This window comes from Drosophila sulfurigaster, chromosome 2R (assembly GCF_023558435.1).
Source record: "Drosophila sulfurigaster albostrigata strain 15112-1811.04 chromosome 2R, ASM2355843v2, whole genome shotgun sequence".
NCBI lineage: Eukaryota > Metazoa > Arthropoda > Insecta > Diptera > Drosophilidae > Drosophila > Drosophila sulfurigaster.
The window spans coordinates 31,312,967-31,545,151 of NC_084882.1; the positions used below are offsets into that span (position 1 = coordinate 31,312,967).

Genomic DNA, 232,185 nt, shown 5'->3' on the forward strand with positions numbered 1-232,185 from the left:
ATTGTGTAAAGTATGAGTATATAAAATTTTTATTTGGAAAGTGTTATTTATAGCACAATAGTTGTTCAACAGGGCGTATACGTTATGTTCGACATAGACTACATAAAATATTTATATAATTTTTCACGTCGTATCTACAGGTCGCATAATACCTTGGTTTTATGCACATATCTTATTTTTACTACAACGCCACGTTGGCATAATATAAATACGCTTAGCCAGTGTGCTAAGCCTTTAGTAGCTTTAGTCCAGGTTGAGGCTCAGGAATCGTGCTTTATTATTGTCTATGTGTGTGTGAGACGAAGAGTCGGAGTGTTTTTTATTAGTTGAAGGGGCTGGCTGTGCAAAACCCTTTTCAAAAAATGAAACTAATAAAAATCCATGTTAATGTTGCATGAATATCAAATAAATTGAGGCAGCCAACACGTAGTAGCTACTTCTGTCGCTGCCGCTGCCATCGATATATATTTGCTGCTGCTATTGCGAGTATTTATTGATTGAACATAAAATTGGGCAATTTCACATGGACGTAACAAATTTTGTAAGCCCAAAAATGGCAACCGGGGAGCCATTTTCAGGAAGGCAGCCAAAAGTTACATGTCAAGACCTTTAAAGTCGTGTTTGCTTTGAATAATTTATATATTAGAGTTTTGCTGTTTGGTGTGACAAATGAATACACTCAGCTGGCTGGTTAAGGATCTCTTTAAGTAGCTCTAGCTGCCTGTCGCTGGCAAGTTTATCGATTGCGAGTAACAACAGAAGCAGCGGCAGCAGCGTGAAATCAATGCAAGTGGCAAGTGGCAGCTGCGGTTTTGAAACATTGTTTACCACTGCTGCTGCTGCTGCTGCACTCAGTCTCTCAGTCTGGCATCGTTATCTCTTTCTCTCGTTCTGGTTGTCGTTGGCGGGGGAGCATAAACAATGTGAAGGCAACGTCGCTAAATGCGGTCTGGAAATGGCGGCGACAAGGATGAATTGGCTGACTGCGATGATGATGGCGCTTGTGGAATGGATCTCTGCTGCCAGCTTCCGCCTTTGCTGTCTGTCTCTGTCTCTGTCTCTCTCTGTTTCTGTCATACACAGTAAGTAGTGTTTGGGTTGGGTAAAGTTGATGCTCTGCGTGGGTGCGGATTTTTAGCGTGAATCAATCAAATCACATGACTGCCTGACTGACTAACAGCCAGTGATTTGATTGATGAACTGCGCATCGAGACAGCATGGAACATGAGTGCCACCCAAACTCAAACTCATACCCAATCCAATCTCCGACCCCAACTAACCACAAGCGCTATGACACGCATTATACAAACAACAATGTCGACTGCCTCCATTGAGTGTGACGCTTGTGGCTTCCATAAAATTAACTTCTTGAAGCGAAAGCTGCTTTTCTCATTTATTGATTACAGCATTATGTGCTAAAGGATGTGCCATTAGATGCCTCATGCCACATGCCTCATGCCTCATGACATGGCATTATCAGCTCTAATGATTATTTTATTAAGTGTAAAACACACACACACTAAAATATATAAAAAGGGGCCAGACATCATCGCATTTGTAATAAAATGAAATGAGTTTTTATTTTCAATTTTCAAGTGTTGCACAAATGAATTTATTTGCATATATATATTTTCTTGGCGAGGGTGAGGGTGAGGAAGAGAAAAAGCCATTTTCATAGTTTCCTCGTTTCGCATTTTGTGTGCTGCAATAAAATATTTTATTACTTTTTAAGTGTATTTGCTGCTCTCGTAAAGTTTTGTTTTATATTTTTCTTTAACCTTCTCCCGCTCTCTAGTCTTCTTTCTTTTGCAAGCTGCCGCATCGTAATGTCACATATGACTGAATGACTGACTGAATGACTGAGGGAATGTCTGAGCGACCTCCTTCTGCATTGGCATGCAAATTTTGTGACGACTCCGACTTCGACTCAACTCAACTCAACTCAACTCGACTTGGTTCAAGCCAACTTAGTGAAAGTATGCAATGTCAGCAGCGGGTGCTTGCAGTAGAGAAAGAAGGGGAAGAAGGTGGAGAAGAAGGAGGAGGAGGGGAAGCAACATTGCTGGCTGCCTTTGCCAATGTCTTAGAAAATTGTCTTGCTGGCATGTGGCTTCAGCTGCAAGAATTGTCAATGAGCTGCATTATTACTTCGCACATGTGCTGCATGTGACTTCTGCTGTAATTAGAAATACTTTATTATTATTATCTAATGGTTGTGTGTGTGTGGCATTCATTGCGTATACTCGTTGTGGTTTCATTAACTTATAAGCCACATTATATAATATGCAAACGATTAATTTGTGGTTTGACACTAAGATGAAATACCATAATTTATTGTGATCTAATTTAATGCTGCTTGTGGTTAAGGAAGAGCTAAGGATTTGAAATTTAAGCAAATAATTTAGATTATCAAGATTGGATTGTCTTTGCAAAGAAAACAAAAAATGTATGTTAACAATGATATAAATTTATTTCATTTATAGTTTTAAGACGTTTATAAAAAAATATATATTTACTCATACTCGTAAAATAGCTTTAAATGGAGTAAATATATATAAAAAAATTCCATTTTATACATCTACAAATATTGATGAATATTTAGGTAAATCTTAGCAATTTTATTTTTGTTTCTTAATAATTTTGTTTGCCAGGAAAAGGGCAATGTTAAAAAGATTTTTAATATTTAATGATTTCCGTAATATTTATTTAATTTTCAACATAATTCGCTATTAAAAAAGAGGACAAATCCTTACTGAAATATTGTAAACTCTTGAATTTGGTTGAAATTTAACTGAGAAAAAAAGAACTCAATGACTTTCTGCTAGCGAAATTACTAATTATAATAAGAATTTCATTGGATTTTTACCAGAATCAACTATGCAAAGAGTTGTATAGTTCACAAAAATAAATTTAAATAAATCATTGCGAATTAGAGTCACTTTAAAAACAAAAACAATGCTTTTGCCTAATGCAAATGTGATGTAAAAATCGCAAAAAACCATTTGACAAGCTTGCAATATGAGAATCACATATAAATATAAATGATTCATATTCATATTCATAAAATGAATATGCCTAACGCGGTTGTCAGGTGTAGCGCATGAGCATGTTATGCGAAATTCAGCGCTTTGGCTTTGGCCTCAGCCCATGTAACTTGACTGCATTGCTGGCGTGTGGCGTTTCTTCTTTTCGTTTTCGGTTTTTTTTTCTTTTTTTTGTAGCCCACATATTCAACATCTTTTTTATGTAAATGTGCGAAAATTTCGTCGCACACACACGGGGCACGTATGTGTGTATGATGTGTATGTGCACACACATCTAAAGGATATAAAATGAAATTGTACTTTGTGGCATGAGCACGACGACAACAACAAAGAGACGCAAAAAACTGAAACGAAAGTAAAAAGTGCCACCAAAAAAAAAAAAAAAAAAGTGAAAAGTGAAGGAAGGGAGAGAGAAATGTCTTATTTTCAACGTTGCCAGTTGGCGACCATGGAAACGCGATGCGACGCTGCTGTTGCTGCTGCTGCTGCGGCTCATCATCATCATCAGCAGCGGCAGCAGCAGGAGCAGTCGACGTCCTCGTGCTGTCTGTGTGTCCTTCGTCTATGTCGTTTCCATTTCATCATTGTCATAACTTTGTGTCACAATTTTTGTTGCCACTGCCGCTGCCTCTGATGGTGCTCTCAGATGTGCACACATGATACGACCATAAGGAATTATTATGCAATTTCGGCTGGGCCAATTTCGCATGTGCAATCTAATATGTGAGCTGTACTAGAAAATTGTTATCAATAGTCCTGCGGCAAATTTTCAATTATTGGCCAAAACTTTAAGTCATAAATTAAACACAGAATTTTTGTATTTTGTATATTTTGTTTGCATATTTTTAGTTTTGTCTAAAAAATGTCAACAATTTGCCGTTAAGCTGCTGACAAACATTTCACTTCAAAAACTGCAACAGCAGCAACAACTGTGACTGACAGCGACAACAACAACAACAACAGCAACAGCAACAACAACAACATCGACGACAGCAGATGTTGCACACCACTTTGGGGCATATTTACACTTCACTTTGCCACTGTAAAATATTTCACAAATGTAACAACAGCAAACACAAAACGCAACAAAAAGAAAAAAAAAATGGTAAAAACAACACTTTGAAAAGGCGAAAAATCTCATGTTGTGTATACGACGTGGCTCAACATTGTTTTCCTGTCGACATTTTTGGCAATTTATTATGTCATTTAATGCTAAGTGTTTTCTCACAAATATGCCATGGCAAACACAAACACACACACACACACACACACACACACCAGCACATACACTCGATGCTTTAGGTTTGCTTGCAAATAGCTGACTCCAATTTGTTGGCACCTTGGCAGCAGCTGTGGCATATCAAGTGCCAATGTGTTGCATGCCTTCTAGGCTAGATTTCTCTGCCGGATTGAGCAAACATTGTATCACACATATGTACGTACTTACTTACATACATACATATATGTTTGTGCATGTATTAGTAAGCTCTACACAACCTTTGAGCTTAGGTGTTAGAGCACATGCTCAGATGACAATTAATCATGGAGGGGAATACATAGAAATTGTATTAGAAAAAAATAAGAGTCATCTTACCGCAAATTTAATTTTACACAAATTCAGTTCTATATTTAGCGGTGCTGGAAAATTGGCTGAATAACTGCAACGCACAATGAACACAAAGAAAAAAACGAAAAGAAAAGTTTTAGGTAACTTTTTATTGCACGTCTTGAATTAAAAAACTACTAAGGAAGCTACAGTTGAGTGGGTTCGACTACGCGCTATCCGTTTTCAATACTCGCAAAAGTAAAAAGACTGCAATACAGTAAATACACAAAATTTATTATATTGAAAAAATACAAAAAAATATACAGAAATGTATAATTATAAAATGTAGCTCTTTCTTTTTAATAAATAAAACTAAAACAATGCGGTATTATTATTTAAATATACCAAATTATTATACCGAATTGTAGAATTATAAGTTATAGCTTTAAAATTAAAGTATACCAAATTAATATACCGAAAAAATACTGAAATTCATTATAAATTAATCATGGATAATAGTACCGGTTAATAAAAGTTAAGCAGTGCAGTTTTAACATTTAGTTATACCAAATTAATATACCAAAAAAGTACTGAAATATACCGAATTGTATAAATTGTATAAATTATAAATATATCTTTTGTAGTACTTGTTAATGAAAGTAAAACATTGTGGTTTTAGCATTAAAATATTCCAAATTAATATACCGAAAAAATACTAAAATATGCTACATTGTATAATTAAAAGTTATTGCCATATATTATATAGTCTCTGAGATCTACTTGTTTATACGAACAGTCAGACGGACATATTGGCATAACTATATAACCTTAAGGGGTCAGAACAGACTCCTTCTGCCTGTTACATACATTTCCTTTCGGCACAAAGACAGCATACCCTTCTACCCTAAGGGATGCGAGTATAAAAAGCGAAACTGTGCGAAAAGCGCATGAGAAAATAAATGTTAACAAGAAGCAGCAGCAGCCTGAAGCAGTGATCAGGAAACCAGCTTGAAGTCGACTTCATTGTGGCGCTAACAACAAAGAGGCTGAGCCTTAGAGAAAATCTACTAAAGTTAACTTAGCAGCGAACTTGATTTTGACCGCCTGCTGTGTGTGTGTGTGTGTGGATTTCTGTTAAGCATGCTAAGTAATTTTTTTAGTGCATTTTCATTTGGCAGCCAATAAAGCAAAGTTGGCAATGTGCATAAAATGCGCCAAACAGTCATTGACATTGGAATTGAAGTTGAAGTTTTGTTTCTGTTCTGTCTGTTCCACCTACGCCAACTGTTGCCAGCCAGCAGCCACTCGGTTGCTCTGTTATTTCTGGCCATTTTAGCGCTGCCCTCTGACCATGTCACTGTCATTGGCCCAAGTTTTTGTCGCATAAAGTTTAGCTGCAACATTTGCTTTCGCATTGTTTTGCAGCATTTCTTGTCGACGAGGGAGAGAGAAGGGATGTGGGGCGGGGGAACGTTCGCTGCTCTGGCGAAATTAAAGTGCATTGTGTGCTAAAAGTTTTTGTGCCGGCAAAACCGGAACAATGAAAAGTTCATGAAAATTTTTGCTTCAAAGCATAAACAATAAACATAAAAGTTTTGACCATTAAAAACGCGCAGTGGCTAAGTGCCCATTGGTCTGTTTGATATATAAGCAGTGAAGAGTGGGTGGAGGGGTGGGGGAGCGGGAAGCGGGGTGCGGCGAGCGGATTGGACGTAGCAAAAGTGTCATTTGTTTGTCGGTCTCCAGTTGCTGCTGCTCTTCAAGTTTTTGCTTCATTTTAATGACAAAAATCAGCGTGAATTTGATGTTTGGGCACGAAGTTTTTGGACTCTCTTGAATTTAACGCAAGGAAATCATTAAAGAAGTTTTTTATGGTGACGAATAAAGCTACCCCATGGAAGGATCAAGCACAGCGGAAGGATATTTTACTTTAATAGGCAGAAATAGAGTAGGGGCAATATGTTGAGGAAAATTAGTTAGATTAAACTTGCCCTTAGAAAGGTTTTAATTTAAAAAGTTGAAGCCTCTTTAAGGTGTAGTGAAACACTTTAAATATTTTGTATTTATGTGCTTACGAAGGTTCTGAAATATTTTGCTGCCTAAAGATTAAATTTTATTATTTCAGATATAATAATCATTTGAAATGTATTTATTTAAAAGGAATTGTGAATTGCTTTAGGTATTTTTAAGCTGCTTATTTCTTATGCATCATTTTTTAACTATGTTCCTTAGATACAAGTGCTGCATTTGAAAATTAAAATTCTTTTTTAAAGAAAAGTGAAAAATTTTAAATAATTTATGTATGTATATTTTTAATTCTGTTTCTCTAATTAGTTTAAATTTGTACGCTAATTTTTGACAATCTTTAGTCTATGTTTATGAATGAAAAATATGTATTTCTGCTGCCCTTTAAAATTCATGATGAGCTGTTAAAAACTATCTCCATCTCTGCCACAAATTTCTAAATTATGTTTACGTGTAGTTTAAAGTATTTGCTGAATAGAAACCATGCAACTTTTTGTATCCAAAAAACAATTTCCGGCACTCGTGTTTAATTAGAACTTTTAATACGTTCGTAGTTTGCGCTCGATTCATTTGCTTTGCATCCCCAAATCGTGTTGTGCAGTGTATACATGTTCCTATTGCCAAAAAAAACCGCAAACACATTCAAAATTAAATTCACTTAGAATAAACAATAATAAATAAAACATCCGGAAAACAACGGAAGCTGCTGTGAACGCACAATGCTTTCTAACGCAGGCGCATAACTCTTATAAAGAGAATGAGAGAGTGAGAGAGAGAGAGAGAGAGAGAGAGAAGTTAAGAGAAATGTTGTGCTGAGATTTATACCAGTATTTGGTGTGTTTACATTGCATATACACAACGAGCGTGCAAATTAATGACGGACAACGTCGAGTCGCCTACCTCAATGCAGCAGCCAAACGCATCAAGCATCCGACCCGTTGGCCGAGTCGAGGCAGTAAACCACAGAAGCAGCGAAGCGTAAGGGGGCCACAGCAAACAGCTGATAATAGTCTGGCAACTTGTGGGGTGGTTGGACTTGTGGAGACTCGAGACCCGAGACTCTCGACGAACAAAGCTGGCAATGTCATGTGAAATTTTATGCATGGCATTCAGTAAAATTCAGTTGGAAAATTCTTCAGAGATTTTGCTGCGAGAAGTTTTCATGTTGCGTGCATTTAAATTTCAAATAACAATTTGAGCAAAACGCTGCATTATTCAAAAGCGAAATAACCGAACGGACCAAGAGAGAGCATCTTAAAAACTTTTTTCCTGGTTTACTTTTTTTGGCCATTTTATATGACCAGGCTGAAAACACACACAGAGTCAGGGGAAGGGGGAAAGTTTTGTACAACAGACGCAAAGCATTTGTAACGTGCCAGGCGAAAAATTATTTATTTCAGCTCGTATGTCACGACATGGAGTTGAGCGGAGTGCGGATAGCGGGGAGAGTTGGTCCATAAAACTTTGGGCCATTTTTCAAATTTGTCGCGGTCGAGCCCACACACCCAAAAAGTGGGCGTGGCTGTGGTCGCATTTCAAGTTGATAATATCACAGTTAGTGTGAACCACATGCGGATTTTACAAGTGCTCCGCCAAGTTAATGCGTTATGACCTGACCTGGCGAGCCATTCGCCGTCCCCTCTCCTTCTTCTCCTTCTCTCCTCCCACAAACTCCAAACTTTTATGGAACAACCAATGGCAACCACGGACAGCCAAAGCTTCATCGCCATCGCCATCGTCGTCGTCGTCGTTCTCGTTTGGGGGGCATGTTAAAAAAATGATTAATGATTATGATTTTTTTTTCCTTCGTTTTTGGCTGCGTGTGTTGCGACCTGGTCTCAGGACAGCTTTCAGGCAATATCTGCAGAAATATGCGCTTGAAAATATGTTAACGCTTTTTAAATCATCTTGTGCGTGGCGCCGCGTTTTGTTTGTTCTTTATTGTTGTTGTTGTCGTTGTTGTTGAATGTTTCAGTGGCTTTAAATTAAAATGCAGGATGAGGGCATTTTTGTGGCCATCATAAATAATAGAGTGCGGGCAACACAGCACAAAAAAATAATATAAGGAAGTGGCAAAGAAAGCAAAGAATATGAAAACAATAAAATAATTAAGTTCTACTATATGGCCACAAGTATTCAATTGAGTTGGAACTGCATTAAAACAGCGTCAGAGAAAAAACAGAAGCAGACTTTTTTAGCATTTGTTGTTGAAGCTGAGCAGAGCTATCTTTTGCTCAGCTTGGCAGGCGGATAGAAAATATTTAAAAAGAATTCAGATAAATAACACAGAAGAGTAATAGGAGGCGTTGTAACACTAGAAGATGCCCTGCAAAGTTTCGGAATAATTTCTTTGCTTTTGTTTTAGTTTTATGATAAACAAATCAATACTCAATTTGTTTTTGTGCAGTATGCTCAAACTTTCTTTTTGATTTTGCTAACTCATGAGTATTTGGACTTAAACTTGGATATGTTTTCAATGGTATTACATTTATAATAATACAATTGAAATGTCATTGCTTAAGAAGTGCTAATAAAGCTTCATTTTATTCTCCAAATATTTCTGTTAATATTATGCTTATGTTTTTTATATTTTGTTCAAATTTTCCATTAATTTTTGTATTTTGTATTAAAGTTTTCAACAAGTTTTCATGTCAACATGAGCTGTATATTTTTCTTTATAGTATAATTAAATTGTAAACATTTTTGAATACATTTCTCTGTTTTCGATTTTATTTGGTGTGGAGTCGATTTTTAAAGAATTTTTGTCCAATTATTTTTTAATATTCTTTTTCTTTGAATACTTGTTTTGTCTAGCTTTTATAAACAGAATTAAAACAAACAAACAATTTCAATTTTATTAAAATACTTTATGATTAAATAAAAAGATAGTTAATCGTATAAAATCGGAATACTAACCTAACCCCATCCTAAATTAGTTTACATAGAACTTTTACAGGGTACAATAAGATGCACTTTGAAGAGTTGTATGCAGCTTACGGACAACTGGCAAATAACAAGGCAGTACTTGGCCGTTTTCTACTTGGCTAAATCGCATTAAAGCATAACGTTTTTCCCAATGCCTTGTGCCTGGTGCCTTGTGTTCTGTTCTGTTGTGTTGTGTTGCCTCTGCGATAGCTTGGCTTTTGTTGCCTTTGGCTGCACTTAAGCTTTCGCTAGAGATATCAACAAACAGTACTTACCAAATCTACAGACTACAGACAACATTGCCAAAAGGGCTAGACACGTTTTATGCTGGCAACCAGGCAACCAGACAGCGTAGAGAATGAGTTAGGAGGTGGAGCCAAAGAGTGAGCTTATAAATTGCATATCGAATTTAGTAATTTTTGCTTGTGTGTGAGAATAACGTGCGTTTGCCCAAGGCAACAGCAACAGCAACAGCACAGCAGTAGTTGGTGAGTCAGGTTTCTATATAGTATTTCTGCTGCTTTGGACTGCCGCTAATCATGCAATCGCCTCTGCTGCATTATTATTCCCTGGGAACTGGAGTTGGGTGCCACAACTCGCTGACAGGTTCTGTGCGCTTCCCTAGACCATAACTTGTGCTGCTGCTGCACATTTTTCATTTTCATTTTCGTTTTCATTTAATATTTATGATTTATTTATGTGCGGATGTTTGTTGGCTGTTCTCATATCGTACCAGAATTTATGCTTTCCGTTTTGGCTTAAGCTACACTCGGCACACTTTGTTCTCAGGGGAGGCAGAGAGTAGTTGGGGAGTTGGGGAGAGTTGTCTAATCTAGGTAGAGAGAGAACAATTTCATGCACTGCTTAACACACAGTAGCCAAAGTCCGTTTTGGCCAACGGCCCAGGCTTATTATGCAAATGTCTGGCTCAGAGAACTTGACCACAATATCGCATTGTTGTCTACTCTAGACTCGACTCGACTCGACTCGACTCGACTCGAGTCTATTCTCTACGTACGGCCCGTAATAACAATTTGTAAGCTCGGCACCGATAAAAAGGTAAACAGCATGAATTAAGCAGATACTAGACGTTGGGTCTGGCCAAGGCTATAAAGTCAATTGTCTCTGTAAAGTGTATAGCAGAGGATTTAAATAGACTAGCTAAAATAATTTATGGCATTACCGACTTTTTTTGATATCTGCAATTTTTGTGCTTATTTATGCAATGTTCTTTTTTTTCTATATATTATGTTTTTTTTTTGTTACTTTTGCCATTTTCCATTTTGCCTGCGTCTGACAGCAATTGCAACTTTTTCAATTAGCCCAAACAGAGAGTGCGGCATTAGCCTTATCATAAGCTTTGTGGCCAGGCTAATTGCCTGAGGTCCTGGCACAGGTAACAAACTTTTTGCACGTGCTGCCTGACAGCTCAAAGCCCAAGGCTAACACTTTGGCCAGAACTTTGGTTGCCTTCTCATAATCGATATTTACGATATTTATTTATTGTGGCCATTAAAATAAATATGTGAAACGCTACAGTTCTTTACGTTACACTTTGCCTTGGGGACAAACACTTCGAGCTGAGACAGACATGAAAAACAAATATAAATAAAACATGTGGGTTATGTGGCTGCAAATTACTCAACAGCCAAAAAGGCTGTCAGAGACATGAAGAGAAAGTGTGTGGCACACTGAACTGTAATAGAAAAGTAAAGCTCATATTATATTTATATTTGTCATGACTGGAGGCTGCCTTGGCTTTGGTTTAAGGTTTAGGTTCAGGTTTTTTTTTGCTCGCGGCTAACCGCTGATCGATGTCAACTGCTGCTTGGACAACGAGACATTAACAAAATTGTGAGAAACACAACGGAAATATATATTTTCTCTGTCTCTAGAACAGAAACAAGGACAAAAAAAAATTCATAGTAAGCATTGTGCACGATTCGTAAGCACAACAAAAATTCCAATAAATTCAATGCGACACAACAGACACTTGGGAGGACTTTAGGGCATGTCACAGCAATAGCAACAGCAACAACAACAACAACAGCAACAGCAGCAGCCGCCCAACAACAGACAACAGACAGCAGACAGAAGAATACAGAGAGACAAAATGTTGAAGGGGGCGGAGATGAAATGTTTCGGTTAGTCTCGTTTCGCTTTTGTTGCTGTTTGTCTCTGTCGTTGTCGCTGGGAATGTGTGTGTGTGTGTGTGTGTGTGGGGCAAAGTTCAAACCTTTGACATTTGTTCGACGGCATGCATTACTCATACGCAGCGTGGTGGTCGGCGGGAGTAAAGGGCGCCTGCAAATATGAAGCCAAGTTTATGGCAAATAGCTGCACATACAGCTTTAGCAAAAAGTTTTCCAATATACTTGCACACTGCACTTGTTTGGCGTTTGCTTATAAATTTAATGAAAATCTCAGCTAATAGTTTTGCCAGCACATAAATAAAGTTGTTGCCGCCGTCTTCAAGCGTATAGTAGTACTTTTAAAATATGTTATGCCTTCTACACTCTCTCTCTCTCTCTTTCTTTTTCGTGTATGTCACAATTTATATGCAAAACTTATCAACGCTGCAATGTCTCCAAAGCGTCGTTGCCATGCATGTGTCTGAGCAGCAAAAAAAAATGTCGTAAGAGAAAATTCAATGTGCTGTTAATTCCCAGCACCATGACAAGAGACCCCAACACCAGCTCCAACTTCTGACTTAAAAATAGTAGATCACATTATTTACCGCCGCTCTGAACATGTGGCGACAGAACAAGTCACTGATGACGTATGTTGGAAAGTGTGGATTCCAAAAGATCTCATCGCTGAGGTGTTAAAGGTATGTCATACTTGTCCATTCGCCGCGCTTAATGGAATCACCAAAACTTTTGTCAGAAATTGTGATATCTGCAAAGTCACAAAGCATTCAAACTATCAACTATACTGGTTGCATCTAGTCTGGCCCAGTGAATCACATATACACATAGATACTCAGACTCATTGCCAGGAGCAGCATCAGACAGTGAATCCTCCACTGAACGGACACGCATGGTTTGACCTTGAGATTTATCTTTCTTTAGCTCGCTCGATTCTCAAGCTGTTTTGATTTTGTTAGAAGCGTATTATAAATTATTGTCGAAATTAGTCAGCTATATTGTAGACAACCGATATGAATATATTCCCCTAAATTTCAACATTCAATTTGTTTATGTGTTTATTTCAATTATTTACCATTTGCAACATATTATTTCAAAATTAATTGCTACATTTGTTGTTACTCAAAATTCAATTACACTCAAAGAAGAGACAGTCATGGAAAGAATTTCTATGAGCAATCTCAGCGAAGCTATGACATAAAATAAAAACAAGTTATATGAGATAAAAATATGTATATATACTTTATAGGGTCGGAGATGCCTCCTTCTACCGGTTATATACATTTCCTGCCGGCATAAAGTTATAATAATATAATATAATAATAATATAAAAACACACCTAGATCTATCAAATTCAATGACAACTCGAAATGAAGTTTAAATAATATTGTAAAATAACTCAGATACCTTTGCAAACATAATCTTAGTAAGGTTATATAGACGATTGTTTATTGTAGAAACACATTCATAGACATTCATAGAAATTATTATAGTTTTAAATTTTTTGCGTTAAAAATAATTATTCTGAAATAAAAAACCTAATACTAATACTAAACTAAATACTAATACAATGGAAATATTACACTTCATTGAAAAATTTGGAGACGCAATTTATTCTAATAAAAAGGCAGGTGTGTTGGCGGCAATTTTCTATTCTTGCCAATACATAATAAGAATAATCGTAAATCTATCACCTGGAATTCACAAAATATTACGGAAACTTATCCGCGACTTAAAAAGTCTAGTAAGACCCCGTCAAAGCGTCACCACGATAGCTGACCATTCTCACAGAACTCTGAAGAGGCTTGCCCTAGAATTAAAAGCGCGACGGCACAGGCTTGGTAAGCATCTGATCTAACAGTTTACAGCTCGAAGAATAGCTCTGAAATCAATCAATTTAATTAGTATAACTCACACAATTGTTTCATCATACCATTAACATTACCTTTCTGATCAAGCTCAACTTTTATTTAGAATGAATCAAAATCGGAGCTCGCAAATAACTGTTGACCGTTTCTCGTTGTCTGCAAATACTTTCCCGACTCTTTTCGAAAAGAATCCATGAGAAACCAATTTATGGAATTGATGCTGATTCGGATTAGGGTCCGATTCAACTGAATGATGCTTGTCCGGGAAGAACTATAAATAAACAAAATAAAATATTTCAAAAATATTTACAAAAATATTTACAACCGATATACTTGAGAAATTGAGGAGCATTGTAGTTAAATATTTTATTTGAACTGACTCTGAGCTCTGTACTCTCTAGACTATACAATCGACTAGATAACCTTACTAAGATTATGTTTGACAGTATCTTAGTTATTTTACAATATTATTTAAACTTCATATTGAGTTGTAATTTAGATCTAGATTCAATGACAACTCGAAATGAAGCTTAAATAATAATGTACAATAACTCAGATACCTTTGGAATAATTACCTCAATAATTTGGAAGAAACGAAATCATACTCCAGATGCAGGGCACCATCAGGGCGGCTTTCGCAGCCGCTGGCCTGAATTCCGACACTAACACCGATCCGCGAGAGCTGAAAGCGTTTGCAATCGCCATAGTAGCCGTCGCTACTACCGATTGAATTATTTAGTGAGGTCTCCGGACGTGATCACTGTGACGCCTTGTGTGTTGCGGTTGTTTCGCAAAAGTTGACCGAACTTGATTATTTAGAGGAAGTAAAAGTCGTAACAAGGTTTCCGTAGGTGAACCTGCGGAAGGATCATTATTGTTTTAATGCATCTAACCGCTAATAAATTAAATTTGTTTTTCTCCAATAAGGGAATTGCAATATTTAATAAATTAAGTAACTAATAAATATAAATATTTTATTCAATCATATGAGATACAATTAGATATAATAATTTAAATTAGCTAAAACCGTTTATGTATTGTGTTTTATGTGTTTTGATAAAATAAAAACTGCGTGTATATGTACCATAATATCATGCGTTGCAAAATGGTTCGCAACACCTAAAGAAAAACAATGTTGTACCTGTTTGCAGGTTAACGCTTTACATATGTTGATCATAATAAATAAATTTAGCTAAAATATACTTGTCATATATTATTATTATCGATTATGTAAAACTAAGTCATTTCGCAACATTTATTTAGGTATGAAATATAAAATATTCGTTAATAATTTTGTGGATTTTGTTGAGAACAAATAATACCAAACGGGGATAGAATAATGTTGACTCAGAAAGATCAGAGCGCAATTGACCAATTGACGGCACTAATATCCGTTTTTAATGGTCAAATAGATGCAGAGCTTCTTTGAACAGCTACGGCTGTAACACCAGTTCGACGGAAGTAAGAAACGAATAGTAATCTTCAGTACATTCTTCTAATCGACGATTAATTTCGACAGTTTCTCGTTGTCCGCAAATAAGTGTCTTTTCCCGACTCTTTACGAAAAGACTCAATGAGCAAATGATTTATGGGTTCTCTTGATGCTCATAGTCATTTATGACAGCAGCAACATCTTCAGTTCATCCTTCTTATGGGCGACTATTATCTTTAGTCATTTGATTCGGATTCGGGTTCGATTCAACTGGTTGATGTTTGTCCGGGAAGAACTACAAATAAAAATAAAATACTTAAAAGAAAATATTTACAAAAATGTTTACAATCGACATACTTGAGAAATTGAGGAGCATTTTACTTAAGTAGTTTTATTTGAACTGACTCTGAGCTCTGTACTCTCTAGACTATACATCTAGTCTATACAATCGTCTAGATAACCTTACTAAGATTGTTTATTGTAGAAACACATTCATAAACATTCATATCGACTTGTCATTTAGATCTAGATTCAATGACAACTCGAAATGAAGTTTAAATAATATGAAAAATAACTCAGATACTAATACTCAATAATTTGGAAGAAACAAAATCATACTCTAGATGCAGGGCACCATGGGCATTCAGCGGTACATCATCCTGTCATCAGGGCTTTCGCAGCCGCTTGTTATTCGATTTTTTGATTTGCAGGGCGGAAGTGGGCGTGGCAAAAATTTGAAATAAACTTGATCTGCGTGCAAACATAACAAATGCTGTCGAAAAAAAATTATAGCTCTATCTCTTATAGTCTCTAGGTGTTCATACGGACAGACACACAGACGGACCGAAGGAAATGGCTAGATCGTCTCGGCTGTTGATGCTGATCAAGAATATATATACTTTATAGGGTCGGAGATGCCTCCTTCTACCTGTTACATGCATTTCCTGTCGGCATTAAGTTATAATACCCTTCTACCCATGGATAGCGGGTATAAACACACCTAGATCTATCAAATTCAATGACAACTCGAAATTAAGTTTAAATAATATTGTAAAATAACTCAGATACCTTTGCAAACATAATCTTAGTAAGGTTATATAGCCGATTGTTTATTCTAGAAACACATTCACATTCAACACATTCATTCATTCACATGAATTCATTCATGTTTATGAATGAATGTGTCAACTGTGAATGTGTTTAAGAATAAATGGGTGTAATGGAATAGACTATTTTTGCAATTATATATGCATGTCAATAAGTAATAAGGACAATGACAAGACTACCAAGTCGAGTTATCCAAATAATACGCAAGCTAATACGCGACATAAAAACTCTTGTAAGAGCACCAAGGTACGTCACCACCGAAGCAGACTACTCTCTTAGATATGGAAAGGTTTGGCTCAGATATCAGAGACCGACGCCACAGGCTTGGTAAGCATCTGATCTAACAGATTACAGCTCGAAGAATAGCTCTGAAATCAATCTTCAATTTAATTAGTATAATTCACACAGTAGCATCGAGTGGCAATCGCACTGTCAGCAGAACATAAGATTCAAGATCCGCAGTCGAAGCGACGGAGATCGACGACGAGTTTCGCAGGCTCAGCAACACATAGCACCAAATCGTAGCAACTCATACGCAGCGTGGTGGTCGGCGGGAGTAAAGGGCGCCTGCAAATATGAAGCCAAGTTTATGGCGAATAGCTGCACATACAGCTTTAGCAAAAAGTTTTTCAATATACTTGCACACTGCACTTGTTTGGCGTTTGCTTATAAATTTAATGAAAATCTCAGCTAATAGTTTTGCCAGCACATAAAATATGTTATGCCTTCTATACTCTCTCTCTCTCACACTCTTTCTCTTTCTTTCTCGTGTGTGTCACAATTTATATGCAAAACTTATCAACGCTGCAATGTCTCCAAAGCGTCGTTGCCATGCATGTGTCTGAGCAGCAAAAAAATTGTAGTAAGAGAAAATTCAATGTGCTGTTAATTCCCAGCACCATGACAAGAGACTCCAACACCAACTTCAGATGCAGCTGCAGCTGGAGCTTCATCTTCAGCTATTGCCGCCGTTCCAGGCGTTGCCTTTGATACTACATAGGGATGGAGGCATGGAGATGTCGGCGTCTGTTACTCGGCAACATAAGTTTGGGGATTTTTATTTGCCGTCTGCCGGAAAATATTGCTTGGGAGGCTAACACATGACAAACGCAGCCGTTTGTCAGGGCCAATATGGCAAAAAGGGTTTTAGAGGACTCCCGACTCCCAACTCCTGACTCCGACACCGACGGCGACTCAAGCGTCTCACATCTCACAAGTGCTTTAAAAACTTTTCACTTTGCATCGTTATTTTTTTTGGTTGGGTTGCTTGTAAAGAAATTTTAATTATTGTTTGTTTTACTGCTACTGTTGCTGCTGCGGAGACTTCAAAGTTGTTCTTTATGTTTTGTTAACTTTCGAGTTAAAGTGGCGCTTTGTACAATTTGCTTAATTCCCACCAAAGGGCCGGCGGGGGAAGAAACAATAACAACAGCAGCCAAAGTCTGTAAACATTTCCCCTATTGGGAACCAGTTGAAAGTGTTGCTTAACAGATTGCTGTTCTCTTGTGGAAGTGTGTGCAAATAAGAATTCCAATGAAAAAAAGTTATTTACTCATACATACATATGATCATAGCCGTTGAAGAGAGTCAATTCTAGCTCTCTGCTTTTTGCATTCCCAGGGAAGGAAGTGAGAGAGAGAGAGAGAGGGCGCAAAAAATTATTGCCAGTTTGAGTTCGCGTTTGTGCAGGATCAATGCAGAAAAATTGACTGCTGCCAAAATTAATTTTGCGCGCTGCTAGATTATTATTTAACCACTCAAATTAGTGCATATTTTTTGTATATTTATATAATATTTATTATATAATCAGTGTTTAAAGTGATGTGTCTAAATTGTGAAATTGTTTGCGTTTGATTGTTAGCTGCGCGTAGTGACACATAACCTCACAAAATCATGCTTTTGGTCCATGCTGTGTTAAAATGAAAAATAATTCAATATAATAGCTTCAAATTTGCATTGTATATGAAGAGTAGTGAAAGCATAATCTTGTTTCTTTGAAGCGCATCAGTCGCATTTCACTTATCTCTCATTTCGCTGCAAGGTTGCAGCCGTTATCGGTTGCTTAAATCAAAAGAGACGGAAAAAAAGAATTGCCGAATAAGTGAGAGGCGTAAATGCAGCGCAAGCAAAGCGAAGCTATGAAAATTACCAAGTGCAGTGTGAATTACGAAAAATACTATTAATAGTGTGTGAATGGCAGTTTGGTGTTTTTTTGTGTGTTTACCAATAAAGCGAAGAAGAGTGTGAATAAAATATACCAATATTTGTGTGTGAATGAATTTTTTGTATTATTTTTGTTGTTGTGCTTATCAGTGAATAAAAAAAAAGTGTTATTGTGTTATTCCTATAAAATTATGTATAGTTTGGAGAAATGCTAAGGAATTCGCCATTCACCAAGTAAGTATTTTGCCTTAATAATTTTCCAGTGCATTATTATTTGCATATTCTTCTTGAATTTATTTAAACGTATTTGGCATGGCTTTTCAAATTATTGTTCAACATGTATCTTCCTTCTCTGCTTTTATTTGGTGGCTTAATAATCAAATTTCAATTTTTCAATTTTTCTTTCAATTTATCTCATTTAAAATGCTATGCATTTAAAATTGCAGTCGCATTTTCATCTTGAATTTTGTGCTCAATTTGGGAGCTGCAATTGGCAGCCATGACATGAAATATATTCGCATAATGTGCATTGATATTTTGCACAATAGTTTGTTGGCAACGGCAGCAGCATCAGCAGCAGCCATAAAGCCAATTATCTTTAAACAAATTAGTACAAACATATTTATCTATTTTCATATAATTCTTGACTTTCAAAACATTCGCTTCATTTTGGCAGCTTTAAAATTGAATTTAAAATTGCGTCTAACTGAACAAGTTTTCTAATTAATCTACGTTCGTTGTGTATTGTGTTTTTTGGAAGTCACGCCCCCGCGCCTCTTTTGGCCTGAGGCGCCTATCAGCTAGGTGCGAACGTGAAGCATGCAAATGAGCTACACCTGACATCGTCACACACACAGCTTGTCAATTATGCGGCAGTCATTTCGGGTGCCATACAAAACTATTTTGCATTTCAAATGCACACACAGCTCGCATATTACGCATACGCAGTGTGTGTGTGTGTGTTTGCGTGCGCATTGAATCGTATTGCGTAGAGCCTCAAAGCGTGTTGAGCTCCTGCTGCTGCTGGCAGCTGTTTACTCCAAAATTGAAATTAAATAATACACAACAATTCTTGGTTCATATTTCCGTCTTTGCGGGGCTTTGGCTTTCACATTTCACATATGAGAAATTCTTGTTTGTGCACTTAATGAGGCTCCTAATAAGACCATCAAAAGGATGGAGCCCCCAAGCAGCTACAATTTCAAAAGGTGCCTGGGAATCACATTAAAGGATTAACAAAGCGTAACATTTCTCTGCCGAATTCTCAACACTACCCCCAAGAGATGGAGAGAGAGAGAGAGAGAGTGAGTGTATAGTATCCGATTTGATTACACACAAAGTATTCGCATTCGCATTTGGATTCCCATTCAAATTTCGCTAGCACATTAGCATAGAAATGCGTAGATACTTCTGCACAGACTGCGACTCAGTTTCAGACACATTCAAATATGCTACATTTAATATGGATTACAACAATGGAAAATTACGTTTTATGTTAAATGCTTGCTTGGCTGAATCTGCATTAGCAGTTCTCGTTCTCATTCTCGTTCTCTCTATTTGCACGCCTCAGTGCACTGCAGACAACTTGAACTCGACTCGTAAAAGAGCTGTTTTCCCCATCTTGATAATAAAATTAAATGGATGCCTAAACAATTGGGTAACGAAACTCACATTTCGCATAGTGTGTGCTTAGTTATGAATTTCGCAGTCATCAAGTCATCATCAAGTTATGATCGATATGTAGGATTTCACTTGTGAAGGACGTGTTCCTGTTACAGTTTAATTGAGTGGTACCCAAAATAATTTGGATGTTGCTTAAATAGGCAGCAATTTGGACATAGTACTCAGAGCCACTCGGTCATAGAACCAAGCTATTTACACTAATGAGTGCTTATGCCATGCACACGCACGCTACCCACACACACATACATATACATAGAGAGGGAGAGTAGTACTTCATATTGATGGCAATGGCACTTGTGGGATTATGTGAGTTATACAATCGATACTCACATAGACAAATACACACAAACACACAACATAACATCGGCTTCAATTGATAAGTATACTCTGGCATTTTCACAACGGATTGTATAACATACATACACACACACACACACTTACTTGTACACCTGTTATATCAAGCTATCTATCTACATTTGTACACATACAAATGCTAAACGACGACAAGTGTTTTTGGGGGGTCTAATGAACATACTCGAGTTGCAGCTAATAGTGTAATTTATAGCCGAATGTAGGCTCAAATGATATTGCTTGCCCTCGCTGGTGCTTAATCGATTAGTTATTCCATAACAACAGTGATTACAATCAATCATCAATCAATAAACGCTGAAAACAATTCAATAATTAATTTAAATCAAGGCTATGCCAATGAACATTGGACTAACCGAAGCTAAGTTCAGAGCAAATAAAGGAGGTTCAATAAGCTTATTGTAGTATAGGGAGTAGAAATTCTATGTGCTATATTATCATGAGTTGAATAACAAAATATATTTCTGAGATATTGAAAATACATAAGCCATAAAAATAAAATTTAGAAATTTCTAAATATATTTCTAAAATAATGATATATTCTTATTGAGATGTTCGACATTTCATAAAAATTATTTTTACCTTAAGGAAATGTTCATGGAAAATAATTTACAATTAATTTAGTTTTATTAATATTATGGCTATTATAGAATTAAATTTCAAACAACATTTATAATTAATATACTTTATTGTCTTTACGGTTTGTGTGTGCTGTAGACTTTTTTTTTACCATTATGATAAGGTCGCAGGATCAGCGAGCATTGTATGATAATTGTTGTCTGTTGCCCAGTTCATGCTTTCATCTACTTGATTTAAGTGCATTTAAATGCACAAGCCATTAAACAAAGAGTTTCTGCTTTAAAATGCAGCTGCAAATGTTTTCAATTTTTTTTTTTATTTTTATTTTTTTATATGACTTTCATTGACAGCCAACCGACTGCAACATTTTAATGCAGTTGTCGAGTGAGCATTTTGACATATGAGTACAACTTCGAGGGCGATTGCCAGCGAGAGAGAGAGAGTGAGTGAGCGAAAGTCTGTGTACTCGCAAGAGCACTTAAAGTAAAGTAAAGGCTTCCTTCCACTCGCTGAACTGCTGCGAGTTGCAATTGAAATTGCTCAACCATTAGAGACTCTATTTTGTACTTACTTACTTACTTACTCACAGCATGTGTGTGTGTGTGTCTGCATCGTATAAATAACTGATATTGTGCTCTCTGTCGACAGGTTTTGTCAGGTCATCAGAGCGTATGTAGAGAACTTCTTTGTTTCGTAGGGTATTCGTAAGCCGTCAAAGTATTCAAAAGGGGTGCTGCATTAACTCGAAAGTTTTACAGCCATTGGAGTTGAAGTAAAGTTTTTTTCTTCCTTGGAAAATTTAAATTGCGTTTATTACGCATACGACATGTGGGCTCTCCATTATGTAATTGAAGTGTCAGTGTGAAAGTTGTCCCATGTCGATTTGAATTTTAATGGTGTGGTAAACTCGGTTAAATCGACATTTACTGAATTCACAACAACTCAAATTAGTTTTTAATATAAGGATATCTGTATGTAGTATGCACTGCATTTTGCACATATTTAACATTTAAATGTTGAGTTTCGTTGTTGGTTTTTCGACCACGGTCACGATTTGCTTTGTTATGAATAAAAATGTGCGCGAAATACCAAAAAACTTTATTTCCAAATTGAAAAAGTTCCATAAATATAGAGATACATGTACAAAAAAGTGGATGAAAAAGTTCGCCGCTCGTTGCCATTCATTTTGTCTTTCATTTTTGCATACCCTGTAAGGAGTGGAAGGGGTATGATAATGCTGGAAGTTCGTGAGGAATTCAAGCATTTAACGAGCAATGTAAATGTTGAGAATGAAACTTGATATTATAATTATTTGTTTACCAATTTATTTAACATTTATTTTGACTTGTTTCGAGGGTATTTCATATTCTTTTTTAGCTTAACAAGCTTATACTTCTTTGCTTTTTTCTCTCTTTTTTTGGCTTTCCAACTAAACCCAATTTAGTAGTGTGAGCGCAAATCTGAGGGTGTGGGCGTGTCTCTATCTCTGTGTGTGTGTCTGTGTGTGTGCGTCTCGTTGACGGTGTCGGCATAAAGTTTACTACTTTGTGAAAATTTCATGTCTGTGGCACTCGATAGCGGCCACAGAAATGTATATCTATTGAGGCATACATATAGCAATAGCCCGCATCGTGCTTTAACAAGAGCTGCTCTGGCAAAAGTTTCGTATAGATTTAATAGAAGCTCTGATTGCCGCCCAAAAGCAGAGCTCAGGTGAGAGCTGGAATAACGTGTGCTTGGTATGATTTACAAAATTATTTATTTTTGGATGAAACTTTTCAGAATTATGGAATACATACACAATTTGTAGTAAAACTAATTTGATAGAATACAGCAAACATTTATTTGTTCTTTAGGAGATGAGTTTCAAAAAAATTATTTTAAAAATGTTTATCTTTATTTCAGGAATAGCTAAAAAACTTTAATATGCAAATATAAATGCATATTAGAGCGCGCGCAATTAAAGTATAAAATCTTGTATGTTACGAAGAATATTTGAAATATTTTGTCTACAATTTAAGAATACTTTAGAATTGAAAAATTAGAATTTAAAAACCTATTCATTTTTTTTATAGTATTTGCAATTATTTTTGCATTGTAAATTGATAAAAACTTTAAAATTTTAAAATAGTTATGTTAAATATAATTAATAATTGTAATAATTTGAATAATAATAGATATTATTCCGTACCAAATTGAGTAAGCGTATAATAGAATTTCCTTTGAATTTAAAATTTGGTATATTTCGCATGTAGTAGTTAATCGATATACCAAATATGGCATTCGGGATATTGCGATATATTCGGTATAATTTAAGAATAATACAGCTTTTCTTCAAAATGGGGTAGTAGGTAGCTCGAAGTCGAGCTTTCTTACGTATTTTTAATAAATTTAAATCATTTTTATAATTGCTTCAAATTCAATGAAATTCCCTTTAAAGCATTCCCGATTTTTTCATTACTCAATTAATTTTCCGCATTAAATTCAGTGTAATTAGAGGACTAATTCAAATCTGACATGTTTAATTTCATGGCAAACATGCTGTCAATAAAATGTAATGAGCATGAGATTTTTGGGGCAGCCCTTAAAATCAATTTCAATTAATGTTAAATGTCTTTATTCATGCAGACAGGCGGACAAACAGACGGAGAGAGACAGACAGACAGACGGCGGTGGTTTAGATGAGTTTGCGAAATGAGTTGTGAATGTAACTTATTAATTAAATTACGTTCAAATACTTGGCTTATGCAACGAAACACAGAATATGCATTATAATTACTCTTGTTGCTTGATTAATTAATTAAGCAAGACACACACTGTGCTACTAATTGATAAGAAGATATATTTGAACATAAGTGTATTTTGGGGATTGGTCGAAAGTTTTTGATGCTACAGTTCGTTTACATAATTAAATTTTTGGTCAAAAGCTCATAAATGCGCTAATGGGATTTTAAGCTGTATCACAAAGATACACACACATACACATACATATGTAGATACACACGCACACTCTGGCATTTGCATAGTTTCAATTGTACGAATGAGAGTAGGTAACATACGGTGTAATCAAATTAGATGCTACATCCTGTTGCACTGCCCGCCATTGAAGGTTGAATCATGCGGTGAGAATTTGAAAACGGGGCAACTCTGGGCGGTCGTGAGGTGGCAGCCACAAAACCAAATATTGCTGTTACACTTGCAGGCATGGAATTTAATTACAAGCGCACATACACACTGCAATACACTCTGCAACACACTCTGCAACACACAATACACAGAGAGAAAAAACTATATTTGTAAAGTCTTGTCTTAAAATTTGTATAATAAATTTGCATTTTATGATTAAGAACATCTTATTTTAAAATTAAAATCTTGATTCAAGAATTTTGTATTCTAGATTGAAAAGTAGATTGCAAATCTTAATTTAAGATTGTTCGATCTTAAGAAAAATATGAATTTGGTTTTTGTTTCTTACAATGTTAGAATTTTCTTCCTTTAAAATTAGAACCTGATGTTTTTGTCTTTAGCTCAGTAAGTAGATTGAAGTAATTGAAGCTAAAATTAGACCACAGCTTATGTATGTTGCATTTTATATTATATCCTTGTGCTTTAAAAATACGCAATATGTTTTATTTTAAATAATCTAAAGACTGTTTGATCTTGATTTAAGCTTTTGGCTTTTTGGTTAAATTATAAGAATTATCCATTCTTGTAAACAAGATTATAATCATGAATTTCATGATTGGTCAATCTAGATTTTGTGTATATCTTCGGACTTGATTTAAAAAAACCTTTTTGGTTCAATTTTGACAAACAAACAATCTTGATTCAAGATTTTATTCTTGATTTTAGCACTTTTTTTCTTTCTGTGTAGGTCGATGGTGAAATTCTAACGTTGACCATCAGTGCAATGCGCATTGTATGAAAGGTCGCGTCGTTTTGCGGTTACGTTGCGCTCAAAATGGCATTTTTTTCGAACTCTCTCTGTATTTTCATTAAATTCCCCTCGCTTTTTCGTAGAGTTGTAAAAATTTAATGAAATATTTGACAAAAGTCGTTAAAATTAACAAGCAAACAAAAAACACTGAAATGAAATCCATTTAATTGGCATGTAAATAATAAAATAATAGCATCAAATAAATTGAAAGTGCTTTTGTTCAGTTCAGTTTACAAGCTGTTTTCGGCTTGGTTAATGCAATAAGTTAATGCTGTGCTGACCTCAAGGGATCAGAGTTACTCCGTTTCTGTTTTTTTTTGTTTTGCATGCCTCTTCCTATCTCGCTATCAATCTCTGACTTTTGTGCACTCGACGCCGCTCTAATGCAATTTGTGCAAATATCTTTTATTCATATTTAATCCACTTTATGCCAATTCTACTTTTGTGCCAAAGGCGAAAGTCTGCAGCTGCATCTGCTGTCTACAGGCGATGTCCTCCCCATCGCCATCGCCATCGTCGTTGTCGTTGTCGTATTTGTCGACTTCCTGCTTTTGGCCTGGCCTAACTGCCATCTGACATCTGCAGGGCCATGTAATTGGCATTCGAGTCAAGTGCAATTTAGCCAAGCAACTTGGTGCGGCGCACTCGACACCCGCAGCGAGATAGAGCGAGTGAACGAGCGAGTGAGCTACAGTTTATTGCGGTAATGGTAATGCAACAGGATGGCCACAGCCACAGCTAGTCAGCTCGTTAAAGGTAATTTTGCACAAATAATGGTCATGACTTCATTCTTTGCAACTCCTCTGCTCTTTCTTTTCTATTCTGAATTCTCTATTTTCTATTTCTTTGGCACTTCGCGTTTCCGTTTCCGTTGAACGAGTAGCCATTGCATACTTTTGTGCGCTTCGCTGCTTTAAGCCTGCATTTTAAACTGTCTTCGTTGAGTGGCAAAAGTATCGTGTCGTTATCAAATGCCGTTAAGCTGACTTTTGGCCAGCACTCAACTGAACTGAACTGAACTGTTGTTGCACTGTGTTTTGAGCCATTGATTTTGCAATCAATGTTGTTTTTGTGTGCCGCCTTCATCTTCTTCTACTTTTTGGTGTCTTATCAGCACTTGGCCATGCTCAATTTGCATAAGTGCCTGACGCTTAGTCAGCGTTAGTTATCATCGATTCGTTTTTGGCCTTTGTAATTCAATTACTTGGGCATTTGTCTTGTCTGTGCTGCAATGTGGCAATAAATCATTAGCGACCAGTGAAGTGTAACGAGCAAATCGGCTAACAGATTTATGGCATTTACCTTTGCTGTTGATTACAGCACCAGAAGCAGAAGCAGCAGCAGAAGCAGCTAAGTTGGCTTTCATTACACAGCTGATTGCATGTACACAATAATTTCAGCAATTGAACCGAGCTATCTAAACGAATAGAGAGAGAGAGAAAGTATCGACAACAAAGCTTTTGCTTTGCACCAGCTTAATGAACATGGCAAATAAAGAAAAGAGAGATAGATAGAGAGGAGTGGAAAACACTGCTCAGTTTGGTCCCTAAATTTAAGTGACAACAGCTGAACCCTTGTGGAGTGAATAGATAGCTGAACAACAGCGACAGCGACTGAGAGCAAATGTAGTCCGAACATTCTTTGCTTTTGTTTATTCGCATTTGTCTTTTGGTGGCGTTTTGGTCGCCTTGTTTGGTTATGCTAATCCGCTTAGGGTTGCCAAGCCACCGCTAATCCTGTAAACTAGCGGAGCAATCATCATCATCACGGTCTAGGTAGAGGCTTACAGCACTGCTTAACATCTCTAATGAATGCGCTTTAATAATTTCAAATATTGTTTCATTTTATGCCAAATTAAAAGTTGCTTCATTATTGTTACCACCAACGAACGCTAACCAACCTGGTCTACACAACTTTTTTGAAGGCACTGTGTTAGTTTTGCTGGTTGCTGAGATTTTTGCTTTTGCTTTGCAGCTGCGCCGCAGTTGAGCTGTCAAAATTGCTTTAATTGGGCTAACAAAATTCGCTGGGAGTTTCCTCCTCCCCGCCCCACACGGTTCCCTTGACTCTCTCCTGATGCGTTGCGTCCTGTTCCTGTGTTGCCGTGGTGCTTTTTGTTTGTTTGCTTGTCTGCTTGACTGCCAGTTTTGCTGCTGCTACTGCTGCTGTTGGTGCTGGTGCTGACTTCTCGCTCTCCCTTCATTTGCTCCCTTGTTGTGTTGTTCTTTATGTGCGTTTTTGTTGCTGCTGCTTCCGTCCATTGTGTGCGCGTGCTAATAATCGATATTATTTTGTTTTCTTTCACAGCCAAAACTTTTCAGCGGCTTTTCAATGGCTGCCGCCCATCAGCATTAAATTCGCAGCTTGAATCCCTCGCTTTAAGAAGCAGCTGCCGAATTTAATCGAATTTGTCTTTTTTTCTCTCTCTTCTCGTTTTATTCAAATTCCTTTATGGCCTTGAGCTTGTTTTAATTGCTGCAGCTCAGTTTTCGAGTGTCAGCAGGCGGCAGGCTTTCACATAAAAGTTGGATTTCTCTGCTGCCTATTGCATTTTGCCTTTTGCTTCCTGTAAACGTTATCCTGACCTGTCGTTGAAGCTCCTTCCTGTGCACTCCATTGGGAGAACGTTCCATAAACTCATGCCCTGCATATGTTAGCTTTTATGGACGTTCAAGAGTCTATGCACATTTCGAAATATTCTTGCACATTTTTTTAGAAAAGAAGAAAGAAGACGAACGAAAAAATGGAATGTCTGAAATGCCTTAGCCTTGTCGGCTCTAATAAAAATTGGTCATAAGTGGTGGGCGTAAAACTGCAGCTGGCGTTTGCCCCTAAAGCTAAGCTTCTGCTTCTACTGTTTATGTTCGGGGCAAGGCAAGGCAAACGAGCTTAGTGGCGACTTCATTTCAAGCCGCCGCCACTCATGACAATGCAAGTGGCCAATGGGAAGTGGCAACCGAGAGGCAGCTGAATAAAAAAACGTGGCGGTTGCTGCACCAAATCCAAATTGAATTCACTTTTTACTATTTTTTTTTGTTTTTTTTTGTTGGTAACTATCCACTTGGATTTTATGCCTTGCCAAATTTATGCAAACGCATTCACTGCGGCTCAAGCACGTTTCGCATTTCAGTTTCAGTGGGGGGTGAAAGAAGACCACACATAAAGTTTGGCCCCAGCACCCGCATCATTTTGTCCTGCTGGTGCATAAGCCAATGGAAATTGCTTCAACAAACAGTAAGTAAAAGAATTTCAAGAGTAATTTTTTCCGTATCGAAAACGAAAACGAAAACCGAAAACTAATTAGAAATTCATGCAGGGCGTATAAGTTGACTTTTAGTGAAACTTTCGACTCAACTGACAATTTCAGCTTATAACAAACATTGTTCGCTGCTTCTCCGTTTGCCACTTTCAATTACCTAAACATTTTCATTTTTATCTCTAACACAAAACTTTGTCCGTCAGCCATTTCACAACTCATACTTCGGAGTCTGAAATTCGAGCTTGATGCCTTTTGACACTATACAAAAAAAAAAAGTAGGGAGAAAAACATTGTGACCAGAGACAAGTGTAAGGGTTTTTTGTCCACGTTTTTGTGCGCGAGTAAAAAACACAAAACAAATATAAATTGTTTTCATTTCCACTGGAAACTAAAAGAGACACCGAAAAAGTAAGAGAATGCAACTGAAACTGAAACGGAAACGGAAATGCAACGCCATTGTGCTGCGTTCCAGTTGTTGGGCGACATTTTCTCTATCACAAAATATTTCCGTTGTGTGTATTTTGTTTTTAGTTTTTCTCTCTCTGCCTAATGGGGCATAGAAGGAATCCATAAAAGGTGTCTGTCTCACTTACTTTGTCTTTGTTGAACTAAATTGAAGCCTTGCTATGGTCAAAAAGGTTCTAAGCTAGCTTAATTAAAATAAATTGTTATAATTTTGCAACAGATTTCCCCAGATACACGTACGTCACTGTCTGCATGCATTCGTTTATGCTCTTTTGCATAAAATATTTAAAGCTTTTTATCCGATTAAAATGCAAAAATCCAATTTGTTGGCATGTGAATCCAACATATCAATCAGCAGCAAAAGCTCTCTGTCTCTACGTGTGTGTGGGTGTGTGTGGTTCTACATCTCATTCATCGAGAGAGAGTCCATTGAGATATGCATTTGCATTTGGCCACGTAATGTATCAATCTGTTTTGTGGCTTATGCCACGCAAAACCTGGTTAGAAGTGGGCAAAGTGGGCGGGTGTTTTTTCTTTTGCCTTGCTTTGTATTAGCCACGAGTGGATGCCATTAAATTAGCATTTTATTTTTTCTCATTTCTCTCTTTTACGATACGGTAACAAAACATTCTGAGGATTTATGTGATATGATTCCATTGGGTTCCTTGAAAGAGCTGTCTCTGAGCTGCCTGTACGCTATTCTTATTCATATCAGTTGGGAGTTTTGCTGTCATTTCATAACTCAAGCTGTCGGCCATTGTTAGGCATTGTCCTTTTGCCACCAAGACTTTCGGTTAAAAACGCTTTAAATATGCATATTTTTGTAATTAAAATTGTCTGTCGAGAGAGGAGAGTTGAGCGTGGAGAGAGGAGGAGAGAAGTAGAGAAGAGCGCGCCAAGTCAGCGCAAAACATTTTGCAGCTGCCTCAATTAGTGCCAAGGCGTGGCTAACAACGGTCCTGGCTCTGACTATGGTTTTGGTTCTGCTTCTACTTCTGCTTCTGGCCCAAGCACGTAGCCTGCCAGTGAGTGAGAGAGATCTCATTAAAATTAAAAAGCTCAGCAACAACGCCCGCACACGAACCGAAGCAGAGCAGCAGCAGACAACACACACTCGCAACTCATGGGGCATAGAGAGAGGGAGAGGGAGAGAGAGAGATTTGGCCAAACAGCCTTGGTAAAATGTGCATAAGTATAAAACGAGGGGACTGAGACTTAAAGCAACACTTCAGAGGTGTGTGCGTGTGTCTCTGTGTGTGTGTTGCAACAAAGTGTGTGGCAGGCACAATTTAATGATTGAAACTTCATAGGGCCAAAGGTCGAGCTGAGTCGAGTCGAGTCGAGTTGAGTTGAGTCGAGATGGGAAAACGTTGACAAAATGCAGCAGTTGCTTTTGTAGACCAAACAGAAGTCGGAGTTGAACCTTGTTGCAACCTTAATTAAAGGACAAATTTGAACGTGCACTGTGTGGGCACTGTGGCCGAGCCTTGAAACTTTGTAAACACTCGTGCACTATTGATTTAACATGGCCAAGCATTTGCTGAATGGACGCAATGCTCCATCCCACTTCTGTGTCAACTCCTCCAGTGTCCAATGAGTAGCTTATGCTATGCATGTAAAACTTGTCTCTCGCTCTCATCTAGGATTCCCCATTGGCACAACGAGACATTCAGGAAAAACTACTCGACAAGTTGGTTATTAATTTGGGTAGCAAACAAGTGCCAATGCTCTCGACATTTATAAACTGATTGCTGCTATTTGCCCAGCTCAAGCAGAAGAAATTTACGAGCACGTCGAGTACTTTTATGAATTGATTGAAAATACACTCTGTGCAGCGCATTGAAATTCAATTTGAATTGGCGACACATAATTAAGATGAATGATGATAAGATTTTAATTTCATTAAGTGACATAATTTCAAAGAATAATGACTGCTAAAAAGTGTTGAAAACTTTCTATTATATGCCCTTGGTAATTGTTGATAACTGAGATTGAGAAAGTCGATAAGTTTTAGAGTAAGAGAAATCAATAAAATGAAATAAAACAATTTGTGTATGGAACTTGCAGCTGCAACATTTAATAATAAATTGAACAACATGTATGTTTACTGGTATCACAAAGCAAATACACACATTTGCCACATGGGGCAGGGCAAAAGTGCAATAAAATTTTAGAATGGAATTATTTTTGCCGAGTTAAATAAATATTGCAGTGCCAAACAAATATTTTACATACTATACACATGCACCGAAGGTTGAGTACTGCTGTTTTTGGTTATATTAACAACAATTATGATGACCATTGTGTGTGCACAACCAACACACCAACACACACACTACTATACGATATACATTCATTTTGTTGCAGCTGCTGTTGCTTTTGCCTGTTACTGCAATACAAACATTTAAATTGCTTATGTTTTGTTTTTAGTTTTTAGTGAGTGGAGGGCAGAAAGAAATTCCCCCTAAAAACAAAAATATTGCACAAAAGAGTTGCACTCATAAATTTATGTGCTTTACATTTTATTTTGTGTTTATTTAGATGCACGAGTCTGCACGTAAATTGGCTGGTTATACCCGCCACCCAAAGGGTTGAAGGGTATTATAAGTAAGTGCCGGCAGGAAGTGCATGTAACAGGCAAAAGGAGATCTTATTTGTTTTAAAATTTGGCTACAAATCTGGTATATTTTGTACATTATGGTATATTTTGTACTCTATGGTATATTTTGTATTCTATGGTATATTTTGAGTGTAACATCATATCATTAATATATCAATTGGTATATTCTAGTATTTTTGTGGTACATCAAGTCGGTATATTTTAATTCTATTATATTTTATGAATAGTACCGCACTGTTTAGCTTTCATTTAAAATGGGTATCGGGGTATCCCACAGTCAAGCACACTCGACTGTAGCTATCTTGCTTGCTTTGTTCTGCTTTTATAGACTCACAGTTAGAGAACCGAGTGCATATCGTTGCCATAAACTATGTGTATTCTGATTGTAAAGTCAATGGAAGGACTGCTGATGAAATCTTTGGCTAGCATATAAAAGTATTCTGCAAATATCGATTTACAGCACATGGATTATTTTATCTACAGCAGTTGATTGCAACAACAATGATTGCTTTGCTTGCAATTAAAATTTCAATATCTGAGGTAGCTTGTCAATCCAAGTTTTGTATCTAACGAATTAAATTGCCAACTTGAATTAAATTAATTAATAGCTGAATAAACATAAACGTTGTACAACATATAAATCCAAAATGGGAGAGAATACAACATGTGAATGTGAATAGTAATTAAATTGCATTTAATCGACTTAGAATGCTTAAAGTCCAGAGCACGAGCGGTTGATATACTACATACTATATGTATGTATGTGAGTATGCAGATGGACAGGATAATCAATTAACACAGCAGAAAATCGCTTTGCAGGACATTGACAGTACAACAGTTGTGTGTTCAGTTGGGTTTTCTTTTTTTGCTTTTATTTTTGTTGCATTACCAGTAATTGCATTTGGTCATCAGCCGTGGCCAAACAACATTATTAACGTCTCTGATTGCTGGCCAAACTGGTCATCAGCATATATGAAGCATACGCCGTGTTGGTTATAAAAATTTCAACGAATACTCCAACTGAGTCTGCGAGGCAAGAGAAAGAGCAGAAAGAGAGAGAGAGAGAGAGAGAGTGAGAAGGCGACTGTCTGTCGCATGTTCAGCTGAATGTTTCTCCCTGTTTCGGCTCTTCAGCTGGAGTCTGCCAGTCAGCCGTGTCATGATTGTGATAAATGACGTAAAATGATGCCAGCGACAACTATACAACAACGGCGACTGAACCAAAATGAAAACGACAACGACAACGAACGACGTTGTCGGATGTCGCTCAGACGACGGTCCGATGGTCCGATGGCCACGATGTCCAACATCCAATGGACGATGGACGATGGGCAACAACAGTCGCGTTGCTGCTGCTGCTGCTGCCGAACATTTCTCTGATATATTTTTTATGTGGAATCCTGTAATTTCAGGCCATATAAAATGCAGCCTGCAATTTGCTGGCTTCATCGTCGTTGACATCATTGAAGAAGCAACTGAAAAATGTTCACGTTCACATTCACGTTCTTTCTGCCGGCTGCCTTCACATTTGTTTGCTTTAACGAAATTGAATTTCATGTTGACTGCCAACCGCCTCCACAATGTTTTCCACTTCCACTTCCATCTCCCACTTCTCTCACACTTTTCAATTCTTCGTTCCTTACTGCGTTTTTCAGTTAATATTTTCAGTTCGTCGTGTTAAGGCAAACACGAAGGCACAGTAACGAAAACGAAAAAAAAAAAACGAAAACGAAAGAAGAACGAAATCAACTTGCTGCATTTTCCGATTGTGCAATTAAATAAGCAAACATTTAGCGACTGCGCCTTAATTAAAATGAAAAGGCTTCGCAAGCTCAACATATTTACATTCTGGCTGCAAAAACCTGGGTGTCTGGTTTTAGTGTGTAAACTTTTTGCCAACAACTTTTTCGCCCAGCTACCTGATAAGCAATAGCGTTAATGCCAAAGCTCTAAACGAGCGGCAGAAGCGTTGTGAAGTGAAGGCAAAGGACGGAACGTTGTAGTCCATTGGCTGCACATTTGCTAAGGAGCAGCCACGATTACAGCTAAGTGGAGCGAGAGCTGCATTTACGAAATTGGTTGATAATACACCTTAACTGGCGCAAACTGTTGTGCGGCAACTGGCAACTGGCAACTTGCGGCAGGCAGCAGGCAGCGCTGGTAACATAAATCTAACCAAAAATGTGGCGCAACACTCTGGGGTAAGATTCATTCAACGCCAGGCTACTCGACTTATGCATGGAAATCACGCCCTTTAATTGAAATATTTATGTTATTTATGTTAGATGAGGCGAACATTTTTCTTCCCCTAGTCAAGGTATCAAATGAAGGCAAGTCGAATTAGGGAATACACTATTCTTTTGATGTAAAGTCAGTTCAACTATGAGAGGAAAAATATAGTACAAAATACTTAATAATTCCAATAAAAAAAAAGCAATTAAAATATTATTTAACTCCAGAAAAGTCAATGTTAATGTTATGATAAATTATACAAAATTTTATAACTATTTTTGCTAGAAGAACTTAATATTTTAGACAAGAAAGATCCTCAGATATGAAAGAAAAGCATTTACAGAAAATAGTAAATATTTTAAGAAATAAAATACATCTGCTTTTTAATTTACAAAATATATAGAAAATAACATAATACATATTCATAGTTAGAAAATATATATTATATATAATATTTTTTTACTGAGAAAGTTGTCCCACTTCAATACGAAAACTCTTTATTTACCATCAAAAATTGACAGGAAATAATAAATATTTAACGAAATAAATTTCCAGTTTATTTCGTACTTTTCCAAACCTTAAGTCAAGGCAATCGTCTGCTTATTTACAGTGTATTTTATTTGCTGCATAGTGAGAGTGCAAACATAAATCATTAATTACAATTTATTGCTGACAATTTGCACCTGACTAAAGGCAATTTATGTCGCCAGCTATTTTGCTATCTGCGATGCCAATACAAAGGACAAACCCCAACGTCTGTTGGCCCTGTTGTTGAAATGTTGTTTACTTCGAGGCACAAAACGTAACGTTGTCAAGCGATATTTATTGTTTTTGCCACATTCAATCTCTAATTTATATGGCCACGCAATGAAAGCTGCTAATTATATTTTGTTTGTGTTTTGCGGTGTTTTCCAAGTTGAGCAATTTAAAGTTTTCTTCAACAAATCTTCAAATTAAGCACACATTCGATTTGATTGAATTTGCATTGGCAAGTTTACGATAAAATTGAATTTATGTCTCATATTTCCCAATTGCATAAAAATTAAATTTGAATTGACTGACACATTTGACACGTCTCCGTTTTTTTGCCTCGCCGGCAGGTGGTAAATGCAACTGAAATGAGCTTTAAATACTTAATGTAATTTTGCCACAGTCAATCGGAATATTTATGAATAATTAATAATTATATAATCGAATGCAGCCTGAGCAAACACATTGTGCAATTTTATAAAGCATCAAATTATATGAATACTCTCTCTCGTTGTGAGTTTTATCATATGCATAAAATTTTTGCCTTTTTATCTACGCTTCACTTGGCAAAATATATAATTTTAGTTGCACACACAAAAGGAAATGCAAACTTTTCCATTATATGTGTGTGTGTGCGTATGTTTGTTTGTGTGTGTGTTTACAATTGTCATGAATATTGCAATTATTTGGCTCTTGTATCGCCATGTGTCCACATTTGTTTTTTGGCTTCAAGCATTTGCAGAACAAATGTTTGTGGCCTCAACCTGTCCGTTCAGTTCTGCTTGTTTGTTCGTGTTTGTGCATGCATATGCATGTCCATGCGTGTGCGCATTTGTTGTTGGTGTTAATTTGATATTTTATTTATTGTTATGCAATATTTAGTTTTGTAATTGTATTTACAATACAAACCATAACGCCACGCCACGCCACGCCACCTACACAACCAAATCACCAGTAACGCCACTTTAAAATCAATTTGAATTTACCAATGCCATAAAATTTGGTTTTCATTTGTTTTCCATCTCTCGTTGTGTTTGTGCAAATAAACACTTACAGCAGCGCGTATTTGTGTGCCACGAGGTCGTTGCACCAATTAAAAACCTATTAACCCAGCCAAAGGACGACAAAGTTGACTGAAGTGTTACACTAAGTAATGGATTGCGTTTGAGCTTTAAATTTATCTTGAGTCTTGAGCTTTAATGAGCTTTCAAAGTTTGCCAGCTATCCTAAAATATGTGTGATTGATGCGGCACAAATGATTTTAAGTTTATAGTTACTTTATGTTCCAGATAGCCCAAATAATGTAATAAAAATATGTTCAACACTTTTAATTACATCGTTAAAGAAGCTTCGCTTTACTACACACAATTCACATTAAGCTTTAATGTGCTTTCTAAGCTTATGACGCATATTTCACTTTGACATTTAATGTAGTTGAGCTATAAGGTATTTATTAGTCGTAAATCATGAGAAATTTATGTGCACTGTCAAACTTGCTTTAATGTGCTTTAAAGCTTAAGTTTGATCATATCAAATCAGTGTGACATAAAAGCTTTTTAATGTGGTTTCTAAGCTCCACATTCTCATATCAAATCAGAACAATATAGGTTCGCTTTTATACAGCCCATTAAATAAATGTGAAGTAAAAAGTATTTTATTCAAGCTGTAAGCTTTAATGAGCTTTCAATGTATAGTAAACATATCTTAGATTTATTTCGTATATTCTCCTTCACATTTTCAGCCACCTTTCAGGTCATCTCATGGTAATGCCAACAGTTTCGCTTCGATTTCGATTTTAAATTAAAAACCAATGAGCCTTCATCAGTGCGCCGAGCTGTCAGCTCGCTTGAAAAGGGTAAACATTTTACTCCTTTGGTCTACGCGATTTTCCCAGCCAGGCAGGCAAACAACAACATCAACACCCAAGCGTTAGCTGTTTTTTGCTTTGTTAGCCGATTTTAGCGCTGAAATAGGGCATTATTTTTATAGACCCCGGTCGCCTCGTCTGTTGGCTAAAGGAGTGAATAGAAATGATGATAGGATTGTGGCGGGGCGGGTGGAAGGATGTTGTTGGAGGAGCTGCAGGGCAGACAGGGCGCTGCATGTCAAGCTTAGCGAGGCGAGAAGAGCGAGACAACACCAGAGAGAGAAAGAGAGAGCGAGTGGGAGCGAAGTGTGTATGCATTTTTATAGCCAGTTGAAAGCGTAACACGATAAAATGTTTTTGAAATTTTGTTGTACATAAAGTTTGAATGCCCTGAACCCACAACTTGTCCTTCGCTGCAGTGGTATGTGTGCTTGGGTGTGCATCTATGTGTGTGTGCGGATATTAAAGCCCTTTTACCAATGCAGATACGGGTATTTACCAGTCTAGCGTTGGGTCTCCATGCGCTGCTCGCTACGCGAGGAGTTAACAAAAGTTTTTGCTGATAGCGCGCACAAAGTTGAAACGTTCATAAATCACGACACCATAAAGTTGTTTTCACTATAAATATACTATATAGTATAGTTGTAGTATGCTCATGCAGCAGCGTCGCTGTATAATCCTTGCACCACAAAACTAAACAACAACGGTGACATTATTGTGGCATTTGATTTGAAAGCCAAGAATGAAGACAGTGGCTGGCGTGGGTCTTGGGGCCAAATGGTTTTTAATCCAGTTGCGCAGCTGACAATCGCTGTGGCCACTGGTAACTTTTTCTGTGTGTGTGTGTGTGGGGTCTGAAACGAAAGTCGAAGCTGTGACTTAAGCCAATGGCTTACACTTGACCAACTTTGGATGCAGCGGCAGCGGCAGCCATGGGCGAAGAGAGATTTGCAACACTTGTAGCACTTGGCCGGCAAAACTTTTGTCAGCAAATGCCTGTCGCATGTTGCAGCTGCAAAAGCGCAAAATCGAGAGGCGAAAACAGTTGAAGGAAGGGGAGGCGACTCCATTGTTGATCTTTTGTGCACATGCAGCTAATGCATGTTCTCATTGTGCTGCTGCTTTTGTGTTTTCTGCTGACATTAGTAATCTATCCCATCATAGTCACCCGCTCTCTTTCTCTCTCTTCCGATGTTGTTGTTGTCTCTTGGCTACATGCAGCTTTCAGCTTTCAGCCTTCGGGCCTTTGGCAAATTGATTTATGTGCAGCAAAGTGTTGTTGTCTGATTTTTGGTTTTCTCCGCTCTTGTGTATGTGTGTGTGTGTGTATTTTTTGTGTATGTTTTGTGGCAAGGTTTTTATGTCCTGTTTACTTGACTGACCCCTCACACACACACACATACACATACAAAGGGCGCTCTTATAAAGTTGCTCTGGTTGCGGCCTGCCATTAAGTTGTTAAGTTATCTATGTCGTATCGGCATTTTGTGTGGTTCTTTTCGGCCAACAAAACACAGCAGCTACAGCAACAGCAGCAAACATACACAACAAACATTACATTATTTCATTGTAGTATATCTCGCTCTCTTTCCCTGTGTGGAGTGTTTGTAAATGCCTTCGAAATTAGAAATTGCTCAGGACACACAGTTGACCACAAGTTGCCCGGATCCACAAAACTGGAGCGCAGTCTGGGGAGCAGTCCAAGGCAACAAGAACAACAACAGCAACCACAACTTGGCTGTCTTTCAGTTTGAGTTCGAGTATCTTGCGTCTTGCGTCTTTCACTGCCACATCGGTCAGCACATAAAATAAGAGGCAGCATCTACGGTAATAAAGTAGAAACGTGCAAAAACTAGAAAAATGTGGTCAGACCAAATAATAAACAGTATGCCCGACGATAGAAATTCACAAAGGCTAAGACTCGTTCTCCACTCCCCTCTTCTCTTCTCTCTCCTCCTCCCACACCTTACTCTTTGTCTTCACTTCACTGTCCATTGCTGAATGCCAAAAAAAAAAAGGAACACACACACACAGATAAGTAAAGCCAGCAAGAAAGTAGAGAAAGTGAAATAAAAATAGAAATACGACTAGGAACAAGAATAGTAGAGAAGAGAGGCATCAAAGGGGAGAGAGAGAGAGAGAGTTGTAGTGGGAGCGTACAACAAGCACTGCGAGCAACTATGAACAACTTTTGGCTACGTGCAATTGGAGCTGTCAGGTTTCTCGTGTGCCGGGTTTTTTGTGTGGGTTGCGGCTTTTGGCCATAAAGTTTTGGCCTGTTGAAGCGAGGCGCAACACAGCGTAGGGTTACTCAAGTTTTGTGTTGGAAAAAAAATAGCCAACATTAATTGAAATGTTTAATTTAACGACATGTAGTGATAAAACTAAAGAGACGCGAACTCTTTATAAGTTATTATTATTATTATATATATATTTTTTTCGATTTTTTGTTCATATAGATCTGAATTAGATTATATAATTCTTAGTAGTAATAATTTATTAATTAGTAATAATTACAAAAAAAAGAAAAGTTAAGAAAAAGTTTTTTTTTTTTAGTAAAGTCCTATTTTTTAATATTATTAGTTAACGAAATTAACTTGAAAGTTGAACATTATATATAAAAATTATTTTCTTAGTAAATTTAAATAGTCTACAAATATAAAAACTATCTTAAATTGATTTTTTCATATTCAAATTTCTATATAAATTTATATTTAAATGAGATCATTTCAGTATTTACTCTTTAATTATTTTTGTTATTCATAACTTGAAGCACCCTATTATTGCTGTCATTGCCGAGACCTTAGTGGCAAGTTAAGGTCCAGAGTTCCTACTGCTGGTCAGTAAGTAAGTACGTTAGTTAAACAGCGCCAAGTGCTGTGAGTCAATTACATGCCATATAAAGGCAATCTTAGTGTTGTTGCCCACCTTCCACTTTTCTCTTGCCTCACAAAAGCACAGACAATGCAATGCAACTTCAAGACAGTTCGTTACCTGCCACCTGGCACCACCTGCATACCACATTGAGTGGCTGCCTTTTGTCTCTATCTGACTTGGTTGTCTTTATTTCTGCATAGTGTTGCTGTCTCTGTCACTCTTTTTAGAAAGAGTTAGAGTGAGAGAGAAATCCCCATTGGCAAAGGTGCAGTGGCAATGACAGCAGAAATGGGAGATGGAGATGTAGAATGGAGATGGCAACAGCAATATCTGCATTATGATTGTCACTTCAAATGCTTGAAATACTGATTGAATGGACAGCAATTCGCTTGGAAAGAAAAAGTCTCAGCCATAGATGGCAGCGCATAAAATACAATTTTCCAGCAGAAAGTCACGCACTTGACTGTCAACTTTTTTTTGCTGCCAATAATTCAAAAACTCTTTGCGTTGCATGCAAAAATGTCAGGGCAACTCATCGACTCGACTCGTCTCGACTCGAGTCGAGTTGAATCCGAGTTGTATACGAATCGAATCGAAGGTAAAGATAAAGCTGAAACCGAATCTGCAGGTGGAATTGAATCGTGGTCTTGACGCTTGGGGGAGTTGCAACTGACAATGCAGTCAACTGGAGTGGAATCAAGTCAAGTTGACAAAGCGCACAGCTGATATGACAGCTACGAGCCGGAAGGGAGAGCTGAGCTGAGCTGGGGGAGAGACTAAAGTGAATGAATTTAAAATTCCCAGTCATGTCACAGATAATAATGTAAAATGCCAGGCCGAAGGGCAGTCACAGACAGTAGTCAACTCTGGCGCACAGAGCGTATGATTAATGTGTCATTGTTAATTTGTGCAATAAATTTGCCAACATTTGTTGACCGCTGTCAAAAAGTTATATACGAGAGTTGGCTCCTAAAATGTTGCTCTGCGTTCGTTCGTTCGTTCATTTGTACATCAAATTATTCATTCCTTCGGTATTGTTTAGATGTTTTCGCCTGGAGTCGAGACTTCAGTCTCGTTCCAGGAAGTGATTGTTGCTGTTGTTGTCGTTGTTGTTGTTGTGCCACATGAACATCTCTCAATGGCTAAAAGGCAACAAAATGTCGAACAAGCCTGTTGTAGAGTTCACTTGGCATTTACATGGGTTCATGTTCGACTTCCACTTCGACTTTGACTTCGACTTTGCTTTTTTGTGGGGTGCTGATGAGAGATGAGGCGATGGCAAGTTTCGTTATGGAAGGAAGGAAGATTTGAAGAGTTTTGCTTGTCGTTGGCAGTTGGGCAAAAGTTTTTAATTGAATTCTATGGAAAACAAGTGAAAATTTCGTTATGAACTGAAAACTTAAAACGTCAGAGACTGAAATATTAATGTTTTGTTGGCCTGGCCCGGCCGCTGGCAAAACTTTTTTGGCCATTTATTCGTATATTGCGTGTAAATTGCGTTTTGAAAATAATTTATGTCTAATGCTATTTATATAATTTGCCCCACTATGAATGCTTAATTTCGTATTCATACAAATTCCAATTCTAATTCTCGCGTTTTATCCTCGACTCAATTATGAGCCTTTAAAAATTACATTTTCATCACGCGGGCGTGAATTTGTTTCAGTTTACATGCAAACGAAATGAAATGCAAACAAAGGCAACCCGAGCAAAGACTTGAGGTTGTGTGTGTGTGTGTGTGTGTGTGTGCAGTTTGCATGTCAATCATGATTGCTAAAACAACGAGCGAAAGACTCGTATAAAAGGCAACTGGTAACTGGTAACAGGTAGTGACTCAGGTAACACACACAAACACACACTCAGTTACTTTGCCAAGTTTGGCTGCTGCTGCTTTTGGTCTCGTTTGCCCGGCAATGAAGCACGTTTTTCATTTAAGCGCGTGCTTGGCCAAAAAAGGGCAAACATTTTTGGTTGACATGCATCAATATACTAGTAGTAGAAGAGTACACGACGTCGAGTACTACTAAAAAACTTGCTCCAGCTCCCGAAACATTTTTGGCCATCTACCAATTGGCACACTTGAGAGCAGCAAACTTTGACAAGGTGTTGACACGAGACACAAAACTTCAAGCGGCAAATCGAAATAATTGACTCCGCTTCGAGTTTTTGTTCTTGTTCTTCTTGTTTGCAAAACAACTGACAACAAAACTTCACTTACTACAGAGGAGATACTTTCGCTCTATGAAAATCTAAATGTGTAAACAATTGCCATAAATAGTTGACAAATGTGTGTGTGTGTGTTAAAATGATTTCATTGCCATGCATAATGTTGGCTAATTTATACAATTAAATTTGCATTTGCGCAATCGACTGTTAAATTTTTGGTAGCGAAATTCTATTAAATTAAATGATGGAAATTTAACGCTTAAACAATTATAGTTCATATATTTGCATTGATGAGTGATTTTGGAAAATAAATTAATTTTAATAAACTGAAATAAGAGAATGCATAAATTTGTGATACTGTTGGAATATTTCTAAATTTTCTATAAAGCAGATTAAAGTAAATATTTATTCTATGCAAATTTATGCGAGTCTAAGACTAGCATATCATATGTTGCAGTTGGCCATTAAAGGAGCTGACAACTTTGAAATTGGGGCACACAGACTTGGCTAAGTGAAAGTGAAAGAGAGAGATGAGAAGAAGGCTATGCCACATCTTTTGCACATAACCTCAGGCCATTATTGTAGTAAATAATTGAATATTGTTTCATCATGTGGGCAAAACTTGTGCTGCAAATTTGTTGTGGTTGCTGCTGCAGCTGATTTAATTGCTGCTGTTGCCTTTGTTGTTGCTGCTGCTGTTGTGGCGTAGGCAACATCAAAATACAATTGACTTTTCGCTATACATATATTTTCACTTTGGGGTTATTGTCATGGCAACGCACACACACACACACACACACAACAAGCACATATACAGAGAATGCGTGCCTGCATTTCCGTTGCAACTGGCAGCGACAATTTCGGGTTGCTGTTGTCTGTTGGCGCCATTTGCTGTGGTAACTGCACTTGTTGTTGCCAACGCAGTTGCTGTTGCTGTTTTGTCTTTAAATTGCGCACATTTAGCGAGCGAGCTAGCGAGCGAAGTTTTTGCCAAGTGTGTGACTTCTGTTGTGGTAAATGTCGCGACAACGCACTTGAAGCAACCCACAGACTAGTTGGTTGTACTTTGGATTAATTTAGCGGAAGCGTAAACTTGCAACCACCATACGACGTAGAAGATGTAGTAGAAGAAGCTTTCTGCACAAAGTTTTCATTTATCGCAGTTTTCTTAAGTAGAGATCCGAGTTGCGAGTTCATGCTGCAGCAGCTCAGCGGTTGCCAATTGGCGTTTTAGCTGCAAAATGAAGCCATTTAAGAGTAATATGGGTTTGGCTCCAGTTGTTGCCTGCTACTGAGTACAATAATCTTTATGCAGCCATTGCTTTTCTAGCCAATTTACTTGGCCAAAAGTCATAAACATTCTGCATGGTTGCGTCGCACACACGCTGGCCAGAAATTGTTATTTATGTGCGCGCGTGAAATGTATAAAAATGCTGCTGATTTTAACAGGCCATAAAATAGCAAAGTAGCAGGCAAAACACAAAAAAAAACGCATGCGACTGCGACTCACACTGCGTATGTGTAATTTTTGTTAGAACAGCAAATGATTGTTTTTCGTATTTAAAAACGTTGAACTTATGGCCAAAACTCGTTCGCCAAAAACAGCTTACGGATAAATTGCCACGTACACAGCTTAGAGAGCTGACATTGTTATTGTTGTTGTTGCTGTTACTGATGCTATTGTTCTCGTTTAGTAACATTTATCGCCATTTTGACACACACACACATACACATGTGTGTCGGTGTGTGTGTGTGTGCGGACAGGCAACACATGCTTGGCAGCCATTTTCACATTATTTTGTAAACAATTTTAAGTTGAATGGAAAATGTTTATGTTGCTGCTGCTGATGTTGCTGTTGTTGCTCTTGTTGTTGTTGGTGTTTTGGCGTTTGGCGTTGGCGTTGGCGTTGCCTTCGTGCTGCAGCACCCTATTTAACTTTTATTATTGTCGAGGTTTTTTATGATTTCCCCTCTCTTGCTCCCTATCTTTCTCACTTCGCGCGTGCTTAAAGTTTTGCGTATGGATTATTAAATTCATTTCCCTCGAGCGTTTAAATAAAGCAAACCAAGCAAAGATCTAATTATGTGTGTGTTTGTTTATTTTTTTAATAGCTTTTTTATAAACACCCAAGTATTATTTTTATATGTTGTATGTGTAATGTAGTGTTGTAAAAGTTGATGCTAGCATTAATTAAATTTTTAGCATACATATATGCTTTTGCTTTTTAAGCTCTTAATGCAGTTGCCGTGCGACTGCCAATTGAAATAACAAATGTAAAAGCGTATTTATTATTTGCATTTTCACATTTCATTTTTTTCAGTTTTTTTTTTTTTTTGTTCACATTCATTAGTCGCACATGTCGCGTGCTTTGTGTTGATTGAAAAATCATTGGCTGCGTACAAACATATAAATACTAATCAAAATATACACGCTCTTACAAAGGTCACCATGGAACTCGAATGTAAATCGATTGGAATATTTTATATAATATGGATTTTTTCCTGATTTTTTTTTTTGTTTGGTTGTTGTATATTAATAGATTAATTAAGGCATAAATAATGCTTTGCATTGGCAGATGACACACACCATTTAAATGGCATCGTCGTGTTGCTATGCAGCTTACTCGACAGTCATGTTATGTCCAATGTGGCGTATGCGTAATTTGGAAGCTATTGATGTGCTTCCCATTCTCCTACGGCACAAAGTCGTTTTTTATTTGCTGTTGCTGTTAGAGTCTCGTTCTCTTTCACTTACATTTTACATGGCTGCTTTTGACATCGCTTCAATTAAAGTGAGTTGCCACGCCCAGAGCGCCCAGTGAGGCATGTGACGCCCACATATTGATTGCTGATGCATGGCAACATTATTGTTGCATACTTTTTGGCATGCGCTTAATTACATGGCTGAAACATGTCTGTGTGCGAGTGTGTGTTTGTGTGTGTGTGAACATTTGCGGTATGTGGCTTCTGTGTGTGTGTGTGGGAAATTATGCACGTTACTAACGTTTCACGTTGTGCTGCGTCGCAGCATGAAAAACAAGCTCGCTCGCATTAATTGAACAATTTTTTAGCACAACGTTTATTTTCGTTTTTTCTTCATTTTTTTCCTGCTCATTTTCTAGATTATTATCGCTTTGAGGTTTCAACGTTCGGTTCTTTTTTTTCAACATTTTTTACATTTCGCATTTTTTTTTTGTCGTTTGCTGTTTGTGGACCGCAACACGCGCAACGTTTGCTTATTAAACGACGCCCCGTGACAGCACCCTTGCGTGTTTATAATTCACACTTCACCTGAATGGTCTTCCCCATAATGCTTTGAGCTCAACTAGGGAAACACAGCGAACAGCACAAAACAGAAAAAAATGAAGCCATTAAGTGTTGCAGCCTTTTGAGCTGCTTATCAGCAGTTGAAATTGCTATCGCCTTTTAACTGATAAACTCTCTTGATGTGCTTAATTACTCCAACGCTTGCGCTTGCTTTGCGCTCTCAGCTCAACAGCACGCGCTTTTAATTATTTAATTTAACATACCAAAAGCATGCTCGATTTCAAACGAGCTAATTTTTAACTGTGGCTGGAAATGAAAGCATGAAATGCACTTACTGAAAACTTACAGCTTAATTTAGAAATCAATAAGTGAGAGCGTGTTAAATAGGAATGGTTAGTTTGACCTTCTGCTTTCTGCAACTATAAGAAGTTGCCCAACGATTTATGCATTTTTAAATAATGAAGAAACGATTCTATCTTCTAAGAGAGGATTTTAAATCTTTAGTTGATCGCTATTGAATAATACTCAATTCACTATCATTTACTTTTAAAATCTCAGGATTTTAAGTCCCTAGCTCCTCTATACTATATGTTAATCAAATCTTTAAGAGTTGATTTAAAAATTGACTGAAGTTTTTTTATATTTCCTTGAGTTTACATGAAGTTGTCAAATAAATGTGTCTTTAAGAACAATGTTAATTCCCAAGCTTGTCTTTATTGAAAGTTATTCAATTCAGTGTCAGTTAATTTAGAAATCAATCAGTTAGTGTCTCCATAAAACAGAGCTCCGACTTTCCATTTCTCCTTCAAAATCTTTCACCCTTTCTCTGAATTATTAATCTCCAAGAAGTTGTCGAGTGTCTACTTTAATTTTTAAACAACAATAAAATGATTATAGACACTAGAAATTCAAATCCCTAGCTTGTCCTTTTGTATATGTTACACAACTCAGTGTCAGCTGTCTGACAACTGTTGTCACACAACCTTGAGCTGTCGTCTCTCCATTAATCTATGACCCCTTTAATGCTGTTTCAGCTCACCAACAACAACAAAAAAAAAAAAAGAAAAAAAAAAAGCTGCTTAGACACGCACAAAAACTACCCGAAATTATATGTGTACATAATTGATTCTAATGCCCAAAATGTGTCTCTCTCTCTCGTTTCTGTTTATTATTATTGCTCTCTCTTTTATTTTGTTTTTATTCTGTTGGTTGTTAGTAAAGCGCACAGCGGGTGCGTTTGACATTTGGCATTTTGTTAATTTTTTATGAAAACCAGAAATAAATTCGAAATTTGTTGACAGCTCGAAATTTGTGCCCGCTGGGCTTTTGTCTGTCACGCATTCTCTGGCAGACCAACAAAAAATGAGCAGCCATAAAAACAAAAAAGGTCCTGCGGCGCTTCATATTTGTTTATTTATTGCCATCAAACCCACAGAAAAGTAATTTTAGTCGCTTTTGTTGTTTGGCTGCTGATACCGGCTACCCACAGGGTAAAAGGGTATTATAAGTTTGTGCATCCAAAAAAAAGAGTACTTTTGAAAATAGAATCCTTATGATACCTTGAAATTTGGTTGCCATCAGATGAAAATTGTAGAAGTGATTTAAAGCCATTCGGTCTTTTCATGTGTGGCATGAAAATGTGGTATATTTTGTACTCTATGGTATATTTTGAAGCTCCTAGTATATTTTTATACTAAACTATATACTAAATATATTTTTAATATAACAGTATATTTATATACCGTATATTTCCTTCAGTTTATTTTAGTAATTTGTTCATGTATCTTTTATTGAAAATGTATATCGAGTATTTCACAGTCAAGCTCACTCATTCCGTCACGTTTTTGTTGGCTGTTTGTCGTTGGCATTAATGTGTACAAATGTTGAGGAGTTTGCTGGCCGTTTCTTTTGTTTGTTGTGCAACATTTACATACAACAACAACAAAGAAAAAAAAAGGGTGACACAATTAAAATAATAGAAAAACGCAGTGAGAAAATGAAATGTTTTAATGTTTAAATGTTTAGTGTTGACACACGACAAGTGTTGCAAGTGGCGCAATGCCTGGGGCAAGCAGCTACAGCAGCTATTGTGCTACATTCGGTGGCATGCACAGCAGCAGCAGCAGCAGAGCGTATTGTAGTTGTCGCCGTTGTTTTGGTGGGGGCGACGCTTAGCTCGTTAGGCGCCCATCATGCAAGACTGCAGTGGCACGTACAAGTGGCAAACACACACACACAGACACACACAAAGCTAAAGCTGGCAGTGTGAAAGGCACTTGAAAACACGACTAATTGGAGCCGACGTTCTTATGCACACACACACACACACCCTCATTTTGGAGTGGGTGTGTGTGTGTAGTTATATATAGCAAGTAAGCAAAAGAACACACATTACGTATGCGCCGCGTTGTGCAGTGGGCACCAAAAATTTATGAGCCACAGCGTGCAGGCCACCATACAATTACAAAACTGTCGTCGATTGTTACAAATCAATGGCTGCTGCCCGCCCCTAGCCGCAAGGATGTGCCTTGTGCCACCTTCACGTGCAGCTGGAGTAACGAGTCATTACCGGCGCGCACACACACTCACAGAGAGAGAGAGAGAGAGAGAAGAGAACAGGATGAAATTGCTGAAGTAGCGCTAATTGCAAAGCAATCGAAGAACGTGAAACGCGCAGTAAATCACAGCAAGACATTGGGACAGACTGACTGCAAATGGCAGATATCCTTTAAGGACACACTCACACACACACACACATGTGGCATGCCACTCGGGAACTACATTCCAGCTTAGCTCAGCAGTTGCTGTCGCTCTCGTTGTCGTTGACGTTGTGCTTCCTGCTGCTGTTGCTGCCCCTTTGGGAGTTGGCCGTTGCTGATAAAGGTCAATATGCTTACACTTAGCCTGATTTTCTTACGCTTATGCTTTTGTGTGTTGGTTTTTATTGAGAAATACATAAAATGCGCTTGAACCTTTTGTTAACAGGAGCACACCTTTGCTTGCCTTTGGGGTCGACTGCTTAGTGTCCTTAGTGGGATGCTGCCGTTGCCGTTGCCGTTGCCCCAATGTCCCATGTCCTTTTTTGGGGTTTGCCTTTCATTTCGCTTGCTTAACTATTTATGAGCTAGCAATCCCTGGAACGCAGTGCGTCTTTATTTGTGCTGCTACTTTTCTGCCTTCAGGGCGTTAAATTGACTTGGCTTAGGCCCACATACACATCCATACCCATATCCGTACACACACACTCTTGCATACACACGTGGGACTTACGCATGAACGCACCTGGGCACATTAGAGATATTGTAAGATGAGCATCAAACCTGAGCTCTTTGAACTTTAAGCGCTGAGCACAGCACAAAAAAAAAGAAAACAAGAGAGAGTGAACGAAAAACTTTAATACCGTTTAACTGGCTCTCTTCCCCCTTGAAAATTTGTAAGTCGCGACTTACACTGAAACTTTAGAGCGTAATTTCTTAAATAAAATTTACGGCTGTCGCTAATTTCGTTCATTTCACTCGCTGCACCCGAAAACCGAGAGAGAAAGCGAAAAGTTTAGTGGCAGCCAGTTTAACGCTACATAAGCCAAATGCTTAGCCTTTTTATCGCCCTTCGTCTGGGCCATAAATAAAGCCTAGATTGCTGACACAAAAAAAAAAAAAGCGCAAGGCGCAGCCGTGTTTTTGAAGTCCGGACTCCGGAGTTTGGGAGTTCTGGACCATACACAATGTCTCTTAAGTAGCTACAACACTCCGGGGAACAATTACCCCAAACCGAAAAGGCGGCGGGGACGGGCAGCGAATCAGGTAACAAGCTGGGTTTGACCCGCTTCCAACTTTAGTATAGACCAAAAATTAAGTTATATTCGTACACCAAAAAAGTTGGCCAAAGAAATGCCATTGCCATCTCCATTGCCGTTGCCTTTCGCCTTCGCCATATGTTTCACTAATGGCCGCGCACATTGCGGTCATTAGGGGAGTCTGCTGCAGATGGTGCACAGGTGGGCGTCATGCTGGCCAAGGATAACAGCTAACAGCTAACGGCTAACCGTGTTTTGGCAACACACCAAACAAGTTTTTTCTTGGCGCTGCTCACTTGAGAGCTGTTGAGCTCCGCTTTATGCCCAAAAATTTCAATGCGACAAGGCCTTTTTCTTCTAGAGGAAAAACGGTTAACATTAAAAAAGCTCTTAAAGATCTAAAAATTAACCACAAGTTTGAAAAGTTCAAGCAATGATGTGGAATTTAAAATGGGAAGTAAAAAGTATCTTTAGCTTAAGACACGAAATAAGTTATAAAATTGTACATACAAAAAAAAAATCTAATAGTTATGATTAGATTTAACTGCTGTGGGAGAAAACTTTTCAAAGTTTCCCATTTAATAATCACTTAGAGTTTCCCAATTTGTTTTAAGGAAATTGATAAACTGATTTAAGAAAATAATAATAATTGATGACCAATGAATTTTAAGACCCCATTGACTTCTAAACCGTTTTCTTGACACATTAAAAATTGCTAAATTCATTATAATGATAATAATTCATTCCGTGCTGCTTTAAAATTCTTCTGCCACTCAATTATTATTATTTATTTTTATTCACATTTATCAAAAATGTGAATGCGATAAGGAATTTTTCTCTTTTTAATGTAAAAAAATTGATTTCAACTAAATCATCTTAAAGCTACATTCAAATTTGAATTTATTAATGTGGGAATTTAAAGCTCATATTTTAACTAATTATTCAACGATCAAAACTATGTTAAATTTTCGTTAACTAATAACTCATTAAATTTAATTTACTCGTAGCTTAAAATAACTACTTTCAATTAAATTTAAATAAATGCCCATTTAATTAGTTTCCCACAAAATCAGCTTAAATTATTTGCAACAATTTAAACAATTTGTGCACATAAGTAATGGCTATCAAATAATATGAAATTTACTAATGTGATTTTCTTAGTTGCATTCCATTTTCAGCAGCAATTTCAAACTAATTTTGCCATTTAACATAAATAAAAAAAGAAAACCCGTAAATATGCTATAATAGCAAACTGCAAATATTTCAACTGTTTTGGCTGGATACATATTTGCAATGTCTCATCCAAGTTTTGGCAATTAGTAATCAAATTATTTGGCAAACTGAGTTGATCACTTTGGCAACGTTTGCTTGGACGCAAATGGAAATGAAAATTGTGAAAATATCATCATGATGTGAGTGTGTGTGTGTGTGCGTGTGTGCCTAAATTGCTGCGACTAATATAAACATAATAACAATTATGCAAAATAGCAACCAATGCAAAGGAAACACCTGAAATTACAGAGAGACTTGAATAGGAAGCTGCATTCATGTTGAGATACTGCAAATTGCTTTGCATTGTTTGCTTGCCTCACTTGGGTGTGTGTGTTTGTGTAAGTGAGTGTGCGTGTGTGTGTGTGTGTGTGTGCGACTATTTACTTATGCAAGCAAATTATGCTGCCTACTCACGTATGCGACAATAACCTCATCAATGACTCTGAGATGTTGTTGGAGTGCAGATGCGTGCAAGTTATTACCAGGTTTGTTTAAATTGCAAATGAGCTTGCTTAGCTTTTCATTTTGTAATCAAAGTTTCACTCAGTCAATCAGACGGAGACGAAGCTGGGCAACCAACCAAGCAACCAAGCAGTCATTTAGTCAGCATATCCTTTACATCCTGCTGTGCTAGTGCTTCCAATTAAATGTCTGCTTTCAAAGCAGACACAAATCACTTTTAAGGCAAACGACAAGCAGACATTGCAATCACTGACCAGAAGCCGGCCAAAAACTTTGCTTGGCATTTATTGATCCAAGTGCAGCAGCATTATAAATCAAAGGCATTAATCATGCCATACAATACCAAATGGAATCGCAAAATCTCTTGTTCCTTTGTATCGTCCACTCTCTCTCTGGCTGAGACAAATATTAGCACACTTGAGCTGCTGACAAAGCTGCAAATAAAAATAAAACCAAAGAACTCGAAAATGCAGAGAAATCTCACAAAACCCAAAGCGCAAAGCACACACACACACACATAATGTAGCAAAAGTGGAAAGTAGAAAGTAGAAAATTATGCAAACGAGCCACTCACCAGAAAAAGGGACAACGAGCCCCTAATATCACAAGATTGAACCACAAAAGAATGGGCCTAAAAACAAAAGCCAAGACAAAGACATTAAAGTGCTCGACTCTGACTACTATGTAAATTTTATGGCTACACCTTTTCCCTAGCGCGCAAACCAAAGAAAAAAATCAAGAAAAGGGAAACAAACAGTAAGCGGAAATATCAAGAAAAATCTTGGAAAATGCTTTGCAATGCTTCGACCTTCCACCTCTGAACTCTCTGCACAGCAGTTGGTCAGTCGACTAGGGCTAATTATGACATATTAAGGTGAGGCGCATTCAAGGCGAAACATATAAAAATACATATAAATTGATATTAATTGCGGTTCTCGACCACAAATCATTGATGTGGATTTTCATCTAATTGTTTTTGGCCATTATGGCATCTTTTTCTTTTTATTTCTTTTGCTATCTGCATTGAGCTGAGTTCAGCTCAACTGCTGAGTGCAAATAAACATTTTTGCAGCGTCATTTCGAATATGGGAACTTGGGGTCTGAGCTCTTTATAAATAGCACAAATAATCATTTAATTGCTGCCACAGTCTCAGTTCTATTTGGGTTGCCCCTTTCCAAAAACTGAAAGGAAAACCCAAAACTAGCTGGTTAAGTGTTGCTCATAAATACGAATGGAAACAACATTGTAAGAGTTGAAAAGAAGAGAGATGGACTTAATGTAGGGTATACAAGACTAGCAGGAGAATTAAATACAATAAAGATAACATAATAGAAAAGATAAAGTTACAAGACTAGCAGGAGAAATAAATATAATAATGATAACATAATAAAAAAGATGAAGTTTATTGAAGAGAAGACGCCTTAAGTACAGTTGCAAACTCATTGTGCTTTAAGCTTAAGTTATTATTTTTAAATTGAAATTAATGCAATAGCAGTTTTTATGCTGGATATGCGACTTAAGAAAGTGGTTTATAAATAATATTTATTGAGATAAAAATAAGCATCACGAATTGCGATTTTCAATTCGAAAATGAGCAGAAAAATTTCCAAATTTCTGTCATAATTTGAAAATTAAAATTAATTAAACACATTTGTTTTTAAGCTGTGTATCAAATAGTTTCCAAACAAATATAAAGCATCTAAATCCTAAAATAAAAGTGGAGAGCATGAATTGGGATTATCAATTGGAAAATTAACAGTTCAAGTTTAAAATTTGAGCATCATGAATTACATTTTTCAATTCGAATTTAAATTAATTTAAAATTAATACCATTTTTGCAGTTCTTCTTTGTGTTGAGTATAAATAGTTTGCAATCAATTTAAAGACATCGAAGGATAAAAAAAAGAGAGGTTTATATATAAATTAACCAATTTAAAAACTTTCTGACAAAATGAGCAGATAAATTTAAAAATTTTCTTCATTATTTTCAAATTCAAATTAATGCAACACTTGCCACTGTTCTGTTTTTTTTGCTGAGTATGAAATAGTTTAGTAGTCTCTTTTGCATTACTTCCAGTCAGTTCATTTTGAAGCAAAGCTGATGAGTGCGCCACAATATTTATGCTTAATGTTGAGGGTTTGTGCAGATGGGTTGCGCAAAAAGGGTTTTGTGTCGAGGGGAGGAGGGGTGGAGAGGGGTTGGCTGGCAATTTATTTGAAACCACATAAAACAAGCGGCGAGTAAAAATGTAGCTGCTGCGCTTTGCTTTCGCTGCTGTTGGTGTTGCCTTGGCCCGGCTAATGAACAAACAGAACGGATGATGAAAACCACAGTAAACAACAGCAGTGCTGGCAAATAAATGGGCGAAAGGACTTTACACGTAAACAGGCGCAAGCAGAAGAGACAGCAAAAGAGGCGTGCTGCATAAGCAAAAACAAAACTTGAAGAAGAAAGAGAGAGAGCAATGATAGCAGCAACTGGCAGCGAGCCACCAAGAGTTGAGGCAACAGCAGCATTATTAACTTGAATAAAAATATTTACTGCTCGTCAAGGGTTCAGTTATCCAGTGCAACAGTAGTAGTAGTAGAAGTAGTTGCAGAGCGAGAGAGAGAGAGAAAGAGATAGAGAAACGAAAGGACAAAGTGACAAGGACGTGAATGGGTAACGATGATGATGATGAAATGCGCCACTTAATGTACTGGCATTTACTTTGGCGCTCGAAAGTATGCTATACTTTTTTTCTTTTAGTTTTTAGTTCTTTCGCATTTTCTTTTTCATCATCTTGCGCGCTTTGTTTGCAAGCTCTGATTAAAGTTTATTTTTTGTAATTTGTTGCTGCTTTGGCTTATGCATTCTGCCTTGCAAAAAGTTGTTGTTTGCAGTTATCGCGTCGCAGTCTTTCTCCCTGTCTCTCTCCCTCTCTATCCGCCCCCCGCTTAAGTGGCACAATTTTGTGGCGCTTCAAGTCTTTCACCTGACGCTCTCCGCTGTCGCCAACGTCGTCATCTTCATAACGCTTCGTCGCTCAACCGTGTGCCAGAGTGCAACTGAGTGAAAAAAACCGCAGCTACCAGTCGACTGGCAGCGGGGGAGAAATCGGGGAGCGGCCGCAGAGGCGTGACAAAATGTGAACTGTGTGCCCTCTTGCCGCTTGCCTCTTGCCGCTTACCTCTCATCGCGCTGTTGATGCGGCGTCGCTGGCAATACATGCGCGAATTAATCTTAATTGAAATTCCATGCCGCACAAGTCGTTTGGCTTCGCCAGATGCTTCTGTTTACACTCGAAACACATGCAAGAGTTCGCAATGAAATATTAAGGAAAATTAAAATGCGCACTCACACGAATGCACAGCGTTGAGTCGAGTTGCGTTCCTGCCAAATATGGCCTGCTCTCTCAACATATTAAAAGATATTTGCGCCGCATCAAATTTCATTTTTTCACATTTCTTTTCATGCAAACACACGCATCAGCAGCAGCACACACGGCAAAAGCTCCAGTTTATTTTTCATTAAAACGTATTAAAATTCTATACAGCAATACACACACACACACACACTCTCACACATTTATTTGACTTGCAGTTGCGTACTCTTTCACACTTGCATTCCTCTCTCTCTTTCTAGCCACAAACAATTAGACGGCATGCTAATTGTTTCAGAAGGCATTCGCACTTCGTCGCTTCTCAAGCACTCTTTGCTGCTGGTGCCTTTGGTGCCTTTTGCTTGTTGCCTGTGCAGCTTAAATTGAAATTTAATGCCTCGGCCATAATCCATGGGATCGGGCTGTACACATGTTAAACACAATTTTGCCTCAACTTTCTGGTTTGCTGTGCCCCCAAGAGCTTTTAGCTAAAATCCTTTTGCTGCCATATTGCAGTCACTGAACTGAGGAACTTACCTCCATACCTGCACATTCTAATTTGTATGCAAATCAAAATCAATAGGATTAACCAAGTTACACCATGGGTTGCATTGTGTTGGGTTGCACACACACACACAGTTGCACGGTTGCCACTACTGTTGTTGCCACCCGGTTGCTGTTGCTGCTGTTGCTCTTCTGTTACATGCTGCAAAAATTGTTTTTTAACAAAAATATATTTCAATGCATGCAACTCGTGCCACAGGTTTTGGTCCCTGCCAGGCTACGTGTCTGTGCGTGTTACAGACTCCTCTAGAGAATGTGCATATACATACATATGTGTGTGTGTGTGTGTGGTTTGTAGCTTAGCTGTGGATAGCTGCTGGCTTATCTCTAAACCTTTTACACTCTCGATAAGTAACAGTTTATGTTATACAGTTTGCCAACTGAAGTTTATAAACTTTTCCACAGCATTTTTCGGGCTATTGTTAACAGGCTAAGAGGTTAATTAATAAAATTTAACTTGCAAGTGCTCAGGTACAAAGTAACAAACACTACTTTTGTGTTTAAGCAAGCTGCTGGATACGTCTAAGTATATAATGTGTTTAAAGCATTACAATTGCCAATTTTGTTGAGGCTTCGAAGGAAGTGAATTTTGGTAAAAGTTTTAGTTAAACGAATTTTGGATTTTTAAGAAATATAAATTCCCAAGAAATTCTACTCCAAATTCTACAACCCTTTAGTATGTCAAAAGTAAAAATGCAGCAATTTCAATTTTAAAAGCTTATTTGTAAGGCAACTTAGACAGAATTCTGAAGGTATTTTAGCTGTATGATCTTTACAAACTTTTAATATAAAGAAATTCAAAATATATTATATACAAATTAAACTCGTTTTTATTAAAACTCAAATGCAACAATTTCAATTTTAAATGCTTATGAAATAAAATAAATTGGCGGAGAAGTTTAATAATGAATTATGAAGGTACTTTATCATGAATGATCTTAAAGCTTTGAACGTGAAGAAATTCCAAATGCATTAATTACAAAGTTGACTATGTTTATTAAATGTTTTAATGCAACAATTTCGATTTGATAACGTCATGAAATAACATTAAATGGATTACACAAACTGCAGCTTATAGCACAGAATTTAATAATTATTGAAACAACCTCAAAGTATCCGATAGTTAATTGGATGAAACTAATAAATTATTGATCCAGGTAAAGCAATTAAAATTTTAATATGTATTCTAGATTTAATTTCTGGTCATTAGCCTGAAGGGGTTAATTATTCTTGCTCATCTCATTAAAATTAGAAATTGCAATCGTTATTTAAATAAAATAATAATAATAATAATTTCTAATCAGAGCTAGGTAAATAATGCGATGCATTTCCTTGAGGAACGTTTAATTAAGCAATCTGAAAATAATAAATTTCTATGCACATTTTTGCTTAATTCAGCTTTAGATATCACAGCTTAACAACAGCTTTGGTTGCCATAGTCCAAGTCCAAAGCCGTTTAGATCTCATATACAACTAACACGGCGCTGGCTACGAATCCGCTTATTACAAGCTTATACGCTGAGCATTGAAAATAAAAGCTGTAAATGTGGAGCATTTGCAAAACCACATTCAAAAGTTGAATTCTACGTATTTCTCGCATGTTGGAATTTAATATGTTTGCTATAGAGAAATATACTTTAATATTTGTTCCACATGAATATTTTTCCTTTCATATTTTGAGTTTCCCCCATCAAGTTTTCGTTGTAGCAAAACCATAATAATTGTATTCGTTATGAACGAGTGCAGCCATTGTCTTCTGAGAAAACTACAAAAAATAATCAAAAAATACGAAAAAAAAAACGTGGCAAAACATAAAATTTGTACTTTGTGCGTCCGTTTGCGGCTTTCGTTTCGCCCAAATGTCCCTGAAGTAAAAGCTGCCTGACAGTTGGGGATTGGGCGATTCAGGATTTTGGCCAGTGCAAACATAATCCGCCCTGGTTATATATTTGTGTGTGCGGCTCCCACCAGCTGGCCAGGTGAGCTTGGCCGTTGGCTGCTTCAGTTGCAGTTAGATGTTGGTGTCAGGCAACACCATAATCGTTGAGGACGCATCGCCGCACATTGTTTTTGGCAGCAGGAGGAGAAGGAGTTACAACGGTTTCGGTGGTGTGTATGTGGTAGCACTTTGGGGCATGTTGCAGCTGCTGTTGAGGTGGCAAAACTGTGATGTGTGGCCCACAAAAAAAACACTTTTAAATTCCCCCCCACCAAAAAAAATGCATATGGCTGAGTTTGATTTAATACGGAAATAAAGTGGCAACTAAGTCGGTAGCAAGTAGTAAGTGGCAGGAAGGCAGCTCTGCTACTTCTCCTAATTCCATTAATTGTTTACTTAGTTTGCCAAGCTCGCGGCGTGCTCGTCATTTTGCTTTGCGTACAAGTGGCGCATTTAATTAGACTAATAAAGTAATTCTGGCAGTGTAAGTGAAACAAGCCAAGTGTCTGCCTGCTGCCTGCTGCCTGCTGTCTGCCTCTAGTGGTTGCTAATAAAACGGTTATAATGAGTTGCCTCGTAATGAGCGGCAATTGGGCCCGGTTAAGAGCCAGAGCAGACACAACGCACAACGCACAGAACGCCCCCGAATAGTTCGAGTTGGCGTCAATAAAATGAAATAGAATTATCTCTGACTGGTTGCCTGTGTATGTGTGTGTTAATGAGATTAACTGTGTGCGTGTGTGTGTGTGTGTGCGATGCTAATAATTGTAATTCGTTGAGTTCGATCGCGTTGCGCCTTGCGGGTATGCAACATATTTTTTCGCAGTGCTCAACTGAGCCGCGAGGCAAGTGCTGTAAATCCCTTTTAATTAATTTCATAAATCAAGTGCAATGCATTTATTTATGCATATAAATCATGTAATTAACATGCATGCTACAACGATAAGAGAATCGAGAACCGGGAACCGAGAACCCAAAGCCAAACTTGCGACCTGCTCTGCTGATTGTGTGTGTCTGTGTGTGTGATGTGGTGTGGTTGTGGCATTGTCCATGATAAACAAGATATTAACGACTTAATTTACTGCAACGCCCATGTGTGTGTGTGTGTGTGTGCGGCCATAAAATGCAGGCATGCAACATAAATATAAAATGTTAAATAAATAAGCCAGGCAATCAAAAAAAAAAGAGCGAAAAATGTGCGAAAGAAATGCTGTGCACTCGGTCAGTTGAACTTAATTTGCTGTCAATGTCTTGACTTGTTTCATACACAAACTTGATGGATAGCCACATAAATTAGCCAGCTGCCCTAAGTCAATCAATCAAAAAAACAAAGTATAGCCGAAAAATGTTTATTTCTTTCGAACTAATATGCCTCACTTGCGGCAGAGTGTAGCGCATTAAATGGCGCGTCTCTTGTGTGAAATTTAAGCGCTTTACTTGCCTCGACTCGGCGCAACTCGGCTCGGCAGCTGTGTATGTGAAAACCGCCAATTTTTCAATAAACTGCAATAAATGTTTATCCATTTATATGCTTAATGCGCAGCCCATATGCTTGGCCTGGCATCAAGGCATCAATGCCAATGCTTTTAATTATTGTCGAGGAGGGAACAATAAGTTTAAGCTTCAGGTGTTGTGTTTGTATTTCTTTTTTTTTTGCAGTGTAGTTGCCACGTCGTAGTTGTATGCAATGCTTGCTACTTTTATTTATGGCCTCGAGCGTTGTTGGTCAACCGCACACACACATTTTCTCTCTTTCGCTGTGCAAATAAAGAAATGTATCAGCTGTATAAATTGTGTGTGTGTGTGTGTGTGAGTGCATTAATCAGTTGTAAACAACGTAAGCCTTTTGGTAATTAAATTTACTGATAATTGCACAATTGGCAACAAATGCACTGACAGCTTATTAATGGCAACTTGGGAAGCAAACCTCAAGTGGCGACAGGCAAATTACTTTAATTGTTTGCTGAGATCCTTTTCAAAAGAAGAAGGCAACGTCTGGCCTTTTTTACTAGATTAGAAATTTAATTAACCTTTTGCTAAGCAATTATAATTGCAGTTAAATGGGCTAAGCACACACGCCCACAAAGCGCAACACCAAATATGGCATAGAAAACGAAAGAAGTACAAGTATATAAAAAGAATGTAAGGCGAAGGCATGTGGAGTATTATAAAAAGAAATTGTATGTAATTTGAACGCCTTTGCAGTTGGCCAACTGTCGGGCAAGAAAATAAAAACGCCCATAAGGGAGAGCGAGTGTGTGTGTGGGAGGCAAAAAGCCAACGACCTGAAGGAAAAAAAAAAGAACCTAAGAAAAATAAACGTGAACGGCTTCAAAGGAAGCCAAGCACACACAGGACGATCACCGCAGCAGTAAAAACCCTCTATGAGTGTGTGAGTGTGTGTGTGTTTTGCTCTGTTTGCCTGCAGCTTAAAAAGTTGGGTGTGTAGACATTTACACGCATCCTGCCTACCTCCGCTCGCTCTGTAGTCCTGCAGCATAGGACGCGCCCAGCTTTTAAGTATAAACGGAGCAAGGAGCAAAGGAATAACGATGCCCAGGTACAAAACGTTAGACAAAAAGATGTGCACGCCTCTCTGGATGTTGCAACTGCGACGACGACGACTAACCGAGTAGGTGGAGAATATTTAATATGATTATGCTAAAGTAAATTGCTTGCAACAAAAAAGTTGCAGACGACGACGCGCCGATGGCAGTTGCTTCTCCGCCCCATCCCGCCCATGCAGACTGTTTTCATATTTTTTTCCACACACAGTTCATTGACTTGAACTTTAAATACTCTTAAAGCAATTACTCGTTAGCAGTCAACAACTTTGGCAGCGAATTTTATTATCTTGCTTAAGCAGTTGTTTACTCTTAGTTTATAATATATATTTATAACACATATCTAAATCAAAATGTCAACAGCATTTGACAATTATGAACAATGCCAAAGAGTGTTCTTAACCAACAGCTGGCGTTGCGGAATATATTTGCTCTTGAGCCGCATTTAGCTTTGAATGTCGTTTATGCTGCTCTAATCTAAAACAGATGCTAAAATATATATATATATATATATTATATATTATATTTTGGCATTTAATTGCTTAACTTTTGACATTAATTGTTTCTATTTTCATACAGAAATCATATGCAATAATAAGAATTATGATAATATTGCATAATTGTGCTAAAATTTTAACTGTGTTTTTTTTTTACATTCGCAGATTCTGGGCTTGAACTTCTACTATATGGAAATTTATTTCCCTTAAATTAAAAAATTGAGTTTGTTTTTTGGTTTTTTATGCATTGTAACAATAGAACGCATAATCAAATAGAAATCTTAATAAAAAGACAAGTTTTTATCAGATGATTGATATAAGAAAGTTAATATCCTTATAGAGATATAAAGTTGTAATAATTTTTACATTTCTTTAATATATAGAAAATATAAATGATATAAGAAAGTAAATAACCGTATAGCATTCCTTACAAAATATAAATTTTCTAACAATTTGGACGTTTTTTTTTAAAGTAAAGTAAATTTAAATGATGAGAATTAAATAATAAAAGTTTTTACTCTTAGCAAATTAATAATTTCCTTTTAATTTTCTTTTATTAGAGAATGCGAATGAATTTAAAATAATTTTTATAATATACTAAAACAACTTTTAAAAACTTTGACACATTTGTTTTAGTTTCAATTCTTTAATGGCTGCTTCATTTTCAATATTTCAAGTAGAACCAAAATATGCTTCACATGTGATCAACAATTAATTTTCTGCATACCAGTTTGTGCTAAAAAAACAATTCTGTGTATGAAGTTGGCAGCAGAACAGAACGGAACATAGAAACCACAAAGAGTTTGCATAAGTTAGTTACTTAAGAGCTGCACTAATGCTAAATGAATGGAAAACAGGGTGTTTGAATTTTGAAATAGCAGTGTGACAGAAACAAAACTACATAACGGTTTTTTACATATTCCTTTTTGTTAGTTGATCGGAACATACAAATAAGAAACAAGCAAAAATAAGATTTGTTTTGATTTTGGGTTTTGTTTTTTCGTATTTTGGCTGCACACTAAAATAGCAGCTGTTGATTATATTCTATGAATGCAAAATATCCTTTTCAAATGTGACTTCAGTTAACCTTTTCAGAAACAGAAATACTTATAGGCAACATTGTCGTTAGAGTAATTAAAAATACGAGACCAAATTTAATGAATAATTTTTTTTAATTTTCGATTTTAAGTCAACTATTCTATTGTCTGCTTTTTAGTTTTGTCAAATTGTTGTGAAGTGTTAGTATTAGATATTTTTTGATTATTTTTAATACAACATTAACGATTGAAGTCTCGAAATTTGAATTCGATCTCGAAAGGATTAATGCCAAAAATATGCTTTTATGTGTTTCCACATTCGGCACCCTGTTTACGCAGTATTTCGTCCACGCCGCTGCGTTAATATTTGGCTGCATTTGACACCGTTGGCAGCACACAAACAACAGCGAGAGAGAGACACACAAATACACATGCAACCGAAAGCAGCCGCGATAGTCATGCCAAAGAAGAATCGTTGTTGCCACAGTGTTGATGATGTTTTATTGTATTTCGCCTGTTGCCGCAGCAATAATCGCCACAGCTCGAATATGGCGCAATTTATGCAACACACATTGAAACGTTGATATGAAGCGCGCATTCGCATAAGCGACGATGCACGTATTAAATGCATAAAATGGCGCCATTTTCTTTTTCAAATGTGCACTATAACGGTGCATAGAGTTTTTGCTCTCTTATTGCGAACATCATTTTCCTTTTCGTTTTTCATTTCACATTGGCAGTTGCAATTTATTTTCACAATATAATATGTTGCTTTGTTTTAATTGCTATTTGCATCTCGAAATTTGTAACGTGCAATAAAATATTTAATTAAATAAATTCCATTCCAGTTAATTAGAGAACATTTTTAGGCAACAACAACAACAACAGCAGCAACAATAACATGCCACAGAAAGCAACTTGTTAAAATACCAAAAACATATTTTTATGAACTCGTTTATGCAAAACTGAACAATGCCTAACACAGAGACAGACAGACAGAGAGACACTCGATTGCAGACTGCAGTTATGTGTGTTATTCACAATAATTGGAATTGAATAAAAAATTGTATTGTTAGTTCAAATGACTTTTCACTTTGCCACATTTGCATGCAAACACCGAGAGGGATGGAGTGAGTGAAAGAGAGACAGATGGAAACAACGACAACTACAATTTAATTAATACTCTTCCAATAAACAAACATTCAATTCAATTGTTCGCTACATTTTGAGGTGAATGCAATATTTTGAATTTCTTTTACCAATTTAATATTTAGATTTAAACTGATTTTCTCCTTGTTATTATTATTGAATACGTGCAAGCTTTCTTATGAATTAAATTCATTTTCTAATGTATTATTATTTTAAGGTATATTCAGTATTTAATTCTTTATTTCATTCATATTTTAGGAATATTCATTTTCATTTTAATTCTTAACTGATATTCTCTTTATTATTATTTCTTTACATTTTGTAGGATTTTAGTAAATAAATTTTCCATGCATTTACTTCATTTGAATATGTTTATTAGAACTTACAGTTCCAATGCATAATAATCAAAAAGATTTATGTGAAGTTCAATAAATAGGAATAGCTTAAAATAATAAATTTTTTTCTAAACCTGACATTAAAATAGCAGTTGGAATCTTTGAGAAGTTCACATTCAGTAAATAAATCTTGATATTGATATTAACATTTTTCTATAGATACTTTTGATCTTTAATTATTGATTCTACGTCAATAATGTATTGTCAATCTATAACACAAATAACGTATATAGTAGAGTATTTAGATCATCACTTAGTTCACTATTCTCTATCTGTATGCATAACTTTTGCTAGTTGTCCACTATGCAATTTGCCACTAATTATCAAATGTTCGTGTCACAACACAATGGTTGAACAATAACAAGAATAAAAGACAGTTATGAACAATGTGAAAATTGTCAAATATGTTATGAGTATTGGCATGACAACAAGAGGCAAATGAACCAGAGAGCACCAACTTCAACAACTATTTTCAACAATAATAATTAAATTACTCATGTGGCATTCACATGAAATCAAATTAAATAGCACATGAAATAAAAATATGTATCTTTATCGTAGGCATTGTCATGAGCAACTGCAGAGTTGTTCGCGGTTGCAGATAGTCAGCATAAGTTGGTCAGAAAAATATATATATGTATGTATTTGTATATGAATATTTTGGTAAATATTATGCATAAAATATTCAATTGAAATAAGCTGGGGTATTCGTTTTGACAGTTGCTGAAAGCGAATACGTGATCAGACATACGCCAGACTGTGAAGAGCGTTAAAAATATACAATGCATATTTGATTGCATGGAAAATCACACAAAATATATTTTGTGTTGTGTGGAAATATTTCTTTCTATTTTTAGAATTTTAATGAAATTTAAATTACAATATATATATTGATAATATCTGAATTTGAATAATTTACGAACATAAAATGAAAATTTAAAATTCGTTAGAAATTTAAAAATGAAAATATAATTTGTAACAATTTTTAAAAATTTGATATTAACAATACTAACAGTATTTAAATTAACATAAATTAAAAAATACTCAATATATATGAAATTAAATAAATTAAATTAGGTGTATACTAAAAATACTAAATATTCTAAGTATGATTTATTTAAATTGGAATATTATCATAATTATATATAATAAATATATAATTTCGGTATAAAATTCAATCTGATGATATTATTCGGAATAACTTTTAGAAATTTGATAAATAGCAAATTACTCTTCAATTTACCCATCTAATAACAATATATCATTTTTTTTCAGCTCCTCCCAACTCTTTTGCAATTTTCACGAAACTTTGCAGGTGAGTAAATATTTTTTCAATCTATATTTACAGGGTATGTGAGTTATTCAATTAAATTGCGCAGCCATTTATCAATTAAGTTGTCAACTGCAATCAAATCAAAAAAATTGCAATTATTATAAATGACCAATGGCTGGTTTAATTGGATCTATTTATATATAAATCATAAGCCAGAAAAGCGCACAAAATTATTTGCGGTCTTTCAGCGTACTTTGTATTCGATTCGATTCAATTCGATGCGATTCAATTCATTTCGCATATAGCTTATTGCGGTTGTATCAATTTGATTGAACCACGCCCACGGCGACGCCTTTTGGTCGCTCAGCCCGGTGCAAAAGTGCACTTATAATGCTCAAAAGCCAACCGCAAATGTCAAATGTGAAACAAATATGGGAAATCAAGTTACGGATAAAGTGCAAAGTGGAGAAATTTGTTGTTGCTATTGTTGTTGTTGCGGCTTTTGTGCCTAACCGAAATGAGTGAGACGTAAAAACCCGAAAAACAATCGGATGATGGCATTAATTAAACAATTATCAGGCATGATAAAAGAACTAAGCCCTAACTCACATTGTCATTCAATGCTTAAATCCGGCATCCATTAGGTCCTTTTATCCTTTTGTGCTCTGCTGCTGCTGCTGTTGTTGTTGTGCCAGTTGGCTGCTGCTGCTGTTCCTGTTGTTAGTCACCAACAAAGGCAGCCCAAAAAATAAATTGAAGCCACCATGACACTCTGACAGTGGCTACAAAAACAATTACAGCCATTTTCAAGCATTCACTTACACACACACACACAGACGCAGAGGCAGAGACACAGAGAACGAAGGATTGACAGAGCTGACAGGTTGCAAAAAAGTAGGCGGCAGGCACAGGATGTGGCACCTACAGAGACACAGATCACGACCCCGCCTACGCCTACTTTTTTGTGTGTGTCTGTGTGTGTGTGTGGCCCGTCCATTGTTTGTAATCTGCTTAAAATGTAAAGTTAACAATGTGCCCGATTGGCTGTTGGCCAACAACAAAAGCAACAGCAACAAAAGCACAAAAACAAAGCCTAAAATAAAAATAAAACCGGATTGATTTTCTGCTGGAAAAGTCACAAAACTCTAAAGCTTAAGCGGCCTAAAAGCATGTGCAACGTTAAAGACTTTTCTCGAATTGAAAAGTGGCCATTTGAAGAACTTATTGTTGAAGGATTGTTAGAGACAAAGATGGGCAACATTGTGTATAAAGTTATAATAGTAACACGTTGTTTAATGCAAATATTCATTCGTAGAAAAATAAGCATCAAAATAAAGAACAATTTTGCAACATTGTGTATAAAGATATAATAGTTACACGTTATTTAATGCAAGTATTCGTTCGAAGTAAAGGAAGCATCAGAACAATGAACTTTTTGTATAATATTTTGGTTGTTCAAATCAAATTATGTTCAGTTTAAATTTTCTAATAACACAAAAGAAGAACTATAAAATTATAATTTTAATATTTATTTTATACAACCAAAAAATTCAAACATTAAGCTCCTGTAAAATATAAATTGAAGTCTTGAAATTTTTATCAAGTCTGAGCAACAAAACTATATTTAAATTTTGCTTGCTCTAATCAAAATTATATACTGATGGCTACTTTGAGGTGCTCATCATGAAAAGTGCATATCATTTTGATTATAGCAAGCGAAATTAAATAAAGCAAACGAAACGCTTAAAAATTGTATTATTAATATTTATGTTTCATTCATGAGCAGTTCTTTCCACTCAATCAAGTTAAAATATATCTGCATTCTACTTTGTTTGTTGCTGAGCTAATTAATTCAAGCGTTGAATTGCGCTTTTGCCGTCGCATTATTATAAGTCATAAGTTTCAGTTGTGCATTTAATGCATGCATTATTAACATAATTCATTCGCTTAATTGCCACGTGCATACGTTTAAGCGTTTTAAAAGCTTTGCCGAGTTGTATCTGGCCAGCAAACTGATTGGTTTATGTGGCAGCAGCCATTTCGTTGCGTTGCTGATTTGCTGGCAATGTTTGTGATTCATGTTGAAGTTGTTCTTGCCGTTGTTGTTGCCATTGTTGTTGTTGTTGGTGCTTCTGCTGTTTGGCCTCAATTGTGGAGCACATAAAAACGCATTTGAATGCGCTTGGAGCGCTCTGCTTTCGCTCTCTGTGCGCTCGCTTGCCGAGTGGCTAAAGCTGAGTGCTCAGCATTTTGGCCAAGAGGCACTTTGCGTGCGGCCACAAGTCAATTGCACTGCACACACACACACACACGCACACTAACACACAAAGAGCACACAAACATCACACACACATCACTCACACACACATGCAGAAAGCGAGCTCGTTGTCTGTAGTTGCCAATGATTGAAGCTTTTTGCGACAACACGCGGCGTATGAGTAATTTTCCGACACTGCCAAGAAAATGCAAATGGTGCTGCGAGTCGAAGTCAAGCAGCGAAAGCAAAACGTTTCGACCGCAGTCTGTGGCTTGTTAATTTGATTTCTTGTCAAAACCAACGACGGCAAAAAGCTTGTCACCTGCTCCCTCGCTTTGTCACACTTTTGACTTTGGTTGTCTGCCTGACTGTCTGTCTGTAAGACGCAACTTGCTGCTGACGTGACAATTTCACACGAAATGCGCGCTTTCCCTCCCCTCCCACACACACAGACACACACATACATTACATAAATAAACAATGGCAGCGACAGTCAGGTGCAGGAGGCAATAGCTGAATGTGACAGCCGCAGCCGCTGCCGCTGCCTGGGCGGCGTACAGACTGTCACGTCTTTATCCTTATCGAATCAAGGACATTTCATTTTCACTCATTCGTATCGAAGCGTTAAATAAGCCCAAGCAAACACGCTTGCTCACATTTAAACTTCACATCTAGTTGTTGTTCAAATGCTTTTACTAATTATGTTTGCTTGTCTCTCTTTGCGTTAAAAAAAAACAAATCCGCAAAAGCAAAACGCTTAAAATGACACAAAGGCTGCGCATCATCAAAATGGCCAAAGCGCATTAAAAACATGAGCGCATAAAAAACTGTTTAAGCCAACAAAAAATGGCCCGCATAGAGAGAGGCTTAAAATGCTGCTGTTGCTGCTGTTGGTCTCCTCCCAAAAAGAACGCAACATAAATGACGATAAGAGCAGGCTGTGCTATAAACGAGTATTGCAAAGTCCATAGTCTATAGCCGACCATAGCTATGGGCTTTAGCTGCGGGGGAGTGGGAGAGAGGAAGAGGAGACTATGCATAAGGCTACAAAATGGCGTCACATTTCAATTGGCAGCACACAATGGCTCACAAAAAAATACAAACCAAGAGATATAACAGAACATAACAGACATTTTAGTCGCTGTGAATTTACCCTGCATATTAACAAAAATTTATAATTAGCATTCGAATTATGAACGAAAAGTACTTTTAGAAATATGCTAGTGTTAACTTTAATAATATAATTTTTAAATAAATTTAATAAGAGAATTTTAATAACAAAGCGAAGGATATTTTTTTGAACATATTTGAGAATCATAGCTAATTAAAATACTTTAGTTTTAAAATACTGGACATAAATAATATGAACTTATACTGCATCGTAAGTATTTTAAGCATTTTAGCTAAATGCAGTTTAAGTTTAAGTAGAAATGAGACTATGAGAAACGCAAAGTTTCTTAATAACGTGCTTTCTTAGAATCTTCGTTCTATTTGATCCAGTTTGTAACATCAAACCAAAACATCATCGACATTTTATGTCAAGTATGAATCAAAATACAAATTACTCGAGATACCTCTTCTGAGTGAATGTAAAAAGTTAGCTAGTTTATAATTTTGTAGGTTATTTCTTTTTTTATTTCAAATTTTGTAGTTTTCTCAAATTAAACTAAGCATCAACTTAGTTATGGTTAACGAAGACTATTTTCGATTGCTAGTCAAGAGGTAGCCGAAGGACATTTGTCTGGCAAGTTCTTAAATTGCATTGGTTATGCTCGTCTTTCCACGTTGTCAGCTATGCGGCGTGGCAAGCTGAATGATTTATGCAACATGCCTAAACCCAATTGCAACTGCATAAAAAACTGATGACAAAAACTGCAATTCGCTTGCGTTGCTCGCTGACACTCTCACTCTGACACACACACACACATCCACCTACTGCAAAGGACATGCAATGCGTGTCTAGTGTTACACACACACACACACACATACACATCCACACATACACTCCCTCACACACACAGTCACACTCTCGACGAGATACGCGAGCTTGGCAGATTTGAAATTGACAATATTTCACTGTGAAAAGGCAAATTTATTTGCAGTTGGCATCCGTTTTGGCCCATTGAACTTTGTTGTTGATTGCGGCTGCCGTAAAAAAACGAAAGCAACAAGCCAAAAAAAAATGTAAGAAAGCTACTGTCAAGTGTGCTCGTCTTTGAAATACCCGTTGCTTATTTGAAAGAAAGCAAATAAATGCTGTATTAATATTAAAATACGATATACAAAATGTATATACCTCAAAAATACTAAAATTGCAATAAAATAATCAAAAATATGTATTCATAATATACCATAGAGTACAAAAAATACCACATTATAAGACGAAGCAATTAAAACTCCTAGAAATTAGGCGTTTGCTTATACAAAAGTATTTGCAGACTTTTTAGACTATAGGTATAGACTATAGTATGTACCAAAAATCGATTCTATCTTCAAAATTACACTTATTATTAAATTTGTATAGATTCGTGGAGGCGGAAGTAGGCGTGGTAATAATCTGAAACAATCTTAATCTGCGTGCAAACAAAAAAATGGAAGTCAAAAAAAAAACAAGTAAGAAAGCTACAGTCGAGTGTACTCGACTGTGAGATACACGCTACCCAATTTGAATAAAATAAATATATTTTGCGGTATTTTTCTCAAAAATACTAAATATACTGGAAAATACTAAAAATATACCAAATGGTATATTTGGTATATTGATATAGTACCGCATTCAAAATATACCATAGACGGCACAATATATCAGATTGTCAGCCAAGGCAACTAAGACCCCTAGTAAGAAGGCGTTTTTCTCCATACAAAAGTATTTCTTTAATGACTTCGACAATTTTTATCTGATCGCAACCAAATTTTCAGGAATCATAACTACTATAATAATTGTATATACCAAAATTCGCAACTCTAGCTTCAAAATTACGCTTGTTATTCGATTTTTTAATTTGCGGGGGTGGAAGTGGGCGCTTGATCTGCGTGCAAACATAACAAATGCAAAAAATTATAGCTCTATCTCTTATAGTCTCTGAGATCTAGGTGTTCATACAGACGGACGGACAGACGGACAGACACACAGACGGACAGGGCTATATCGTCTCGGCTGTTGACGCTGATCAAGAATATATATACTTTATAGGGTCGGAGATGCCTCCTTCTACCGGTTATATAACACACCACTCAATAAGTTCCCGGCCTGAGAGCGAAAAACACATTTTTTCTAAAAATTTACTTTTATTCATCAATTTAGTTTCCATCTAAGGCTATACAGTCAGTCCAGCGCTTCTCCAACCTTTCGATGACATTTTTGTAGAAGGATGAACTTTTACCCTCAAAATAGCCCTCAGTATCGGCAATCACCTCCTCATTTGATCGATATCTCTCGCCTTGGAGGTGCTTTTGAGATCTGCAAAAGCCAGTAGTCGCTGGGGCCAACTCTGGAGAGTAGGATTGACAATTCGCTTAATTTCACTTCTTGTGAATTATCCTGAAAACCGCGGTTTCTTCTTTGCCATATGTGGACGTTTTTCTAAATCGCTTGCCCAGTCGATCTGACAGCTTTATATAATATTCGTTGTTGACTGTTTTACCTTTCTCCAGGTAGTCTATAATCAAAATCCCATATGCATCCCAAAATATGGACGCCATAACCTTACCCGACGATATTTGTGTTTTGGGACGCTTCGGACGGCTTTCACCGGCTACCACCCACTCAAAAGATTGACGACTGGATTCTGGAATAGTAGTGTATCCATGTTTCGTCCATGGTTACGTAACGGCGAAAAAATCGGTTCTTTTGCGCTTCAACATGCTTAAACACGCCTCGAAAGCATCGATACTTTGTTGCTATTGGTCCGGTGCTAGCAATCGCCAGCCACTTTGAGTAGAGTTTTTCGTATCCAAATGTTTATGCAAAATCGTAAACAAACAGCCTTCTGATATCTTTGAGGCATCAGCTATCCCCTTTAATTTTAATTTGCGATCGGCCAATACCATTTTTCATATTTTTGCGAAATTTTCTGGCCTAACTGCTATTTTTGGGCGTCCGCTACGCTCAGCGTCTTCGGTGACCACACGACCACGTTTAAATTCATTATACCAATCCTAAATGGTTGATTTTCCTAGAGAAGAATCCGGGTAATGCCTATCAAAAATTTCGGCTTCTACCGTTTCTTTCCCATCAAAATACAGTGTTTAATGAGGACACGAAATTTTCTTTTTTCCATATTGTAGAAAAACTCAAAGGTTGTTTCACTTTAAAATTGTAACTTAAAAGCACGTGGTCGCAGAGTTGTAAAATACACAGAGCTTATGATAATTGACACTATCCATAAAAATATCGATGTTTGCTTACTACTGCCCCTTTATGTCAGGCCGGGGACTTATTGAGCGATGTGTTACATTTCCTGCCGGCATAAAGTTATAATAATATAATATATAATAATATAAAAACACACCTAGATCTATCAAATTCAATGACAACTCGAAATGAAGTTTAAATAATATTGTAAAATAACTCAGATACCTTTGCAAACATAATCTTAGTAAGGTTATATAGACGATTGTTTATTGTAGAAACACATTCATAGAAATTATTATAGTTTTAAATTTTTTGCGTTAAAAATAATTATTCTGAAATAAAAACCTTACTAATAAAACTAAATACTAATACAATGGAAATATTAGACTTCATTGAAAAATTTGGAGGCGGAAGTTATTCTAATAAAAAGGCAGGTGTGTTGGCGGCAATTTTCTATTCTTGCTAATACATAATAAGAACAATCGTAAATCTATCACCTGCAATTCACAAAATATTACGGAAACTTATCCGCGACTTAAAAAGTAAGACCCCGTCAAAGCGTCACCACGATAGCTGACCATTCTCACAGAACTCGAGAGGCTGTAGAATTAAAAGCGCGACGGCACAGGCTTGGTAAGCATCTGATGTAATGGACCCATACAGTACATACATAAAACAACAATAAAATTGAAAACTTAAAATAACCCCAAAAATAAATAATGCGTTTGCGGTCTTCACTTAAAAATACATTAGAAGACTATGGCTGGGTGGGTAGCGAACAAGGAGAGTGACATCAACACCTTCGTCCTCTCCATTTAGGTACACTACTTTTCTTGTGAGTTTTCTTTTCAGTTTCAAAAGTATGTTTAATTGGCCATAGTTTACTTGGTTTTGTTTTAGGCATGTATGCCTTTTGTTGTAATGCGGATCGTTCCATGCATATATTTGAGTCTATAATAATTCACCGAAGCATAGCGATCATCAGTGACAGCAACAACCCCCACATCCCGGAAGAGCTAAGGGTTCAAATGATGATCAAGGAGCCGCACACGCAAGTAGGAAAAAGCAGTGTGGCGGCGCGGCACTGCAAGTAATTCTGGCACCCAACAAGGGGCTGATATTACAAGAAATTGGAATTTGGCCCAGCAACGGTGGGACAGTTGTTACACTGATCTAACAGTTTACAGCTCGAAGAATAGCTCTGAAATTAGTATTAGAATTAGTATAATTCACACAATTGTTTATCATACCATTAACATTACCTTTCTGATCAAGCTCAACTTTTATTTAGAATGAATCAAAATCGGAGCTCGCAAATAACTGTTGACCGTTTCTCGTTGTCTGCAAATAAGTGTCTTTTCCCGACTCTTTACGAAAAGACTCCATGAGAAACCAATTTATGACTTCTATTGATGCTGATTCGGAATATGGTTCGATTCAACTGGATAATGCTTGTCCGGGAAGAACTATAAATAAACAAAATAAAATATTTAAAAAATATTAACAAAAATGTTTACAACCGATATACTTGAGAAATTGAGGAGCATTTTAGTTAAATATTTTATTTGAACTGACTCTGAGCTCTGCACTCTCTAGACTATACATCTAGTCTATACAATCGTCTAGATAACCTTACTAAGATTATGTTTGCAAAGGTATCTGAGTTATTTTTCAATATTATTTAAACTTCATATCAGGGCTTTCGCAGCCGCTTGTTATTCGATTTTTTGATTTGCGGGGGCGGAAGTGGGCGTGGTAAAATTGAAATAAACTTGATCTGCGTGCAAACATAACAAATGCTGTCGAAAAAAAATTATAGCTCTATCTCTTGTAGTCTCTGAGATCTAGGTGTTCATACGGACAGACGGACAGACACACAGACAGACGGACATGGCTAGATCGTCTCGGGGTCTAGGGTCGGAGATGCCTTCTTCTACCTGTTACATACATTTCCTGTCGGCACAAAGTTATAATACCCTTCTACCCTAGGGTAGCGGGTATAAATAGCTTCTCTATCTCTCATAGTCTTTAAGATCTATGTTGGTTTTCATACGGACGGACAGACAGACAGACGGTCATGACTCTTTTGGCTTGTAACTTACATTTTATCGAGGCCCAAAGTTATAATACCCTTCTACCCTATGGGTAGCGGGTATAAATACACACACAGCGGGCAAAAGAAAAATCGTTGCCTGCTTTTGGGGGTGTCAAAAAGTTGAAGTGTTTAAAAACTTGTGGCGCGCTTTAAATGTAACTCTCGCCCGAGACATGTGAGCCAAACAGCATTTATGTGTAATATGTGAGCCGAAATACAAGAGGCAGAAAAAAAGGGCCACTTGGGGCTGGCCATTGTGCGGATGGGCCGCATCATTTGGCCAGCAGAATCTCGGGGCCGAACCAAATAAAAAGGCAGTCGAGTGTGTAAAATGTTATCGCAACATCAAATTTCATACATCATAAAACATATTGGCTTAGAAAGTAACAATTTTGATTGCGGTAAACGCGGCACAAAATGCGAGCGCCAAAAAAAAATCTCTTGGCATAACAATTTGCCCCTATCACAAGGCACGACTCGACTCGACTCGACTCGCCTCGATTTAGGAGCAAGCAGGCGTGGCAGGCAACGAGGCGAGCAGCTAAGCGGCTTTTACGAGAAACAGCTATCGCAGTTCAACTGAAAATGACATAGACAGAGAGCTTTCTCTTTCTCTCTCTGTCTCTCTGAGTGTCTTGCAGTCGTTCTCTTTCTCTTATGCTTATCACAGCCAATGAATCTAGGCAGCATTTTGCGGCGCCTTCGAGGCTCCTCGTAACGGTTTTGTGAGTTAATTTCGAAGCGGCCAAAATGACTTTATAAATAGCTGTGACCCATAAAGCCGCATGCCGCATGCCACATGCTGCTTGCCACTTGCCCCTGAGATAAGAACAAATCTGCTTGAACCCTTTTCATGGCTTCTTCTAATCAAAATGCAGTCGAAAACTTTTCACTTTTCACTTAAAACCCAAAACTTGCAAGGCAAAAGTTTTATTTGAGCTGCTGATGGTGGTGGCAGCAACTGCTGCCTGCTGCAACGTCTCATCTCTGTGATCATTTGTGTGCCAATCAACTGTTAATGATAACACGACGTATGCGCAACGTTTGCTGTCAATGCGCAGCAACAGAAGGCGGCTGGCTGGCTGCTTGGCTGGCATTTCACAAACAATCACAAAACTATCTACAACAATGTGCGCTATTAATTTCGTTGTCAGGCATCATCTGTGTGCCGCTTGTGTTGCATGCAACGTTGCTGCTGCTGCTTATGTGTGTGCTAAATCCAAACGGAAATAGTTCAAAAGTTCAAAAGGGATGCTTGAAGTCTGTCTTCCGTCTGTCTGTCTGTCCGCCTGTCCGCCCGCCCGGCTTGATTGTTGTCAACATTTTTGTGCCTCAGCCTGCAACTGCAACATGGCCAAGTGCCACACAGCCGTTGCCACAGACAGACACAGAGACTTGCTTACAGCTTACAGCGTTCGTTGGCTGTTCATTTGAATATTTTAGCTGCTTGTGCGGCTGCATTTACTTTTAGCTAAAGTGGAGAAGGAAGTGCGGGAGACAGACAAGGAGGAAGGGAAGGAGGAAGAGGAGGAAGGGGAGGCAACTGCAGGCACTCTAAGCAAGCTTCTTGTCAGTGTTTATGTCACCGGAAGTTTTGTTTTCACATGTGGTTAACGTCGAGCAGCTAGTCAGACTGCCAGACAGCAACGTCTTCTCTCTGACCTATTTGTCATGTGAAGGCAGCACACACACACACACACACACACTGTTTGCCTTTTGCATTTATGTAGAAGATAAAGCAAGAGATGGTGAGTGGGAGTTGGGAGGGAAAGAGAGGGAGCACACATTTACCTAGCATATATTTTGCATGAATATGCAATGTACTTAGTGCAACAATGCGAGATTATAGTGAAATTTATTAGCTCCTCTCTCTCCTACTCTCTGAGGTTTTGTGGCATTTGAATGCCCGTTGATGGCAGCTGAGCAACTGCTGAGAAACTGAGAAACTGGCAAAAGGATAACCCCTGAAATGTGACCCCGAAAATGGGCAACTAATTAGCTCTGGCAGCTTCCCACTCGAGTGTATTTTTAATGCTAAAGAAATCAGTCTGCATAATACATGCAGACTAATTGATGGGAAAACAACATGGAAAACTAGCAGCATTGAGGGGGGAAAAAACATCTTGTATCCGAATGAACTGAACTGAATGTGGCATGTGGCATGTGGTAGGAAGCGCCGCTTGCTGCTTATTGATAATAACAACAGAATGTGCTTAATTAGTTAATGCCCCACGGAAGTGGATTCAATATGCAGTCTCAGATTCAATCAATTCAAATGCGAGAAGCACTCATGAGTGCACTTCAAAGTTGCGGATGCGATGCAGTTGAATTTTCATTCAATTTTCTTCCACTTTTACTTTACTTTGCAGTGCACTTCTTTTGATTTGCTTCTAATGCATTTTAATAAGTTCGACGTCTTCGTTTTCGTCTTCGTCTTTGGCAGCCACATGCATTATAAATTACAATGCGTCGGCGGCTTTCAGCTTCTGTGGCCTTTTTTTTTATCAGCTGCTTTACTTCGTTGCCTTCTTCTTTTTCTTCTTTTCAGTTACCTTGAGTCAAAAACTTTTGTGCCGCGTTGAAGTTTCTGTGAAGTTCTCATGAATTTGTGATACACATTTAAAGCTGCCTATGGAATTACGCTTCGATTTAGCTGAACGAAATGTTGTAACTTTGTGTCTTGTCTTGTAATAGCTTTTACTTTAAGTGGGGTATGATGCGCTTGAGAGACAGAGAGAGAGAGACATGGAGAGCTTCTTGCTATCATTTAATAAAATAAGCTATACTTTTAGTTAATAAATAAACAAGCAGAAAAGCTACAGTCGAGTGTTATTGACTATGCGGTATTATTCCTAAAATAAACCAAACAAAAATACCTATTATTTATATAATTAATTTTTTCTATTGGATATAATTTCATTGGAGATATTTTTAGTTACATTATGTCAATGCTTCTTGCGAATATATATAATATATTATTAATTTATGCCAAAAAATTAAATGTTTCTTAAGTGAGAAACACAGAAGACAGAAAACAGATTTTCAACAACTTTTTGACAATACTTCTTGCTAATATAAAAAATGTTAATACATTCTAAAGAAAAATCTGATATTTTTGATAATATTTAGAATATTCAGCAGCTAGATTATAAACTTTGAAATGTAGTTTAATAGATTAAGTTTGCTTTTTGAACTCATTCATTTCACCAAATTTCATTAGAGATATATTTAATAAACTTTGAAATATCTATTTTTCGTTTTATTGCTAATTGAGCTTACAAATTTCATTTAATTTCAACTGACATATTTCTAATTGCTCTATGTGCAGAGTATCTCCCCATCGAGTTTGATTCTTGGCTTCATTTCGGTATTGTTTGCATGCTAACAACTGTCAACAGCAGCGCCTGTTTCTGTGTCAGTAAGCATCTCCTCTCCGTCTCCCCTTTGCCTTTGGACTGCCCCAGGATCAGAGTCAGAGTCAGAACCAGACTGTAATTGTTGAGCAATTGTATTGCGTTCGTTCGTTTTTTTTCTTTCTTTTTTTTTATTATGTTCTTGATATTTGTCGTTTGCTTTGATTTCCATGCGATTTATTGTGTGACAATCGCAAGTTTTATCTTCTGACATTTTTGTTATTATGTTTCATGCTCTCACTCTCACTCTCTCCTTTTCCTCTCCCTAACTCTCTTCCTCTTTGTGTTTGCTATCTCCCTCTGGTCTGGCAGTGGAGCATTCATTTTTAATAAATCATTTCCGCTGCTTGAGCTGGGTTTATCGTTTACGTTTCCGTTTCCAGTCGTCCCCTCTCCATCCACCCTCTCTCTCTCTCTCCTGGCATTTGCGTGTTGTGGCTTGAGCTGAAAACTTTTCATAACATATTTGTTGGCGTTTCGTTTCCGACATTTGCCTTGGACGACGATATTTTTGATGAAATTGCCAATGGGACAGCAGCATGGATGAGAAGAATGAAGCAGAAAATTGCACAAACAACAAGTGAACAGGACAGAAAAGAACAGAACAGAACAGAAGAATGACAAATGTTTCCCGGACCATGGACCAGGGCTGCATAATGGACATAATTGGAAAGCAGAGACGCAACTGAAATGATGACCATTAGCAGATTAGAAACTCGAGAGTTGGCCAAAATCAACATCAAAAAGAAATGGAGATGGAGATGGGATATTAAAGTTCATTGCTTGACCTCGACCGAAGAGTTGAATGCCCCCCGCCACACAGCATGTGGTCAACAAGCTGTGACAATTTTGGCAACACACACACACATACACATACACAGCGGGTGTCCTTTATTGTTCCCAAAATGTTGGCCTCAAAACCTCAACCGCAATATGAACTCTCAAACTAATGAGCTGCAAAAGCAGATACAGATACAGATATAATACTCGAATTGCTAACGAGTAGCTGCGAGTCGAGCACACTCACACTTGAAAGCTGGCAACAGCTGTTAGTTTGAGGTACTTTCAATTCACTTTGCAGTGCAGTTTGGAGTGCATTTCAAATTTACCTGACGGAATCTCAAAGCAATCGACAAGGACGCGAACTTTTGCTGCAGCTGCAACTGCTTTTTAGCCAATTTCGGAGCACACATTGTAAGAGTTAAATGCATTAAACTTGCACAAGAAAGACAGACGGAGAGAGACAGGAAACGCGCTCAGGATGCGCCAGCTGTGTTCAATGAAAACGGAAACGGAAACTGCTAAATAACGTTGCCACTCGCTGGCAAAAAAACACACACAAGCACAGAGTCTTGCAGCCAAAGACAGAGAGAGAGAAAGAGTCTTTGTGAGTGAGACAAAAGATGGAGTTAGTATATAGAGATTGCATTACCTTTGGCTGTTTGCCTGTTGCCAGTTGGCAGGTGCAAAAGTGCAAACAATGATTAAACCAGCTTCTTCGAATTCCCTTGCCACGCCCCCTACCCCTCCCTATACCCTTCTCCTAACCACACCATTAGCGTGCACATGCAGTTCGATTGTTCAATATTTGATGCGATTTGAAAGCAGAGCTGAAGCTGTGGAGTTTCAACGCGCTTCAACTGCTTTAGACACTTCTCTAATGCTTATCGATAATGTAGAGTATGTGTGTGTCGGTTTGTGGAGAGCTCTTACGCTTAGCTGATTTTTATAGTGCAGCTAATTTGGCACAGCTAATTTAAAAAGCGATTAAATTTAACGATTTGCACGAAAACTTATTTTCTTTTTACTTTTCTTCTATAAAAATAGAATCCAAAAGAGTACAATTATTTTTTGTAATATTTTTAAAAAATTTGGTTAAGCATAGAATTTTATTTTTCAACATATTTATTGATGTTTTAAGAGCAGTTAATTAAGCAAATCCATAAATGAAATATTTCTTTTAAGCATATATTAAGAAATACTTTTGTATGGCAAATAACGCCTTCTGCAATCGGGTTTTAGTTGATTTGGCCGACAATCTGGTATATTTTGTGTGGTATATTTCGAATGTAGCACTTCATCAATATACCAAATATGACATTCAGTATTTTAAATATTTTTAGGTATAATTTTTGGTATATTTTTAGAATAATACAGCACTGTATTGCTTTTTCTTCAAAATTTGTAGCGGGTATCTCACAGTCGAGCACACTTGGCTGTAGCTTTCTTACTTGTTAGAATATGGTATGCAAAAGTATATATTTAAGTTTTATATATATTATCACACTATTTTGTTGTATATAGTTTATATTGTTTCTAAATAAATTTTATTTTTAAATATATGCTACTTATTTGCCAGCACTTCATATATGAATTTATTTCTTAAACATATTCTGCTTATTCGCCAGCAATTTTCATCCTTCTAAGCCTATAGAAAATGTATAAAGAATTTCAAACTCGATGCTGCAATATTTATTTAGCAAATGCATGATTTCTACCGTATTTGTTTTCACTTAAAATTCAAAACTGCAAATGAAATATTATCTATTCATATTAAGTTCCAAAGAGTCTTGAGATACAGATTCACATCAAAAAACCGAAGCACAGAGAATTCTAAGTGTTTGTGAAAACACTTGGAAAACAACTCTAAATGCAACGTTTGCAACATCTAAATTGCTTCATATAAAATGCATTTCCAAATAAACTGAGAATCATAAAAACAAACACCACAACAATTATCTCTGGCAAAAGGTAGAGACAGAAGAAGAAGAAGCAAGCTCAATTTGGCCATAAAAACAATGCAAAGTGGAATTTGTTGGGTGGCAAATTCATGCTGTGCCGCAAAACAAATGAAATATTAATTCATTTTTATGTTTATTTTTGCATTGACCGTAAAATAAACTTTCAGTTCTGTTCGAGGTTCAGTTTTTGGTTCGCCAATATTGAGGTCATAAATTCACATTTTAACTTGGCTACAAAATGACAATTTTTTTCTCGGTGTGTGTGTGCTTGACAGCTAAGAAATGTGAGAATCTCTATAATATGATATACGGGAATATATGGCATAAGCTGAAACAAAAATAATTGCTTCTGATGTTGAAATGGATTTTTTAAATCCCATAATTTATGGTCAATTTGAATCGACTGGACGAAAGCTTTAGCAAAAAATTGGCTTCCTCAAAAGGATAAATAAACAATATTCAATGTGAAGCATTTTTATGATATTATCTTAATGGGGGTTGAATGGAAATTTATTAATTGTTAAGATAACAATTATTTTTTCAATGTTTTGGTATACACTTTTTTTTATTTATATATCATTTTTATTTATATATTATTTTTAAGTGGTAGATTGATTCATTCTAGATATTTTTAATATAAATTCTCTTTCAATTTAGTTTTCTCACTTTTTTCTTTTATTGATGATTCTTGTAATAAATTCAAAGTTATTTTCTAGTCTTAAATATATTTATGCTTTTTGATTGATTCTATAATTATAAAAGTGGAGCAAACTCATCTGTAAGAACTCAAAGCAGCTCAGCAAATTGCTTCAAGTGTTTTTCAGCTAAGAAGCTTCTGTTTTTTTTAATGCATTTGAAATGCTCCCCGCCGCAGGTTGCACAGACACTAATTAAACGATTAACTCAAGTGGAGTTTCAATGGTCGCAACTTAATTCACCGCAAACAAGTCGAGAAAGAGAGAGAGAGAGAGAGATGGGGAAGAGAGAAATGGCGGAGACTCGACAGAAGTTACAGTATCAGTGTTCGTATCCGTATCCGTTGCAGCTGTCCGAAAGTTGTTGAAAAGTTTCGGTGAACAAGGGAGAGAGAGAGGGAAACAAGATAATGTGAATGAGTGCAACACGCGGGGGCGTGCAGTTTGCACTTTGCACCGGCAGCTGATCCGAACTTGGCCAGCGAGCACTTTCGCTGGCCGATAAAAGCCAACTAAGAAACCCGGTCACGTTATGCACATTTCGCTGCACTTGCGCCACAACGACGACGCTGACGCTGACGACGACGACGTCGACGACAACGATGAGCGACAACACCAACACCAACAAAAAATGGCAAGTAATAAAGCAGCGAGAGAGTTTGCTTGACTGCGAAATACGTGCTAGATAATTTTGGAATACAGCTGAATTTATATGAGATTTTCCAACACAGTTTATTTTTCTTTCCAATTTATTATATTTTTAATACGTATTTATTAATCTAATCTTGATTTCAACTTATTTAATATTCAACATAATCAGCAATTGTGTTTTAGCATTACAAAAGATGAACTTAAATCCTTGCAAATGTCTAGTGAATATGCTATTATCTCAAACAATGTGGATGAAGTTCTGAGTCTAGGAAATCTAGAATGTGGTCTTGTATATACATATAAAAGTATATAGTATATATATATTTTGTAACACTTTATATTATTCTTCTTCATTCGCTCTATGAGAGATAAGCTCCATCTGTAAGTGTATATTATAAGTTAGATGTCTTTATTATATGGACGTTAGTTCTATATGAGCTTTTTCTGCCATTCGTAAAAAAATTAGAATATAGCTATAAAAAATTTTCTATTTTTATCTTCATATGTGTGCAAGCCTTCTTACTTTACTCAATGTTCTGTAAAATTTTTGGAAAAGTAGAATTTAGTTAGGTTGACATTATATTTTGTTATCCAATAAAATCTTTATTTAATATTACATCGTTTTTAAACCTCTCGATGTAGTCTTTCATTGAAATAACAGAAAATTACTCCCACAATAATTATCTTATATGTTATGTACTCGTATAAACATTTTATTTATTTACCATTCATTTATATTTACAATTGTTTAAAATATTTGAAACCATTTAAAACACGGTTATTAGCTTTGTATATTTAGCTACCAACTTTTAGTTTTTTAATCACCATTTATAATCAAATTCTTTATAATAATTTAGATTCAAATCTCGGAATTTTAAAAAGTTTTTTTTTTCAATTTTGAATAGTATTATATTTTCATAATATTAACATTATTCTTGCTCCGTGTGGCTTTTAATTTTCGTATATTTACCTTCATTGCTAGAACATATTATTCTAATCGCATTCCAAATATAACTTTTAATTGAGTGCAACAGCAACAAGTATTGTTTTCAATGTTTGAGACTCTCGCTCTTAAAGTCTCTAAGATAAAGTTGCCAATGCTGACGGACAGACAGAAAGACAGACGAACCTTTTATGCAATTTTGATGGCGGGTATAACAACAACCACGACGAGCATGAAAAACAATAAGCAAACGCCAAACGACGAATACTGTGAACTGGAAAACTGTGAGCTGTGAGCTGGGAACTGAATGTTGCGAGCTGGGAACTTTTGAACTGAAGAACATCGTTGCAACACGCCTCGCAAAAAAAAAAATAGCGAGAAAAAACGAAGAGTGAAAAAGGACAACGCGCACGTACAAAGGCCAAAAAACGCATTTCATGCGCAGCGCAGCAACAACAACAAAGGCAACAAATAGAGAGTAAGAAAAACAGTTGGCAACAGAACCGAAAACGAAAATGAAAATGAAAAGACAAAAGACAAGAGGGCCAAAATCAACGGGCAGCAACGTGCAACGTGCAACACGGCCAGAAATATTGGTGGCAACAGTTTCAGCCAACGTAAATTACCTGGAAAATACGTGACTTTAACGCGCAACGTGAGGGGCGGCGGCCAATGAGTGAGAGGAGTGGGAGTAGGGCAGAGTACGGGGGGCGTGTCAGGAGTCGAATGCTGAGCAGATCGCCTTTGGCAGAGTGCGCGCTACGTGAGTGAAAGGCCCGGCGAAAGGACATGCCATCGATGCAGGACATCGAACAAACAAGTGAAACAAACTGAACTCAACTCAACTCAACTCTGAACTGAACTCAACTGCAGGCGACCACGTTTATGTTACTTATTCCCAAACTCCCAAAATGCCTAAAACAACAACAACAGATGAGAACACCTGAGAGCGACAAAGCGCGAAACACGAATCGCGAAACGCGAAACGCGAAACGCGAGATGTGAAACAGCGCAGTGTTTGATAGCTACACTGCTCAACAAAACTAATAACTTTTTATTACCAACGAATATCGAAAAAGAGCTTAAACTTAAAGTATCTGCTGAGAATGATCGCTTTGGGATTTCAAACTGAAAAGCAGCTTCACAATTTGGAAGTTCCATTTTAAGCAGCCTACATCAAATTTGCCAGTCTTCGATAATATTATAGGACGTTATTTTTTATGTGGCAAGCATTTTACTGATAATTTTGAAGTTTGAAAGAATATTTGTTTTTATTTTTCTCTTTACTACATCTGAGAAAGGTCTTATAGGTAGGGCTCCTAAAAGAGCTGATGGTACCTCGATCCTTTTTAGGTTATATTAATCAACCTTAAATATTTAAATAAAATAGTAAATAGTAACAGTAAAGCAATCAACCAATTCTATAACATTTTTAAGGGGTTTATGTGCATAAAATACATGATTATATATCATTTTTTTAATTTTTCGAATTATGAGTAGTAATATAAATAAAACTGGTTATATAACATGATCAATGTATACATTATCACTCAAAATAATGTTATATGCATATTTTGCACACACATTTCTAATGTTTCCTAAATTGGAATTGTAATTTTTTTTTAAATATATGTACATATATTTACTAAATAGTATTACAATTTATTTGTACTCTCAATAATATTTACCAAGAAGCAGTTTAAAAATAAATCTAACATATTTCGTTGAGGGAAGTTAATATTTCAATATTCGGAAAATGCAAATTATATTTGAGATTTATTAGCTTACATCAAGAAATCATAACTATAATTAATATTTCACTATAAAATATACTATACTATATATAAATATTTATATTAAGTGCGAAAAATCAAGTTAATATTCTTAACTAATAAATCCACTTATTATGGCTAAATCCATTTATTAGAGGTAACTAATTCTTAATCTCTCTAAGCTGAAGGCCCTCGCTGCCGTTGCTTTACCAATAGTGTTAGTATTAATTTTAATTATAATTAACCTTTTGAAATATATAAATAATTCCTAATCTCATAAACAATTATTTGCATTTTCAAAATACTGAAATATCGAATTCCCTCAACTTCCGAAAAATCTAATTGATTTTCAAACAAAACCTTTTCTAATTGAAATTCAACATGCACGCTTCAGCTTATTGCGTTGATAATTTTTAATCAAGCTAAACATTATTGCGACCCAAAAATACACTTAAAGCAATTACAGAGTATTTATCAGCTGCACTTTGTTTGCCACAGAATTTCTCGTGAGCTGGAGGAATGTGCATAATTTTTATGCGGCTGATGCACTTAATTGAAATCGAGTGGCCATTGTGAAGACACGTGCCCCACTCTAAGTTATCGCCGTGAAGATGATGAGGTTGAGTTAGAGGCACGATGCACGCACTTGGAACTTGCAACATTAAAAGCAGCAGCTTCAGTTTATGCTGGTGTTGTTGTTGTTTTGGTGTTTGGAGTTGGCATTGTTCTAGCAGCAAAACGTAAAGCAATTAAAACACTTTAAGCCTACATCATAAATGTCAAAATTAATCCACTCCAGTTGGTGGCACAACTTCTACTTCCACTGCTGCTGATGTTGCTGCCCCCGCTTTATCTCTCCCTCTCTCTCACACACACAAACATATGACGCACTTCAGTTGGCATCCAAGTCAACTGAAGCAGCAGCTGTAGCGACTCTTGAACTTGACATTTTCCTTTTGGACGGTCTCAGTCACTCATACTCCCTTTCCCTTTCTCTTTGCCTTTGCTTTGCTTTGCTTCCTCCTGCTGTCTTCTCCTGTTAGAGCTGTCAGTTTTATTTTTAATCTCATGCAGCAGACGACGACACACTGAATAATTCCGGAAGAAAAAAAATGAAACTGGGGAAAAAAATGATTAAAAATAGCAGCGCGATGAGAAAAACATTTTGCGTGCCACACCAAAAAAAAAAAAAACTTAGATCAAAAAGAAGAGAAGAAAACAACCCAAAGATGTTGCACGTTGCTGTTGCTGTTGTTGCTGTTGCTGCTGTCGTTCCTTTTTAGGGCGATTAACGCGAATGCGCAATTGAAATTAATTGTCAGTCAAAGTGGCAGCCACAACGCGCAACAGAGCGGGAAAAAGGCAAAAGATAAAGGAGGAAATTGATAGAGAGAAAGAAGCGAGAGTGGGGGAGTGAGGGAGGGGGAGAGATGGGCGTCGAGTGGCGAGTGCATTCATGCCACAAGGAGCCGCACGTGTTTAAAGCGCATTTTTATTTTTAATTTCTTTAGTTGCAGCTTCTTCCAGCGAAATCCAGCGAAGCTTATGCCTCCACATGTGGCACAAACGATGTCAACGGGGATTTGTGTCGCTGTATCGTTGTCTCCTCTCTTCACTATTCCCCTTCTCCCTCTCTTCACTCCTGCTGTGTTTATTTTACCGCTTCTGCTGCTGCTGCAAATGGTGCATGCCACACAATTTGATTTAATAAATTTCCATATAAATTACAATTTTCACTCGCATGTCTCCTGTTTATAATAAAGTATAATATGATTCCCGCCTTGATCTCTGTCGCGCCTCGAGAGGAAACATCAATTAGGCATTCCCCAACAATTTATGAAATGGCAATTGAAATGCGTAAATCGCACCGTTATGCTGTTTATGTTCTCAACAAATCCTAATTGCCGTAAATTATGTGCTTGCTACGTGCCACGCGACAGGATGTTTATCACATCTAGTATTTCATCTAATTTCACTTCACAAAAGGCGCAACGCAAAAGCAACAACAATAAAGGAATCTAGCTAGAGATTTAGCTACTAATTGACATCGTTATGCAGCAACATTATAATTAAGGCAATATTCGAGATTGTTGCCAAACGATAAGCAATCCATCAAGGTGATGCTAATGGCCAGATATTTAATAGCTCTGCCATCATTTCATTATCCGCATCAATTTCGTGACTTTCGCATTAATAAAATCAGAATGAAATCAATACACCAAATTTGCATTTATTTTTGACAGCATTGAATTTATTTTAAATTGAGAATAATTTTGGCACATTGAAATTCAAATTTCTTGACTTTTGCATCACTAAAATGAAAGTTAGGGAATTATATTCAATATGAAGTAAGAAGTAATATTAAAAGAATTTCATGTGACTCCTGCAATATTTGCATTATTTGACTGTAGATAAAATATTAAAAATTTTTATTATTTTTTAAGAGCATTCCATTTAATTTAAATTCTGAAAAATTCATGTATGAAATCGATATTGAATCCCTATAGATTTTTTAATTATTGAGGGAAGCTTACAATTTATCTTAAATTTTGAATTATTACGCTCAGAATCTAATTTGTTATGTGATAAATTTCATGACATTTTCATTATTTAAGTATAATTAAAAATGATATAAGATTGAAAATATTTAATAGATTATTTTAAGCATAAATCAGAAAGAAAAATTCTTATGAAAAAGATGTACAAATATTATTATTATTTGAATAAATTTCATATATGGTAAGAATATAAGAATTAATTCTAAATGAAAAGATAAAAATATGTTAATTACAAAAACAATTTTTTTCTACATATAACGTGTGATTTTTATATTATTGTAATCAAATCAATATAATATTTTCAATTACATAACAAAATATAGGAGCATTTACCATGCAAAATGTTTGTTATTATAGTCTAAATAAAATATATATAATATTGCAAATTATTATAAATATAATTAAAGCTAAACGCATTTCTTTAAAAAATATATATTTGAATAGCTGACAATAGAAAGTTGAGTTGATAAACGAAGCTTTAAATTATTTCTGTCATAGCTTATTGATCTCTCGATTAAGATGGTCTTACTATAAAAAAAAACATTTGATTTAGTCAGAAATAAATTCAGAGATTATTTATTATACGTTTAATATGTCTATATTAATCCAAATTGTTTTGGATTTTTTTATTATGTCGTTATCAACTTGTTTAATGCTTTACGTAATCATCTTTTTTTTCCTTTGCAAAAAAGGTGAACAGAATAATTTTCATGTCTCCGTTCAATCTGTTATTATCTCAAATCTCAAGTCAAGAATTCTGGGAATCCCAAAACAAAACATCAATTTTTAAAATACAATAAATTATTTAAAAAACAATCAATGGGCAAAAATTCAGTAGAATTGCCGACACTTTGGTTGCATACAACACAAGGTTAATGAGTGAGAGGAGCTAAGCGCAGCATCTGCAATCCGTATGTGCAACAAACAACTCGACTCTGAAAGACAGTCGGACAGATGGCTGCAATTTTGAGATGTGAAATGCTTTCGGGGCAATTTGCATGTGCCGCTGAATTGAGTTCAACAGTCGGCAACGAGTTTGCAACATTCGCAACATCCCACTGAGTTTCTCACTTATTGTGAGGCACCAAATAATTTCTGCAAGTAATTCAAGACCTTTGTGGCATGTGCAGCATGCAGCATGAGGCAAGTTACGTGTGCGCATTTGCGAACTGCGATGCGGCACAAAGATGCGCCACTTCCGGCCCAACAAAGATTAAACCAAACAGACTTCGACTCAAATACAGATACAGATACAACTACAGATGCTGGGCACATGTATCTCACTCTCAAGACTCTCTCTGTCTTTCTGCCTGTCTTTCTGTCTCTGTAGCCAGCGGCCACTTGAGTTTCCCTAAAATGGGCGTGCCACCTATCGACGCCTCTAATGACAACAGCAACTACAACGAAAACAACAACAACAATGGAATGAAACTGAAACTGGCAGCGAAATCGTATCAAATGTCAAAGGCGAAAACCAAAACAAACAGCAGCAAAATTACTTGAGAAACAGCGGGAGCTGCAGAACAAGACAAAGCGCAAAATATAATAACATTCATAATAACTAGAAACGAGACTTAGTTTAGGAAACAAGACGAATCTCGAATGCACTATCGAAAAAAATAAACGCTTCTTTATTTTGTTTAAAACTTCAAAAACTGATTTATACAGAGAAAGAAAAAAAAACGTAATAAAGTCAAAAACAAAGTCTTAAATAAAGATTGTTTGATCTCAAAAATGAACCAAGAAAGTTTATTCTTATATCAACACAGAAAATCTCAAAAAAATTGCCTAATCTTGAAATTTAAGATTATAATTTTATTCAAAAACTAATAGCCATAACACCAGAATCTAGGTTCTAATTTTTATGGAAGTGAAAATCAATATTTTAGCAAAAGTTTTAATAACGATTTACAATCCTCTTTTCATTCTGCATCCAAGACTTTAATCGTAAAGTAAAATGTTTTTAAGCTTGAAATTCGAATTTAGTACAAATATCTTGATTTAAGATTTTTTTCAGCATACAAATTTCAAATTTCATGATTGTTTTTATAGGATCGACAAAACCTTAAATCAAGATTTGCAATTTACTTTTCAATCTATATTTCTTTCTCTCTGTGTATGAAGAAAGCTATGTATGGGAATAAACGAAGTTCTAAGAACTTTAACCATTTTTGAATAATTTCCAATTTTTGAGAGTTGTTTTCTAAGAAAACTATATGATATCGTGAACCGATATTTCAGAGTCATTTTCTTTGGAAACTGTGTGAAATAGGGAATCGATCCTTAAGACTTATTTTCTATAAGAGAATTATGATACAGTGAACCGATCTAAATCGCTCTCACTTATGTTAAACCTTTAGCAATAAACTAAAGCTAAGCCAAATTTCAATAGTTTAGCTTTAAAACGAAGCAACTAATACTTTTTCTAACAAGCGGACAGACAGACAGCCGGATAAATTTACTAGTCAAAAGTAACGCAGCACAACTGCAATTAAAAGAATAACACTCGGGTAGATCACGAACATTGATTTTATAAATAACTGAGCCTGAAACTCTGACGCTTTAAAAACCCGCATCGATGCGTCACACAATTCGTGACTAAACTATGATGCCTTTTTGACAGAGGGTATAATCATAACAATGCCGAAAGGGAAAGGGAAATGCACCGCACGTTGTCCAAACAAAGATCGAGCGGGAAACAAAAAAAAAAAAATGCAAGTTGAATTTGTGTACACTTGAGATACAAATCGACGACGCCTTTGTTTGTTCCTGCAACACTGTCTCAATCTATCTATCTCCCTCTAGCTGCCACTTGGCATTTGCATTTCCCACGTTGAGTGTGGTGTGTAGCGCAAAAAGTTCAGTGGAAAAGTCAAAGCTTGAAGTGAACGTGTCGCTAGACGCAGCCACAAGAAGATACATGGCCATAAGATACAGATACATTTCTTTGTTTGTCAGCCGAAAAACTAACCAACTGTTAATTGGAATTTCAATTCCAATCTCTCAGAGACTTGGAGAGTGAAAGAAGGAAAAAAGAGTCGAAACCGAAAATAAGATAAATACACAAAATTAACACGTACTCAGGTGAAAATGAGCAGGTAGCAAGCAAGTGTGTGTGTGTCTGTGTGTGTGTGGCAAAGGACTGCAGAGCAAATAACCCCAATAAATAAGTCAAGTCTCGCTATAAGCAGCTACAAGTTGATAGTTGGAGTCCAAGATGAAGTCGATAGAGGAGGGGGAAAAACAGCTAAATAGCTGCCAGGCCAAAAGATGTTCCAGGGAAAAAAAAAGTTAATTAAGGTGTTTGCCCACAACACAACAACGAGGGTAAATGAGATATTTATCTCCCCAGTGGACAGAGAAGAGAGTGGAGGGAAGGGAACCGAGTGTAGGGTGCACACAATGGTCGCAGTTATGCGATGTGAGAGCTGGATCTCCAAGAGAGAGTTCGGGAGGTGTTTGCTTTTGAAATGTTTGTCATTATCATCGTTAACTTTTTGATGAGGCGAACGTGTGTGATAAAAGTGTCACAAGGATTGAAACGCAAAGCAAACACACAGCGGATAGAGAGCCCAAAAAAGAGACCGAGACAGAGAGAGAGCGAGAGGGAGGGAGGAAAACTAATAACGAATACGAGAAATAATTTGGTACGTGAATGCGAGGCAGCAAAACTCCAAACTCACACTCTGACGATCCAAAGTCGCCTTTTGTATCTTTCAGATACAAATTGCCATTAGTTTATTGAGCGGCTGGAATTTATGGTTCTTCGTGCCGCCTGCCACATGCCGCATGCCGCATGCTGCGTCCTGCGTGCTGCGTGTGTCGTGGCCAACCACGCAACAAAATGGCACAAATGCTCACAAATCTCAGCCACACATGTGTGTGTGTGTGTAGGTATCGAAAATGCCCCCTCTCGACTCCCTCGTGTCCCTAGCTAACAGCATTTTTGGCATTTGTGGCACGTACAGAATTCATTTGTTGCACTATTTATATGTATTTGATGAAAATGAAATCAAATTAAATTTTCGGCACAAATTCAAAGTGAAATGTGGCCATCCCTCTCTTTCACTCTCCCACTCTCTTTCTTTGTCCTTCGGGGGCATTCCCAAGTGCGTCTTGTTAGGCGAAATGATGTGCGGAATTGCGAGAAAATTCTGTTATTGAATGACCTGCGGCGTCCCTCATTTTCTTGCTGGAAAATTCCAAAATCCATCTCGCAACAACATTACTTACAACTGTGCGCATTTTGTTGCCATACTTTAAATGACCGCGACGGGAATCTATTTAAATATTTGTCAAATTTATGCAATTTTCCTGACTTAAAAGCTTAAACAATTTAAAGTCAATTGCATGTTTGAGGATTAATAAAATGCAAGCACTTTTTTCCAAACACTTTTCAAGCACTTGAAAAAATAAAATAAAAAAAACAATCAAGTGCGTACAACAATTGCTGAGTGGTAAAGTTGTTTAAACATTTTATGTATAAGCCTTAATGCAAGCTGTTTAACATGTATTTTATTGAAGCCATTGTTTTTTTTTTACAATTTCTGATTTATGTTATATGTAAAGTTATTTTATTTAAAACTACTTGAAGCATGTTGAATTTTATTGTAAATATTCAATGAATACATATTTAATTAAATTATAGGCTACAATAAAATCAGCAGTTATATTTTTAATTATTTATTTTTTGTATTTTATAAAATCTTTAAGAATTAAGAATAAAATAAAGAATAAATTTAATTTTTAGCAATTACTTGATATTTTTCTAAATTCCAAAATACTATGCTCTATGAAGAAGTAAACTATATTCGGTATAACCTCACGATCACAATATTTAATATGAATATTAAAATAATAAATAATAAATATAATGTATTTTGCATTTCACTATAGTTATCACATTAAGCAATAATTTATAAAATTATTAGGCATAAAAATTATTTTTCTTCAATCTTTCTTAATTTATAACTGCCTTTCGCTCAGTGTAATGTATCAGAATGTATCAGAAGAAGTTTTAAGCGTGCTAGAAAGAGAAAACACTATTCTACATAACCTCACAGGCATCAAAAAATAAATGCAAATATTCCCTGTACTTAGGCGAAAATGCCTTCAAATTATGTAGATACTTAATTAAAACATATTATGGCGCTTATGTGAAATGCAAATTATTTTCAAAGTGCATTCGTTTAAGGCAAATAATCGGAGGCAACTGTGTGAACTGTTAACTGTAAACCGTAAAGTGCATTAGAGAGGAATTCTCTCAGTGGGACGCTCATTCACAATTATGGCATAATAACTGTAATCAGCTGCCGCCGCTGGGCTGCCAACTAGAGTTGGAGTTTTTGGCCAGAACTACTAACTAGACAGCCAAAGCGGCAGCAGCAGCAGCACCAGCAATAACAACAAACAATAATAACTACAACAACAAGAGCCGGCATTTGCCGAAAACAAAACAAGTTTCTCATCTATACCACCACATATAAATACTTAGAAGAGCGAACATTGTGCACTCTTATACTGCGTGTGTGCATAAAAACCAGTATTATTGCTTTTGCGCTCTTTCTGTGCCCTTTGCACTTGCCACAGGTAAACTAAAGAGAAACAACGACTAATAAGAGTATTGCATAAATTTCACATGCCATATTTTGATTTGTTTTGATTTTGCAATTTTTTTTAACAATTTAGATTATATTAAATATTCATTTATTCGGTTTTTACGTGTGACTTGTGTTTGACTGCTTCATTGAATTCTAAATGCCAAAAGCATTGTTAAATTGCGAAACTCATTTGCATAAATATTGCGTTCAAGAAGCGTGACTAAATTATTAAATTATTTCAGTTAATAAATATTTAATTTATACGCATTTCTCGCTCAGTTCAATTGCTTAGCTAGTGCGTACATTTATTTTGTACCTTTTTTTGCACTAAACAATAACAATAATAAACAATCACAGTTTTTCTCTGCGATGCGCTCTCTTGCATTGCACCCACACTTTGTTCGCTCTTCGTCAGCCAAACGCAACAATGCAAAACGCGCGCTCTGCCTCTCACATGCTGTAGAAGATGTGAACGAACCGCTGACTGAGAGAGAGAGCGCTGTGTTGCGTCGTCTGGTCCGTCAATCGGTTACGCTAGTTCAGTCTCCTCAGTGAAGCCGTCGTGTGCGCACGCAAAGCGCTTGTCAAAATTTTCACAAAAAATACACAACAAAAAGAAGCAAAGAAACAGTGCGAGTTGAATTTGAAGTTGAAGCCCTGAGAAAACGTGTGTGTTTTTGTGTGCGTGTGTGTGTGCTTTTGGAATTATTGGTAGTTTTCAGTTGGCCAACAACAAAATTTTTGGCAAGTGATGCGTTGAACAACAAATGAAAGCAAGTAACGCAACTGAATGCAAAATGTGTGAAAGTGTAGCATAAATATTGCCAAAAGTGAATTACAAACAAGCCAGAAAGAAGTTGAAACAAAGCAAATACAACTATAATAACAACACCAACAACTGAAGCGCCAACTGTGCGTCGTTCGTTCACTGTTTATTTAACAATTGTGAGCCAAATATAAAAAAAATAGAAAAGACTGGCTAAGCTAAGCAGTTAGAGACAGCGAAAATACAACAACGATAAAAAAGTGTTGCTTGGCGGTTCAAATAATTAACATAACGTGGAGCTTTTAAAACGGTAAGTATTTACGCTGCTATAAATTACATGTGTACGAACAGTACAGACACATTTCACTTTGAACCCGTCTCTCGCGTCGCAGTTGTTTTTGTTGCCTAGATTTTGCTTTACATTAATATTCGCTGTGCTTAAAGTTGCGCTTGCTTTTGATGCTCTTTCGATCTAAGTACAACTGGCTGGGTGGCTGACACTCTTGCTATCCCGTTTTGACCTATACAGATCATTGCACATTAAGCGGTTAATTTGTGTTTCACATGAATTTGTTTTTGCGCTGTAACCGTTACAACAGTTACACAGTGGTTGCAAAACAACATGTTTAACACTTTACTTTCTTTAATTGCTCTCTAGCGCGGGAAAACGTAAAGAAAAAGAAAACAAAATAAATATCAACAGACATAACTGCATTCGGCCTTGACGCTTTGTCGCGACGCTGTGCCAAAGTTTTTGATCTGCGACTCTTCAAAGTGCCGCTCCAGTGTGCGCCAAGCTCAGCCGAAAGCTCAGCTCATATCAGCACACTGTGCGTGCGTGTGAGTAAGCGTGTGTGTTTATTTCCGAAGAACCAGTTTAAAAGCCAACAACAACAGCACAGTGGGCAACAATAAAAGTGTTTTGCCTTTTAAATGAGCTTCGTTCAACAGGTTTTAACTGCATGAAACACTGTGGTTTGCTTTTTTTTCTTTTTGTTATTTGCAAGCGAGAAAAGGTGGGAATTTCTATGTTAGAGGTATCGTGAGCAAGTGGATTAGGCGCAAGTTTATTAAATGCACATGATATGAAAAGCAGAGTGTTCCCAGAATTGTGACGATTAACGTGTTTTACTAGTTTTTGTTTCAAGAAATTTAATTACGACTTTAATATAATATTCTTTTTGTTGAGTGATAACACATGTCTTGAGCGGAGGGTTGAACTCGGTTTCTGATAAGTACAGCCATAAAAATATATATGATACATTCTATACTATGTAAGAAAGCCATAACAATTCAAAAAAGAGCTTAAGAGTATAGAATATTATTTTCTTTAGGGTGTGTTTGTATTGTCTTAAAGAAAAATCTTTTCATTCTGCGATAAGCAGAGCGAGTTCAAAGTTTATCAACGGAAAAATAATAAATAATATATGTTCAATCATTTGCTGTATCAATTGAATTTTATTTAATTGTTCGCTGATGTTGAAAAAGTCTAAGCCATATTATATTATCAAGTGTTCTAAATAAATAAAACTTAGTGAAAATATATTACATTTCGTGGTTAATTATGGTGTTTGAGATGTGATTTTGTATTTATAGCGACTCGTTCGTTATCGCTAATTGCAAATCTTCTTTTTACATTTTCTCTTTCTACGACAACAACAACAGCAAGAACTCAAGTCATATAGACACATACATGGTTAAAGGAAATTAAAGATGAAGCTAAAGCCACGGAAGTCATTTAACCGTCTGCTAAGCACAGCGTTGAAAACGGCACTCGAATTGGCTCGAAGATGATTCGCTTGCTTTCCGATCTAGTTGTAGTTAGGGTCATGTTTGAAAGTGGCCGTTATTGTTGGCTATTACTGTTACTGTTGCTGAAATGTCCAACGGGCAGTAAAAGTTGGTCAGCAGCATTTAAAAACCATTTGTAATTCGGCTTGGCAATTTTCCCTCTATGTTGTGTTCTCTGCTGTATGTGTTCGTTTTTTTCGGTTCAGTTCATTGTTTGCTTGGTTTGTTTATTTTTGCAACAATGACACTCGGTCTATTTTATTTGTTGTCATTGTCATGTTATTATGACTGTGTTTATTTTCCTTGTTGCTTTAGTACTTGGTTTCTCCTATTTTTTCTCTGGATTTGTGTAAAAATAACTTTCAAATTCAATAAACAACACAAAAAACTGCAGCCTCACTGCCACGACCAAGTGTTTATTTTTTCACCTGTGTTTGGAAATTAGCAATCTCAATTTACACTGAAAAAATAATAACGGCTATTTTCTAATTAGAGCATTTCCAGAAATTGAGTTTTTGGTTTACCCCAGAAAGTTTTAAATTGCAATTGCATTTGTCACACAGTGTGCTTGATTAACTTGTTATGGCCACACTGCGTTTCGCACAGTGCATGAGTTTGCGATTTGTTTTTTTTTATCCGTCTTGGCGCTCGCTTTGATGATGACTCAGCAGCTGAGCAAACTTATAACGCAAACGCCTGTTGCTCTAACGCACAGTGGCCGCCATATTTTCTGCGACGCTCAGCTGTCTGCTTGCCTCTCCCTCGCACTCTTCGGTTTATCAGTGAAGAGCGCAAGCTAAAGAGCCGCTTAGGCGATGTCAAGAGAGTCACCGACTTGAGACGTGACTAAAGCTTTGCTTCGCAACTTTCTTACGCTCGTAATTATAGAACCTTCTCTATTAGCATTCAAATTATTTATTCAATTTTTAATTAAATGACGTCTAAAGGTAAAACCCCAAAGTCCCCCATGTGCGACATTCTCCCAATTGGGAATTTATTACCGTCACAAAGGCAGAAGAAGATTGTGCTGTAATGGCTTCATCAGCTGCACAAATGAAAATCTCATTTCAACGTCTGCTCTACCTGAGCCGCATTTCGGAAAATGTCTTTTGTTTGCGAGCGTTTCCCCCTTACGGCGCTGCAGTTATGAAATTTTGTGCAGCGAAGCAAGGCGATATCCCAGCGAGAACCTTGACTATCAGTCCGTAGCCACCACATTCACTTTATTAGCAGTCTCTTTTTAATCGATTTTGTAATTAAACGGCTCGGCCAGCAGAAACAGCTGTTGTCAGGTGGAGTTTGTGTAAATAAGACATAAAATACGAGTGGCCATATAACCGTCATTCGAATGGAATGGAATGTATAAATAATAAACCTCTGGCTGCCCAATTAGCTGTCCCTTCGCTACCTCACCTCCACCATTTCGCTACATTTCCAACATATTTTCTAATTTGAATAAAGTAACAGAACCACAAGAAACATTAGACGCGCCTAAACGTTGAAATTAGCGACCACACCAACGAAAAATACACACAAACCCGAGAAAAATGAAAAGAGAAATTTAATTAAAGCAACATGAACGTAACGTAACGAAACAAACAAAAAAAAAAAAGAAGAAAAAATGCATAAATTTAAGCGCCCAAACACCCCCCTGCGAAGTGGACACCCACCTGGCATGTAATATTATAACCTCAAAGCAAAAAACGTGTAATTTTCACGGTCCCAAGCTGCCAGTTGCCCCCTGTGCCCCTGTGCCCCGTGCCCCGTGCCGCATGCCCTCTGCCGCTTTTCACTAGCTAGCCGGACAGGCCCAGCATAATGATTAGGGTCAGCATGAGGCAGCCTAAAAAAATAAAAGTTAACTAATGACTGTCAAGTCGAAGCTGAAATACGCTAACCAAAAATACAGCAGCTTAGCATGGCTTTAATTTGTCATTAAAATTTTGTTCGTTAATTTTCAATGCTACATATTTCATAAAGAATGATATATACCCCAACAGATAGGGTATGATCACAGTAGCAGCAGCAGCGCAGTGTCAGCAGCAGGTTGCCAACAATTTTGCTTTTAATTTTTTCCATTATAATTTCGTTTCGTTTTTTTTTTTTGTGTTTCATTTTTGTATTTGCTAAAGATAAAAGCATTTGTCATTAGCATAAAATGCTAAAGGTTTTTGGCCAACTTTGCCAGAATCGAAGTCGGAGTTGCGACTCTGCCTAATTCCCTAAATATTTGAACTTCATTAACAGCCAACTCGGCTCGACAGGCGACAGTCGACAGTCGACAGACGATAGACGTCCGTTGCTGACTACTTGACCTCTGACCTGTATCCATTATTTAAATTTAAAACAATTTTAATGCGAACACCAAGATGGCGAGGCCCTGTATTAAAAATGAATATAGAGCCATAACAATGAAGGACAAACAAACGAATGATAAAGGCACTTAAGAACCAAGAGCCAAGAAGATAAAGCCAAAGCCGGAAAATGCCAAAAGGAAAGTCAAATTAAAGTCTATTCAAATATCATTGAAGCGCAGGTATTGAAGTGCTGTAGTTCACAATAGTTCAACGGATGTGTGTGTGTGTGCGTAGGTGCAACAACAAAGGTCATGCCTCGCTGAGTGTTGATGCGTGTTTTTGTTGCCCTCTCCCCGCTCAGGTACTCTTAAGGAAACTCTACGCCACAACTTGTAGATGAAGCGCTGATTAGCAACAAAGCAAATGAGAGGAGGGGTGAGTGATTGTGAAGTGGACAAAGTTGATGCGCAACTGCTGATAAGAGTCCCAGAAGTCATCTTTCATCCTCTCAACGCTCGACTGGTCAAATGCGTGGGTAAAACTGCTCACCATTCTCCCCCCCTTCCTCTGTTCCCTTGGGCACTTCTCGCTTTTAATAATTGATATCCGCCCTGCGGGCATGGGAAAAATTTCGACGACTGTTCACCTTTAATTATGCTGACAAACCCAAAAATTCAACTGTAAATGACGCCCACAAAATAGAGAAAGAAAACGAAAGAGGTATTGACAAAATAGTATATATAGAGTATATATACTATATATGGTATATAGTATAATCGTATGGCGATAAAACGAAATGGCACATTTGCATTTGTAATGACGGAGTGTGTGCAGCAATCGCAATACAATTGGTGGGGACAGCTCAAATTATATGGCAATCAGTTCTCTCTGACCAATGTCTGCAATTTTAATGCAATGAGTGATTCATGAATAGAACCCCACACACACAAGCACACACACATGCATACGTAAATAGAGTCGTGGGTCAAATGATTGCGCTACTCAGAATGTTTGACAGCATTAAAGTACAGTGATAGCTATTTGTATTGGCCTGCGATGACCCACAGAGGCCTGTCACATGGCGTTATTGATGTGCCCAGACTTGAGATTGGGGAGCGCACAAACCAACATCGAATTAGGTATTTAAAAAACACACAGAAAACTGCCCCGCTGCGATAGACTACAAGAACTTAAAACGACGACGAAGACGACGACGATAAAAAAAAGTGTCATAAACATAAAATTGATTTTAATTTTGTTGCTTGTTTTTTTATGGCTCTGCTTTCGTCTATGGGTTTTTACCCAACTCTCTTACGCTCTCTCTCCCAGCTCATCTACATCTTCTTTCCAGCTGTCTCTGCTTAGACCTATACTTAGTTTAATGTCTGTTCTTTTTCGGAGGTCTTTTGTTTAATTTTTGAATAGAGACGCGTGGGCAGTTGTCGTTCAACTGGTTTGTGTATTGATTTTTAATGTTGTACCTTGCGACTGCGACTGCGACTGACAATTTTCGATAATGTCCAGATAGATATTGAATACCTTGATGCATTAATTACTGTTATTATTAGGGCAATCTGCATAAATTATTTAACGCAGCGTGTAGATTGTATCATATGTGCGGGTCGGGTTGACAAAAACAGCTTTTCATGCTCCTTAATGGTCCGAGAGACACACTCAGAATCGAAATCAGAATCTGAGATTGAAAGTTGAATGAACCAGCAGCTTAGTGGCAACTTAACAAAGGTCTCTCTCTTTCTATCTCCCTCTCCACATTAGAACTAACGAATTCCCAGCTTAGGTGCAGTTTGGAAAATGACTTTTGTGGCTTACTCAATTGGCTAACGGGGTCGCGTGGATTCGTGACTTTCTGGCAGCACCTTCGTTTACGCGGTGAATGTTTTATGGCTGGAAAGAAAAGCCATTGTTATGATTCAATTAACCTAGAAGAATCGAGAGAGAGAGAGAGAGAGGGGAGGGTAACCAATTTCTTTTGCGGGGAGATTTAATGCCACAACAACCAAAATTATATTTCATTTGAGATTTATTTTCTTTTCGATTATGTTAATCATACGGACAGAGCGTGGGAATGACAACACAAGCGGCATTCTCTAAGCGGCTTAAACCAAACAACTGCTGGAAAAACTGTCAGTTGAGGGAAAAACATTTGTGCATATTTGTGTATTTAACTCAATGTGTTTTTCTGTTGTCTCAATGTCTGTCTGGCAGCGAGCTTTTTTGACAAATACTTTTCAACATTTGTCATCTCATCGTAATTATTTAGACGGCTGAACGCGAACGTGGCCATAATGTTAATGAAAATGAAAATCAAAATGAAAATTCTGCTTAGCATGAAAGCACAAAACTAAAAGCAAGTCACAAGATAAACACAAACACAAACACAGACGAAGTCTTTGCTTAGAACAACAGCAAAGCAGCAGCAAAAGCAGCAGCTGAAAAAAAAATGAGAACTTTCAACATTTTCAAAGCCTGGAGAAAGTTAATTAAAAGATAGTGACGATTATGCTGCGTTGTTTGTCTGTTGTTTTCTCTGAATGCGAATTGAAATGGAAAATTATTTGTACTCTGGCAACAAGGATACAGAAATTATGTCATAAAACAAACAACTTAAAACATTTGCAAAGACAACTTTTGGCTTCAGCTTCAACTCATCTCGAGTTTAGTTAATTTGATGCCACTGCCAACGGCAAAAAGCAAAACAAAATGTATAATGAAAAAGGACGAGAAACAGACAGAGAGAGAGAAACAAAAGTTAGAGTACTTGAGTTAATGGAAATTTGAAATCAAAAAGAATCTCGTTGGTAACGCTGCGATTGCATCTTGAAAACTGTTGAAGATATCGATTCAAATGCTGAAATAAGAACTCGAATTTTGAATTCGAATTTCTTTTTAATTTTAAGCAATTTTCTTAATAGCTACTCTCAACCTTTTAGCGTCAATTACTGTCATTAAAGCACGCCTTTGCAAAATAGGACTAGACAAATGAAAAGAAAAACTATTTGACTAGAAGGCGATCCATACCTAAGCTCGGAAAACTTTTCACAGCCAAGCCTGATGACTTGTTTGCATGTCAGCGCCATTTTGCCTGTACCTGTCGACACTCAAGGACCGCGCTGTCATGCTTAATATAGATCAATTATGCCCTCTCAGACAGCGGACCTGAGTATCTGAGTGTTCCCCTTGCAATTAGTATTTTCCTCTATTATCATCACAACAATACACATTTCATATACTAACTCCTTTCTTCTCTCTGTCTCATTCTTTTGCAGGTAAGCGAATGAACCCGCATTGCGATTTTTGAGTGAGTAATACTTGAAGTGGTCCTGAGCTTTTTCTTTCTTTTTTTATCCCATTAAAAGGGAAGCTTCCTGCTTGAAATTTAATGCCATTTCAAATGTTAGACAGTTCTCATTATCCAAATCAAATCCCAAAAAAAAACCCATGTGAACAGGCACTTTATGCATTTTGGGGTCAGCTTTACTCAAATTCACAACACCAACGCTTTTATACCCGCTACCCATAGGGTAGAAGGGTATTATAACTTTGTGCCGGCAGGAAATGTATGTAACAGGCAGAAGGAGGCATCTCCGACCCTATAAAGTATATATATTCTTGATCAGCGTCAACAGCCGAGACGATCTAGCCATGTCCGTCTGTCCGTCTGTGTGTCTGTCCGTCTGTGTGTCCGTCCGTCTGTCCGTATGAACACCTAGATCTCAGAGACTATAAGAGATAGAGCTATAATTTTGTTATGTTTGCACGCAGATCAAGTTTGTTTCAAATTTGTGCCACGCCCACTTCCGCCCCGCAAATCAAAAAATCGAATAACAAGCGTAATTTTAAAGCTAAAATTGCGAATTTTGGTATATACAATAATTACTATAGTAGTTATGATTCCTGAAAATTTGGTTGCGATCAGATAAAAATTGTGGAAGTTATTAAAGAAATACTTTTGTATGGGCAAAAACGCCTACTTAATATGGGTCTGAGTTGCTTTGGCCATTGGCACATTGTGCCGTTTATGGTATATTTTGAATGGTGTACTATATTGATATACCAAACATACCATTTGGTATATTTTTAGTATTTTCGGTATATTTTCAAAATTAACCCGCAATATTTTGCCTTTATTAAAAATGGGTAGACAGTCGAGCACACTCGACTGTAACTTTCTTACTTGTTATTCCCACAATCACACAGGAGCTCAGTTTGAGGTTTGGCAGAGGAGAGGACAGCATAATATTTTCAATTATCATCCACTTTGAATGGTATTTATCACAGCAGATTGAAATTTGAGGCGCTTGGAAGCCAAATATCGATTCAATTCGATTCGATTCGTAGAAAAAAGTATCAATTATCAGCAAAAGCAGGAACAGAGCAAGAGAGAGAAAAGCCAATTGATGACAATTGAAAATTGCAGACAACAGTAGAAACGTGAACTGCATAAAATTTTAAGCTAAATAGCCGAAAAATTGCTGACTCCTCTTGTGCAGAGAAATATCCTGCGATTGAAAGCAGGCTCTGCTCTGAAATGAAATAAAGCAAAATTAATGAGCAACATTTCGTGCCGAGGAGCGAGAAGCAGAAACCCAATAACAACAACGGCGATTGGTAAATAGAGAAAAATAAATTAAATTAAGCGCTTGTTTCTCAAGATTTTACTCGCTAAACTGAAACGAAGACGAAGTCGAAGATGTGCTGTGGCATTTTCAAATCCAACACAAAAAAAAAGATTCCTGGCCTCGATTCGTCTAAAGTACAATTGATTGTAAATAAGCACACACTCACACTCACTCACTCACACAATGAAAAGGCAAAAGCAAATCGAAAATCGTGACAGGAATGCCTGAGAGCGAGTTGGAAATTGTCTTCGACTTCGACTTCGGCTTTGGCTTTGCTTCATTTATCCATAGATCGCCTTAATTGCGGCTCACAATGCTCCTCGCACATTTGATTCAATCAATTGCAGAGCCCGGAATCGAAGTCGAAGTCGAAGTCATTGATTTTTTTGCAGCTATTATATGCTGAATATTATTTGGAGGTCTGGCTATAATTGAAATTGCTTTGCGTTTGAAAAATGTATTTAAAGGCAAAAGCATTTTCAATTAATTTGTCGACGGCATCACAACCACAAAGCAGCCGCACAGCATTTTATTTATTTATATATTGAGGCATGGCCTCGTGATGTTGCAACCTCTCGTCCCTGTCGCTGTCCCCCTCCCACCGTCCCCTCACCCTCCACACACTCTAAAGTCAAAGTGTCAAAGAGGCAAGCAGTTGGGCGTGTGGAGTCGAGTGTTGGGTCGTTTTGCCTGACGAGGACGAGGACGAGGACACAAAATGTGTGTCGAGGAGGAGACCGGAATTGGGACCGGGAACTGGGATCGGGAGCAGAGCAAACAAATCAAGCGACAACAACGACGCCGCGTTGTGGTAGTAAGGATGAGGGCAAAGTTAGGGGCATTTTATGTAGATTTTATTTGCAACAGCCGCGAGTCAAGAAATTTACACAAACAAATTGAATTTTGTATACATTTTTTATACCCTCGCTTTTGCCAAACAAAACATAAAGGGACTCGACTCGACTCAACTCGACTCGACTTGACTTGTTTTCTGCCCTACGCCGCAAATGCTGCTACAATATTTTCTTTATTTTTTCTGTGTATGTGTGTTGACATCGAAGCACCGAGAGAGAGCATACAAAACATACGCGACTCTTGTCATAAAAAAGCTACACAAAACTACAGCTGACTTGGAGGCTGAGTTTCGCCCTTAAGTGAGCGATTGCTGTGGCATTTTTGAGCTCTATGTTTATTAGAAACCAACTTCATTTATATTAATTTGTGTAATATACAAATTTATTTAGGCAACAGAAAATATAAGTTTTACTTGCTACAAATGCCCATTCTTTATCATTATTATGTTCTTATTATTTCACTCTTTTATAACTTCACTTGATAGAGCATCTGCTATTCGTTGTTTCCTATCTAAGTCAGCTAGTTTTGCACGCAGCGACTTTTCATCTATTTGCCAGCATTTGCCCTTTGTGAGTCAACTGGAAAACATATTGAATTTCGCTTGTCACTTGTCGTCGTTGTTGTTGTCGTTGGGTTTGTTGCTTCTGCAGCTCTGCTTCTTACACTTTGTCTGAATGGTGTATATATTTTTTATATGCTGGTTTTTATTTTATTTTCTGCGTAATAAAAAGAAAAATATTTGTGAACATTTTTATGCAAATCAATGGACGAGAGCAGAACCAAAATGAGCGCGGAAAAAAAAACAAACAGCAGCTACCACAAAATCAGTCGAGCACAAGGATGTGTGGGGTGAAGTGTAAGGAAGAAGGGAAGAGAGAGGAGCAAGGAGCGAAGAAATTCATAATATAATTTTGACATGGCAAGGGGACAACTTGACAGCTGTAAACAGTAAAACATCAAAAAGTTATCACAAACGCCTCGTTCAACGTCGCTCGTCGCTCGTCGCATCCTTTTGCCAACTTGTAGCCGAACAAAAGCGCGAACAATAAAACCAAAAAAAAGTACGAACAAGAAATCAAACCAAAAAAAAGATATATACAAGTACATATATATACAAAGTCTGTAGAAAAGGGGGCAGGACACATGTTCCCTCGCACCGTCTGACAAGAGATTTAAAAAATTTAAAAAATCAAGAAAAAGCTGGCGTTACTTTTTTTTCAGCTTTTTGTTTTGCGTTGCTCTCTCGTCGCCGTCGTTTTCCCTGCTTGTTATTTTGCGTTTTCATCAGCAGTGAAATGCATAAAGTTTTACACAAAAGTTGCCTTGTTGGATTTGTTTGTCGCAAAAAGGGTCGTTGGAGGAAATAAAAGGGGAAGAGAGGAGCAGCAGCAGGAGGAGGAAGAAGAACTTGAAAGGGAGCCAAAGAGAAAGGGAGAGAAAGATGTGTTCAAAAGGTCGAAGTTGCAAACTGACTGTGAAAGTTGCTTTCCTCTTTTGTTCGCTGGGATTTTCTTGGGGTATTAGTGTTGTTAGCCACATTTTTTGGCCCTGTTATGCTTCATTTTGCCCCCGTCCCAACGAACTTTACAGCTAACCAAATGTGTGCAATAGAGAGAGAAGAAGAAGTAATAGAACTTTGCACAGACTGAGAAAGAAAGTCAAAAGGCTGTCGTGCATTTTTGCGGCTAGAGGCGAGACCAATTTGTAGATGCGAAAAGTTCCCATTTTTTTCTTTCTTACTTTCATGCTTGCCAAAAACTGACTGTTAACAAGAAATACGCTTTTGAATATTTTTCCGATGATGGCGAAAAGTAACTGGTAATAAGTGCTAAGAACTTGTGCCACCTGTTGTTGTTGTTGTCGAAAGTTGAAACCAATTCAAACAACGAGATGATGATGATGATATTGAGGATGTCAAACATTGAGTCACATGTATTTAACTCACCTCGTTGACATTTTCGCTTTCAATAAAAATCATAATTCTTGTCTTACAATACAAGCATGCAAATAGCATCGCACAGGCGGCGGCAATTCAATGAATTGCCAAGGCAACAACAGCAACAACGACGACGATGAGTACACAAGGATATATCCGATGTACAAAGGACACAAACATTGAATGCACTGGAGCACACAAACTTTGAAAGGGAAGATTTAAGATTCCGCAAAAACGATAAATTGCGGTAAAAGGTGTCTCTCATTCGCCCAGATATGTATCTAAGGGCTTTTCTCTCTGTATGTGTGTGAGTGTGTTTGTCTGGTGTGGATTTGTTTGCCTGATAACCCAAATCGCGCTGAGAAACATGATTTTTAACTGGCAAACTGAATGGCGCTCACATGACTATAAAAGACTCGCTCGGCATGTATGGCTGCCTGCCTGCATGGAAATGAAATGAGATTTCCCTCTAGATAGCAAACGCACACACACACAAACAAACATACACAAAACCATATCTCACACAGACACATTCCAACGCACACACACACATGTACAGATGAAGAGACTCGCACGAGAAATTCTCAATTTGAATGCAAACATGTTCGGATTATTATGATTTCCTTCTACCGTTGCCAGTTCTTCTTCTTGTTAGTTTCAACGTGTATGTGTGTGTGTGTGTGTGTGGTTCAATTTTTTATTTTGCTGCTGCGACAAGTATTAAGTGCAATCAAAAGAAGATTTACAAGCGTCATGAATGAAATATTTTCATCATATGCTGCATATCCAGATCCATAGAACGAACGAACGAATGAAACGTCTGTCGTCTGCCATTCGTGTTCATATCCCACATGCTTTATCCTTTTGCCTGCTGCCTCTGCTGCTGCAGTGTCGCATAAAAACTCATTTGAGGTGATATTTATGGCACTTTTAGAGCGTAGCTAATAGAAAATGGGAAATAGATAGCGCCAAGAGACAGAGAGAGAAAGGACAAGACTGGGAGGGAAAACTGTCATATTCCCCCGAAGGGCTTTTGTCTTCATACACACACACACACACCTGACGTATCTTGATGCAGCCCTGGTGAGGTTTAATTATTGATTACGGCACACAGGTGTGCGTGTGTGTGCGATGGCAAACAGCTGATAAACTGCAAAGCAGCCAAATGTGAAAGGATCACTAGCATAAAACCGAAAGCAAAGGTTTAGCTAAACTCAACTGAGCTGAACTGAACTGCACTGAACTCATTCCAGCAAAACTCTGTGAAAGCTTGTTTTTTGTATTAAAGTTTCTCATGACTTTTGGTCTAACCTTTCCCACAATTGTTGTTTTGCCAAATTGCATAGACAATTGGTGCAAAACAAACGCTGGGTAGTCGCAGTTAACAAGATGTTGAGAAGATGAGAAAAGAGACGAGTCGATGCTCGTCTGTCTGTCTGTCCGTCTGTCTGTCTGCTGTTGTTGCCATTCGGTGCCACATTTGATTGGCGCTGTTGCAACAACAACAACAACATTCACATGCACATTTCGCATATTCATGATGACATGAACTATGCGCATGCATAACTAAGCAGAACTCGACTCTCTGCCTTCGAAATTGAACCAGAGATTACGCTCGTCAGCCGCGATGATTAAGATGCCACATCCGACTCTTACTATTCGATACTCACTACTCACTACCCACTATTCACTACTCAGTATTCACTATTTGCTATTTTACTACTTGCTACTTGCTACTCTACAGCCAGTTGTCAAATGCAATGCCGTTGATTACATGAAATTGACTTTGACTTGTACTATGTGCGAGTAATTGATGGCTTTGATGAATTGACAAGCGGCGTGTTGGCTGTGGAGGGTGATGGGGAGGGGGGGAACTACATCAAACTGTAACTGAAACTGAGCCATGTAATCCAGCCGCTCAGCTTCATTGTAATACAATGCGAGTGAGCCTGTGCCCTTTTTTGAAAATCGACTAAAATTAATGATGTTGCCATGCCATGCAACTACTACAACCATTAGCCATCAACGCTCGGTGCGTTTTTTTTCTTCTTTGTAGCCGAGACTACATCAAGTTTAACCTCTGCTTTGGGGTCGTTAACAAATGACACTGATTGAAAGCGCTATTTAAACTACTGTTTAAAGAACTTTAAAAGCTTGTGAAATTTAATTTAATCGATTGGGGAGCATTAATCTAATTTATAGATCAAAATAAATGATGCAACACTATTAAAGTGATTTAAAGCTAATGTAAAGCTATACTTTTGAAGTGCTTATATGATTCAAACCGCTTAAAGCTCATTAAAATCAGCTTTAGGTTAGGCTGAGTAGAATAAATCTTGTTCATATACTCATCATCTAATCAAAGAAGTTTATATGTATTGAAATTTAATATAAAGTATTTACTTACTTTAATCTGACTTAAGGTTTGAAAAAATCATTTAATATAAATAAGCTGACTTTCAGCTTAATTCCGAAGTTTCACTTTTTAAGGTCTTATTCTTAGAAGTAATGAGCCTAAAACTACTATAAATCAAAGCTTCCAGAGAAAGAGCTTTAAATGAATTTCAGTATTCTTTCCATAAAACTTTCTCATATTCCCACAAAGAGCTTGTTAAGATTAATCATATTTATAGTTTGATATAAACAATTAATCGTAATTAAGCTGACTTACTGCTCGTCTAAAAACAGTTTTCAAACTTGCTCAAATACTCATCATACTAATCTGTTATCTCAACCGTAAAACATTCGAAGCGCTTGCAATTGCAATCCGTCGATGCAATTAATCTAGAATATAAATAGAAATGCCAGCGCATTGTCAACTAGTATCATTAGTATGCATAGTTTTTTTGAGCAGCCAGCTTTTAGCATGTTTATTTTTAATTGAATTGACAGCCGAAGCAGCAGCCAAATGTTGATCGATTGAGATTTAAAGCCAAAACTCTCATCGAATCGTTGACTAAACACTAATTCAAGGAGTCAGTTAGATATTTAGTGTAGTCAGTTGTGCCACACTTACAGTTGCGTGATTGAGCAAATATTTGGATTATTCACTTTGAAGTATCTGTCTCACTCACTCAGTCTGTCTCTGTCTTTGTCTTTGTGTGTGCGTCTTAAATGATGCCAAATCAATAATTACTGCCTGCGATTGCCAGTTTACATAACATTCGCTTTTCGCATCGATTTTACTCTCACTCGTGGCGTCGTGACGCGTCGCTTCGTGTGCACTTATCAAAGGTTAATGGTGCAGTTGATAATTTTGAAGCAGCTCGCAAGTCAAATGATGTGTAAATGGCTGCCTGCATGCATGTGTGTGTGTGTGTGTGTGTGTAAGGTTTATGGTTGTGTGGCTATCAGCGAAGGCATTTTATGGCTACGCCATGTGAGCGACTCGTTAAAACGCCAGTCGCAAAATTGGCAAAAGGCCGGCTATAAAATCGATGCAGGCCAGGCAACCAAAAAAAAAAAAAGGTGAATGTGTGTTGTGTGTGTATATATTTATGACCAATTTGCCAGAGTGCTTAAAACTGTAAACAGCTCGCGCACAAAAGTATGCTAAGTTTAAGCCAACAAAAAAAAAGAAACAGAACACAAAAATATTGCGCATACGCCACGTTTTGAATTTGCATTGTTATCAGAACGCGAAACTGCGGTCGCTGACGCGTCTTGGGCCTCCATCTCGAACAATGGAAAAAGGCAGCAACGAGGCAGTGAGCCAAACAAGCAGCGCTCGACTTGGCAACTGTTTTCGGTCCCACTTGGCGTATGCGTAACTTCATATGCGAAGCTCATTCATTGCGTGTGTGCGATGTGTATATGTGTTGCTTGCTTTCTGTACCGTATGTGTATGCGTTATTAAATTTATTTGACTTGACGTGCGCACACACAGAAGGCAATGGCAACAATAATAAGAAGAGAGAGAGAGAGAGAAAGAAGTAGAAGTGGAGGGAGGAAAGGAAGCAGAGGGACAAGAACTGTGGCTGCGGTTGCTAGAGAAACAGAGCAGAGGCAATAAGAGAAAGTGACGCGCAGAGCGGATGAGAGATTGTGAGATGGGATTTTTCAGCAGGCCGCTTTGGATTTGAGCAGTAGCATGAGAAGTTTAACATGTATCGTACACACACATATACAACATATTGTGTAAGTGTATGTGTGTGTGTGTGTGCATTTGGCAGCATCTCTAAAATGTGTGTTTGTGCCTTTTTCTTATACTCATTTAATATTTAAATTGCTTGTGGTTAAAATATCTCTCATGTATGCTTGTAGCAATTTATATTTTAAATTATTAAAACAGACTTATTACATTACACACACACACATGAACGATACAAAGTTCTCTTCTCTTGCTCGACTTCATCAGAACAGAGCTGAAAAGTCTGTTGTGGATTTATTTCGGCCCCTAATTAAATTCCGCATTTCACTTACAAATTTCGATTTGCATTTCAAATGGAATTTTCAATTTGAATCACACAGTAATCCATTAACTCTTGAGTTTCGCTTTTGTTCCTTATACACACACACACACACAATACGCATTTTGGCTTAAATATAATTCCAGTTATGTAATTGCTCTCGTTTATGCTGTCTCTCTAATTAGTTTACATTTTTTTGTATGAGCTCTTTTGAATATTATTTACGCAATCGTATTGCAATTACATCATCTGCATGTGGCATTTAGCTTTTCCAGCTCAGCCCGAAAGCCAATAAACTAAACTTGAAACGCATTTTCCCCGCTTTTATTTAACTGAAATGAATACTTTATGTTCAACTTTTTATGCGCTGTTATATGTATTTTTGAAAACAAAATAATTGAGATTTATGCAATGCATATTTTAAATTATAAATGCGCAAAATGTTGCCATTTTAATTTGAAAGTTTTTCCGTTTTTTTGGATTTATTTCGCAAGGATCCATAAGCGGCTTTTGCACTGATTGCGCGCAATAAGCAGCTTAATGCTAAAACTCCGGCCTCCAATCTAGTTGCCAAGTTGTTGGGCGTTCAACGTTGAGTGTGGTGCGAGCATAAAGAACAATCTCTAATTTAATAATAAACCTCATCAAATGCTTATCTGCTATCAGCATACAACAAATTGCCAAGAGCAACAACAACTACAACAGCTACGAAAAAAAATCATCCCAAAAAATGAGAAAAAACACGATAAGCACATGTGTGTGATGAGAGAGGAGTGTGTAGAGTGTGTAGAGAGTGTGTGTGGCATTCTGTCGTGACAAATGATGTAAATGCCAGAGCCTCGAGTTGCCTTTTGCCACAGCACTCAACGAGGCTTGCCGAGCTTATGAGGCTGAGGAGCGATGTGCTGCGCTGTGCTGTGCTGTGGGGATCTACTTTTCATTAGGCGCGAAAATATTAAACAGACGACACAGCCTGAAATTATTACATTGAGCAGCGAGAAGCGAGAGAGCGAAAGCAAAAAAATAAAATGCCAAAAGGAGGCGATAACAAATTATACATATATCACACATACGCCGCATAGGCGAGTCTCTGCACGTGTCATTGAGCAGCTCATCATCAGCATTACCAACACACACACACACCATGCTCAGTGCTCAAAGAATCGCTATAAGAGGCATCAGAGTCTGTTTTGATTGTCAGCTCAAGCTGGCGACCGCCATGGGCAACTCACATTGACAGAGACGGAGAGAGAGAGAGAGAGAGGAACTCTTCAAGCAGGCAGCTGCCTCTAAGCATGTGTGCAAGTAAACATTTGATATCACATTGTTTACGGCTACCGTTACTGCTACTTTTCCCCTCTCTCTTGCTACCCTCAAGCAGTTTATTATATATGTATCAGTTATATGTATTATGACATTTCGTTTTTATATACATATACTTAACACACACACACATAGAGACGCACTCACATAATTTAACGTTGATATGTGCGTATACGTATTATTTCTCTTATTGCTTCATCGAACACACAAACACACACACATACTTGAAGTTAGAGTGAGCGAGATGTATATTAAAATAGAAATCAGTGCGGCTATAAAAACGAACTTATGAGCCAGCTTCAATATGAGCAGATTTGTGCTCTCTCTAGCTCTCTCTCTTTCTCAGCAGGCAGGAGGAAGTGGGCGTAATTGCGTTTTTATGCCTGCTACATTTGTATGCCTTCATGTGTTCATTTCCGCACGCAAATAAACACAATGAAATCGGGCGCCTCGCCCCCCTTCTCTCCCGCAAGGCCTCAGGCCAGCGTAAATAGCCAAATGCTAGAATATTTGTATCGTAATGCATAGTGTACATAAAACCGAAAATTGGACTGAGCCCACAACAGCAAATCATTCAATCAGATAACTGCCAGACAGAAATTGGAAATACGAGAGTAGGATGGGGCAACACAGTCTAAGCAGTAGCTTTAAAAAGTACATTAAAGCTGGCTTTAAGCATATTACGGATCGAATATTAGATGAATAATATGAATTACTTAACTAGCAGAAAGGAATGTTGTTCATAAAATTCAGCTCTAAAACCATATATATAAAAGCTGCCTTAGATCACCTTTGAAATGTAGCTTTTAAAGCTACTGAAAATCAATGTAAAGCTCATTTAAAGCAAAAAGTTCTAATTTGTATGTGTTATATATAATAATCAAATTACTTTGGTAATCAGAATTCCATCACTATCCAAAAAGATTGTTCACAAATCCTCTTGGCTTCACCTTAGTTCATAAAACGCAGCTTTTAAAGCATATGAAAGCTCTATTTGTATTTTATGTCATATTTATATAATATGCTTTTCTTGTGTTGACAAATCCTTGACCTCGCCTCAGTTCATAAAACGTAAGAGTCGAGAGTTCAGCTTATGACGAACACAATCATTAAGCCATTATTATTGTTATTATTATTACACTTATACGCCCCCAAATCCAAATGGATCGAACAACCACACACGCCACTCACACACACACACACGCACACACTCATAGCTGAGACACGCACATAAATTGTACAATTTATGAGAGCGGGCGTCGATGTTGAGCACTTCGTCAATGATTTACGTTCGTTGGTCTGGCCGAAAGGCTTCACTCCGTTACGTTACGTTGCGTTGCCAACGATAAACAACTTGAAAATGCAATGCAAAACCAATGAAGAAGACTGTGAGACGCAGTCAACGATTGAAGACCATCGTGAGGTGGAGCGCCCTTGACAGACATTTATCCTGGCGCCCAGGCAGCGTCAAGTATCCTGATCTCCTCCTCTCTCTCTCTCTCTCTTCTTCGTTGCATTGCACGGTTATCTGTTTGTCGATTTTGAAATCTGATTTTATGGATTTTCATTTCGTTTGACTTTGCGCTGATTTTCAATTGTTTCCACGTTGCCCTTTCTTCTTTACCCTTTTTCTCTTCACTGCTTTTAATAATAAATGCAGAGCGACAACCGAGACTCGCCTGCACTTGTCTGCATATATCTCTCCATCTATATATCGCTATATATGTATATATATATTCTGTGAACTCCGAATCTCTGGTATCTGCTCTGTGGTCTGTGTGGTTTGGTCATGGCCCAAGCTCGAGGACCGTAGCGCACATTGTTTGTCTTTCATTCTGTGTCCGTTGTCTGCAACTTCCTCCTTTCTTTTTTTTTATGAAATATTTATGCCCAGGCTTTGGTCAACATTGAAATTGATTTTTGCCTCCCACAATTTGCTATTAGTTGCGCCCACCCCGCCCCCAGAGTTTCCAACAGCAACGCCCTTGTCTAGGCAATTGCTGTTTGCCATTAACATGGCCAAGTTTTCACTCTTCCCTTTTTGACTTTGCCGCCCAAAGGGCCAACACACAACACGTTGACGGAGCCCAGTCAATTACCACACTGGCTTCCTTTCATATCGTATCGTATGAAACATGAATTTATCATTTTCACATAATGTATGTGTAACGTAGAAAATATGAGCTGGAAATTGCATTTAATGTACGCCCACTCATTTTGTAGTTATTCAATAATTTCCAGACTAATTAATTGCTGATAAATATTCGTCGTCGTCGTCGTCGTTGTCGTTGTCGTTATGTTGTGTGTCTGTCTGTCCTCTGTGTAAAATTAAGTCAATTTAAGCAACATTTTGCATTGTGGAGCAGCGTGCAGCAACAATTAAACAATCAAATACCCCAAATGCCACCAGATAAACATTATTAACATTATCAACAACGTCGAACATCATGGAATGTCAAAGACTCCACTTTATCTGTTTGCTCTTTATATAGATGTATATACAATGCGAAATATATATACATACATATATAAAGTGTGCATATTTTTGCTGATTAAAAGCGCGTTCTTTAAATTAATCGCCGAAAGCTCCTTTGGTTATATTAAAACAATTAATTTTCATATCAATTGTGGCACAACTGCCGCGCATTGGTGTCTGCCATTTTAATAGTTTACATTAACTGCATAATGTGGCTTAAAGATAATACATCATATATCACTTTTGCCACCAAACAACACAGCAACACAAAAAAGTGTCATTAAAAAATATGCCTTACTGTACAGTAAAAGCGCATTAAGGCTACGTGACACGTTATTTTCAATAAACTACATTTATAATAACTGAGATGAGTCTGTCAAAGTGATTATTCATTATTTTCGTGTGAGTAATTTTAGCTTTTACATAGCACAAAGAAATGGAGAAGATTTAAAGCTTAAATTTGTATTTCTCTGCTAATTAAATTTAGTTTATTTATTTCGCAAAATTGGCTTCAGATTTCTACAATTCTTTTAATTATAAATTTCAAGTTTAGATTCAATTTATGAATAAGAATTAACATAAATTCTTATTTCAATTTATTTCAACGTCGAATTTTGCTTCTACATCTGAGTAATTTTGGCAATTGATATTTGCATCTATTTGCAGATTGTTATCTAAACAATTAATTCTTTATTTGAATGATTGCTCTTTTAGTCTTATAATAATAATGGACTTGGAATTTAACTTTAATTTCTGAGTAGTTTAACATATGGAATGATGCAGCAAGATGACATAAACTTAATTTGTTAATATTAATACAAGATTGAACGCCTTCAAACTGATAAAACTTATGCCGCATCATTTGTCATCAAAGTCTTTAATCTTTAAGATCGCATCAAAAAGTTGGTTTTATTTTTGACATGCAAAACGATGTTGATCTTTTTGAATAGAACGAATTATCCACTTGAGTAAATCTGTATAGAATATAGCATTATCGCTGACAATAGCTTAAATCGCGAGGAAAATCCTTTTATGCTAGGCTGTTTTTTCCACGCAACGAAACTGGTTAAATTCAAATTAGATGAATGAAAGATAAGTACGCGTCCCAATTTGACACTTTCGCCAAGTTGAGTCAAGTTATACGCACAGTCACGAAGCAGCTCACGCTGCTCAAAGTTGTTTCTACATATTAAAAATATCATTTTTCATGGCCATAAACACACAGTTAGTGCGTTGGGAGAAAGCAGAATGGCAGGCAGGATATACGGGAAAAAGGACACACGCACATGACAGTCAGTCATCAGTCAGTCAGTGAGTCGAGTTGGTTAAACTCTCGGCAGCCAGGCAACGAGGCAACGAGGCAAGCAGCTCCTGCTGCAGCTCCTGCTGCTCGCTTAAGTGTTTGCTCGAGCTTTAGTCGCGCAGTGTGACCATAATCTGCCACAGACACTTGCACAACAACACTTTAATATAATCAACAACAACAACAACAACACGAAGATGAAGAATGAGTAGCAGCAGGGGCAACTACATTGCCACAAACAGTCAAGTCAGTTGTCGAGTGAGACAAGCAGATAAATAAAGACAGAGAGAGAGAGAGAGAGACTGCGACTGCGAGTAAATGTGTCCTTGCACAGCCTGATAAATGATGTTGCGACAATAATTAATTATATGTGTATGTGTGTGGCAAGTGAAAGACTGAGAGAGAGAGAGAGAGAGAGAGAGAGAGAGAGAGAGACGCAGCAGATGGGTCAGCTTAAGGCGTGTGTAGTTTGCACCGCAAGTATTTCATTTCATTTACGCAGCATTTTACAGGCCTCCCTTCTGCGTCGCCAGCGAGCCGCAAATGCCACAAAATGAGGCCTCAACGATTTCAAATGCCCCGCATTGTATGTGTGTGTGTGTGTGTGACACTTTGCTGTTGTGCATTTTAATGTCAAAGCATATTAGAATCAAATCTGAACGCGGTCTGCTTTTCCTCCAGCTCTTTCGCCCCCTTTTCCCTCATCATTTCCTCCCCATTTTCTCTCAATATTTCACCCGCTCTTTGTTCTTTCTCTTTGTTTCCCGCGTCTTTGCCACGCCTTTCTCTTCGTTCTTTGATGCGGCATAGTTTGAACGCCTTGAGGTCAGCAATTAAATTGCCATTTAAGTTATGCCAGCAGCGCTCGGCCAATGCAACTGTATAAGTGTCTGACAGCTTTGTGTGTGTGTGTGTGTGTGTGAGTATTGTGCATGTGCATGTGTGTGTATGATTTAGACATTTCAATTTGCATGTGTTAACATGCAATGCAAAAAGCATTCGATTCTTATCGCTCGCTACTCTTTCCTCCCCCTCCGCCCTCTACACACTAACAAAATCGCTGGCAGCCCTTTTGCTTAGTCCTGCTCAGCATTTTGGCCAACTTGCAACTGGCAACCGGCAACTGCCAACTCCCGATACAAAGTACTTTTCATTCTTTCTTTCCTTTTTTTTTTTTGTTGCTTTCCTTATACTCCATTCTCGCATTTGAGTTGAGGTTTATTATGGCGCAACTTTCCACACTTGCATGCCCCATGTGCAACCCCCCTCAAAGTTGCTACATGCCACACACTAGCACAGTAGGAGGCGGCGCCACTCACCGCTAGCACCTTTTTTTATGTGGAAATTTGAATATCCTGCGGTAATTTCCACTATTTTTAGTACTTTGTTGCCCTTTTGAACTGTCAGTAGTATTGCGGAGCTTACTCCGTGCATATATTTCTTTGCACTCCTCTCTCTTTCTCTTTCTCGTTCTCTCACTCCTTTTTTACCCCTTTTCACTTATCTCTGTATGGGAGACAGAGACGGCACCTCGGTGGAAGTTAAGTGCCTGACACTTGCAACACTAAACCGCACAGCGCATCTTTTGTGGCATTTGCTGGCGCAACGTTGAACTTTGTACTTGCCTCAGTCGTTGCTTTGCCACTGTGTGCGTGTGTGTGTGTCTAGTTTATACAGAGGCAAACCCATATTTGCATGCGACTTGAGTTACATTTATGGATTTCGACGTTAAGCATATAGAAGCTATGTATACAGGGTATAACGAGTCGAAGCATTAGCGTGGAGTGCACTAAAGCACTTATATCTAACTTACTGCATTCTTGCATTTTGGCAGTGACCTTTGCTTGAACGAATGCCAAAATGTTTTGTGGATTGACTCTAGAAAACATAAATACGATTGCAACAAAGAGTTTTTTTTTTAAAGAAAATGTAAAAAACATTCGCGCAAAGGATAAACTACAATAATGCACAAAGTCTGGTAGTTTTAGCTTTTATAGTTCCTGAGTTATATATCAACAAGCTAATGGACAGACAGACAGACAGATTAGAAAATCAAATCCTAAAAAAAAAAAAAAAAAAATAATTTCAAGCAAAGCATTAACTATAAAGTCTCATAACTCAAGCTATTCAAGTTTCTATAATATAAATCTCAAAAGGAGTGGACAGACGGATTTTAACTGTGAATCTTTAAGAGCTGATGGAAATTTATACTTAACTTTAAAATAAAGCATTAAATACATTGATACATTTAGAATGCTGTTAAAAAGTTTCACAACTCTAGCTCCTATAGATTCCTAAATATAGATCTTGAAAAGAATGGACGGACAGAAAACCCGACAAAGATTTTGTGCTGTGTATCACAAATGTTCTTAAAGTCATAAGTCTCTTTAGCTGCTTGGCGTTGAAATCGTGCTAAGCTTTCATAACATAATATTGGTTAACTTCTGTAATATTTAATCATCTCACTCGTTCACACGCACACACATAAACACACACTCACACACACACACTCTAGGCAGTCACTCACACTCTGGCATAAGCGCAATTAGTACATTTTTGGTAGCTAACACACTAGCTCGCTGATTGAGAAATTAGCCGAGCGGAGTCGAGCCGAGTCCGAGGCAGGACTTTGTGGCATTAAAACGTTGAAAAGCAAAAGCTTCATTATAGCCATCGTTGTCCAGTTTGCTCGATGTGAATGTGAACGTGAATGTGAATCTGAATGTGGCGATTGCGTGTGCGTCCATTTGCTCATTTGGCCATTTGGCAGCACATTTGCCAAGAGCGCGCGCTGTCGCTGAAGCTGCTGCTGACGCTGATGTAGCTGCTATAAGCCAGCAGCTGTTTGAGCCAAATGTTTGGCCTCTGCTTCCAAGCTGTGTATAACAAGTAACTTGGTGTGTGTGTGTGCGTGACAATTGTTAGTACACAGTTTTTGGCAAACTTTTGTTGATTGCCACACAAAACTTTGGACGCGGACTCTTCACTTCACTTCACTTTAGTTCATTTCTGTTTTTTTTTCCGCCTTGCTTTCTTTTGGCCCTTACGTGCAACTAGCCATTTATGCTTAGGCTTAATCGGCGCTTTGACTAACAAATTTTTTGTTGTGTTGCGCCACAGCCACAGAGCCACATTGATGAAGTTGGCCGTTCGCTTTTATGCGGCAAGTGCGTGCCATGAATGTAAAGCACAAAGTTAGATACAATGTACTAGAAGTGTAAGCGTGCACTGACAGAAATGAGAAGCAAATCCAATTCATAAGTGTGAACTAAATATAGATTAGAGGTATTTGAATGACAATCAAAATTATGTTGCATTTAAAACGATTATTTCTTTGAATTTATCTATAAAGTTCAAATAATATTGTTGACATAAATTTTAGTATATTAATATTATATCAATATTATTTTAGTATATTTTTAGTATATTAGTAGTTTATATAAGTTCAATTCCACGACTCTTGCTTAAAATTTAGACAAAATGCAGAAATTGGGTCCATTCATTTTAAGAAATGAAGTTGATTTTAACTTTTATATTATTCCGATGATGAGATCCAGAAATAATATTATCCAATGAAAAAATAAAAAGTCAATAAAATTTGTACATTAGTTTGAGTATTCAATTCGAAGCTTGTTCTTTAAAATTTCGACCCAACAAATGTAGAAAATTAGTCTAAAATGAAAGGCAAACTTTGTACTTCTTTGTAAGTGTAATGAACAGTTGTTGTAGCTTGTTTAGCCATAGCTTTGCCTGCAGCTTAGACTTCGTTTGTGTGTGTGTGTGTGTCTGTGTATTTGGCGGCTTCAGCTTCCAGTTGGATAGTTCTGGCCACCGCACATTAACCTCAAATCGAATGGGCCAAAACGCAGCGACGCGAGGTCGGTGAGCGCACAAAACTGACACGTTAAAAGCGGCCATCAAATGCATGTGTAAACAACACACAAACTCGTGTCCAATTATGGTCAGCTACGTTTTCGCCAGCAGCAGCAGGTCATTTGGGGCAAACTACATGGAGTTTGCTAGGGAAGAGGGGAGTGAGAAGGTGTGGCGCGGCAACATACTAAAAATAAATGAAGACATTAGCGACGCTCAAATGACATGTTATCGACTACTTTTAGCACAAACGGATGGAGGAAAAAGCGTACCATGCTCCCATTTAACATGCCGCTGCCTCTGGTTGGTTGTATCTCCCTTTGACTCCGCCTTCCCCACCTTCACGGCGTTGTAGATTATAAACAAACAACAATAAAGCGCAACCTTTGGGCTTTTGGTTGGGTTTTTTAGCTTTTTAAAGCGCTCGTTTTAGCGCGTTTTAGATTCTTAGCAATGATACAGAAACATGCAAACTTCCGGCACACAGTCCGGAAGTGCTGAAGCGACAGCGAACCGCACAGAAATATACACACACAACACACCCACACACACATGAAAAAAGCCATTAGCCTAGCACATGGATTGCACAAAGATTGAAAGCCACGGGTTTGGTCTTTTCACTGCGATAAATTCTCATTTCACCTTTTGGCAAACTGCGCTTTTGCCACACACACTCGCACACACAAACACACACACTCACTCGACCTCTCGTTCACCCACAATTCACTCGAAGCGAACGCAATCAGATGAAGCTACGGACATGCACGTAAATAATTTAAAACCTAGACGAGGGCGAGGCATCTGAAACTAAAGTCTCGACTTCGACCGTCTGCCACAGCTAAATGCAAATTCTGCGGCTGAAACTCTAAGTAGTTTTATGTTGTCGTTGTTGTTGTTGGTGGCCAGCACTCAATCAATACCGCTAGCCCATCAATTAAAGGTCATTTACATGTCAATGCAGCCGCAAACAACACAACCACAATATTTAGCATAGAAGAGGTAATTGAAGCTCTCCTTTCGCTGCGTCACGTCACGTCATTCTGGCTTCCTAGATTTCTTTCTTTCTTGCCACTCGCCGCTTGCCACTTGCCACTTGCATGTATTCCAACAGTTCTGGCGAATGTTGCGCAAATACTTTTGTTACCAAAATAGTTTGCAGTTTGTAATTTTTACTGCGTTGTAATTTGTAAAGTGCCCTTCTTCTATTATTATTTTCTTTCTTCTTTTTTTTTTGCAACAGCAGTTTGCATTTTGTTTTGCTGCATTCCAAATTAAGTCATTAAAGGCACGCAGCACCAAAAAAAAAAAAGCAAAGTTTAAGCAACTTTTCGTTTAAAATTATTTTGCAAAAGAATTTGCACAGTCGAAATGGAATGCGGTTTTCCATTTCTGTGTGTTTTCCTCCACAGTTACTGACTTTTATTTGGCAGCCTTTTGATAGCTCAACTTGGCCAATTTAGAGCAATTTAAAGTATGTGCTTTAAATGCTCAAGGCGAAGGCGAAGTCGAACAATACGCTATAAATTCGCTATGCATTACACTGTTTATCGCGAAATGCATGTGATTTGCATATTTGACATTGTTATGTATCATTTAACCCCCTCCAGCCACGCCCATTGCCCACCGCCCAGCTGCATCTTGGAAATTTATGTGTTGCATTGTTTATGACAGCTTTATCGCTGCTTAATGACATGCTGTCATGATTTATTGGACTGTTTTGCCAAATACCAAATTGCATACGTCCAGCACACTGCCAACTGACAACAGAGGGCGCTAATGAGCTCGCCTTTAGCCGAAAACTACTTGAACAACTTTTCCATTTAAAGTTAATAATTTGTACTGTTGCGCCCGACAATAAATTACTTGACAGTTTTCGCGAACAGCAAACAAATTTCACCAGCATGACAGTTGACATTTATGCAGACTTGTTTGTCATGACGTTGCCTGCAGTTGTCTCCCCCTCCGCCTCCACCTCCGCCTCCCCGCTGCTTTTCCATTTTCTTTTTGGCCAACGCGAACGCATCAGTGTCGCAGTCCTTGTTTGTCTTTCACTGCTGTTGTCCTGGCGCCGTAATTTTTATAATGAGAAATTGTCGGCACATAAAATGAAGTCCAGACGATGACAGCTGACACACAGAGCTGCCCAAGAGCTGCCTACTTTTTTTCTGCGCCTCGCCACCCTCCACTAACCAACAAGCATTCCTTTCTCCCCCTCCTCTACTTTCCTGCCCTACAAATTGCTGTTAATTTAAAGCTCTGGCAAATTTCCGCGTCAGCTGGCCGAACGCGTTGTTGTTGTAGTTGTTGTTGCCGCAGCTCTTGTACATAATGAGTGAGCGACGTTGGCCAGTTTTTTCTTTATTCTTATTTTTATTATACCCAAGACCCAGCATCATTAAGTGGGTATACACTTGTGGTGTGGTACAGAGAACTTAATGGGCTGAGACCGAGAGAAAAATGGATTAGATATAGTTATAGTTGAAGCTATGTTTTGTAAATGAGGAAACTGAAAAGAAAGTCGAATAAAGATATGTTATGAAATTAAGATTAAGCAATTTTTAGATACTTTTGTCATAGTTGAAGATATATTTTGATATCAAGAATCTCCAAAGAAGTTCTATGATTCAATTATAAGATACTTTTCTCATCCTTAGAATTATGTTATGAAATTAAGATTATACATTTATTTGATATATTATGATGAGAAACTGTTAAGAAACCCAATGATACATTTATTAGATACTTTTGTCATGGTTGAAGATATATTTTGATATCAAGAGTCTTCGAAGAAGTTCCATGATTTAATTATAAGTAACTTTTGTCATCATTAAAATTATGTTTTTAAATTAGGATAATACATTTATTAGATACATTAAGAGACTGCTAAGAAACCCAATCATACATTTATTAGATACTTTTGTCAAGCTTGAACTCAAGATTAAACACTTAGTCATAGGTAACTTTTGATCGGCAATTCCCTCAGTTAATTTCACAATTTTTTTGGATCGGCCAGCTCAGTATTTATGCACGACACAATTGAAAAAGCGAAACACAAAAGACGAAGTGGAAAAAAAGAAACAGCAGCAAAGAATCAACAAAAAGTTGATTTTTTCTCCCAATTTCGTAGTTTATTCCTTCGCCTTTTCTTTTTTATTTTTGCATTTTATTTCGGGAAGTGGGTTAAAATAAAATATACAATCTTTCAAGGTTCAGTGCGCAGAACTGTTGGCAGTTTTTTGTTTATTTCTTTTTTTTCATTCTTTGCTCTCGTTGTGCTTTCTTGCTTAAGTACATGCACAAAGGTCAAGTGAGCAGTTTATGTACCTGCAAAGAGGAATAACAACAACATGGAATGGGATAGAAAATGGGATCTGACTTTGCGTGCTCTTGTCCAGGGGGCAAATTTATTTTTACCTTTTCTTTTCTTTTTTTTTTGGCATACGCTGATTTTTTCATGTTGTTTTGAGGTCAGTCATATATTTCAATTAAATTTGAACATGCAAAGGCCGCAAGAATTTTTGCTTTTTTTTTGGCTTAAACTTTGGGAGCTCACTGTCCCAAAGTCAACAACAAACGCACGAAAAAAAAAGTAAAGAATTCTTTATGTGTCGGCCTGAGCTCAGCTCATGCGTGAGCTAATGAAAAATGATTTATGTACGCGCCGCATAAAATTCCTTCGAGAAGAAGAAGGAAGGAAGTTATTTTATGCGTGCGAGTTTGACTTGCTGACTTGGCGATTGAAGCCCAACGATGGCACACAATGTGTAATTAACACGATGCAAGCAAACTGTGGGGAATGCTTAGAACTGAGTTTGTTAGATGTGGTTACCAAGCGAACGAGAGAAATGCAAAACCAAACAACAATCTTAGTTTTCCTGGTGCGAAATCGAAGCCACAATTGCAATAACAATAACAATGCCAAGCCCACACACTTACAGCCATTTGAATGCTTCTACACAAGTTAAAGTTAAAGCCTCAAGAATGGCTCCAGGCAACAAGAGAAATTGTGTTTCATATTCCTTCATTAGCATTGTTAGAAGCAGCACATTTAAACAGAATAAAGAGCAGAAGGCAGCCAAGCGAAAATTATGCACATGCAGCCAACACACTGTAAAAGATACATTTTGTCCAAAACAGATGCAGAAGAGCAGCAGCAGATACAAATACAGAAACAGATACAGATGCAACTGCAGCTCTATACGTAATTACAAATTTACAGTTTATAAATATTCAGCACAGCACAGCGCAAATAGAAGTAAGAGAAACAGCTACAGCTAAAGCTGGAAAGCAAGAACAAGTTAATGTGGTGGATATGTGGGTGGGGCACAAAAAAGGGCGACTGCATCCGCCAGATGCGCTTAAGCATGTTACCCGAAAAAGCCGGGAATGCTGCTGCTGCTGCAAAATGTGGCACACACAAAAGCGAGACAAAGGCATGAATGCTGGCTGAATGCTGGCTGTTGTCTGGTTGGGAGACCCAAATGCATGCATACATCTAGACAAATAAATTAGCAACTAAACTAAAAAACAAAGCAAAGTGGTTAAAAGCGTTTTGCTGGGTGGGGCAGTTGAGTGCCTGCTTCTGCTTCTGTTGCTGTTGCTTACTTCTATTTTGTTCCCCCCATTTCGCCATTCTTTTGTATAAATTGCGGAAAAAAAAAGCGAGCCGGCAGCAATGAAATTATGTAAAAATGCAGGGCGCGTGCAACCATAGAACACACACGAATACACACGCACACTCTCACACACACACACACTTGGCTGGCAAACATGTTAAAAATTATTAAAACTGTAGGGAGCTCTTGCAACTGCACATTTGCACATTTCATTAGGGAAAAGACAGCAGCTAACGAACTGAAAATACACTACATGAAAGGCAGACACAGAGTTGAAGAAAATCATGTTCGAAAGACAAGAATCAGTATCTTACAGTTGACAATTTTCTATCATATGTATATTGAACAAGAAAATACCAAATGAGTATACCAAAAATACTAAATAATAATATACAGGTTATATTTGCTATATTTTCGATCATATAAATATTGAACAAGACAGAATAAAAGCAAACAAGTTCGGTATTCCTTTTCAAAATACCAAATAAATATACCAGAAATACTGAATTATACCACAAGCTATATTTGGCATATTACATTTATGCCATATTCAAAGTACATTAAAAAATATACCAAAATAATAAAATATATCGCTGCCTTTATTTGGTATATAACACATAATATATGTATACTACTCTCAAAGTACAGTACTAAATATACTAGATTATAATTTAATGAAGTTATATCTAATATAGTTGAATGTACCATAAATCGGCTCTAGCTTTAGTTCAGCTCTTTGCATTTTTCATTAAATCAGTTACATACCTTGGCTATATACTATTAAAATTATGCATGTGCCTCTTGCGCTCGACTTTTATTAACATCCATTGAGACTTTGGCTCTAAACAGACGCTCATTATGCGGCTCCACAGTGTGCGTCTATTAACATTAACATGCAGTCAGTCTGCTTTTGTTTTCTTCATTTCTACATACGTATATTTTTTTTATTCTTTTTTTCTCTTTTTTGCTTTGCTAAAGAACCGAAATTGCCACACAAAACACGCGGCTGTTGTTGTCGGTCTGCCACTTGAGTGATTTTCAATATGAAAATGCATGCAAAAAGGGAGACAGACAAACAGACAGACAGACAGACGGATGGAGCGTTGTGTGTGTGTGTGAGTGTGTGCGGGGGAGTGTGGAGGAGTGTGTGGAGTTTTGTTGCATGCTTCGCTGGTTTCGAGTGCAGCAGCAGTAACATTATGTGGCAACAAAGACAGCAAACAGCAGCAATGGACTGCGGTTTTCAGACCATACCAGAATACCACACAAGCACACAGATACAAATGCACACACACACTCACACATACATAGAAAGCAGACATGTAATAACATGTCTGTTTTTTTGTCTACATATATGCGCAAAATGTTATGTATGGACAAAGGCAGCAACCTATTTAATTGCTAGAAATGCTCAGTTTATGCAAAATGCATTTTTATTTCACTCTAATTTCGCATGAACATGCAACATTATGTGGCAACAGCTTAAATACTTAGCATAATGAATAAATTCTCTGCTCCAAATTGCAATGAATAGATCAAGAATAAATCTCTGAAATTGTAGATCTTGAGTGAAAAAATTTGCATATGGTAACAGTATTTTTCATTTCTTTTGGGGGGGGGGAGTTGACAAAGTGTTTGCACAACAACAAGAAATAAATAAATAAACAAAAACATTGTGATTTCATATTTATGAGGCTGCTGCCTCAAAAATATTTAAATTGATGCAGCTTCACAGTAATTGGAATTTCCAAAAAACACAAACACACACACACGCAACTGAAATTACAAAGTTTGACCTCTTTCTGGGTTGAAGATGGATAAATTTGTTATTTATTTGAAAGGATTTATTTTTGCCTTAATTTTGATTTGTTGTGTTTTGTGATTGCTTTATTTTACAACTTTGCTTTCAGCTAATGGCTAAACGGGAACCTAAAGTTGTGCAAAGAAATATGAATATAAATATTAGAAAGAGAAAGAGAGTGGATATCAAACCACAGAGCTTCTAGCTTATTTATTTAAATGTGAATTCCCAATTAAATATAATTTGATTTGTACTTCATTTGCATAGCTTGAAATATGATGCAGAAATATATGAAATAATTGCAAAATGTATTTCACAAAATATGGCAAATATTTATACTGCAGCAGATTATCATTTAGATGGAAATGAAATATAATTTATATGGAACGTTTTTCATGCACTTGACGCCATCTTTTTTTTGTGTGTGCTGTATGTGGCAAGTGGCATCCTTAACTCAACCCTTTGGCAGCAGCTTAACCGATGTGTGTTGCAACCTTCGGCTGAGCAGAGCAGAGCAGAGAACACACACTTGACTTGCAAATGGTTTTTCAGATGCATGGCCATGCAATGCTAAGTAGCAGTGAGCTTAATTAAATTAAATGCACACACACACACACACATGTAAGAAGGGGGCACAAGAAGAGAGTGAGGGCACTCATGAATAGACATTAGGTATGCGTTAAAATTTAAGTGGCTTACACGAGCGTGTCATGTATACACACTTGTGAGAGGGGACGCTTCGTCCCGTCGACGCCTTGTTTGCCACTTTTGCATATGTATGACATAATTAGTGCTATAATAAAACCAACACATACACACACACGTGCATATGTGTGTGTGTGGAAACCACTTCTAGCTCAAAAGTGGCAAAGTTGAAAAGTCGCACACATTCTGTACGTAGCTCATTTGAAATGTTAATAAGATGCCTCCACTCGACATCTTCTCTGGAGACTACGTTTTCTTTACGCAACTTTTGCCCTACTCTTCTCTACTGACTATTTTACATATTTTTCACGCTTTTTTTATTTTCCATTTCTCTTCTTTTTTTGCAGTGAATTGCTTAAAAATACATTAAAAATGTACAACAAGCTGCAGTAAAAGGAGTAAAAAGAAACAAATCAAACACACCGGAACGGAACGGAAAAAAAGAGGAAGGAAGGAGAAAAAAACAAAAGGGATAACGCATACAATAACAGAAAAGGTAAGTTAACATAAATATTATCTCAGCAGCCACTTAATATGCATGAATAACAATAATTAATGATTGTTTTGCAACAAAATAGAATGCAAAAAAAAAAATATAGAAAGAAAAGATAAATAAATTGCTTAAATGCATAAATTAAAACAACTGTTGAGAAAGTAGAACGAAGCTATAATAAAGTAGGCAACAAACTTTATTATAATTTAAGGCAGTAGAGGAATATTTTTAAATTAAGGGAACTATTTCATAAACAGAAATATCAACACAAAATTAGCACATTTGATCTCCAACATTATTGCCAATATCTTAATCAAAAAAAACACCATCAACAAGGCGCAGTTTCATAAAGATGATCTAATCTGATTCGTCTAGTTAAATGCAGACTGAGAGAGACACACACCTTAAGCATTTGCTTAATACGCTTGAAAGCCATAAATTACGCAGTGAATTCCCCAAAGAGATCATAACTTTTATCACTCACTGTCACGCCACACAAAGCTAGAAACTAACGTAGAGTATATTTTTCATATGCCCGGCAGCATTTTTATATATTTTATTTGGTGGGTTTCTCTGGGCTATGTTACTATTATTCATGCATATGTATGCATATATATATATAGTCGTATATATAGAGAAAGTGTGTGTGTGGGAGATGCAAACAAAATGAAGCAAAAATGGTTCATTCTCTTTGGCTGCATTGGTGAGATAAACATGCACAACAATTTATATTCTTTGCAGCAGCACAAACACAGCCTGCAGCATGCAACACTTTTGCGTGCCCCAAAAGCAAACTCGTAACTGGCATTGCTGCAACACAGAGAACCAAAATAAAAAAACAACAACACTGGACTGCTAGACAAATTATGCGTCAAGTGCGATCCTGCGGCTCAAAGAGCTGAAGAATTTAATTAAATTCTCGCACAAGGCCGGCGTTCGTTGATCGAATGCCAGATACTACGTAAAGCAATTAAAATGTCGTAAACGACCTTTTGGCACTTTCCGCAAATTTACAGAGTACAACGCAGCTATTTGTTATATTTTTAATTGCGAAGCGCAACTGACCAAAACTCTTTTCACATGTAGCGTAGTGTAGTGTAGTGTTGTGTTGTGTTGGTGAAAGACGCCCACTTAATTGAATTTCAGCAGCACAACCAAAACACAAAAAAAAAAAAAACGTAAAGATAACAGAGTGAAAGAGTGAAAGAGAAGCAGAGAGAGAAAGAGAGAGACACTGATGCAATTACATTTGCCACACAGTCACTTTGAAATGCAAGTAGAAAAGTCAAAAGAAGAGGCAAACTTCGTTTTGGTTTTTGGTTTTGCATTCATTTGATTTTATGCGTATTTAATGCATAAATAATTCAATTCGCATTTCGTATTTCGCATTGCATAAATGATTTGCTGTTGTTTATTTGCAAACAATTCGAAAAATGCGTGCGCATTTAAATGTGCTCGAACTCGAACTCTCGCATAATTTTTTTTTTTGGTGCGACTAACAATCCAATAAATATTATAATTTAATTGGCCGACTGTCAGCGCACAATTCGCGCCGCCCCCAAACAGAGACAATTATGCAAAAATTACAAACAAGCGACTGCAATTAAAATTAAAAATTAACAAAATATTTGCCATTAAATATGCATCTTTACACACACACACACACACACCGTATTAACACCCACAATGTGAAAGGACAGCAGCTTCAACGACTCATTAAATTTACATTTGCATATGAAATAGTTTCAACACGCAACAGAGACCAAAGCTCGTTGTTGTTGTTGTTGTTGGGGGGTAAATAACTAATTAATGCAACTGTTGGTGGCAACAGGAGTCAAAGCAGCAACAGCAACAGCAACGTTAGCTGATCCTATGTGTGTGTGTGTGTGTGTGTGTGTTGTTTATTGCTTTTTATTATGCATTTCCAAAATGTTCATGCGTATTTAGCATAAACTAAATTTATGCTTCAACTCTCCAAAATGTGTCGCCAGCAGCAGCAGCAGCAACAGCAACCGAGCGTGCAACTGCCACCGACATTTTGTGGCAACCAATTAGGCCAAATTGTGTGTTGGCTTGTGCACACACACACACACACACACACACATACTGTATATAGTATTTAGTATATAGTATATACCACAACTCGTCGTGCAGCGATTATGGCGTTATTGCAATTTTATTTTTTGCTTCTGTGTTGTGGGGCCAAATATTAAAATGTAATTAAAAGGCCATTGCCTGATGGATGGCTGCCAAAAAATTTAAACAGCTGTCACAAACATGCCAAAAACTATGCCACACATCCTTTTGTATGCTACATAATTATCCCGCTGATTTCTAATACCAAACACATTGTATTTGTGCTTTCGTCAATACAATTTTCCCTGGCATTGAGTTTTTGTTGGGGGGCATTAAATGCACTTTACGAATTTTCGCATTTTTATGACAACATTTCATTTCGGCATTTCATTTGGAACGCCCAAAGGCCATGCAACACTTGCTTTTCCATTTCGGTAGCGGGCAAAACCGAGCTTCGACCTCCTGCCAAGGTTATAACTTCTTTTTATTTACTTTCTTTTATTTGCACTCTGATTTAATGGCCATAAAAAAAAGTGCGACGTGCAGGGAGCGTGACAAAAGTGAACGTACATAAAAAAACGAAAACAAAATCACAACGCACGCTGTGAATTTCAATATAAAAACGCGCGCGGGCAAAGGACACGCGGCACAGCAACAGTGCGTATACACAATGTCATTGGTGGGCCATGGAATTTTTGAAATTTACTCGTTTGCATGATTTTCTTTGGTCCGCTTGCAACTTATTTCACTTTTTACTCGCTGCCTGACGACTTGGCAGCTTAAATCATTTGCAATTGAAACGTGGCGCTTCAGTTCGCTTATTTTGTGGCGTTCGCCATAAAGTATGCAACGATTTTTGATTTATCCTTTTGCAAGGCGCAAATGAGTGTGTGTGTGTATCTGTGTGTGAATGTGTGTGTGTGTGTGTTTGCCTTCCACCGCATATACATATACAAAATAAATACATAAATTGAAATGAAGTGCCAGCCACTTTTGTGCACATTTCAGAGATTTTAATCTTTATTTATCGCCTCTGCAACTGCGGTTGCGATCCGGGGGGTCCGGTCTCCGTTCTGGGTGATATTTTAAGCAACGCTATATACATTTTAATATCCCTATAAATACGCGAATGTAGCGCAGATTTTAACACATCATCGGCCGACAAAAGAATACAATATGCAGATAGATGCGAAGCCGCTTTCATATTTATGCATTTTTAATGCAACAACAGCGTCTGCAACAAACAAACAAAAGCCGCACACGAAACTATTCAAAGATATTCATTTGAATGCTAGATTTTCAATAAACTCAAAAAAAGTATATAAATCAACAAATACCGGACTAAAAAAAAAATAAAGAAAACGAAATGAAAACATTTGGCATTGTTTTCGTTTTAGAAAAATATTATTTTTATTTTAATATCCATTGATTTGAAGTCGCGCACACAGAGCACAGGAATCTGTTTGACGGTGTGTGTTGGCATAGAATAAATAACCGGAAGCGGTTCGCTGTTTGCAGCTGCAGCTGTGTGACTGCAAATGTGTGTGTATTTACGTAATGGATGTGGATGTGTGAGGGTCGGGGCGTTGCTTAAATATCCGCCATGGGATGCAATCAGCACAAATATGCACAAATAATCCTGGCCAACACATAAATATTGCATGATATTGGCATTTTTAATATGCCACAACACATTACACATGTTTGTTCGTTAGTCAATGAACAACTTGTGTTACTCTACAATATTACAATAAATACATGGGATGAAATGATTATTTAATTTAATTAAATTAAAGCTTAAGTGATGTCTGATTGCTTTTGAGAATTTATATTGTAATTTACTTCCGTTTTTAACTCATCATTTTAAATTTTCTCTTTCTTACACATGTTTGTTTGTTAACTTGTGTTATTCATGGTATATATAAATTAAATATAATTAAATTAAAGCTTATGTGATGTCTTTATAACACTGTTTACTTTAGACAATTTTCTCTTATTAGCTTCACTCTTTAACTATTCATTCCGACCTTAACAATTACTCATTATTAAAGGGTATTTTTCACGCTTTTGTATTCATGCATTGGATATGCTTTTTATATAATTACACGCATATAGAAATTGAGTAGAGTGCTGCATCAATCGCCAGCTAATCCTGGCTTAATAGATTTCATGGCAATAAAATTGCCCATTGACCATTGGCAGCTGTCCAAATTTACTAATGGCCCTTTTCAAACAGATGCCAACATTGCGTTCACTTGTGTCAAGGTCTCTCTCTTTCCCTCTCTCTCTCTCTCTCTCTCTCTCTCAGTCAGTTTGTAACAAGAGCGAAAACAGAACAAGAAAGTCGTGCACATTTCTAAATAACAAGCGCTACAAAATGTGCACAATTAGCGCTATAAATGGGGCTCCGAGACTTCTCATTGCAAGCAAGCAAGGATGGAACGGAAGACGCTGTAAAGCAAACCCCATTTATGGTCCCAAAATGCCACAAATGCTGGCTGAGCACAGCGAACGCGCAACTTTAAACGTGACTCACATTTCAAAGCAACAATAAGAACTGCGGGCTCGCATCTCAGTTTGTAGTTCTCAGTTCGCAGTTCGCAGTTCTCAGTTCTCGGTTCGCCCCAACTGTAAATGTATGCTGGACAATGGACAATGGACAATGGGATATCATCGCGTTGCCCGCGAATTAAGCAGCATGCAACTCGTGCAATAAAACAAAGCGCAAATTATGAGGGCCCAAGCACTGGACAATGGCACACAAAGCAGCATAGAACAAAAGTGCGAGCAACAGTCAGAGAGTGACTTCAAGAGTAGTCGACGAATTAACCCGAGAGAAGCAGGAATTTATTAAGAGTAGTTTTTTGAAGGCAACTATTGTTTTGAAATATTACAAAATTTGTTTAGTATTCTTTTTATAAATATATGTTATCTATCAATTGTTTTCACGTTTACCATTAATTTTTAATGGAAAAATATAATTATAATTCTTAAATAATATAACTATAAGAGGTATTCAATATTACTATAAATATATTTTAATTTCCATTTTATTTTTTTAAATTTATCTCTATTAATCATTTTATCTGATAAAATTTATCATTAAAATTTCATTCATATGTTATTCAAGGTTTTTGTTGACTCTTCTTGAAAACAATATTTAAATCATACAAACATTATTTATTTGTTCCCTTGGAAATTACATTTTATATTACTCACTTTTCAATTACAATTCCGTTTTGTTCATAATTACTTTATTCTAAGTATGATTATCTTTTTTCTGTTTTCTCAGTTATTCTATTTATCCAGTTTTTACTGATCATTTTCTTTTTAAAAGTCATTCACTTCAAATCATTGTATTCATATTTTTCATAAGAATTTTGCATTATTGTTTTTATTAAATCCACTATCAGTTTTCACTGAAATTCATTTTCAGTAATAATTTTGTATTTGCATTTCGTTTGAAATGGTAATTTAAATCTTTACAATAATTTATTATAAAATAGAACACAACAAAACACTGTAAAAGTAATATTTCTTTCTGCGATAAATTCCTGGCCCATCTAGGGTTAAAACAAACGCTACCTTTGCAGGGTATAAGCAGCGCCCAGAACCCAAGAAAGAACTCAGGGAACGTAGGGAACGCACTGAAGGCAGTTGAGCTGCGTTTAGTCGCGAGAGGTTGCCCAGCATTGTGGCCACGACAAAATTAAGTAGTTGTAGAACCAGTCCCAGAAGATTGAAGACAGCGCTACGCCAAAGGCGGCATTTGGCATTCGGCAAAGTCATCGCGGACTGCGAGTCGACTCTGTCTTCTTCACTGCTGTCTGCGCGTCTTTCGACGTTGTCATCGTTGCCACTGCCACCTCTGCTGCTGTTGCTGCTGCTTTGCTGGTGCATGCCACTCGTAATTGAAGTGTACGCGTTGTGCGTCCCTTGACAATCAGACCAAGTTCTCTCTGGCCACACTTGGCAGGTTGGCATTACGCTGTATTATTTACAATGCCAAGTATACTCCGACTCCAAGTCCGACTCCGACTATATAGAGTTCTACTTCAGCCTTCAGCTTCAGGGGATACGCTTGCATAATAAACTGTTGAAGCCAATGGGCGACATTTTCATTTGGAGACGTGTCCACTACTTTTTTGCAGCAGCAGGTCTATTATTTTATTTCTATTTAGCTGCCAGCTGCCTCTTCAACTTGTTTATTTATGTGAATGACTGTGTGAGTGAGTGTGCGTGCGTGTGTGTGTGTGTGTGCGTGTGGAAGTTGCACATAAATTTAGTAAGCTGCTTAAGAGGAAACGTTGCCCAGTCTTGGGGAGTGGCTGGAGTTGGAGTAAATGGCAAGTGACGCCCCAAGGAAATGGTTAGTGAAAACTGGATAGATAGAATGTCTGAGAAAACAGAAAACAGATCATCATAGACAAAGGCAAATACTAGAGCTTCAACAATCAAAGTGCTTGAAGTGAAAGCTGCTTAGCGTAGCATAAAAGCAGTTTAAGCTTTGGCTTAATTGTATTCAATCAACTTAAAAGTAGCTAAAGATTATTTAGAAGGTAAATAAGTAGCGTAAAATGGAAATGGCATAAATCAAAAGTGGCAAATCAAAAGTGGCAAATCAAAAGTGGCTAATCAAAAGAAGAAGCAATTCAAAAGTGACTAATCAAAAGTAGAAAATCAAAAGTGCACATCAATTTTTGGCTTGCCACCCGCAAACTAAAAACAAGTCAAGGAAGCAGCGACTCGACCGCTAAAGTAACCATTCGAGTGACTTTGAGTTGCGTAAACAAGCCAAACAATGCTCGTCATAATAATCATAATAATAGCAACATCAGCAACAGCAACAACAACAACAACATCGGCAAACATAACTATGAAAGCCCATCAAACTTGAATGCGTCACGCACACGGCACAAAGTGTTGGCCAGTGTCTTTGGCCTGGCCTCAAGTGCTGGCGCCTGAAAGGGAGCAAGAGAGCTCAACAAGTTCTGCGCTCTGCGCGTTTGTCTTGGGGCACGAGCGCGCATTATGCAAAAAAAGTTTGCAGCAACTTATAGAAGACAACATGATTAACAGACAAATGACATTACAAAGCCTTTCACTTTGTGACTGCTCACACTCTGTGTGCCCTTTCTCTCTCTCTCTCTCTGTCTGTTGGTCATGCCTTTCTTTTCGCTTGCTCTTTCTCTTTCGGTTCGCTTCTCTTCTTTGGTTTTGTTTTTTCTTTCCACCAGCAGACAATGCTCTGGCTTTCAAGCACAGCAGACCCTTCGTTTTTCCAGGCGAACGCAAATCAGGTCTTAACCCCTTTTCTTTGCTGCTTTCTTGGTTTTTGCATCTGCTTAGTTGCATGCAACTCATGAACTCAGCAGCCTCTCCGTTGAAAGTAATGAGCCTGATGGTGTGGGCACGAAAAAATATCTCATGGATTTGTCGCTGTGCTTTGAAGTTCGACTTTACACAGCTCATTAGATGTCTGTTAAACTGCAACAACAGCAGCAGCTCTTATTAACAACTGGCTCAAATTATCATAATGAACAACTGTGCTGTGAAGGTGCAACACAGCCAAAAGATGTATCTCACAGTCAGAGTTGTTGCACGCACAGTTGTGGCAAATTCTATTATGAGAATTCAATGCATGTTGCAAAGTAGCTTGCGCTCTCTTTCTTCTCTGTTCCACACGAACGCTTCGCCCAACCGCAACAACAACAACGTTGTTGGATGCTGTGGCAACGTCTTGGACTTGGAGGCGTTGCTGCGTAATCAGCTTGCAGTTTATTTTTAGTCATGAACACTCCGATTACAGTCAAGCAGAGCGCCAAGAGCTCAACAGCATCGAAGAAGTCGAAGACCGGATACATATATAACAAAACAGCGGAGAATTTATACGACCACGCCCACTCTCATAAATACACATAGCTTTAGTTAGATATTAAGCAGCTTAGTTATGCTTTGAGCTTTGCTTTTTTTTTGTTGTTGCTGTTGCTGTTGCTGTTGTTGTTGCTGCTGTAATTAGCTGCCATTAGGCTTGCTGCTGGCCATAATATTGATAAAGCAAAATCCAGCTAATTAATTGTTAATTTGTATTTAATTGCTGCCCAACAGGCTTATGATTATCGCAATGCAAACAAAGGATGTGTGTGTTTAGTATATTGTGTGTTCACTGTACTAGACAGAGAGACAGAGGGAGATGAAGTCTCTGCTGTATTTGGCAATATGGAGAACTGCAATGTTCGAAAGCAATAAGCAGAACGTACAGCGAGTTATATTTGCTCACGGCTTCACTCAGCTGGCAATACCAATATGCCAGTACTTCACTGCTGCATCTTCTTCTTCATCCCTCCTCCCTCCTCCCTTCTCCCCTTGAACCACCTCCTCAGCAACAGTGCTGTGTATAAACATGTCCCAGCTGCCAGTTTGGCACTTTTGTGTACACGAAATTTTTCAGAGTGCGGAGGAGAGGAGGCAAATTGTTGTAAACCACGTTGGGCGCCATAAACATTGGCTCACAACTGGCTCACAAAAGTTTCCAAGTATTGAAATCTTTTGCCAAAACGCAACGGCAATACACACACACATAACACACAGTCGCACACACACACACAACACTCGTTTCAGTCAGCGAGCCTCACAGGAAAGATACAAAACCACAAGCAGAGCAAAGAGCATTTGGCCAGCAAACTGCAAACTTGCCACTAGACGTGAGTGCAGAGCGAGTGTGTAGTGTATGTGTGTGCGTAGTGAGTGTGTGTGCGTAGTGAGTGTGTGTGGGTGTTTTATGTATGTGTGTGCTTTGCAGCAAACTTGCACAAGTGTTTTATTATTTTTTCGTTTCGCTTAAGTTTTTAATAAGAAATTATTAAACAAGTTGTAGTTTATTTGCTTTTTACGTTTTGCAACTGCAACTATTGTTATATTTATGGGTGTGGGTGGGTGTGTATATATATGTGTGTGTGTGTGTATTAGTGTATGTGTTCTATTACTTTTACTGTTTACTCTTGGTTGTTGCACGCCAGCAATTGTGGTAATTAGTCAAGTTGATTGATGAATGCTTTAACTCTAGTCTTACAATTACTGTAGCATACTTTTCGGGGATGGCAACCTCTCAAAGCAATACGAAAATTGGAAATGTGGGGAAAAAAACACGCGCACAGCTCTCTCAGCAATGTCAACGTCATTAAAAGACGAGGACATTAAAACACTCTGCACTCTGTAATCCAGCTGTCAGGGCATTAAGAAATATTTAAAGCATTTAATGCCATGCCTGAAATTCTTCCCCAGTACGGGAGTTTGTTGCGATACCCGGCTCAAGTCAGACACAAGGGTATTGTGTTGTAATGAGTGCTGAAAATGTATTTAACAGAGAAATGGAAGCAACTTTGAGTAAATAATGTATGCATAATATTAACTGACAATTGGAAACATCGCAAAGTATTTGATAACACATATGCATAATATTGATCAGCAGCAACAGCTGTATCAACATGTCTATTGGTCTGTCATTATCGACAGCTAATCTAAGAATTTATTAAAGCAAGCTTTAGCTAGCGAGTTTTCACAATATCTTCTTACATAAGTTTAACTTGTATCTACAAGTTTATTTTAGAGTTCAAATAAGTCACATTTGTCAAATTGAAGACCTACAACTTTCTAATTAGATGTAAAATCGCATAATATGTCTAAACTTGTAAAATAATATACAAAACATATTAAATAAACGATGGAATATTAAAATTTGTTTTGGCCACACCAACACTTTACTCACTAAATTGTGTGATTAACATAAATTTTTTTACGACTTTCAATAAATCGTTACATTGCTTGAGAAGTAAAATTTGTCAAAATATTATATAAAAAGTTGCATGCCATTTTGAAAGTCAGTAAATAAAGTTATCACAATAAAAGTACAGCTGCTTTGGCAGTTAAACTCTACTTGTAATAAAATATTTAGATTGAATATGTGTAGCAAGTATATCTTAGTCAATCATACTCCAGTGAAACTTTCTTACCTGCCATTATTGTGCTTGTTGTTGCTACTACTGTTTCTATTATTCTCAGTTGTTCTTGTTGTTGTTGCTGTTGTTATTCGTTGCTGTTGCTTTTGTTGTTACTTGCAGTAATAAAGCACACCGCAGGCATGCGAAAGCCAATTTTCCAAGGCAGCGCTGCGGGCGGCGCGACTATTTAATAGGCAGCAACACATATACACATGTGTGTGAAATGTACTATATAGCTCTGCCTGTTTATGTGCGAGTGTGTGTGTGAGTGTGTGTGAGTGAGAGTGTGTAACTGTAAAGGCGTACATTGAAGCACTTTGTAGAACGGCGGGCAATAAAAAACCAAAGTCTGCAGGCAACCTGGCGTCAACTGGCACGGCAACCCCAACTCGTTCCCTTCACCTCCCTCCTCCCTTCTGTCTCGTCTCGTCTGAAATGAAACTCAGACTCGCACTCACACTCACACTGACACTCACACCATTCGCATCATGCGCTGCGGTTGTAATTTAGTGTGCCTAATGAATTTAGTACCGTTACATACCGGAAAAGAGCACGTGAGTGCAAAAATGCGCACTCTCTTCTATCCTGGCAAACCAACATGTGTCCTGGTGTGTGCGAGTGTGTGTAAATATGTGAGAAATCTGCGCGTTGGCAGAACTTCGTTAACCTTTATTAACGACTCGCAGAAGGAGGACGATGTGCGTCTAATTAAAGCAGACAAATGCCAGCGCACTGAAATGGGCCACAGTCCATATGATTTTATAATTCTGCAGTCGTGTGTGTGAGAGTGTATGTGTGACGTTTAAAATTAACAATTATTTTTAATTGCGAGGCGGGCTGTGGAATTAGGTGCCGATGGGACGCTGGCAAAAGATGAGACAGCAGGCCATCTGCAATCGCAGAGGCAACTTAATTGCCAGCCTGAAAGTATGCTTTCAATTTCAGTGTGAGATTGAGCAAGAGAGGGAGAAAGGAAGTGAGAACGAGAGAGACACACACAAATTGCTTTTGCTTAGGCCTCATTAAATATGGTGCTCATTGTTGCTGCTGCTGCTTCAATTGAATGGACATTTTCGAAAAACTTGTCAACGAGAAAGGCAGCCTTAGATTGGATTGCATAAACAAGCGACGAGGCATATCAATGCAAAGCAGCAGCAACGAACGAACAAACAACAAACAACAACAGCTAAAGCTACAGCAAAAGTAGATGTGCAGGTTATTTACACGGCCAGCGTAGCATAAAAGCTAAAAGTAATTTTCTTAAGTGAATATAAATGTTTAAAATGTTTGCCCAACACAACACAACACAAGCTCAGCTAGCTGGCTCCGACTGGCCAGCCAGCCTCTTCTGGTCTGGCAAGCGTAGCCTGTTTAGATAAGCCAAGCCAAGCTAAATTTAAAAGCCAAAACAGCGCCTTGTGGCGAAAGAAAGGGGGTGAGAAGGGAAGAGAAGGCAAGGCATAAGGCAGATGCTGGCAGACAGAAGGATATGCCGTTGTTGCACGGTTAACTTGGCCGCCAACGGGCGAAAAGTGCTTAAAGTTTTATGCGAAATTGAAGTTGGCTACACAAACACAAACACACTGCAGAGCGATGAACAGACGAGCGACGAACGACGAGCAGACGTTTAGTTTGCAACCTTCTTGCATAAACAAATTGTACAGCAAGGCCAAAATCAGGTGTTGAGATTTAAATAGATTTGGCACACGACGCTTGGGTATCGAATTGACTGACTCGACTTCGTCTCTCTCTCACTCTCTCTATGTACATTGGGTCGTATACTTAACAAACACTGGAACACACACACAAGTGGAATTCGTGTTAACGCTTACGGCTAATGGCTTAACAGCGATTGCCATGGCAAAATCAGTAAATAAGTAGCTCAGACTTCGATTAGTTCAAGTAGCATCAACTAAATTGCAAAAATCCCAGACAGACGTATTTCAATATTTAATGCAATTGCCACAAAAAGAAACAACTTCAAGACAACTTTAAATCTCATTGTAAATCCAGCTAATATCTAAAGTAAATACAAAAAAAAAAATGGAAAGGAAGTCGAGCGCAGTTAATGCAATCTCAACGGAAATTCAATATGTATAATTATTTGAACTTGCCGCCGGCGTCATTGTTGTAGCCTAATTAAAAGCCAAATGCCCAAGTAAATTGTGCGCTGAGCGCAGCGAGCAAAAAAAAGTCAGCCGAAAAAAAAAAACAAAAAATGGAAAATCAAATTACGGCGCGCATAATTAAATTGCCTTATCAAAAATTGTTCATTCAAAAGCAGCTGTCAGAGGCAACAAATTTATGGGGGACTTGCAGCTAAACTGAAGAGACTGGAGAGTTGGCTGGAGGTTGACTGCTATTGCCAAGTGACAAGTGGAAAAAGCAGGCGAAACTTTTAATTGAATTCCTTTCAGAAATCTTTGTAATGGGCAGAATTTAATTGTCAGGCAGCAGGCCGAGGCTGGTCATGACAAAAATAGAGAGAGAGAGAAAGCAATTTGGGTTTAAAGCTTTAACACGAAGTGCATGACAAATTCATTAAATGCACAAAGCCCATAGAGAGAGCGAGTGCAACACACTCTAGCCAAACATTTTACAACATTTTATGCACTCCCTGACCGTAATTACACCACAGAGTTGCCAAAGAGACGACCAAGCACACATCAAGGGAGTTTTCGGAGGTGTGTCCAACCGACATGTAATGCAACATTGCTTGCGTTGCACACAGAGAGATGGATGGTTGGTTGGGTGGTGAATGGTGGAAGGTGGATGGCTGAGGGATAAAGGGACTTGCAGACCCAAAGAGGCTTCTCATATGACCGCTTCATTTGTGGATGTGCTACGGCAGGAGTTTTTCGCACGTGTCATTTTCCTTTTTCCTTATACGCATTGCAACTCGTTTGTTTTCCTTTATATGCAACGCATGCTTAATTAACTGCACAAAAGTTGCAAGCACACGAAATGCTGCAGTTAATAATATTTATTAAATTTTAATTTACAAAAATATTGCAAATTAATCTCATTTATTAAACACTTTATTAGCAAATGAAATATACAAGTCAAACGAAAGGAAGAAAACCGAATATAAATCAATTTGCGCTTTTGTAATTTAACAGATTAACTTTTTCGGAAATAAAACAATTTGGAAAACATAATATACAACTTTTTTGACTAAAAGATACTTGCATAAACCCACAAAACAAAAGATTTATATTTAAAGTGTTTATTTTAATAAATTTAGTACTCAGCTTAACCCAATTTCAAATTAAGCATTATTCATAATGAGTATAACAATGACTTTCTTAAGGCAGCTTAACCTTTTTTTCAACTTATTAATTAAGTGAAGAACCTGTACAACTTAATAGGTAGCTTAACCTAATTCTAAATTAAACATGTTGCCTAAAGATAGAAAAGAAGAAAGCATAATAAGCAACCCAGCTAAATCAATACAATTTACAATTCTGAAAAAAAATATGCACAAACATTTATAAGCGTATGAGCAACAAAAGTTCTATTCTCAAACAATAATTTATAAACATATATACAACAAAAGCTCAATTCTCAAACAATAATTATTTAAGTAGTTGAGCAAATAAAAGTCTAACGCCTCAAGGTATGCAACACTTTGATTAATTGATTAATTTCACTCTATTGTTTTGCAGAACGATGAGTTTGGCAGCGTTGCCGTCGCTGCTGCTGCTGCTGTTGCTTCAACTGAGCAGCTGGCAACTGAGCGAAGCTGATTTTGGACGCGATGAGTGCACAGATCTCAACATCTCATCGTGCGAATGCGCTGTGCTCGTCAGCGAGTATGACATTAGCTGTCCGGGTCAGAGTTTTAGTCCCAAATTCAAGATTACCATTCGACCGGGCACCAAGGTGATGATCGAATGCAACATTACGAATCCGCTGGAGTTTAAGCAGATGCCACAAATGCGAATCGGCAGCATTCCCATGGTGCAGATCAAACGTTGTCCGCTGCCCTTCCACACACCGATTGCTGGACTGCTCGACAACTTGGGCATCATCAACACGCACACAATGTTCTTCGAGAGCAACGATCTCGGCATGAATGTGACGAGCACGCATCTGGAACGTCTGCAGAATTTATCGCGACTCCGTTTTGTTGCACGTCGCTTGTCGTATGTGCCCGAGGATTTGTTGCGGCATCTGCGCAACCTGAGCTGGCTGGATATGCGCTCTGCGAACTTGGTTGAGTTGCCCGCCAGATTGTTGGCCGATATGGAGTATCTGGAGTTCTTGGAGCTGGGCAGCAATAATCTGAGGCAGTTGCCACGCGGCATCTTCCGGGATCTGCACAAGTTGCAGCATTTGAATTTGTGGAGCAATCAGTTGCACAATCTGAGCAAACATGACTTTGAGGGCGCCCAGAGTGTGGTGGACATTGACTTGCATAACAATGGCATTGTTCAGCTGCGTCCCGATGTCTTTGCTTTGCTCACCAACATGACGGAGATCAATTTGAACAGCAACAACTTCCGTTCGCTGCCCGAGGGACTCTTCCAGCACAATCTCAAGTTGAGGCAGGTGAAATTGCAATACAATCGTTCGCCACTGCCAGAGTTGCCATCGCGTCTGTTTGCCAATCTGCCAGAGTTGGGCTCGCTTTACTTGCGCTGCGAACTGGAAACGTTGCCAGCCGATATCTTTCAGGGATCGAGGAAATTGGAGAACATGACGCTAATGGACAACCTGCTAAGCACACTGCCTGCTCATCTGCTGGACGATCAAGAGAATCTTTTGCTGCTCGACTTGCAGCGCAATCGTCTGAGGCATTTGCCCGATGGCGTCTTCGATCATCAGGGCAAATTGCAGATACTCAATCTGGCCGATAATCAGCTGACAGAAATATCAAGGTAAGCTCAAGAAATTCTATTACTAAAAATTTGTCATTTATAAACATAATTTGATTAGAGTTTGAGTGCTATTACAATTGCAACAGTGCACATAATATTAGACAACAATACCAAGCAGTAACAAATATTGCGAGTTTACAGATATATGTTCGTTATATATGTGTCATTTTTTTGTTCAGTTTCTAAATGTTTAATTTGGCAGCTATATTTGGCTGTTCTTAGCAAGTTTCTGCTTAACTCTAATACTGTTTAATCAGTTTCTGTATGTTACTGACAGATTCTAGAAATCATTCGAAATTTTGGCCAGTTTCTAAGCATATGGTTTAGAATATTTATTAAATTTCCGCCAGTTTCTGGTAATTCCTATCAGTTCTCAGTTTTATCAGTTTCTATCTGCTTCTATAGATCATAATTAGTTGCTCGCTTTATTTAGGAGTTTCTGAGCATTACTTTCCAGCTATTTCTACCTTTTTCTGTCTGATTCTTATAAAAATTTTCAAGCTGCTTGCAGTTTCTAGGGCTTTCTTTCAAATTTGTCATGTAGAAACCTTTAATCAGTTTATGTTTATTTCTAGGTTGTTTCCTTGTTTCTAGCCGTGTCCAATTTATAAACATTTGCAATAAGTTTTTAGCACTCTCACACAGTATATTAATCTTCAATGTACCCATTTCCTTTACTTACAGCAAACTGTTCACCAGGTTGGCCAATCTGACGGAGCTGTATCTGAGCAACAACCATCTGAAGACGATACGTCGCAACGCTTTTGTTGGCAATCCGATGCTGCAGCAGTTGCACTTGGCCAACAATCGCATCGATCTGCAGGAATATATGGCGTTAACCTATGGCGACGTTGGTTCACCGTTCAATTCTCTTCAGAGTCTACAGACACTCAATTTGCGGAACAATTCGCTGATGGTGATCTTCAGCGATTGGAAGTACACGATGAATGAGCTGCGTGAACTGGACTTGAGCTACAACAATTTGACAATACTAGAGAACACGGATCTGGTGTTTCTCACCAAATCGCAACTGCAAGTTAATCTGACACACAATCAAATACGGACCGTGCACTTCTACTCGAGCATAAGCAATATCTCAACGCTCGACACGGACACATCGAAGCTGGAGCACGGCATCGCCACGTTGCGAGTGGATCTCAATGATAATCCCATCGATTGTGATTGCACCTTGCTGCGTTTTCTGCAATTCGCTCGCAGTGAATTCCAACCGGACTATGCCAAGAAGTGGATCGTTTCAGCGGATCGCCTGAAGTGCCAAGAACCAACAGCGCTGGCCGAGCGTTCCATGACTTCGGTGCATCCGCGAGAGTTGCTCTGCAACTTTGATCTGACCGACAATCCCAGAGATCGACGTTGTCCGGCCAAATGCGAGTGCTTTGTGCGCACCTTTGACTCGGCGCTGATCATTAACTGTTCGAACAGCGATCTCACCAAGATACCCAAACTGCCGCGACTGCCGCCGAATCTCTCACTCTTCGAGTTGCATGTGGAGAACAATACGCTGCTCAAGCTGCCCGCCTACAATGCACCTGGCTATGCGAATGTCACGAGTCTCTATTTGGCCGGCAATAATCTCACCGAAGTGGAGGAATCGCATCTGCCACGTCACCTGCAGTATTTGGACTTGCGACGCAATCAACTGGAGCAGCTGAATGCCACAGTGTTTAGCTATCTAAACAGCAGCATGGATAAACTGCAAATGCGTCTGGCCGACAATCCTTGGGTCTGTGATTGCGATGCAGCTGATTTGCTGCACTACATGCAATCGAAACAGGATCCGGTGCTCGATAGCTTTGATCTCTTCTGCAGCGATGCCGAGATGCCCACACGTATGATTGATTTGCGCAAATCAGATTTGTGCTCGCAGCCACGAACTCTGCTCATTGCCATCATTGTGGTCATCTCGCTGACGGGCTTCCTCATTGGCATCAGTGCAGCGGTTTACTACAAATATCAACAGGAGATTAAGATCTGGCTGTATGCACACAATCTGTGCTTGTGGCTGGTCACCGAGGCCGATGTGGACAAGGACAAAAAGTTCGATGCCTTCATTTCGTATTCGCACAAGGATCGCGAGTTCATTGAGAATCATCTGGTGCCCAGGCTTGAGGGTGGCAATCAAAAGTACAAACTCTGTGTGCACGGTCGTGACTGGCTTGTGGGTGGCCTCATCACCGATAATATCTTCCAATCGGTGGCCGATTCACGACGCACCATCATTGTGCTAAGTCCGAACTTTATTGAATCCGTGTGGGCGAAAATGGAATTCCAGGCGGCGCACAAAGCGGCGCTCAACGATTGCGTGTCGCGTGTGATTGTCATCATCTACTCGGACATTGGGGATCACAAACAGCTGCCGAAGGATCTGCAATCGTATCTCACCATGAACACGTACATCAAGTGGGATGATCCGTGGTTCTGGGATAGATTAAACTATGCGATGCCGCATCGTGGTCCAAGCAGGAATTCCACAAATGGCACACTGATCAAATCGTTGCTGAAACGCAGTCCCGATGACAAGCTGGAGCTAATTAAACCGTCGCCGGTGACGCCAACGTTGACCACACCGCCGGGTGAGACCACAAAGAATCCGTTGGTGGCCAAATTAAATGGCAGCACACCGCACACGGCCATCATGATTGGCAATGGCAACGGCAATCTGTCGAATCTGTATGTGCCCAATGGCAAGTCACATCATGGTAATGGTCACGTTAATGGCGCCTTTATCATCAACACGAACGCCAAGCAGAGCGACGTATAGAATTGGCACAAATTGGAGCCCCACGACGAGGAGCTCTTGTTTCACTGAGGAGAAAGGGCGAAATACACAATCCCTCCCCCTCCCTCTGACTTTCTAACTCAAGCTCTCTCCTCCATCTCTCTGTCTCCCTCCAACAACTCTACACACGCTCGCGTCACTTACTTCACATATGCTATATGACCAATTCCAAATTCCAGCTGAATGTAAAAAGCCTCGAGAACATTTTTGTAGCAAAACCTCAAATAGCACTCTCATTCATATTCATATTTCTACATCTGTGTGTGTGTGAGTCTGAGTGCCTGAGTGCGAGTGTGTATGTAAAGTGTGTGTGTATGTGTGTATACAATGTCTAGCTGCATTCTATAGAATAGTTTTAACTAGAAATGCATTCTGCAATTTCGGCTGGTTAAATTCCATGCACAAAATTGGTGAAAATTTCAATTTTCAATATTTCATGTGGCCTTTGTTGACATAAAAAAAAGTGAAAACAAAAAAAAAAATAGTAAAGAGAAAAAAAAACAAAATGCAAATTGTGCAGACGGCAATGAGAGCAAAGCAAAAAATGTGCAGAATTTAAGCTATTTAAGAGCTTATCACTCTGTTTAGTGTTATTGTATGCGTTAAGTACTTTAAGCATCGTAATTATTTGTACATTTATCACTACCAACTCTAGCATACTACTACTTATAGTTTCTTGTATTACGTTTTTAGTAATTACTTTATATGTAAGATCACAGCACGCGAAGCTTCATGAAAACATCACGAATTAATTGCTTTTAATTTTTTGAAGAGAAATTTAATTTAGTTTATCATTTTTTTCTGCACGAATCTCAAGTTTTACTTAAGTTTTCATTTGAACAAATTGAGCTTTATTTTGTACAATCTATTATATCGTTATAGGCTATTGAGTAATGCACATGCAATATACATACATATGACGTATCCAAATAGTAGCATATAAACTATGCCGTGTACTGAAACGATTCACAATATAAAATTGCATATTTGGTAAATGAAGAAAGAGAATCGAAACAGAAACAAAATATATCATTGTATATAGCACATAAGGAGTACTTTGTATATTTCCAAAATCTCAAAAAAACAAAATGCAAAACGCAATATATGTTTAATGTGACAAGTTCATAATGACGCTATTATCTCTGATACACGGCATACTTACTACATATTACATCACTTTATCAACTTTATGCATAAATACATCACTTCACAATTCAATAATCTACAAACAAGAAGACAAGAAAATACATCAAGCAGCATATACTCATGTAATTAGCATTAAAATATCGTATATACATAAGTAAGTAGCTATGTCATACATATTATACATATGTCTCTGAAATGTATTACCTAAGGTACCTACAAATTTATGCAGACACACTCATTTACTAATACATACATTATTGCATATAATTGTGTATGTAAAGAATACAAATACAATGAATAAAATATATTTTAAAATTTAAAACGCAACGTGTTTTTTCTCTCTAAACGCAAAGGGGGCAGCAAAAATATGCAATGCTTTCATTTTAGAACGCCAGCCTAAAAGTATACTTTGCGATTTATGTGCTAGTGCAACGCACCCATTCAACCTCAGCCTAAAAGCACGCAACAGTTTTTTCACTCCTGAAAAATTTAGCAGCCTGCTGCTTTTTCTGTTCGCCTGGTACTTCAACTGGCAATTGGATACTTTTTGGACGTTCGCGCAGCTGCCACAGGTGCACATGTGTGTTGTTGTGTATGTGAGTGTGTAAGTGAACTGGTGAGCATGTGTGGGTAAGCGGTTGTACGTGTGTGTGTGTGTGTGTCTGTCGGCTGCGGTTTGCGATGACCGCAAACGACTAAAATCCCAACTGAAATACCAGGGGAACAGAAACCAGCAGCAAGCAGAAAATTTTATGGCGGCGCCAAATTTAACAGCTGACTGTTGCTTTTTTTTTTTAACAATGCGTCCACTGAATTTTAACGTAGGTAGCTTTGAACATTCGACTGCTAGATTTTAAAAATTGAAAAAAGATCGTTAAATTTGAATTTTTTCCATAAGTTTAAATTGATTTGCTGGTTATTTTCTGAATAAAAAAAGCAGAAATATATTTTTATTTTGTATTTATTTTCAATTTCTTTTTACATATAGAATATATAAGTGTACATTTACGTTAGTATTTAATAAAATTGGGTAGTTTATACAGACGGCTTAAAATAACTAATAAATCAAAAATAATTACTACAAATCAACAAATTTAAGTACAAATCGTCCAGTCTCATATCACAAATAAAATACAAAAATAGTTTTTGGACAACACAGAAAACAGAACAGATAAGAATTGTGTGTAAATGAAATATAAAAATATAAATACAGATTTTGGTTTTGAGAAGTAAAAGTGGCATTGTTAATTGTGGAAATTACTGCCAGAGTTTCAGAAAGCAATTGTCGCAGCAATTCTCAAGATTTGACTATATGCTAGGTATATATATATATAGTAATTAAGTACTGTATGCAGCCATAATTGTTGGTAAGGGTTTTGCCTTTACATACGAAGTGCAGGTATATAAAATATATAATATATATGTATACATTTATAGAATTCCATTAACTGGGCTTTGTATGTTGTCGTCGTTGTCGTTGAGACGTATTGTACATAAGTAAGTAATATTATATTTTTTATAATTATTATTTTCCTTCAACAATTTCGTTACTTGTCTACATTTTAGGTCTTTAGCTCACAATCAGTTGCGTTTTTCATTATTTTGTCTTTGGTGTTAAACGTTCCAAACTTGTGGTTTTATCATGTCTTTTTTTTTTTTTTTGTTTTAGTTTCTTTCATCTACATATCTTTTTTGGTTAACTTTTGAATAGCAATCAGTACGCACCACTGCCGGCCACAGCCTTGGGATGGAGTTCGTGTCCAGTTTCCCCCCTCTTTCTGTTACTATTTGCTCTTCTAGAGCAGCATATCATCATCGCTTTCGGTAAACTCGCCATTCGGCTCCAGCAGCAGATTGGCTTCCTCGTTCGACTGCACCTAAAAGCGTAGGTAAAAATGAAGTCGTAATGATTGATGGCACTTTGTGGACATTAGTTACGTACCCTGGAATAGCGCACCGCTGAGCTGCTGCGTCTGAAGAGGCGACGCACGCGTTGCCTTCGCGCCGGCGAGAAGGCAAACATTCCCAGGCAGGCCACAAAGAATGTCACGGACAGGATAATTCCCATGATGGCTGTACAGAAAAATGACATCAAATGAAAGGAAATGCATGGCATAAGAGAACGCAGAACGCAAAAACACATTTTGGCTAGCTGCACTTACTGCCCACGGAGGCCGTTGGGCTGGGAACAGCTGCCAACACAGAGGGTACGGCTGCTGCCGTTGCTGCTGCTGTTGCTTCTGTTGCCTTTACAGTGGCTGCAGTAGTAGTTGTTGTTGTTGTGACTGCTTCGCTTGGCTTACCGAATGGCGTTGTATGTGTGCTGCTCGTCGTCGTCGACGTCGTCGTTGACGGCGTCGTTGTGGTAGTTGAAGTTGTAGAACTCGTGCTGCTTCCTCCTGCTGTTGTATCTTCTGGCGGCGCACTGAGACCCAAGAAGTGGCAGATGCTCGGCGTGCGTTGCACATAAAGCAAACTGCACTGTGTGTCCTGTATGTGTGTGTGTGTGAGGAAACCGCATTTTAGTAATTAGAAACTTTCTTCATTAAGTGCAAAGAAAATAAATAAATAAATTGATATTGGAAAAATACATAAATTGCAACATAAAAGCTAGTATCTCTTGCTGTGCTGTGTGCTCTGTGCACCGTCTTCTGTTCATGGCGTGTTTTACCCAAAAGGGCGGCAAACTGTGGCGCAACAACTGCCAGGCCAACACTCTCTCAGTCTGTCCGCCAGTCTGTCCATCCGTCCGGCTGCACGCTGCGTGTAACACTTTCGGCCAAAGACCATTTCCGGCGGGGCCAACAGCAACAGCAAGAGCAAGCGAAACGAAGCGCTGCAAATGTGCGCATAATTTAAAAACTTTTGCCGCGAACTGCAACTGGCAACTGGAGGCAACAACTGCAAGTGGCAAAAACTCTCTAGAGCAAGAGCACGGCGCGCGTTCACAACTTTGTCGACGTCCCGGGTCGTGCAACCGGCCGTGGCGCCGCCCCAGACACCAAAACTAAAACATGTCGAGGACACCCAAGCCAAGCCAAGCCAAGCCAAGCCAAGGCTCGAGCGCGCACAAAAAAGACAGCACGGAAAGCGGACAGCGGGTAGACGCATTAAAAAGTTTGCAGCCATTTAAAATCCCATTTCATTGAATCGCTAATTTTCCGACAGCGTCGCTGCCGCTTGCAGACAACTCTGCAACAACGGAAAAACACAACACACCAAAAAAAGAAAACGAAAATGAAACTAAAACTAAACTAGCAAAGCTGTCGCCGTGTTGCTTGCTTGTTTATCGCTGCATTGTTTAGAAGTTTCCTATCGTATGTGTGTGTGTGTGTGTGTGCGGCCCAAGCAATTTGCAAAGTCCACAGCGAATTATAGATAGATCGTTAACTATTGGCTTAATTAATTGCACGTCATAGTCACGGTTAATCTAATTTGTTTGCTTATCTCCACACACGAAACTTATTGTTTATATCATTTTTTAATTGTGAGCACGCCTCAATGGAGTATTTGAAGTGGACATGGTAACTTGTTGCATTCACTTAATTGAGCATGAAATGCATATCAAATAGAACAGTGAGGAAAGTGGGAGGGAACAAGGAACGAATAACCAATTGCCATTACGTATGCTTGACAAAGAAATTAAATTAATAACACCTACAAGTGAAGTGTGTAATGCAATGCAATGCAATTAACGGCAATCAGACAAACACTCTCCCATAGCTTGGCAGTACTATAAGCTATATGCTATAGCCAAGTCATGCGTGTGTGTCCAGTTGACACCGCAAGTACTCCCTGAACTCAACTCAACCGAACCGAACTGAACTGAACGAACTGCCACCCTCTCTATCTCTCTCTCTCTTTCTCTCTCTCTCTGTCTGTCCCTATCATGCGACAAACGACATCGACGGCGGTCTCTGGTTAAAAGCTGCTTGCAGCTATTTGTGAACTGGTTTAAATTTGGGTCAATTGGTTTGTGCCACATGTGAGTGTGCGACACTGGGTATTGCAACAAGCTTCACTGACTACTACTAACTGCCAGCAAATACAACTAAACCCGAGTGTAGAACGTCGCCGAGCGTTGGGCTGTGCTGTTTAACCAGCACAAACAGGGCGCCAGCCAGCAGCAACAACTGTAGCGAGTGCTACAATAACAACAGCTACTGAAAAAACAACAATTAAGAATGTCAACGACTAATCGTGATCGACTGCGAGATATGCTGTCGATGGCAGATGAAATTCAAAACAAATGCTTTCAACTGCATTTATATTTCTGTCAATTTGCCACTGACTGCAGTTTAAAAAATGAATTCTAAACGTAGCTAGATTGCTAAATAAAATAAAGTAAAATGAAGATTGAATCGTGATCGCCTGAAATATATAGGAAGAAAAAAGTGAAACACTAAGCTTTTTTGACAATGATTTAACATACTGAACTTCAGATAAAACCTAGTCGATTCTCTAAACTAAACTATTCTCTCTCTAAACTAAACTAAACGATGTCGAATATCTTGTCGGAATGCACTTTCTATTACCATTATTAAAAAGATTAAGTCTACAAATTAACTATAGTTAATATTGCTAATTTTAATAATGCAATCTTAGAAAAATATATCAACGACTTTCAACTCCAACTTTGCCAAATTTTAATAGATTATTTCAAAGACTTTCAACTCGAACTTTGCCAAACAAAGAGTCCTTTTATCATATTTAACCTGCCGTCACAAATACCCCTTAATTTATTCTCTATATGTTTCATATCAGTGCACAAATCAATGAAGCCCGTTTGGCTAACAACGTCTGAGTGCAGGGCATAAAAACAACTGAGCGCCTACCTACAAAATGGACAGGCAAATATTTTCAATTGCTGATGGCGCCTCCTTTGGCAATTTGTGCGTAATGGACTACGACGGTTATACGAGCTCTTTTCGCATGACTGTGTGTGTGTGTGTGTGTTGCAGTGCGTGTGTGGATGAGTGTGTGTCGATATGGGTGTGTGTTTGGTTAAACCTCAGGCACTAATTGCTGCATTTTTGGCATGCTCTCGGACCAGGCTAATAAAGTTGCATACGTCGAAACCGACCACTAATTACAACGTGCTGCAAATTGACAATTTTGCTGCAACATGCGGTTGCCGCCTCTCTAGATATATATCTATATGTATGTATATACATATGTATTTGCTGCACACTCGTACATAATGCAAACAGAACACAAAATCAATTAAGAGATTGGGGTTTTGGTGCGCGAGAAACTGCAGTGGAAAATTTATTGTGCAGCAATTTAATTGAATTATTTAGGTGAGTGAGCAGCAGCAGTAGCAGCAGCATCTCGAATGCCACACACAATCTTGACGAATGCGAATATATATATACTACATAAATCGTAATTACAAAGCAGCAGCGCGCGACAGCAAATTGAATTAGAAGCTTAAGCTTACTGCTGATTAATATTGGCCTAATTATAATCAGAGCACCAGCAATAGAATATGCAAAAGTGCAAAGTGCAATGACAATTATTTGATAAAGAGGCCAAAACGAAAGCAGAAGCAAAAGCAAAAGCAGATGCGTACAAAGCAGGTCAACGTGTTGGCCCAAAAGGACAAAGCGGGCAACAGCAAAATGCAGTTACAAAGAGCGCAAAAAAGCTCAGCTGCGAGCTGCGAGCTGCCTGAAAGCCATATCTGGCGATCTAAGTCAAAGGCCAGGACCTGGGCTATGGGACAACGACAGCATGTTTTCGCTGTAACAAGTCAGGCACGTGCATTTTTAGCAGCGATTGTTAAGACAACAAAGGCTTGGCCAAAACAATAGCAATGCCCCGCCAGCTAAAAGCATCAACGACTACACAACTATGTAAAAGCAACAGACACCACCAAGGAATACAAGAGAATAACGCAGCAAAAAGAAAGAAAAAAGAATAGAACAGAAAACAGAAAAGAAATGGGGTGGCAAAACCAAAAGCCGCACAGGTTGGTAGGCAACATTTTTGCTGAAAGGCAACAGAAGCAGCAGCAGCAGCAAGGACAACACCAACAACAACAACAACAAATGGCTGGCAAAGCGGATTTGCCAAGTGGTAAGCATAACAAAGGACACCTGCCACATTGTTTTGTGCCCAGTTGCCACGCTCTGTGCTTGCTTTTGCCTGCTGTGTGCGGCCTTTTTCTGCATATTTCTTATACATTTTCACTTTGACAACAACACCAGCTACACCCAACTCAACCCAACCCAAAACTTCAGCAACTCCTTTTGCCTTGCACATGCATACAGTAAAAATATGTACGCTAAATCCACTTCAGGCTTCTCGCCTTACTTATGCTTTATATGTGTGTAGTTTCCTGTCTTCTAAGTGTGTCAATTTAATGCGCTTTTCCCTAGGCGCACAAAAGTATGCTACACTTTTTTGTTGTTCGATATTTATCAAGCTGTCTGGACATTTCTAAAGAATTATTCATTCACCACACATATATAATTTAAAAAGTAAACTCATTTAAAAGGAATAATTTGCAAAGCAATGAAGTTATGTTGCTACACACAAGATTTTGATTGCTGTGCTAAAAGCATTTCAGACTTATTTCTGTAAGTGTTGCCAAAGCCTCTTACAGTCGTTTAATACTTTGATGGCAGCACAATAAAATGTTGCCTCAATTTGAGTGCTGTTTTTTATTGAAAATTGTAGTTGCAGCTACTTCAATTAAAGTTTCACTTTTTAAGCTGAATACATCAATAATATTCTTCGAATGAAACTTCTAAATTCGATCGGACAAATCGTGTACAAAATATTGAAATCTGTTGTTGCAATTTTAAACCTGAAGTTGTCGCAAATTGTACTGCAACTAGTCCATTTAAAGTGTAGTTAAATACTTTGCTTATATTGCCTGAATAATCTTAAGTAGCACACAATCTTGTTAAGCATATTTGTATTCTTTTAGATCTTTCATAAAATCATTTTTGAGAAAAAGTTTTGCACTTACCTCTGTAATGGTTGTGGTGTTCTCCGTGGTATTGCTGCATATCAAGCGCAAATGCACATTCATTTTGCCTGCAAATGAAATAAATGAAACCGATTCTGTGGTTAGCAATGGGCCAAAAATCTACGGCGTTTAATTAGCAGAGAGATGAAACCACAAACAAATGACACAAACTTGACCCCAATAAAATGTGATGAAAGTCATTTTAGAGAGACTGAGAGAGAGAGAGAGAAAGCAAAAGGCGGCATTTTATTTTAATTGACCGAAAAACAAGCTCAACAACAGCATCAAGGATAACAACCACAACATTCAGCAGCAACACAACAATAATGCTTAAATGAATCCTTATCATAGCCTCGTCTAGGCTGCCAGCCCAGGCTCCCAAAAAACTACGGGTGTTCTATGCTGCTGCAAAGTTATTACATAAAAGCTAAAAATAATTATCACTGGAGACGACAACAAAAGCCGCATGCAAGGCAGCTCAGAGGGGGCTGGCTGGGAGGTAACAACCACAAAAGGCTGCTCCAGCTCCTTTCTGCTCTGTGTGTGTGTGTGTGTTTGATGGGTGGCAGCTTTTGGGTTATGGGCTCAACTGGTAAACCGTTTTTGCCACTCGGCTTTGCTGCTGCTGTTGTTGTTGCTGCTTTTCCACTCTGCATTTCGCATGTCAGTGAGCACATTAGAATTGTCTGATCGCTTACAGATTGCCAAACCACACACACACACACACACAGCAAATGTGTCGCCGAAACAGAGTTTTATAATGGTCGCTTCTCTCACTTAGTTGTATTCATTGTTATGTCATAATTAAATTGTCGCTTTTATTGCCAGATAACATACGAGACGAGTCCAGTCCGCAAAACAAAGCCCACAAAAAAACTTTCATTTAATGACAAAGTTTTGCTGGGGATTTTTAGTGCCAATAAAATTCATGGCCATGCACACGAAACAACCGATAGAAGGCGGCACCTCTCTTCTGCCCTATTCTATTTTGAATTCTGTTTTGCTGCTTTAAATATTCATGACTCGAATGCAGCCGCCGTCGCATAAAAAACGCTCGACAGCAGTCAGCGAAAAAAACAATCTCCAGCAAGATTATTTTACCGCATTATCTCGTCGACAATTTTATTTATCATTTTTTTTTGCTGCAGATTTTTTTTCTCCCCTCTGTCTATTTTGATAATTTCAAGTATTTTGCGTTTTAGTCGGCGAGCCGACACAAAAGGTTTTCTAGATAAGAGCACGGAAAGCACCGCAAAAAAAGAAGAGTGGAAAATGGTGGAAAAGCAGCAGGAAAAAAGGCGAAATGGCGACAAGCGCAGCGCGAAAAATGTCGCAATGGCGCCCAAAAAGCAGGCAGCAAGCAGAAAAAAACACATTGTCAAGAGGTCGGCAAGGAGAAGAGGAGGAGTGCAACATGTTGGAAGTGATGTGGTAGAAGGTCTGACAGATAAGCGAATGGAAAGTGCATTGGGCTGTGCGCCAATTCTAATGCGATTTTGTCATTTTCCGAGAGCAGCTCAAAAAGCCAAAGTAACACTCAAAAAAAACAGAAAGAGGCGAATGACCAAAAAAGAAAATGGCGTACGGCGGCCGGAAATGCGCGTGTTGCGCCAGCGGAAGTGCAAGCGGAAACGGGGAAGCGGAAACGGATACGGAAACGACAAGCGACAAGGCAGCAACTCCTCAAGTAAGTCTCACAAAACGCAAATCGAATTAGTTAGTTACGATGCACAAGTATCAAATGACGCCATCAACTCACCCTCCTTGCCACAACCGGGCAGGTCATGTGTGAAGAACAGATTGACCAGATCCTGCGAATAATCCGTCATGGTCTTGCGATACATGCCACACACATTAAGCTGCACCTTCTGCTGTTTGTACGCAATCTGCAAATGAAAAACGAAGTGTTCAATATAAACTCCTGAGTGTTTGTCGCTACTCTGTCTGTCTGGTAACTGTCAAACTTACCTCAATCTTGCCATCTTTGGTGAACGAGGCGTTCTTAAAGTTGAAACGCTGATGCGCCTCCTCCTGCACAATTTCGCAGGTGTCCGAATTGAAGGTGCACTCATGTGGCGGGCAAATGACACTTGTGCCCCAATCGAAATGATAGTGGCAGTCGTCAATTTCAGTCAACGCCGGTTGGCCCTACAATAAGATGACATTACACAGAGAACAAGCGTAAGAATGGAGTTCTTTAAATTGAGAATTTAATCTTCTTGACTAAGGAAAGTTTTTCACTTTCATATAAGATTGCTTTCAGTAGATTTTTGTTTTAATATTGTATTCTTCATTTTTATAAATTTTAGATTAAAAGTTCTAAGTTCTATAACAAAGAATAAATTCTTTCATATTCAAGAATTTTTCAAAATTTCTTTCTAATCAATCAACTTTGAATTTTAAAAAATTTGTTGTTTTTTTATTCAATCATCTTCAAATGAACTGATTAAAATCTTAATTTAATAATTGCATATCTAGTATTTTTCTAAATTGTTTCAATTTTGAAACGTTTTGTTCTTACTTTCATTAATTGAGCTGATAAAAATATATTTCTAAGGGCAGCTAGTGTAGAATTTTTCAAGATTGCTTTCGCTTCAAAATTGAACTCTTGAATTAAAGAGTTTTATATCCATGTATTACAAAAGTATTTGAATACTGTAAACTGTTGTATCTTTTTTTGAGATATTATAAGTTTCTGAGTTAGAGAATTTTATGATAACGAGCTTATTTCATGACTAGCTAAACTTTTCTAGCTCGCTCTAGTTTCAGTTTTGAAGATTTCATACCCAATTTTACAACTGTTTTTCTCGATATGTATTTCGTTCTCAGTACTTACGCGACCCGCAGTCATGTTGCAGTTGAAGTGTATGGTCGTGGACAGATTCATGGCCTTATCGTTGGGACAGGGATCGCCACGTAGATAGAGCAGCTCGGCGGCGGTGTCGTTGAGTGCAGACAGTTTGACCAGCGGAAAGCCAAGGCTCTGCAATGAAAAAGAAGACAAGAAAAGAGAAGGGTTAAAAGAGAGTGACATGAAATGACATGAGCAAACAACACGTGTCCAACTTTATGACTGAGATTCGCCCGCAAATATGTGGAAATCTCTCTCAGTACAAAACCAACTCGACGACGACTTTATCGATGAGTGCGTTAAGCGACTGTGGCAATGGATGGACAAATGTTATGGCCCCTGGCAGACAGTAACCTCGTCAGTTAGCCTCTCACGACACGACACACAGCATAGCACAAAACGACAATTGCACAAAATGGATGGCATTGCAAAGATTTCGATGGTCGAACCGACAAAGATGGAACGAACACACGCATCGCTAGCCTTAGATGTTTAACGAGCTTTAAAGCACAGAAAGTGAGAGAGAGATAGAGAGAAGAGAGAAAAAAACACAGAGAAGAACGCATGCAATGTCCTTAGCGAGGCATTAGCTGTGCAAATTGCTCAATGATCGACCTTTTTGTCGCCTGTTCAATGACGCTTCAATTGCAACAGGCAACAGTCAGTGCCAACTACTCCCACTCCCCCCCACTTCTCCACATTCAATCTCTCAAAGCACGCGTCAGCCTTGAATGCCAGCTTTTTCCTACTCCCAACTCTTTTTGCTGCTGTCCCAACTCTGCTTCCTCCTCCTTCCTCCCGCTGCTGCTGCTCTTGTTGCAGCTTAAACACTGTCAGTGGCAGCAGCAGCAGCTGAAGCAGAGGATGGCATCCAGGCAGCTGGCCAGTCGACCGGGCATTCAACTGGAGACGTGCGCTTAATGTCCAATGCAATGGCGCTCGAGTGGCACAAGATTTATGCCCGGGTCAGGCGACGTCGATGGCGATGACGATGGCGGCGAACGTTGCACATGTTGTCGTCTCATCTTAAACGTATTAGCCACTGGCGGCAGACGGCGCCAGCTCATTTCGTATGCAGCTCAGGCAAGGTTTAAGCAGTTTGCTCTATTATTTATTGCTAACCATTTCGCTAGCTGAGCAGTTTTTTTTTCGCACTCCTCTCGATTCTCCTCTACTCTATATCTATATCGGAAATCCATTGAAAACTCAAAATCTGAACTAATGCGGCGTCAGCAAACAAGCAAAACTGGCAACTGCCAGCAGCATGGAATGTCCTTCAACAGGCAATCCTCATTAGCATTGGATATAGTTAGAATAGAAAGTAAGCTGAGCTGAGCAAATAGGGAGAGAGAGAGAGTGGAGGACGAATTGGAAGAGTGGCAAGGGGCAAGCGACTAACTGGCGCCAGTTGCCAGCTTATCAGCTTAGTTGTAGCTGAAAGCTGGGAGCTGAAGCTGTAGCTGTAGCTAAAGCTGAAGACGGCAACTTTTGAGTAACTTGCTGTTCCAAAATTTATTGAAAAACTTTCTTATCGCATTGGTACAAGCACAAGCAAGTGCTGTTTGTCTATGTTTCCTGGTCGCTTGTTTATATTTTCTTTTCTTTTCCTGGCACTTTTGCTCTGTTCTGGGGATACCCGGCAGGATTGAAAGTAAAAGGGTAAGATTACTTTGTGACAATCCACTATTGATAGTAACTTAAAGTAAAAACTAGTTTTTAAACACAAAAAAGTCTACATATGTTTGGTTGCCATTTTAGCATGATCAGTATAGAAAAGTCAGCCATCCGTCTGCCCGTCTGTCCATCAGTTAAAACACCTGAATCTCAGAGGTTAAACACGCTAAAGCCACCAAATTTGTAGACAATATTCATATGTATTCTACAATTACGTATATAAATCTGAATGCTATTTTCATTGGTAAAAACTGGAAGTAAAAGCCATTTTCTATATTGCATGGTCAACATTTAAATTACTTCTTGATGTCTATTAAGAAATTTTGATTCAAATGCCTTATATAGTATAGTGAGATATAGTTAGATTTAACCTGTATTTAATATTCGATTTAATTTAGCAAACACGCAAATATATTTCCGTTTGTTCTTATGCTAAACTTTCGGGTATTTAACCGTCAAACAAAGGTGACTGTAATTTTATTACTATGTTTTCTTTTTTGCCTGCTTTAAGTTTTGTGAACTTTTCGCTCATAAGAGCAGGACACGAAGTGGAAGCGTTGACTGGACAAAGCAAAGAAAAGAACAAAACAGCACACAGGCGGGTGGGCAACTTAATTGTTTGCAGATACAACACAACAAAAAAAAAATAAATAAATAAGTTGCGAAAGAAAAGCAGAAGTAGAAATCTATTGAAGAAATAAAAAATGCCAAACAAAACACACACAACAAAAATAGGGAAGAAAAGAAAAGAATCCCCTAAGTTTTTTGAACTACACGTAAAATGTAAGCTTAAGCCATGTTAGGATTTCCTGTTGTCCTAATTAAAAGTGCAGCCAGCTCTTGAAATCAAACAGAATGCTGATAAGAGCGAGTTCTTGAGAGTTGAGAGCGTGTATCTCAATTCGAAATGTTGTCAAATGCTCTTCGGCGATATCCTTTCGCAGTTCAGTGTCCACTTGACCACATTGAAGTTGTCCATGCTTGGGATGACAACAACAAAAGCGAAGCAAAAGCAATAAAGATTTGTGCAAGTTCAGCGTTTGGATTGAGACATCAACAGCGACTGAGGGACAAATCTCGTGTATTCGCTGCGTGTCCTGTGGCGTCACGCAGACCAGCCTCAAGGCTAGCCGCAAAGACGCCCACAAATGGGCCGTGTCCATACACAACATCACAAAGGCTAGCATAATTTTGGGCCATATTATGGCATAACAATGGTTTGTAAATTAGGACAAAATGTATAAAAATAGGACAATAGAGCGTGTGCTCTACATTGAGATACTTGTTAAAAGAGATTTGTATTTTAAAATAGATTTTAATGCTCGCCTAGTGCTTTGATGTTTCTTAATCATTTGTATTCCACTTCTCATTTTAAAATTAGATTTTATTGACTTGCTTCTTTAAGAAGTTTTGTTGTTAGAGTATGTAGTTTTAGCTGGCAGAGTCTCAAATAATTTGACTTTTATACAGACAGACAAAATAAGCAGATTATTCTTTAGTTCGGAATTGTTTATCCTTAAGTTATAACACCTTTTTATCCCTCTTAAATACCGCGTATAAATGGCATAGTTTGCTGAGCAATTTTGATCAATTTCGAACAAAAATTCCATCGCTGTGCCATTAACAGGTTGAGACATGCCAAACGCGAAAGCACAGCGAAAAATTTATGACAAGAAGTCGCTGCATGACAATGAGCTGTCGCAGCGTGAATCTCGATTGGGTTGCAAAGTCAAATGTGCGCCAAGCCAATAGGTTGTTGAAGGAGCAGCAGAAGCAGCACCAGCAGCTCAAGGATAATGCCGTTGCAGGATGTGCAACTGCAGCTGTAGCACATTAAAATATGTGCAAAATGCTGAGCGCAAATCAGAAGAAGCCAAACGCCATTCGACATTTGACAACTGTCAATGAGGGGGAGGTGCCGCAGAAAAAAAAAAACGGGGTAACTGAATGAGGGAGAAGAGAATTGAGTTTGAGAATGCGAAAGGAGTTGCACGTTCAAGTGCGCGTCAGCAGCTAGCAGCACATTTCCGTTTCCGCACACGAAATGCGCTGAAAACGGAGCATTTTCCCAATGCAAAACGTGGCACAAATGTCAACAGCAGCCCGCCAACAACAAGCGAGGGACTGTCTCCTTTCCTCTCTCACACACGCTCTCTCTCTCTCTCTCTTTCTCTGCATGTGTGCAAATAAAGCAATATAAATTTTTAGAAAAATATATATAACCATGGCTACGTTATTTCTAGGCCAGTGGCATGCAAACAAAAGCCGACGGCACTTTGCCCCAAACGTTGCTATCCCCATTCTACCCTCCACCACCCCACTCGCTCTTTATCCCACCGCAAGCCGGAAATGTTCTGCACAGCACGTCGCATGGGGCACACACACGCACACACACAAACACACACACATAGATACACAGAGGAGCCTCTTCATGCAGCATGGATTGGATTGGTATTGTATTGGTTGCTTTGGGAGAGAGAAGGGCCAAAGGCAAAGGCAAGGGCTGCTGCCAACTGATGGCTGTTGGCCGCTAAAAGCTGTTTTTACAGTTATATATGCATATGTATATCATCCAGCTGTGCATGTGTGTGTGTGTGTACTTTTACACCATCGTCAACGCCATAGCCGCATTTTGCCATATCCTTCCGTTCCCTTTTAGTTACCTCGCCCTCCTTACGTTACTCCGCTTCGCTTTGCGTTGCGTTACGTTTTTGTTGGCCTTGCGTTACGTTCACAAATATTTCGCTCGCGTTCTCAGTTCCCTATCTGCCCCCAACCCACCACCTCCCTCCCAACCCAAGGACCATATGGCCCCGCCATTTGCAGCGCGCGTACGTGATTATTTTTTTTTAACAACTTGAACAATGTTTTTGCTCTCGGCATGTGATAGAAGTTATGCCCAGGTTTCGGGGCAGCGGCGTGAAGCAGTCGCCAATGGCTGAGGCTGAGCACACGCACTTCATGGCCGCTAGCGACACAGCGATAGCATTATAATTCACATAATAATTGCATAAGAGCATCTCAATGCCACAAAAGCCGACCTACGGCCTTTAAGTTAAGAGCCAAAGCGGAAACATCTCTATATCTCTATCTCTGGCACCACAGACAGTTCGAAGCTGTCGCAAGTGGAAGCTGTGTGCTCCCAAGCGACATTCACGATTCGCTTGCGACAGTTTACTGAATTAAATCGATATAAAGAATCTGCTTCCAATGATGAGCATTAAATCCGATTGAAATAATACGTATATTAAATAAAGTAAAGCAAAAATATAGCGGACAAACTTTTAAGTGGTTGCTTATAAATGAAAATGTTGTATAAATAACAGACAGACTTATTTTCTTTCAAATTGAGCCGCTTTAACAAAGGTTTTCCAAAAATAAGTTGTACTTTTAATTTGGTAAAAATCAAAGCAATTTTTATAGCCAAATAATTATTAAATCAAATATTGTCACAAGCTCCCAAGTATTTACTGAGGGGCAAAGAAGATTTTCATTGTTTTTTAAGCGACTTTTTTATCAAACAGAAATTAGCAAACCAAAATTTAAGAAACAATAAATTGTCTGAGCTCAACTCAAAACTAATTTTAATTCCACTAATAATATAATATTTTAACTTCTCCACGTCAAAGTCTTTGTGATTATGTCTAATAAACTAAACTATTCACAACTTGATGACCACATTTACCCCTGCTTAGAAAATCGTTTTACCCAAACAAATAATAATATTAAGCTGGCGCACCTCTCAGAATACGCTAACTAAATGTTTCAATTTGCAGCAATTTTTATATAATTTCATATCACAAAAGCAACAGCACATTGTTTGCAATTATCGCATTCGCATTCGCAATTCGCATTTAAAGCGCACAACAGAAAACCCGACAATGTTTGTGACCATTTTGTTGCATGAGCTGAAATCTCATTTCAAGCGAATTTCATAGCATACTTTTGTGGGCTTAAGTATTTAAGCGCAGGCCAACAGCTCGGTCAGCAAAGCAGTGGGCGAGGAAGGAAGTTGCGGAATGGGTAACTGAGCAGCATTCTCACAATTTGTGGCATTAAACAACTTTTAGACACTGAACTCTCGCTGCGCTCTTCAGTTGTCAACGATGAGTTTGTATGAGAAAGAGACTGAGTATGAGAATGAGACTGAGAATGAGACTGAGAGATATTTTGGTGGCAGCCTAATGAAGTAACCAAATCCACTGGTCACAAGGCAAAGATTGAAGCGGAGTGAAGTGGAGTGGAGTACAGCGGAGCGGAGCTTAGCAATTGGATTTGCAGCAGCATATTTAATGCATGAATGGGGCCGCAATTTTTGGGCATTTGGCCAAAACGGCTTAACGGTCAAATTGAAGCATTTACCATGAACTTATGTATGAGTATGAATACACTTGCAAAAACTCAGTACAATTTTGTATAATAATCTTTAGGAAGTCCAAAATTTTTGCCAACAACGAAAAGCAGAATCAGAAATAATGTTGACAAATGAGAATCGATATCATAGTGTTAGTTAGAAAAATATTCAATTCTTAAAATCTTCGTTGTAATGTTAGCATATTTTCCATAAAATCTGTGAGATCTTTGATTAACACACATTGCACTATGGGGCATTTTCCATTTTAGCTGGCATTTAATATTACGAGTAAACCATACGAGATTTTTTTACTGCAGTTTTCGGTATTATGTTACTATATTCCCAAGGAATCTATCATAGAAAAGTGGGCGTGGCAACACCTCTACCGCCCCCAAGAATCGGAAAAAATTGAATATTACGGACACCTATGGAGTTAGTATTGTAAAATTTGTACACCAATATATACTTACCCTTCAGAATTCGACACGCCCCTTAAAATTTTTCCCCGCCCCTTCCGCCCTCAAAATTTTAAAAAAAATTGAATATTTTGAGCAATTTTAGAGCAAACGACCCCATTCTTGGAAGACATAATGTAAATCCTAACCCGGATGTGCACTGCAAATTTTGTTCCGATCGGATCAAAAACAAGGAAGTTATTCACAAAACATTGCTTCAGACGGCCCTTCTCTCTATTTCCTACAGAGCTCTGCAGAGCATCGATCGGTGTTGGAAAACGTGAGGTTCTCTGAGAAAAATGCGAATTGCGCCAATTGTGCGCAAAAGTGCAGAAGAAGACAACTATTGGTGGATTAAGAATTGACAACACTACAACATACACTTGAAGGTTTTGCTAACTTTTGCTAACTTCATTTTCAAAATCCTTTCCAAAGTTGAAAATTGTTCTTCAAAATCCAGCTAAAAAAGCTTTTAAAAAATTACCAAATCTTAGTATAAACACACACAATTTGATTAATTATTTACTTTTAACATATAGTACAAACATGCGAAATTGTTATCCATCACTTCTTTTTTTTGTTAATAGCTTTCAAAATAAATAAATGAATAACAAAGTTCACTCAAAAAAAATATGCAAACTTAGCAAGCGTGCTTTCGGATGCAACAACTGACTTTACAGCTGTTATGCTCAAAAGAGCTGTTAGATATACATGATTTTGGTATGGGCCATAACAGTTTGATGTTCTGTTAATGCATTGACATTAACATTTTTCTAATTGGAACACTTTTAAAAAACGCCTAAATGCCAGCTAAAATGGAAAATGCCCCATAGTGCATTGTTGCTGACCAAGTTTTAAATGAATAAAACCATTAATTTTGAAATTAGCAACGAATGCTGTGACGCTTCTTTTGCTTAGTTCAAAAGAAAAGAAAAAGAATTGTAAGTGTTAATGAAACAATATTGTTAATTTTGTAAAATAAAACCAATAAGTGACCCAGGCATTATGGGATTGATTTTACATCTTACTTTTAAATTTAAGAGCCATCTAAGACTTTCATAGAATGAATATTTGTTTCTTAAATTCATTGTTTTTAGCAAAAAATCTAGAAAGTATCTCAAACAAATGAAACAATCTAGACTTATCCGCCCTTTCTCTATATCAACAATAGAAAATTTTTAAATAAAGAATTGTTTACATGTTGCAAGAATTTTCACACTTCGCAAATCCTTAATACAAATATGAGATTTACGTGATTTTTCTCTCAGTTTAGCCAAAAGGTTCAAATGGGAAAATGGTCGCTATGTTAAGAGATGTGATATGAGAGATGGGAGTTGGTGGCTGGCAAATTGGTGCCAATTACGAGGAATATCATACACACACACACCGACACACCGACGCACACACACACACATACGCATACGGACACACACATCTGGTCGTCGATCGGCAAAGTTAAGCTTATAAGCGGCTTTGTCTGCTACTTACCTGCTCCTCCTCGGGCGCATTGGCTGCCGAAATTTTGGCCATGCAGGCACCTGAACCGCCAGCACAGCCTAATTGGTATTTCGGCACTAATGGTCGGCACACATTCAAAAAGAACTGCAAGAATAGAGAGAGAGCGAGAGATGAGAATGAGAGAGAGTCAGAGACAAAGGGCATCAAATTAGTTTCAACAGCGCCAAGGGAAATCAGCGTGCAGTACAATGGCCGATGCTGATAAACTTACCTTTGTGTTCTTGGCCAGCCGTTGGGCTTCTTTGGGCGGCAACTCGATGCGTGCCTCGTAGTTATCGTTGGCGTTAACCAATGGAGTCAGGTCAACGAGCTCTTCATAGAACTTTGCCTTGCATCTAATCTGCTGGAGGCAGGCAAGCGGCGTCTGATATTGAATTAACAACTGACAATTCGAGTCCTCAATTATTTGCACAGCATCGTTCGTTCCATTGTCCTTCGTCGCATTGTTCGCACAAACAAATTCGATTTTCGTCGTCCAACGGCGACCACTTGCATCGCATACTGCTCCCTCCTCGTACAGTAAATACGGCGAGCCGCTCTGATTGAAACGCAAATGTGTATTGAAGTTGCCCAGGTTGTAGGTCTGTTCATTCTGAGCATAGCAGGCGCCTGCAAAATGCACAAACACAAGCACAATTCATGTTCACTATCTCTCGCGACTCAACTCGTCTCGTTTCGACACAAAAACGCGGCGACAAATGACACGCCAAACCGCGTCCCCTTGTCACTCTTTCATTCGCTGTTCGCTGTTGGCAAATGGAGCAGTTTTGTGCTGTGAAAGCCACGTCCATCAGCCGATCAAAATCGAAATTAATTGCTGCTCTTGTTGCAACATTCGCTTTTTTTCGTCTTTGCTCTTTTTTGCCTTTTCCATTTCGAGCGAGCTGCTGTTGACTTTTGGCAAATTGAGAGCGTATTCAAACACAAGAGTTAGATATGGCTTTATATCTCTGCTACATCAAACACTGGCATATTAAGTATACGTACTTTATTTGCCTGACTCACTCTCTCATTGAATACATTAATCCCTCACATATTAAGTATACGCACTCTACACTTTTTCCCAGCCTAAGCATATTTAACTAACAAGCAAATTAAGCAACGCATTCCGTTTGACAGGCGGCGTTAGGCTGGCAAAGCGCATGGATTAACTCGGCTCTTGAGGCCGCTTAAGTCTGCTTAAAGCCAAAGCTGAGCAGAGTTTGTTTATACAAGAGCGGTTGCTTAGCTTAAAGACTGCATATTTATGGCTTTAAGCAGTTGTCAATGCATTTGAATTCTGCTTTCAAAACTACAGTCAAATTTCATTTCCCTTTGGCAATGTTTTGTCTGATTTTGATTGAGCAGCTTCTATGTTAGTGGACAGGTTGCTGTGTGTGATTGTGATTGTGATTTGACTGGAATATGGTAATTCCACTCACTCACTCCGTCGATTTCTATTTGGCAATTTTTTGTACTTTATTGCACATGCCACAACAGCAGCAACCGGACAACAACAGCAACAACAACAGCAGCTAGCGAGCTAGCTAGCTTGTCGAACATTGGCTTTTTGTGCACAGGTTGCCCCAAAGCCACACACAGTCAAAGTCAATTGAAGTGAGGGTTTCTCTGCTCATCTCCTTCTCTTTTTTTAGTTTTGCTAATACTCGTATTTGTATTTGAGGGTGAATTGAAAAGAAATCGACTGTCAACTAAATTGATAAATGACAATTCTGTTGCTGCGTGACAATACTAAAGAGAGAGAGAGAGAAAGAGAGAATATGTGTTAGCAACTATGCAAGCAAATAACAATCTCTGTGTGTCTGTGTCTGTGTTTGTGTCCTGCGGAAGCATGCAATTGAGTTCAGCTGAGGCAAACACAAGAAACCAGCAGAAACAGGCAATCTGTTGACCACCTTGACAGTGTGCAGGAGGGAACTGAAATCATTTCCGTGACGAGATTAGCCAAAGGAGATTGATCTGTTGCCACACACACAAACACACACACAAACACAACGCAGACGCACCGAAAAACTGTGCCACAAAACACTCACAAATTCAATTCCAATGCAATCTCAACTTCAGCTTCTCGAGCCTCGGGGGCATTACAATGTGTGGCCACAGGGAAAGCCAAGCACAAGCACAACACAACAGAAAAAAAAAACAATAAATTGCTCAAATCGTTTAAATTGCATGAAAGGGTTAACTATAACAAGGGATAAGCAAGTCGAATTTTGTGGCGTTGATAAGCAACAAGAACAACAACATAAACAAGTATATAACACACAACTGTATATATATGTTATATATATATGTATATATTTGTATGTAGTACATTAAGATTGACAGAGCAAAAACGAGGCGAGTGTGGAGCAAAAAAGACGAGAAACAAAACTCGGGGGCAAATTGAATTTCAATAAGAAAACAGTCAAGAAAGCGCCAAGAAAAGGGCTCAACAAGAAATGGGAAAGAAACAAATATATAAACGATTTAGTAGCTGAAGCACAGTGACTGAAATTACGAAAACTCATTGCGAAAATTAAGTTTGGAATACGCTAAAGAAATTAAGGAGACAGCTATTTAAAAATATAAATTACAAATATTAAAGATTAAAACTGGCCAAAGAAACTACAATCTACAAGCAAGCTTAAAATCAAATGTCGACTCAGAATATCATGGAATTCAATCATGTACCTTTGCTTCAAAGAAAATATTGTTTTTCAATCGAATTAAATGTTTCCTAATAGGGAAATTGAACAACTATGATGCCAACTAAACTATTTTTTCATTACTAATTGAAAACTTATATTTAAAAGCACATTTTTAATAAGGGAAACTCAAAAAATAAACAGTAAACTAAATTGTACTCAAGTAATTAAAAAGTTATAAATTTAGCAACGTATTTTGCGAAATCCAACCACTGTGCGGCTACAGCAGCACATCCTGGCGCATCCTGGCGCAAAACAGCTGCTGGCCAAGTGTCAGGAACGGGGCGTGTCTCTAAATTGAATCTGCCCGACAGACCAAACAACAGAGGGAAATAAAAAATAAAAAACAAAAGCATAAAATAAAACCAAGCAGTTGAGGATACCAAAAACAGAAATTGAAAATTATAAACATTGAAGTGTACCAACTGCCGATGGCAAATAAACACACACATTCAACTATTTCAAGGATGTGCTCGTCCTGCTCATTGTGGTTGTTGTTGTTGTTGTCGTTGTTGTTGTAAATGTTTCTACTGTTGTTACTGCTGCTGATGTCCAGCTGCAATTGTTTGGCATTGCTTTTGGGCATTTTATGCATGCTGCCAGGCTATTTGATTATATTCTCGACTGTGTCCCTTTAGCAGTTTTGTGTGTATACTATATGTACATATATCATACGCACCGTTGGCCAACGCAACGTTTTATGTTTTGCATGTGATACAGTACCACATTGTAATTTCTAAATAAAACTAGGGGACAATACGATTTCCCATGGGTTCATAAATACCAAAAACACACACACACACACAGAATGGAAAATGCAAAATGCAGAATGTTGAATGCAAATTACGCGTTCATAAAATGACGGCACAACGTGTGCGGCATAAGCAATTAACAACATTTTATTGCTGTTAGTCGTGGCCCAGCAGGCACTTGGTGGCAGTCAGAAGGCAGCAGCAACAGCAGCTTGCAGCAGGCAATAACTTGCAGGCTGGCAATGTGCAACGTGCAACGCGCTATCAAATGTGGAATTCAATAAAACAACAGTGCAATTGCAGCAACAAACAAAACTGATTCCAATGTTTTGGCCTAAGCCGCGGAATTCTTGAATGGGAGAAAGCATAGACTATATACAAATATGGGCATTGGGTGAGCTAGACACGAAGTTACTCAGTTAAAAAAAACAGTTAACATATTTAATTTCCAAGATTAGTTTGATGTAGCTTAGACGCTGTCATTGAAAGTGATAGAATGATAATTGAATCATTTGGGAATTAACAAATACTTTATAGAGTTTAGCTACTGTAACGACAGAATGGGAAAATAATATAAACATGGAAGGAACATAAAATTAACATTTATCAAATATATGCCCAAGTTTTTTCCTAGAATTCGACTAAGATGTTAAGTGAATTTTAGAACGTTTAATTCAGCGTTATATTTAAATATAAAACATATTTCAGAAATCTAAACAATTTTGTGAAATTATGCATGTTTTTAGTTTTTTATACAATTTAAATCATGTTTAAAAAAGTTACCTTAATTTAATCAAATTAATTTCAATATTTGAATATATGAAGACCTGAGTTTCTCTGAGTATAAATATTGTAGCACTATTAAATGTAAATTATAAACTGCAATTATAAAATATTAAAATAATTTTAAGGTTAGGAAATAAATTCATAATTTTGTTGCATAATTTTACAAGACTGCTTTAGTTTCTAAAATATAAAATTCATTTGAATATTACACTGAGTTATACATTTTCAATTCAAACTCAATTAATATCTTAGTCAAATTTGAATTCTCAGAAAAAAAGAAAAAAACTAATAAATTATATTCAATTATTTCAAATAATTATTCTGCCAACACTTTCAGCAAATTTCATTACTAATTTCTGCAGCTTCACTACTCAAAAGAGAGACAGTCTCCCTGCTGCTTTTGCCGTCTACAGGGTATAAAGCCAACAATAAAGTCAGAAAGAACATCCAGCAATATGGCGTCTGTCAGTGTCAGCTGGGCGCCAACCAGTTACGAGAGTTGCATTAGAAATGCACGCGTTGTTCACGGCTCTGTTCGCGTGACCGTGTCCTGCTATCTGCTATTTGCTATTTGCTTAACAAATGAAATTTTCGTGTAGTCCCGTCGCAAAAATGTTGTCCCCATGCCCAGACAGCCCAGCAACAGCAACAACAAAGACAACGACAACGACAAGGCTCATACAAATCGTACATATCTCCCATATATATGTATGTAGAGTATTACATACATATATGTAAGTAGAAATGCAACGGCGTCGGTGTCTGGCCCGGATAGCAATGTCAGTTGCCAAAAGCAAGTGAGCTTATTTATTTGTTTAGGCCCAGCGGTGGCCATGATTTCGTGCCCAAACTCTTGCAGCGCTCACTCGCTCTGTATATGTGTGTGTGTGTGTATGTGTGTTTTCAACGTGCGAACGACGACGAGTCGTGAACTGGGAGCAATGCAGCTCCAGCTCCAGTTGAGAGCCGCGGGCAGCCAACCAAGCACAAAAAAAGGACGCGCCAACGGAAATGCGTCTGCAGTCAACTAGAAATGCAGGCACACACTCAATGCATGTGTGTGTGAGAGAGTGTGCGAGTGTGTAAGTGTGTGTGTGTGATGGGACATTGTATATTTCATGAATTTGTGCCCAGGCACGTTTGCAGTGCCAACAGCCCACATGGCTTGAATATTTGCAACGACAGCATGCATTTATTATGTTGGGCATATTAACAAATGCAAAAGACGATGCAGCTGCATACCTCACACCACAAATGCTAAAGACAACATTACGTATACGTAATAAAAAACATTCTTCCGTTCGCTTATCGACAGTAAACAAAATTACTACAATGTAAAGTCTTTATAGTGTAATCGGAATTCGTAGAACGCTCTTTACAATATTTGCACACTCACGACTCTAATTCGAAAACACAAAATTTCAATCGAGGGGGAAACTAACTGAGTTCTTCTCCCTTTATGCCCCAAACATGATTTGTTTATATATTTACTATATGCACATGGTTGTATACTGCGTAAATACGTTATATGATGACCGCATCACAAATATGAATCATCGTTCCCTACATTGCTTTTGTTGCTGTTGTTGTTGTTGTTGCTGTAAATAGACACGCATGAGTGATTCTCAATGCGCAGCAAGGAATAACAGACACAGCTTCAGCGTTCGCTTTAAACTGTGATAACCAAGGCTGAATTTAATTACTAAATTACATGCTAAAGGGAAAACAGTTTCTTCGCAGCAGCTACAGCTTTATGTGTTGCCCAAAAGCAGATAAAGTTCATTTGGCTGCTTTTGTCGCACTTAAATATGTCTGGCTTGCATGTTAAATTTTAATTACACTTTTTTCCAGGTAACAGCAGCAGCAACAGCAACAGCAAGAGCAGCTGCTGTCGTACGTGTTGCGACTGCACTTAAAATCTTCATTAATATTGCAAGCAACAAATGACCGACTTACCACCATCCGACAAGCAAGGCGTCCCAGCGCTGGCACACACAGCTACCGTATAGGTTTTGCCATCCTTGGTCAATTGGTGCGGTGGATGCTTACTCAGCGCACTCAGATCCAGCCTGTTTGCAAAAACACAAAAGGATTACATTTCGTATTGAAAAACTACGTGTAACAATCGACTCACAGCTCATTGTCCGATGCGATGACCGCACAAGGTTTCAGTTGCTTGCAGGCGAGTGGCGTGAAAATGTTGAAATGATAGGTGCAGCCATCGTGATCTGTGCCCATAAACTCTGGATGTTCATTCTGCAAGCAAAACAAAAAAGCTGTAGCACTTGTTGCACTCGCTGAACTCGCTGCAGAGAAGTACACACCATAATTGTATTGTCGCAGTGGAAGTTCACAATGCTGCTGTAGTTGGCACTGGAATTTCCTGCACACGGTGTCGATGAATTGTGTCGTAGGAAGAGTAGATTGTCCTTAAATTCAGGCTGCGAGTTCACGTTGCCAAAGTTGATGAAACTACGGTAATAAAACTTGATTTTTAATACACTTCCTATTGAGGTATAAACAAAGTATATTTACCGCTTCTTTAGATCCGTCGCCTTGCGATCGTAGAGGCAAATGCTACTGCCACTAGGACACATTGTATTCTCACCATAAAGCACCGGCTTGCAGATGTTAATTATAAACAAACCGCCATCACGGTCTATAGTCCTATAATTAGCATCGCTCAATGACATCAGGTCGAATGTGCCGCCCACATCGTTGTAGCGAACGCTACAGCTATTCGATTGCAGGGCATCGGGTACAGGCAAACAGGCCAAGGATGTCTCGTAGTTGATGTAGAAGGAACACGCGTCATCGGACTAAAACGAGCATTAATTCGATAATTTAACCAACAATTTACAGTGATGTCAGCGCACTCACATAGGAGGTTATATGGAACTGATTGACATCCATGGTGTAGTCACAACTCAGTATCACATGCAGCTGATAGTTGGCATTGCCAGCAGTTCCATTCGGACACTTGGCACCACTCAAATAATTGAAATACATTTTACCATTGTGATACTTCAACTCATGCTGGCGACCTGTGAGAGATGAGAAAGAAGAAATCCATGAAATGCGATTGTTAACCAAAAGGGTATCGAATTTCTCTTACCCAGCACATACTCCTTGCCCCCCTTCTTGAGGCAAGCGGCCACATTGCTTTCGTTGTTGCAGCTGTGCGTCAAATTGCCGCACACATTAAACTCAAAGACATCTTCGTTCAAGTTCTTCACCACATGCGCCAGCTCCGAGCGCAAACCGCTGAAGTTGAACTTATAGCCATAAACGGGTTCCGTTATCGTGCAATCATGCGATGTTAAATCCTATTGAAAAGTATAGTTATAGTATAATTGTAAGAATTAAGTTGTCACTTAAAATAAACTGAAATTTAAAAATCAAAACAAAAATTGATTTATCTTTTTTCAGTACGCCTAAAAAATGCTAATAAATTTTTGAATTCTTTAGAAGTTCGCAATTAAATGTAATGCAATTAAATTAGCATTTGAAAAAAATGCATTTCGTTGTATAAAATTTAGAATTTGATGAAATCACTTTTTAACACACGAAAATACTGCACATAAATTGACGGGTTTATTAGAAATGCGCAATTAATTTGAATGCAACCAAATTAGCATTTTTAAAAATGGTATTTCGTTGTATAGAAATATATGTTTGAATAGTTATCTTTAATTTCCAAATTAACAGTACATTTGGAAAATAACGGTCACTGCTAAGGCGCTGTTAAAAGTGTTAACAGGTGTGCTTACACTGTTGCTGTTGTTATTGTTACTTGGCAATCTGCCTGATTTATTGCTTATATGCGCGACAACAAAGGCAACAATAAGAACGATACACACACACACAGACGCATGTTTAGCTGGTCAAATTCGATAACTGTGTGTTCTTTTGACGTGTTAACATGGCAACAAGTGCGCAGTACGCAATTCGTTCAGCTGTTAACAAAACATGGTAACGAAAACAAACAAATGGCAAAAACTCCCGACGATTCTCCTCCTCTTCTCAACTATTCTTTCTTTTTACATCCCCTGGCAAGCCACCCAAAGCAACCACTTACCAGCTGATTTGCGTCATTTGCAGCGCTTACGTTGCAAGTTGCAAGTAAAATAATGGCCACTATTGACGCCGTGGTGGCGCCACAAAATCCAATTTTCTTTACATTACTCATTTTACAAGAAGTGCCCGCATTTGCAATTTAAACAGAACCGCGACGACCAAACACGAACAAAGCACTTCTTTCTTGTTGTTTTCTTACTTATTGTTATAACGATTAACCAGTTTTGCACATTGAAAGTTTGAGTTTGATTAGGGAACTCTTATCGCAAGCAGGTCGTTAATTGGGCTGTGAAGTATTTGTATTGTTTATTTAGACTCGAAGCAGGCAAAAGTCTTTGGTGGTGTTTCGATTTTTCAACGACCGTTTTGTTTTGCTCTTATCTGATTAACCCGTTTGAATGCAATACCCGATAAACACAAATATATAGCGCGCACAATATGAATCATATAAATGAGTTTACTTTTCTATTTGTAAATACCACAAGCGATACCGTTCAGCGGACTTGATGAAATTGATTATTATTATAGTTAGCGGTCGCCGCGCCGGAGCCGTAGTGGAAATGCAAAAAAACAGCAACAGTGGTTGAAGAAGAAGCAATACCAGGGATGTAGCGCACAAATAGCTGATCGAATGTTCGAGGTGCCCTTGTCAAATATGCAGCTGAGCTAGTTTGCTACACTTTGTTAGTATAAATTTGTTAGGTATATTTTCAAATTTGCCACTTGCGGTCACACCAAAGCCTGTAGCTACAGTAAACAAGATACAACTACATTTTATTTTTACTATTATTATTGATTATTGTCTTGGATAATGGCTGCTAACATTGCGGCAGCAACAGCTGCAGGCGCTGAAGTCGATCCAGTGCTAAAGAAAGCCGTCAAATTACTACACTCTAGCAACCCAAGCTCGGCCGCCGAGCTGCGCCTGTTGCTCGATGAAGCGCTCAAGTTGCGCTTCGGTCCTGAGAAAACCATAACAAAAAAATATGAGCCAACGCATGTTGGATGACGAAGCTAACTTTCCGGGACGTGCCACTCCACAACCTCCAGCGCAAACGCTAGCAACTGATGAGATTATCAATCTCACCAACTCACCCGATAAATTGCCATCAGAGTCGCCGGACACGATTGCGGACTCCGATGATGGCAGCGTTGGCGTTGGCTTGGCCATAAGCGGTGTGCTTAACACCGGCGACACAGGCGACTTTGGTGACCTCAATTGTTGTGTCTGTGGCGAAATGGTCTTCAAAGCCACCAATCGTTTGATTGAGTGCTCAAAATGCGGTGCACTTTATCACCAGGAATGTCATAATCCGCCCATTACCAACGAGGAGGCTGCCGACGATCAGGAGCACATCTGGCAATGCGATGCGTGCTGCAGCAAACCATCAACCAGTCGTGCAGCTGCCACACCAACGGCCACTGTGGCCGCTCCAACAACTACTGTTGTTATTCCTGATGAACCCATGCCGCTGGCAAGCAAAGCTAAGTCATCGGTGCCCTCGTCACGTTCTTCGACCTCTTCAAACTCGTCGTCGCCCTTCTACAAACCTGAAGCGAGCAGCTCTACTAATGCCAGCAGCAGTAGTAGCAGTAAACATGGCCACAAATCATCCTCATCATCATCCTCCAAGTCGCATAAAGAGGAGCGTGCTACAAAATCGGTGGCTCCCAGCTTAAGTGCCATCAGCGTGACGGAGAAACACAGCAGTAGCGGCACTTCATCACGACGCAGCAGCTCCAATGCCAAGTCCAGTTCTAAGAGTTCTAAACATCACGAGAGCAGCAGCAGCAAACGGCGCAATAAATAAGATTAGGGTCTATAACAATAAACATTTTTATAAACACAAAAAAATAGGAAAACAAAAAATATTTGCAATTTTATTTCTTTTAATTGAGGAGTAAATCTAATTCTTTGATTTACATTAAAAAAAAAAGATAAATTACCATAAAATTTATATTATTTTTTATTTTATTTAAATGTCATTTAATTTTTTAAATAAGATATGAAAAAAACCTTTATTTTTAGCGGATAATTGAAAAATATAATATTGTGTACTTCAATTGTGGGCCACTAATTTATTGGATTTAACAAATGAAAACAAATAAAATGCTTATTAATAATTCAAAGAAAAATAATAATGTTTCCTGTATTTCTTATGGTCTCATTATTATTTTCAATAATACTTAAATTTAGTTTTATTCACTTGTATCAAAAAGCGACAAGAATTTATTGTAAATATCAATGAAAACTATACAAATGAAACATGAAAATATATCAATTAATTAATTGAAAAAGAACTAATCAATGTCTGAACTTGCGCACAGTAACCGCAGGAGTTCGTGGACTTTTGCGGGACGCCGAGTTGGGCGTACTGATATCCGATGTAACTTTACGGAGATTGACTCGCGTTGCGGGCGAATCTTTATTTGGGGTACGTGAGGGAGTTCCGCTCGTTCCATTAGAGACTTTACTGGATGACTGTCCGCCCTTCTTCTTGCGCTTCACATTCACAATGACATTGGCATCCATGCTCACATCCAGTTCAAAGTTGAACTCGTATGTTTTGTTGGAACGGGGCTGAGGTGTTAAATCATCATTGATCAACGTTTTGCCGGCACGGCCGCGCATCGATGGCATCGGGCTAAAATTTAGTTTGGCACTCGAAGCAGCAGCAGGAGCTGGGGTTGGTGCCTTGGGTGTCCCATTGGTGTCCAGTTTAACGCGTTTTTTCGGGCTGCCGCGCTGTAGCGACGAAGAGTCGCCAGCTGCTGCAACTGCTTTATTGGCTGCCAATTTGCGACGTGGCGTATAATCAACATCCTCTTCCTCATCGGTGTCAAGAATCACATCATCTGAAGAATCAAGGGACACTACTGATGCCTCCTTTTTTATCTTCGGCGAAGGCTTGGCCGCTGTTTGAGCTTTTTTTGCTGCCACCTTTCCGCGCGGCGTAAAATCTACATTTTCTTCTAAATTGTCATCCGCTGCTGCATTCTTTTTTAGCTTAGGCGAAGGCTTTGCCTTAGCTCCAGCTTTGTTAGCTGCCTGTCTCCCACGTGGCGTTTGATCTGCATTCTCTTCCAACTCCTCATCTGCTGCCTCCTTCTTTCGTTTAGCTGCCGTCTTTTTAACCGGTGGGCTGTTATTATTGTTATTGCTCTGCGGCTTCAATGCGAAATCCAAATCGCCGCTATTGGCAACTTTCATTTGCTTTAGCGCATTGGCAAACCATTCGCGACACTTATCGTAATCGGGCTGCTCATTGTGTGTCAACTTGACCACATATTTCATGTAATCTCCAATGGCAGCTGGAACGCCTTTGGGAAAAAGTGCCTTCAATGAGGCATTCACATCGTTCATAAATGTTTCCTTGGCCTGTTGAACTTTCACAGGCACTGCCAGCAGTTTCTGCTTAACCCAAGGCAGCTCCACGCCCATCCATTCGATGAGATTGTAGCCCAATATCTCCAGATCTGAGCGTCTGGTAGGCACACCTAAATGTGCATCCCTTGATGTATATTCAATGGTGCCGTTGTGCATCTTACGCGGATCCGGCTTAAAATCACCAGTTACAAAATGCGAAGCGAGTCCGAAGTCAACCAAATAAGCTTGACCATTATCATTTTTACCATGGCCCAGTAAAATGTTGGCAGCCTTGAGATCAGCATGCACATAGCCAGAGTTGTGAATGAACTGATACACATCGAGCATCTGCAGTGCCAAGCGATAGATGGTAGCTTCGGGCAAACGATTCCCGTTCTGCACATAGAATTTGTAGATATCGCTGCCATAACGCGGCATTACAATAAAGCGATGCTTTTGGCCATTGATGTCCGAAGAGCCGTTGGCCAGGATGTTGGGCATGCCTAGTGATTTGAGTTTCCGCTGCTTTTGAAATTGCTTTATTTCTTCCAACTTGGCGTTGCGCAAATAGAAATGCATCTCCACAAACAAAGGTCCATTTCCATGTGGCTCCTGTAAAATGCAATTTTGTTTACTCTGCATTTTTTTTGTTTATTCTAAAATGACTCACGCATTTGACGACCGCATCATAATTCTTCTCGCCGTTGCGACAAGCGGCATAAATCTCACCAAAGCCGCCAATGCCAATGGAGGGTCCAATGCGCCATTGTCCCTTGGCAAGATCTGTTAGAATTGTGCCCTCCTTAATCTTCTCCGGCATGGCATACAATTTGCCTTTGGCCTTCTTGGCCGGTGCTGCTTTTGGTTTGGCGGCGCGCGGCATTTTGGTTTTTATTTGCTTTTCGGGAATTTGACAAAAATCACAATACTTAGTACGAAATAATGCTTCAATAAAGTCAAAGCCAAAGCCAAACACAAAATGAAACTACGCTTCGGCATTCAATGCGCGCCATTACACGCACAATATGCCATTCGGTCAAAACACAAAATTTGTCATTCACATTTGAACGTCGCGTCATCTGAATATCAAACGTACTCTCAATTTTGCGTTAACAGTGCTTGTAACTTTACAGTGGCTTGGCTAGCAGCAAAACTCAAATCACATATCAGTTTTGAAAATCCGATTTATCTCTACTTTCTCTTAATATAAAAAATAATCAAATAATAGTTTTAAATTTGTTACTTGCGAAAGCAATAACCAGTTTAAATACGCACATTTCGGTGTTTCGAGTGTTACCAGCTATCTCGATGCAGAATTTTTGAATTTGTTAACAGCATCTGTATAATTTTCATTTGAATACCGTTGGACTCTTTTATAGTTTTTAAAACCTAAGGATGAGGTTAGTGTTGATGATAAATAAACATAATTTTCATTTATTTAAATGAAGTATAAGAAACTAAACACGTTAAGCATTTCTATGGCTATCGGCTACACACAGCATCCACATCCAATGCGCAGCTGTTTGAACTGTCACCCGGCTTTTGGATGCCACCCACCCTCAAAGCAAGTTCGGGGAGGCCTGCAACAGGACAATGCCATCACATTTAAAAGGCAGAGCATCGTCGTGTCCGTGCTCAGTAGATGCTCCACCATCTCGGCAGACAAACCTAGAGTTCCGTAAACGGGCAAAATTGCAAAACAAACGACTAGTAAAAATGACACCGCGCGTCTAAAAAAAACACAACAAAATATTTGTGAATATTGTGGAGAAGTAGTATAAAATAAACGAAAATATAGTGCATGAAAAACAATCCGAGCAAGATGCAGAAAAGAGGGGCACATTATCGCATGCTAAAGTGTCTATTGTTGTTGGCAATTCAAATAGCACTCAATGTCCCAAAGGTAGAAGCATTGCCCGACATCATCAAAATTGGTAAGTTTGCAAACAGAGTTTTCAACTGAAAGCCCAGAAGCGAAATAGTAAACTGGGCTGACAATAGTAGTTATGATTTCATTGATGAATTTTCCATAGCATCTTCAGCACATATCGATTTTTTTCACATCATCTTTATGAAAAGCGCGCGTGTGTGTATCCTTGGTATCCTTGTCAAAAATACTCATCGTACACTCGCCACACAAAGTGTGTCACTATGTTTGTTTGCTTGCTTGTTCGTTTGTTGTCATTTCAAAACTTTACTATTTACCTTGGTGTGTGTATTAAGCTACATTTTTCCCATACAATTTATTATCGCGCAGGTGGATTGTTCCATCCCTCAGATGACCATCAGGAGCTCGCCTTTCGCCAGGCTGTTGAGCGCATCAATGCCGACCGCTCCATTTTGCCCCGCTCCAAACTTGTGGCCCAAATTGAGCGCATCTCGCCATTCGACAGCTTTCATGCCGGCAAACGAGGTAAGCATACCGTTATGTGTTCGGGGATGATGGGGAGAGGTCTTAAGCAAACACCTCACTCAATATACCTGTTATTGTTCTTTCTCTTTATTGCACTCCAGCTTGAGCTTGTTATTCCTGCTCTTGTTCCCATCACAACTTTGATTTAATAACATGTTTATGCGATGCCAATCAATAGCAAATAGAATCGCTTGCCTCAGGTTACCTTAGACAATAACTTGCTTGTTGTTTGTAATCGAAAACCAATAATGTTTTCTTGTTCAGAACAATTGACATTTACAATTGCATCGTAAATTGACCTGCAGATCTCATCAATATGAAGCAAATATTTACTAGTACACAAACAATTCATATTAATGGCTTGAAGGAAATTATGATACTATCGGGCTGACTATATAATTGTATAGAATTCAGTATTCAATATTCAAAAGCTTATTCCTAAAATATATTTCTTATAATATAAAGATTAGTAAAGGAATTCCTAGAACGCGGCATGAAGAAATAGATAGCATAGATAAAATTCATTCCCAAATAAATTACTATAAAATTATTTGCCAGATGCTTTAAATTCTGAAAAATTATTAAATGTATAACGTATTTCTTAAATTTGCTCCCATTTTACGCCAGGCGATAAACTTTATTTTGCTAGTAAACAAATTTTGAAAACAAGTCAACTATAAGATAGTAAACTCAACTAGTCTGACTTGTTGTTAATTGGTTTACTTTAAAAACCATTAAATTCAGCAAATATTTTCTTTTACAACTCAAATATGCTTGATGTAAAACCCTTTGAGTCATGTTATCTCCCACCTGCAGTTAATCTCATAAAAGACAAGAACTTGTGCAAGGTTTTAAAGCTTTGCCAGGCCAAAGCTAAGACAAACGACATTAACACTAAAAAAAAAAATCATTCAATATACAGGCAAAAACTGTCCGAAAGCGTGTGATTGTGATAAATGAGACTCACAGAGCTCTCAGCTATCAGACTACAGACAAGTAAGAGAATGTGGGCACTGTGACCACATGGAGAGTCACATGACCAGAAATACCTTGAGGCGCACTACAGAAAGCCAAAGTAAAATACGACAGTAACCGGTAGTTGAGAAGGACAGACACACACACACACACACACACAGATGACTGGTTTATTTGCCACAAATTGAGGTGCCGCCACCCACATAGACAAGGCAAACATAACATGCTCTCGTGTGTAGGTGGTTGCATGCACCTGCACTTACACGTGCAACGTAATTTGATGAGGCAAAAAGGATGTGAGGCTGCTAAAAGGCAAAGCCAAAAAGCAAAATGAAATTATGTCTTTCTGAAGTGCATTTTAAATATGTAGCAGTAGTAGTAATATGTAGTAGTAGGCAAAAACCAAAACCAAAACCGAACGTTACTGCAGCCAAGTGGCATGCTACTTGGTCTCATTATATCCTAGAGAATCCCACAGTTAACTTACCGCTGAGATAATCTCGTTGGCACACATGATGATGATGACGATGGTGATGGCGAGACTCTGGGATTGCAATTGGGATTGGGATTGGGAACGCGCACCCACAAAGCGCATTACGTGAGAATCTATTTAAGTCTTTGCCAGCTCTGCGGGGATTTATGTATAATTTTGCACAAAAAGTTGGCCAATAACTGCAAATCCTTGCCATGCACTTAGTATAGTATATATTCCATCTGCTTTCATCTTACAGTTTGCGGCTTGCTCAACATTGGCGTCGCTGCAATTTTTGGACCACAATCCTCGCATACCGCGAGTCATGTGCAGAGCATCTGTGACAACATGGAGGTAAGTGGGTGGTCTTAAAATATGACTACACTCACCCAACAATATGTTATGTCTATCTTTCACTTTGTTTAGATACCGCATTTGGAGAATCGCTGGGACTATCGTCTGAGACGCGAAAGTTGCCTGGTGAATCTTTATCCCCATCCAAATACACTCTCAAAGGTAATGTCTTTTTGTGTGTGCACAACTTTAGCTACTTGTTTGCTTAATACTATACTTACTATGTTTATTTGTGTTGCAACTCAGGCTTATGTGGATATTGTGCGTCATTGGGGCTGGAAGACGTTCACCATAATCTATGAGAACAACGATGGCATTGTGCGACTGCAAGAGCTGCTCAAAGCTCACGGCATGACACCGTTTCCCATCACTGTGCGCCAACTTAGCGATAGCGGAGATTATCGGTAAGATATCACTTCACCATCAAAGGGATTAATCAGCTTAAACATGAAATGCATCCTCTATTTAATAGACCGCTGCTCAAGCAGATTAAGAACTCGGCTGAAGCGCACATTGTGCTCGACTGTTCCACGGAGCGCATACATGAGGTGCTCAAACAGGCCCAACAGATTGGTATGATGAGCGATTATCACAGTTATTTGGTCACATCGCTGGATCTACACACGGTCAATCTAGATGAGTTTCGATATGGAGGCACAAATATCACAGGCTTTCGGTTGATTAACGAGAAAATCGTCTCGGATGTGGTGCGTCAGTGGAGCATCGATGAGAAGGGTCTGTTGCGATCGGCCAATCTGACAACTGTGCGCTCTGAGACAGCTTTAATGTATGATGCTGTGCATCTGTTTGCCAAGGCATTGCATGATCTGGATACCTCGCAACAGATTGATATACATCCGATTAGCTGTGATGGACAAAGCACTTGGCAGCACGGTTTCAGCTTAATCAACTATATGAAGATTGTTGAGATGAAAGGTCTGACGAATGTCATCAAGTTCGACCATCAAGGTTTTCGCACGGACTTTATGCTCGACATCGTAGAGCTAACGCCGGGTGGCATACGCAAAATTGGCACCTGGAACTCCACGTTACCCGAGGGCATCAACTTTACGCGTACGTTCAGCCAGAAGCAGCAGGAAATCGAAGCGAACTTGAAGAATAAAACCTTAGTGGTCACTACCATATTGGTGAGTAAAGCTTAAATGCGATGCTGATAAAAAATCAAACCATTCATGAATTTATTGTATGTCTTTAGAGCAATCCTTACTGCATGCGCAAGGAGTCGGCAGTGCCGCTAACAGGCAACGATCAATTTGAGGGCTATGCCGTGGATCTTATACATGAAATATCCAGATCTCTGGGCTTCAACTATAAAATACAACTGGTTCCCGATGGCAGCTATGGCAGTCTGAATAAGTTGACTGGGTAAGCCTCTAAATGCTTGTATTCTTTAGTGAATTATTTTAACTTTCAATTTATTTCCTTTATAGCGAGTGGAATGGCATGATAAGAGAGCTCTTAGAGCAACGCGCTGATCTGGCCATTGCGGATCTTACAATCACATTTGAGCGCGAACAAGCCGTTGATTTTACCACACCGTTTATGAATCTAGGCGTTTCTATACTCTATCGCAAACCTATCAAACAGCCGCCCAATTTGTTTTCCTTCCTATCGCCCTTGTCGTTGGACGTTTGGATCTACATGGCCACAGCATACTTAGGTGTTTCCGTGCTGCTCTTCATCTTGGCCAAGTGAGTGAATCAAGACTAAATTATATCGATTTGAATTACAAATGATGCTCGTTATAGATTCACACCCTATGAGTGGCCTGCTTATACTGATGCTCATGGCGAGAAGGTCGAAAGTCAGTTCACCTTGCTCAACTGCATGTGGTTTGCCATTGGTTCATTGATGCAGCAGGGATGCGACTTTTTACCCAAGTAAGCAACCATCTACTATATATTAAATTAACTAAATTGATTGCAAATTTGTTTTACTTTTAAAGAGCACTTTCAACGCGCATGGTGGCTGGCATTTGGTGGTTCTTCACACTCATCATGATTTCCTCGTACACTGCCAATTTGGCTGCCTTTTTGACTGTCGAACGCATGGACTCGCCCATTGAGAGTGCAGAGGATTTGGCCAAGCAAACTAGAATCAAATACGGCGCACTCAAAGGCGGCAGCACAGCAGCTTTCTTTAGGGTAAGCTAAATAGTCTGAATTTAAAATCAAATAACTAATTTAATTGATATGCCTACAGGACTCAAAGATCTCCACATATCAGCGCATGTGGTCATTCATGGAATCGGCACGTCCATCAGTCTTTACGGCCAGCAATGGCGAGGGAGTGGAGCGCGTTGCCAAAGGCAAAGGCTCATATGCTTTTCTGATGGAGTCCACATCGATTGAATATGTGACCGAGCGCAATTGTGAATTAACGCAGGTGGGCGGCATGCTGGACACCAAAAGCTATGGCATAGCCACACCGCCAAGTGAGTGGAAAGAGCAAAGATGATTGAATTGATTGTCAACTACAGAGTTTATTTAATTATATTTTACAGACTCGCCTTATCGCACTGCCATCAATAGCGTCATACTCAAGTTGCAGGAGGAGGGCAAACTGCATATACTGAAAACTAAATGGTGGAAGGAGAAGCGAGGAGGTGGCAAATGTCGTGTTGAAACATCCAAATCCTCGTCGGCTGCCAATGAACTGGGACTGGCCAATGTGGGCGGCGTGTTTGTGGTGCTAATGGGCGGCATGGGCGTAGCCTGTGTCATAGCTGTCTGTGAGTTTGTGTGGAAGTCACGCAAAGTTGCCGTCGAGGAGCGTTTAAGTGCCATATTAAATGAATGAGGAAAATTGTAAACCCAAGACGAATGGGTTTAGTAATCGGTCGTATCGTTTTGGACCAGGAATTAATTGTGCAACTTTTGCATGATATCCCAATAAATACATGTGTATGTGTGTAGTATATAGCTACTAATCTGACGTTTGAGATCAGACCAAAAATATAATGTTGGGAAGAAAGATATATAGAGAGAAATGGCGCCACCAATGAAAAATCGCACAAGAAAACCAAATAGAAGAAAATAACGTTTCACTTGAAAACTTTTGACAAGTAGCGATAGTCACAAAATTTATATACAACAACAATCTTATAATAAACATACTTACATGCATAAAAACACATATATACAAGAATATATATACACAAAAGTTATATGATAAACGAACTTTCGTATTATGGAATGATATAAATAGATTACAATTACAGAATACAGAATACAGATTACAATCGAAATCGTATGCATTTATATTACAAATGAAAAGCATTTTTGGAATTGTACTTTAGCCAATAAGCGTAGTTAAATTATACACAAACAACATTTAATACATCCCCAATGCAAAAACATATACATATATAAACTTTTGACAAACATACTAATAATAAAATAAACGAGAAGTAAACCTCCCCAACCAATGCTCATAATAACTAAGGTAGATTACTTATATACATATGTAGCTAAGCCTAAGTCAAGTATATTTAATAATAACTCGATAGTTTAAACCCTCCTCTCTTTATGGTTCCGATCCCCATCCGTTCCTAGCTTTAAGTTTGTACAATGTAATTACCTTACACGCAATTTTGATGAACAACAATTTCATAAATATAATTAAATAAACGAAGTTAACACTGCAAACACAATAATTCAATCCGGAATCCTTCGACTGAACACCTGCAGCAAATTGCTGCTTCGACTTCGACTGACATTCGACGTGACTGTGAATGTGAATGTGAATATGGGTGTCTATGAGTGAATGGGGATGTGAATGTCGACACCTAACCGCAAACTGTCAATCAGATGGTTAACCGCAGTAGGTTTTCCACCGCTTTTTCTTTCCTTTCTGTATTGAATATTTTATGCGCCTCCTCCAAATGCGTTACAATCGCTTCCGATTTTAATTGGCTTTATGTTTTACGCGATATCCTCAAAAAAACAGGAAAACAAAAGGCAACCTCGTAAGCATTGTTCGCTTTCACTTTTCAGTTGGCTTGCAGTGCTATCGACATCAACATGAAGTTTTCCGGATTCCTTTTCTCCTTATTGTGTGGATTAAAATTACTTTTTCTAGTGCCGGCAAGAGCCAATGACTTTTCCTCGTTTCTCAGCGCAAACGCTTCTCTTGGTAAGCTTAAATCACAGCTAAAGATATATTCGACATTTCTTTAAGATAATCCTTTTAGCCGTGGTTGTGGATTACGAGTATATGGCCACTCACAGACAGAATATAATGGCACATTTCGAAAAAATCTTGAGCGATATTGTGCGCGAGAATATGAAGAATGGTGGCATTAATGTGCGTTACTTTACGTGGAACTCCATCAAAATTAAAAAAGGGTAAATACAAAAGAAAACTTTAAAACAGGCACCGAAAATAATGATCATTAAATAAGGAAGTCTAACAATCTTAGACCGAAAATTAAAGCATAAAGTAGTTACAATCTGTAGTTCACACAAATATAAGAAATCATAATAATACCTTATTAAAATTTATCTATGGACAATCTTTAGATTTCTTGGCTGCCATAACTGTGGCAGATTGTGAAAACACCTGGAATTTTTATAAAACCACGCAGCGAACTTCGGTTTTATTAATTGCCATCACAGACTCGGATTGTCCACGTTTACCCCTAAATCGTGCGTTGATGGTAAGCAGATTTTGCAAACTATATAATTATGTTAAAGATTTCTTTTACCATTAACCAAAAAAGATACCCATGGTCGATCATGGTGATGAATTTCCCCAAATCGTACTAGATGCCAAGGTGCAGGGCATTTTCAAGTGGAAAGCAGTCATTGTGCTAGTCGATCAATCCATACGTGGGTATCTTAAGAATGCATCCTCTTTTAGCTTAAAGATACATTTCATTTCTACCCCTTGTAGTTGAAAGCAATCCGATGCTGGTCAAGTCTATAGTACATGAAAGCACCACCAATCATATACCGCCCATATCGGTGATTCTCTACAAGATCAATGAGAAACTACGTGGTCAGCAAAAACGTGCAGCACTGCGTGAAGCATTGGCTCAATTTGCTCCGCCCAAGCATGAACTGAAACGTCAGAATTTCTTGGTGATTTCCAAGTTTCATGAGGACATTATTGAGATTGCCGAGACGCTGAGCATGTTTCATGTGAACAATCAATGGATGTTCTTTGTGCTCGATGAACTTCGACGGGATTTCGATGCCAATACAGTGACCATAAATCTCGATGAGGGCGCCAACATTGCATTTGCTCTCAACGAAACTGTGGACAATTGTGTTGACACGCTGAACTGCACCATAACTGAGGTATCGATGGCATTGGTCACTTCATTGTCACGCATGATCCTGGAGGAACAGTCCATCTATGGCAAAATATCAGATGAGGAATGGGAGTCGATACGTTTTACCAAGCAAGAGAAACAAGACGAAATGCTGGAGTATATGAAGGTAAAGATATTCACTAAATTAAATTAAGGATCCTTGATTATGATGTTTTTTAGTGAAAAAATAATTTAGAACGAAATTTATTGCAGCATAATCATTCTTTTTGAATGATCTACTTTTAACAGTTGTAATTTTAGATACTTTAATTTTTCCCAAATAATCATTTTATTTTATTTGTATTAAGAAATAATGAGTATGATCACTGGCTTTAAATTAATCATAATAGATCCAGAAATGAATATGTAATTTTAAAAATTCAACTCCTTAATAAGTTTTTATAGACTATGTAATCCTCTAAGTCCTTTTACACTAGGATTACCTGAAGCTAAACAGCAAGTGCGCCAGTTGTGCCAGGTGGCGTTTTGAGACTGCCATTACCTGGGGCAAGAGTCAGGAGAATCGCAAATATCGTCAAGGTAAGTATACCTCTTCATTCTTTAGTCTTTTTCATAGCCTAATCCCAGCCGTTCTCAGCGCCCACTCGCACATCCAAAAACCGTAACTTCGAGTTCCTAAACATTGGCTACTGGAGCCCTTTGTTGGGCTTCAACTGCCGGGAGCTTACATTCCCACACATCGAGCATCATTTTCGAAATATAACCATGGATATTGTGACAGTGCACGTGAGTCTTTGAATCAGGAATATAATTTATAATATATATTGGTTCACAATGCTCGTAGAATCCGCCCTGGCAAATACTGACCAAAGACAGTCGCGGCGTCATTGTCGAGCACAAAGGCATTGTCATGGAAATCCTCAAGGAACTAAGCCGTGCTCTCAATTTTAGTTACTACCTGCATGAGGCGAATTCTCACGAATACCAACCTTCGCTAATCCAGGGCACAAATGATAGCGTGAGCAACAAGTAGAGAAGATTATATAATTCGATTGCCTATAACAATATTACAATATCTTCAGGATGAGCTAATGGGATCGATGACTTATCGCATTCCTTATCGCGTTGTTGAGCTGGTGCAACACAACGATTACTTTATGGCCGCTGTGGCAGCCACCATCGACGAGCCGCACAAGAAGCGCTTCAATTACACACAGCCCATAAGTGTGCAAAAATACACGTTTATACTGCGTCAACCGGACGAAGTGAGTCGAATTTATCTCTTTATGGCGCCATTTACGCTTGAGACGTGGGGCTGCCTGGCGGGGATTACACTGCTAACAGCGCCAATGCTGTATGCGGTGAATCGTCTAGTGCCACTGCAAGAGTTGCAGATCAAGGGACTGTCGACTGTGAAGAACTGCTTCTGGTATATCTATGGAGCGCTGCTTCAACAAGGCAAGTTATGCCAAATGGATTACCTACAATATATTTATCGCAACTTTTTTAGGTGGCATGTATTTGCCGAGAGCGGACAGCGGCAGATTAGTAGTAGGCTTCTGGTGGATCGTTGTCATTGTACTCGTGACCACCTATTGTGGCAATCTGGTTGCTTTTCTCACGTTTCCCAAGTTCCAGCCAGGCATAGATTATCTGTCCCAACTCTTTAACCACAAGGAAATCAAGCAATATGGACTGCGCAATGGTACCTTCTTTGAGAAATATGTGGAGACTACAACACGCCAGGAATTCAAGCGTTTCGTGGAAAGTGCTGCTATCTACAACACAGCACAAGGCGAGAATGTTGAGGCAGTGAAACATGGAGACCGTATTAACATCGATTGGCGCATCAATCTGCAGCTGATTGTACAGCAGCATTTCGAAGTCGATAAAGAGTGTCGCTTTGCCTTGGGCAAGGAAGATTTTGTGGATGAACAAATCGGCTTGATAGTACCTTCGAGTAGCGCCTATTTGCATTTGATTAATCAGCATATTGATCGCTTGTTTCGCATGGGTTTTATTGAGCGTTGGCACAAAATCAATCTGCCGTCGATGGACAAGTGCAATGTTAAGAATGTTCAGCGACAGATAACCAATCATAAGGTGAACATGGATGATATGCAAGGCTGTTTCATGGTGTTGCTGTTTGGCATCATTGCAGCACTGTTGATCACCTGCTTTGAGTTCTGGTATCATCGTCTGGTTGTTGTGAAGCGACAGCGTAAGAACATTGCGTTTGCCAATTGAGAAATACAACAAGACATGGAGTCGCATCCGATATTACAACTTGAAGTGTGTAAAATAAGTTGTGGTTTTAATTTGGGTTTTTACTATATGAACATTATTTTGCAATAAAAATCAGCTCCAGCTTATTCTGTTGTTCATCTAAGTTATCTCCTCTTTACGTCGAGTTGGCGTTGGGGCCACGACGACGGCCAAAGCCGTGCACAATGTTGACGAAGCGACGGTTGTACTGGATCCTGCGCTTAGCACGGCCGGTCTTCTTCTTCTTCTTCTCCTGCTTCTCAACCTTTGGGGTCTGGCCCTTGACCTTACCGGCACGCGCCAAAGAACCGTGCACCTTACCACCAATCATGGGAATGGTCAGATCCAACTCGAATGAGCTCAAGGCGGTCACGGGAGTCTCGTTGGTCAGAGCAGCACCCTCGCAGTTCAGGCTGAACTCCTCGGTATCGAAGCCATGCAGCTGAGCCAGCTGGGCCTGTTTTTTTGTGGGAAACAAAAAAGTTAGGTTAGGGGGAAGTTTTTGTTGTCGTGACCAGTATAAATAACTTACCTTGACGCCAGCAATGGTGGCATCCTGGGACACCTCCAAGGCCTCAATTGTTTCCAAACCACGTACGAACAACTGCATATTGATGTGCTGTTAAAATCAAATAGGAATACAATTTAGTATTGTCGGTCACACACTCACACATGCAGACTACGCCTGCTCCAGTACGAAAACACGTGTAGCACTGTGCATCGCTATTTTCACAATTTAGCGTAACGCTAACTATGACATTTTATGCTGCTCACATTACACACACTTTCTACTAGGCTTTGGGCATTATTTCGTTGTTAAAACCTTTTAAAATTGCATTTATTTAGCAAAAAAATTTTGCTCACCTTGTCACTTCTATGCGGATCTATCGAAAAGAAAGAAACTAGGGTTGTTGTCGATATGTTACACTTTGCGTCGTACCGTATTTCCGATAGAGGGCGCCACACGTATAAAAGCAACACTGTAAGTTGTTGTAGAGTTGCCAGAAGATTAAAAATACTAAATCAAGCTAACGATTATTTAAATATACACAGTTGATACGATTTTAATTTTTTACAAGATTTCAAAATAGAATGGAATACACTTTAAAAGTACTTCAAATATTCGAGAATAAATGTTAGGTAGTGCGTGAGTGGCAAGGGACGAGTCTGACTGACGCCACACTAAGCCACACATACTGCGATTACCGCAATCTACGCAAAAATGGGAATTAGGTTAATCCACCTATGTCTAGCCTGTCGCGGTCGCTTGATCCACTCCGTTATTATGTGCATATGTGCATAAGAGACAGTCTTTGGCCCTAAGAATAGGACCTTTACAGCCCAAAGCGGCGCATGGCTGTGTTATTCTACGCCATTAGAATAAATATTGCCGCATTGTTTGTCAAACAGGACTAGATTAGTAACATAAACATTCGTTCATTGGACGCAAATCATAAGCCGATTTGACAAATTTGCACGAATTATCTGTGGCTAATGAGAGTGGCTTAAATTGTATTGCCGGAGATCTTTTCGTTTGCAATTCTTTTGCCTGCTAAGTGCAGAGTTGAAATGGCATGAGTTGTAAAAGTTCTCTTTCCTTCTCTTTCTCTGTTTTCGGCTGGAATATTTTCTATCTCTGTTATAACCAGCTGTTTCATGAGCTATATCAAATGTCCCCAAATTTTATTCAAAGGACATCTGAATAGTATCAATAACTCATACCCTTTCTTCATAGTTTCCTTCCGTTTCTATTGCTGATGTTCATTTAATATGATTTCGGAAAGAGTGCATCCATCTTCTGTTTTTCTTTTGCCCACCTTGGTCCAGTTCGTGGCCACTCATAGGATCGGATTAGACCGAGATTAGACGTAGAGTATTGCAAGGATTTGCGTAAACTCATTTGTCAGACAAAATCATATGCGTCTTCAGAATTTACAAAACTATTCTAAACGCGGCGCTCCCCCTCTTATCTCCCTCTCTTCCTCTCTCTCGCTTTTTGGTGAAGCTGCCGCTTTGTAATGTGATATTTTCCGTTGTATGCAAACAATGGCAGCCGGAAAAACAAATTATTCTTGACCATGAAAACGGCAACAATTGCAAAATCGGCTTAGGATACTTTCCACCCATATTGTCGGCATTGTTTGTTGTCTTTCCGGCACGCGAATTGATTCAGTTTCATTGAGGTTTTCCTTAAAAAGAACACAAGAAATTTCCCATACGCAATAGTATTTTTTTTTTGGCCACAATGTTTGCACATGATGCACACTCCCATGAACACCTTAGATGCCAGACATGGGAAAAGAATTAATCAAGTTCAAATTGCAGTTTCCGTAACAAAGATATCAAATTTCCATTCTGTTTTTGCCGCATATTGCGTTATGGAAGTTAATTGTAATGGGAAAATGGATTTCTCGATGTATTTGCATATAGTTGAGCTGATTAGTTAATTCTAGTATATATAAGTTTACGGATTTATATTAGTTTATATTTAAAAATGTTGTGTGTTATTTACTACTATGATTTCTATGATTAATATTTTCAAATCTACCACAAACTATGGTATCAAAATTTGTGGGTAAAATATTTATTAATGATTAGCATTAATCGTTTAACCTTTATCAACTTTTGCACACTTTTTAAATTACGCAATCTTTATAAGGAAACAAAACTTGGCTTTTTATTGTAGTTTTAAAAATAATATATTCAAATACTTAAAAGCGATATTTTAAAATTACTTTGTAGCTTCTTTACTTATCTTTGTGAATAAATAAATAATTCTTGTTGCTTTCAAAAAATGTATATGTAATATTGATATAATAATTTATACATATAAACAAATAATATATTTATGAATGACAAAAATAATTGAATCATAAATTAATCATTTTCCAGAAAATATTCCCATAAAATAACCCACATAACCAAATGATTGATAAATTTGGAGGCATAATAAAAATATATAAAATGTAGTTAGTTTTTATTTATTGTCATCTTTTTATAAATAATAGAGTTTCAACACAATTGAAATACTACATTTATAATGAGAATTGGCTGTTCTCACTTTGTTCAGAAATTTAATAGTTGTTAAATTTGAAGGCACAAAAAAATAAACATAATTTACTTAGTCTTCATATATTGTCTGTGTTTCATTAAGAACTTCTTAATCATATACTTATATTTACTATGTATATTTACTATATTTACTACATTATTTACATGGTCTTAACATCAACTACAATCCAAACAATCACAAGTTACGCAGTAACAGCCAAATATGCTTTAAACTAATCCTCTTCCAGTTTTTTAGATTTCACACAATGACAATCATTTCTGGCTCTGGACTGGAGGCATTCGATGAGAAGGTGGAGTCACAGCTTTCGTCCTTTTCACGCTTCTCGCGTCGTTCACGTGCTCTGCGATTTTGGAACCAGATCTTCACTCTGGTGTTGGTCAAGTCGAGGGATTCAGCCAATCTATTGGCACCCTCGGCACTCAAATAGTTCGACTCCTTGTAGGCATTCTCCAGAGCCTGCAATTGAGCTGGTGTAAAGGGAATGCGAGGCAGGCGACCAGGAGTACGCTTCGCAGGTCCTTGACGCAGTGCTCGTGGCAACTTGGGAGGATGATAGCGTGTGTACTGCAACCAATCGTACATGGGCATCTGTCCATCCTCCAGCGACGACGACGACGGTGGCGGAGGAGGCGATGTCTCCTTGCGACCCGAATGATGCGCATACGGATGATAGGCCATGCTGCCTCGCAATCTCAACGCAATGCCAGCGGAGGCATTGGTGCCCACGTATCTATCGCCGGCGCGATTCAAAATGTACTCGATGCTAAAGTCACTCATGCTGCTGTTGTCCTGGTGTGATCCTTGTGCGTGGCAGGCTAAAGTGCTACTGTTTCGATCAGTGCGCATCCTTGGCTATTTAAGGCCGTGCTGCACACACTCAACTCAGCTCAGCTCAGCCAATTGCGGCCATTTTGCGAGTGTGCTATAGCTGTCTCTTTCTGACTGCCTTGTTGTTGAATGTATCTCAACTAATGCGAATCCCATTTGGGTGCAACGAGGCGTTTAATAGGCGTTGCCCAGGCTCTGGCCACAGACCAGCCCATCCACATCGACATCCCGAAAAGCAGATCAGGTAAACAGGCAGTTTATTACCCTTATCAGACCCTGATTAGTCAGCGCAAGTAATTGAAGTTGACACAGATACATCCGCAACTGCAACTACAACGAAAGATACTTGATTTGAATGCCAGTTGAAGTATCTGTATCCGTATCTGCATCTGTATCTGTATCAGGTATTTGCTACTGTAAATATTATGTTGTGAATTTTGATTTCGTGTGGTTTTTCAGGGTGGTGTTTGCCTCATCCTCCCCTTTTTTGCTGTTGTTGTTGGACATCATGAACTCATACTCTACGCCATTTTCGATGGGAAAACAAGCTGAGCCTCAAATTTTAATATGTTTTGATTGATTCGTAATTTTGTTTTCATCACAAATTGCATTTAGCTGGAAGAGTTACCCTCAAACGACAGCAAAAGTATCAATTACACAAACTGAATACACTACAGGAGAGTAAAATTTGAATTAAAATGGTAAAAAGAGTTAAAGCATGGAATAGATATACTATATATGTTACTTAACTGAAAACTAACTAATTTAAGTTAAGTTCAAGCAACTCAATAGTAAAATCAATTACAAGATGTCATGAGCAAAAAGTAATATAAAATTCAAGAATGCAGTTAAATATTTTAAAACTCTTACCTAATTTATTGTGCTAAAAAAATAATATACAAGTTAACTTTTATCTAAATAAAATTATATTAACTAATATAAAAACTTCATATGTTAAGTATTGTTAAATTATTTTAATAATTGAGATATAAAATGTGACAAAGAAATCCTATATATAATTGTAATATATTGTAAATGTTAGATATTCATAAATTTTTGAAAACTGAGATATAAAATATGATAAAGAAATCTTAATATGTACATGCCTTAATATCAATTTTAAATTTGAGACACATAATCAGTAATATTTTTTCAACGTATCAACGTATATCAAGATTAATTCTATTTCTTGTTAAAAAAAATATTACTCAATGCTTAAGTGTACTTGCATGCTAGGTAATAATAATAATATCAGTTAAATCAATACATAGCTACTAATCGTGCAAAGATTTTATAACCTGCCTGTTTTTATTTTGTTTTCTTAGAATTGTAGCCTTAAGTGATAAGATTGTGTGCAATTCTTCTGTTTGCTGGAGGCAATTATGCCCCACTCATAGAGTCCACATTCATCACGATATTGCAGCAATTAGAACGCTTGCAATTGTCATATAATTGTCAACTAATTTGTGCACAATCCCTGCCCTGACTCACAATTGGTTTTTGCAGAACAAACTCAGATCTCAGCTGACTGATAAGCGAACTACAGCGAAACAATGCAGCCACAAGATACAGATACTAAAGTGGACTGCAGATGCAGTTTTGTGGCAATTGCGGTACGCCACCCTTGAGGGTTGATCTGTCCTAATTGCGAACGATATTCGTTATCGTTTAGTTTGAGCAGATGCAGAACTTCTTGGCGATCGCATCCTTGACACACTCAGAGACCTGACTGTATGCTGTAAGACGACTGATTTCAGGCACTGTAACTGCAATGCGATTAGTCGCATTATTCCACGTCGTTGATGCCTCAAACAGACATTCCGCCGGTTCCGCCTCGTATCTGATCAAATAGAACTCCGTTTTGGACGTATCCAAATTCTTGTCCCGCAGAACGGATTGAATATTCGTTAGCCGCAATGTCTCACACAACTCGGTCAAGTTCTGGGCAATCAAATAATCATTTGTGGCCTTCACTAACTGCTCAGCAATCTGCACTGCCGTCGGCTCATCCACAGCAATCTTTTCGTAGTCCTGGCAAGTGCACCAATGCGGATCGATGGCCACATCTTTGCAACTTCGCGAGGCAGCTGCCTCAAAGAACACGCTGTGGCACTTGGGGCAACCTTCGGGCAAAGGAAGTTTAGCCTGTGGCGTCTCCAATTCCAGTATGTGCCTCAGTGTGGCATAGATATCATAAGGCGACGTTAAGCGATTTTTATTGCGCTGCAAACTGAGTGTGAATTGAGGATATTTCTCCCTGAACCAAATTGGTAGCCAGATATAAAGCACAGGCATGCGCTCCTCTAGAAAACCATTTGGCAGATTTCGCAAGTCACCAAAGCGCATCCCATGATCGCTGAAGAATACAACGATGGAATTTTCAAAGGTGCCACTTTGCTTCAAGGCTCGCATATATTCCAACAGCCTCGCATCCATCGACGTGGGCAACGCGAAGTCGTTGTGACTAAAGGAGTTTGTCCAGAACATGCCAAAGGTCGTTTGATTTCTGTACACTCTATTAAACTGCACAGCAGCATCATAGACATACTCAGCTGAATGACGACGTCCCACGCAGTAAGGGATTCCCATTTCATATTCCTTTTTCAACTCCTTATCGATGGCCAGTATAAAAGGACGCGCATAATAATCGGTGGGCGGCACTCGAAAGCCGCTAAGCAAATGATTGAATGTGGCATAAAGACTCCAATCCTCAGCATAAGCTGTCATGTAACCCATTTTCTTGTACGCCTTCCAGAGCATGGGACACGCATCCATGCCGCCCACTTCCTTGGGTCGACAAACTTCCTGCGATCGAGAGTTGTTGAAGCCTGTCAAGACGGCCATCAGATTGGGGAATGTATTGTCACCCATCTGCAGAGGAGATGGCTTAGAATTGCTTCAGTCTTGTTTTAAGCAGTTTTCTCACCTTGTTGTAGCCCTGCAACTCGAACCAATTCTCCTCTCTCAGATACTTGAACATTTGCGGCATGGTGCGCTCGAAATTCATGCGAGACATCGAATCAATGCCCCAAAGTAAGACACTGGGTCGCCTTTCTTCCTCCTTTGCAACTGTTGCTTTAGCTGTTGGCTTGGCCGCTGCTTTAGGTTTTGGATGCACAAAGCTAAAGGCATCCTGTTGTAAGATGGCACGACCTTTCAACCAACGACACTCGGTGATGATGGCATTAATATGCTTGGGCACCACAAAATCCTGCTTAAAATTGCTGCAGCGCAATAATCTGAAAAATGTATATTAGAAAATCAAATTCATTAACATCTTTAAAATTTATTTCCTTTATAAAATGATAAATAATTTCATTAATTAAAGCAAAACTAAATAATAAAATAATCTAAACTAAATTTTCATTCAAAAAAATGCATAAAGAATTGTATAAATAAAGTGAATAAGAGTATTAATATAATATTCATACACACATTAATTGTTTAATTGCATAATGTAAAGGATTGTATATATAAAATGATTAACAATATTAAATAAATATTCATACAGACATTAATTGTTTAGTCAAATAACAATATTACAAAATTTAAGTGTTTTAAAATTTAAATACATTAGTTTATGCCCAATTGAAGATTATTGTCAAGTAAATGGCAGAACACTTACTTTACAGATAAATAAATATATTTGATAAGAATTAATGATAATATAACTTTAATCACTTTATAGTTAAAATAGTTTTTAAATATTATTATCATTAAACAGCACTAAAATTCGCACTGAACCGATTAAATAAATGAACAGACATATTTTATATGAATCAATAAATAAATCACATTATATTGTAGTTATAAAATTATATTTTTTATTTACTCAAATCAGTTATACAATTGTGATTTCTACATTATTATCAACAAAACAGTACTCAAATGTAGGAGCTAAAATAAATCATTTTGAACTGATTAAGTAAATAATTAAAAGCATTTTACAATCTCCAATAAATCATCCCTTTAAAGTTTTTTAATTTAATTTCTTTGGTGCTTACTTGTATAGATTATCCGCTTGTGTGCGATCTCCTGCTCTTAAGATCGGCTTGTAGCAGCATTTGATGTTCGCTCTGTTGATGTGCAGACTGTAGTTCCCTTTATTCTCATCATAGTTCACTGTGATCAAATCCTTGCTGATGTCGCACTTTTTTGTATGCCGTCTTATGGAATATTTTGAGGACATCACTGGTAAAAGGATTCACAGCAGGCATACGACAATTTTCAGTATAAACAAAATACTGAGACACTGCAAATATATTCACAACTTATTCGATGCACTAAATTCACATTAATCACAACACTAAATTAACATACTTGAGGAATTTAACACAATTTCCTGAGGAGCATCCGTTTGAATTGTTGAAATTTCCGTGGGCGGAATAATTGAATGAATGGGCAGATTGATGGTTGATTCGATGGTTAGATTGATCGTGGTTTCCGTTGACCATTTGTAGTAGACGAAGAGCAGGAGCACAATTGCCATGGCCAGCAGGCATTTGATGTGCAGTTGTCCCAGGGCATATTCGTTTTGGCCCCGTTTAATGGGCCTTAATAAATGATATCGTATTTTCGCCATTTTAAAATAATTCACATTATTGTAGCCTTTATTTGAATTCGAAATAAATGCGCTTTGTGGTTGCCTTGATACGTTCCGTTTGGTGTTCCATATCCAACTGTCCAGTTATCAGCCAGCGAAACATAGAATAAATACATTTGTTAAAGCTCTTTGTGGTGGCCCTGATAAATATGTGAGTATATATATAAATGTGATGATAACAAATGCTGGTTCATTCATCGGGCAGCGGCATTTGTATCCACTTCCTCATGAAAGAATTACATAAATATTCAAACTAATCTCCTGCATATTTTCAATGTTCTACATATGTACATACATATATATTAACGTAAATAAACAAATAGTATAGAATAAAATATAGAATTCCATTTATTTATAGATCTGTGTTAAATATAGAAAATAATTAAACATATACAGTATTGCTTAGCAACGCAAAAATATGCAACATTTTAATGCTGATCAATCATTATTAAATGCTTGTTAAGCACTTCGTGTTACGAAATGTAATCATAATGCGATCGTGATTCCGAATACTGATTCAATTCAAAATTGTGCATATCTTATCAATTCAATTCAAATTAAAGTTGTTAATAATCCTGGCCATGGTAATCAATCAATTATTTCTTAAGTATTTTTATTCATTTTTAAATGAAATAAAGCTGAATTTACTACAGATACTAAACATGTACAAATGCAGTTATCTATAAAGAATAGGTTCTATATTTGTTTTTATTGCGTAAATGTATCAATAGCAAATTAATTATAGCACATGTTTTATAACTAAACAGTTATCTATTCAAAGTTATCTATGATGAAAGTAAACGTCATTGAATAAATGCATTGTTTGCTAATACTACAGTTATCTATATAACAAGTTTTTTAAAATTTGAAACTAAAATAAAATAATTAGAGATATATTTTATGTCATTTTAAGTTTATTACAATTTGTATAAATTCTTTTATAAAAAGTAGTAAAGTACTACAGATAGTAAAGTATTAGATTGACTTTGTAGTCATAACACTTTCGAATATAGAAATAAATTTTATATTTCTCCCTCGATTGAAATAATATTTTCTATAGTTATTTTGAGCTGTGCGTTGTTAGTTTTTTGGCAGTCATTATAAACAGTTTTACTAATAAAACTTATATGAAACATTTAATACTATTAATCAACATTTAGTTATCTATTACAAATGCAATACTTTCTGGCTACAGCATCCTTAAGACACTGGGCTAAATTATTGTACTCATCCAATCGGCTAATGTCAGGTACTTCAATCTGAACGCGATTTGTTTTTGTTGACCACGATGTCGTCGCCTCGAAGGTAGCTTTAGTTCGCTTTGTCTTCACTTCATAGCGAATCAGATAGTATTCCAAATCCTTCTTCTTTGCTTTATTTATTCGCTGCGCAGATAGAATCCTAGATAATTTCAGTTGCTGGCAAAGATTACCAAAGTGTTTGGCGTTGAGATAATCATTTGTGGCATTCACCAACTGATTGGCTGCCTCCTCAATCACAGTATCACTCTGGGAAACATTCAACATGCCGCTGCAAGTGCACCAATGATCATCGATGCCTGCATCGCGACAACTACGCGATACTTTGACTTCGTGCAACACGCTGTGGCAACTCGCACAACCTTCGGGATGTGGCAACTTGTCAGGCGACGTCTCCAGTTGCAGTATGTGCTGCAATGTGGCATGGATGTCATAGGGCGATGTCAAACGATTTCGATTGTGCTGCAAACTCCTCGCGAACTGAGGATATTGCAAGCGAAACCAATGTGGCAGCCAGATATACATCAGTGGCATGCGTTCCTCGAGGTAACCGCTCTTCAAGGCCCGCAGGCGTCCAAACCGCATGCCATGATCGCTGAAGAACACAATGATGGAACTGTCAAAGACTCCACTTTGATTCAGAGATCGCATATATTCCAGCATTCGCGTATCCATCGATGAAGGCATCGCAAAGTCATTGTGACTAAAGGAGTTCGTCCAGAACATGCCGAAACTCGATTCATTCCTGTAGATTTTGGTGAACTGCAGCGCAGCATCGTAAATATATTCCGCAGAATGGCGACGGCCAACACAATAAGGAATATTCGATGCCACTTTTCTCTTCAGCTCCTTTTCGATGGCCAGCATAAAGGTGCGCGCATAATAATCCGTTGGAGGTTTCACGAATCCCTTCTTGTTGTAGTTGAACGTCGCTCCCCAGGCCCAATCTTCGGCGTAGGCTGTGAAGTATCCGCGTTGCTTGTACTCCTTCCAAATGGTGGGACAATTAGTTAAGCCCCACAATTCTTTCGGTTTGCAAACGGAATACGCTCGAGTGCTGTTGAAGCCAGTTAAAATGGCCATCAAATTGGGATAGGTATTGTCGCCCATCTGCAGCAGAAAATTCACAGTTGTAATGTTAATAAAATAGTTGATTATTTAGAAGGTAAATAAAAATTTCAAAACTTAGAGGCAGTTCTTTATACAAAAGAATATAAAAATAATTTCAATTATTCATTAATTTATTTTAATCAAAATTATATCCTCACTTTTACAAAGTATCATCATTAAGTATAATAACTCCACATCTTCTACTCTTCAAGATTTAGATTCCAGATATTCATGCTTACAGACATACAGACAAAGAAGGTTTTTTAACTCGGCTTTTGATTATAATCAAGTACATAATTGTTCCGATATTTAGTACATATAGTATTTTATGTAGAGTGTCAAACAAAAATAAATATGATTCCATGACTGACTTTCGTCACTCATAGAAATGCAACATGCAAACACAACAAAGGAATTTTTCTACCTATTCCTTATCAACCTTCTCGCCAATAATAAAGATTATTCCTTCGGAGTTTACTCACCTTATTATAACCCTGCAGTTCGTACCAATTCTCCTCTCTCAAATACTTGAACATTTGTGGCATGGTGCGCTGAAAGTTCATGCGAGACAAGGAATCAATGCCCCACAACAAGACGCTGGGTCGCCTTTGAGGCAGATCTTTGTCAATAGTCTTATTCAGGTTTGATTTCTTGGCTTGCACAAAATTAAAAGCATCCTTCTGCACAACTTTTGTTGTATTCAATTTGCGACAATTTGTGATGATGCCATCCACATCTTGAGGTACTTTAAAATCCTGTTGAAAATCAACGCAAACCGAGAGTCTGCAAATGGTTTAATAACTCTTGCTCCTTAAGGATTTTATCTGCACTTACTTGTAAGACTTATCTGCATTTTTTCCAGCACCGTAGCGTAGAATTGATTTGTAGCAACAACTGATATTAGCCACGTTTATGTGGAGACTATAAATACGCTCCGTCTCATCGTAACGAACAGATATCATATCCTTCTCTTTATCACATGATTTGTAGGCAGCTTTTTTTGAATATCTTCAACGCATCTCGGGCAAAAGGATTGATGGCAGGCATGTGACAAGTTGGCGTATAGACAAAGTACTCTCTCAAATGGGGATCTAAGAAAAGGATTCCTTGAGAATAGATCTTCTATAAACAGTTGCAACATCATTACCTGTTGTAGTCGAGGTAACCAATTGTGTTGTACTAGTTGTAATATCTGTAGTTTCTGCTGGATAATCACTTGTAGTTTCTTTTGGAGAATAACTTGTAGTTGCTTCTGGAAAATCACTTGTAGTTTCTTTTGGAAAATCACTCGTAGTTTCCTCATTGATGATCTCATAATGAGCTTGGCTTGTAGATTGAATTGAAGATGGGTAAGCTGTTGAAATCTCTTCCGAGTTAATCTTAGAAAGAGTTTGCAGCGTACTCGTTAATGGAATTGTGAATGTTATGCTGCAATTATACCAAATAATTAGCAGTATTAATCCGAATATAGCACACACTTTCAACGGCCTGCGGGAAACAAATGGAGCCTCGTCTTCCGCTTGAAGCAAATGATATTTGTAGTTTGCCATTTGAAGTAAGCGATTACTCTCTGCATCCGGCAGTAGAGTTCACATAATAACAAGCTCCACCCTCGACGGCTTAGACTATGGAACTGATAAGTTCAAAACTACGCTCCATGCTCTAAGTGGTTTGGCTTCGGATTTGAATAGTTGAGTTATTATCTACAAATATATAATGTGCCTAGTGTTTTATCTGAGAAACCAACATTATTGCATGAGAGGTCGTCACGAATATCATCATCAGCAGAAGCAGCATCATCGACAAAACAATGCTAATGCTGTGTTGTTCACTTTAACTTCTTACCTTCATCTTTGGCGATCATTTGCATTGTGTAGTTTTTACAGCTTACAATTGATTAATAACTCGTTTGTGAGCAATCCAAACATTTGCGTAAGACAAACAAAATTAAGAAAATAATTATCGAGCGTGCTCAACTGTGAGTTGCTTGTACAAATATACATAAAGACAAATTATTTTATTTAATGATTAGCTTAAAGTTGTACATCAACTTATGAATTGATTCAATTTTTGTAGGACACTTTATTCAACAGATAAGTTTATCTGAAATGTAGCACTATCAAAATCTTACTTCCAAAAGTCAGTGCGGATTTCCGTTTCCGTGACATTACTAATCATCAAAATCTTCTATACTATTCTATACTAGAACTAATAAGCATATCAAGAAAAAATATTTAATCGTTTCGGTAATTTAAATAGAAATACATATATCAACTCTGCTCAACTTGTAGTATACCCGTTACTTCTTGAGAAAATACAAAAATATTTGATGAATAATCTTCTAACCGTAATCAATGTGTAAAGTAACTATTATTAAGAGATTTAATCACTTCCAAACCTCGCCAGAAATGTGGTTTTCAGAATATAAATGTAGAAAAATCTTCGTCATCAGCTGGAATTCAAGTAATAATTGCAAAAGGTAATTGTTATTGGTTTCATATTTTTTGTTTTATTTCAATAATTTAAGTCATTTAAAAATGTACATATACAATAATATACGTATACTTTTTATAACACAAGTATACACAAAACTTCATAAATAATAATAAAATGTTCATGAAACGCATTACAAATACTACGCACTTGTTTCGTTCAATATGCCAAATTGTTATTTGTTTTGGTTTTTCTCAGTGTACGCAGCTCGCAACCTGGCCACAAAAGGTAACGGCCAGTTGAAGCTCAGTAAAAATGCGCGCACATCTCATTTCATTTCAAAATGTGTTCAGTTTAGCTATCGCATAATACATATGAATAGTTTTTAGTTTAGGTTCTTGTAATATTATGTTTTCATACATTCATTGACGGTCCACACTTATTGTTCTTTTTGACATCATTGCGTGTGTTCTCATGTTATTTCTACTTTCATCAGCTTCTACGTTTCACTTTTAATATTATACTGTGGGTGAGTTAGGTGTAATTGTTTTATCTGTTATCTGTTTGTTTGCTGTTTGTTGGTAGGTTGGATTTCCTGTTGTTCTTTTTCTGTTTTTTGTTTTTTGCTTTCATTTTTCTTTATGCCTGTTGCTGTTACAGACCGAATGCCTAATACATAAGATGCCACACACCGAAAAGTGTGAGCGGATTGCTCATAACAAATTCTAATACATATCATAATAATTTCATCAACACGACTCGGGTTTTTACTCTGTATATAGTACGTACATCATACTGTAACTGTATTATCGGTATCTCTATATATTCTCTATGTGTTAGCTCAACCACTACCCGCCCCGCATCCGCATGCAGCTGCTGCTTCTCTGCTCCTTGTTGCATGCTTTGCATCTCCCGCAAAAAAAAGATTTCACGCACTTTATGAGTGAATGACTTCCACGTAATTCGCCGGATACAATCCAACGCGTCCATTCATGCGTCCCTTGCACCAGCCTTGTTCATCCTCATCTTCCAGTTTCTCGAAAACCTCACCTGGTGGCAAATGATAACAATTAATAGTGAGCTCAAATAACGCGAGAGTCGTGATATGTGTGTACCTTGCTTAAATGTGAGCTCGTCGCTTTCAGCGCCGTCGTAGTCATATAACGCCTTAACCGGCACACCCGGCTCACCGTTGTCCACCAGCACATTGTCGGCCTCATCCCACTCCTCCTCCTCGTCGAATGGATTGGATTCGACTTTGCCGTTGCCGTTGCTGTTGTATGCAAATTGAAATCAATTAGTTCAATGAAAATGAGCGACAAAAAACAACCAAAGTAGAGCAAAACCAACAATAAATAACTGTGGAACTGTATACATTCGTATAGCTGATATACATATATATAGTATCAGAGTTAGTAACTACTCGAGTGTAATACAAAATTCACAATTGTTTGACTGTGTTCAAACTTACGTTACGCTCGAATTGCGATTCGATGCCGCCGCTGCTGCTGTTGCCGTCGATGCTGCCGCTGCTGCTGTCGCAGCTGTTGCTGTTGACGACGACGACGACGACACCGTTGATTTGGCTTCGACTGTTGTGGCAGAGGTTTGAGTTATTGCTGCTTGTTCCTGCTGATTGCTCTTGCCGCTCGCTTTGCTATTCACGCTCGCATTCTTCTTTAAACTGTTGGTCGATGGATATTCCTGTGTACAAAATGCAAAACATAGTTGTAGTAATTAAACAATACTCTACTGTCAGCATTGCTTAGTTAGTGGGCTGGCTTACATGCACATCCTCGGCAACAGGTCGCTGATTAATAAGCGTTATGGGCGCGGCAGGCAATGCCTCTTTTGATTTGTTGCCCTTGGCAATATCACGGAATTCCTCCGTGTATTCCTGCAAAGCGCAAAGCCAAAGTTACTACAAGTGTTCAAAAGCGTTTAGTTTTAGCGGCAATATCTACATACCACAAATGCTGGCCAATTCATGGCCATGTTAATGCCGTATTTGTTCGACCACAATTTCAAATCCTTTTGATGGTCCGCATTGTTGATTGTATGATAAAACTCTTCATAGATTTGTGGCAGGCTGCAAAGCGTAATTTAGATTAGTTTAACGACTTGATTAATTAGTGGGTCATTCAACTTTTACCTTTGCACTTTGGTCGGATCCAGACACTTATGCACATCAAATAGAACTTCCTTGAAGAACTGCAGTCGCGTCTTCTCCATGGTTTGGCACTTCTCAAACACGGATGTCATATCCTCAATGTAAACGGAATTGTATTTGGTGATCTCGCCAATGGCTTGCTCGTATTTCTCTCGGCACTTTTGCACCTGATCTTTGGTCTTTTGCACGCGATCGTGCATCTTCTTCACCTGTAATAAATACCAAATAGTTTAGCAAAGCCATACAACTGTATACCTATACTATAGTATATATATATAGTTCTAACCTGATCTGGCGACAGCGAGCTGTCCGCATTGGCGTTGCGCTCTTGATTCGTGGCGCTGCGTTCCGTTTTGCAAGCCGAATGATAATCGGTTTTGGCCTTCTCCACTTTGGCCAATAGTTTGGCCCATGGTTTCTGTGCCTTCTTGAACAATTCCTCCATATCCTTGCGCTCCTTCATCTGCATCAGCGTGTGATGGTAATTATCCTTTTGCCACGTTTTAATCTGCGTATTCACATCATTGCAGAGATTATCCTTGATCTTCATATGCACATCTGCCAAACGTTCCGATTCAGTTAAGACACCCTTCCACGCCGCCTCTGTGGTACCATATTCTGGCCCTGAAACCGAAAATTAATAAAAGATTAATCAGTGTTAAGTTTATCTATGCATCTATCTATCATCTATGACAATAATTGACAGTCATTATTAAAAGATGTTTCAAGTAGTAATATTGTCGTTGCTGTTTGTTGATTGCTGTTCGCTTGTTGTCTGCTGATGTCATCGCAGACCTCTTAACACTCTTGAGACGGGCCTTTTTATCTAATCACCTATAAACGTGTACGTGTGCGTGTGCGTGTGTGTTTATATTTGTGTGTGTGAGCCTCTTTTTGGCATGTTTATGGGTAGCTAAAGAAAAACTGTAATAAAATTTATACGCTCATGAGAGATGCCCACTTATTAATCACTGCAAATTGGGAATGCACGAAACTCGTTTGACCATTTTGACTAACGGGCTCAACTATTCTCAATTGGCACCCCACACATCACACACACGTACACTTTAAGGTGTGTTGGTGTTTGTGTCGGTGTGTGTGTGTGTGTGTACAGCGCACAAATTGAAGCGCTTAACACAGAAATAAACACGTTCTATTTTCTCATCGCATTGATTTTTGAAACCATTTTGAGCGGCGTCGCTCGATGGGTCTTCTTCTTCTAGGCTGATGATAACTCTTCTTCGCTAGTAGAGCGAGAGAGATACATAGAGAGAGACGCAACTGGGCAAATTCCATGCCAAATTGCTGTCTACAATGCTTACTGTGAAAGTGGACATAGAGCAAAGGCGGTGGCGGTGGCCACAACAACAACAACAACAATAACAACGACAATAGCTAAAGCGGTTAGCAACTCTGCTCACGATGTACTCGATTTCATTTCGCAAAGACGCGCGCACAGTGGAACAAACAAATAGTACAAAACAAAGCAAATAAATGTAAAAAGTAAAATAAACAAAAAATTACTTTGATTACGAAATGAATGTGTTACGAATGAACCAACAATAAAAATTGGTTCACATTCGCAGCACGCTCGCATGCAAATTGTGTTAACATCGCACTGTTAAAGTGTCTGTTAACTGAACAGCAGCGTCTAGACTGATAGACAAAAACTGATTCGAAATGATTCAGCGAAAACTATTTGAATAATTTGCAAATGATCTTGATACGGTATATTTCAATAGTTTTACAGTTTGTGCGGCACCACAGTGCGACAACAGGTAAGACAACGACGAGCAAAAATAAAATACGGCAAAAAAGCAGGAAAAAAAAGTGGCAACAAAAAAGCCCATTAATAGCTTAAGCCACTTATCGCACAACAACAGAACAGAAGCAGCAACAGCAATAACAACAACAATGCGCAATGGCAAATAAGAAGAACACAGAGCCAGTTGTCAGCCCACTGAGCAATGATGCCGCTGCTGGCAACGGGTCATCGCTGCTGCTGCGCTGCTTCTCTACTGCTATTGTTGTTTTTTGCTTCATTGGGCAGGCGTGAATGAATGTGTAAACAAATAGCACAAATACACACGCGCGCACACCACACACACACATAGAGAGTATAAGTGTTGATGCTCTTTGGTATTTCGTACTTACCTTTTTTCAATGAGTTCACCCCATTTCTTGGACCAGCCTCGCAAACTTTTAGCATATCCCTTCTCAATATCAGCGCGCTCCTGTATCAGTTGCTGTAGGTCATTGCAGAGTCTGTTTATACGAGTAGATGAAATGGGAAAAGCGAAGGGAAAAGAGAGAGAAAAAGAGATGCATGAGATGTATCAAATGAAAACCGGTTTGCAGTTTTGCTGTTATTATTATTGCTGGCAATGACCCAACCAAAAACAGTGTTTACAAATCTATTGTATCTTGATTTATTTGTATATTTTGGTAGACCAGTGTGTGCACATTACTCACTTGTAACTATCATCGATGCGTTTGGTGGTGCGTTTGTAATTGCCGGGCTCCCAGAAGGATTCACTTCTAGCCTGCAGAAGCTGATCATCGCTGTGGTGGGACATTTCCTGTGATGCAAAAATAACAATAAAAATGTTTGTAATTCAAGTGCAATAAACAAGACTGAAATCATCAATAATTCTGGTGAGCAACTCAAAGCAGCAACTATAAATAATATTAATTGGAAGGTAAAAAAGAACATTCGACGATTGATTACTGCTTGAAAACGTTCTTGAATTCAAATCAAGCATTTGGCCGTTTTCACCTGTATCACAAATAGTTTCAATTAAGGAGTGAAGACAACCCACAATAATTGATGGCTGTGACCTCCTTATACGTTGCCTACACTATTTCGATAAAGAATTATCAATTGAGTTATCGCCCAATCGTTTATCGCTTCAAAGGAATGCGATGATTGGGTAACTCTGTGTTTGGAAGTTGCAGGCAGGCCATCATCAGCTGTTTGTAAACAATGCAAAGGTTGCTGCACACACACACATACATACATGCAGGCATACATACTCTCCCTCTCTGTCACTGTCTCTCTTTAACACATACACAGGCGCATAATTTTGTTATCAATGAAGGCGTCGTCTGTGAATGTGCCGGCATTTTGTTTTAAGGCGCGGGCGACGAAGGCGACTTTCTCATTAGATTACCGGACTCGCACTACTGAGGTCGTCTGCGCGTCAAGCAGGGGCGGATGCAGCGACTGCGACTGCGACAGTGACAGAGCTTTGCTTTGACATCGTCATCGTCACTGTTGTTGTTGTCGTTGCTGTCATTGCCGTTGATGTTGATGATGTTGCTGCTGCTGCTGTTGCGTCCCTCATTGCTTACGGAGTTTTATTTCCATCGGGTTTTTTTTCTTTTTATTCATTTTGCTGGTATAAATTTAGCTGCATGCAGTCATAACTACTTATTTAGCATTGTATTGTACACACGTTATGCGACTTTGATTTCTCGTATATTATGGGCAGCAGTCGACTTGTTTATTAATTTGATTACTATTTCTTGTTGTTGTTGTTGCTGTCTGTAAGCAAGCACTTGCTGTTGTTGTTGCTGACTTCGTCGTCGCGGTCAGCGACGCCGCAGCATTGAAGTAGAAATTTTAAACAGAAAGTTAACAAACAGGTTGACGCATACTTCGCATATTTGTCGAGATAGATAAGCAGGCGCACACACGAACACTACAGCAGGCAACACACATGAACACATATGCAGGCAGACAAGTCAAGACACACGCACACACACAATCATACAAGGAGCACAGCCCAAAAAGATAAGCAGCGCCCCGAAACTCGTTTATCTGGCAACAAGATTTGAAATTTACGTATTAATAACAAATACACATATTTTGCACCTGTATCTCGCTAGGTCAGCTTACATAAGTTCTGAATCACATACATTCTCTCTGTGCTATCAAATATTAATGTTTTGTTTAAAAGTTAATGGCCACCTCGCACACACACACAAACACGCACACAAATTGTTTCCTTCTTTTTTGCACTAATTTAGCGAGTGAAGCGTTGAGCGAGCAGCTCAGCGAAGAAGAACACTTCACACACACACAACACACGTAGAGAAACGTTCACACACATACAATTTCACATTTGAAATTCCGCTACACAATATCCCCCCGCACCCAAAAACGTTCATACAACGCGTATGAAGAACATTGAAATGTTCTATGTAAAATATTCTTATTGCTGTTGAGTTGCCACATTTTTGTTTTATATTTGCACATTTGGTATTTTGCACATTTATCGCATACGTTTTATATCAAATTGAGTTTTGCAGTCTCCGTGTCCGAGTTTAGTTAAACGTACCAATAAACAAAATAGCCGTAAAAAGCACTACAACTTGCGTGTGTGTCTGAAATCGCCAACTAAAAAAACTAAGCAGGGCTGGCAATCGACAACTTGATTATGAGCTGGCCAGGGCTGCAAGCGCCAACTGGTTCACAGCAACAGCATCGCAGTTCCTATGGTGCGATGACACCACCTTTGATTGCGGTGTATTTTTTAGTTGTGTCGAAAACAATATATCACTTTCATTTATATAAATAACTACATTTTTACGCTTTACAACGAAAAATTCAGCAAAGAGTTTTTAAATGTTTTTGATGATCAATTTTGAACGGTAACATAGATAATTAAATTAAAAATTATTTAAATTAATTTAAAATTGATTTCTATAAAAAATGGTTTCTAAAGTATTTAACTTAACATCCGTATAGAGCCGTAACACCAATAAAAATTTGTAAAATGTTAAAAGAGCGCATAAAAAATTAATAAATTCTATTTCGATGTTTACAAAATAAAATAAAATAATAAATGACAAACACTTTTTCCTAACTTTCAGTTTCTCCTATAATAAAACTTCCGTAAAAAACAATTTTCAAAAACAAGCAGCTCAAAAATGATCAAAACGGCACTTTTCAGTATTTTTATACCAAAACCGATTACGGTATCTCTATGCTGTGATATCAGTTTAAAATTTTAAACTAATAACAATAACAATCATAATCATAATAATATATTAAAACACATTTTAACTGTTCATTTGTTTTAACATTTTCTTAAATTGAGAAACAGATGATTACTTACATTTTGCTGCAAAATAGCCAAAGCGCTTTGCAGACAATTTGTTAGCAAAAACCTCGCATAATTGTTCAAGCCAGAGTCCAATATACTATTCATGATTTCTTAAAGAATACAGTTTATTATAACAAATATGCTTTTACAATTTAGATTTGGTTTGGCAGAGATTTCACAGAATCTCCTCCCTTGTCACATACGACAGCATAAACTCAATTTTCTTTACAAGTTGCGTGAGTTTTGTGCGATTTAATTCAACACTTCCACTGGCTAGTGCAAAAACCTTTTGAAATGCAGCTTCCTCGGGATTTTTACGTTTACTCAACGCTTTCGTAGACTGTAACAAATAAAGTATATCGCTCAAAGCTGATAATTTGTTATTTCTTGTGGACATCAGTTGCCGAGCATCTTCCTGAAGTTGCTCACGACTCTCCACAAGGAAATTGTTACCTCCTCCAGCGCTGCCCACAGCAGCCGCTCCAGCTGGTCCATTGCCGGTGGTGCATGCCTCCATCTCTACCGAAATGATGGCATCTTCGGCGTCCTCAAAGTTGGTGCCATACTTTAACGTAGAACTGAGATTGACCAAATGGGCGACGGCTTCACTCGCATTCGTGCGTTGTTCGCCGCCAAAGAAACGTGCTATGCACGCATAGGCGCTCAAGATGTTCCATAGATTATAGTGGAGGCAAGGCGATGGGGTTTTCTTGCAAATGTCTGTAAATTTCGGAATATTCTTTTGAATTTCAGGCACATTCAATTGTTGTTCTGTTGGCGCATTGATGACCACAATCTTAGAATTCTTTGGCTTGGACCACCAGGGTTTGTAGTCAGGCATCAGTTTCATAATATCGCCACTGGCAATTAGCTTTTGGAATTCCTGTTGCTCCTCCATTGTTAAACGGCTCCAGACCTCGTCGGCATCGTTGATATCGATGCCTTTTAAACGTGCCGCAATATCCTCATCATCCTCGACTTCTTCTGCCAACGATGGGTCAATATCATCGCCATCTCCCTCATTTTCATCCCCATCCTCCTCCTGCTGTTCGTCATCCGAGTCCAAAGGATTGTCCAGGCCATCCGCATCGAAATCCTCCGGTTTAAAGCCGGCATCTGATGCGCGCATTCGCTTTAATATGTCGTATATCTTGCGCATGTCCTGCTGACTCTCGGGTGTCGTTGTGGCACTTGCCAGCTCATCCTGTATGCACGCCTTATAGAACTCCTCGGAACACTTTAAATGTGGTTTGGATTTGTAGCAAGCAACGCTACAGTAAAGCGCATTGCACTTGGGACAGGTGTACTTGAAAGGCGTCTCTTTACAGCTGAAAGTGAGTGTCACATTAATCTCAATTTTTGTATTGTATTGTACACTTACAAATGGCAAGTTTCTGTGGATTCCGTCATCTTAATGTAAAAGCGCGTCTTCTAAACGTTAGCACAACAATAACTAACGCCGGTAACAGCTGATTTTTATGCGTTGCCAGATAAACTCACAAATAGAGCGCGTGTGAGCCAAACAAGTGTGGCAGCACTGTCCCACAAACGTTAGTGGCATCTCCCCGCATTGACAGCTGCATATCAAAATTTTGTATTTTGTAAAAACAGAACGTGTTCCGTTTTCAAGCGAGATCAACGTCGTGCTCGTTCGTTCGTGGTCGTGGTTGAGTGAGTGAGTGAGTGTGAGCGAGAGAGAGTTACCTGATAGTTGGTACGAAATGTCAACAACAAGCGCAATTAACGGAAATCACTACGAACAATTGCATCAAGGACGCACCAGCATGTACAAGTCTAAAGTGGATGTCGTCCTGGGAGCCCAATGGGGCGATGAAGGCAAAGGCAAGGTCGTGGACATGCTTGCCTCCGAGGTGGACATTGTTTGCAGGTGTCAGGTAAGCAACAACAATAACACCACAGCAACATTTCTACAAATCATTGAAAAATCAAAGTGGCAAAAAAATAACAGCTGATAAGAAGTTATCCTTGTGTCAAGGACACGACGCCGACGCTTTCAGTAACTGAAATATCGGCGCAATCATTGCGTCTGCCAAATCTGTACTTTCATCAGCATCATCAGCACATATCTGAATTTCGCCAGAAGATACACTTATTTATTTTTCTTCAGATTTCGTAGCTCTCCTCTACTATTATCGCAAGTGACGACCGCATGCTTCGCTTTTTCATTTATTGTATCGTCGCGCCGCGTTTTTTCTACTTTCGTGTGTGTACATAGTATACTTGTGTATGTATGCAAGTGTGTGCACGTGCTTGTGAGTGTATGTGTGTGTACGCTCAGTCAGTCAGTCTGCCAACAACTGCTGCTTCAGCAAATTCGTCACCCGCTCTCTCACTCTATCTCTCTCTTACTCTGACGTTAGTCGTTTCCTCCGTTCTATAGCACGGATACATACATACAACACACATGTAAAAGTACACACACACATAGACAGCACACATGTGTTTGCCTTCTCAGAAAAACGCTAGGTTTACATAATCTCACCATTGTGAATGTCCCGCGCATTATTCTAAAAAAAGCGCAACAACAACTGTTCTGGCTGTACACACACAACCAATACATACGCGCAATGTATATTATATGCAAGTGTATGTGTGTATCTAACTACAAGTAAATACTTGTAGTTTCATCTGTGTGTACAAATTCAATGCGTCTGTTTTTCACAGTTCCCGGTTAATGTCAATTTTAACTGACTGTGAAACGGCGCTACCAACTTGTTGAATTCAGCTATTTTGCGGGCCTATTGAATTAAATTGTATCACAGTGGGCGATTTGGTCCCGCTAGCGGCATTTAATTCAAATTTTCAAATTGAAAAATCCGTTAATATTTTTTCACATATCGATAGCATATGCTTTGATTAGATTTTTAAAAGCTTTTGAAAGCTCTACGATCAGCTGATCATCAGCTGTGATCAGTCAAACACACCATATGATTTCGCAAAAGAGCTTTACACAATTTTTTCTCTTTGCGCGCATGGAATTTGAGTTCCTCGGAAATTTAAAATTTTTGGTGAATTTGTTAGAAGTTTGGTTTTTTATTATATTCAAGGTATGTATTTTCAAAAAAATCAATGTTTGTGACCGGTCTATAAATGTGTAGCTCATAAAACGTAGTGGTAATTCAGTGTATTAACAACTAGCCCGGATTAGCGTACACCTGTCTTTCGTGGAGTAGAACTTCATTTGTTCAACTAAGTCCAGTCTAACTCCTTTATTAGCCGAAAGTGTGAATCAGTGGCGTCCAAAATGTGAATTTATCAACTGCTATTATCTGCTAGCCTTGAAACTATGGTACTTTTTAGATACAGTGTTAGTACCAAAAGGGATCTTTTTTAGTATTGCACTCAGAAGTCATCCCATTTTTTCCATCATCCCATCATTTTTAGATAAAGTTTATATATGAAATATGTTAATTGAAGTTCAAATAAAATAAAAATAAAACAAAATTTTAAATTAAAAAAAAAAATTTTTTTAAATTAAAAAAAAAAATTTTAAAAAAAATTAAAAAAATTTTTTAACTTAAAAAATTCTATGATTTTTTTCTGATCAGTGAAAAAAACCGACTGAAGATATCTATTTTAGTTTAGAAGTTATTAATTAAATGCCGCTAGCGGGACCAAATCGCCCACTGTGTGTATGAGGAAAACTCACAACAGTTCAATGAACAGCACTTTGTTCTAGTTCCTTTGCAATATAATTGCCCTTTTTGCATCATAACTTTTATATAGTCATCAGGCTTATCAAGATTGTGCGGTTTATTATTATATAATAATTTGAGCTAACTTTTGCTATACTATCTGAGTCACAAAACAGCACACGCCTCCAAAAAGCTGGCTCTCTATATATTGCGCAGCGAAAGTTCCCTATAATGTCCAACATATTCTCTATAATCTTATCATCATTCACAGTTCCCTATCTACGATTGTGTATATAGCACATACTATATAGCAGAAAGAGAGCGAAATATTGTTGTATTTGCGCATTTTGATTATCTTGTTTTGCTAATGGTCGAAATTTTTTGGTTATTTTCGTGCCTGGGATAGTTCCAGAATTTTTTTTGGGTGATTTTGCTAATGTTTTTCAAAAGTTTATTGTGCATACTATATAGTAGTACGTATATTGCTTATAAGAGATTAACAAATGACAAAACAAAAAAGAAATACTTGTACAGTTGCCAAGAATAACGTTTTCGCTTTTCTTTATCGCAACACATTTGATACGAAATACTTTCGCAATAAATAATACTTTGTAGTCAGCTCATCGTGTCACTCACTTTAGATTCTGCAAACTGTTTATTTTATTTGTTATTTGTTATTTAATACTACCTAGGTTGTACAACATTATTATGATTATTTATTTATCACACAAGTTTTAATGAACAGCAAAAACACACAAACTTGCTAATTTCATATACAAACAATAGACGTATTTCCCTCTCTCTCACTCTCTGTAAAATTCTCCGTTTTTAATGTCAACCATCTTTCAATTTATTTATCCACAGGGCGGTAATAATGCTGGACACACTGTGGTTGCCAACGGCACCGAATTCGACTTTCATCTGCTGCCCAGCGGTGTCGTGAACGAGAAATGCATTTCGGTCATCGGTAAGTGGAGAGTTCCCTCCTAGAGGATAATGGAGAGATTCAAGAATCAAGATAAAATCAAGAAAGCAAAGCAAGAAATACTTTTTCAAAATGAATATTTGAGAATGAATGTAAGCATCTTTTCCTTTCATTTTCTTTTCTATATATCTTTCTAATACTTTCAGTTTTTATTTAAATCAAAATATAAACACACTTTTTTGTATATATTTATTTTATAGCCTCTTTTACTATGTATATAGAGCAGGTTTGTTTTTGTTGTTTTGTTTTTAGCTATTCTTCGTTCGTGTAGAACACAAAATACTTATATACACACTGGCATACAAATATTTAGTTTTTTTTTTTTGCGTTCTTTTTGGCAAGACTTTGTGCATCATTGACATTGGCTTCGCAGTTTGGTATTGACATCTGGCCATTTGGATAAAGGCTTTCTATTTTGGTCCCTTGCGACTCTCTCTAGGCCTTTTTTGCTGCAGTCATTCAAGTCAACAGACGTCAATTCTGTTATTCTTACTTAACTTAATTATATTTTTATTTATATCGTCATTACCCATGCACTTGCTATCCGTATGATTGTTTGTTATTATTATTTATTGCAAGGTCGTTTGTGTGACACGAGCACAGCAAGGCGAAAGTAAATAATTTTGTGCTGCAACTTTTGTGTATCTTGATTCTGGACTTAAAGTTTAATCGATGTTGTTGTCACAACAAAAGTTTGTAGCCTGTCGTCGCTTGTCACAAGACTAATTTATGAGATAATCACAATCGCACCAATACAGCGAAAAAAATGCCTCACCAGCTTTGGCAAAGCGTGTGCAATTTAGATATGTGGCTCAGGGTTGTATGTACATATATACCGATACATAGATACATATATATACATGGCAAATTATTCTAATCAAGCAATTAACTTATTATTTTCGAGTCGATTATACAACAGAAATAGAGAAACAAACAAAGCATTTCATCGTTAACTCGACTCGCGTGCTATGATAAACTGAATTCGTTAGGAAACGAACTTCACAACTTATCAGAAACTTGTGCAATTATACAAATGTAAGAAATCCCCTTAAAAATTTATACACAAACCGAGTTACACAAGATAACTGACAACTGTGTAATACTCTCTAATGTGGCACGTGCCTTTATGGTGCACATAAAACTGATTTTAAACTTTGTGTTCATGTTGATAAGATAGACAAAGTAAAGTAAAGTCTTCAAATCCTGTCACTTTACTTGTTTTTATTCCTTTATAAGTCAGTTCAGAATAGAACAGCTTTTGCTCGTTTTAAACTTGTTTTGAAGTTGATAAGATAGAGAAAGTCAAGTCTTCAAAGTCTGTCACTAAAACTGATTTTTTATTCCTTGACAAAGTTAGTCACAAGAGAGTTTTTTCTATGCACTATTTGCTAGGGATATTTCTCTGATTTTTAACTTATAATGAAGTTGATAAGCTAATGAAAGTAATGACTATCGCTATACAAATTCTTAGAAAGTCTGTCTACAATAGTAATTGTTTTCCTATATCTATCTATACAATAAACAATATTTATTTTTCTTTTCATATTATTTATTTAATACTTATCTCTCTATAAGGGGGAAATTTACGCATTGCAATAATATTTCTAGATAATGAAATAATTCTACATATTACGTATAAATATTACATTAATGTGAAAGTACTTAACATTTGTGTTTAATGGATTTTTGTAGGCAACGGCGTTGTCATCCATCTGCCCTCGCTGTTCGATGAGGTGCTGAAGAATGAGGCTAAGGGATTGCAGCATCTGGAGAATCGCCTGATCATCTCGGATCGTGCGCATCTCGTGTTCGATTTCCATCAGCATGTCGATGGCATGCAGGAGGCGGAGAAGGGTGGCAAGTCGCTGGGCACCACCAAGAAGGGTATTGGTCCGGCCTACTCCAGCAAGGCTACCCGCAATGGCATTCGTGTGGGCGAACTCCTCGGTGACTTTAACTTGTTCAGCGAGAAGTGAGTAATCGAATATTAAAAAACTAAATGATTTAAATGTAAACTAATTATATTATGTTCGTGTGTGTGTGTGTGACAGATTCAAATCGATTGTGAACACGCATTTGCGACTGTTCCCATCGATTGCGGTGGACGTCGATGCCGAGCTGGCACGCTACAAGGACTACGCGGAGAAGGTGCGCCCCTATGTCAAGGACACAATTTGCTTCCTGCACACAGCGCTGCGCAACGGCAAAACTATTCTGGTGGAGGGCGCCAATGCAGCTATGTTGGACATTGACTTTGGCACGTATCCCTATGTGACGAGCAGCAATTGCAGCATTGGCGGTGTCCTCACCGGTCTCGGTCTGCCTCCGCAGACAATTGGCGAAGTTATTGGCGTTGTCAAGGCTTACACGACGCGAGTCGGCGATGGACCTTTCCCCACGGAGCAGCTTAATGTAAATCATAGACAACTTAAGTTGCTTGAATTAAACTAATGTCTTTTATTTTCTTTTTATACAGGAAGTTGGCGAGCTGCTGCAGACCCGAGGCTTTGAGGTTGGCGTTACCACGAAGCGCAAGCGTCGCTGTGGCTGGCTGGATATTCCTCTGCTCAAGTATACATCGCTGGTCAACGGCTACACATGTATTTGCATAACGAAGCTGGACATTCTCGACACCTTTGAAGAGATCAAAGTGGGCATCAACTACAAACGCAGCAACGGCGAGAAGCTTGATCATTTCCCCGGCACCATTAGCGAGCTGGGTGCCATCGAAGTGGAGTATGCCGTACTGCCCGGCTGGAAAACGTCCACGGAGCACATACGCAACTTCAAGGAGTTGCCGGAGAATGCACAAAACTACGTTCGCTTCTTGGAGAGCCATTTAAGCGTCCCTGTGCGCTGGGTGGGCGTCGGCAAAGGCCGTGAATCTATAATTAATGTACATTAGTTAGCCATACATACATATTTACATACACACATACTATAAATATGCGTATAGATGAGACAGAGACGCTTTAATATCCATTTATAACCCCCATTAACCAGAGATGCGTGCACACGTTTGTGCAGCCACTGGGCTTTTAACTATCCTAACTACAGACTTAACCATAAAGTAATATTCCGATATTCTATGATGATGTATGTATCTACAACACAACAATTTGGACACAAACTTTTAGCCTATTGCTTCATTAAGTTTAATTTTATAGTTTGATGGTCTACCATATTATGATTTTTCACTTTTTTGGTTGTTTTATAACGAAAAACTGCACAGACCTACACTTTTTTTTGGATTGTTGAGACGTACTTAGTTTTGTAAGATCGTCAAGTGCAGTTCTTAATTTTTGATATGAAAGAGAGAAACCGATATTCTTTATATATTGTACAATAACTAATTAACGTTGTTTTAATATTTAAATACAACATTGTGCTTTGACATGTACATTTTTAATTTTAAACTGTATTTGAATGTTGGATTCTTGGCCCTGCGTCACAATCGCATTTGTTTTATCGCAAATTAGTTGAGAATGCGAAATTAAAATAACAATAAACAAAACCAGATTTGTTGGTCTTTTCAAAATGGGCGCTCATAACGGATGGATGTTGTTGGGAATGGCAAAAGGTCATTGAGAACGTGGGTTGCCACCACGTTTTATTTGGAGAAGTGGCAACGCCGCAGAGGCCGTGCTGGCATCGCTGTGACTGTCTCTCTTCCCATTTCGTTTTTGACCAGCAAGTTAACTGGTTCAGCGCTGCTCAAAATAACAAGATTTGAATATCTCGACCAGATAAATTGCTAAATAATGGTAAATATCCAGCTACAATGCATTTAAATTAATTAAAACACATTACCTAAACGTGCAGTGCAATAATTTTATTTAATGAAACACTGCACGTGGTAGGCGTGTTTCTGAATGCAACATAACCTCACAATTTACTCATGTGTTGACATTTTGCAGGCTGCTGCTCCTAAGGACATTGAGAAGCCCCATGGTGGCGATTCTGCATCCGTGCACCGCATCCGTATCACCCTGACCTCCAGGAACGTTCGCTCCTTGGAGAATGTGTGCCGTGATCTGATCAACGGTGCCAAGAACCAGAATCTGCGTGTCAAGGTAAGCAAAAGAAGAAGAAACAGCCGCTTCCGCTTTTCTTGCATTTACCTGGAGGCTTCGTGTGCCCGCTTGCCGCTTAGCCTAGTCATTAATAAATGCTAGATCAAAGATATAGCTTGAATTGACATCATTTTCACATTTGATTCATAAACAGTGTGAAGATTTTCCATGATTCCTGCAACAGCCCTAAAACATAAATGCAACTTTTCCTTTCTGTTTGATGTACTGTAAATATTAATAAATCTTTTCCATTTTCAGGGCCCAGTGCGCATGCCAACCAAGACCCTACGCATCACCACCCGTAAGACTCCTTGCGGTGAGGGTTCCAAGACCTGGGATCGTTTCCAGGTACGTTGATAGTTTAAATAAACATTTTAACTGATGTGGACAGATCAGATATCGTGCTATGGTTAAACATAACCAGCCATTGTACAGTATCGCCGATTTGCCCAGATTAAACGTATTCTCATAGTCCACTTTGCTGGTTATTCCTCACAATTTGGCTCTCCGAATTCGACAATAAAATATAATTTATTAAATACTTCATTTGCAAGAGTAATTTTCAGTTAATAATAATTGCGTTTTCCTCTTTTTTAGATGAGAATCCACAAGCGCATCATCGATTTGCACTCGCCTTCTGAGATCGTGAAGAAGATCACCTCGATCAACATTGAACCCGGAGTAGAGGTTGAGGTTACCATTGCCAACTAGATTCGGCGAAACGAACCGTTCTTCTCAACAAAAATGCTGAAAAGTTGAGCATTTGAATAAAAACCAAACAACTTTTCATAAATAATTAAACTCTTTTTAATTTTGCATTGTGCGAGCAGAAGAATGAAATATTAGCATAAGATTTGAAATAAGTACTGGAATGTGATGAAGTGCTTAAAGAACTTTGTTTAGTAATAGTCCGGAACTGGAGCACAAGCGATTTTCACAAAATCAGCATAACGCACAGTGCTATTGTTGTTGACATTAGCCTCCCTGAAGATATTGTCCACCTCACGAACGGATAATCCTTCGCCCCAGTTTTGCAACAAGTTGCGCAGCTGCTTGGCCGATATAGTGCCTTTATTCTGTGGATCAGCTGCACGGAAGGCAGCAATTACTTCATCCGGCAGACTTTCCACGGAGGAATGCTGATGCATTATGTCCAGAAAGTCAGCAAAACTCATTTTGCCATTCTTTTGCTTTAAGTACGAAACCAGCTCTTGTATGGTTGGTGATAAGCCCAAGGAACGCATAATAACCTGTTCATAGAATATATTTTATTGTCGTTCATTGTGAACATGACTAATACTTACAGTTAGTTCGTCCAAATTGTTAATTTGGCCCGAACGAGCAAACAGATAAAAACACTCACGGAATTCTAAGGGAAATAGATAAGATTTTTGATCAGTATGAAATCATTCTATGTAGTTCTATGTGTATTTACCATCAATATCCTGTTCTTTGAAGTAACGAGCCTATAAGCATGAAAAAGAAAGTCACACAAACAATTAGTTCGTAATTAGCATAAGAACTATTAAGGGAAAATGGGTACAATCAGTCAAGTGGAAAGTAGACCAGAGAAATTAGGAGTAAAGAATGCGTTTACAGCTCATAAGTTTGCATAACTCACAAAGTTTTTATTTTTAATTTATTAATTACAACTTACCATTATTTAAATGGATATATATTGCACTTTAAACAAATAAAACAAATAATAAATAAACGAAAAGAAAACTCAAACAGGTTGTAGTGCAAACTACCAAGCGTTGCCACCAAGTTAAATGCTTACCGATAACACTTATCGATAGCTTGCTTACCTGTCGCAACAGCTGTCGAGGTCGTGTTACTGGCAAAAGGTGAAGAAGCAGCAGCAATTTGTGTACGTGTGTGTTTTGGATAGCCACTAAGCTCTAGCTACGTGGTGATTATCGTGCGTGCCACCGTATTCGAAATCCTCGCAAGCAATCCAAGCGATTCCCATTGCCCAAATGCATTTAACAGATTTCACAGCAGCCTTGCTGCTCGCACTCCTCAGCTGCAGCAGCGCACAACGAGTGGCGCCCGGCGTTAATCCTCAGCATTATGTGAGTTGAACCAATAAGAGTTTCGATGTTGTAATAAATTGTGCAAGCAGCTGTTGTAGTTGTTGTTATCTTATGAAATAGTTTGTTAACTGTTTTCCCTTTTAACAACAGCAACAAGTGCCCCAGCAAGTGCCACAACATCACCAACAGCCGCCACCGCCACCACAATACCAACAGCAACAACAAATTCATAGCGCGCCTGGCGTTCCACAACAACAATATGTAAGTGGTTGTCAAGGATACATGGACACATAACGATAACGCATATGTGTTCTACACTTTTCAGCAGCAGCAGCAAGTGCAATATCAGCAGGTTCCCGTTCAACAGCAGCAGCAGGTGCCACAGATGCAACAGCAACATATTCCCCAACAGCAAGTGCCACAACAGCAACATCCACAGCAAGTGCAGCATCAGCAACAGCAGCAACATCATGGAGGCGGACATCATCATGGACAGCCGCAGCAGGTGCTAAACACGGGCAACATTCAGCAGGAGCGCGCGTAAGTTTCCCACAATCACAATCATTGGGTATTATCATATCATTTGTGGGTAGCGCAATTAATCAATAGCGACTTAAGTGCTTAAAAAACTCGCAAACAACTATTTGTTATCTTATCGCCATATTTAATGACAACGCGCGCACTTTATAGCAGGGATAGTAAATAAAACGCAAGTAACACAGAAGTCGCATTTCAACTTTTCGCTGATGATGGCTCATCTTCTATCTATCTTCTATATCCATATATAACTATCCTTTAACCTTACTGACTATCAAGGCAGAGCCCAACAAGTTAATGAATCTTTTCCATCAAATAGCAAACATTTTATATAACAAACATTACTTTGTTTTTAAAATAAGTTCCTAGATTTCGCATTACCATGTAATTTTCATAATATTCTGCTTGCTTTTCAGTCACATCCAGGAGCACATGCAGGTGCCCATCGATACGAGCAAAATGTCCGAGGCTGAATTGCAGTTCCATTATTTCAAAATGCACGATTCGGATAACAACAACAAGCTGGACGGCTGTGAGCTCATCAAATCTCTAATCCACTGGCACGGTAAGCACCTATTTTAGGAATTTATTAACATTTACTATTACTATAATTATTTACCTGTAGTTTGTTGTTCGGTTTTCGTTAACGTTTTAATTCATGACTTTTGTTTTACCCTTTTACTTGCACGCACTACATTTGGTCTGATTGCGGTTGTGATTCTGAATCTGATTCTGATTCTGACACTGGTTGTGGTTGTGCTCATCATTTCTAAATCCATCTTGCATATGGCTTATTCTGATAATTAATTTAATAACAAATTTATAATAGAGCAAGGCAGCAAAGAGCAGCCAAACGGTGAGAAGCCGCATGTGGAGGAGAAAGTGTTCTCGGACGAGGAGCTTGTTGCTCTCATCGATCCCATACTGCAGATGGATGATACATCGCGAGACGGTTTCATTGACTATCCGGAATTCATCAAGGCTCAGCAGAAGGCTGCCGAGAAGATGCAACAACAGCAGCAACATCCAGATCCAGCGCAGCAACAACAACAGCAGCATCAGCAGCAACAGCATCAGCAGCCACATCATTAGTCTATAGTTCGATAAATCAATCAGTTTGCATTATTACTATATATATTCCAATCAAGCATAGTTCTGTCAACATCACTGTCCTTGGTCCGCATTCGTGCCCCCCACAAACATACAACATACAACACATACATGCCACATGCCACACTCGCAAATTCCAGCGCAAATTGTAATATATACTATATTTCCAAGAACAATTTTCGATAATGCTACAAGCATTCCAAAAAATCGGGCAACTACTTTTGAACAAATTGTAATAATTTCTTCTTCGAATAGCACACGACGACGAATCTCTTCTCTTTGTGATCTGTGCAATGAAAATGTTTGTTTGTTTATTTTATTATTGTTTTTTGCCTTCTTCTTCTTCTCATAATTATTAGTTTCTTCTACGATTGATATAGTTATTTATAAGCGTCACTTCAAATTCAGCAAACAGCAAACTAAACAAAAAGTATCAACAGACTGATCACGTGTAAAACGTTTGTTTTGTATAAAATGAAAAACGAAAATGATAGAAAAGAAAAACAAAAGCCTGGAACTAATTAATTTGATATAAACTATATATATATACATATACTTAAATAGACGCGTGCAAAATTCATTGTAAGTAAAACACTTTTGTTTTTATTTAGCGAATAAAAAAATCACAGAAAATGAAAATTCATCTAACAAACGCCTTATAGTCTCGGGTTATTGGATTGGAAATATCATTTTATTTTAGTCTAAACAACGTTTTCTTAAATGTTTATTTATCATTTCAGTTGAAGATCCCAATAAACCGATTACCAAGGACACCGAGAAGCCAGCTGAAGATGATCACAAGGGCAATGTCTACACGGATAAGGCACTGGAGGATACCATAGACTATGTTCTCAAATCGATGGATTTGAATAACGATGGTTTTGTGGACTACGCGGAATACCGAAAAACCGAAGCCAACATTGGCAAAGACTAGAATTGATTTCAAAAGAGAGCCATAGAACTTGACAAAAAGAAATTTAGTGGTTAAAATGCAAATTTGTTATAACTTTTTATACTTTTCGAAAATAAAAACCTGAATTAAAAGCAATTACTAAAGAGACGTTATTCAAGTTGCACCCTGACAAAGCAAGCTTTCCACACGGTATGAACCCAAACAGCCGGCCGGCTAAGCAGCCCCTCAAAAGAAAGCTTTTATGCCGTACTAAAGCTCTTTTAGCAACTTTGCTTTACACATTCTACGTCGAAGCGTCGCAGCGAACAGAAGCGTGAAAAGAGCGCAACGAAATGTGTTGATAATAAAAAAATTCAAAGAAAATGACAAGCAAAGTGTTGGTCGAAGGTGTCCAGTGAAAATCGAAAAATTGCAATTACTCGCGATTATTATTCATTCATTTGTTATTCAAACAACAAGCATTCGCCGCGTGTGACCAATCAACAAGCTCAATTAAATCGCGCTAGCAATGTAAGCAAACAAATCAAGGCACATTTGAGAAGCATAAAAAACTGTGCTGGTTTCTAATTATGAATTGCATGCAAGCGATTACCGTGGGGGGTGGGGCGGAATTCCGCTGCGTTGCTTGGGGCGTCGTTTGTTTTTTTTTTTGTTGACGGAGAATAAATATATCCGTATCCGGGAGCACGTGCTTGCGTGCAGCCAGGCACAAAGTGGCCTATGTGTGTATAAATATTAGCCTCGTCCGTAAATAACAAATGTGTCAGGTTGCGTGTGTTATCGATTTTGCACAACGCCCTCGTCCCCCCCTCATCCACCCATCATCCCCAGCCCAGGCTGGCGTCGCATGCAAAAGCTATCCAGGGGTGGGGTGGATACACTTTGTGTTTTTGTAGCGTTGCCGGCCGGCTTTCGCTTGACACGAGAATGCTTTCACATCATTAGCTTAAATTTGATTGCCGTGTTTATTTTAGTTGCATACTTCTATAGCTATTTCCAGGATTGAGAACGCGAAATTAGTACGACTTTCAAAGGAAATGATTTAGAACAAGTTTAATGCATTTGAAGATTTAATGTTTTCGTCTTATTTATAGTAAATACTTCGGAAAAACTTCTAAAAGTTTAAGTAATCCTAAATAATTGAAAATCTAATAGAAGTATTGTTGGGATAAAAATATGTAATGAAATTATTATTCAGCTTTTAATTCAATATTCAAATGATATATAATTTATACATTACAGGGCTGCTATTCAGTCTTCCGGCAGGCCCCGTGAGCGTCTTCTCTACGCCTTTCGTGGGTGGATTGCGTTTGTTGCCTTCATGGATCTTGGCACCGCTTTTCGCAGTTACATTGAACGCCGCAGTTTCCTGGGCGATCACAGCGATACACAGTTTATTGAAGGTGAGTATGGAGAATGATTTATCAAAACATAACATAGAAATGAATATTGAATTATCCTGCAGGTGATTATACCATATCACGTATCATTGGCATGTACTGTCTGCTGAAGGCAATCGCCCTAGTTCACTGCACTCTCTACATACATTACCGACCGTAAGTAAATAAATATCGTAATTAAATTCCAGTTTAGCAGCTCTAATTATTCCACCTTTTTGTTTTTCTTTCATGTTGTACAGCGTTGTTAGCATGGGCGGCTGCTCCTTGGCTCTCACCATGGTCTTCTATGCCACTGAGGCACTCTATTTCCGCTCCAGTACTTTGAACTTTTACGTCATCTTCCCTTGTGTATTGAATAGTAAGTAATTGCTCACCCCTTTAAGAGAACACATTAAAAACGTTGCATATTCCTAAATAGCAATTACTCTACTGGGCTTGATCTATATACCGAAAAGACTTCGTCTATGGGAACCAAACATGGATTTGGATGACGAAAACTCTCAACTATTAAAGCAAATGACTGGCTTTAAGCGACGCCGCGCGAAAAAGCAATAATTTAACGTCTAAACCAAAAAATACAACGAAGCGAAGCAATTGGCGACATTTTTTCAGAGTTTGAGACGTTGAAACGCATATTAATCCTTTATGGACTGCATTGATGTGATTGACAACCATCAAAGAAACCTTAATTTATTTATATAGCAATAATGCTAACTAACCGAAGCCAAATTAGTGATTTTTATTATTATAAATTAAGAAAGCAGATACAAAAAAACAATGCTCTTCATACATACGTCAATTCCTGACATTATCACTCAATAATAACATTTTGTACTTCCCTTTTAGCAACCATACATACATATATACATAATTATAACCGAATAGAGTTTATTACACTTTTAACAAAGATATTTATATAGATTTAATAGTTGGTATGTTGCCATGTTAAAACATCACGTTAAAACCTTAAGTTCGCAAGTTAAAGTTAAGCAAATTTAGTATTCGACTCAAAAGGAATGGCTTTAAATTTACAAACAACAAGCACGTTTATAATCAAATATTTAAGTATTATATGGAATTTTTCCATTATAGACTCACAAGTAGTTAATTGCAATATTTGCACATTCAAATTTATATTTATACATAACGATCATATACGAATATATACATATGTAGGAGCGATGCTTTGTATTACACAAACATTAATATTTATTTCAAATGTATAAAAAACAATAATAGACTTAGTAAAACATGTTTAAATTGCATATACTCAATAAAGATTTGAAGTTACTTAATAAATTCTTTTCGTGCGTAACGTATTTTTGTTATCAATAGCAGCTAGTGTTGACAGTTTTAAATTTGTGAGTGGCGCCAAATGCTAGACAGGGTCGTCACTGTAACAGAACCAATGGATTCAGATGGCAACGCCACAGTTGTGTAAATTGCCGTCGATTAACTGCAATAATTGTTATCGATAACTAACTTGCCTACTACGACGCGGTGACTTCATTTAAAAAAACAAATTGTATTTAAATCAAAAACAGTATTAACATTATGTATCGAAAGTTCAAGAAGCGCGCTAATCCAGTCAATCCCAAGCCACTCAACCCAATTGACGAGAATGCGACAATTAAAATACCAGTAAGTGATGTTTGTGTTTTGGTCTAAAGATCAATCAACAAATTTAGTTTTACTTTCTTAGCGCCTTTCTACTGTTGATAAAACAGACGATGCCATCGAGTCCTTCTCCCGGGAGAGTGAGGAAAATATCCCAGCGTCGCAGGAGCAAACGCAACGCTTTCTTTCCCAGCACAGTATTGCATTGGCTGCCACTTTGGGGCGTACTCAATCGTCCTCGAGGATCAACTGTTCTCGCCAGCCCAACACTTTCTTTGAGATGGTGCTGCTTAATGCGGGTGTGCAACTAGATCATGATGACACATTTGTGCTATCCTGCGATCACATTGCCATTGTGTCTAAGCTACGCGATATTCTTGTGCGCTCTCCCAAATATCCCGACAATATTGAGACCTTTAAAACGGGCTTAAATGCCGCACTGGCTCCGAAATCAAAGCTGGCCCAAAAACTACTTAGCGGCTGTACGATTGACACCGCTGGCGAAGAGCAGGCGTATCAGTCACAGAACAGTATGTTCATTAACTTCCTCATGATTGACTTTCTACGCGAACCTTGTCTGGAGGTCCTGTTTAACAAAATCGAAGAAATTGCCAAGCTGGAACGTGTGCAAACGATTCCCGGTTGTCTGCCCCTGTTGCCACTGATGTTGGGCCAATTGCGCTATTTAACTCTGTCGCACAGCGATCAGATTTACTCGCACATCGAACGCATCTTCAACATTGGCAGCGACTCGACAAAAAATGGACATTATCAACAATGCTGAATTTGTCTTGGATGCCAGCAAGCACGATGACTTTGTGGATCTGCTAATGTAAGTACCTAAGAAATTGATTTTATTATACAATAATATACAAATATTGAAGATATGCACACAAACAATAAATTTCTCTATTCACTTTCGATCTGAATTTGTATTTAAGCATTAACTACGCCAGCAGCAAGGATCTGTTCCACTTAAGCACTGTGCAAATGCTCAGCAATTTGTCGCTGAATGCCAGGTCTCAAGGAAAGCTGCGAGAGCGTATCTTGGACTTCATAAAGGAGGACAGCAGTTGCTCGAATGTGGTAAGCAATAGAAATACTTTTACAATGTATAACTATAAATAAAATGATATTATTCATTGTCTAGCTACTGCCTCATCTTATACGCCTCCTCCTAAATAGCCTCAATCAAGATACAGATGACATTGTGCGAGAGGTAAGAAATCATTTTATAATAATTTGAATTATGGTAATTAAAATACTGTCTTTTGTCAGCTGGTCTCTACGCTGCGTGAGGTCTTCAATTGGCGGTATAGAGCACAAGGTGATAACGCGGTGGAAATGGCCAGACCGGCGGCCAACGAGAAGCAATCTCAATTAGAACTGTTTGGCTTTTTGCAGCAAGGCTTAAGACGCTCCAAGCGTTTCTATCAGATGTGGCAACGAATTATTGCCGGTTTGCCTGCCATGGAATTTAGGTGCGAGCTTCAAACTTTTCATTGTATTACAAATTAAATATTTGATTGATTTGTTTGTTTTGCAGATCCTTCGATTTCATAATGTTGCTGCTGCTCATACACATCAACGAGGACAATACGCTATACATTCAGAACCTTGTGAGTGACTGGAAATTATTAATTAGGCTGCATTTACTTAGACAAATTTGCTTTGTATTCACAGCTGCGTAGACGCATTAAGCTGGAGCACATCACAGTGGAAATACTAGATGAAGTCAAAGAACATTATGCGCACATTTTGGAGTTGCATATAAGCGTTTTAATGCACATTTTACATGATTTTGTACGCGAAAAGAATCGCATTGTGTCAGACTTTGCTAAAGGTTCTTATAGGTAAGTTAAATTATTTAAATAAAATTTACCAACCTCTTAATCATTCTCACTTTACAGCATACTCTTCAAACTCTGCAACTCGATACAAAAGAATATACTGAAGAAGTTGCTGGAGCTAACTTTTGATAAGTCTGCCCAGCATGTGACCACAATGTCGCTGATATTGATGCGTGAATTGCAGCGCAAGAACTCGAAGCATATACAGAATTGTGCCATGCTCTTGCTGCCTCTGCTTGATCGCCTCAGCGATTTGACGCTGCCACAAACACGTCTGGCCATGGATCTGCTGTGCCATGTTGCCTTCCCGGAACCCAAGCTGAAAGAATGTGCACCACTGCAGGATCAAATCGAAATGATGGTCAAGAAGCAGCAGATCAATCGCACTGACTATGTGCAGCGGCAGGGCATCATTGGCTGTGTACAACTCATTGATGCTGTGGCACGTATCGAGACGCAGCTGCTGGAGAACGACGACTTGCAAACCAGTGTGGAGAGCATTACTTCATTGCCCGATGGACGCAGCAAGCAGGCAGCTAACCTGATTAGTAAATAGCTACAATTCGAATTTTAAAATTGTTTATTAAGCAATGTACCTTTTTATGATTTTAGTGCTCACCCAGTCAGCCATACGCAACTCTCCTGAATTGCTGGCATTGTTCTATGACGAGTTGGCCAGCGTTTTGACTGTGCGTTATTACAATGCGGAATCAGCTTACATGCTGGATAACAAGTTTCTGATTTGGCTCTGCGAACTAATGACCTATCGCTTTCAGCAGAGTTTTGTCAGCGAGCATCAACCAAATGCCATCAAGTGAGTGTAATCCTGTAGTTTATTAATATTGCTATAAATATTAAAATGTTTTTTACAGAGGCATTCAACTGGAGTACCAGAAGAATATAAATGAGCTGGATGAAACCAATGTGAATACGGAGTCGGAAGTGCTGAGCATTGGCATCAATATATCCGAGCTGGTTCTAGTGCCGAATAGCAAGTGAGCCAATCAACTCTTATAGAAATAATTACCGTTCTTTAATACCACTTTTAACTTGCAGCGCTTGTGACTCCATTTTTTGTGCTAGCCCCACTTTTCAACTTGGTCAGCGTGCTGCACAATCAACGTTATCAATGCAGCTTGGAGGTGATCAATGCGCTTCTCGGATGTGCCATCATATTGCCCTCGTTCTTTGACGATGCCAATTATATGGCTGTATTCGACAACTATGATGAGGAACTGCAGAAGCAAATCTTGAACATTTACTTTCATACAGTCAACTGGATACGCGTAACGATTTGCGCATTTGCCTCACAAAAGCATGATGCCACACGCAAGCGAGTCTTAATGCGACTGGGTGATTTAATCTGCATAGAGCAGCGTTTAAAGATACTTTTAACGCATGCACCTGTTGGTTTTGTGCCGCCTCCGTGTCAATTCTTAAACAACCCAAAGCAGAAGACAGCTCAACAAGGTGTGCGCGAAAAACGTCAGACGGGCAAGCAATCGAAAGCAATTCTCAGTGAATCAATCAAAGAGACGGAGGACAATCAGCAACAGTTTGGCAACCTTTCGAAAGTCGGCGATTTGACTATCAAATTGGGCTCTTGCAAGCCGGTAAAATGCAAAATTGACTTTGAGTCATTGTACGGGCCATTGGAGCGCTATCGACAGCTTGATGTTGGCATTATAGTGTTGCTGAAGGAGGAACCTTTCACGCTGAATCATCCACTTGAATCTGAAGAAGTTGGCACGCATTTGGGCTTGCTTGAGTTGCGCTTCATACTCACAGACCTGGTGCATAAGTTGGAAACTGTCATTAATGGCCATCAGGACGTAACAGACGCCGATTCATTGAGGTCTCATGTCGCCAAACCGGAGCATTTCATGTGCGATTTACAAGAGTGTCTTGGCGAAATCACAATGCGTTTAATTACACTCGCTGAGCACATTGACGAGCAGTTGGAAAAGGTCAATAATGTGCATAGCAATTTGGATCTGTTCAAGGACAAGTTTAATTACGTGAAAACCTGTTTCGGCTTGTGTATTCATTTGTTTGCTTTGTACTTCTCTTGGAGCGAGTGGACTGACAAGTCGCAGTCCCAGCTGCTGCAATGTAAGTATTAAATCAAATGTTGATTGTATAATTTGTTAATTACTATGTTTGCAGCCTCTCTGCGAAATGCTCTGCCACCTGCCAAGCGCAAGTCACTCAAGAAGCCGTCGCAAGCGAGTCTTGCCACCCAAGTCTTTGATTACTTCCTGAAGTACGAGAAATCAGTGCTATGCCTTGGCACCGCTGTCCAGCTGCAGCGTCTGCTACGCAGCCTACGGAAACTAGGCGCCTCTGGGGAAAATGCTGCCAAACGAGCTGTGCAGCAAGGCGAGGAAATACGTAAATTATGCACCATAATGTTGAAGCGCAAATGGTATCATTATTCGGGTAGCCTGGAGAAGGGCGCACAGTGTAACATTCATCTGGACGAGCTCGTGAAGGGCTTTCTCAAAGATTCTCCTTACGATCGTCAAAAGGACATTTTGTCCGATCTAAATGAGGAGTGTGGACTGTTGAATAAAAAAAGACACGGCATTGGATTCGTTTCCTAACATCAAAAAGTAAGCTTTAACTGATTAGTTTTTGTTATAATGCAATTAAAATTATTTTTTATTTTAGAGCCAACTTTCCGCTGCTGTTTCGCGGCTTATGTGAGATTCTTATTGCCACATTAAGCGGCCAATGCACGGCAGACACTGCTGGCGATCGCTTCCAGCTTTGGGAATCGACAATAGGATTGCTAAATGGTTTGCTGAATGTCGTTAAAAAAGGTGGAGCAGCCTCGTAATTTTGGATTATTCCTGAAGCACTCGCAGCTATTCTTGAAGCTGCTGTTGCAACATGGACTTCCCGTGCTCGAAACTATTGTACGCGACAGTCCCGAGCGACTTGTCACGTTTCTGAGCGAGCTGCAGAATGTAACAAAGTTTTTGCACAATTTGTGCTGCCATTCAAAGAGTATAAAGAACACTGCCATCATTTGTTATATACCGAGTCTGCGCGAAACTCTCGAGACGCTGGTGTTTCGAATGAAAGCTTTGCTGGCGGCCAACAAGTGTCATGCGGCCTTCCACATTAGCATTTTGGACAACAAGGATCTGCATGGCGATGCGATTCGAACGCCCGCCGGCTCCTTTGCCACTGAAACGAATAGCGATGAGGAAATACCCGCAGATGACGATGATGTCGATGAAACCGTTCTCGACGACACTATGAGCATAAGCAGCTCAACCAGACGTAGCAGCTTGGAGAATCGGAGCAGTAAATCATCTTCACTCAGCAAAACCTCTTCGCGCAGTAAATGCTTTTAAGACTCACATATGTAAATAAAAGTATATAAATACAAATAAAAATATATTAAAATTATTCAAAAGTTATTTTTATTTGGCCACTTAAATGCAGGTAAAGTATAGAATTTGAATTTATCCATGATCACTTAAATGTAGGTAAAGTATGTAATTTGAATTTTTCCTTGGTAAGTAAACCTCAGCCTCTAAAAGTATGAAAATTTGAAATATTGTACCAGGCACCCAGAAGCGAACAGCAAGCGGCCATGCAGAAAGTCACTTGTTTCCAAAGTCGAGAGAGTAACTGCTTCTCGCTCTTAGGATCCACATGTCTCTCTCTTAGGATCCACATGTACAGTTCACCAGCTGTTTGAATTCACTTACTACTTTATTATGTTCGCCTGGTATTTCTGCTGCTTCAAGTGTCATTTTACAAGGAATTTCGTCCAGGTTTATTGGTACCTTGTACACACACATGTAGTTTCTTTTGTTGTAGTAGTATATTGTTGTTGTAGCTACATTTGTTGTTGTTGTTATCTGCGTGGAACTACTGCAAATGACTGAAAAGTGCCAAATAGTCACATGAAGTACCATGTGAACAGAAATCAACAGCAAGCAGAAAAACAGAAAGTCACAATGTATAGAATCGAATAGCGGCGAGGAAATACCCGCAGATAGCGAAGACGTCAATGAAACCATAATGAATGAGGATCTGAGTGTAAGCAACTCGACCAGACGGAGTAGCTTGGAGAATCTTCTTTTAAGAATATGACGAATTAAATAAATAATTTATATAAAAATGTATTAAAAGTTTATTTTATTTGGAAACTTAAATGCAGGTAAGGTTTTAAAATTGATTTATCCATGATCACTTAAATGCAGGTAATGTATTTAATATGAATTTATTCCTGTTCCAATGTTCTATGATATTCCTGTAAAAATTGAAAATCTGAAAAATTGTACCAGTCCATCAGAAGTGGGCAGCAAGTAGCCATGCAGAGTCACTTGCTTTCAGAAACCTAGTGAGAGTAATTGCCTCCCGCTCATAGGATCCACACGTGTCTCTATTAGGATCCACATGAACAGTTAAGCTGTTGGTAGAATTTACTTGCTAGTGTATTTTGTTTGCCTGGTATTTCAGCTGCTGTAAGAGCTATATTTACTTGTAGTACTAGATGTTGTTGTTGTAGTTATATTTGCTGTGGTCGTTGTTTGCGTGGAGCTGTGGCTAAAAGTGACATATTAGCAGATAAAATACCAGGCGAACAGATATCAGCAGCAAGCAGAAATTCCACAAGAGGATTTGTTATTCCCGTAACATCAGAAAGCTGACCAATTAGTTTCCTCCACTAAATAATGAGTTGAGTTTTGCATTGTTTATTTATTATCTGGATGCAATTTTATTTAATTTTTGTATTACAAATAATAACAAATGTATGTATATCAAATATTTTAGTACAATATGCTTCTCACTTTTATTCTCTTCGTTAACAATAATTGTTTTGTAAGACGTTAAAGTTTTGCTTCCTTTTTTTGCTGCTGCTCCTCCTACATTTCTTTCTGTGTTTTCTTTTTTTTGTTCTGAATGTTCTCTTAACTTTCTCTCATAATTGGCGACGTTACGTTCACGGTTCATATAAATCCCTCACATACGTGTGTTCTGTTGTGATGTTTGATTTTTTCGTATTCGTTTTTGTTGTTAATTATCATTTATAAAGATTTGTATAAAAGAAAAGAACAATTACAATTATAATTTAAAATCAATATAGAGAAACACACACAAACTATAAGTAAACATATATTGTGTAATAGTAATAAAAATATAGAGTATATATGTTGTGGATTGTGCAGCTGATCAAACAAATCAAAAGTTGTGCTAATTTTTAATATAGTATAGTATAGTAGTATTTTCTATTTTTGTTTTCTTTTTTAACTCGTATTATAAATAACAGCCTGCTCTGGAAACTGAATATCGACTCCATAATTTCTCTTTAGAATCCTTTAGACTGATAAAGATCTCTGGCAGTCTCTCCTAAACAGCTGCGCATTAGCCAATTATTTGTGGTTTTGAAATATACATTCAAATTATTTGAGAAATATTCATTTGCTGAAAGGTTTGAAAGAAGAATTTGGAAAAGATTGTTTTAAGAGACACTCGAAGAATGTTTCAAGTGCTGTTAATTAGTATATTTCAAATTACGCCAATTGTTTTGTTTTTTTTTTTTGATTTATTAATTTTTATTGTTTTCTTTATTTGCCAATTTTTCAAAAACTTAAAACATTTTACACAAATTAATTTTAAAAATTTTTAATACGTACGCAGTCTGTTTAAAAGTAAAGTTAGATTATACACGCCTACGTCTACATATACACTATATACTCATATATATATATATGAAGAGAAAGATATATTTTATATATATGTATGTATATATAGATTTAGTAATTATGATTAAATCTTGCCTTTGCATCATCACAATTCATGTAAAGTTTTTTTTTTGTTTGAAATTTTCATATTTTGCTTTTGCTCAGTTTCCACGCGCCGTTTGCAATTTTTATTATTTTGTTATTTTAGTTGTTCTTGTTGTTGATGTTTGCTGTTGTTACTTTTAAGATTTATTTGTTTGAAGTTCAATTTACACACGTATACAGTTTTATTATTGTTGGGGTAAATATGATGTAAGTAAGTAAGTAATATGTATCATTAGAGGGCTGGGGTTCTCTCAAAGGTCAATGAAATTTGCTTGCGCTTCTTTACAATACACAAAAAATATTCAAATTATAAAACCAATTAAAGAGCTAAACAAATTAGTCCGGTAATTATTTTAAACATTAGGGCTTTAAGTTTAGTCGTAAAAATATTTTGCTAAAAATTAATATTCATATAGTTTAAAATATGTATATATATATATATATAATGATGTGTATATATATATATTTAATTATGTAACATAATATTGAAAACTTAAGCGCACAAACAAAACTAATTATTCAAATTATAAACTAATTTTGCCAAACGTTTTTGCTTTCCCGAAAAAATTAAACAAAATTACAAATTACAATACATATTAACACAAATATATAGAGGGGGAGACATGTGAAGGGGCGGAGGAGTATCGAAATTACAATTTTTTAACTTCCAAAAAAGTATGATAAAATAAACAATTAATTACGACCGCAAAGGCAGCAACGGCACATAATTTAGACTGTTTTTTTTTTGTTTTGTGATTTAGATTTGCCTTAAATTTCGTTTTCAAACTTGAACGGATTGTTTAACAGGTTTTGCCAATTTGTTTTGTATAGTTTACAATAAAAACACATTAACAATTAAGACTTAAAAATAAGATTACAAATTTAAAACAATATAAAATCAGTACAGTATCAAATTAAACAAAACTTTATCATTAAACATATGTATACATATATATTTGCAATTTGAATTGGGTTCAGGTTTTTCGTTTGTTTCTCTTTTTTTTTTTATTTTGTTTTGTCAAAAGTCACCAAAAAAATTTCGAAATTTCTTTTTAAGGCAAAAACATGCATTTAAACAAAAAAATGAATAAAAAGACGCAGCGACGGCGTCTGAAAATTTACAATTACAATTTCAATCTATACGTTTGTGTGTGTTTAACAAAAATAAAAAAATAATAAGATTTTAAAAATGAGAAATTAAAAAAAAATGCATAACGAACGAAACTTAGCACAAAAATTGTTTAAATATTTTGTTTAGTTAAAATTTGTTGTTTACTGCTTTAGTTAATGTAGTTAGAAAATGGCGCACACTTTGCTGCTGGGTGTACCTCTAATTATTAGATGTGTGTGTGTGTGTGTTTGTTGTTGTTGTATGGGTGTTACTGTGTGTGTGTATGTGTGTGTGTTACTAAATTTAAGCTTAACTATGGTCATTTAGAATTTGTCGTAAATGTTCTTATTGTTGATTTTATTTATGTTTTTTTTTGTTGTGTTTTGTTTTCTTTTGTTAATATATGTATCATTATTATGTTCCTTTTATATATTAATGTATTAAAGTTCTTTGCTGGTGTTGCAAATTTTTGCGCAAGTTTAAAAAGTATTTTTTCTTTTTGCTCTGTTTTAGGCAACTGCTTGGTGTCTGTGTGTGTTCGAGTGTGTGTATCTGTGAGTGTGTGTGTGTCTAATTTTAAAATATCATATATTCCGTTTTTTAGGCGCTTGCTGAACAATGTTAATAGATACGTTTTTTATAAAAAACACACGCCCTTTTCCAACATCTATCTTTACCTTTCTCTTTTACCATTATTTTTATCATTTTCTTTTTCATTTTGTTTTTTTTTTTCTTGAGTTAAAAATTGGAAGTTTTGTTTGTTGTTAGTTTAAAACTAATTTAATTGTTTATACATTTTAGTTATTATTTTACTTAACTTTTTGCTTTACTTGAGATCTAGCAAAAAAAAAATTTTAATGACCGAAAAATAAGAATTTTGCAAAATTTTTGTGTTACGAAAAATCAGGCAAGTTGTTGTTGATGTTTTGTTGTTGTTGTTGTTGTTATATAGGCATGGAGTTACAGTTAAATAATGCTATATATAAGTTGTATATATATCTCTCTATATAAGTAAGTATATAGGGTACCAGTTTCGATTTGCTATGAAGCTTTTCTTTTTCAGCAATTAAATGAAAAAAACATAAGTTAGTTTTTAGTTAATTAAATTGTTTAAAGTGGGGAAGCTGCTGCTAGACGCGTTGGCTAATTGATTTCTCATATAATTATGTTTTTTTTGTAATTAATAATTTGTTATTTTGCCATTATTAAATTCCCTATAATATTATCGCGTATTCTGACTGCATGTGATGTGTGTGTTTGTGTGTGTGTGTAGTATTTCTTGTTCTTCTTACTAATTCGTTGCTTATCGATAGCAGATCTATAATTTCTGCTCTGTATCTGATGCTGTGTATCTCTGGGTGTATCTTATTATTTGTATTATTTTTTTCTTTTCTTTTCTTGTGCAATTTCTTAGCTCTACTTTGTTTTTGTTTTGTTTTGTTTATTACTCATAATTGATTTCAAGTTACCTAAACTAGTTTTGCAATTAAATCGGAAAGTCTTTGCCAACTTGCACCGTCACATCAGACATTATATAATAATGCCAGCTGTTGCGCATTAATTATTTTTATTAGTTCTCTCACTTCTCATCAACACATCCAAAACTAATTAGTTAATTTTTAAATTTTTGTATTGTTTGTTTTTGTTTTCTTTTTTTTTTATAATTTTCAGTCAATGTTTCTTCATTAAGCTTTGCTTCTGAATTACTTTTTTTTGTTTTCTTCTCAATTTTCATCAATTCTTTTTAGAGCTTTTTTTTCCATTTCGTATTTACAATTGAGGGGGAAATTTTGTTATTGTGTGCAACTCGTTATTAAAGTCCATTGAATTTGCAATTTGATTCATGTTTTATACAAATAGTAGTAAAATTGTTAATATAATTATTAATTTCATTACATTTTTCATTAGGGGCTGTTTTTTATCATGATTCTGAATTTGGTTTACGCTTTCATCTATGTATAAAAAAGTTGATTTTTTTTTTGTTTTGCTTTGCTTAAGTTTTAAAATCAATAAGAGCCTAATTGCAGTATATTGATATAAATATATATATATGTCTATATATAGTTGTAGTTTTTGTTTTTTGTTTTGTTATATATGCTCATTATTGTATCGACTTTCCAAGTTAAAAACGTATGTAATTCTCAAATTTTTAAAAGGGGTTTTACTTTGCTTAAAAATGCTCTAATTACTTTGCTTTTAGGATTACTTTCATTTATGCTTGATTTAAAGAAACTGAAGTGTTTTTTTGTTTGTTTGCTAAAATGCTGCGGCAAGTCTATTATTATATATCTACTGCTTGCTATTCAATATCATTCATTATAGAACATTATTTCTTTCAGATAGATACGAGAGAGATAGAGAGAAGGAGAGAGATAAAGAGTTGCGTGTGCAAAAGCTGTAAAATGATATAGTATTTTTTCTTTTCCTCAATTGCTAAATTGTTTATATAGGAGTTAATTATTGCTTAAGTTTTGTTTGCTACTCTCGTTGCGAGTTTAGAAAAGATGAAAAATAGATAGATACATATATGCTTGCTGTAGTTGTAGTTGTTGTTCTTGTTGGTGTGCTTCCTTAATATCCATGATGTTGTTGGATGATTATTTAAACTGTTGTGTTGTTGTTGTTGTGGTTTTAACTCCATGCCGAAAACGTATCCATATACCACTGTTCACCATTTGTGCCTAAGGGTTGCTGTGGTAGCGGTAAACTGCCCCAACTGCCGCCATTTCCTATCAAACCGCTCTGGTAACGTCGCTTAACATCTGCCGGATTTTGGTGACCTCCATCGAACTTACGTTTACCGACTACTGCAGTAGCTCAAGCACAAGATGAATTTGTAGTTGTTGTTGTTGTTGTGTGTAGTTGTAGTTGTGTGTGTTGTTGTTGTTGTGGTTGTGTGGAGGTGGAACGGTTTTAAAAAGAGAAAAAAGAGAGAGTTAAAATTGTTGTTAATACTACAAATGGAACAGAGATTTTTGGCTATTTTTTTCTTTTGGTTTTTCATTTTTGGTTTCAGCTGGGCTATGGGATATTTTTGTAGTCATTAATTTTTCCTTTTTTTTTTTTTTTTTTTTGTCAATTTTATCAGTTATCATGTGTAAGTTATTGAATTTTAGATTTTGGTAATTGGTTAAAAGACACACACAAATTTGATACGATTTTTATTAGTTAGCTCATATTTTATTTTGTTTCGTTTTTGCGTACAATTGGACAACAAAATATTTGGAAAGTGTCAGTTATTATTTTTGGACATATATAAACACGCCAGGGACTCGTACACAAATGTTATATCGTGTATGCTTGTATGTGTGTGTGGGTGTGTAATAT

The 232,185-nt window shown here is 38.0% G+C and overlaps 19 protein-coding genes and 3 long non-coding RNA genes across 33 annotated transcripts; 10 read left to right on the plus strand and 12 right to left on the minus strand.

The window, feature by feature from the left end:
• Positions 1-13,202: 13,202 nt before the first annotated feature.
• Positions 13,203-70,917, minus strand: LOC133838021 (uncharacterized). 5 transcript variants are annotated; one of them, XR_009893899.1, is made up of 4 exons: positions 70,779-70,917; positions 70,644-70,716; positions 13,633-13,729; positions 13,203-13,569 (listed from the first exon to the last, which is right to left on the minus strand). It is a non-coding gene; the product is annotated as an uncharacterized LOC133838021 (long non-coding RNA). The 5 variants fall into 5 exon arrangements; XR_009893900.1 differs by lacking the exons at positions 13,203-13,569; positions 13,633-13,729 and adding an exon at positions 16,398-16,473 and having other exon boundaries at positions 70,513-70,716; positions 70,771-70,910; XR_009893898.1 differs by lacking the exons at positions 13,203-13,569; positions 13,633-13,729 and adding an exon at positions 16,398-16,462 and having other exon boundaries at positions 70,513-70,716; positions 70,779-70,909.
• Positions 14,782-15,454, minus strand: LOC133837723 (uncharacterized). Its single transcript, XR_009893854.1, has 2 exons — positions 15,345-15,454; positions 14,782-15,282 (listed from the first exon to the last, which is right to left on the minus strand). It is a non-coding gene; the product is annotated as an uncharacterized LOC133837723 (long non-coding RNA).
• On the plus strand, positions 16,261-70,570 carry LOC133838020 (uncharacterized). 2 transcript variants are annotated; one of them, XM_062268943.1, is made up of 2 exons: positions 16,261-16,421; positions 16,503-16,827. In XM_062268943.1, the coding sequence occupies exons 1-2, from the start codon at positions 16,261-16,263 to the stop codon at positions 16,786-16,788; spliced, it is 447 nt and encodes a 148-aa protein (XP_062124927.1). In that variant the 3' UTR covers positions 16,789-16,827. The 2 variants fall into 2 exon arrangements, 1 of the variants encoding a protein (XP_062124927.1); XR_009893896.1 differs by lacking the exon at positions 16,503-16,827 and adding an exon at positions 70,542-70,570 and having other exon boundaries at positions 16,289-16,421.
• Positions 70,918-90,250: 19,333 nt separating the features above from the next.
• LOC133837568 (protein toll) lies at positions 90,251-141,847 on the plus strand. The gene is made up of 4 exons (XM_062268374.1): positions 90,251-90,794; positions 122,857-123,005; positions 136,744-137,958; positions 138,643-141,847. Exons 3-4 carry the CDS (start codon positions 136,748-136,750, stop codon positions 140,738-140,740), a joined length of 3,309 nt encoding a protein of 1,102 aa, XP_062124358.1. The 5' UTR covers positions 90,251-90,794; positions 122,857-123,005; positions 136,744-136,747; the 3' UTR covers positions 140,741-141,847.
• Positions 141,848-142,847: 1,000 nt separating this feature from the next.
• On the minus strand, positions 142,848-168,585 carry LOC133837569 (cation-independent mannose-6-phosphate receptor). Of its 2 annotated transcripts, none has more exons than XM_062268375.1 (16): positions 168,036-168,585; positions 167,073-167,283; positions 166,838-167,001; positions 166,493-166,776; positions 166,282-166,429; positions 166,092-166,213; positions 165,914-166,026; positions 159,944-160,341; positions 159,703-159,816; positions 151,717-151,863; positions 150,849-151,028; positions 150,640-150,766; positions 148,881-148,948; positions 144,067-144,394; positions 143,847-143,977; positions 142,848-143,781 (listed from the first exon to the last, which is right to left on the minus strand). In XM_062268375.1, exons 1-16 carry the CDS (start codon positions 168,144-168,146, stop codon positions 143,701-143,703), a joined length of 2,727 nt encoding a protein of 908 aa, XP_062124359.1. In that variant the 5' UTR covers positions 168,147-168,585; the 3' UTR covers positions 142,848-143,700. The 2 variants fall into 2 exon arrangements, with proteins under 2 accessions (XP_062124359.1, XP_062124360.1); XM_062268376.1 differs by having other exon boundaries at positions 144,208-144,394; positions 168,036-168,583.
• Positions 168,586-168,740: 155 nt separating this feature from the next.
• LOC133837572 (integrator complex subunit 12) lies at positions 168,741-170,403 on the plus strand. The gene is given in 2 exon segments (XM_062268379.1): positions 168,741-169,013; positions 169,015-170,403. Coding segments are annotated over 2 exon segments (999 nt in total). The 5' UTR covers positions 168,741-168,845; the 3' UTR covers positions 169,846-170,403.
• LOC133837571 (nucleosomal histone kinase 1) lies at positions 170,227-172,430 on the minus strand. Its single transcript, XM_062268378.1, has 2 exons — positions 172,072-172,430; positions 170,227-172,013 (listed from the first exon to the last, which is right to left on the minus strand). The coding sequence occupies exons 1-2, from the start codon at positions 172,282-172,284 to the stop codon at positions 170,340-170,342; spliced, it is 1,887 nt and encodes a 628-aa protein (XP_062124362.1). The 5' UTR covers positions 172,285-172,430; the 3' UTR covers positions 170,227-170,339.
• A 106-nt stretch (positions 172,431-172,536) lies between these two features.
• LOC133837570 (glutamate receptor ionotropic, kainate 2) lies at positions 172,537-179,982 on the plus strand. The gene is made up of 12 exons (XM_062268377.1): positions 172,537-173,335; positions 173,659-173,814; positions 175,521-175,615; positions 175,688-175,777; positions 175,862-176,019; positions 176,088-176,763; positions 176,832-177,001; positions 177,067-177,327; positions 177,385-177,516; positions 177,582-177,780; positions 177,839-178,070; positions 178,140-179,982. The coding sequence occupies exons 1-12, from the start codon at positions 173,203-173,205 to the stop codon at positions 178,433-178,435; spliced, it is 2,598 nt and encodes an 865-aa protein (XP_062124361.1). The 5' UTR covers positions 172,537-173,202; the 3' UTR covers positions 178,436-179,982.
• On the plus strand, positions 179,659-183,526 carry LOC133837575 (ionotropic receptor 93a). The gene is made up of 10 exons (XM_062268381.1): positions 179,659-179,770; positions 179,829-179,979; positions 180,155-180,293; positions 180,357-180,465; positions 180,530-181,077; positions 181,388-181,490; positions 181,549-181,697; positions 181,756-181,929; positions 181,994-182,369; positions 182,422-183,526. Exons 1-10 carry the CDS (start codon positions 179,659-179,661, stop codon positions 183,156-183,158), a joined length of 2,598 nt encoding a protein of 865 aa, XP_062124365.1. The 3' UTR covers positions 183,159-183,526.
• On the minus strand, positions 183,185-184,187 carry LOC133837574 (ubiquitin-like FUBI-ribosomal protein eS30 fusion protein). Its single transcript, XM_062268380.1, has 3 exons — positions 184,041-184,187; positions 183,709-183,795; positions 183,185-183,633 (listed from the first exon to the last, which is right to left on the minus strand). The coding sequence occupies exons 2-3, from the start codon at positions 183,784-183,786 to the stop codon at positions 183,313-183,315; spliced, it is 399 nt and encodes a 132-aa protein (XP_062124364.1). The 5' UTR covers positions 183,787-183,795; positions 184,041-184,187; the 3' UTR covers positions 183,185-183,312.
• A 2,190-nt stretch (positions 184,188-186,377) lies between these two features.
• LOC133838514 (homeobox protein MSX-2) lies at positions 186,378-187,725 on the minus strand. The gene has a single exon (XM_062269641.1). It carries the CDS (start codon positions 187,093-187,095, stop codon positions 186,487-186,489), a length of 609 nt encoding a protein of 202 aa, XP_062125625.1. The 5' UTR covers positions 187,096-187,725; the 3' UTR covers positions 186,378-186,486.
• A 510-nt stretch (positions 187,726-188,235) lies between these two features.
• On the minus strand, positions 188,236-191,523 carry LOC133837958 (uncharacterized). Its single transcript, XM_062268874.1, has 4 exons — positions 191,398-191,523; positions 191,082-191,329; positions 190,004-190,316; positions 188,236-189,948 (listed from the first exon to the last, which is right to left on the minus strand). The coding sequence occupies exons 2-4, from the start codon at positions 191,264-191,266 to the stop codon at positions 188,746-188,748; spliced, it is 1,701 nt and encodes a 566-aa protein (XP_062124858.1). The 5' UTR covers positions 191,267-191,329; positions 191,398-191,523; the 3' UTR covers positions 188,236-188,745.
• A 1,116-nt stretch (positions 191,524-192,639) lies between these two features.
• LOC133837959 (uncharacterized) lies at positions 192,640-195,725 on the minus strand. The gene is made up of 4 exons (XM_062268875.1): positions 195,197-195,725; positions 194,884-195,140; positions 194,532-194,832; positions 192,640-194,049 (listed from the first exon to the last, which is right to left on the minus strand). Exons 2-4 carry the CDS (start codon positions 195,009-195,011, stop codon positions 192,841-192,843), a joined length of 1,638 nt encoding a protein of 545 aa, XP_062124859.1. The 5' UTR covers positions 195,012-195,140; positions 195,197-195,725; the 3' UTR covers positions 192,640-192,840.
• A 1,389-nt stretch (positions 195,726-197,114) lies between these two features.
• LOC133838734 (protein kinase C and casein kinase substrate in neurons protein 1) lies at positions 197,115-203,914 on the minus strand. 4 transcript variants are annotated; one of them, XM_062269953.1, is made up of 10 exons: positions 203,773-203,914; positions 201,125-201,231; positions 200,809-200,917; positions 198,939-199,277; positions 198,635-198,861; positions 198,451-198,571; positions 198,269-198,379; positions 197,954-198,186; positions 197,598-197,755; positions 197,115-197,532 (listed from the first exon to the last, which is right to left on the minus strand). In XM_062269953.1, the coding sequence occupies exons 1-10, from the start codon at positions 203,863-203,865 to the stop codon at positions 197,420-197,422; spliced, it is 1,611 nt and encodes a 536-aa protein (XP_062125937.1). In that variant the 5' UTR covers positions 203,866-203,914; the 3' UTR covers positions 197,115-197,419. The 4 variants fall into 4 exon arrangements, with proteins under 4 accessions (XP_062125937.1, XP_062125938.1, XP_062125939.1 ...); XM_062269954.1 differs by lacking the exon at positions 203,773-203,914 and adding an exon at positions 202,993-203,138; XM_062269955.1 differs by lacking the exon at positions 203,773-203,914 and adding an exon at positions 202,938-203,055.
• LOC133838736 (zinc finger HIT domain-containing protein 2) lies at positions 203,868-205,316 on the minus strand. Its single transcript, XM_062269959.1, has 2 exons — positions 205,142-205,316; positions 203,868-205,088 (listed from the first exon to the last, which is right to left on the minus strand). Exons 1-2 carry the CDS (start codon positions 205,168-205,170, stop codon positions 203,936-203,938), a joined length of 1,182 nt encoding a protein of 393 aa, XP_062125943.1. The 5' UTR covers positions 205,171-205,316; the 3' UTR covers positions 203,868-203,935.
• Positions 205,317-205,366: 50 nt separating this feature from the next.
• Positions 205,367-211,810, plus strand: LOC133838735 (adenylosuccinate synthetase). Its single transcript, XM_062269958.1, has 5 exons — positions 205,367-205,655; positions 208,281-208,383; positions 210,094-210,373; positions 210,453-210,813; positions 210,878-211,810. Exons 1-5 carry the CDS (start codon positions 205,482-205,484, stop codon positions 211,304-211,306), a joined length of 1,347 nt encoding a protein of 448 aa, XP_062125942.1. The 5' UTR covers positions 205,367-205,481; the 3' UTR covers positions 211,307-211,810.
• On the minus strand, positions 208,276-208,676 carry LOC133838742 (uncharacterized). Its single transcript, XR_009893984.1, has 2 exons — positions 208,465-208,676; positions 208,276-208,402 (listed from the first exon to the last, which is right to left on the minus strand). It is a non-coding gene; the product is annotated as an uncharacterized LOC133838742 (long non-coding RNA).
• Positions 211,811-212,010: 200 nt separating the features above from the next.
• Positions 212,011-213,275, plus strand: LOC133838741 (small ribosomal subunit protein uS10). Its single transcript, XM_062269965.1, has 4 exons — positions 212,011-212,165; positions 212,319-212,474; positions 212,733-212,822; positions 213,072-213,275. The coding sequence occupies exons 1-4, from the start codon at positions 212,163-212,165 to the stop codon at positions 213,183-213,185; spliced, it is 363 nt and encodes a 120-aa protein (XP_062125949.1). The 5' UTR covers positions 212,011-212,162; the 3' UTR covers positions 213,186-213,275.
• LOC133838739 (calmodulin-like protein 4) lies at positions 213,258-214,259 on the minus strand. The gene is made up of 4 exons (XM_062269964.1): positions 214,132-214,259; positions 213,910-213,940; positions 213,779-213,843; positions 213,258-213,724 (listed from the first exon to the last, which is right to left on the minus strand). The coding sequence occupies exons 1-4, from the start codon at positions 214,132-214,134 to the stop codon at positions 213,374-213,376; spliced, it is 450 nt and encodes a 149-aa protein (XP_062125948.1). The 5' UTR covers positions 214,135-214,259; the 3' UTR covers positions 213,258-213,373.
• A 60-nt stretch (positions 214,260-214,319) lies between these two features.
• LOC133838737 (G-box-binding factor) lies at positions 214,320-217,193 on the plus strand. Of its 3 annotated transcripts, none has more exons than XM_062269962.1 (5): positions 214,320-214,549; positions 214,661-214,771; positions 214,836-215,050; positions 215,464-215,612; positions 216,898-217,193. In XM_062269962.1, exons 1-5 carry the CDS (start codon positions 214,454-214,456, stop codon positions 217,089-217,091), a joined length of 765 nt encoding a protein of 254 aa, XP_062125946.1. In that variant the 5' UTR covers positions 214,320-214,453; the 3' UTR covers positions 217,092-217,193. The 3 variants fall into 3 exon arrangements, with proteins under 3 accessions (XP_062125946.1, XP_062125945.1, XP_062125944.1); XM_062269961.1 differs by lacking the exon at positions 216,898-217,193 and adding an exon at positions 215,877-216,749 and having other exon boundaries at positions 214,839-215,050; XM_062269960.1 differs by lacking the exon at positions 216,898-217,193 and adding an exon at positions 215,877-216,749 and having other exon boundaries at positions 214,322-214,549.
• Positions 217,194-217,345: 152 nt separating this feature from the next.
• On the plus strand, positions 217,346-219,377 carry LOC133838738 (uncharacterized). The gene is made up of 5 exons (XM_062269963.1): positions 217,346-217,580; positions 218,313-218,473; positions 218,536-218,626; positions 218,710-218,828; positions 218,889-219,377. Coding segments are annotated over exons 1-5 (510 nt in total). The 5' UTR covers positions 217,346-217,578; the 3' UTR covers positions 219,026-219,377.
• Positions 219,378-219,837: 460 nt separating this feature from the next.
• LOC133838732 (Fanconi anemia group D2 protein homolog) lies at positions 219,838-225,335 on the plus strand. The gene is given in 17 exon segments (XM_062269952.1): positions 219,838-220,111; positions 220,173-220,844; positions 220,846-220,919; positions 221,029-221,173; positions 221,238-221,306; positions 221,366-221,568; positions 221,634-221,706; positions 221,771-221,940; positions 221,998-222,485; positions 222,550-222,751; positions 222,810-222,932; positions 222,994-223,009; positions 223,011-224,049; positions 224,104-224,507; positions 224,509-224,549; positions 224,608-224,752; positions 224,754-225,335. Coding segments are annotated over 17 exon segments (4,497 nt in total). The 5' UTR covers positions 219,838-220,024; the 3' UTR covers positions 225,300-225,335.
• Positions 225,336-232,185: the final 6,850 nt, after the last annotated feature.

Excerpts from the sequence above, each read along its gene's own strand:
- LOC133838020 (XM_062268943.1), top strand. The coding sequence starts at position 16,261 with ATGACAAGACTACCAAGTCGAGTTATCCAAATAATACGCAAGCTAATA. Across the intron at positions 16,422-16,502 it reads AGACCGACGCCACAGGCTTG|TAGCATCGAGTGGCAATCGC; the intron begins GTAAGCATCTGA and ends TAATTCACACAG.
- LOC133837568 (XM_062268374.1), top strand. The coding sequence starts at position 136,748 with ATGAGTTTGGCAGCGTTGCCGTCGCTGCTGCTGCTGCTGTTGCTTCAA. Across the intron at positions 137,959-138,642 it reads CAGCTGACAGAAATATCAAG|CAAACTGTTCACCAGGTTGG; the intron begins GTAAGCTCAAGA and ends CTTTACTTACAG.
- LOC133837569 (XM_062268375.1), bottom strand. The coding sequence starts at position 168,146 with ATGAGTAATGTAAAGAAAATTGGATTTTGTGGCGCCACCACGGCGTCA. Across the intron at positions 150,767-150,848 it reads CCAAAGATGGCAAGATTGAG|ATTGCGTACAAACAGCAGAA; the intron begins GTAAGTTTGACA and ends TTTCATTTGCAG. Across the intron at positions 143,978-144,066 it reads CCCAACGGCCTCCGTGGGCA|CCATCATGGGAATTATCCTG; the intron begins GTAAGTGCAGCT and ends TTTTCTGTACAG.
- LOC133837571 (XM_062268378.1), bottom strand. The coding sequence starts at position 172,284 with ATGCCGCGCGCCGCCAAACCAAAAGCAGCACCGGCCAAGAAGGCCAAA. Across the intron at positions 172,014-172,071 it reads ATGATGCGGTCGTCAAATGC|GAGCCACATGGAAATGGACC; the intron begins GTGAGTCATTTT and ends TGCATTTTACAG.
- LOC133837570 (XM_062268377.1), top strand. The coding sequence starts at position 173,203 with ATGAAAAACAATCCGAGCAAGATGCAGAAAAGAGGGGCACATTATCGC. Across the intron at positions 175,616-175,687 it reads GCATCTGTGACAACATGGAG|ATACCGCATTTGGAGAATCG; the intron begins GTAAGTGGGTGG and ends CACTTTGTTTAG. Across the intron at positions 176,020-176,087 it reads AGCGATAGCGGAGATTATCG|ACCGCTGCTCAAGCAGATTA; the intron begins GTAAGATATCAC and ends TCTATTTAATAG.
- LOC133837575 (XM_062268381.1), top strand. The coding sequence starts at position 179,659 with ATGAAGTTTTCCGGATTCCTTTTCTCCTTATTGTGTGGATTAAAATTA. Across the intron at positions 179,980-180,154 it reads AACTCCATCAAAATTAAAAA|AGATTTCTTGGCTGCCATAA; the intron begins AGGGTAAATACA and ends TGGACAATCTTT. Across the intron at positions 180,294-180,356 it reads CCCTAAATCGTGCGTTGATG|ATACCCATGGTCGATCATGG; the intron begins GTAAGCAGATTT and ends TAACCAAAAAAG.
- LOC133837574 (XM_062268380.1), bottom strand. The coding sequence starts at position 183,786 with ATGCAGTTGTTCGTACGTGGTTTGGAAACAATTGAGGCCTTGGAGGTG. Across the intron at positions 183,634-183,708 it reads CCACCATTGCTGGCGTCAAG|GCCCAGCTGGCTCAGCTGCA; the intron begins GTAAGTTATTTA and ends ACAAAAAAACAG.
- LOC133838514 (XM_062269641.1), bottom strand. The coding sequence starts at position 187,095 with ATGCGCACTGATCGAAACAGTAGCACTTTAGCCTGCCACGCACAAGGA.
- LOC133837958 (XM_062268874.1), bottom strand. The coding sequence starts at position 191,266 with ATGTCCTCAAAATATTCCATAAGACGGCATACAAAAAAGTGCGACATC. Across the intron at positions 190,317-191,081 it reads CAAGCGGATAATCTATACAA|ATTATTGCGCTGCAGCAATT; the intron begins GTAAGCACCAAA and ends TACATTTTTCAG. Across the intron at positions 189,949-190,003 it reads AGTTGCAGGGCTACAACAAG|ATGGGTGACAATACATTCCC; the intron begins GTGAGAAAACTG and ends TCTCCTCTGCAG.
- LOC133837959 (XM_062268875.1), bottom strand. The coding sequence starts at position 195,011 with ATGATATCTGTTCGTTACGATGAGACGGAGCGTATTTATAGTCTCCAC. Across the intron at positions 194,833-194,883 it reads AATGCAGATAAGTCTTACAA|ACTCTCGGTTTGCGTTGATT; the intron begins GTAAGTGCAGAT and ends AACCATTTGCAG. Across the intron at positions 194,050-194,531 it reads AACTGCAGGGTTATAATAAG|ATGGGCGACAATACCTATCC; the intron begins GTGAGTAAACTC and ends TTTCTGCTGCAG.
- LOC133838734 (XM_062269953.1), bottom strand. The coding sequence starts at position 203,865 with ATGAATAGTATATTGGACTCTGGCTTGAACAATTATGCGAGGTTTTTG. Across the intron at positions 198,187-198,268 it reads CTGTTGCCGAGGATGTGCAT|GAATATCCATCGACCAACAG; the intron begins GTAAGCCAGCCC and ends TTTTGTACACAG. Across the intron at positions 197,533-197,597 it reads CGAGCTCACATTTAAGCAAG|GTGAGGTTTTCGAGAAACTG; the intron begins GTACACACATAT and ends ATTTGCCACCAG.
- LOC133838736 (XM_062269959.1), bottom strand. The coding sequence starts at position 205,170 with ATGACGGAATCCACAGAAACTTGCCATTT. Across the intron at positions 205,089-205,141 it reads TCCACAGAAACTTGCCATTT|CTGTAAAGAGACGCCTTTCA; the intron begins GTAAGTGTACAA and ends ACTCACTTTCAG.
- LOC133838735 (XM_062269958.1), top strand. The coding sequence starts at position 205,482 with ATGTCAACAACAAGCGCAATTAACGGAAATCACTACGAACAATTGCAT. Across the intron at positions 208,384-210,093 it reads GAAATGCATTTCGGTCATCG|GCAACGGCGTTGTCATCCAT; the intron begins GTAAGTGGAGAG and ends GGATTTTTGTAG. Across the intron at positions 210,814-210,877 it reads TCCCCACGGAGCAGCTTAAT|GAAGTTGGCGAGCTGCTGCA; the intron begins GTAAATCATAGA and ends CTTTTTATACAG.
- LOC133838741 (XM_062269965.1), top strand. Across the intron at positions 212,475-212,732 it reads ACCAGAATCTGCGTGTCAAG|GGCCCAGTGCGCATGCCAAC; the intron begins GTAAGCAAAAGA and ends TTCCATTTTCAG. Across the intron at positions 212,823-213,071 it reads AGACCTGGGATCGTTTCCAG|ATGAGAATCCACAAGCGCAT; the intron begins GTACGTTGATAG and ends CCTCTTTTTTAG.
- LOC133838739 (XM_062269964.1), bottom strand. Across the intron at positions 213,844-213,909 it reads CAAAGAACAGGATATTGATG|AATTCCGTGAGTGTTTTTAT; the intron begins GTAAATACACAT and ends TATTTCCCTTAG. Across the intron at positions 213,725-213,778 it reads ACAATTTGGACGAACTAACT|GTTATTATGCGTTCCTTGGG; the intron begins GTAAGTATTAGT and ends TTCTATGAACAG.
- LOC133838737 (XM_062269960.1), top strand. The coding sequence starts at position 214,454 with ATGCATTTAACAGATTTCACAGCAGCCTTGCTGCTCGCACTCCTCAGC. Across the intron at positions 214,550-214,660 it reads GCGTTAATCCTCAGCATTAT|CAACAAGTGCCCCAGCAAGT; the intron begins GTGAGTTGAACC and ends TTTTAACAACAG. Across the intron at positions 214,772-214,835 it reads GCGTTCCACAACAACAATAT|CAGCAGCAGCAAGTGCAATA; the intron begins GTAAGTGGTTGT and ends TACACTTTTCAG.
- LOC133838738 (XM_062269963.1), top strand. Across the intron at positions 218,627-218,709 it reads CTCTACATACATTACCGACC|CGTTGTTAGCATGGGCGGCT; the intron begins GTAAGTAAATAA and ends CATGTTGTACAG. Across the intron at positions 218,829-218,888 it reads CTTCCCTTGTGTATTGAATA|CAATTACTCTACTGGGCTTG; the intron begins GTAAGTAATTGC and ends ATTCCTAAATAG.